This window comes from Poecilia reticulata, chromosome 13 (genome assembly GCF_904066995.2).
Source record: "Poecilia reticulata chromosome 13, P_reticulata-male-v2, whole genome shotgun sequence".
Classification (NCBI taxonomy): domain Eukaryota; kingdom Metazoa; phylum Chordata; class Actinopteri; order Cyprinodontiformes; family Poeciliidae; genus Poecilia; species Poecilia reticulata.
Window position 1 is genome coordinate 8,353,538 of NC_088842.1, and position 285,765 is coordinate 8,639,302.

At 39.4% G+C, this 285,765-nt stretch overlaps 8 protein-coding genes across 26 annotated transcripts; 5 read left to right on the forward strand and 3 right to left on the reverse strand.

Moving 5' to 3' along the window:
* Positions 1–7,601: 7,601 nt before the first annotated feature.
* On the forward strand, positions 7,602–108,106 carry LOC103474211 (roundabout homolog 2). Of its 2 annotated transcripts, none has more exons than XM_008425015.3 (27): positions 7,602–7,891; positions 8,111–8,199; positions 23,900–24,226; positions 45,171–45,328; positions 47,011–47,131; positions 47,954–48,092; positions 49,042–49,169; positions 58,363–58,487; positions 61,129–61,300; positions 63,189–63,394; positions 68,657–68,738; positions 68,875–69,043; positions 74,752–74,918; positions 76,902–77,023; positions 77,207–77,423; positions 77,560–77,678; positions 79,601–79,772; positions 91,401–91,607; positions 92,425–92,467; positions 92,563–92,696; positions 92,804–93,091; positions 98,520–98,658; positions 101,672–101,985; positions 102,177–102,296; positions 103,707–103,886; positions 104,053–104,174; positions 107,460–108,106. In XM_008425015.3, exons 1-27 carry the CDS (start codon positions 7,863–7,865, stop codon positions 107,469–107,471), a joined length of 4,101 nt encoding a protein of 1,366 aa, XP_008423237.1. In that variant the 5' UTR covers positions 7,602–7,862; the 3' UTR covers positions 107,472–108,106. The 2 variants fall into 2 exon arrangements, with proteins under 2 accessions (XP_008423237.1, XP_008423238.1); XM_008425016.3 differs by having other exon boundaries at positions 7,603–7,891; positions 104,056–104,174.
* Positions 108,107–118,471: 10,365 nt separating this feature from the next.
* lim2.3 (lens intrinsic membrane protein 2.3) lies at positions 118,472–121,759 on the forward strand. The gene is made up of 5 exons (XM_008425020.3): positions 118,472–118,641; positions 119,151–119,339; positions 121,127–121,276; positions 121,367–121,501; positions 121,572–121,759. The coding sequence occupies exons 2-5, from the start codon at positions 119,165–119,167 to the stop codon at positions 121,631–121,633; spliced, it is 522 nt and encodes a 173-aa protein (XP_008423242.1). The 5' UTR covers positions 118,472–118,641; positions 119,151–119,164; the 3' UTR covers positions 121,634–121,759.
* An 814-nt stretch (positions 121,760–122,573) lies between these two features.
* On the reverse strand, positions 122,574–129,465 carry hspa8b (heat shock protein family A (Hsp70) member 8b). The gene is made up of 9 exons (XM_008425021.2): positions 129,308–129,465; positions 127,541–127,750; positions 127,228–127,433; positions 126,736–126,888; positions 125,186–125,741; positions 124,914–125,116; positions 124,632–124,830; positions 124,293–124,525; positions 122,574–123,023 (listed from the first exon to the last, which is right to left on the reverse strand). The coding sequence occupies exons 2-9, from the start codon at positions 127,743–127,745 to the stop codon at positions 122,865–122,867; spliced, it is 1,914 nt and encodes a 637-aa protein (XP_008423243.1). The 5' UTR covers positions 127,746–127,750; positions 129,308–129,465; the 3' UTR covers positions 122,574–122,864.
* A 14,558-nt stretch (positions 129,466–144,023) lies between these two features.
* LOC103474214 (zona pellucida-like domain-containing protein 1) lies at positions 144,024–149,278 on the forward strand. The gene is made up of 11 exons (XM_008425022.3): positions 144,024–144,121; positions 144,305–144,420; positions 144,517–144,743; positions 145,010–145,194; positions 146,694–146,766; positions 146,868–146,965; positions 147,058–147,138; positions 147,258–147,429; positions 147,511–147,610; positions 148,736–148,762; positions 148,857–149,278. The coding sequence occupies exons 1-11, from the start codon at positions 144,066–144,068 to the stop codon at positions 148,940–148,942; spliced, it is 1,221 nt and encodes a 406-aa protein (XP_008423244.1). The 5' UTR covers positions 144,024–144,065; the 3' UTR covers positions 148,943–149,278.
* A 634-nt stretch (positions 149,279–149,912) lies between these two features.
* Positions 149,913–172,467, reverse strand: sytl2b (synaptotagmin-like 2b). 5 transcript variants are annotated; one of them, XM_017308139.2, is made up of 20 exons: positions 172,351–172,467; positions 169,123–169,295; positions 166,873–167,036; positions 166,601–166,712; positions 165,050–165,098; positions 164,832–164,934; positions 164,333–164,744; positions 164,058–164,257; positions 159,466–161,871; positions 158,013–158,126; positions 157,880–157,930; positions 157,714–157,808; positions 157,513–157,626; positions 153,883–154,046; positions 153,535–153,637; positions 153,284–153,445; positions 153,045–153,129; positions 152,253–152,355; positions 151,956–152,161; positions 149,913–150,575 (listed from the first exon to the last, which is right to left on the reverse strand). In XM_017308139.2, the coding sequence occupies exons 2-20, from the start codon at positions 169,221–169,223 to the stop codon at positions 150,427–150,429; spliced, it is 4,893 nt and encodes a 1,630-aa protein (XP_017163628.2). In that variant the 5' UTR covers positions 169,224–169,295; positions 172,351–172,467; the 3' UTR covers positions 149,913–150,426. The 5 variants fall into 5 exon arrangements, with proteins under 5 accessions (XP_017163628.2, XP_017163627.2, XP_008423245.3 ...); XM_017308138.2 differs by having other exon boundaries at positions 172,249–172,383; XM_008425023.3 differs by lacking the exon at positions 157,513–157,626 and having other exon boundaries at positions 172,249–172,383.
* A 1,664-nt stretch (positions 172,468–174,131) lies between these two features.
* picalmb (phosphatidylinositol binding clathrin assembly protein b) lies at positions 174,132–204,579 on the reverse strand. Of its 12 annotated transcripts, none has more exons than XM_017308144.2 (24): positions 203,798–204,579; positions 192,902–193,044; positions 192,756–192,831; positions 192,553–192,655; positions 190,937–191,030; positions 190,684–190,795; positions 190,492–190,598; positions 190,366–190,407; positions 189,169–189,180; positions 188,493–188,578; positions 188,253–188,376; positions 188,028–188,158; positions 185,420–185,520; positions 185,049–185,201; positions 182,743–182,826; positions 180,524–180,616; positions 180,271–180,381; positions 180,010–180,126; positions 179,862–179,892; positions 179,661–179,760; positions 178,582–178,641; positions 177,709–177,813; positions 177,228–177,333; positions 174,132–175,740 (listed from the first exon to the last, which is right to left on the reverse strand). In XM_017308144.2, the coding sequence occupies exons 1-23, from the start codon at positions 203,925–203,927 to the stop codon at positions 177,241–177,243; spliced, it is 2,208 nt and encodes a 735-aa protein (XP_017163633.1). In that variant the 5' UTR covers positions 203,928–204,579; the 3' UTR covers positions 174,132–175,740; positions 177,228–177,240. The 12 variants fall into 12 exon arrangements, with proteins under 12 accessions (XP_017163633.1, XP_008423248.1, XP_017163635.1 ...); XM_008425026.3 differs by having other exon boundaries at positions 188,028–188,161; positions 203,798–204,576; XM_017308146.2 differs by lacking the exon at positions 189,169–189,180.
* An 11,199-nt stretch (positions 204,580–215,778) lies between these two features.
* Positions 215,779–226,194, forward strand: LOC103474218 (zona pellucida-like domain-containing protein 1). Of its 3 annotated transcripts, none has more exons than XM_008425040.3 (11): positions 215,779–218,483; positions 218,792–218,953; positions 219,932–220,152; positions 220,247–220,428; positions 221,140–221,212; positions 223,207–223,304; positions 223,622–223,702; positions 223,941–224,112; positions 224,207–224,312; positions 225,147–225,176; positions 225,351–226,194. In XM_008425040.3, the coding sequence occupies exons 2-11, from the start codon at positions 218,815–218,817 to the stop codon at positions 225,521–225,523; spliced, it is 1,275 nt and encodes a 424-aa protein (XP_008423262.1). In that variant the 5' UTR covers positions 215,779–218,483; positions 218,792–218,814; the 3' UTR covers positions 225,524–226,194. The 3 variants fall into 3 exon arrangements, with proteins under 3 accessions (XP_008423262.1, XP_008423263.1, XP_008423261.1); XM_008425041.3 differs by having other exon boundaries at positions 215,779–218,475; XM_008425039.3 differs by having other exon boundaries at positions 215,779–218,953.
* Positions 226,195–245,502: 19,308 nt separating this feature from the next.
* LOC145554602 (uncharacterized) lies at positions 245,503–257,255 on the forward strand. Its single transcript, XM_081614768.1, has 2 exons — positions 245,503–248,427; positions 256,996–257,255. The coding sequence occupies exon 1, from the start codon at positions 245,625–245,627 to the stop codon at positions 246,069–246,071; it is 447 nt and encodes a 148-aa protein (XP_081470894.1). The 5' UTR covers positions 245,503–245,624; the 3' UTR covers positions 246,072–248,427; positions 256,996–257,255.
* Positions 257,256–285,765: the final 28,510 nt, after the last annotated feature.

Sequence of the window (285,765 nt, forward strand, 5' to 3'; positions counted from 1 at the left end):
TGCAGGTCAGAGAGGCCCCTTCACTGTCCACTTTTAAAGCTCGTCTTAAAACCCATCTATTTTACTTGGCTTTCAACTCCAGCGGGCTCTAGTTTTAAATTGTATGCTTGTTTTTAAACTGTAAGAGTTTTTGTTTTATTGTCATGTTGTGTTTTAATGTACAGCACTTTGTATCAGCTGTGGTTGTTTTAAAGTGCTTTATAAATAAAGATGGTTTGGTTTGGTGTGGTGTGGTGTGGTGTGGTGTGGTATGGTATGGTATGGTATGGTATGGTATGGTATGGTATGGTATGGTATGGTATGGTATGGTATGGTATGGTATGGTATGGTATGGTATGGTATGGTATGGTATGGTATGGTATGGTATGGTATGGTATGGCGCTGACTCTTGGCTGGTTTGTTTGGCTGGGGGTTGGGAGCACAAACAATAGCTCACCATGGAAACCATTTAGGCTCGAACCGGCACTGTTGAGGAACACCATTGCATTCTGTGGACCCATTTAGGATGAATTGCACTGAAAAAGAAAACTTCACTTCACTTTAGGTTCCGAAATGGAAAGGGTTAAAGAAAAAGGCCATCAGATTTGTAAAGATGTAGTTAAAAAGTCAACATGTTGGACTTGTAGACATAAAAAGGAGCAGTAATATATTCTGCCACAAAGTCAACCCTTTTATTTTTTGCTTATTTCAGCAAGATGATGCAAAGCATTTATTACATTTGCTTGGCTCTGTTGCAAGAGGCAAGGAGCTAAATGGATTTCCCTGCAATCCGAAGCCTGGAACCTCTACAAATGCCAACAAATTCACATTCAAAAGACATCAGAATCACTCACTTTTCACACACCGTAAAACACATCCTCCTGTTAAAACACTGTGGCTTCAATCACTTTACATATAGGTATATATATTTTTAAGTACAACAAACTCATTGTGCTTTGTTTTACTTTTTTTCAGTGAAATAATTCACAATCGCTTCGCATTTTGTTGCATTGTGACCACAAACAAAATGTATTGTCCCCTTTATCAACAACCATCGTCAAATACCTTAAGATTGACTCCATACGTCATTTGGCTTAATAAAATACATTCCAAACACATTCTTGAAAGCTCAGGGGCTTTGAAGTGTAGCAAGATGGTACACCGCATCTCATCAGCACATTTACTAATCAATCATGTTCAGGATGCTACTGTCTCTCCAATCAGTTTTTTCAGGCAGTTATTTTATCCCAGTCTAAGTGTCTGAAAGACAGCATCATCATTCTCTTTTATAGCTTTGTCGTCAGTTCCTAAAGATTTTTAGTACTTGACACAAAAAGCTACACTCTTTTTTAAAGGTCATGCTGACAGTGTTTTATTTGAAGAGCCATCCATCCATCCATCCATCCATCCATCCATCCATCCATCCATCCATCCATCCATCCATCCATCCATCCATCCATCCATCCATCCATCCATCCATCCATCCATCCATCCATCCATCCATCCATCCATCCATCCATCCATCGTCTTCCTCTTATCTGGGGTCAGGTTGAGGGCCCAGACTTCCCTCTTCCCAGCCACTTGGGCTGCCAGCTCCTCTGAGGGAATCCCCAGGCGTTCCCTGATGAGAAACATAGACCCTCCAGCTTGTCCTGGGTCTTCCCCTGGGTCTCCTCCCGGTGGGACGTGCCCAGAAAACCTCACCAGGTGGATGTCCAGGAGTCATCCGAGCCACTTCAACCGGCTACAGAAGAGCCTGTTGAGGTGGCTCCACTGGCTCTAGCAGCAGTTTTACTGAGTCCCTCTCGCATGACTGAGTTTCTCACCCTATCTCCAAGACAGAGATCAGACACCCTGAGGAAAAACTAATTTCAACTGCTTCTATTTGCAATTTTGTTCTTTAGGTCACTAACTAAAGCTTGTGACCATATGTGAGGTTAGAAACTTAGATTGACTGGTAAATCGAGTGCTTCCCCTTTTGACTCAGCTCTCTCTTCACCACGACAGACAGGTACAGCTCCCGCTTTGCTGCAGACCCGGCACCGATCTGTCTATCAATCTCCTGCTCCAATGTTTCTCCAATTAATGAACAAGACCTCGAGATACTTAAACTCCTCCACTTGGGGGAGGACTTCCTCTACAACCCGGAGAAAGCACTCTACCCTTGTGGAAGCACTGATCCGCATCCCGGCAGCTTCACACTCGACTGCGAACTGCTCCAGCCAAAGTTAGAGATCACTATCTGATAAAGCCAATAGGACCACATCATCAGTAAAAAGCAGAGACCTGACCCTGATGCCACCAAAATGGATCCCCTCAACACCGAGGCTGCATCTAGAAATTCTGTCTACAAAAATTATGAAAAGAATTGGTGGCAAAGAGAAACTTAGACTTTCTAGGCTAATGTTGACATGTCCAAGCTCTGTTTTGATGTGACTTGCTGATCATTTGGCTCTCAGTTTATTTCAATCCAGTTCCATGTAGTTGTGTGCAGGCAGAACTTGCAGGATAAATTTTTTCTGCCTGTTGAATAAACAATATTCATTTGGCTTTAATTCAATTCAGTTTATTCATAAATGTCATTTCAATGCATTCAGAACAAGTTTACAAAGTTCTTCAACTGAAAAAAAAAAAGATTTTAAGCTCTGTCTGATACAGAGCTGTCTGCATATGTGTGAACGTAGCCGGCACACAATATCACACAATACAGACAGGAATGTTGTAATAACAGATTAAAAAAGAGGCTCCCATTCAAGACAGAAAAACACTGAGCAGGAACTATGACACAGTTTTACAAAAGAAAATCAGATGTGATTTTTCCTTTTAAAAAAAAAAAACTGGGTATGCTGCTGATATAATAATCCCAGACAGCAGACCAGCATCAGGCATAAAGAGTTGGGGTTTCGCCTGGAGCCACTGATGCTGGAGACTGATGCAATACTTGGGATCAGAATTTGACATCACTTCTTCTGAGGTTTTATGTGATAAACCAACAAATGCACAGAATTAGAAACCAGAAGAAAAACTATCCATCCATCTTTCCACCCATCCAGTGATCAATAGAGGCCAGGGGCACAGGTTGCCAACCTATCGCAGAGGCAAACAACCATGCTCAAACAATTACAGGGAGATCAATTAACCTGACGTGCAGTTCTCTGTGGGAGGAAGGTCGAGTTGAAGAAGACAACATGGAAACTTAACGCAAAAATCCATGCGAACATTGTCACCCTGTTGTTGCAAAATGGATCAATAAAATGCCAAAATGTTGAGTCTGTACTGACGCTTCACCAATTGCCTCCACATTTTGGTTAATTCATAAATAGAGTTCACATCAATGAGGCAAAAATACGTAAAAGTTTTCTGAACTCAAAAGTGTACTGCACACTTTGATGTTTTGGCTGCTCCACTGGACGTTGTAGTGGACGGGAAAACAAATTTAAACATCCTGTTGGAGCAGATAACAGAAAATGTCTTACATGTCTAAAACTCCTACAATACAAAACAAAGGAAAGGAAAAAAAATAACAGAGGAAGAAGATATTTAGACATAAATATGCAGTTTTTTTGGGTTTTTTTTACTGCGGTTTCAAGTTTATTTGAGAGAGAAACATTTTATCTGTTCACCGTATATGACCGGGTTCTTTTTAATAATACTTTGCCAGCTGTTTAAAACTCCTCAGAATCTTTGGGAAAGCAAAGTGCAGGCACAGACGATTAAAAAAGGGAGAGTTGTGTTTCCACGTGTCGTTGCCCCCCCTCCCCTCCACCCTGCTGAGCCTTAAAGCCAAATTTCGCAGCAATAGTAACTGCTTACCTTCACACTCTGACACATTGAATGTAAATGACTTTGGCCCCAATGCTGCTTTAACACTAAGCCTATAAATAAACTCCGGAGTACTTTCCGAGCACTTCCTCTCATACACACGCCGCCGTGGGGGAATCAACATCCCTGCTCCTGCGACGAATAAAATCTGCTGACAGGATTTCTTGGGAGGTCAACTCCAAACACCTTCAATTACAGACGGGAGGGGGGAAAAAAACAACAGCAACACGACAGCAGGAGTAGTCATGAAGGAGAGAGAGGTGGTGTCAGGTGTCATTAGTTAAATGAGACATTTCCTTTAGTGGGGGGGATAGTTCATGCGATGGTTAATTATTGTTGTGGCTGCATTGTGGGAATGAAGAAGCATGAAGTTTGTCATAATGAGGCAGAGCCAGACGGCGATCAGAGGCACATAAGGTCAGAGTTAGGGGGGCAAAGGGGCCGACAGCTGAACATCCCATTCTTCACCAAAAGTCAGACTGCTGCCACGGCCGACCATCTGCACCTCCCTGGGTACTGTCAACACGCCCTCACTTTACAACCTACCTACAGCGCAGAGGGAAAGGCGAGCAGAGTGGGCCTTAAAATAGCAGGACCCACCAGGGTGGAAGCCATATAAATTCTTGAGAAATCAGGTGCAAGTGTAAGGAGAAAGATTGCTAGCTAGGACATTGACTCTTAAGTTGTCATGCAATCTTCAAACTTTTGTACAGCGAATTGCAAAAGTATTTGTCCCCTATGATTTAGTTCAAAAGGAACAATATACATCACATAATATGCAAGAGTTATCCACAAAGTCTTGTTTTCATCTGTAGCTCCTCAAGATACAATCTATTTACATATAATATATACTAATATATACAATATACTATAGTCAATGCAGATGAATTAACAAAAAAGAGAATAAAAACAATGATACTGCCTTCAGAACTGGGAGTCCAGATGTGGCGGACATGTCTATCTTTAGAGATCGTTCCTGAATAAACAACTATGAAGATTGAGGAACGTGGCCAAAAGTTGTTTAGGAGTTTACAGCACAGTTTGGTTATTAAACCATATTTCAAGCTCTGAATGTCTCACAGGGCACTGTTCAATCTATAATCTGAAATTGGAAAGATTTGTGTGTAACTATAAAACTTGCATAGCATGATGGACTCTCGGTATTAACAGAAGGAGAGCATTAAATTCTGAGAGAGCTGCAGAGATTGAATAAAAGGGGAAAGAAGATTGAAAAGCATAAAAACTGAGAGTTGAACTTTTCCTGCGTGGTGTGTGTGGGTGTGTGTGTGTGCAGGGACAAATCATGAAACATGGTGTTGGCAGCATCATGCTTTTCTTCAGCAAGAATGGGACGAAAGAAGAAAACATGTCGAAGGCAGACAAGTTTTTAAGACTTCCTCACGCAGAAAAACAGCCCTAAACAAACAAAACAATCCCATGTTGGGATGGCCTAGATAAAGTCCGATCCTAGTTTTCTGACTTGTATCATACCATGCTAAAATTTCTCTGTCACTTTAAATCACTTTAAGCTAAAATAAGACACAATATGTAAGGATACAAAAACTTTGGCTTCTCGTACAAAGAATGACCTTAACTAAATCATATAAAAAAGCCAGTGGGAGTCTGTGGATGTGGAGAAAAAGGGTGCCAAAAAGGTCATAAAGGATTTAACCAATCAAAGCTAAACTTTACTGAAAACTCAATATTTCCCAAGGATTGCTTTTCCCAGGTTTGCGGTTCAAAATAAGGACGCCGCCGTTTCCATTTGACACCTTCACAACTCTATCCACTCTGCGGCTTGAAAGGACTCTATTTCATGGCTGTTTAGCCATTGTGGCCCTTAATAAGGTCAACACCTCGGCTGAAAGGGAAATTGACGGCATTGTGAGCCTCTGTCTTTGTGTCACGCCACCCAACAACATCTGGACTCCACTTCTGTTGCCCAATTTTCACTCTTATTCAATGAGACAAAGGAGGGCAGGCATCTGACCATCCCAAAGTCGCTCTCCATCACGCCAGCCTCCGGCGGCCTGACGTGAGCACAATGACGGGGAGGCAGGAAGCCACTGCTGAGAGGAACCGGAGCGGTCAGTGTTTTAAGAGGAGGGTGGGGTGGAGAGAGACAGTGAAACAACGCTTACTTCCCCAGGGGAGCTGTTTATGTCCACAACTAGCGGGGAGAGAGAGGAAGCCCTCTCCAGGCAGAGAAAAGATGCCTTAGGGGCAGATTGTTGGAAGAAGTGGGTGTGAATTGTGAAACAACAGTTGCGGGTTAAAGAAATCAACACAGAATTAGAGACTGAATACTAAACAGCGGGAGCGAGACCAAGCGGAGTGCGGAGAACGGAAAAGAAGTTAGTACGTTGACTCTCTCTCCATTAGCATCGACGGCAGCAGCAACAGCAGCGATAAAACAGAAAACGATTATAGCTGCTTAGGTGCTGCTGCTAATTAGGAATGAGTAATAATACCAGCTCTTGAGGTGCCACTTTGAATTATGTAACACAAACTCATGAGTGTTTTTTTTTGGGGGGGGTGGGGGGAAGGAAAAACTGTAGTAGGAAATAAAAATACACAGCTTGCGCAGAATAAAATCAGCTTTGATATTAAAACGAAATCCCTTAAGTGTCCCTTACCTCTTGAGAAACGTTTGCAGCAACTCTCACAGTTCTGGCAGGATATCTGACCACTGTTCTCGTCAGAAAGAGCAAAGTTCATTTAAACCGGCAAGTTGCCTGGCATAGACAGAGCCTTTAAACATGGTCCATAAGTTTTCAATAGACACATTGAACACTTTTGATATGATCTTGGCCTGAAATTAGTCAGATGGTGGGTCATGCTGTCAAATTTTGTTTTTTGCTCAAGCTTACAGCATGCTGAGGTGAGAGGAATGTTTGCTTAGTGCAACATGACATTAAGTAATGTTACGCTGCAATATTAGTCACTATCTGCTTTTCCGTTAACCACATAATTGTGCAAATTGAACTAAAGAAAAGAAATTAGCTTCATGGAAAAATTTAAATTTTGAAAAAAAATGTGGGTATCTGGTATAAAAGTTTGAAAACTTTAGCTCAAAAATTCTGTGTGTTAAAGTTGCTGGAGCAAAAACTGTTACAACCATACCCAGTCTCCCTAAATGTATGGTATACACAGGCTGGTTTAGCTAATGCTAAAGTTGTGCATGTGTACTATGTGTGAAGGGCATTTTTTTCAGTGCTTTTTGTTTCTCCTAGCATAAGGCCACAGCAGCATGAAGCCGTTATTCGTATATAAAGCAGAACAAAGAGAGAAAGCGAGGTGCTCATAGTAGTAAGTGGCATTAAAAATAATCACAAGTTAAAACATTCTGGTTTTCCAACTTGCAATCAGAATGGACTCAACATGAGAACGAAGTCAATCCCAGGTCAGACTTCCGATGTAAACCGGAATTCGTGCCTCTTGTGATGTTATCGACCCACAAGCAAACATCCCAGGAGCTGTGATTTAATATCCTCAGGAGCAAAACAATAATATATATATATATATATATATATATATATATATATATATATATATATATATATATATATATATATATATATATATATATATATATATATATAAAAAATTCATTCTTATAGCAATATGTTTTTATTCTTATGTACAACTCTTCTGCCTTTGAAATGAAGCTGTCCCCCAAAGAGCATTTGAACGATAACCAAATCATCAAAATCCACGGTTCTCCTGTGTCGCGAGGACCCCTGTCTGTCGGAGCTGCCTCGTTGTGTCTGTCTCTTTAAAGCGCTCAGTCCTGGAGGTTGGGGAGGATTTGTTGCGGATAGCTGGGAGTGCGCTGCTCCCCTCGGAGCGTGTTCGCTCAACCTGCAGCTGGCCGGAGCAGAGCGCATAAAGAGCGGGGGTTCGGGGGAGGACGAGGAGGAGGAGGAGGAGGAGGGAGGTCCTGTCTTCTCTCTTACAACCGGACCTCTATCAGAGATTAGTCTCAATGTTATTTTGGCTCTCGGAAGAGGCAGAGGAGGAGCATCCTTACCAGAAAGTCGGTGCTTGTGTTGTGTGTGGCCATGCGGGAGCGGAGAAGTGATGCTGCTGAGTGAGTTTAGTTATTAGGTTGCTCCTCTGGGGCGATGTTGCCTCTGCTGCTGCTGACCCCGCAGCTGACTTAGGTTGCTGTGAGTGATATCAAAGTTTATCGGGGTTATTTTTATTTTTTTAACTCGCTTGAAATATTCCAGCTGAGTCTCTGTCTGCAAATTTGTCCCCTTTTTTCTTTCTTTTTTTTTAAACCTACTCGTTACTTCAATGACTGAAGATTCCCAGGGATCTGGATCCAGAAGAGTGTGGAGATGAACTTTGAAAATTTCCTGCTTGTGATTATTTCAATCGTCACCATCACTTCAGGTAAATATTTTATGTAGAAAATACTCTATTTTCTTTCTCTCTCTCTCTCTCTCTCTCTCTCTCTCTCTCTCTCTCTCTCTCTCTCTCTCTCTCTCTCACACACACACACACACATACACAGGAGCAGTCACAGCCCATATGGCGTGACGCGCCTCATAGTACAGGCTGGGTGACATGTCTTATCGTGTTTTCTGTCTCTCCAGATGGATGTAAATGTTGTGTTTAGCAGCGTTTTTCCAACGCTCTCCCCTGACAGCTGCGGGAGCTGAGCACATCCTCCCCACTCAAACGGATCAGAAAAAGAGAAAATGTCACACATGAATTCATTTGTATAATGCAGAAATGCAGCTAGTGAATGCCAAGCAAATTAACATTTTGAACATCGAAGTTGGCCCTTAAGAGGAAGGAGAAAAAAAAAAGTGAAACGGTTTAGCTCTCCCCTCAGTGCAGATGTGCGTAAATTGTCTGTGGCACTGACCCAAAAAAAGAAAAAAAATCTTCCCCCACCCTCTTGATAGTGTATGAAAATACACTATTAAAATGCATTTAAAAGCTCATTTTTGGTTGCCTTCCACTAGGAGATTAAACGTTTTAACCATTGCTTTAATAAGAGCTTTAAAATCCAAGCCTTAATCCAAATGCAAAATGAAAAAAAAAAAACAATCCAAAAGATTGGAGTTGTTATGTTTGTGTGCGTGTGTGTGTATTCTCAAATTATGCACAATACTGTGTTTTGGTTTCAACTGAAAATGTATTTAAACCACTTTAGCTGGATTAGTTGGTTTGTACAAAATTCCCAGTCAAAGCGTTCCTACGTTTTTAAGCCGTTGTATAGAAATGTGCTAGTGATCAGTGTTTTCAATGGAGTCCTGCCACTTCACAACATGCTGCTGCACACTGTTGGGCAGCTGGCTGAAAGAAGGCTTTGCTTAAAATTACAAAAACCTGTTAAGCAGAAACGGACTAATTAACCTTCTTATAGTAGCTTGTAAAATTTGCACTAAGTGGATATTATGAGCTTTATGGCATGTTACAATGTTATTTCCTTTTCAGTGTTGTTTTGATTCTGTCATACATGTTTGAGAAAATCCTTGAATCTCCCAGGGCAACCATTTGGGGGTTGCTTAAAGGCTTACTCTCATAAAGCCCCGCCGGTTTTCATAAAGCTCTTCCTTGGAGCTCCAGTTTCACGGAGCACCTCTCCCTGTTTGACTTTCCCATTCAGTTCCTTCAGACTAGTGGCAGCAGTTAGCATGGTGAAACTGCGCGACTGTTGAGCTTCGCATACAAACTGCTTCTCAGTCAAACCTTCATAAGAACCTTGTTGTAAACAGGATATCGGTAAAGGAATTGAAGGCAGAGTGTGGGAAAGAGCAGGAGCTTCTTAAAGAGACAGATGTCAATTTCAAGACGTTACATTTTTTTAAAGTCATGTTTTATATATATATTGCACTTTTATAGCAACTGAAGGCAACACAGTTACTTTATTGTGCTTTAAATTGACACGTGGCTAGAACATACATAATGCTGCCCCAATAAGGAGAAGATTGGACAAAATCTATAATAGCCAGTTAAAATAAGCAACTATACATGCTGATTATACATGCTAAGCAGCAATAGAGAAATTGTTCAGGGTGCAACTAATGTATAAGGCAGGTGTTTGTTTTTTGTGGTACAGGACTCGCTCTGGTTGGTGAGTCAAACACTGCAGTTATCTGTTTATTTGTCATACAGATTTTTACCCTTTTGCTAATGTGAAAGTTTCTTTAAACCACAGGCATCTACGCCATATAGGATGTAGATACCAGTCTACATCCTATATGGCTTGTTCTTGCTTTTGAAAAAGTTACCATTTTAGAACTGGTATTTAGTTGTTTAAACATATCTTAGGAATCAGGAAACACACAACTGTAAAACTAATGGACTGAAGGAATGTCACCCCATCACTCCTGTTGGGTCACACTGCTTTAGAAGCAGCTGAAAGCAGACTCTACCAGAGCAGATAGCCCAGCTAATTAAACAGCACTTTCAAACATTATTTTTGTCTTTATTTGAATCACATAGCTCTGACTAAACCGGTCACATGACAGCAACTCGATGCTTTTAGGCACCTAGATGTTGTGAAGGTGCAACTTGCTGAAAAACGATGCAGACAGGCAGGTCGGAGCATGTCAGAATCTGAAGGTCCAATGCTCAACTCTCCATTGTATTTACAGAAAATGGTCCAAAGCAAGAGAAGATCCAGTAAAAATCAGATGAGTGGAAGAAAAAGAACAAGCAGGATGAAATGAAAACATAGATAGAAGGGCCACTGCAGCTCAGTTAACTGCTTCTTACAATCAGGTTATGCAGAATATCATCCCTGAAATCACAACATGGGGAGCATTTGTGCCTCGTTTAAATGCGACCGCCTACCTGAGTGTTGACCATCTCCATGGCCATCTTAGTGCTAAAAAATAAAATCAGATTTTTTTTAATACCAAAGCTTGCTTCCAATTTGAACATCTCATTTTTCTTTGTTTTTTCCCCTAAAAAGTACAAATGCCCAAACGTATGTTAAAAAAAGTCTTTTCTTTAAGCGATTCTTCCTGTGAGTTGACCTGAATCCAAAGTCGAAATAAATACAAGCTGTAAAACATAAGGTGGTAGATTTTGGGTGGGTTAATGTCTCACTGGAAACCCAAGAAGTGCACTGATGGAAAAAGAGAAAAAAATCCAGATTTTTAAAAAAAAGAAGCAATCTTCAACAACAAGAAGATTCAATTCATCGATAAAATGGAGTTATCACCCCGCCCTACTTTATGGTGACCAACCACCATCTTCTATTGCCTACCTTGAGCAGGATAATGTCGTAAAGCTCAAATTATCTCAAAATCCCACAGTGAGATGCTGTCATGGCCCAAACTTTGGAGTTTTTTTTTTTTTTTTTTCCCCCAGCTAAAATCTAGACACTGTCAAATCTACATCATGAAAGCTTAACGTGGTTCAGCATCGGTGTACCTGATAACAATAAAGTGACCAGTTATCCTCCACCAGCTGAGCAGGTTCAGAGGTGTATTACTGTTGTCCATCACTCTCAGGGTTAAATCTGCATTATCTCTTAACATTAAAGCCACTTTTAACACCCTTTGCCTTCTGCCTACATCCATTAATCTGGAGTGGCAATCACCGCTGTTGCTGCGCTCGTTCCCGTCCGTAATGTGTGTAATTTGCACGGAGCACTTGAACGGAGAGGATTCGCACCGACTTCGAGACCTCTGTCGGGAAGCAGAGGAGACGGTGGCAGGTATTACTCGGCATAACAAGACGGGACTTTGTTTATGTTAGCGTTCTGCCAATCAGCCTGCTCTGCACGAGTCTCCAAACTTTCCCCTCCAAGCAGTTTTCCAAAATAATAAAAATGCTTTGTGATTGTAAGGAAAACAACAAATCAACACGGCAGCTCAGCTATTTTTTCATTCGCACACAAATACCAAATCTCATTGAAGTGTGGTTTTGCTTGAGCTGGGTTCAGATCCAGCGGATGGGGAACTAAAAGAAGCTGGTGTTCTGTGTCCTTTCGCTCCCTGTGGTGACCTGCTAAACATACAGCTCTGCTTTTTGAAAAACTACCTCAGACGATTCTGCTTAATCGTCCAACGTGCCTCATCGTTGAGTCACGTTGCCCGTATGTAGACGTAGGCTCACTCCCCCCACCCCACCCTCCACTTTCTGGTACAGTGGGTTGATGATTTCATTTAGAAGATGAGATGATAGACGAGGAGGACGGTTACGTTTAAACAACTAGGGGCTGATGCCAGAATGAATCAAACTTAGCTTTCACCCCCCTTGTAAAAATGAAATTTGCTGCTTCAAATTAATGCCCCCTTCCTTCCCTTCCCCCCAGAGATTACTTGGCAATGTCACGAGAAGTCTTTGAATATTTCTTTTTTTTTTTTTTTTTGGCCTTTTCAAATATGTAAATGAGCTGAAATTGAAAAAGACGTGGAGAAATCTCAGCAGACAGCCACCATCCCCACAGGCGCGCTGCCAGCCTTCTGCTCCTCGTTTCACTTGCGTGTAAAGTTGGACTTTGAGCTTTCTCTAAGTTGTTGTTGTTGTTTTTTTTTCCCCTCACAGATAAGAAGCTGATCTCAGACGGGTCTACGTTCTTGTTTCTGGCTTACCCTGATCCTGGCAGTCGCTGAAAGGCGAAGAGACCTGAAACAAAACACAAAAAAAACTCTCTCTCTTCTCGCGGCTCTCATGTTTTCACGCATTAGCGTGACGGAGTGTGCTCCGACCCTCCAGGGAGGAGATGGGGGTTAATATTTGTAAATACTAATTAATGAAATGCTCCCAGAATCCCTTGCTCCTGCCCCTTGTTATGTAACGCCCCAGCTAGGAGCCGGAGAAGGGCCTGAATCAAAACGGGTCTGGAAGACGTGATCTCGATCTCCCTCGTAGCTCTTAGCCTACTTATGCTGAGTGTTCAATGAGGCAGACACGAAGAGACGCCGCAAGCAAACATGTGGGTGTGTGTCAGAGTTTTGCAATTAGGACCAATGCGATAACTTGTCTATCAGTGTGTAGCGGAGACTCTAATGGGCTTTTATTCAGCTGAGACGCCACTTTTTCCCCGAAATTCTACTCCTACTTTTTTTTTTTCCCTGAATAAATACGGGAATTCTTACAGATAAGATTCAATTATTACTGTCTGAGCATTTAATCTTCACAACGGACGTAATGAGCTCAAAGTTTGCTAAAAATACTTTCACTACAGATTCTTCCAAAACAATTTGAAAGAGAAGGAAAGAACCTGCAAATCTCAGCAAGCACATCTTTGGCATGAGAGTGGCACACTTTAGTAAACGTACCATTGTATTACAGTATTTATACGATTGTTTAAAAAGGACAGAGTGTAGCAGCCTGGCTTTAGCTAGCTGCTACATAATGCAAAGCAACAGGTGGGGGAGGGAATTCTGCTGTACCCTGAAAACAACCAGAGAAAACTCAAGTTGCAGTCACACTTCTATGGCATTTCAACAAAAGCAAAACTAAGTCAAAGGAACCATATGATAAAACCTTTGAAGACCGTGGTATATTTTGACACCTGAAGCCGTTTTAAGTGTGCAGAAATCATCACTTTAAGCAAACAGTATAAGACAGAGCTATTATTTGGAGCAATGAACCGACAAGTAATTCAAGTGGGAGATTTTGATAAGAGGGTAAAAGATATAAATTGTTCAATATAGAGATTTTTATTTGCTTATTTCTCCTTTCCACCACTGGGAAATCAACACCTGCTTGTGCTGTCAGAGTTCCTGTATATCAATATTATTTCAAGACAATTTTTCTCATCTGTGAATAAAATATATCGCTCAGGCTTTAAATAATTAACCAACATAAACCACCGTCTGAAAGAAGGAAAGAAAGACAGGCCAGATGATAGATACGTGGGAGGTCAAACATGAATAAATTAATGGATACATTTAAAACTAGATTCTGTAGATTGAAGAGGATGGATGGCTCAGTCTCTTTGCCATTCTGGTATCTTTTTCCATTTTTATCTAGACTTGAAAAATAAAATAAAAATTCAAACTTAGTTCAGTCAAACCTTGTAGGTCACAGAGTGAATGTCGCTTGATTGTTTGCTAACTTGTTTGATTGTTTGCTAACTTGCCTTTTTGGGTGGACTAGAGTTTTGCTCCTCTGGTTGAATCGTCACGATTGGGGAGTCAGTTTGATTGACATTCTGTAGCTACCTGTTCAAGTTTGCCGTCACAATACAGCTTGTCAAAAAACTAACCTTTTCAATCATGTATCCTTCTCCTTGGTGGCGTTGAAGAATGGCCTCTAGTTCCTCATAACAAGTGAACTTGTCCTTTTTGTTTCGTGGACTACCGCTTCTGCTAAGTTATCTTGTCTTTTTATAAATTGTTGGGTACTTTTCACCTTTGTGCAAGACTTTTTTTGAAGTTTCATCTGACCTTGTTTCTATCAGAGCTTCTAACTCATCCTGCCTCCCCATGTGACCGTGCGCCTCTTGTCTCGCCAGACTTGCTACATGCATGTTTCTTTTGGGTTGAATCGTCCACATTGTTCTACATTGCCGTCCACTTCCAGCATTTGGTTCAGACCAATGTTTTTTTAGGTGGACTAGAGTTTTGCTCCTCTGATCCACAGAAATTTTCAGTTGCACATTTACAACTCCCCCCAAACGTACCAGACTTTCAGAACGGGCAAATGTTTGATTCAGCCAGACTGGTGAGAATGAAAAGTTGTTTGCTCATTTAAACTCTAGCTACACAACACACTTTTTATTTATTTATTTTTTTTAAAAAGGAGAACTTCAAGATGCACAAGTGTCATCCAGTGATTGGCTGGTGCAGGCCGTTAGTTTGATTCATGTCACGTACTCTTGTGTAAGTTGCATCTTAAGGCGCGTGGTTCTTTTATGTTTGAAAGAAAATGGACTTTCAGATGGATCAAAAGAGGAAAGAAGTCTAGAGAATGACACTGTGATTACATGCTGTACCTCAGACTAGCCAGCTACTCCGGACAATACAGACACTGCAGACTCCTCCGCAGAGTCACTCATTGATACTCCTCTATTTCGTAAGAGAAGAAAATCTCTGATCAAAGTCCAGGACCCCATAATGTATCAATATCCTGTGACTTTATTTCACAGATTGTAGGAATTTTTTGGATTTAATTTTACCTTCTTTTGGGGGTGAATAACAAAAAATATATACCATAAAATGCACAGCTTCTGTTTTAGCAAGTTTCAGTTTGCTGGTTGTTTTACCACTTATTTTTGACTTTGCAATAATTTGCTGTTTAATCATTTTAATTTGCTTTCGCTTTGTCGTTGCGAGACTCTCCGATTTCTTTTACAGTTGCCTTAAATAAATGGGAGGAAAACTACACAACGTGCTAAATATTTGAGAATGAATACTGGTAGCTGGTGTTTTTATATTACTTAGAAGCACACAAAAGAAAATTAAGTCAGTGTTTTTTTTTTGTTTTTTGTTTTATTCCTCCCTGGAATGAAAATGACTGTAGAGCTTAGTGTATTTGTATTTTAGAAGCACTTTCCACTCCAACATGTTCGTTTTCTCTCCAGATAGCCTTGAGAGTGTGGAGAGTGGGGCGCATTCTCATTCATCAGACTCTTTTGGTCTGCGTGGCAGCTCAAGGTTTGCTGCCATTCACTCTTATGGCTCATCATGACTCTGTTTTGCTCCTGGACGTTATCCTGTGTTAAAGCTCTTCATGGACTCGTCCTCGCTGACAGAACAGCGCAGAAATGAAGTGTCTTTTGTCTGCAGGAGCTTAACAAGGACTTCTGTACTTGAGAGTTTAATACAAGGCAGCCGTTTAATGGATGTCTTTTAACGGCGAAGCTCCCAGTTTAAAATGGTCACTCTTATGTTGAATTCTTTGAAATTCAGGAGAGTTCAATAAAAATATCCTAAATCGTACCTTACAGCCCAAAAAGATTACAAAAATTGAACAGAAATAAACAGTAGTTGGTCTTTTTATTGTTTTTCGAAGCAGATAAGAAGCTTTAAAATATTTTTTTTGAGAAACCTTTAAAGTGATGTCTCAATTAAAAACATAGAGGAAGTTACAATCAAAAGTATTCACACCCCTTCATTTAAAAAAATGTTATGTTGCAAATGTTATGTAGAGTAATTTGACATTACTCTAATATCAAATTGAGTTTAAAGTAGCCACAGTGAGAAGGAAGACATGTTTTTAGACATTTTATAAGTTTATAAAAATGTACTTAAGTATCAACAAACCTTTGCAATCACCTAAATTGCAGCTGAAGTGCATCCGACAACATGCTGCTGTCTCTACTATTCAAAAATTGAAGAAGTTGGGAACCATTAGGACCCTCTTTAGGTCTGGCTTATCAACTAAACTGAGTTTTTAGGGATAAGGGACCTTAGTCAGAGAGATGGCCAAGAACGCAGAGCTCCTGTGTTCCCATGTGAAGATGGCAGAACCATCCAGAAGGTTAGCTATTGATAACACACTCCATTTATAAAGTTTTTATGTTAGAGCAGCCAGACAGAAACCAAACCCCACTAAAAGGCGCTTGGCAAGTTGCTAGAATATTGTCCAAAAGAAACTTGGACATAGTCAGAAGAAGAAAAGAACAAAATTATTTTTCTCTGGCGTATGTGAAATACAACTTTTTGTCCAGAATTTCAAGTATAATCTTTTTAAAAAATCTGGAACTGATCAGTCTTGCAGAGTTTGAGTAGTTTCAAAGACGATGTTCTCATACATGAGCAAAACAGGCTGATAATGTGGAGACATGTGAGATTTGCACAACCTGGAAAAATCACTAATACATTTGTTAAGTCTCCAAACTATTAATCTCAGAAAACGTTTCTTCTCCTCACTTCCTAAGTCACTGTATATCTAATGAACTCAAATCCAAGCCGCAGACTTTGCAGTCACTACGTTGTTTTGGGTGGACGGTGCGTTGTTGGGTATTTCTCCAAACTGAACTCTCTCACTCTCGGCTGCCTTCTGCTCACATATTTTCCCTCCTACATTTCGACATATTTGTCACCTCTATTCATGCAAGTAAATATTAGAACAGAAAGCAAGAAAGCCTGACGGCAATTGAAAAAGTTGTAAAATTTATAATATATGCCCTTTAAGTGGTACTTTGGGAGTCGTATTCCATCAATGTCCTTCCCTGCCTGTTCATCCCTTGTAAACTTTAAAAAAAAAAAATCATTTCACAGCAGAATGCACAGATTCAATTTTTTATTATTCCCCCCCACCCCCCAGACAAAACAAAGTCAAACTCCAAATTCCCATTTGCCCTCAGATATCTCCGAGGAGGCCCGACTCGGGCTCTAATGGGCCGTGCTCATGATCCGACTAAACACACACCTTCACGGAGATCTCCATCGTCGCCCGTGACACTTGCAGGGTTGACGGGGTTTCTTTCTTAGCTGAAAGGTGCTTTCAAGTGCAGCACCACAATCATCCTGTCATGAACCGAATATTACTGTGAAAATATTCCCTCTCACAAAGAAAATGTGTTTCTGCCGAGCGCAAAGTGGCGTGGACTGCTCACTGATTGCACACATTTCACAGGGAGCAGGTTGTTGATTGTCACTTTTGGTCAGCTTGGAGCTGTTTCTAATTCGTTTTTTTTTTCTCCCCTTCTTCTTTTTCTGTTCTCTTTACAATGCACCCTGTTGCGCCTATAGTAATGATCGCTGTATTTGTAGTAAATGCCTATTGACTCATTCATGATTACAGAGTAAGAAAAAAAGTTTTCCCTCATACATTAGACCACTTTTGCATTTTCACAGCTTTTGATTTTTTTTTCACAAGATACTTATAGTCTCCTTCAGCTCATCAGAGATAATTGAAGCAGAAAAAAATTAGACATGGTAATATATCTGTTTCTCAAGCTGACTGAAATCAACAAGGATTTCTCTGTGTTTGCCCACACACGCAGCTGAATATCGCAGCAGAACGGAGCTTCAGCCACAGCAGCTAGAGGTGTGGATGTAAAAAAAATTCAAAATTAAAATGACCTGCTGGTATTAATCGTATTAATCGGTATGTGTAATTATTCTGTTGCCCTTAGTTGATGTCTGTTGATGCTTAAGGGAATGTAACTCACATATTTAGGATAACTCGCTTAAATGAAAGTCAAAGATCAGTTTTAATGATAAAGCCGCCGAGAATTATCGACCGGACCTAAACACAACTCCGAGTTGGTAGAAGACGGTCGATCTCATTTGTGCAAACCATTTACTTTTGCTGAAAAATTTTCATAAACTATTAAAACCTTGTGTATAATTTAAGTTTATCTACATGACTACAACAAATATAACAGCACAGTCATATAGAAAAGACTCCACAATTATTTAGTTAAGTCTCATTACGTGATAAATCTCAGTTCGGGGATCACTCTGATTTTAGTCATGCATAAAGTCAGCTCTTCAGGGAGTGTTTGAGTGATTCTACGTTTGTCCAACTGGAGTTCTGCTGAACATCCTGTTAATACGGACAAGAAAGCTTCTGCTGTACTCAGATTTTGCGTTGCATGAAATGCACGTAGCTTTATCTACGGGTGTTTTCACACTTGATGGTGCGGTAGACTCGTTTTGCTACATTTTCAGCTGCTGGGGTTTGTTTTCACACAAAACCAGTTGAAAAAAACGGTTCCCTCCCTCACTTGTGATGGCGCTACATCAAAAACTACGGAAGGAAACAGCGCATAGAATCTCTGAAGAAGACGAATGCTCAACTTCCTTCTTCAGAAAATGTAAACAAAAATGGAGTGACATCAGATTTTAGCCGTAGTATTATTTCGCTTTTGACTTTGGCAGCTTTATAGACTCATCTTGCGTTTGTTTTGGTTGCATTTACCCAGAATGCCCTTTGTGTTTATTCGCTTCCTGCTTTTGGAGCGGTCTTCTGTCCACTTGCATCCATATTTGCATTCGAAATGTGCCAAAGTTCACTGTAAGCAAACTGAACTCTAGGTTTTTAGGCGGACCAGAGTTGGATTGCGCATTCACACTTTCTAGAAAAACGGACTAGAGTTCGACTAAAGTGGACTAAACAGGGCTGGTGTGAATGCGCCCTGGGGTTTCTAAAGCTATATCTTGACTAGCTGTAACATTCAGTAAAACTGCGTCTTGCTTCTGCTGATGATGTTTCAATGGAAAGCAGTTTGTTGAAGAGTTAAACGAATGTTCCAATGTTTCCTCTGTTTAAATCCACTGTTGATCATTCAACTCTATGCATTCTTCAATGTGATTCTTCCTGTTTATGTGTGGATAAAACTTAGAGAAAGCTGCTTTGCTAAGCAGCTAAACTTAGATCTTTGCTTTTAACGTACCATAATTTAATAACTAGCGTTTGTTTAGCCTTTCTAGAGACAATTAGTTTTTTTGAGCAGACTCCAAAGCAGGTCGAATAAACACCGCCAAGGATTTCAAACATTTTCTGTTTCACTGTGAAAGGTACAAGGTGACAAACCCTTTTCCTTTGATAAGCATTGTTAAAAATAACGTGTACCAAAACTCTTTGTAAGCCTTTGCACATGAAAATTGGCAGTGATTTTTAAAAACCACCCACCAATATCTGATTGTCTAAACGATTACAGTTTAATTTTAGGACTGCGTCTGAAATCAGGGTCACTTACTCATATACTGCCTCTGTTCTTAGAATAATAGTGTGAACCACAGTGCATAAATGCCAGGCAACTGTGTTATTAAAATATTTGCTGATCTAGAACACCTCCCTTAAGAGACGTGCACAGTGAGGAACCGGAACGTTTCACTCATTTTACTGTAAGAGATGTGCCGCGTTTAGTCGTGACGGATATTTCCAGTTGCAGTGAGTTGGAAAGGAGCTGCTGCACAGAAAGTGCTGTGTGACTTTGGAGAATGTCGGTGGGAGGAAAACGACCTCTCGCACTTGGCATAAAGATCTAAAATTTAAAACTGAGCCCTCGGGAGTATCCCTGAGCTGTGCTGTCATTGACTCCGACATGGCAGCCAAACTGTGTTCGCCTCATGATTCATAGTGACCCAAAATACATTTTTTTCACCCCCCCCACCCTCCTCCCGTCCTCCCCTAAATGTGCAGGAAGTACATTTTTCCGAGTGTCACAATAGCTGTGAAATGACGCTTTGTGTTGGCTGAAAGTGACCCATTTGCTCCAGTTACATTGGGAAGGTCTAGAAAAGCGGTATGAATATTTCATCCTGTCCCGTTCCAGCGTGCTCTGGCGGCTGCAGTTGAGCACACAGGCTCCATTGAGTCAACATTACAAAAATTGGAGTGACATTCATGTGGCGCATGGAGGAAAAAGTTTGTATGTGTGTTTGCACACTCTTGCTTCGTACCTTTTCGAAATGACTGAGGTGACTTTTCAAAAACTGACAGCCCATTTTAGAAGAAAAAAACAATCCAAAAAGTTCCTGTGTGGAAGGTTTAGACAACCAGGATGAATATTTCATTAACGTGTGCTCTGCTGCATTCTGGTACTTCTCACTTCATGTAATCAACATTAGAAAAGCAAAAGTGCTCGTACGACTGAACATGCTAGCTTAGTACAGATTGGTTGACATTGCTTTTGGTACGTTAGAGGATGTGAACGTGCTGAAGGGAAGATGCTGCTCAGATGAGAATTCCTTACTAACAATTCCTTGATTGCCTTTCTACATTTTTCATTGTAGCTGTGGGTGTGTTTTGGTTGGTTGTACCTGCTGACTGAGTATTGAGGGTTTTGTGACATCTACTACATTTTTATCATCAGAGAGATGTGCGGTGTAACTTTTTGATTGGTTTTTCTTTTACTAAGACTTAGAGTTGAGTAAAAATCCAGATTCATCAGTGCATTGCAACATTGATTTGGAAAACCCTGTGAATCGTTTGTATCCTCTGGCCAATGGGTTTGCAGGATGGTGAGCAGCACTTTCCAGAGCCTAGCCACATTTCCATGTGAAGTCATCGCTGTTGTCTTCTTCTTGGGTTTATTGTCAGTTGGCAAACAGCTATTAGGTGTTTATTACCTAATAATAATGGTGGGGAGAGTCGTCAGAACTGCATTATTGTTCAAATATGCTGAAGAATGATGTAAATTATCTCAGCTTTCACAAGAAAATCAATAATCATTGACGTTTACATACACTTCACCTCAATTTAAATACAGTACTTCATGTCACTACTGTTTTATTTTTAGATGTTTTAGTGCTTAAAGACTTTTGGTTTTAGCGACATTTATCGAATGGGGGTTTTGTAATATCCTCTTTAGTACATTTTCTTGCTGTGCAATTTAATTTGTGTTAATGTTTTATAATGCTAGAGAGGCTTGTTTGATGGCCGTCTTGACATCCTTTTAGCTATATTTGATGCGTTGTCTCCTGTTAGTCTATGTAAGCAGGGCTCCATACCATCCCTGCATGACACTCTAATAAATAAATCAAATCTACATATATATATATGTTCAGATGTGCCAAGTACAGCAGCTTCACATCCACCTTGCTGAAATCCCGTAATGATATCTCTGAAGATAATCTCTCAGGTTGCCAATTTAGACTCGTCTGCTCCTGTTAAACGCGGTGTGTTTTTACACCAGGATGCCCTGAAGGTGCTATAGAACATTTTAATGGCTCGATTAGTATTCATCCGCGGCCCGCGCTGCTGTTTCAAGCTGTCCTGCTTTGTGACCCAGGAGTGTCAGCTGCGAGCACTTAGATCGCTCTTTAGATGTTTACCTCGGGTTTCTGCCTCGGTGGTGACTGCCGGCCTGCCTGGATCAAATCGCTCAATTTTTTATTTTTAAAAAGGCTTAGATCTGCTTTTAGCAAAAGTGCACATTTCTCCCAATGCCTCCGGTTTAAGTCTAATTTAATGGCAGCATGTGTGTCATTAGGTTGCTCTCCACCGCTCCTCTGCGATGATAATGGGGGGGGATTTTCATGCAGTCTGGATCATGCGCCGACTTTAATGCCACAGACAGAGCAGCTTAATAAATCACTGGTACAGTGACCATTTTGTTTCCTTTTTTTTTTCAAACAGAAAAAAGTGACAGAGAGAGAGACAGAGAGGCCATCTGCTCCTCAGAAGCGACCTAAAAGCAGCGCCGTTTTGAATTATTCATTTTTTTTCTGACTGTAACACAATGTTGGAGACATTTGGTCGTGCTCTAAGAGCTTACCTCAGGTCTCGTAGCAGAGCGCCTTTCGCCGAGAGCCAAGCAAAAATAGTAATGGATCTCCGGGGAGTTGGATACAGGACTTATCTATTTCCCTCTGCCTCTTTTGCTTCTTTTCAGCTCCTATTAAATGCTAAGAATTTCCAGCTTTACACCAGCTATCGTCTTCATATCTGCAGGAGTCCACACACACAAAGTTTAGCCATTACCAAATCACATTAGATGCGCGATTTGTATGCTCGGGTTGTCTTTAACATATTGGATAGCGATGCATATTTTGCATAATGGGCCTTTATGTGAGCAGAAATTGGAGGTGGAAGTAGAAGTTGAATGTACAGTGCCCTGAAAATGTGTCCATACTAGAGTTTAGATTTATGACCCAAGCCTGGATCCTGACCTGAAACGTGGGACGGTTCGGACCTAAATTATTTACTTGAAGGACGGGTTGTGCTTGGGCTTCTACGGCACGCTTAGTACGCCAACAATACATACAGCACAGAGGAAACCAAACGAGAAGGCACAATGCAGAGCTACGTTACTCTACTTATTGTTTAAATAGAGGAGTAGATAGTTGAAGTTACTGAGGAAAGAAAGTAAGGTGCAGCAGTTCATTAAAACAATAAATGCGCTCGCTGCCCCACCATGCTGCGCTCCTATCAGTCACACCTCCCAGATGATTCGCAGTTGACTCACCCTGAGGTTGCAACAAGCGACAAGATGGAGCTGGAAGTCGATAAACAGCAGCTAAAAACAGGAAGATTTACACTGCTTACTTAGCTGGTGGTCTGAAAGCAAAAGCAGTAAAATCATAATTAAAATATGTCACGTTTACGTCTGGCTCAGACCTAAAATTAATGTTAGTCAGGCGGGTCAGGCCTGATCTGAACTCTGTGTCAGACCCGCTGGAGGTTCTTAAGTTACGACCAAAAAAACATTACCGTATTTCATAGAGATTTTTTGAGATACAGTTACATAAAGTTGTGCATAATTTTTGTGGAAACAAAAATTCTGTGGTTTTCAAAGTTTTTTGCAAAAAAACAAAAACAAAACACTTTACAGGTAACTGAGTACGTATCTACAAACTTTGCACATCCACATATTTTTGGTCAATTGAAAGTTTAAGTTTGACACAGAGCGTAGCACATGATCTGGATTTAAGTCTTAACACTGATTGGATCGTTCTGCATTGATCTCAACCAGCTGCATGTTTCCTGTCATTGTGCTGGAAGGTAAATTTCGACCTCAGTCCGGAGTTTGATTCCTCCGCTCTAACAGGTTTCGGATCAGCTTTCATGCTCCCGCTACAGAAAGCATCTCCACTGCATGATGCAGCCACCACCATGTTTTCCGATGACAATTACACTAGGTATTTAGGATGATAAGCAGTGGGTTTTTTTTTCCATCACACAAACTATGTACTAATCACCTAATGATTTGTAAAGGCAATTTGTTACAGTAGAATTTATGTAGAGTTGTGACAGTGAAAAGGAGCTGGATAAAAATGAAAGTCTCGTCTCGCTCATGTTTTCAGAATAATGCATCGTTTTTCCCTCTAAAATAATGAACTTTTGTTTACCCAATGTCGCCTAGAAAAGCAGATTTTCAGTGTGACAAATTGGCTTGTCATGATAAGCTTCAGTTTGAGACCATTATCAAATGACAAATTGATATTAGTATTATATTACAAATTCACCCTCTCAAAAACTAATAATTTTTTGTAAAGACCACTTAGCCCTCATTTCTCTTATCCAAAATAAAACACAACCAAAACCAACAGATAAAACGGAAATAAATAAGACACACAACCAAAACCATAAATAAAATGGATTATGATGTCTTTGTAAACAAATTTGCCCTTAAAGGAGCCCATTTCAATTAATCGTAGTTGCTTAATGTGACAACATATCTTAAGGAGAAAGCTCACATCATGTTGAATCATTCTGCAGTAGCCGACACATTTTCAAATCTGGACGAGTCACATCAGCCTTCTCCTTTTCCTCTCAGGGTCCCGAGCACGATTTGAAGACAGTGCTCCTCGGATAGTGGAGGACCCCTCCGACTTGATCGTCTCCAAGGGGGAGCCCGCCACCCTCAACTGCAAGGCGGAGGGCCGGCCCACGCCCGGCATAGAGTGGTACAAAGATGGCGAGCGCGTGGAGACCGACAGGGATGACCCGCGCTCCCACCGCATGCTGCTGCCCAGCGGCTCCCTCTTCTTTCTGCGCATCGTTCACGGACGCAGGAGCAAACCGGACGAGGGCGTCTACACCTGTGTGGCCCGCAACCCGCTGGGAGAGGCCATCAGTCGCAACGCAACGCTGGAGGTCGCTGGTAAGGCTCTGTTTATGATAGTCAGCTTAAAGTTGGAACTGTGTTTCAATGTTCTGTCAGTTTGGGGGCTAATTGGAGATAAATTGACTACATGCTGCATTGAGAAATAACGTATTTCTCAATGAACCACAACACAATGCATTGAGTTATGAAGATGTTTTTCATTATACTATGCATTTTTTGTTGATATGAATGCATGATCCATGTTACTTGATCTCCTTCATGACAATATAAGAGCTCACATGGAGCCATTTTATAGAACAATCAAGTCGCTATGTTACCTTCAGTTGTTATAAAAATGCTGGATACATCGAACATGACTTAAAGACATTTGACTTCGCAAAGTGACGCCTCGAAATTGGGCTTCTGAGAAGTGCTCTGTGAGACGGAGGCTCGGCTGGAGACTGGGGCTTTAAGGAGGAGCTTTGTGGAAACAGGTGGGGCTTTTTGGGAGCAAGGGTTTAAACACCTTTAAATGGTTGCCATGGGATATTAAAGGATTTCTCAAAAACACATGAAAGAATCAAAGCAACACTCCAGGTATGTTTTTTTTATGACGTAATAACATTGAAACATGATGTAAAGCTAAAAAAAAAAGTCAATTTTACATAATATCTCCTGTCTATATAAAGTAAATTAACAGGTTAGTTTTTCTTTTTTGCAAGTCATAACGGAATTTAAATGCATTTTATTAGATTAGTTTGTTAGTTTTCTCTCTTGACTATATAGTTTTAGATATAAAATACATTAAAAGCTCTAATAAAACCTGGAAGTCTTGATAATGTGAAAAGCTAAGGAGTTAGGAGCAGAGAGTGGAAATCTTCAAACATGATTTAGCTGAAACCCAAACCTGTGATGTGGTTGTTTCTGGCTCATATCAACTCGGTCACTTATACTTATCCAAGTATTTTGGGAAAGCATGACTGTGTTGATCGACTGTAACTTCCAAATACACATTCTGGTATTTTGTTCACATTTCAGCTACTCATTCTGAAGCCAAATGTGGTTACAAAAATAAAGTATGAACAATTTAAGCAGAGCCAGTTAAAATTTTAAAAGCACACAAACATAACTTCTCATGCATCTGTTTATGTGTTTGTGCTAATATAAAGTTGCTAAACATGTTGCTTGCAGCTACCTGAGAAAATATAAAAGTTGCAGTGATCATTTTGTGGCTAATTTTCCACCTCAGGCTTTTTTTTTTGCAAAGCTTTGACCTACTAATACTGATTTTAGGACATATTCAAGTTTCTTTTTAAGATCTCTTACCTGACAATCCTACTATTTTCTATAGTATTCACCCTCTTAGCAGTCATTAAATATTATGAAAACAGAGACAGAATCACACTTTGCAGGTTGTTGTGAACAGGCTTTTGCTTTTCTTTCAAGTAAAGAAAATCAGTTTGAAGGTAACTTCATGTTCATTTATAATCTTGCATGAGCAGGTAGCATGGCTAGCTAAATGCAAACAAAGCATCTGAATAAATCGTCTCCGCCTCTCAGATTTTAGTTTTCAGCTACTTTACAGACTGAATGGAGGTTATAGAAACTGATGAAAGGATGTAGTTTGGTTTAGTCACGGTTCTGTACTCTGTCTTTACGGTAACCTTGAATAACGTTACGGCATAGAGGTGCTTACATAAAGCTTCTCGGCTGAAATGTAGAGAACGGTCATAATTATTTCACTATAAAACAGATAAGTAGCAATTTTTCTTAGTCTTGCTAAAATATTACAACATATTGATGATGCCTATATTAATGTTATATTTAATACAGTTCATATTTATTTATTCTGATTCTGATTTTGATATAAAAACACTCTACTGAGAGTAATTTTGTGCAAAACGAAGCTGTTAATGTGCAGCTGTTCTACTGCTTGCTTGACTGCTTTGCTAATTGTGGTACAGTTTTAATCTCACTCTGTCAAAATTACAAGAAAACTGTAAAAAAAAAATCTGAACAGTGTGATGGAAAACATGGATGTTTTTAAAGGATTACTTTTTCAAAAAGTAATTCCTGGTGCCAAGAATGAGCCCGTTCTAATCAATCAGCCAGTTTATTTCATAGCACATTTCAGCAGCTCAGCAGTTCAAAGTGCTTTACATCGTGAAAACATAAACCATCTTAAGCACATCACATTGTCAGCAGCTGTTAAAATCATCAATACACATAAAGTTGGTCAATGCTTCATTTGTTATGCTTCAAAAGGAACTCTAGACAGGACTTGCTCTACTGTAGCTTATGATTCTGATAATTAAAACTGAAAACAGTCATTTATAATGAACACTGACAGTCACCAGAACAGGTTCACGTCTCCGGACCTCCAGAAATCCGGGCTGAAGCTCCTGTATCTCAGCCGCTGCCACTGCGTCGGCCTCTGAGCTGTCTGGTGTGAGCTTCCTCATATGTCGGTGAAAGAGCCGGGGCACGTGCCATTGTCTCCCCTCTCCTGCTAATTGTGCCAGCGTGTCTCGGCCCTGGGCTGAACCGCAGTGCTCCTTGGCACGAGGGAATGGATTAGTCAGTGAGTTGATTAGGGGAAGGAGCAAAACAGATTAGCAAGGGCGAATTGTCCTCGTTAAAAAAACACAAAACAGCAATTTGAGCCCAGTCTTATCTTCCACCGTGCTGAGGTTTTCCTTGCCGGCACACAGTGAACGTGTGTGTGTGTGTGTCTGTGTTTTATGGCTGGCTGACCTCATCAGCAGCTGTGTCCTAAAATAAAGACGCGCTGTGGAGATATAATGTATATCAGGAACCACAAGCCCGTGCAGCTCTGGGAGCACAACATAATGCGGATACTGTTGTATTGCCTCCTTTTTGAATTTGTTGATGATGAAATTGAGCTTCTTTTTTTTTTATTCTACTGCTTCTTCGTCTTACAGCACACTGAGATGGAAGAAGGGATGATTCACCTGCAGGCGCAGAGTGACTAACAGCATTAATAAGTGCCTGTTTTGTTCTAATCTCTGCGCCTGCAGTCATCCGGGGGCATATGGTAAGACGGCGCGCTGGTGGTCCTACTGTCCTCTTTCCCTCGGTGTGAGGTCGTGCTGACTGTGGGGTAAAAACTGACCCAATTAGCTGAGGGAGAAAGAGGGGGTGCGGGGGGTGAATGCGGGTGTTAATGACCAGTTTTAAGCTGGGGGTCTGGCAGAAACGTGTGAGGCGAGGGTCTGAGACACAACAGGTGGGAGGAGGAAGAGCTCCAAACTCCCACTGAGCAGTAATTAATACCAACGCATCTGTTCAGCTGCTCCAGCTCAGAGGAGGGATCAGGAGATTGCTAACCTGCTTTTAACAGCACGAGTAATTCGTTCTTGCCTGCGAACGGTGCATAATGCATGAGGCTGCATGACTAAGACTTTCTACACTGCCTCACATTTCGCTGCTCTGTGACTCCTTTCGTCTAATTACTGCAGAAACGGGACTTATTCCGCCGAACCGCGGGGCGTTGTTTTGCGATCGCAGATTGCAGAGGCTTCACGCCGAGAAGATTTCTCTGTTTTCCTTTAAGTTTCCGAGCGCACTCTTTTGTAATGCAAGGGCAGGCAGAAATGATATTCCGGCGCACCGCAGGGTAACAAAAACATTGTTGTTTAACTTGTCATTGCTTTGTCTGTTGAAGGTAATAAATTGGAGGTCTGTCACAGTTGGAAAAAAGGATGTGGAGAAGAGTTTAGCTGCTGCAGATGTAAAGTAAAGCCAGCTTTCCCACATGTGGTGCCTTGCAATCGTACTCGTGAATTTTTGTCGAGTTTTAGTGCGATTTTGTGTGACTTGAACAAAGTAGAGCACAACTTTGGAGAGGAAATCTTTTTACAAATAGAAAACTGCGGCACGGATATCCAACTCTTTTTATCTGACACCGCTGTGTTAAATCCAGTGAAACCAGTTGCTCTCAGATGTCCCATAATTCAGGAGTCTGCAAAGTTTACTATACAGAAGCCATTTTTGCCATCAATCCAGCTAAAAGGAACTAATTTAGAGCTGCAAAGTTTTAGATTACCCTTTTAAAAAGGACTGATGTTCAAATAAAGATAAATCTCAACTAGACATGTTTTAATTCTTAAAAGAATCATCACCATGTTATGGACACATTGTCCTGTATCCATTGTCATGTTTTTTGTTTTTAAATAATCTTTTCACCCATACAAAAAAAAGAAATAATAAGACAATAGCTCAAAAATACTACTGATACTCCAGTACACTTCAAAAACACACAATCTTACCAAGTATTTTTGGTTTAATTTCTCCTGAAAATATCTTACTATACTTGAAATAAGATAAAACTAACTTACAGCATTGCATTAACGTTTCAGCAAGATATATGAGCTTGTTTTAAGTCAACAGTTCCTTAATATTGATGAAAATATACCAGTTTTACTAGCACATTATTTAACTCAAAACATGGGAAAAATGTCTTGTTATAAGTGAAATAATCTGCCACTGGAACAAATGCTTTATCACCAATATTAAGGATAAGTTACTTCTGAGTTAGTTTTGTCTTATTTCAAATGCACTACCTTGTTTCCAATGGAAACTAGACCAAAAATACTTGGTAAGATTTACTTTTGGAGTGTACTATTAGACTATAGCACTTTTATTGTGAATGAGTTGAGGAAATTCAATGAATGTATTCTTTGGTTAAACTGAAAACGTCCCATTTTTCATCTACATTTAATGCCATCAGTTGATGCCGGTTGAACCATTGAGAAAGGTGCAAAGAACCACATGTGGCCCTAATTAAACAAATAAAGTCCTCTTCTGTGTAATTTTACATCTTTAGAAATATATCTGTTCTGTGAAAGTTTGCCGGAGAACATTTTAGAACAAAAAGTTATTATGAAGACCAAGAAACAGGATGGAGCTGTCAGGGAGAGTGGATAGTCCCCCAAACTTTGACCGTCTCAGGGAGCTCTCTTCAGTTCATTATCCAAAAACAGAAAGACTTCGGAGCGACAGCAGGCCTGCCATCTCAGGGCGGTCCACTTAAAGTGACAGGAGAGCAATGATCGACAGGCCAACGGTAACTCTGGAAGATCGTCAGAGATCTAAGATTCAGATCGGAGAATTTGTTGACAAGACATGTTCTCCATCAGGGGCGGATCTAGAAAAATATTTATGGGGTGGCAAGAGGGGGCAGGGATATTTTCTCTACACACACACACACACACATATATATATATATATATATATATATATATATATATATATATATATATATATATATATATATATATATATATATATATATACACGAAATATTGTTTTTAACTTGATTCAAAATGAGCTTCATGTAGCACCGAGGCTTAAATACAATTTCTTAATGTAGTATAGTTAATTATTTTTATGTCTTTCATACTCCTGCTAATTGATGTGTATTACTGCACTGGACAGCACCTATTGGTCGCTATGTGATTCATTGTGTCCAGAAAACCATTTTTTCCCAATACAGGACAAGGAGAAATCTGTCACGAAAATATTAGTAGCGCCATCATTTGTTATTAGATATATCTATTAAATACAACTTAAAATAAAGATTAGAAAACTGATGTTTCATAAACATCAGTTTTCAAACTGATAAACATCAGTTTGTTTATCAGTTTGAAAACTGATAAACATCAGCTCTCCATGATATAAATCTATAAACAGTTTAGTTTCTGTTAGTTCAGTCAAGATACAAGAAAGGCCGAATATCTGCTTATATTGGTCAATCGTTTTATTTTAAATATGCTGTAGGAGCCGTAGTTTGACGACTGTTATAAATATCACCATGTTTTGCAAACACAGGGATTAGCTCAGTTTTTGTCGCCTGTTTAAATAAAGCTGATAAACAGGTGAAGAACCAAACAGAACCACTTCTGACTGTTTGCCAAGCCAAACATCCAATAAAAGTTCACACCAAAACACACCAACACCAAAAAGCAAACATTTCCCACACAAAAAAGTAGCAAAAACACTAAAACAGAACATCCAATCTGTTACATTATGCTGTCAGGCTTAATGTCTATATTGTGATTATTAATAGGTTTTCGCCTGAGCACAGCGGCGGTTGATTAGCTGATTTAAACAGCTGCTCTACTGATGACGTGGTGGGCGGGTTGACCTGTTTTAGTGCTAACGGAACCAAAACACACCGAACTGCGCAGCACATGTTAAGGTAATCAAAGTTAATACGAGGCCAGCAACAGTTAGGCTAGTATAACTGACCCACTGCTCACTTGTTTAATGTTTTCTTTAAATTAAAACGTTTTCCTCACCTGTGAAATCTGAAGCCCTTATTACCATTATTTATGGTTGACTTAACTGCTAAACATTGCGCCCGTTGTTCTGATTCTTTACGTGATTGTAGTATTGTCCTGACCACCGATATTCCTGACTCAATGGACAGCAATGACGCATGTGTGACTTACGATAAATCACGTAATGTCCAGTCCAGTAATATCAATGCTGCTGGCGCTCTGTCCTTCCCTCGCACTTCCCGCTACTCAGCAGTGGGTGTAAGGTTACATTGTGTTGCATTCAATGTTGTCGGAAAAAAGAGTTTCATGCGCTTAATGTCCGATTTGATATAACTATTTATTGAATTCATTGTCGCTAGCTGGGGTGGCAACAGGGGTGGCGAGGCTCTCGTTTGGGGTGGCAATTGCCACCCCAGTAAATCCGTCCCAGTTCTCCATGAACCTGGCCGTTTTCATGGTGACCAAAATAATCTGGCTTTCGGTGGCAAACAGACGAAACCGTTTGCCACAAGTCGTGTAAGGGAGACTACAGCAACGTGGAAGCAAATCCTCTGTTCACATGGGAAACATTTCACCCTACATTCAAAATTATTCTTGTGGGGAGAAAATTGCCACTGTGGTTCATCTATGCGAAGTGAAAAATTGTAGTGGCAAAGTTGGTCAGAGTTGGATGGAAACTTGGATTGAGCTGAACAGGAATAATATTTGTTAGAAGCTAGACAAAAACTTGACATTGTGGGTAGAATTTCACCTTCCATCAGGACCATAGAGCTACAGTCAGGGCAAAATCATGTGTTAGAATGTCCTAGTCAAAGTCTAGCTCTAAGTCCAATTGAAAAACAGTGGCCACACTTCCTCTTCACAGACACTCTTCATCCAGTCTGACTGAATTTGGCCTCTTTTGTAAATAAGATTGGAAAAGAATATCAATACAGTATATGTAAAAAGATGCTAGCCACATATTGAAGCTAACGGTGGTTGTGCAAACAATGTAAATAGATGCACTTTTGAAATTTTTGAATCTGTGTATTATTTTCCCTTCAACCTCCAAATTATGTGTTATTTTGTAGTGTAACATTTTGTGGCTGTATTGAGAACATCTTAATTATGTTACCATATACCCAGCCTTTCTAAACTAGCCGTTGTATCAAAGAGTCCACGTGTATTTGCCTGTGTAAGAAATGACCTAACTAACATAACCTTCACAGCACCATTCCTGGTTAGTGATGGATTAGTTCACAAATCTGTATAAAGTCCAAAAAGTTTATTTAGTTCCATAAAACTGGATAATATAGACAGAGGAATGGGATATTATCACCTCACATCAAATGGCTGCTCTCCTGGCGGTAAAAAGAAAAGTGTGATGCAGTGAGGAAGGTACTTTCCCCACCCAGCATCATTTTAAGTGGCTGTAACTGAGGAAATGGCGGGTGTTTGCTCTCTGGGTAATGAATTTTTTAACTTGTGGAGGTCTCATAAATTTAAAACCACCCCTAGAGTTTCCAAAAGAGAGTTTCCTATTCATTACATCATCACAATGTGAAGTGTACAGGATGAGGGGCAACCTGTGGGTGGGGACTGGAAGCACTTATGTGCTTTTTGGCTGCACAGAAAAACAATCAAATTGGAAAGCTTTGTGGTTCAGGTTGGAAGAAAACTCTGTTCCTGTCAGTATCTTTCTTTTAAATTTATCTTTATCCTACCCAATTTATGGCACTTTTACTTTTTTTTAAAAAGTAATTTCCATTTTATCATCTGTGTGTTTATAAATGAGGGGCTGCAGAGAGGCACAGTTGGCAGCCCTGTTGCCTCCTGGGTTTTAAGCTGACTTGGCGAAGCTTTAAAGTGTTTCTCAAACTTTTTCAGTCCGAGCACCATTTAACCCATTTAACAAACACTTATGGACCACCTAGCTCGAAATTACCCCCACAACAACACAACATCTTGATATGTACAGCCTGATATGAAAACAATTGTCTCTTAATGCACTTATTAAGTGAGTTGTTCATCTTAATGGGAAAGATGACGCTGTTTTGAAACTGTGACTGACCACAACAAAACCACGATCAAGTCTACTCTACTTGAATTATTTACAGATTCTGGAAGTGTAGCTTCTAATATTTCCAGTTGTGTCAATTATAAGGAAATCAAAAAAGAAGTTGTTCTTTACTACCATCATCAATAACATTTCAGGGCTGTGATTTAGAAGCACAATTAAAGAAAAACAAACTTGAGATGCTTTGGCAGAAACTAAAATCCTCTCCTTGCACTATTAAATATAAAAATTATCCACCCATTTTTATAAATTGTATTTATCTATTGTGTTGTTCTAAATCATTTTTAATTAAACAAAAATAACAACAGCTGCTGACGTGTGAGCAGAGCATTGTAAGCTAGCAAAGTTGTAAAAAAACAAAGAACAGTTCTCACCAACATGGACTCGTTCACGACTTAAACCCGTTTGTGAACGTCACATCAAACCACTCAGCAGGTATAACTTGACTTCCTCTGATCATATAATATTCCTGGAGTTGTTTTTCTTCCTCTGGTATCTTGAACCTTTCTTTTGAGTGACCCAGTTTTAAGCCACTTACCCATTATTATTTTTAAACACAGTTTTTGATAAGCTAACTGCAGTTTGAGCTCACATCACGGCAAATAAACAGTTGTTTACATGCAGTACCCTGCGGACCGGTAGGGGGCACCAGAGTTTGAGAAAGACTGCTGTAAATCAATCACTGATTATTGGTTATTATTTTTTGAGATGCATTTGTGAACAAATACAAAGACTAAACTCATAGCATAAAATTGTAGCTATGGCAACATAGCAATTAAGCAAAGATTAACTTATATACCTTTACAAAGTAAACTTGCCATTTCCTTTAAGTTTTATCTTAAATGTTAAAATATTTAAAGTCGTTCTAATGTATCTCTACTGAAACCATGAAGCCAAATTTAACAGTATTCTCATTCTCAATAAAGCACTGTTAAATTTTTAGATATAAGCTCTGTGTTTAAATTCAAGGATGTATCTGTAGGTCAGTGGGGTCAGCGTGTGCCTCGGGCCGGCTCTTCCAGCTCCAGCCAGCATCTTCATTGTCTTGTACTTTTGTTTTTGGGCTCATATGAAACCTGTTTATCCCTGGCACACAGAAGCCATGTCCTTCCTTGAGCGATATGGTGGATATGATCACTTTAAAACAGAAAATAAAATATCACTGTGTGATCTGGAAAGTGTAGCACAGGATGAACCCGGCTTGTGGAAGTTTTCTTCCTGATCACTTTTGGTGATTTATTTAACTTTTCATGATGTCACACCAGGCAGCAGCTGAGTGTCTGAAGTGTTGGATAAAAATATTCACCCACAGGCAAGACTCTGTTTATCCCAAATGCTGCAAATTAAGTTTTGCGAGTGCTTCAAAGAGTCATGGCGTCGTCATCTGGGGTTTTCTACATTTTTTATGACGTGGACTTCGCAAAGAGAATAATCAGCATTTTTTTCTGTTTGAGGCCTGAAAATTGGAGCAGGAACGAGATAAGACAGTCCTTCAGTCCATTAACAACAATGGGACGTCTTGTGTTCATGTTTGTTTTAAAATCCTGTTTAACTTTCATCACAACCAGGACAGACCACACATGGTTACAGTTTTGATCTTTTTTTCCCCCAAAACTATTGAGAAAGTAAACAAATCTTTAACGTTATGCAGTGTTACATTAAAACTGTTTTATGAAAATAAAAACATCAGAAATCTCCTGGGTTGAACTTAGGTGCTTTAAACAGCTATTTGTTTGTTTTATAAGAAAAAAATGTTTTTTTTCTTTTTTGCACAAATCCACCAGCTGTCTCAAAAAAAATAATCTCCGCTTTTCTGTCAATCCTTTAGCTCGTCCTTGTTTGTCTGAATAAATTATCCCTGAAAGAAGCTTTTCGAAAGGTGATGTTAAATATTTTTAATACGACTGCATTGATTAAAAAACAAAATGAAAAGGACGAACACGGTTTTTTATTTTTTGTCTGACTGCTGCATGCATCCGTCAGGTTTCTCTCATGTTTTCCCTGCGAACGCATTATTCCACCCACCTGTAATCTTCTTTTCTGAAAGTTGTTCCGGAAGCTTCAGGGGAGAAACGAATGATGTTTGAACACAATCTTTCGTACCTTCATTGGATAAATCTCCTAGCAAACGTCAAAACGATTTCATATTTTCAGATTATAATGAGCAACCTGAGGAGCTTACATTGTCCATTGCTTAATTTGATTTGTTTTGTTCTCAGAGTTGGACATGAAGTACTTGAAAAAAGCCGACATACAGAGGAAAGGTCGTTTAGCTCCATGAAAACACACAGCTGGCAGGATTTCTTTCAACAGTTTGTGTTGCAGTTCAGAAAAGATATAAATTGCGCTTTTACTGACTACTTTAAAACTTCTTCTTGTTTGGTCAAAAGAATAAAAACTGTAAAAATGGATCATTTGCCAAAAATGTCTTTCTGAACAGACAAGAAATTGTCTCTTTTACTCCTGAATTTCAAGTAAATCTACAAGAATTCAAGTCGCTAAATGGATTTGTGTTTTTTTTTCTTGTTAAATTCCAAATTAAAGTAAATTCAAAGGTTAAATGATTCTTTCTAATGCTTCAAAGCAGTTTTACTTTTTGCAGCCTTTGTTTCTCCATAGCTTGCCATAGAAACGGGGTTTTGCATTGTCGAGAAATGCCAGGAGCAGTCGTCATTCTGTTTTTTTCTTTTCTTTTTCTTTCTTTCTTTTTCGTCCTTGAATTTCAATGTAAGCCGCCAGTAACCGGCTGAGTTGCCTGACTTGTTGTGGAAGCGGAATAATGAGGCAGTGGGAGCAGACTAGAGATCCGTTTCCATCGTTTTCCCGGGTTTTTCCAACTGGGAAGGAGAGAGAGGGGCATAAAAAGAAAAAAGAAAAAAAAAAAAAACCTGCCTGTTTCAGAATCCTGAATGTGAATATCCCCGTCCGTGTAGCAGACGGTCACATGGTGTCGAAGGATAAAAAAATAAAGTAGGGCAAATGAAAAATAAAAGTTGCTTAAAAGGCTTTAGAGCCAGATGTTCCTCTTACTCCTGATGAGGGATTACAAAGGAGGCAAAGTTCTGTGTGGGGGATTTCCTGTCTTTTCCTGCATTGTGTTCTCCTCTCTAAAGAGAATCTGCAGGTTTATATCCTTCTCGTCGGATGGGATTGCACCTAAGCGATTCATTTCTCAGAAGCGAATCCCTGCTGCCGTAGTTCATCTGAAACCAATCAGTGTTTGTTCACATTGCGCTGCTGCTGCCTCCGTCTGCTTCTAATTAAAACATGATCCCGGTTTTAAAAACTGAGCCACTTATGACCGGGACTGTCTACTGGAGGCGATTTTTTTCCCCCAGAGTGGTTTCACATTCCCCATCAGCGCAATCAGACAATGGGTGGATTAAAGCAATCCCTCTCCTCTGCGGATGATGCCTACATTAGCTACGACGGTGTGGCGTCATAACAATGGGATTAGGCCGACCGTCTAACCGGTTTACAACTCATAAAGTAAAAGAACAATGGCAGCAAACCGTTTCCAGAATCTGCGACACGAGCACCGCAGCCGACCCTGTTGGGTGTTGTTCACAAACGCAGTTCAGTTCAATTCAGCTCAAAGAGATCAAAACTGAAGTAGTTCACGTTCCGGTTTCACAACCTAAACATTCTGGGCCAAATACAGCTCCACTGTGAACTAGTTTATGTTTATTTACGTGTTATTTCTAGGTGAAGCTGTCTGCAAAAATATCCGTTCCTCCGTTGGCTTGAATATCGCTTCATCATCAAAATCACATCACGGATTATTACAATGTGTCCACGTGCGGTGGGTGATAAATAATCTACCACCTCGCTTTATGTTTGGTGTTTGTGCTGGGATGGAGTTGTACAAGTACTTTGGTGAAACAAGAAAGTCCAATCTTTTTCAAAAGCTAGTCTAAATTTGAATTTTTTTTTTTTAGAGAAACCCCAGGTTCTAAGATTATTAAAGAGTGCATTCACTACAAGGATGCAAGTGGAACGGAGACTGCTCCAAAAGCAGGAAGCAAGCTGCAGCGAAAGGCATTCTGGGTAAATAGAGCCAAAACAAACACAAGAGTCTTAATGTTAACGGAGGAAATGGGTTGTGCAATCCTACAACTGCTAAACTCTGATGCTACTCCATTTTTGTTCTTATTTTGTGAAAGAAGAAGTTGTGCTAATGTCTTCTTTGGAGGTTCTCATGTGATTTGCTTCAATAATTCTTGGTGCAGGCCAGAGGAGGAACAAGGTTTCAAATTGGCTTGGATTATTTGACACAGAGCAGTATGAAACTAAACTGCGTCAGCTGAAAATGTAACAAATGTTACAATTTTGAATCTACAGGGTTATCAGTTGTGAAAACATCCTAAATGTAATCTCAAATATATAAAAGGCCGAGCAACACTGTTGTGTTTTCACCCACTTGGAGTTGGAACCTTGCAATGACCAGAGCAAGTTTACAATTTCCTGACATGTAAAAGCTCGGCATTCAACGGACAAAAACTTCCTCTTTACCAGGTTTGCATGTAGAATGGATGGAAAGAAAAAGAAAGACGAGCATGAATATCCGTTTACACAGGTGTTTGGGTGTAACAGTGTAACTTCATGCAGTGTGCGCAGCGGTCAACCAAATCCCAGCCGTGAATAAAGGAAACAAAGCAGTGAGAGATTGTTCAGTTTCCAGCAGCTGTTCACTCCATGCTTGAGCTTTGTGTAAGTCGCTTTCAGGAAGCTTAAAAAACATATTTACAGAAGGTTAAAACATTATTACGTTTCTACTTCTCGAAAAAACATATTTAAACGTCTGGTCGATAAATTGTCCTTGAAGTTAGTGCAATAAAAGATAATGTTGTTGTTTTGAGACCATTTTCAAGTAATATAATGGTAGCGGCATAATAATAATAATACAAGAACACATTCTCAAATATCAATAGACTTTAAATTCAAATTTACCTTGAACACTGGAACTTAAAGACATTTAAAATATCAAAAATAAATACAGAAATACAAAAACGATCAATAAAATGAATTATGAAGTCTCTGTAAGCAAAACTGTCCTTCAAAATAAGGGCCTGGTTGGGACCAAACCAAAAGACTGAAGACGTTTGTCATCCAGTTTTAGGTAAAAAAAAAGAAAAAAGAAAAATGATAAATCATGCAAATGAAAATAGTTGTTTGTTTTAATTCATCATGCAATTAATTGATTTATTGCTTATTTTTTATTGCGACAAGCCACTGCACAAATTCATAGTCCAGCTTGTGTTTTGCATTGAAGCTCTGATTTCATTTACATTTCCTAATTATTTTCCTATCTAATGTGTCAGTCATCATTTCCTCTTAAAAGCTAAAAGTCGTGTTATGAAATCTCCCAAAGAACGTGCAATGACATTACCTTGTGCTTTACTCAGTTTTCCTCTGTAATGCTTTTTTTTTTTGAAACGCCAACAGATGGCCCTTCTGCTGCGCTAAACACCAAATAATAGGAATAAATATCACTTAGAAATCAAGCGATGAATATTCTGAGGGAGATTAAATCTCCTAATCTGTATATCCCTGAAATATTAAAGTCGTCTCTGTGAGTGGCCGCTCCCGGAACAGCAGAAATAAGGACGGGACTCATTTATAGCATTGCCATTGTTTAAGCTCACAGGGAGTGTAAAGGTTTGCCCGTTCAGAGGCGGGTGGGGAGGGTTAGGCTTCGCTTGCCCTGAGGTAACTGCGCTGTGTCTGAGCCCAGCGTGGATGGAGCAGAGCAAGAGGAGATTACTCCGCAAACCCAGTCGCATTATGTCTGTGAAGATACTGCGGACAGTGGCCCCTCGGGAAGCAGGGAAGGGGGGGTGGCTTATTTTCTCTACTGTTTCTGAGGAGATGGATCGATTTGGTGGCGGAGTCATGATCACACACAAACATCCATGGGAAGCTCTGACCAGGGTGGCAGGATTTAAAGCCGCAGCAGGAGAGAGGATCACATTATCTTTAACTAGACTTCAAAGACATTTTGGAGGCTCGTGATGTCAGGATTTAACTCAGTTCCCGAGCTTGTGTTTCAGCACTCGGGTATCCTGCTTTTCAGAGGGCTGGAGCCCAGAGACTTGGGGGATCAGAAGCTGAGGTGGCTGCATGTAGAAATGCAGTTTGTTCATCCTTCCAGTGCCTTGGAAACAGTTATTCCTGTAGACACCAGTGGTGCCCAAAGTGTGTCCTCGAGGGCCGACATCCTGCATGTTTTAGTTCTCTCACCTAGATCAAATGATGGCTCATTAGAAAGCCAAAGAAGAACATATACATGCTGATAAAGGTTGCTACTACCACCAGGGAGAGAACTAAAACATGCAGGATGCCGGCCCTCAAGGACTCACTTTGGGCACCCCTGCTGTAGAGGTTCTCCAGAGTCGGCCATGCTCCATCCACAAAACATCACTCGAGGTTACTAAAGCTTAATATAGTAAGCTATAGTAACCTAGTAATGTTATGCACACTAAATAATGAAGCATGCCAAACAATTGCAAGTTTATCACAAGAGAAACAGGAAACCTTTGGAAGTTGCTCTGGACAGATGAGACCAAAACTTAAACCCTTTTTGTTGCGAAAAACTAACATTGCACGTCATCATCCCCAACAGAAAGCACGGCGGAGGCAGCATCATGCTGTAGGAATGACTTTTCGCAGCAGAGTTGATGAGATTGATGGATTCCTGGATGGAAACTTGTTAGAGGCTGCAGTGTTACTGGTGCTGTGGTTCATCTTCCAGGAAGTGGACTCCAAATATTCAGCCAGAGTTACAATGGGGAGGTTTAGTTCTGAGCACATCCATGTGTTAGAATGGCCCAGTCAAAGTCCAAACTTAGAAATGCACAGCTAGTAGAGACATTCTTCAAAGGCTGTAGCTGTAGAGGGGGGGACAAATCTTGGTAGGGTTGATGTCCCAATAAAAGTGAAATGTTTTTTTTAGTAACTTACAAACTGAACTGTATTTAAGCATTTTATATGTGTCAGCAGCTAACACTGAATCAGACTGAACACTGTGAAAAATACCAAACTAATACATGAATATCTGTAAGTTTAACTCTGTCGAAGCAGCAGGTAAAAATCTATTGATTTTTAGAATCAGATAATGACACAAGCCAGCTGAGGCCATCGTACCTAAAAAAAACTAAAACACTCTTGTATTGGATCAAATATTCACAATTACAAGCATAAAATTAATAATTAATTAAAATTAACACAGAAATCAGAAGGACTCAATGAGGTTGTGTTGAAACCACACTACAACAAACAAACTGTTTTTATTTTAAAATCATACACTCAGCAAAATATTACAGATATTTAGCTCCTCCTTGTACAACACTACACCAGAATGGCCAGAAAACATTGTGATATCAGTCAAATGTTGACATTACAACAGCAGTGTGAAATCAAAAAAGCCAACAGCAGCAGTATCACTATTAACGGTTTTAAAAAAAAAAAGTTCTAGGAGCATTTATCAAGAGCAGCATTAGCATAACGCCAACCAGAGCAACATAGGAATCTCAGTTCATAACTGATTACCAGTAAGAACAACTCATAGAAGCTGATGAACAGAAACAGGAAATAGCAGAAAAGAGAAAAGCAACATGGAAGCTAAAGCTAATAAGAGACGCTGAGCAACAGAACATGTAGCAAACCTTCCAAGAAGAAATAGAAATCCAACGAATTCCTCCACTGGTTGTGGTGTAGCCATATTTGCTCTCTTTTTTTTTTTTCTTCAGTGAAGATTTCCAGACTGGCCTGTGAGGTGAGGATAAGTTTTCGGTCTACTTCTCTGTGGCAGATGTTTGCACATGACAACCCCTCAGATTGAACCACGGGCACATAATCACCTGCGCTTAGACAAGTTATTTGACTATGAATAATAATTCACCCTCACTGCAGGCTAATGAGAAATTTAATGATGTCGAACAGGTTACAAATTTCCATTTTGATGAGGCATGTCACTTTTGTTTATCAAATGTCACAGCTTTTAAAAAAAGTTTAAAAAAGCAGGGACAAATCCAATTTTCCCTATGAATAAAGAGGATAAGCTCCTAATGCTCTCAATAAAGTTCAGATAAATTAGGGTGGGACTGAAAAAAAGGCAAGTCAATAAGGTAAATGCGTCGACTGATCTTCATTCCAGAGGAAAATTTCCTCCAGTTTTGGAATATTTATTGCTGATTATTACTGAGGAAGTTCTCAGATGCTGACCCCTTCTGACTGCATCCACAAAACGTCTGCAGCTCCTGCAATGATGTTTTAATAGAATAATTTCGGCACTGATACTGTGTGTACATGCCATTTGCACTAAAACCAATAATTAAAGTAGAGCTCTAAACTCTGAGATATTTTTGAAAAATTTCCCAGTTGAATTCATTCGGTCAAAGCATGTGACATTGAGAGTGTTCTCATTTTTTATCTGCTTTTAAAACATTTTTTAGATTTTTGGTGACATAAAAAGAATGCCATTCCTGGTGTTCTGGCTCTGAATGTGTTTTAAAACAGGACCAAGCTTTCTACTGTTGAAAGCTTTTCATAAAGTCAAAATTCATGTTTTTTTTATATTTCACCGTACAAAACGTTGTCCATTGGTACGTGACTGTCGCATCATATGACCCAGTCTTTTCATCTTGTCATTTTCTGCGAATGTCATGAACTTTTTTTGAAACAACCTGAAGTCACAAGGTTTCTTCTATCATTTCAATTTTTAATTTTTTTTTTTTACTGTTGATGGTATGACATCTCACCCGGAATGTTAGCTGGAGATAGGCACCAGCAACCCTCCCGACCCCAATAAGGGACAAGGGTGTCAAGAAAATGGATGGATGGATGGATGGATGGATGGATGGATGGATGGATGGATGGATGGATGGATGGATGGATGGATGGATGGATGGATGGATGGATGGATGGATGGATGGATGGATGGATGGATGGATATCAAAACAAAGAAAAAGAGAAAAAAGAGAAAAAGAAACTTTCCATGCAAGTTTCAACTGAAGGCATGAAAATCCCCAGGTGAGTTTAAAGTCAAGTCAAATTTATTTCTTTTTTAGTCTGTGCAGGCAAATTAATTTCTATATTTTTTTCTCTAGATTTGGACATTATGAGAATTTAGTAGAAAACTAAATTAAGCACTGCAAGCATTGTATTTGTTCCATATTGATTTAATCCTTATGTAACAACATGCTATGTGTTGGTCGCTCACACATAACACAAACGGGGATATTAAAGTATAATTTTTTTCTTTACATTTTGTTTCATTGTCATTACTTTTCTTAGGTAAAACACTTTTCAGTTCAGATTTTAAGGAGGACAACACAGTTATTCTCTATTTTAAACCATTTTTCTCTGAGTCCATCACTCAACAAAGTTACCAGAAATATTTCTGGTAGCTCTGCACAGAACCTGTCCGTAACATCAACACAGCCACTGGCAGCACTTGTGTCACAGTCTCCAGGCTTGTACAAAAAAATAAAAAATAAAATAAATCAACTTGCTTCCTTTTGGATTTCAAATCTCACTGAAATTGCCAGAATATCATGGTGCCGAGTTATGCTGCCGAGCATCCGGCACGCACGCCTCTTTGATAGTGCCGGATGACAGGACCTCTCTACCACCTCCGGAGTCTTTGCTGTCATTGTAGGACGCGGAAGAAAAGGAAGCCGAACAGCACGGTAGAAGAAGTATGCTCGCTGTGGCAACAGGAGGCGGAAATATTGGCAAATGGCTGGATCCTGCGCCTGGCACCGTTTCATCGTTGTGCAATCGAGGTTTTTTCTACGAAACACGCTTTCTGTTTTGTGTAAGATATCACGTTGTTTCAAGTCAAAGGGTTCGAGTCCAAGTGAAGTCATGAGTCATCGGTGTGAAAGTGTGTAAAATTTGAGTCCACGCCTCTGCCATAAAGCCTGTGTGTGCAAGTTCTCAACCAGATAAAAGGCCTGGTTTGGGATGAATATATCCCTTTAACCCGCTCCTAAACCGCCTGGAAGGCATTTCCAGCGGAGACAGGCCTGCTGTACCTGCACTGGGGGGAGCAACTCCATCACAAAGCCTAGACATAAACCAGAGGACGTGATCAGTTTAGTTGTTTGAGTCACTGTTAGTATTTCAGCAGGGTGTGGACGTTTGTGGATTACCAATCTGCCTATTCTGATTTTGGCCGGTACTGATTTTTTTTAATATATCGAGAAAGTCACTGAGTTAGCAACAGAGGGTTTACTGCAAACGTGTAGACATGACATGGTGGGCCAGTCTGACCCTTCTCACAGAACAGTTGAAGAGGACAGTGGTTGATGTTTAGAGCTTTAGTATCGACTTCACATCGGTCCCAATTAAGGAAACTGGGACAGACTTATTTTCTGACCAATTTATCGGTACACCTCTAGTTTTTGTGCTAATTTTGAATAGGTGCAATATTTAGGGTTGAATAAGAGAAACTGCACTTCTGTGGTGTTAAAGTTAAACACACAAGGTTAAAATATCTTGAGTTAAAACAGTGACAACTTACAAAAAAAAGACATTTGACATTAAAAAATAAAATGAAGTAAAATCAAGCAATGAAAGACAAAACGGTGCAATTGAAAAACCTGCAACAATTGTCACAAAGTCAATAACTGGTCAGTTTATAAAATTAATAATGATAATAGTCATAAAAACAAAACCCTTTCAAGAGGTTGAGGAATGATAAACCACCAGGGGACTGCAGGTAGGACGAGTGGAAAACTGGAGCAGCCTGGTGATCCATTGATATAGACCAAAAAAGTGCTCTTCTAAAATTTTTATTTAATATTTTTTACAGTTTATAGTGCTTGGCCCAAGGTAGAAATTTCTGAATTTAAAATCTTATTTTACCACTGTCCCCCATTTTTGTTATTTTGCTTGAAGTAAATCTCACATCACGAGCTATGTGCTGCACAAGGTGTGTGTGTTTTTTCCCCCACTTGACCACCTGCAGCGACATTGAAAACTTGTCACAAAAAAAAAAAAGCTGGAACGTATGATCATAAGTTGTTCAATGGGTTTGTTTCTTTATTTCAGTGACAATGTTTTTATTTCCAATATCTGATTTCTCAATGCCAAATCTTTGTTTTTTCCCAACAGCAATGGAAGCTATCACTGTTGTAGCTCCGTAAAAATACAGCTAAAACGGAAAGCTGGTGTGTTTGGGTGTCAGTTTTTTTCTCCCAAAATAGTAATAATAAGAAATTATCTAGAGGTGTGCGACGCAGCTGGTAAAAAAAAAAATCCATGCTCCTGGCAGCGACTCATCTTGAAAACATGAAAGGCCAACTTTTCTCTCCTAATGCCACATTAGAGTGTCGGGAAGCGACGTTGTAATTTTATTCATTCATTAATTTCCCATATCTTTCCTCGTGTCATTGTGTTTCATGGAAAGCAAAATTGAAAGGGTTTCATTAAAAAGCCACGGAATAATTGGAATGTGACAGGACGCCGAATGGGGTCTTTCTCTTCCCAAAGGTTAAAGCTGAGAAACTCGTCGCTTCATTTGTGCAGCCGTCAGCCAGCAGGAAGTCACTTTTCTTCCTTCACATGCGATTCCACCTGTGCTGGGGGGAAAAATCTCCCTTACAGTCACTTAAGTCTTCTGACTGTTTTAAGAGCTGAATAAGTGGAACGTGTGACTCTGCTCACCGCAGCAAATACCTTGATCAGCTGACTGAAAGGGCTGCACAGGGATCAACATTTAGTGTTTTGACACAGATTGCGCATTGGTGAAAAAGCACGGGCTCTTTTATCTCTGTATCAGCGAGAGATGGCTAAATTATTAATGAGTGTGTAAAAGGAAACTGCATTGATTGATTAGGCTGAAATAAAACACTTTGTTTAGGAAAAAAAAGAAACAGAGAGAATAAAGAACCCTGTCCGACAGGACGAGGCAAACCCGCTGTCTGCGACTGCCTGTGTGTGTTTGAAAGTGTAAGGCTGTCAGCGCCTTAAAAGCACAAGTTTCCATTTGTACAAGAGCCTCTGTCTCTCTCTCTCTCTCGAGAAGGCTTGGTTCACGGTTCAAGCCGAGGCTTTCATCTGTCAATCACAGGAAAAGATTAGAGGATATCAGAGGTCGCCGTGTCAAACCTCTCATCCTGTCCTCATCCGCGGGGTTGCTCCGACTTCAGGGGGATCGGCTTTCTCGCTCACTGCTGACTCCAGCCGCCGGAGAGCAAATTAAATCTCTTCTCCAGCGCTGGAGCAATATTTTTACTCGCTCACGTGTTGGCTAAATTATAAATGCGCCATTATTATTTGTTTGCTTCATGTTGGACTGAAAGATGTGCATTATTCAGTCTGTCCTGACAGCAGAAGAAGAGGAAAACCAGGATGTGAAAGTGGGGGGAACATGAGGGATGTTGAAGGTGGGGGTGGGATTTGAGCAGTCAGGCATGTACAATAATGAACTTTCTCAGTCCCAAACAGGTAGATTGATCAGGCCTGTAAAAGAAAAAAGGTGGCAGCTACTTCCAAGACAAACAGACCGATGATGCTTTGATGAAGCTGGTTGTGTGTTTGCCCTGCTAGTTCCCTGTCTGTGTGTTTTAATACTTCAGGCCCGCAGAGCCTTTCAAGCTAATCGAGTTTTGCGTTTGCATGTTGTCTTCTCTCTCAGTCCTGAGAGATGATTTCCGGCAGGCCCCGAGCGACGTGGTGGTGGCCGCCGGAGAGCCCGCGGTGTTGGAGTGCGTGCCCCCACGGGGTCACCCCGAACCCTCCGTCTTCTGGAAACGCAACAACGCCCGCGTCAGCAGCAAAGACGACCGCATCACGGTGAGCATAAATGCAGGAGCACCGACCTAAACTCTCTCTTTTTGATGATGATATAACCATGAATACTTCAGTTTTTTAGTGTTATTACTCTTGTTATAAATGATTCTGTGTTTTCCTGTCTCTCTTTTAGCTGCTTGCATGTTCGCACACACACATACGTTCACAGGCTCACACATACATGCACATGTGATGTTAAGGAGATTACTTCATAAGGGAACGCCCTCTTTAGGGCGTAGCTTGGATAGAGGCCTAGAAAAGGAACTAGAAACTTCTGTCTGGTGCCATTTCCTGTGTTTCCCTTAAGGAAGCATGGTGATGGACCATCGCTGTAATTTGGCCTTAATAAATTGGACTGTTGATTTCAACTTGCTGACTCTATCTGAACCTCCTACGTTACGAATTGGAGCTGCAGAAGGGAAAACCTCTGACACGCTATTTCCAGTTCCTGTAGCCTTTAATAGAATATGTTATTCATTTCTAATCCCTTTTAGAAGTCAGGCTGTTATGAATTGAAAAAGTGCAATTTAGCATATTGTTAACTTAGTGCCTTAGTGCCTGAACTAATGTGTTGGCTAAATTTTAAATAGCAACATTTATATTTGGGACTGATTACCCTTGGTAACATTGGTAACCATTGGAAACCAATGGTAACAATTGACAGTATGCATTACTGTAATGTTCTATCAAATAAAATCCAATAAAATACATTGAGTTTTGAGGTCATATCATGAATATGTGGTGAAAAGTTCAAGGGATGTGAGCATTTTTGTAAGTCCAAACCAGTTTTGATCTTAGCTTGGCTGTGGAGCTTATTTCAATTTGTTTTTTTCTCTAAATGAAATAGTTCTATTAAAAATACTAATATTAAGACAAGGTTTAATTTGGATTTGCACTACTTTTGTAAAACAAAGAGGGATAAAATTAGACATTGTAGTGATGCAGCAAAACCCAATAAACTGTCTAATGGTGACCTTCAAAAGGTTAAGTTTGCAGTTTGCCTCTGAGAGCATCAGACCTACACATTTCTGCACCTCCTGACTAACAATAAAATAAATTCAAATTCTTTACAACCTATGATTTCTGCTGCATTTACTGTAGCAGAACAAAAAGCAGAAATGTATTTTAGCTGACATTAGCTTTTGCTCAAAGCAAAAGCTAATGTCACTTTAAACAAAACAGAAAAAAGGGATTTGTCTTATTTTTCTTACCTTGAACCTCATGTATGATGTGGCATTCGAAGTCAAGGAGGAATGAGTTTTACAAAAGGGAGAGATACTCATTTAGACTGACAATAGTTTCAAAAGACTATAATTCATTGCAGACATGTTGTTATGCTGTGGACTGGAAAATGTCTGGATCCCTGGCGTCCCTGTCGTCCTCTCCCCTCATGTGTGAAACCCGGAGATGGATGCGAGATTGCTGAAAGTCAACTTTTAAAATATAGGCAGTGGCTGTCTGAGAGCAGGAGAAACTTTATTATAACACACACATAGTTCACTGTGTCACTTGTGGGAAAACCACAACTATTCACGTGTTGTTTTGATATAAAATATTCATAATTTATTCCTGGAAAGCTTTCCTAATATGGATTTTTGCCATCAAAGGCTGCAACGATCCAGGATACGTGAGACGTCAGGAGACTCTGAGCTGAGCTGTCATTCTATGCTGATGTTCTTCTTTAGATGCGAGGGGGCAAGCTGATGATCTCCCCCACCAGGAAGAACGATGCCGGCATGTATGTGTGTGTGGGAACCAACATGGTGGGAGAGAGGGACAGCGATCCTGCCGAGCTGGTGGTTTACGGTAAAAACTCCACATCTTCACAGAGAACTGTTTGCCCTCTCAAAACCTAATGTTTCAAATCATTAAACAAATGTTAAGAAAAATGACCAGAATAAATAAATTATGATCTATAAAGTGCAAAACTCTGTCCCTGTGTGAAAAGGACATTTCCCCTAAAACAAAACAACTGTTTGCTGTTATTATAACTTTTATTAAGGGTTGTCAATAACTGGAAATGAGTCTTTAAACTCACTGTGGAGAAATTGTGACTTACTCTTCTTTGGAGAATTATTTTAAAGAAGCTTTTATTAGGCCACTCCAAAATCAATCAATCAATCAATCAATCAATCAATCAATCTATCGGCTGGACGGACGGACGGACGGACGGATGGATGGATGGATAAACAGCTTCACCTTTCCTTTTTGAGGAAAGGTTCATTACAGTTCTGGACAATGACGCTCAATGTTTACCTGAGACCCAAAGCCCAAGAAATGACAGTGAATTCCTTCCAGACTGTCTATAACTTGTTGGAGCACAATGTGGTACTGTAGTGTACTTTATGTTGTCAGACAGGTCTGAGTTAAGCACTTATTGATCATGTAGTAAATTGTAAATAATCTAATAGAAACCATTTGGTGAATTGTTATGACTTAAAATGATGGAATTATATTTTTTACACAGGGACAGACAGGTTAATCTTAAATATGAAATAATTTGAAAACGTGTTTTCATGTTTCCAAAGCTGAACTTGGAAATCTGTGAGGAGTTTTGCACTTTTACAGCATTTTATTCTGCCATTTTATTCTGATATAATGTGTTCGTACATAATGCCTCCTCTGCAGAACGTCCGGTGTTGGTACGGCGCCCGGTAAACCAGGTGGTCATGGAGGAAGAGACTGTGGACTTCCTGTGTGAGGTCCACGGCGATCCTGCTCCCACCGTACGATGGCGGCGAGAGGAAGGGGAGCTCCCTCGTGGGAGGTGAGACTAAAGGAGTTGTGCACGAACCGCAGAAGAGACGTATGTTAGAAATAGATCTCAGTTTTGAGTTTCTAGCACACATTTGCAGCAGGTTTGATCTTTAATTATTTAGTTTGGCTTATGGAAAATTTCAAAGAGCATTCATTGGTGGAAACAACCCAGCTTTTGAACAGTTTCGTCATTTCTTTCTTTTATAATAGACAGGATGAGGCTATCATGGTTTAGCATTTTAACTCTTAAATCATGTTTGTTTACTCAAGACACCAAGGAAAAAGGCTTCTGATGTCGTCATGGAAAAAGTTGTACCTTTACTCAGTTTATGTTGGCTAAATTTCATCAGCACAAACTCTGCATTGTTTTCTGTTGCTAGTCTTTTGAGCGTTGCTTCAATATATTCCTGCCATTTATATCTGAGTTTTCTTCCATTTTGATAATTTTCGTATAAAAAAAACCTCATCTAAAATATTCCAATGTTCATCACTGAAGAAAAAGAAAAACCTATGGCATCTTTAGTTTTGTATGGGTATTACATCATATTATATTCACTCTAATTTCATTCTATTTGAAATCATTTCTCTAAATGTGCTAAATAGACCTAATTTACTCACTGCCTGCTCTGTATTGACATTGATTGCCAGATATTTAAATGTATATTTGAGCACAATTGCAATTGTTTTAATCATAAAGCCTGATTCAGTCTGGTTTTTTTTATTTGGTTTATCACCTTTTTCCGGACATTTTATTTGTTTCCAGAAAATTCCTCCAAAAAAAAAAAAAAGAAAAGAAAATCATGGCTTCAGATTGAGTGACATGGAGGGGGTGAATCTTATCTTGTCCTACCAGGAGATTGCTTTTTTCACTTTGTGCAGTTAGAATTTTTTATTTATTTCTTTCTTTTTGTGTATGTGTGTGTCCACCCTTTCTGTGTCTCGCCTCGCTTCGTTCCCAGGTTTGAAATCCGCAATGGCAACAACCTGCGTTTGTTCCGCGTGAAGGAGCAGGATGAAGGGACGTACACCTGCACATCTGAGAACAGCGTGGGCAAGACGGAGGCCTCGGCCATGCTGCAGGTCCACGGTGAGAACACGCGCCGCGCATGCCGAATAAGAGCCGCACGCGGACCCGTACTTGAGTATGCGCTAAAGGAGCTCCCGGTGCCTGTGAGGTCACGCGACGGCTGTATTAATATAAATCCCGCTGCTGTTTTCTTTTCTTTTTTTTTTTTTGTCCAATGATTGCTGTGTTTTCAGACGGGAGCATCTGTGTGGGTCCGACGGTGGTGCCAGCAGCTTATGTTAAACCGTATGGATTACGCTGTTTGACAGATGTTTGATGGATGTGTACTTTCACTCACTGCCAGAGAGCAGTCACAGTATTAATAAGACATGACTCTCCCTTTCTCTCTCTCTCTCTCTCTCTCTCTCTCTCTCTCTCTCTCTCTCTCTCTCTCTCTCTCTCTCTCTCCTCCTCCTCCTCCTCCTCCTGTCTCCTTATCTCCCCTCTCTCTCCACCTAACTCTCAGTGCCCTTTCTCTCCCCACACACTCGTCATGCGTCTTGGTTTGAACAGTCTGCGATGACTTCATTCACTAATGCCTTTATCACGGCGAATGAAATCCAAACCCAACAGTTTTCTGTTCAACCTTCTTTCTTGCTCTTTTTTTTTTGTAAACACTTTTCCATGCGTTTTATTTTCTGGCTCAGTGTTTCATCCATTTCATTAGTTTTCTATTTTTTTCCCCTCCGCCCATCATTTTTCAAGCCCTATCATCATTCCACTTCGCTCATTCCACAAGATCTAATTCTTATCTAAGATAGAAAAAAAACAAAATAAAACGACATTCGTGTCTCTCGGTAATTTAGGTTATTTTCTATCTGTTATTCCTAATGGTTTTTAAAAGCAACAATCAGTGCCTAATGGTGTAAATAAGTCCCTCCATTAGGTGCTGACACATTGACAGCATGTCTGTTGCTGCAGTAAGGCATAAGGAAGCCCCAGACTGTGTAACACCAGATTAAGGACTCCTTCTACACACATCTGCCATGTCCAAGGCAGTGTGTCAGGATAATGTGACACCATGCAAATCCTGCCTTGGGTTGCAGCTACAAGCAGCAGAAAGTGGAGCTAAAAAGTGTTTTAATCAGAACTCACCCCATGTCTCAGAGTTAAATAATGACATGGCTTTACTTTGATGTGGTTTTGCTTTAAACTAGGATAGATAAGCATGCGGGATTTAAAATATAAGCAACATGAGCTTCCCCTTAAAAGGAAATTAAAGCTGCTTTTGGGTGACAGAAAGAATAAAGAAGCTTATAAATCAATTCTCAAAAGAAAAAAAACAAACTTTTAAAGTGTGGGGCAGAAGTAATTGTGTTCTGGAACGTTGTCAAATTTTTTGCGTAACGGCCACGACCTTAAACGCCTCATGTCTTCTGTGGCCTCTAGCAGGTTTTTTCCCCCTCGCTGCTGCAGTATGTAACCTATAACAAATATTTTAAAATATATGTTGTTTTTTTTATATGAAACAGTCACCATGCTGATAGCTTAACATGAGACAACCTTGAGTTTTTACACAGATAATCTGTGAAAAAAATCAAGCTCCTTTTGCCTCCTCCCTGCAGAAATACACTGCTCAGAGAGATACAACCAATCAGAGCCTGGAGGAGGCTCTGATTGGTTGTACAGTTGAAGTTCTAAGTTAAATCTGATCTAAATAAAAATAAAAGTGGTCCTGCTGCCATCTGCAGAAATAAACCAATCAAGAGCCAGGAGGAGGGATTTAGCACAGTCAATCATCCTTGTGTATGTGCTGCTGCCCCCAGCCTGTGAATTCTCAGGCTAGTTGGCATAGCTACCGACGGCGGATAAAGTTTTTCTACAATGGCAATTTGTTTCTCCGCCATTAGCAGTTTGGCAGCACATACACAAGCATGTTTGATGGCACCAAATCCCTCCTCCTGGCTCTTGATTGGTTTATTTCTGCAGATGACAGCAGGACCACTTAGAGGAGGCAGAGGACCTCAGTGTTTTTTTTTATTATTATTTAGATCAGATTTTATTTAGACCTTCAACTACACAAATACAACAAAGCATCAAAATTCATAACGATCTTTTTTCACATATCATTATTCTCTTATTGTTGTGACAAAGTGACTGTTTCAACAAAAATGTAAAACATATTCTTTATGAAAGTTACTGCAGCTTTAAGGCTTTTCTTCAACAAAGGCTTTCTTTTAGGACAAATTTGTGAATTTGACTGTTACCGTGGTGACAGATTCTCCAACACTAGCTGTGGATCTCTGCAGCTCATCCAGAGTCACCGTGCGTCTCTTGGCTGCTTCTCTGAATAATTCCCTCTTTGCCCAACCTCATCATGAACTGAATCTGTAAGACGTTTAAAGCTCCGTTATAACTTAATCTTGCTTTAAACTCCTGCACATCTTTATTCCTGACCTGTGTGATTTGTTCCTTTTCATTATGTTTCTTTTTTTTTTTTTACTGATTCTCTCCAGCAGATGTCTGAGGGCTTCAAAGAACAGCTGTGTTTAAATTTCGCTCAGGTAGACTCTACTGACTAATAATGTTAGCTCTGAAAGCAGTTTGTTGCCCTGGATTTTATCTTGAAGAACGCAAACATTTTGGAAAGTCTTTTTTTTTTTTTAATCCAGGCTCCTGCTGACAGCTGGAGATAGGCGCCCACAACACTTCATGAATTAACTGGATGTAGAAAATGGAGGATGGATAGATGACTTCCTTTCATCCCACTTTGCAAATTTGCAGTTATTTATATTGTCTCGTTCATGGATGTCTTTGATTGTAACGTGACAAAGCATAAACAAAACAAACAAAAATCATGAGCGACGAACGCTGCATAGATTGATTTTCGTGCCCCCTCGTCATCATTACGTAGGATTCATTTTTCTACTTTTCCAATAGTTTGTTGTTTTGAATCCTTTGACTTGACTGCAGTCAGGGAAAAGCAAGGTGGCATCTCGGTGAACCCCTCAGATCTACAGTGGGGAAAGGAAGTGATTTAATCCCCCTAGTCTGTCTCAAAACTAAACAACACAATAGCGAGGCAGTGTCCTATAATGCCCTGCGGCGATAATGAGAAAAACACTATCCGAGTGAAGAAAATACAAATTAAAACGCGCAGAGGACTAAATTGAGAATCTTAAATAGTATGAAAATGTTCAACACGGCTGAGTGAAGCAAAAGGAGTAAGAGCTACTGTTCCTTTAGCTGAACCTGCAGGAGTTAAAGTTTACAACATGCATTTATTTATTCTGTTCTAAATTAACTAGAAAAGCCATTAACAGATCGCCCAGTGGCTCTCTGATCAACTCTGCTGCGTCCCAGCAGGAATCATCATTCATTCCACCGTGTGTATCTGTGTTGGTCCTGTGATTAGATGTGCATCTGGCGTTGATATTTGTTGCATACATTGGGATTTTAATCAGAATTCAAAATTTTCAGGTTGAAAGTGTTTTGATGGCTCTAACAAAAACAAAACAAAAAAAAACCTCGCAATCATCTGTAGTCTGATTTGTCTTTAAGACCTTTATGGTAAGAAAAGCTGTCAGAACAAAATTCAGAATGTTTTTTCTAACCTTCCTGCCACAAATATTCATAGCTGACCTATTGGAGGCGCAGGTTTCGCACTATGTGTGTGCTTGTGAGAGAGAGCAGCTGCTGTAAATCAGGTTTTACTCTTATTATACGAAGAGAAAATGTTTGCTAGAGTTCACAGCCTTTCGCTTGCTTTTGTTAGTGATTAGCACAGTTGGCCCATCTAGCGTTACTAAAACATCAGCCTCTGCATGTGTATTCCCTGCAGAATGCCGATATTTACCTTAACTCTGAGATAAAATGGTCCATGAGTGAATGAGGTGGAAATGTAAAAGAAATAAAACAGAGCAGCTTTACTGCAATGCGTTCAGCCTTCATTCTCATCTGCTGAGAGTCTGGTAAAGGTTAGAGAAAATACAGTTTGCCTTTTAATCAGCTCACACATATATCTGTTTTCTTTTTTACTTTGTGGTAAATGCCTTACTGACACTGAAAACAACTAACTTTGAGTCATATTACTTAAGCCCCCGTGACCTGATAGTGCTTAATAATGTGGTTTGGCCCAAATTGGTCGAGTCCAGTCACTGGCTAACTTCTCTCAGCATTTTTTTGTCCTTCTTGATTAATCATTGAGGGCAAGTTTTGGCTACCTGTGTCAATTTAATTGACAAAGTTTAGGGCTTATTGTTAAGTTTGTGAACTATCTTGATAAGTGTGAATTTACAGAACTATGCATGTAAGTGGAACAGGATAAATCTAATTCTGTTGATGACAAATGTCACATTCTTTTGACTGACTTATTTTGACTCTTTGCATTATTTAGCCCAGTGTTTCTCAACCTTTTTCGGGCCAGCGCCCCCCTAGCCCTAATCCAGGTCCCTCACCGCCCCCCACCAAAAAATGTGTAGGCTACTTCGCTGACAATTATTTTATTATTAATGTTACTATCATTATTGTAGATGTTTTGAATCGCCGCACCGATTATGTTTTCCCGTACACTTCAGCGTGCCTTACGCTCCTTCACCTCGCGCACATAACGGGGGAAATGTAGCGAGTTTTACCCTAAACGTATCGGCGTCTGAAGGAGGGGGGTTGGGGGGGGGAGGCGAGCGTATGTTTCTACGCTCCTCCTTGGGGGGGGGGCGACGATTTATGTTTTCGCATCCACCTGAATAATGTGTAGTTGCGCTCCTGCCCATGGCACTTCAACAATATTATTTTACCTTTTATCTGGAAATAGTGTCTGTTTATTCTTGCCATGCAGTCTCTGTATTAATTATTGCTCGAAAGGTCTTGCCATACCAGTTTATTCCTCCGTATTTACTTTAGTTTCTTAGTTTATTCTTGCATTTTGTTCTACATCCATTTCCATTTAGTTTCATTTGATTAATATTATCCTCTCTTGGTTTATTGCTATGTCCACTTTAGTTTCTTTCCTGTTAGATTTAGTTTATCGTTTATTGATCACCAGTAATTTTAACTCATCACCTGCTGCGCCGCCTAATCGTCATGTGTTTCACATCATGTGTTGATTTTTCACTGTTCAGCGTCGGATTCTCTGTTTTTATGCCATAATTCACATCTAGTTCTTCGCTCCGTTTTGCCCGCTTCTCCTGTTTCAGAATTTTGCGCATTGTGCGGGTCGTTTTTTTTTTTTGTTTTTTTGTTTTTAACTCCCTAAGGTGCAGGGCGGTCGGGAAACATACCGATGGTGAAAAGGCAGACTGACATAAACCTTTTAAAACAACGGAAACAATTTCGGTATTCTAATTATTGAAATTTAAAAGTGCTGTGGTACCGTTGTTCTATCACCCCCGTTTCATGTCGGACCACTTACAGCACCGGTGTTAACGCTATAAAATGAACACTCTCTATCGTGGTATCACCCATGGAGGGATTTCTTTATTTAAATGGGTTCATTTTTAAGAGGGATACAAAGTCAGGGTATCGTGATTTTAGTAATTACATGTTTACCGATTTTCTGTTGTCCTTCCATGGAAGCATGCAGCTTTCAAACGGACAATAAAATACTTTTTAATATAAGTTGCTGCTTTGACATGATCACAGAACTGCCAAAACATATGTACAAAAATACCAGGCAAAGTGAATCACAGCAGCGTCATCAGCCGGTGTAAAGCTGAACTGATGCGGAGCAGAGCTGCGCCATGAAGCTATCACTGAATAGAAGAAGAGCCGCCATCGATACAGTTGCAGCCAAGCATGATTTAATGTCACATAATACAGTTTTACCAAGTTGCTCAAAGTCTAAACTGGTATTGTTGTGGATTTAAGGTGTAAAGTTTACCTTCGACCAAACGCCCCCCAAAGGCATCCCTGCGCCCCCCTTTTGTAAAAATGTCCGCCAGTGCCCCCTGCCGTCCTCTGAACGCCCCCTGGGGGGCGGTACCGCCCACGTTGAGAACCGCTAATTTAGCCTCTTCAGAGCCTTCATATGTTTTCAGTCTGTTGAAGATAGTATTACCGAATCGATAGCAGTACAATTTGCACAATGACTGTTTTGTTTTTTTCTTGGAAAAAGTTATTAAAAACAAGTTTTTGTCTAAATTAAGGTGAATTCATGGTTCCTTTTTCCACATAATGTAACCGGTAGTGTTTATGATTAAAAAAATAATAATTATGTGATCGGTATCGGTGATTGGCTCTCATGGGTGATCGGAATCAGCAGGAAAAAACCTAATTGGCACATCTCTATTATATATATATATATATATATATATACATATATATATAGATAGATAGATAGATAGATAGATAGATAGATAGATAGATAGATAGATAGATAGATAGATAGATAGATAGATAGATAGATAGATAGATAGATAGATAGATAGATAGATAGATAGATAGATAGATATAACTCTTGCTATATATATATTTTTTATTTAATTCTTTTTTACATATTTGTTAAAACTGTCACTATGCATTAGTATAACATGAGACAAAATTCAAGCTACTCTGCCTTCTCTTTGTGATTCTACTGCCATCTGCAGAAATACATGTTTGGTTAGAAACAACCAATCAGAGCCAGGAGGAGGGTCTTAGCGATGTCAATCATGCTTTTAAAGGTGCTGCTCACACCCTCCCTCCTGCTCTCTGCTACAGTGCAGCTTCTTCCTCATAGCAAGTTCAGAAAAGCTACATTCTGCAGCTTTAAGTCAGTACATAGTTTATTCATTTTGTCAGGATGATGTTATTGGACCAGTGTTGCTTATGTAATTCCAGCAGAAACTAAAGTTAGTCGATGAGTTTTTTTTCCCCTCGGTATTGCAGATGGGCAACTCTGTGTTTGTGCTCACATGCATGATGCAGAGACACCGTAGAGCAGATGGATCCAGGCTGGAGAAGCTCCATGTTCTGTGGGAATTGTGAGCCAATCAATCCAGCTGGATGTAGTGGGCAGCGGTCAGTGCGAATCCTGGGAGGACGCGATGACGTCGTGGATAATGCAGCGAACCGACCTCAGATGGAGAATGAGAGCTTTTTGAGACCTTTTCCAAAAATAAGCCAGAAAGAAAATGTCACGAGGATGGTGGCGGTTTGTGCAGCGTCGATCTGCTGCGTGTCAGGGTTTTATTTTTTCCTCACGTTTGTTTTTCTTCAGTTCAGCTTGAGGTGATTTCTCTCATTAATGATCAGAGACAGATGAGAGAGTGGAGATAGATCAAAACCGGCTCAGAAGGGTAAAGAGATCCTTCCATTCAGCTTGTTAAGAGCTAATGAGGGTTTTATCGATTAACATCAGAGTAAACAGCTGTGATGGAGAGGGACTTAATACGTTTGCAGCCATTTTTAATCCTTTACGTTTATGTAAATCGGCTTTCAGACCCAACGCTTTCAAATAAAACTAAAATCCCATCAAATAAACATTTATGATATAATGACAGTGAGGGGAACTTTTTAGGCCAACGTTGGTGACTTGAATTAGTGGCAGCCAGTGAAGCTCAGCAAACAGAGGGGCGACGTACAGGGGCGGTCCGAGCTTGTTTGGGGCCCTGGGCCAATAAATTAATAAAATGTATATTTTATTTGAAAAATGTTGGAGAAACAAGAGTAACAAAATACAATAAACACACATAGCAGGGGACAAATTACCATATTCAGTGCTGTCAAAAGTATACAATACTGTAGAAAATAAATGTAATTAAAGTAAACTGCACCATCAATCAATCAAATTTTATTTGTATAGCACATTTCAGCAGCAAGGCATTTCAAAGTGCTTTACATAATTAAATTAAAAACAGGAATAAACAGTGAGAAAGAGAAAAAGATTTTGAAAAAGATTAAAACAAATAAAAACAAAAAATATAAAAACATTAAGCATCTATTCAGTGATTGGATGGGTTCAGAGTCACCTGGTGACATCGTGATGTAGAGCTGTGTATCATCCGCATAATTGCGGATAATACACAATACATAATCCGCACCATGAGTCAAACATTGATATAATTATGTGTTGCATTTTGATCAAGACACATTTCACTACATAACTGTCAATTAACATCTACATTGATTTTTAGAAACACGTTTTGCACCACTTTACTTAAAAAACACAAATCAATTTGCACAACTGTTATAAAAAAAGTCCTACACTTTGTGAAATAATTACTTTTCAAGCAAGAAATAGGCTACAGATCTAACTGCAAAACGGATTACTATTATGGCCGCTCTAAAGGAGAAGCTGCCCTGGGCATCTGCCCACTTTGCCCATATCAGAAACCGCTACTGGCAACGTGTGGTTGATTGGAGATCGGACGGGCTTCTTTGTCCTGGACCAGGTGAGATGAGGTTTAAACCTGAGCATTCAGGAGAGACACTCATCACCTGCTTGAACCGCCTAGTTGACTTTTTGAGGCAAAGGAGCAGCAGCTCAGCTTTTCCACCGTGACAGGAATCCTTTCCAATCTCCCAGACTGAGTCTATGAAAAAAGCCAATTTCAGCCAATAGCATTTCGGATCAAGTCTTTTCACTTGTGATCTCTATCTCCAGATAGAGTGCTAGCTCGAGTGCTCTGCCTTTTTGGCTCGGTTTTCTGTTTACCACTACAGACAGACGAAGCCCCCCGATCCATTTATCCATCTTGCAATCCATCCTACCATCAGTCATGAAGAAGACATCAAGATAATTGGACTTCTTTCCTTCTGGAGGGAGCAGTCTGTCTTTTCAAGGCCAAAAAAAACAAAACCAAAGAGTGGTTTATTGAAAACAGTGTGTCACCATATCACTTTATCAATACATAACCCTGTCACAGTAATCATTGAATCAATTAATTACACAATAAATTAAAATGAGCGCAATAATTTCCATTTGGACAACAGTTGTTTAAGAGACACTCCCCTTTAACCCAGTTGAAAAGCTGCCATTTTGTTAAGTGTTTGTTTAGAAATTACAAAGTTTTTTTCAATGTTTGAGTGGATGTAGTTGCATTAATGCTGTTACTATTACTTATTTTTATTATATTAGTTGAAAATGGTCTCTACATGACAATATTATCGCTTATCACAATAATTTCTGGGACAAATTATCGTCCATCAAAATTCGTTACCCTGACAGGCCAATCGAGAAACACAAATGTGCATCTTGTGAATGCTAATCCACCAGGATGCTATCAGAAAAAGCTATTTTTTTTCCCTCTATCAACTAAGGCTCTTAATAAGCCTTCGTGTATTCCTTTCCTTCCAGTGCCGCCTCAGATTACTGCAAAGCCCAGAGACCAGATTGCCGCCCAAGGGAGGAGCATAACCTTCCAATGTGGCACCACAGGAAACCCTCCACCTGCCATCTTCTGGCAGAAAGAGGGCAGCCAGGTAAGAGGTTGGATCGGAGAATAAGATGTTTGTGAGTGGAAAGTTTGCAGTCGTTTTTTACATGTTGGTGTTAGCTGTTTGAACAGTTTTACAAGCTCTTTATTGTTTGTCATATCAACAAACAGAGTTTCACACCTCCCTTTCAAAGGCGAGAATGACTCAACCCAACATGTGCAGATTTTTTTTTTTTTTTTTTGGGATTTCATCTTGACACCTTTTTTTCTGAGTTGCCCACACTCTTCAAAACACATTTTCAAGACAAATGTTGCACACATTTTTACACATGCAGAGATAACCTACTGAAAAATACAGCTTACACAAAGGATATAAAAGGTTTTTCCAATTCAAGACGAAGATTTGTCATTGCAAACTTTTTTTTTTGTCATCCTTACTGTGGCATAATCTGTACAACTTAATGGAAACAAACTGAAATCTTTTAGGAAAAAACTAGAATAACCCATTTGTTTCAGGAACTTCATCACTAAGTGAAACACATCATCGTCTAATGAAACCAAAGTTTCACTTTTGGCTGCCATTTTGAGAGGCAGGTGTGGCTCACAAAACAATACAGCACATAAATAATAATGCCCAAACTTAAGCCTGGTGGAGGTAGCATCATGCTTTGGGCCTAGAATGGGGATCGTGGTCGAGGCAGAGGGGATTATTATCATTTCCATGCCTGTGTTGGCACTAAACCTGAGATTCCTGCAGGAAAGCTGAGGATTAAGAGAACCTTCATTTTTTTCAGCCTCATAGTCTCTGCTCTCCCCCATTACGCAGGAATATGATCTGGATGCAGTTGGAGGAATAAAGCAGGGGACTGAAGGAGGGCTTAGCAGGTGCTGAAAGTGCTCCTTCAAGCCAAACTCTGCTCTGCTTCCACATTATCCCGACTATAAATTCAGCTCTGCTCAATTAGCAGCTACCTGCTCTGACTCCAAGCACAGACATATACAGCTCGTTTTTTTGGTCCCCACGCAGTATTAGTGAATACACATGCCTGCTTCCGCTTACGGTTGTGCTTGGCTGTTTGTTTTTTTTCACTCTATTTGGAGGATTATCTGTAACCTTATAACTTCGGTCCATCCATCGAGATCTAAGCCTCTTAGAGGAATAAAGTGGTCGGCTGAACGGATCCCTTCCCCCCTCATTTTACATCCGGAAAAAACAGGATGACAGAACTGCAAGACATCTGGTACATCGTCAACAAACACCTTGCATGCCGGTTATTCGCTCCGATTTAATTTGATTTATTTATCAGGGTTTTATGTGGGAATGCGTGCAGCCGTGTGGGTATTGTGCACAACAGAGAGGAAGAGTTAATTGGGAGATTCAAGCCGTATCTTCCACTTAATCTTTAAACTAGTCAGGCTTTTTGAAGGTTAAAGGGAAAGAAAATTACATTGATTTACAGTGAATTTTTTTTTTTTTTTGCACCAGGCACACAACGCTCCACACGTAACAGAACAAAAGACACTTTTCCCCGACGAAGCCCATCCTTACACCTTACCAGCAACAAAAAGAGCTAATTCATTAGATTTTAGAGAAATAAATTACATTGATTTACAGTGAATTTTTTTTTTTTTTTGCACCAGGCACACAACGCTCCACACGTAACAGAACAAAAGACACTTTTCCCCGACGAAGCCCATCCTTACACCTTACCAGCAACAAAAAGAGCTAATTCATTAGATTTTAGAGAAATAAAACTTTAAATTCCCTTTTTCTTTTCCACGATGGAGAAGTTTTGCTAATCAAAATTTTCACTGTAGAAAAATGTAGTTCAGGTTTGACTGATGCAAAAGCTGCAGTTATTATGCATCAGGCTCTATCTGTTGAGAAAGAAACAAGAAATGAAAAAGGCATTTTTTGTGTGTGTTTTTAAACGTGGAATCTCAGAAATGTGGAAAGTGTGGCGTTCATTTGTATTCTGCTCACTTTACAGTAAGACCCTACAATAAAATCAAGTTTTAGTTGCCTTCACAAGCACCAAATTACTAAATAGTTCATTTGAGTGTAATTTAGTTTTTAGCATGAATCCAGCCGTTCTGTGCAGGTTTGTTGGAAAACATTCGTGAACAAACAGCGTAATGGAGACTAAAGAACACGATTTAAATCAATCTGGAGCCGCAGATCAGGTGGAGGAATCTGCTGACGGGGCAACCGGTGGTTTTTCAGTAAAACAATCTGACCCTTATGGAAGAGAGAGCAAGAGGAGAGCCATCAGAGGTCGTATTTGCAGTTTGCTACTGGGCATGTAGGAGATGGAAATGTTTGGAAGTTCTGTTCTAAGTTTTGCAAAATGTAACATTCAAAATATTACAGGAGGCAGAAAACTATGTTTTATATCACCTTAAATTCACTATTTCCACAATGAAGCATGGTGTATGCTTTGGGGATGATATTTGTGAACAGAACTGGGAACATCCTTGTTGTTTCCACCAAATCTGACTGAGCCTTGACTTTCTGCATATTTTTTGTTGATCTATCCTAATTAAATCCCAATTAAATACACTGAGAAAAACAGGGAGATTTTTTCAGCTTCTGCCGTTCCTTTGACTTTTTCATAAACTTCATAACGTCTTAAATTGACCAAATCTTCACAATCTTTCTCATTCGGCCTGTGCATCAATGTGTCCAGATGCTGCTGTTTCCCGGTCAGCCACCATCGCAGTCTGGTCGGTACTCCGTTTCCATGAGCGGAGAGCTGATCATCGCGGACGTCCACCCCGAGGACTCGGGCTTCTACGTCTGCCAGGCCATCAGCGTGGCAGGAAGTGTGCTGACCAAGGCTCTGCTGGAGGTGGAAGGAGGTACGTTTTTGACCCACAGGGTCATATTGCCAGGTTTGCTCTTCACCACCAGCTAATAAGGTAAACACATTAATTACTTAGTAAGTGCACAACAATGGGGGTTCATAGAGCGAGGGCACAGTCGGAGGCCCCATAAGGGATGAGCAATGAATTCTAGACCTAATGTTTTTTTTCAGGCAGCTTGTAAACGGCAGATTTATGCCTTCTTCTGTCCTCTTTATGCAGCCCATTAAACGCTACCTGTTTGCATCTGAAGGGTTTTTTTTTCCCTTGCGCATTTTACAGCTGGCAACTTTCTAATTACATTCCCTCAGTCTTCTAAATGTGTTTGTCCTTAATTTTCTGCTTTAAATGCCACTGCAGAATGGAGATAGCACCACTAAAATATAGTGCTGTGATAAACAGTTTGCTCTCAGATCTGTTTTTTTTTTCTTTTTGCGTTTTGTCACATATAAATGTTGAAGCTCATCATCAAACTATTTTAATGTTAACCCAAGCCGATACAAAATTTGGTTTTCAAATGAAGATTACATTCACTGTGGAAACAACCAACTTAGGCCTGTGTGGAGAAAAAAAAAAATCATCTGTGAATTTAGATGGACAGGAAGCCACTCCAAAAGCAGGAAGTGGACTGTAGCACAGGGCATTGTGGGTAAATACAATCAAAACAAACATGAGTCCAGTACCAGCGGGAGAAATGGCCCATATTGTTTTACCAACGACAAAAGAGAAATCCTACAACCGCTAAAATTTGACACCACTTCATTCTTTTTACATTTTGTGAAGTTGCGCTCAGTCTTTCTTGGAGGTTTTTTTTGTGTCGTTTCCTTCAGTGGTACTTGGTGCAGTGCCACCACAGGTGAGGAGAGGAACAGGTTTGTCAAAGAGTTTGTTTCATTTGACACAACGCAGTGGGAAAGAGAACCACACCATCTGAAAATTTAACGAATGCTAAAATTTTGATCAAAATCGAACCGACTGGACTGTCAGATATAAAAACATATAAACATATAAAGCTGAAAACACACATAAGTGCCCTGTTTTAAAGAAATTTGGGAATAGGTGAGAAATGAAGTTACATCTAGCAGTGTGAAAAGATTAGCAAAGGCATTTTAAGGCTTCAGAACTCCAGTGAGTCACTCTATCCTCAAATAGAGAAAACATGGAAGAGTGGTGAACCATCTGAGCATTGGTCAGCAGACCAAAGTTTCTCAAAGAGGGCATCAGTGTCTCATCAGGAGGTTTAAAATAGGATCCAAAGCAAACCCTAGAGTACACCTGACTTCACTTGCCTCAGTTAAGGTCAGTGTTCATGCAGGAAAGAGCAAAATCTACAGCAGAAACCCCTGAAGGAAACAACCTTAAGCTACAGATAACCTGGGTTATGCAGCAGGACAATAATCCAGAGAGAACAAGCAAGTTCGTCTCTAACAGCTCAACAAAAGGACGTTTTTTGCGACTTAGTCAAACTCTGGGCTTACAGACAATTAAAATGATGTGGCTTAACCTTATGCAAACCGGCTGTACTGTGAAACCCTCCAGTGCGGATTATGGAGTGGGACAAAATGCCTTCACAGTGAGGTAGAGAGAGTGCCCTAACTTGTTTGATGGCAGCTGTTATCTCCAAAGGGGGCACAAGTAGATTTTAGTTTTAGGGGGCTTTTTTTTTACTCACATGAAACCATTTTGATTTGGGAAAATCTTGGGAATTCTTCTTCTGCTCTTTATTTGAAAACCGCATTTTGTGTTTGCTAACTGTGTTTGACTCTAAAAGGAGTTGAGGATTTTCAACATTTAGCTGAGATAAAAGAAAAAAAGTACAAACAGAATAAATTTGGCGGGGGGCAAATATATATATTTTTTTCATCCTCTCCGTTTAAACTGCCAGGGCCTTCGGGTCGTATCCCACCGATCATCCGGCAGGGCCCGGCCAACCAGACCGTGTCCCGGGGGGCCATGGCACAGCTGCACTGCCGCTTAGTTGGAGGCACCTCAGTCAAGATCTCATGGGAGAAAGATGGAGAGAGGCTGCAGGGAAATAAACCCCGAGTGACCTTGATGGAGAACGGCACACTGCAAATTGCAGATCTAAAGGTGTGTATATATATATGTGTGCGTATGTGTGTGTGCAGTAGTCGCTTTCATTCAAAAGGAGGGAGGGGGGATTGAAAAGGATTCTTTTTAAGTCCGTCCCATCTTCGACAGAGAGGAAATCGGTGATAGAAGCTAAAAAAAAAAAAAAAACTCTAAAGAATAATAGAGTGTCTCATCTGTGACCTGCTGTCACCTCTCCCTGCAGCCCACCCAGTGACTGGGTTTTATCTCATTTCCATCAGAAACTCTATTTTCCCGGGCAAAATTAAGGTGAGGCAGGGTTTCAAAGACCAGCCGTACCAAGGCGCCGCATTATCTCTCCGGCACAATTATGTACCAACGCGGTGTGTAATTGTGATGCTAATGAAGGCGCTTGTTTATTAATGCTAATGTGTTCTCCGTTGATGGAAGAGGAGTCAGAAGCCCCCACCACGCCCCTCGTTTTTGTCTCGCATGCCCCACCTGGAGGTCAGGGAGCGTATGCAAAAAAAAGGAAAATATACAGAATTGGTTTCACTAATCGATAGCCGATTAATCATCGAAACCGGCTTTTAATTAGATCTCAATGCTTCTTCGGCTACCGCCCTGTTTCTCATCAGTGGCGGGGAGCGAAGTTGGAGCATTAAGCCGTGGTCCAGTGCACCGCTGAGGCAGGGGGAATGTGCCACGCCAATGTGCTCAATGGAACAGAAGAGATGCATTAGTGCGGTGTCGAGAGAGGGGGGGGAGAAAAAAGATGGGGGAACGGAGATGACGAGAGAGAGAGAGAGAGAGAGAGAGAGACAGGGAGAGAGAGAGAGAGAGAGAGAGAGAGAGAGAGACAGAGAGAAAGAGAACGCCTAAAAATATTCACCCTGCTCATGGCCCCTACGAGCGCATCAATATTTTAGTAGTAGTTGGAGTCATCTAAAAAAGTTCACCTGCTGCCGCACGCTGAGCTGTCTGTCAGCCAGAGGTCAGCGCTGCGGAGGGTGATCTCATATGGTCCGACGGTGGTTCCAGCAGACTGGCTCCTGGCCAGTACACGGAGAAACGCCACGAGCGCCGCTCGAGTGTGAAGACACACACAGCTCATAATGTAAACAGGCAGGCTGGTTAGGGTTGGGGGCTCTGAAGCTGGAGCGGGGAGAGAGGAACGGGAAGGGATTTCATTTGTGATTTTTCATAATGAGAGAGGAGAATAAGTTAGGAGAAAAGCACTCCGATTACTATTTCCTACACTGACTGAAAAGAATATTGTAGATTGTTGTTGTTTTTTTTTATGTGCAGTACACATTCTGTACGTTCCAAAAGAATAAAATAATTTCTCATCACAGTTGCATATCTTATAAATGGGACAGCACATATTAGTGAACATACAGTATTGCCAGAAATATACCACTTAGCAAAGTGCTAAATTCCATTTGAAGTCCAATAAAACAAACACAATATGTAAATCACCCCAAATTAAGTTCCTTATTCTTTCTATTCCCTTTTTAGCGCTTATTGCCTTTACTTCGTTTTATTTTGTATAATATATGGTTGACTTCTGGTTTTTGATTTGATGCTTTTATTTTGATAAGAGAGCTTCCACTGTAATGGCAGCTTAACGACAGAAAAGGACGAGTTGCAGCAGCGTTATAAAAATGTGTCTTGTTATTAGCAGCCACCTTGATAGAGACACAAGATTTGTTTGTTTGGTAAATAAGGATATTTCTAATGTTGATCGATTGAAATTGTGAATTTGTTTTATTGTAATCAATAACTAGGGTATAGGTTTTGAATCAAAGGTGGTATTTTTAGTGGTGAACGTTATTTTTAGTGTGTGTTTTCAGTTGTTATGGTGAAACTCAGGGTTTACTTCCAATAAATCTCACTGTTCAACAGTGAAGCTACAATCCTTCATTTTGGGCGTCGGCTACACACATAAAAACATTAACGTAATTTCAACAACAAAAAATACAGTAAAAATAAATAAAAACTGTAAGTGGTCGGGAAAGCCTACATCAAAGTGCTAGTCTTTTAAAATGTTCATAAAACTACATCTGTCATAAAAAACAGTAACTGAAACTTGAAGTTACAAACTTTGCTTGTTTTTTTTTTAATATGGCTCTTTCATTCAAGATGTGTTATAAAATGATAACACCTTTATGTATTCCTGTAGAACACGACCTCAAACAGTTCGTAACTCCTCTTGCTCCCGTTTGCAAAACAGATGATTAATTATAAATCTCTCTCTGCCTTCCTCTGCACAAACTTGGAATAATTACCTACCAAAAATAACAAGCTGTGCTTGGTAGGTACAATAATAAACTTGAAGTAATTATGTGAACCCAGAAGATTCAACACTGCACAATCACAATATCTTACCAGGTATTTTTTTGTCTAGTTTCTAATGTAAATATCTTAGTACACTTTGAAATAAGACAAACATAACTTAAGAGTAACTTTTCAGCAAGAAATAGGAGTTTGTTTTGAGTCAGTAATTCTTTCATATTTACTAAAAAGTACTAGTTCCACTGGTAGATTTTTTTTCTCTTCTTGTGAAAAATGTCTTATGAGCGAAACAATCTGCCAGTGGAACTACAACTTTTTTATTCATATTATGAAATTACTTATTTAAAATAGGCTCCTATTTCTTGCTGAAAAGTTACTTGAAAGTTAGTTTCAAACACACTGAGATATTTACGCTAGAAACTAGGCATAAAATATATGGTAAGTGTTTGTGTTTCTGTAGCGAAATAAGGGACCACTTTACTGGGTCAATAGTGGAAAAGCAGCATGAGTTTGAACCCAGACTGAAAGGTTATTTGAACTGATTGAATTTGTATTATAGGTCACAAAGAAGGGCAATTTAAATGGTACAAAATAAAAAATGATTTAAAGTAAGTATACTCAAGTTATAGAGTGAAGGTGAACAGAGCAAAACCAAATATAATTGGTTTTCCTGCTGTCTGCGAGAAATATTCACATGTGAATCAATACGATTCTCCATCCCAAGTTAGTAGCTTGCGAAAGTAATCATAACCTTTTTTTTAAAACTCTTTCAAACATTTTGTCACATTATATCCGTTGCTAACAGACAGCTGTAAACACGTCGACATTTCTGGTCGTCAGGTGACGTCTGTGGGTGTGTTTACGTGAATTCAGGGATGCTTCACCTAAAACTGCTGGAGTCTGCAGTGCTTCTCCCAGCAGCGGATCACTGGCCTGTGCATGCAGAGAGCGGCGTGTTGGCAGTCACATACCTATCCAGAATTATCACCCGGCGCCGCAGTTGCCCTCAGCTCTGCTGGGCTTTCTGATGTGTTTCATGTCTGCTTTGTTTCCACAGGCTGCTGCTCTGATAGAGTCTCACCCCTTTAGCGCAAAGTGACCGGCTAAAAAAACAAGCAAATAAGCCAACACAGGTTTATAAAACAAGGAATTGTCACTTTTTTTTTCTTATGAAATAAGCATCTGTTTTAAGGAAAAGCTTGTTTTCCGATTCCAAAACAGGAACGAATGAGTTTTAATGTTGATTCTAGAAATTAGCATAATTGTTGTTTTTAAGAAGAGATGGTCCATTTGTTTCACAAAGAAACACTGATTTCTGTGACACTGCTTCTAATTACGGACTAGAAAAGGTAATCCGCAAAATAAAACCGGGAGCAATTGTTTCAGAATAATACTTTTTTTTTGTTTTTATTGTGATGGACAAATTATAAAAACCTGACAAGAAAAAATGCTTGGAACCAGATCTTTTTGTGACTTTTTACAGAATAGCAGAATTAGAGTCTGATGTGCAGCATTCTCTTTAAAACAATTATTTTTATGAAATTTCTTTAGTCCATTCCTGTCAGAGGTCTGCTAAGGAAAAAAAAACAATCCACATCACCGTTCCTGAATTTCATGCTTTTAATTTTGCTGTACCATTATTTTTTGAGTGTGTCCTGATTATACAAAGCAAAGCTGCAATCATTTCTAAAAAAAAACCCCAAAACAAAACAAGATTAGGGTGTACAATCTTTGTATTTCTTTTGAATTCCAATTCAAAACTAAACTAGTTTTGACAACAATTTGAAAAATTATTAACTATAAGCAAGCAAAAGATCTTATAAAGATGCTTGTTGAATCTGGTAGGAGAGTGTCACTATGAAAACACAAAGCCATTACTCTGAAATCAACATAAAGGTTTCAGTTTTCAATGCACTCAGGGACAAAGACTTCGTTTTGGTAGACGTGTCATGTGGGCTGACATGCGTGAAATGGGAGTATTTAAGCCAAAAATAATTGTTACATTTGGAAGATAAAGTGGGAAACCTGCAAGCCCAAGAACGCCATCCCAACTGTGAAATACGAGGGTGGCAGCATCGTGTTGTGGGGGCGTTTTGCTGCAAGAGGGACGGCTGCGCTTCACAACGTAGATGGCAGCATGAAGAAAAAACATATGGGCAACACTAAAGGAACATCTCATGTTACCAGACAGGAAGTGAAAGCTTGAGCACGAATGGATCTTCCAAATAAACATAGCTAGTTATATTAGCTGTAGCGTCAGTCGGGGAAAAAACAATTGTTTAAGGAAATTCTGCCATGTTTCTGAATCTAAAAGAAAGTACAAAATATATTGTATAATAATGGTTATTCTGGCATTTACCAAACAACATGTATTTTGGTAATTCTGATTGAGATGAAACAGAAAAAGTTTACTCAAATTTGAAGTCAGAATGAGAGAGAAAAAAATCTTTTTGTACAGTATTTGTACATATCTGTTTTTGTTGTATGCAAAATGGAAGTTGTATGCTGTATAATCATTCCAGCTTGGGAAGAAAATGAAAACGATTTGTTAAAAGTTGGGCTGCGACTAACAACTATTTCAATCATCAATTATTCTATCAAGTATTTCTGGCAATTAATCGATCAGTCGGATAAAATTTGCCACATTCTTCAGACATTTCATCTAACCACTTTTCACAGACAAAGGTGTTTTTTCACAGACAAAGGTGTATATATATATATATATATATATATATATATATATATATATAGCACAGTTTTATCTTTCTTAATGCTTTGATTGTAATGGATTTTTAGCATATGGCCTTTTTAAAAGTCTGTATTCTCCAGTTAATGATTAATCGATTACTGAATCAGTTGACAAGTCTTTCAACAATCAATTAATTACAATTAATTCGATTAATCGTTTTCACCTGAAGCATCAAAAAAAAGTCAAACTCTAAAATGAGATAGTTATTAGGATAAACTTGCTGGTCTCTCTGATGGACTTTAGCTTTTCTTTGACAGGACACCGACTCTGGGATGTACACGTGCGTCGCCTCCAGTCCCACGGGGGAATCCAGCTGGAGCGGGATGTTGACTGTCAGAGGTACTTTTACTAAAACACTTTCTCACTACTCACACACTTCATCTAAGAGCCCCGTCTGTTGACTTAACGCGAGAGAATCCGCACCGGTTTCAGCCAAACCGATGATCCAAGCCACCGTCACGTCTCTGTGTCGCAGAGGAAGGAGCCTCTTCAGGATCCAGAGCGTCTGAGTTCATCCAGCTTCCAGGACCGCCGCAGAAACCCGTGGTTACCGAGGTGACCAAAAGCACCGTCACTCTGACGTGGCAGTCCAATCCTCATGAAGGCGGAGACGCTGTCACCTCCTACGTCATCGAGGCCTTTAGGTAAGAGTTTGAAAGTAGAAACGAGACTTTTAACGTCGGAGGTTATTCCTGAACTCCAAGCTATCCTGCAGTTATATGAGCTTTTAATCTGTTTCTGTTCAGTCTTGGCTATTTCTACTTTTAGATTTGATAGTACTTAATTAAAATACCTCACTGACACAATGTTTGAAGAAGAATCAGTAAAAACCTTGCTGCCAATTGGCAGTCAATAAGATCTTGCCCTCTTATTATATAGTTTAATAAAAAGAAGTGTCAAAATTTAATAACAGCCAGAGTTGAAGTTTATGTCTTGAGTTTTGACTCTTCCTTTATTCTCGGGTACAACATGGTTTGGCACCATAAAGAAAATGTCAGCTTCAGATTGTGAATACTCACGAGTCTATTTCTGACTTTTTGCTGTTACTTTTTGAGTCTGTAAAGCTGGAGGACACATTTTCTCGGCCATAAAAGTTCAATCACTTGGGTCTACTGACATTGGGACATCCTTATGTTAGACGTCACCATACTTTTCACAGTTCCATTGGAAAAAATAACAGTGACTTATTATTGGTGGAAAAACACAGACGTTGCTGATTCAGTTGTTGCAGTCATTCATTTGAAAGAAACCGTTGTGTGATCGTGAGAGTAGCTTTAGGTTTGACAGAATAGCTAACAGAATTGTACAGAATTGTAGAAATCCTACAATCAAAACAATTTGCATCCCACATAACAACCTGCTGTCATTTGATTTATCTTCACAGTTTTCTTCTTGGAATTTGATTCATACTTAATGCCCTTTTTGAACAAAAGAAACTTTTCCTACTCACTTTAAGACCCTCGTCTTTACATCTGCTGACAGGGTTATGGACGTTCAAGGCTTTTGTTACTTTTATGCAGATTCTGAGGTGAGGTTTAATTGTGCACTCAGAGCTTTATGTTCATAATGCAATGCTGATAAAACAAGGGGACATTAATTATCCTGGTGAGTCTGCTTGCATTGTAAAAACCGTGTGCAGTGGTGTAGAAAATGCAGTGCAAAGAGTGCTAAGTACAAGCAGTGTACAACAAAAAAGTAAACAATTATTTTTTCGTGCAGTTGGTTTTTGGATTTTTTTTTTTTTTAAGATGATTTAGTGTCTCTTCAAGTTAAGCCTTCGCTTTTTCTTCCGGCTCCGATTTTCTGACTTACTGCTCCGCGATAATGAAGTCTCCTTCATTTTGAGCCATTAAGAGTTTGGGAAATGACTCATCTCAGCCTAAGGGGGAAGCAGTTCTGTTAAGTTATGTTGGGGGGGAAGGAAGTGTGACACTCGCTGCTCCAGTGTTTAGCCACGGTGTCCTGGGGAAAGCCAAAGCAGCTCTAACAACCAACCGGGGGGCTGCAGAAAGGCAGAGAGGGAATGAAGGAGCAGACAATTACTGTGGAGGTCAGACTGGCAGCTCTGTCCTGTCCTGGGGCGATCCAGAGAGGGTATGCATGCCAAGCCGGGGAGTTCACTCATTACAGTGGCAAGACAGAGAATACAGAGTGCGGACACACACACACACACCTGCACACACACACACCTGCACACACACACACCCATGCACACACACACACACACACACACACACACACACACACACACACACACACACACACACACACACACACACACACGTACATACATTTCTCCTGGCATCGAAAAACGATTCAGTTAGTGATGAATGCATCTACTCCTGCACGCTTCAGCACAGAGAAACTGGTTTGTAAATGCTTGTTTTTCTGGGATGTCGCCTGTATTTTCCGGTGCACCACTCACAGCCACAGGTTAGTTTCAAGGACTCTCCTCCATTTTTTTTATGCTCATACTTCTTAAACAAACCCTTTGTGCCCGCTCTTAGTAATTATGCATCCTCAAAGGTAAGCTTCAAAGGCTTGAGAGTAATAGCAGTGGAAATGTAGCATATTGGTGTGAAAATTGTAGATAGGTGGATGCATTTTCATACAGCGACATACTAACCCTAACCCTATCTGAAGATGAAATGTATAATTTTTGTAGATTTTCAAAGTCTTCAATAAAAGAGACTTTTGTGTCGACAACCTTGTCGCTTGGCTGAAGCTGCAGAGGTTGAGGCTGGTGACTTTATGACTATCTGTTGGCTTTCCACGTCTCTGATCTCATTGCATTTGCTTTTTCCACCAATGACATCTCTAACAGGAAGAAAACCATTACTAATAAGTTCACGGAGCTTCTGAAAAAACAAGTTGCCTTTAGGTTTCGGGGTACATCAGGGATGACTACTGGTTTCCCTTTAGTTCTTCACATAGGGCCATCATCCAGGCCATCTCATTCTGAATATGTTCTACTCTAACATAAATGATATGCATTCCCTCAAAGCCTACAGGCAACAGCATTTGTTGTCTTATATAAAATGCAAATATGGCTCATCATTTTTTAATTTACATCCAACAAAAATTCTGAAGCCATGGTTTTGACTGACATTTTTTAGTCTTTATCATTTCAGTCTTAGTTTAATAGTAATCCTGGTAATCTAGTAATCATACATTTTTGATGTGTCAAAAATATGATTTTTGACGTATCATACATTTAATGTGCAAGTTAAAGCATCTGCTGCTTTTCCAGCCTTTTCTGCACAAAACATGTCTTTCAAAGCTGTTTTTCTACTAATCTATTAAACACACCACAGTATTGTTTTCTAGATGACCGATAGACGCGAAACTACTGAAATGGCCCAAAGTGCTGTAGTGACTATGCCAGGCCCTTATGTGGCGCTATAATGCTGCAGTGGAAATATTGGGTGTACAGTGCACATAAAACTTTCATGGCAGGTCTATGACGTCGTTCTTTTCCAGAAATTTTTGTTTTGGTTGTCTATATAACAAAGACAAAAGTAGGTAATGCTGTATCACTGACATCTGTTTCAGAAAATATAGATTTGGGTCAAAAAAATGCTATTCTCTCTGGGGATCTCTTTGTTTACATGAAATTGTTAGAAATTTACTCTACGAATAAAATTTGATGGATTTCATCAATATGGATGCAAAAAGAACCAAAAATTTCTGTTGTATTTTTTAATATTAAAATTGCAAGACCTCCAAAGTCTGGGTATTACTTTAGTTTCTTGGCATAAAACAAGTAATGTCTGTTTTTATTAAATATTTCTTAAATGGATGTATATCTGTCTGCTTTTCTTTGTTTTTTTAATCCAGTTTTATAACATGAAAGCCGCCTCTTCTATTAAGTTGGGAAGTTTTAAATGATCAGTTCATTGATACTTCTTAGGAAAAAAAATGTTAATGAGATTTTCACAAATTTCACAAACAAGGAGTTGGTTGAAATGGTTGAGTTTTATAGGAAACCAACCACTGTTGCCACTTAAAAGCCATTTTAGACCTTCAGCTGGACACTTTAAATGGCAGTACTGCTCCTCCGGAGAACATTTGGTGAGAAAAAAATGCCCCTGTTGATAAGGAATGGAGGGAAAAAAGCGATGACCTGCTTGTTGTAATTACCTCACTATTTTCCTCTCCACAGAGTTGAGAAAAATGTGAAACAGGGCCACGCTGTTTGATAGCACCTGTATCTTTCCACGGCACCAACCTGCCGTTTCCTCGACTGACTCCTTCATGAGTCAACCTGCTGCAATAAAGGAAAGAATAAAACTTTGTCTGCAAGCTGAGACCTGCCGTGTGCTTTTTAGATAAAAAGAATCTCAAAGATTCGAGAAGCCAGTGATGAACTCTTTAACTCATCCGTTTGCTCATTCAGTAGGAACTACTTAAAGAATGTGCGGGAATTAGTCATATTTGCTCACTTTCTTGCTGAGAAATGATGAGAAAGTCAGCGCACTGAAGAAACAAACAAGTCAAGTTGTACCATTTTGTTTGAGTTTTTAAGATGCCGATTCCTTCTGCCTGCTGGTTAAGGCAAATGGACAATTATTTTTGCTTCCCCTCAGGCAAATTACGATTGAATAGGCAAAGAGAAAGCAACTATGCCTTTTGTCTTAGCGATCTGAATGTGGCTAAAGGGTTGTTTTGGTGGAATAATTATGAATCAATTTTGTCTCTTTTTTTTTTTCACCGGCTAAATTGAAAAGAGACCTTCTGGCTAAACAACTGGAGTTTTCAGCATATTTATCTGGGCTGAATAAAGACGGGCTGGATATAACCCAGCAAAGATTGTGCTGCTCATTTTAAAGGATCTAAATAAGTGTGAGAATCATTTGAAAGTTGTGAAGAACATGAACATTTCTTGTACTTCTATAAGCTGGTACACAAATTAGACTTTTTTTTCTCCTAAGTGACACAACCAAGACTGCATTATGCCATCACTGAAAATGGAATCCTTAAAGGTGGTTATTATGGAAAGTTGACGTTTTTTAGTTTTATATCATTTTATAATGTTATTCCCTCATCAAAAAAAATACCTGGAGTGTTGCTTTCATTATTTCATGCATGAGAAACCCTTGAGTCTCCCATGGCAATCTTTGGGGTGCCTAAGCACTTGTTTTCACAAAGCTTTGCCTATTTCCGCCAAGCAGAACCTGCCTCTCAGAAACCCACCGTCACTCAGCTCCTCCAGACTAGCGGCAGCAGGACTTATCAAACACCTGGTGGAGCTTCTCATCTCCTGAGCTCATTGTGCAAGCTGCTATTCGTCCCAAAGCTCGTAAGAATGTTTGTAAATGGTGCAATGAAAAGCATTGTGATGATACAATGAAGGCGGAGTTTCAGAAAGAGCAGGAGCTTCTTAAAGGGACAGAGGCCAACTTTCAAGTTGTCCAATTACAAAGTCAATTTTTGTTTAAGTCTTGTTTTCGGTGAAGTGAAAACCACTTCTGCAATTCACTAAACACAACAAACCTAACTAAGCCAAATGACAAAACTAAGAAAACCCGACGGCATTAACTGACAACCTGCTAAGATTATTTTGCATGACGCAGGATTCTTTTCTATATTCTGGCTATTGTTTGTTATTATTTTGGCCTTCTCTGTCATTTTGTAGCTTCTCTATTGATTTTGGTCATATATCTTTCTGCATGTGTATTATTTTGATTGTTACCAACGTTTGACGGGGTAGAAAAATGACAGCGACATAATAATGCTTCATTCAGTGATGGATTCAAAGTCTTTATTCATTCTCAGCTTTTCAAGTGTCTCTTTCTAATGTATTTTATAATTTTCTAGTACAACAATCATTCCCTACAATTGAGAAAGAAATTCTGTTAGACATTTCTAAAGAGAATCTTTACTCGAACTAATTCACCCTATCGCCTTGACTTATTGCTTTGAGCGGTCTCAGTCTCAGGAGATTCGAGTGTGTGATTTTTTTTTCTTTTTTTTATCTGTCGGGACGACTGCCGTGACTAAATTTTACAGGATGTGAATTTCAGATCTCTCCTTCTGACACTGACTTTTCCAATTTCATCCGTCCGTGCTATCACCGGCAGAACTAACCATTGTGCTCAAACCCATGTCAATCAAGATGAAACGATAAATTACCGAAGCTGAAAAACCCAGGATATTAGAGTCTGTTTGATTATGTGTGTTCTTTTTTTGGGTGGAAAACATCCTCCTGATTAGGATCGAAGGGATTCATATTAGTATTCTGGTCACATTCAGTTTCTTTTTACCTGTAATAGAAAAGGCTAATGTTTTTTTTTTATTTTAAAAACAAGTTTTAATAATCCCGTTTTCCTTTGTGGTGTTTTCTCTCACGCAGCCAGTCGGTGGGCAGCACCTGGCAAACCGTTGCCGACCACGTGAAGCACGAGAGACACACGGTTGTTGGACTTTTCCCAAACACTGTTTACCTGTTTATAGTCCGAGCCGTCAACTCCTACGGCCTCAGCGACCCCAGTCCGATCTCTGAGCCGGTCCGAACTCAGGGTGAGGCCCTCACCGATCTGCACACACCTGATAAAATGCAGAGTTATTTAGATGTAAAATAACGCCAGTGTTGTAAAAAAAAAATCCAGTTTGTGGAGTTGAGTTCTGCACAACTCCAGGATAATAAAACACTGCGTCACTGTAATAGGATAAGTATGTACTCCCAAACTAACTATGCGCTGGAGCACTTGTTGATGTAATTTCAGCATTTAGTTTTCTTCAGTGCACACTTTCCCTAAAATATAGATGATCTAATGAGGGACAATTAAAGTCCAGCTGCGACAGGACGTCTTTTCATTTGCTGAAAAACATCTTTTAGTTCAAAGTAAGAGCAAAGATCAAAAAGGAGCTTGTGCAAATGTATCAATCAGAAGAAGGCACAAAAATATACCATATAATCATTGTGAACCTAAGTTATCAATACCACTGGTTTATGCGTAATGTGATATTTGTATTTTGCCAACATCTACTTGTGGCTGAACGTAATCTCACAATTTGAAAGAGTTCTTTGAAGAAAATAAAATAAGGTTGATGATAAAAATTACTCCTTTCAGTGTTAAACAGTTTGATCTTATAGAAATAAAAAAATATCAGTGGAAAAATACAAAATGCAGGTCAGCAACTTTAGGAAGGGTTTGAATAATATAATGCAATTTAAAGCTGTCTACTGATTGAGAAGGATATGAAAATTCGGTTAAAATATGCAAAAACACAAGAGAAATTATTATCATTATTTTTAAAAGTATCAGAAACAAACTCTTTTGTTGAATTGAAATAATCAGCAGTACGAATAATTCAGGTCGTATTGATATGTTAACTTTATGTTTGTCTGAAAATGACATTGGAATGAAACTGGAGAGGGAGGCTGCCCTGAGGCCGACAGCAACAAAAGAGCTGAGATTTGTGGAAGTAGCAACTATGTGTTACTTTTGACAACAAACTCCTGTTTTCACCAATCTGGAGTAAGGAGCCAGGTTGCTAGGCAGAAAGTCTTTTGTTCCACATAAAACATCAAGGTCAGACAACAGGTTTCAAAGTGGGTAGGTGAATGTGCTCTGATGAAACCTGATTTAAATAAATAGCATGCTTAACAAAAATAAGTATACAACATCACCAAATGAGCAGCAATCAAAACTTCCAGGTGGTGCTAAAAAACCACATGAAAGGCAGTTTTGTTTTTCTGTGTTACCATTATGTCCTTCAAATAGTGGCGCCCCAGAAGGTTTTCCTAAGGGAAGCAAGAGCAGGCCAGAAAAAAAAAAGAAAAATGAAAAAATAGGGTGGCACAAAGAAAAAATAAACATTTATTCAACATTTATTCATCTAGTTATTGGGTTTGGGTTTGCATTGGAGCCACCACTGTAGTCAAATGTAAAAAAGAAAAAGAAAAACTTATGGAGAGGATAATTTTAGTTTCGGAATGGTCTATTCAAAGTCCAGAATTGTAACTCTGTGGGTGTCACCAGGACCTAACAAATTTCTACCAATCCCAGTTTAAATGGGATTATTTAAGATTATTTAAGAATCTGCACACTTATTGTAGAACTTTTCTCCGTGTTTTTTTTTTTGTAACAGATTTATTGAAATGTGTGGGAAAGATGTTGCATTGACCTCAAACAAACCTGCATTTCCTGTAAAACAGGAGCGTTTTCACTTTCTTAGTAAATCCTTTGCTTTTTACACTTGTCCATTTCCCTCAGTGTGCACTTCCATTTTTGCATATTTAAAGAAAAACAAAGATAGTGGATGTAGAGCAGAGATAATGTGCCGTGCTCTTTTAAGAAGTTGTTTTTTATGTGCAGTGTCATAACTAATTGCTTTCTCAGCGTGGTGCTTTTCTGCCATGAGCAATGTTGAATTTCAAGTTCGTCCTCTTTTTTTTTTTCATCTTTTGCTGAATGGCTTCTGTTCAGCTGTGCTTTGCTTTGATTTTTCATTTATTTATTTATTTTCTGGCTTGATCTCGTTTCTTTGGGGTGTCAGATGGGAGTCCAACAGAGCAGGGCGTGGACCACAGGCAAGTTCAGAGAGAGCTGGGGGAGGTTTCCATCTACCTGCAGAAGCCCGTGGTTCTTTCTCCCACCAGTGCCAGGATTTCTTGGACTGTGAGTTCACTTCGTGGCTGGAGATGTTTTAATTATCAAAATGGCGAACGGCAACGCTAATCCTCATTCATTAGCTTCAGTCACTCCCTCACACAGCGCATGAAACAAACTGGATCCGTGGAAGCCCGAACACTGCTGGAAGGTGGTTGACGTGCTTGTTTGTTTCCTGCCAACTCTTTCCAGGTCGCCCGTCAGTCCCGGTACATCCAGGGTTACCGCGTGTTTTACCGGATCATTGGGGGCTCCTGGCTGGTCCGAGATGTGGAGGCGACATCCGACTACAGCGTGGTGTTAGCAGATCTCCAGAGCAAGAAGGAGTATGAAGTCAAGATACGGCCCTACTTCAATGAGCTACAGGGCCATGACAGTCTCATGGTTCTGGTCCGGACCCCTGAGGAGGGTACGAGATTACCAACAATGCAACAGATTACGTCAGCTACTTCCAGAAATCATGCAGAAACATGGACTTGTAGATATACTGCTGTCATCTAACACTTGTTCACCCATTTCAGCTTAAAATTTTCTCCTCTTTCTAGTCTCAAGTGGCCCTCCACAGGCTGTTTCAGTGGTGCAGCTCACCAATAGCTCAAGCATCAGTGTCTCCTGGGAGCCACCGCTTCATAACGTTCAGACTGGGATCATCCTAGAGTACAAGGTGGGCCAATGCCCGGGAGCATAGCGTAGCATGAATTACTAAATCGAGTGTTCTCTGCAACATGTTTTTTAGATTCACTGTACTAAAAGTTTTTTTTTTCCTTGTACATACAGCATATACACATCTCTTGTGTATAGATGTGCTGGTTAGAGCACCAAACCCTTCCAAATGTCCACAAAATTAGCTTAGCTAGCTGTGTAACATTATCTGATATGTAGAATATGTTGGAGTGTTACTCATGCAAAGCTTACAAAGAAGTGTAAGACACATAAGAGTGTGATGGAGGTATCAGACTAGCAAAACCAATCAAAACAGAACAAGCTGGTCTTTTTGCTCTTTGATGTTTGCATATTTTTTTACGCAGGCTTTACTCAGAGGTGTACGGAGCTGTTGTTGAGATGGTTGTGAAAAGCACTGATTTGTAATTAACAATTAGTAATGACTCTTTTGCTGCTCGTGTGCTGCCAGTTCTTGTTTTGTCATCAGTTTGTCTGCTAAACACTTACTGTTCCTGTCATCTGTTTGCTGAGCGGAGAACAAGAGAGAAAAAAAACAGAGTCCTGATTGTCTGTCCATTAGCATTAGCACAACACTGATTACTAATCACCAGGCTGCTAATCCAGGAAAAAGTTCAACTCTATCGTTTTTGACGTATTCTTTCCATCTGCCAACACACGTAGAAACAAACAGAAGGCAGCTCATTTTAATGTTTATCAGCAGAAGGCAGGGATCAAACCAAATCCTGTAAAGTTTCTCATTTCCAAGGAGCCATGTGCTGCATTTGTTAATCAAAGCCTTAAATATAAAAAAGCACTGCGTTCCAAATAGATAGCTTGGTGTTGCGGCACAGATGTTCATTATAACCTTCAGCGACTTCATCGCAGAACTTCACAAAAGGTTAATTAATGAAAGAGTCGCTTCCTGAATATCAATGTAGATAGATATGCAGATTATATATAGCAGACGCTGGAAAGAATCTGAGTTGCGGTCGCTATGTTACTGATAAAAATTTCCGTGACAAAATTAGGGCTGATTAATCTACAGAAGCGGGACAAAAAGCCTTTCTATTCTTTCTATTTTTTGTTTCCTATCAGATAAGAAATTTTGCAGTTAGAATTAGTCCTTATCGACTGAATTGGTCGATGAGGAATGATATTATTCAAGAAGAGATCTTCTGTTTTGATTCTGTTTTCTTCAGGCTAAGTTTTGCTTTAAATTTAAAGAGCTTGATTAGGATAAATATAAAAGAAAATTGGTTGAAATGAACCCTTGCAAAAGTATACACACCACTTTAGCTTTTTCATGTTTTCACTCTTAAAATCCCAATTAAATCCCAACGGATGTTTTTGGTTTATGTGATAGATTAACACAAGGTAGCGCACAATTGCGATGTGGAAGAAGAGGTATTTAAAGTTTTTAAAGTTTTTTTCTAATGTTTGTAATTAGGCATCGTGGGTCATAGCACACACACAAGATGATTGACAGCGCTAAAACCCTCCTCTGGGCTCTGATTAGTTGTTTCTGATGAAGCGGTATGTTTCTGCAGATGGCAGTAGGATATCAGAGGGAAAGCATAGGAACTTGATTTTTTTGCTGATTATCTGTGTCATGTTAAGCAAACCATTTTAACAAATAAGTAAGAAAACGTTTCTTTTTTTATAAAAGTTACATAATGCAGCTTTAATCTGAAAAGATTTAGCCACTTGTTGACCTAAATCTTCCACATTTACACCATCAAAATTCCTGAGATTCTCTCTGGTTTCATCTTTTATTCTCTGCTCTATCCATATATGAAAGCACAAAAAGCTCAGTTAAAAGCTATGTCCTTTTTTTTTCTTTTTCAAACCCATCACGATCAGAGCCGCCTTGTCTCGTACTGAAGGAGCAAGCATTAACTCCTGCTCATCTTCGTCTCTTCTCAGGTCTGGTGTTTGTCCGGCGACGCGGAGAGTCAGATAAACCGAACGGTGGACGGTTCCGTTCTGTCCATCCTGCTGACGGGTCTGCTGCCTGACGTCCAGTACACGGTGGCGGTGGCTGCTGTCACCAGTCTGGGTGTGGGCGCTCTGAGTCTGCCTGTCAGCCTGCTTGTCGGTGAGTCACTCAAACCGTTGCAGCCGCCAATGCTCTGCAGAATATGGCAGGATGCACTCCCAGCAGGCTGAGTTTACCCCGGGTGAAAGCCGTCCTCCGAGCGTCGCTGAGCAGGTTAAAATAAGGGCGGTGTGCGATTATCACTCTTCTCTGGGGCGTGAAAGATGTTAGTCGAGAATTCAAACTGAGAAAAAAAAAAAGATCTTTTTATATCTGAAGCAGTGGCCTCGTGTTTACTTGATGTTTTCCTTCAAATTCTTCCAAACATAGTGTGTTGACAAATTAGGGAAATGAATATATATGCGGAGCAGCATTGGGTGTTTGTTTGAAGCCGCTGGAAACTGGAGTGACAAAATCCGACTGACGACTTCTGGCAGACTGCAAAATAACTCTAGTGACACATCCCTCCACATGCCAATCAGAAGCATTTTATACAGTTATCATCGTGGAGAAGTATTTAGATATTCCAGTTAGGAGTATTCTGTGGGGTTTATGTCGGATTTCCAACGTGTCCACACCTCTGTTTGTCATGTTAGTAAGGAGAATGACACATTATTTAAAGACCTATTACGGCAAATTTGCTTCCACTTTAATTTAATTCTTAAACTAAACAGAAACATTGTCTCTGACAATATTTACTCACTTTACTTTTCAAAAAAGTTCTTCAAATCTTGAGCTAATGGTATTTAGATAAAGACGTCGCAGATGAGCACAAAGCCTGTTTGTTTTCTTCTTTTTAATATTAATTTATAATTAAATATGCAACTCAGATTTAGCACATTTCAGCAATAAAGCAGTTCAAAGTTCTTTACAATAATAATATACAATAACCAACTACGAAACAACCAATAAGCGTTATATTTTGTCAAATGCCAACATTAAATTCATCTAGAATAATAATCACCATAATCAGTGTTCCAGTTGTTATGAATCAAAGGCAAATCTAAACAAATAAATGTTTAACTTTGTGTTTCGGCTGTTTTGCAGTTTTCTGGAGGTTTATCAAAGATTTATGGTTCATTCTCTTTTTGAAATCTATTTCTATGAAACATAAAAACCCCTTAAACTTATTCAAAGTATGTTTTCTGTGAAACATGAAACAGAAAAACATCAAGGTTGGATTCTTTTGCTTCTAAACCTAAAAATGATCCATTTATATTAAAGACAGGAATCAGTCAAACCTCCACATATCTCACCGTCATGTTTTAATTCATCCTAATATTTTCTTCAAACTGTAAATCTTCTGACAGTCCTGAGAGATTTTAAGTTAAATTGCTTTAATTTGTCTTCTCAAGTTTTCCAGGAAGCTTAATATTTCAGGTAGTGTGTAAAACCTGCCACGAAGTGCACAGTGTAGTTTTGGGAAGTCTAACCATTGCTTAGGATGGATGTGAGCAATTTGCATTCTGCTATGAAACCATATCTTTTGCTGCCTACCTTTCCATCCAGCTGTCACTGAGTTGTCTAGCTGTCTGTCTGTCATGTAGTGTTTCCTCTGTCAGTGTGTTAGGGTTTGTGTGGAAGCAAGCAGAGGACTGAATGTGTGGCTTCATAAGCGTGATATAAATGTTAAAACATTTGTTTTGTTAAACTTCTACTTCAATCTATTGGTAAACCATGTAAAGACGTGTAAACAGCTATAAGGAATCAATTTTCTTTTTTCTGTAGCAGTGGTGTAAACTTGCACACCAAATAAACCCCAAAAAACAAAATAAAGTATCCATTTTGCAAGGAATAAAAACTCCCAGGAGGAAAAAAATTGTTTTTATCAAAAACTACCTGTGCAAAAACTTTTAAACCGAAGAATATTGCTGAAACATTTTATCTTTTTTAGTTTTAAGCTGTTAATAATCCATACATTCCTCTTTCCTGGGGTTTAAATATTGATTACTTAGCCAAAGCTCTCCAGATTGGATGTGTTTCTCCTCCCGTCACACATAGTGAGGACGATGGTAAGTAAAAGACTTTAGAGAAACGCAGGGCAAACAGTGGCTTCCTGACGTTACCGTAGCAGCCATTAGATGCCATCTACATGCTAACCAAAATTTTTGGGAAGCATAAAAGGAAAAGTCGCATAAAGTCAAAGCAGATATTGGACCCTCTAGGATCACAACTATTAATGCAAATTCACTCATCATTCGCAAATTCTACTGAGTTTCAATTTTTACCAGTCAAAAAAAGCCTAAAAACTTTTGTCCTTTCAAACTCCGAAAATGTCCACAAGTTTAACATTTTTGACTTTTTTCTGGAAAATTTCAGTTTCTTTCTATCAAATTTTCAACTTACAAATGTCCTCAAAATTTCTAAGCTTAGAATTGTTTTTGCTTTTTTCTAGAAAATCTTTGAGATAAATCTAAAAATGTCAAACTTGTACTGGGCTGAAATTTACTTCTTTGTGTTTTTTTTTTATCTATAATGGCCATAATACGTAAGCAGAAGTACATCTTAGATTAAATCTTAACAGAGATTCTTTTGCACATTAGTTTTTTAACATGTTCACCAAAGCAGTAGAATAAGTCCAGCCTTATAAGGCTTAGAGAAAATTCTCCACATATCAATGCTACCTCCCATATTCTCCTGCCTCTCTCTGTTTTTTTTTTTTTTTTTTTGTTTTATTTTTCATATTTAATTGAATGGATTATCTAACTTAATAGAATACTGCTTTGGTCAGTCCTACCATTTTATTTTAGTAAACCTTTGAGAGAAATTACTTCATGGCATATAACCAGGCTCACCCTCAGCACTGAAAACAAATTTCCATGATTGATCTCTGATTTGGGGCCTCACCTCAGTCTTTATTAGTTTTTACAAATACAGAGCTTCTTACAGCCATAGTCTGATGGAGTGTTACATCCATTCCCGCCTCTACGCTGGGTTGATTAATTGGATTTCAAGAGGTGGGTTGCAGAAATCTCCATTCCAGTTAAAGTCCAGACACATTGTATTCTGCGGTTGCCACCATCCAGAGGAACAAGGACGCCGCCGCTGCTGCTACAAAGAGATGTGGCGGCTGAATTTTTGAAAAGCCATTACGTCTCAACGTATCAAATCTCACATTTGATACATTGAGACGTTTCAACGTATCAACGCATTTTCTATGTAATGAAATCGAAAAGGTGATATTACAGATGTTCGTCACACACAGATTTGTGTGTTTCAAATTGAAACCCGAAATTCGGTTTCTCTGAAAAATGAGAACAAAAGTGATTTTCAAGATAGAGATGTTAGACTGCTGGCTTCAGTCAGCGGCCCAGCAGACACTTACTGACAAAGTTTACAACCAGGATAAGCTGCAGAAGGTCATTGATAAATGAAGAAGAATTAGAAAGCTTGAAACATTTCACTCCATGTGTAATGAATATATGGAATATGTGAATTTCACTTTCTGAAATAGATTACAAAAAATATTATTTTTTGCAATATTTTAGCTCTTCCTGAGTTAAAATATTGCTGTTTTTCTAAATGAATATGAACCGGTTTTCCTTGCATTATTTGAAGTCTGAAAGCGTTGTATCTTTTTCGATATTTTCACCATTTTCATTTTCTGCAAATAAATACTAAATTCTTGCTTGGGATTTCTGGGACATGGCGTCGTTTTGCGTCCTTGGTTAAAATAGAGTAGCTGCATTAATGATGCTACTGCAAATGTTCTCTGTGGGCATATTCATCTGGAACATGATGTATTTTCTCTACAATAAGCTTGTATTTAGATATGCAGAGAGGTTCTTTAAAGCTGGGGATGCTTGTGCTTCGTGGCCCCAGAATTGAATGAACTCAAACAAACTGGACACATTCTGCACATCGTGTTTTCAGCTCAAGGTCTGGTGTGGAAACAGATTTAGGGAGTTGTCTGTGAATTTGTAGCGTTATATATTCGTTTTTATTGTTGTTTTTCTTTTACACCAATCTGACATGGATCAGGAGGTAGAATAGAGCGTCCATTGTGATTCTGGCACAATTTATTCCTACTACTGCTGTCATCAAGACATGTCAGAGTTTATTTATTTATTTATTTGTTTATGCTGGTTAAGGTGTTTCGGCTTTCCGTTATGCCTTCGTCACCTTCAACTCTGACATTTATGTTTATGTTAGAGAAGTCTGATCATTCCTAGCTGTTACTGCTGCTATTTCCTTGCTCTCTTTTCTACAAAGACTGTTTTCCACATAGTCCACACAGTCTCTGTGTGCCACACACATGTTCTGTTCTGTCAACTGAGAGAGAAAACTTTATCCAAAGCCTTTTGTGCTTAAAGCCTGTATAACTTAAATAACACACATCAGGGTTTAATCTTTGCACTCCTTTAACACAGTCTTTCTCAAACTGTTGTCTCCGGACCAATGGTGGCCCGCGGGTGCCCCGTAGTGGTCCGCAAGGTACTGCACGTAAACAGCCATATATTTGCGGTGAAGCGAGTTCAAAGTGCAACGCAACAGCTAGCTTACCGAAGCCTTGTGTGATAATAATGGCTAAATGGCTTAAGACTGTATCACTGAAAAGAAAACGGTGGAAAGTTTGTCAGGGTGAGTTGCAGAGCTTTGGTTTTTGAACACTGTTACGATACAAAATATTTGTTTTTCTCAAAAGCAACTCAAGTCTATTTTTGGGGCCTGCCATAGCATTACATAGGGAAGGGCAGTGACTGCCTTGCAAAGCCACAAAAATGGTATCAAAAAGGTGCGGGTCATTCCCGCCATGATTGCTGTTATTTTCATTGGGGATCGGAGTTACGATGGTGACGTAAAAAGCGAAAACCGAGCGAAATTTCCAACTGCCGAACCTTAGAGTGCAACTGACACCAACTGCCGCTTTTTTAGAGTGAGAAACTTAGTGGCTTTTTGACCCCAAAATAATTTTGAAATCGCCCTCATACCTACAAAAATCGCTCTATTTGTATGAAAGTCGGTCATGACATTGATATGCATGCCTGCTCCTGTAAAATGTTTTCAAAATTTCTCTAGGGCTAACTGTTTTCTGTTGAGGTGCTTCAGAGCGAAATCATGTGACAGGGTAACCTCAGGCTCTCAGCCATTCATTTTCAGACTTTTCAGAAAAATTTCAGAGCTCAGCGCACACCATCTTTCTCTCATCGCTGCTATTACTGTGAATGAGCTACAGATATGAATCACGGAAGTATCAGAGACGACAAATAGCCCTCTCATACTCTTCAAATGGTTTTCGAATACGTCTCACGGTTCCTGAATGGGAAGGAGTTGTTCAGACGGCTTTTTTCATCAAAACTGACTGGGTGTCTCATAAAGATAGAAATCTTTCTCCACCTCTCTGTCTCACACACACGGCAATTAGCTGAGGATTAATCACTATAGCAACAGAACACAGAGAAGGGCAGAGCTGCTGGTTTGGACTACAAAGACGCCATCTCTGTAAATCTAACCATGGTGGAACACTTTAATACAGAGGGCAGGACAGAATATCAGAACTACAAACATGGTGGAACACTCAGTTAACACAGAGGAGGGCTGAGTTGGCAGTTAAGAACTACAATGATGGTGGAACTCTCACTTACTTACGACAGATTAGGGCAGAGTTGACATTTATAACTACTTGCTGTTTTGGGCATTATATAGCTGGATTAAGCAAACCACTGTTACACATTGGATTAGTGTGGACATTTAAAATTAAGCTTACTGAAAATTTCATAATAAAAGCCTTCACATTTTTCACATCAGGTAATTGCTCTTTTGGGCTGTATGTGACTGGTTTAAACAAACCACTGTTATACATTGAATCAGTGTGGTAATTAAAATGAAGCTTTCTGAAAGTTTCAAAATAAAAACTTGCATGTTCCTCTCACGTCAGGGCAATATTAGCCTTTTTTATGTTTTTATGGGGATTTTTCTCAGGTTATATTTCTGCCAATTGCATACCTGCAGTATATTCATTAACATCAGCACAAACATTAGCATTTCACTGCCCCCCACTAGCGCACTGCCTTGCACTTGCCTATAAACTCATTGCATCTCTGAATAGTGCTATTTATGTTATACCTTAAATGCATATCATCTAGTGGTGGCAAAAGCAACAAAAACCTAGCATGCTCTGGACTTGAGATGGAGTACATGGCATGCACACATATTGATGACATACTTTGATTAAACTAATTTATCTTCGGTGCAATTCCAGTACTGAGAAATTAACTTTATACTAAGGTGAGTCTCTCTCATCTGAGAATGTGAACCTGTACTGGGCTGATTCTGTGCCTTCAAATAATTTTAACAATGCTCCTGTAGAAGTTTTATAACTTTATAAGTTACAAGAACTTCAAGAAGTTCCTGCAACTTATAAGGAACAGGTCTGAAAAAACAGTCTGTGTGCTACACTCAAGAGAGAGATTCATTTGATGCATCAAAGAGTGATGTCATCACTGCTGATGTCATTGTTACCAGTGGAATTGAACATTCTAATGGTGGATTCACATCAAACACGTTTTGAGCGCAGGCAAGTCTGGCTTATATTCAAAGTCTATGTAGAGAGTTGGATGTGTCAAACGGTTCAAATGGCGCCCCGCTAGATGCTCAAGGAGTGCCGCAATAGCCCTCGACGCACCTCCACATAGAGTTTGAATGTAAACCAGACGCGCCTCCATCCATCCATCCATTTTCTTCCGCTTATCCGGGGTCGGGTCGCGGGGTCAGCAGCTTCAGAAGGGAGGCCCAGACTTCCCTCTCCCCAGCCACTTTTTCTAACTCCTCGGGGGAATCCCAAGGCGTTCTCAGGCCAGCCGAGAGACATAATCCCTCCAGCGTGTCCTGGGTCTTCCCCGAGGCCTCCTCCCGGTGGGACGTGCCCGGAACACCTCACCAGGGAGGCGTCCAGGAGGCATCCTGACCAGATGCCCGAGCCACCTCAACTGGCTCCTCTCGACGTGGAGGAGCAGCGGCTCTACTCTGAGTCCCTCCCGGATGACCGAGCTTCTCACCCTATCTCCCAGCCACCCTGCGGAGGAAACCCATTTCGGCCGCATGTATCTGGGAACTCGTTCTTTCGGTCATGACCCAAAGCTCATGACCATAGATGAGGGTGGGAACGTAGATCGACCGGTAAATCGAGAGCTTCGCTTTTTGACTCGGCACTCTCTTCACCACGACGGACCGGTACAGTGCACGCTTCACGACAGACGCTGACCCCCCCGCTCCCTTCTTCCCCCATTCGTGAACAAGAAACTCCTCCACTTGAGGCAGGATGACCCCCCTGACCCGGAGAAGGCACTCTACCCTTTTCTGGCTCAAGACCATGGCCTCGGATTTGGAGGCACTGAGCCTCATCCCGGCCGCGAACCGTTTCAGTGAGAGCTGCAGATCACGATCTAATGAAGCCAACAGGACCACATCATCTGCGAAAAGCAGAGATGCAATCCTAAGGCCACCAAAACGGATCCCCTCAACACCTCGGCTGCACCTAGAAATTCTGTCCATGAAAGTAATGAACAGAATCGGTGACAAAGGGTAGCCTTTGCGGAGTCCAACTCTCACCGGAAACGAGCCCGACTTACTGCCGGCAATGCAGACCAGACTCTGACACCGGTCATACAGGGACCTGACAGCCCGTATCAAAGGGCCCGGTACCCCATACTCCCGGAGAACCCCCCACAGGGTCCCCCGAGGGACACGGTTGAACGCCTTCTCCAAGTCCACATGTTTTAGTTCTCTCCCTGGTTTAACACACCTGCATCAAATGATGGCTCATTAGAAGGTCTAAGGAGAACATTGACTTGCTGAGGACGTAGTTACTACCACTAGGGAGAGAACTAAAACATGCAGGATGCCGGCCCTCGAGGACCGACTTTGGGCACCCCTGGTGTAAAGGATTGAATTTCCATAATGCCCAGTGTTGGCAAAATCTGGGTTTGGATAGTGACCTAGGTTATTGCCATCTGGGTGTGGGTCGGTGTAAAGGCCGAGCTGGGCTTAGATTGGCCTTCATGTAAATGCCAACATGAAGGCCCTCCATGCTACCTGTGGAGGTTGGTCGCATGGACGTCTGTCTTTCTTCAGACCTCCATGTTTGATAGATGGTCTGTCTTTCCTCGGACCTCCCTAGTTGAGTGAGGGTCCGTCTTTCCTCGGACCTCCCTGGTTGATGGATGGTCTGTCTTTCCTCGGACATCCCTGGTTGATTCAAGGTTCGTCTTTCCTCGGACCTTCCTGGTTGATTGGAGGTCCATCTTTCCTCGGACCTCCCTGGTTGAGTGAAGGTCTGTCTTTCTTCGGACCTCCCTGGTTGATTGGAGGTCTGTCTTTTCTTGGTCTCCTCTATTTGTAGGGAGCCTTCTGTTTGCAAACTGGATGTGGGTCGGCGAAAAGGCCGAGCCAGGCTATGCATGGAGACCCCTTGTTGATTGAACGTCTGCCTTTGCTTGGGTTCCTCTGTTTGTAGGGAGCCTTCTGTTTGCAGGAGGATCTCTGGTTGTGTGGAGACTCTAGGATGGATATTTTCCAGAGCAAGTTTCAACTCCACCTTCAGGTCTGCAACCTGACCCTACAGAGCTTTCACCGTTTCCTCCTGAGCTTTATATTTGGAAGCTTGCTCAGTGTGACTTTTGAGATGCTCCTCATATTTAAGTCTCACTCTGTATTCTTCAACCATTACTTCTATTAGGCCAGTGTTTCTCAACTTTTTTCGGGCCAGCGCCCCCCTAGCCCTAATCCAGGTCCCTCACCGCCCCCCACCAAATAATTTGTAGGTTACTTTGCACTGACAATTATTTTATTATTAATGTTACTATCATTATTGTAGATGTTTTGAATCGGCGCACCGATTATGTTTTCCCGTACACTTCGCGGCCCTTACGCTCCTTCACCTCGCGCACATAACGGGGGAAATGTAGCGAGTTTTGCCCTAAACGTATCGGCATCTGGAGGAGGGGGGTTGGGGGGCGAGCGTATGTTTCTACGCTCCTCCTTGGGGGGGCGACGATTTATGTTTTTGCATCCACCTGAATAATGTGTAGTTGCGCCCCTACCCATGACACTTCAACAATATTATTTTACCTTTTATCTGGAAATAGTGTCTGTTTATTCTTACCATACAGTCCTCTGTATTAATTATTGCTCGAAAGGTCTTGCCATAACAGTTTATTCCTCCGTATTTACTTTAGTTTCTTAGTTTATTCTTGCATTTTGTTCTTCATTCATTTCCATTTAGTTTCATTTGATTAGTTTTATCCTTTCGGTTTATTGCTATGTCCACTTTAGTTTCTTTCCTGTTGCTAAATTTATTTTATCGTTTATTGACCATCAGTAATTTTCACTCATCACCTGCTGCGCCACCTAATCATGTGTTTCACATCATGTGTTGATTTTTCACTGTTAGGGCGGTCGGGAAACATGTCGATGGGGAAAAGGCAGACTGACATGAACCTTTTAAAACAACGGAAACAATTTCTGCATTCTGATTATTGAAATTTAAAAGTGCTGTGTTGTTCTATTACCCCCGTTTCATACCGGACCACTTACAGCACCGGTGTTAACGCTATAAAATGAACACTCTCTATCGTGGTATCACCCATGGAGGGATTTCTTTATTTAAATGGGCTCATTTTTCAGAGGGATACAAACAAAGTCAGGGCATCGTGATTTTAGTAATTACATGTTTATAAGAGCGATTTTCTGTTGTCCTTGATGGAAGCGGGCAGCTTTCAAACGGAAATAAAACACTTTTTAATATAAATTGCTGCTTTGACATGATCACAGAACTGCCAACACATATGTAGTCTACATGAATACCAGACAAAGTGAATCACAGCAGCGTCATCAGCCGATGTAATGCTGAACTGATGCGGAGCGAAGCTGCGCCATGAACCTAAAAACACTGAATAGAAGAATTTAAGGTGCATTTAAGGTGTAAAGTTTACCTTCGACCAAACGTCCCCCAAAAGCATCCCAGCGCCCCCCTTTTGTAAAAATGTCCGCCAGCGCCCCCTGCCGTCCTCTGAACGCCCCCTGGGGGGCGGTACCGCCCACGTTGAGAACCGCTATATTAGACCTTTATTGCGGGAGGCGTATTTTTCAGCCTCCCTCTTGAAGTACTCCAGCTGTTGAAGAATACTCTTGTCGACTGTAACTTTGGAAGAGCAAGAAACCTTTGACACATCTTTAATCTCTGGCACGTTTCTTCCATGTTCACGTTTGCCTTGCTGGTGACATTCTTTTTCCAACATTGTTTGCAGTTTTTGAATCTCCTCCTGCTGTGATTTGACTTCAGCCTGATATGCAACCATTTGGTCTCTTTCCTTATGGAGTTCAAAAATCTTATTCTGCAATTCTGTTTTAAGATCGTCTACCTGCTTTGTGAGATCTTTGACGTGTTGCTTTGTCTCTTCCATGACTTCCACTGACGGGGTAATCTCGAAGTCAGCAGAAGGTGTTGTTTCCTGTTCGACTTGCAAAAATGTTGGACTCTCAAAGTTGCTGGAAGGACTTAATTCCCCCTGGATCTCTGATTCATCTTCCGGCTCAATGGGACTGTCGCTGTCATCTTCAACAGGGAAAATGACAGCGTCGTAGTCGACTTGGATGTTGGATGTCCATCATGTTGACCCATGAAAGCTTAGCTGGAAAAGCTTCATGTTCAAAAGCGATCTGTTGTTGCTTCATGACTGGTAAATTCTTGCTTCTCTGAAAGGCGTGTAATATCTGGAATCGATTTCGAACGTGCTCTGAAGGGTGATCTTTCGCGATAGAACTGTGGAACAGATCAGAGAAAACTCTGTGAGCTACATTCAAGAGAGAGATTCCCTTGTGATATCATAGAGTGATTACATCACTGCTGATGTCATTAATACCATTGGAACTGAACATTCTATCTAGCTTATTTTTGGGAGGCTTATTGGGGAAACAATTATGGGTCTTACTTCCGGCAGCCACCGGAAGTAGCAGTATTTCATGTAATTTGTAGGGATTTTGGCAAATATATATTCATGATAGAAGTTACATCTCTCTTTTCAGTTATTGTACAATATTTAATAAAAGCCTTCATATTTTTCACAAAAAATAATTGCTGTATATGACTGGTTTAACCCAACCACTGTTACACATGGGATTATTGTAGCACTTTAAAATGAAGCTTAGGCAGTGCACAAATATTAGCCTTTACCATAAAATAAAAAATCTCCCAGGTTAGTGCACTGCCTTGCACAATATTCCTCTGCTAGAGTGAGAAACGGAGAGAATTTCTGACCCCAAAACAGTTTTTAACTCACCCTCATTCCCACAAATATATATTATCTTTATTGGTATGAAAGTCGGTCATGATGACACCATCTCAATATTAGTACACCGCCAATGAATTAAAATTAGCACAAGCATTAGCATTTCACTGCCCCCATTAGCATTCGCCTTTTTCCTAAATAAAGCTTTTAACTATTTTTCTTATTTATTAGCCAAGCTTAGTATACTGAATGGAGTAAGTCAATGTAAGACAACATGTTAGTGATGCCTCACATGCTACTGCCATCATTTAGGCTAATGTTAGCAATTTGGCTCATTTTAGCTTGTACACCAATGTCAACATCCTAAAACCAAATTCCCGATGGTGTAGGAAACCCATCCATTCAAAGTAAACCTTTATCATTCAATATTTTGACCTTGTGTGTTTTTTTTGTCTTTCAGATCAACAGCCGGTGGAGGTCAAGAAAGGCGGTGAGCTCAGCATGGCAGAGCAGATAGCCAGCGTTATCCGCCAGCCGGCCTTCATCGCGGGGCTGGGTGTGGCCGCCTGGCTGGTTCTGATGGGCTCCGGCGGACTGCTGTACTGCCGGCACCGCAGGAGGAAGCAGCTGGGCCACTACACCACATCCTTCGCATACACGCCGGCAGGTGAGGCAGCCAGTCCGTACGAACCCCCTGTTCCGCTTCGTACAAACAAAGATGGCTACCCGGCGTCATCAATCCACTCCTCAAAGTCGCCACGTGCGACAAAATGGGACAGACGCAGAGAAAAAAACGGATTAAGCAGTTCACAGTTTGTTTTTGCTCAACCCGGTGACATTGACAAACTTCCTGACGCACCTCTGGGGGACGGGGTGAACATCTTGTTTGGTGATGAATGCTTTCAATCTCAGTTGTGTGCTTTTGCAAAAAAACAAATCCTGCTCTTTAATCTCATCCACAGTTTATTTAAATGTATTTATTATCCGAGCTTACTAGCGTGCGCGACTGAAGGCAGCAGAGAATAAAACTGCAGCGGTACAGATTTAGAACAAAGCCTTGGGGTGTGAGTGAAAACACATCGTTTGTTCACTTCCTAATGCATTCAGAAGCACATGTAGTATGGTTTTATGCAAGTTTTATGTAAGTGTTATATTACTGTGATTTAGATTATCTTATGATTGTGTCAGTTTGCGTGGCTGCCTCCTTTTTGTTGCAGGCGTCTTTCAATGTATATCCATCCATTGTGAGCGTCTCTGAGCGTATTTAGGTCAGAAGTGTGTTTTCATAGAAATGAATTCAAACCTGCTTTTATTTGAATGTACTGTGAAGTGTAATGATACAGGGCTAAACACACTTGTTCTCTTTAGAGTCTTTGAAGGGAAGAAAAAAAAAAGAGATGTCTTAAGGCGAAAGCTTTCTCTTCTCCGCTGTCAAACATGATTTATATTGTAGCTCTTCATCTTTTTTCTTTTCCTTTTTGCAGTTGGCTTTGCTCACAGTGAAGGATCTGGAATCATCAATGGAGGGTAAACTCTTCTTTGAGGTTTGATTCACATGATAAGAGACACTCTGGGTTTAATAGAAACGGCGCTAATACGTTCTCACCTTTCACTCCCTCAAGGCCTGGCTTGTTGGGGTCAAATATGGGCAATTACCCCTGGCTGGCGGACTCCTGGCCCACTCCGAACCTCACTCACAGCAAAGACTTCGTCAACTGCTGCTCTGGAAAACTGGACTCAGAAAGATATTATAACTGTAAGAGCCCTCCTGAAGCTGAATATGCAGGTGCAACGGCCTGTTAGGAGCACAGAGGGCTGTAGCCGAGAGTGTAACTGGTTGTTTGTTTTTTTCCTCTGGTCCAGCCGTCGGGATCATCAACTACCCCAGTCAGACGGAGAAGCGCAGCACGGCGTCCAACGACAGCCCCATTTACAGCACCATCAACACGGCGGCTGAAGACGACCTGCTGGCTTACTACGACACCTACTCCAGCGTGCCCTTCAACCAGGGTCCAGACCCCTACAGCAGCAACCCGGTGCTATCCAGTACTGGGATTCTGGGCCTGGAGCAGGACCTGGACCGCTGGACCATCCAGTCTGGCCAGTCAGGCTCAGAATATGCCAAACTCCAGTACACCAAGAAAAGCAACGGTCAGTACTTTCCCCAATACAAACTCCTTGTTTTGTTGCACTGAAAGTGGCAGTAGGTAACTTTCTAAAAATATTTGTTTTTACACATTTAAAAAAAAAACTGTTTCTATGTCCTGAAAATAATCTGTGAAAATATTAATGTCCTCTGCTTTGGTCCTATAGCTTTCTGCAGAAATACCCACCCCATTCAGAAACAACCAGTGAGAGCCAGGGGCAGTGTATGTGCTGCTCAAAGTGCTAATGGCAGAGAAACAATAACTACTTATCTGCCATCATTGGTGGCCATGCTAACTCGCCTGTGCATTCAACGCATATTCCTTTAAGGGGAAGAAGCTGTTGTGCAGCAGGGAGCAATGTGGAGAGTGTAACTAGAGTGTACACAAGCATGACTGACGGCGCTAGGTCACTCCTCCTGGTTCTGATTGGTTGTTTCTGACTGGGACCGGAGCATTACTGCAGATGGCAGTAGAACCACAGGGAGAAGGAAGAGTAGTGTTTTTTTATTTGACAAATTATCTGTGTATCTTTCGGAAGACTGTAACAGTTTTGAAAAATTAAAAAAACATTTTTGTAAAACGTACCTACTGAGATTTAAGAGTTTATTTAAAAATATATATTAGAAAAACTTTACTTGAGTAATTACAATGAGAAGGATTCAATCACATGTGGAAAAAGTATTTGAGAAATTTTGTTCCAAAATTATTGGAGGGTTTTTGAGCATGAAAACCCCAGTTATCATGTCATAACATTTCACGTTAAAAACCAAGACTTTGACTGGACCAGACCAAAACTTCCACTTTGTACTTTTCTTTTTGGCATTGAGAGGTGAACTTGTCGGGATGCAACACTTATTTTATTTTATTTTTTTGTCATTTCAATTAACAAGGTAACCTTAAGCTAGGGCTAAGCTAGTTTCAGAGAGCCACTTCATTTTTTAAAAATTGCCACTTTAGGAACAATCTTAAAAAAATATTTGTTTTTCTCACCAAAATCTTGTGATTGTGCTTGTGGACAGGAAATTTACCCACAGCAGAGCATCAATGTTATAAAATAAAGCAAAACTATCCCAGATTTCAACCAGAGTAAAATGGGTCTTATCATCATGATTCAGGTGTCGTTTAAATTATTTCTTAAATAATTAAAAGTCCTGCTTGTTCCCCTCCTTCATGATTTGTATTTAGTATGACTCTATATGCTCCTCCTAACCAGACACAACTCTGCACTGTCTCTTACCATCATTTTGAAAGGAATTAATAACACAGAATTTGGTCAAATCTGATTTATTTCTGTTTTCAAAAACCATCAATTTGTTGTGAAATCCACCGACTTTGTTTCAACCTTTAGAAATGGTTTCGATCGATAGTCCACTGAGTCTTCTGCCAGTCGAACATCTTCCCTGAGCAGCTTCTGCTCTTACCGCACATATTCTGTCTCATCTGTGAAACCTTGAGAGGTCAGACAGGGAGCACACTGGACAAAAACAACTGGCAGAGGGAGGTGAAGCTATGACCACCATTCAAAAAGAAAAAAAAATCAGCAAAGACAGGAAATGAGAGATGCATCATCCTCCTGATCTGTTCACATTTTGAACTAACAGCTGAGCGAGTGACCTTGAATTGGGCAATATAAACAGTTTCAAAATTGTCTTGTTCCAAGTCTTCTTTTTTTAAAATATCCATTTCTTTTTATCCAACCTTAAGTGAAGATGCCTTTCAAAAACTCAAGTGAGCCTAAGTTGTTTTTACTCATTATCTCCTTCCACTCACATCCACATGCAAACAAACACTGAGCATTGACAGAAGTTACCTTCAGAAATTCCTGTAAAAGCTTTTAAAGATGCGCAGAAACACCTTAAAAAATAGCTATTTGAGAAGTTTTTGTTTGGTTAATTCTAACAGCTGCTAGTTCAATTTATGCAGCTTTTCATGCCACCAACAAATCTAATTCTCGTAATTTTCGCTTACGGAAACTTTCGTGTTGTTTTGAGGATAAAATGAAACGAGGTCAGGTAAAGAGGGAAGCCATTAGAGAGGGACTGTTTTAAAATCCATATCTTGTTCATTTTTTTGTGTATTCATTTGTCAAGATGGACATAAAGATAATAGTTATAGCAACGGTTCTGCTGTAAAAACATGATACTAAAGATGCTAAATGATGGCTCAACCTAAAAAAAAAGATAAATTACAAATAATAAAGACACATGAGATTAGTTAGAGTTTGGATGGAAAGTAAATGTATTTATGAATAAGTTGTTAGTTCCTCCAACCCCATTTCAGATGGGATTTATGTTTTACGTGTATTATTTGTTATGTATGTATGTATGTATGTATGTATGTATGTATGTATGTATGTATGTATGTATGTATGTATGTATGTATGTATGTATGTATGTATGTATGTACTTACATGGATGTATATGGATAGATGTGTTCACATACATATATATATATATGAGGTGTGCCGATCAGGTTTTTTCCTGCCGATTCCGATCACCCATGAGGGCCGATCAACGATACCGATCACGTAATTATATATTTTTTTTATCATAAGCACTACCGGTTACATTATGTGGAAAAAGGAGCCATGAATTCTCCTTAATTTAGACAAAAACTTGTTTTTAATAACTTTTTTCAAGAAAAAAAACAAAGCAGGCATTGTGGAAATTGTACTGCTATCGGTAATACTATCTTTAACAGACTGAAAACATATGAAGGCTCTGAAGAGGCTAAATAATGTAAAGAGTCAAAATAAAACCTCTCAACATTGCCAAAAAATTCAAGTATAAAACGTAACATTCAAAGACAAATACAGGATCCATTACAATAAACAATCCAGAGTTACTGCATGAAAACTTCCTGATAGCATGGCTGCTAGCTGATTACTGCTAGTTCTGATTGGCTGTTTCTGACTGAGCGGCGTAATTATGCAGAACAGAGATCGATTATTTTTTCAGAGATTATCTGTCTCATGTTCGGACAGCGAAAGTTTTAATAGGTATGTAATTTTTTTTTTTTTAAGTTGGATGCTGCAGTTTTAAACAGAGCTTCTGTGTGAGTCACTACCAGGTGGAACAGAAGCGGCGCTCAGTCTGTGAAATATTACTACCTGTAGCGCGTAGCAGCGGTTCAACAGCGAGAGCAGAACCACATCGCAGCTCTAAGACTTAAATAATTTTGCTGGTTATTTGTTTAGCTTTCTGACCATCATACTAATCCGGGTGAGAGTTTGTAGCTGTGCGCTGCTTTACCTGCTATCTGTTCCTCCATGTGTCTTTTTTACTGCACTGAGCCTCGATGTAGCCAAACTCTGTCAAGTATGACATTGTTTTTATGCCATATTAGATTCGTCGTGTTGATGCATTTAGACGTGCTTCACCCCAACGTGCTTCAATTTTCCGCTGCAACACGCAAACTTCCCCATTCACTCAGTGCGATATAGTTCCACACGACATCGCTTAGGATTTGTTGCTACGCGTTTGCGCAGAGTGAAGGAAAGAGGAGACCAGCTGAACAGGCAGGCTGCGAAATGAGATGCAGGTGATCGGTTTGTGTGATCGGCAACAAGAGACCGTGATCGGCGATCACCGATCATACACTTTTTCACGGAAATCGACCGATTATGATCGGCGGCCGATCGATCGGCACACCTCTATATATATATATATATATATATATATATATATATATATATATATACACACACTCCTGATCAAAATCTTAAGACCAGTTAAAAAACTGTAAGAATTAGCATTTTGCACTATTGGATCTTAAGAAGGTTCTAAGTAGAGCTTCACAATGTTAAAAGAAGAAATCAGCGTAAGAGAAAAAAAATTAAGACCATAGCTAAAAAAAACCCCGAAAAACCCCCAAAACAGAAATCAAAGTGTCAAAAAAAAGGACTCAGTAATGAGTAGCTCCAACATTCTTATTGATGACTTCAAACAATCGTTTAGGCTTGATGCCAGTGTTTCCAGGAAGCTAGTGGGAACGTTGCTCCAAGTGTTGAAGATGGCTTCACGAAGGGCATCCACTGTCTGGAACTGATGTCCATTTTTGTAAACTTCCCTTGCCATCCATCCCCAAATGTTCTCAATTGTGTTTAGATCCAGGGAACATGCAGGATGGTCCAAAAGAGTGATGTTATTCTCTGGGAAGAACTCCTTTGTCAGGCGGGCATTGTGAACTGCAGCATTGTCCTGTTGAAAAACCCAATCATTGCCACACAGACGAGGGCCCTCAGTTATGAGGGAAGCCCGCTGCAACATCTCCACATAGCCAGTTGCTGTTTGACGCCCCTGCACAACCTGAAGCTCCATTGTTCCATTGAAGGAAAACGCAACCCAAATCATGATGGCGCCCCCACCACTGTGCCGTGTAGAAAACATCTCAGGTGGGATCTCCTTGTCATGCCAGTAACGTTGGAAGCCATCAGGACCATCAAGGTAAAAGTTTTTCTCATCAGAGAAGAGAACTTTCTTCCACCTTTCAATGTCCCATGTTTGGTGCACCGTTGCGAAGTCCAAACGGGCAATTTTGTGGCGTTGAAGAAGACGTGACCTTTGAAGACGTTTTTTGTTTCTGAAGCCCTTCTCTCGCAGATGCCGTCTGATGGTTATTGGGCTGCAGTCAGCACCAGTAATGGCCTTAATTTGGGTAGAGGATCGTCCCATGTCTTGACGGACAGCCAATCACTTGACTTTTTTGTTCCATATCCCTCAGAAATGCAAAATGACTGTCTTACTGCATCGAATCTCAGCAGCGATGGCACGTTGTGAGAGGCCTTGCTCATGCAGCTCAACAATCCTACCACGTTCAAAGTCAGTGAGCTTTTTTGCTTTTGCCATCAGGAAGTCTTGACAGTGTAAAGACTTGACAGAAAATGACATGGAATCCAAATTTTTGCTTTTAAAGTCTATGGTGTTACACTTTTGATCAGCTGAAAAAAATCATGTTTGAGTGTAAATGCAGTTTTCAGAAAATTCTCCCCTCAAAAGTTCTTGTCTCTTGCACTGATTTTTTCCTTTAATATTGTGAAGCTCTACTTAGAACCTTCTTAAGATCCAATAGTGCAAAATGCAAACTCTTGCAATTTTTTGACTGGTCTTAAGATTTTGATCAGGAGTATATATATATATATATATATATATATATATATATATATATATATATATATATATATATATATATATATAGTTAACACAGATTCATACTAGTGTTATGAATCAGCCGATTATGATCGGTGGCAATTTTGCAATTTTTATATATATATATATATATATATATATAATCTGTGTTACTAGTATAACACAGATTCATACTAGTGTTACTATGGATGTGCTCGGCACAATGGTTGTGACATGTCTGGAATGAATCAATAATGAAATTGATTATACAATTATTGTTTTTATTATTGTTTTTGTTGTCATTAGACAAACTGGCTTCGCAGGCATCGGCTGGATCCCTGTCCAAGCCGGCTCCTCTCACCTGGGTGGACGTTTTATCACTTCCTCTTCCGCCCAACAAGGGCAGAGATCATCCAAAACCAGACAAAGAAGAGGCACAGCACAGGTAACATTCATCACCGCGTTCATTTTTCAGACTCCTCATATCTCCAGAAACACTTGGCTCTTCGGCGGTTTTATATATATTTTTTAATTTTATTATTATTAGAGAAGGCCTCTGGCTCTGCTTCTCTGACAGATGGCATTAAGGCAGCTGGGCATCAAAGCTGCCCCGCAATGCTGCCAAGGCAGTCAAGCAAAGCTTAAGTGAAGTTTGGTGGACTGAGGAGTTTGCAAATTAACACTTGTGTGTCTACCGGCGGCGAGACGAGGCGACTGCGCTGCGAGGCGGCGGAGGGAAGCGTCCACGCTAACCACTTCTGACACATTAGATTGCGGACATAACGGGGTGGGGATCGGAAAGGCTGTTCTGACTGCGCCGTGTCTTTTGTAATGACATTAGGCTCCATCTGACAGGCTGAATTAGTGCTTTCCGTTTTCAATGACACGTCCATCATTAAAATAGCCCCAACGGCGCTGACATGACAACAGGCATCACGGAGGTGGAGCCCGTCTTCTCGTTCTTCTTTACTGCTTCCATTTCATGAGAACTTTGAACAGTGTTTCTGATTCATTCCTGCTTTGCTCGTTTGTTGACCCCCCTGGTTGCTCTGAAGTGTTAACTGGACGGTGTTGAGTTTTGTGCAAATATTCTGGCTATAATTTAGAAAGAAAAGTAAAGTGATGCAACTGCAAAAACACAAAATCTTACCAAGTATTTTTGGTTTCTAAGGCAAATATTTTGGTACACATGTAATTTGCGATATGGACTTAGATTTTTATCCCAATATTTTGTGGTAATATTGTGATAACAATAAAATGATGATAGAGATCCATTTATTACCAGTTTTTAGGTAACTGCATGGCGCCACAAGCATAAATACTGCTCTTGAAAAACATTCTTAATGAAATGAAGCTTTTTCAGGATGCCACATACTTAAAGAGACGTGATTTATGTCACTAAGTTACACATAGAGACTTTGTTTAATCCTGTTTTTGAATTTGTTGATATTTTTCTGATGTCTCAGTGGAAAAAACACTGGAGAAAATGTCAAAAAGAAAATTAAAAATTTTTTTTTAAACATCAACAGAAATCTATCGTTATGTGACAGTGATAATTAAGACTTTTTATTACGACAAGAAATTGTTCACGATAAACAATACAATAAATACCCACCTACCTGAAATATAACAAAACTAACTTACAAGTACTGTAACTGTCCAGCAATAAATATGAGCTTGTTTTAAGTCAGGAATGCCTTAATATTGATTTAAAATATACAAGGTCCAGATTATTGCACTTATTTCAAGACATTTCGCCCATGCTATAAGTGAACTAATCTGCCAGTGGAACTAGTGCTTTTTTAAAATCAATATTAAGAAATATTGACCTTAAGCAAGCTTCTATATCTTGCTGAAAAGTTACTTATATCAAGTGTATCAAGTTGTTTGCACTAGAAACTAGACCAAAAATATTTAATAGGATTTTGTGTTTTTTGTTGTGTGGCACAGTCTCATTTTGAATGCTGAACGTGTGCATTGAAAAAAAAAGAGTATTTCTTTAGGAAACATAGGAAAATATCTCAAATAAAATCCGATTGTTTGGGAAGAGGAATCAGGATTCATCAGATCTCCTCTGCACCTGCAGAATGCAGAAAAACGCCAAAGAACACAGCGGCGTGGGTTTTGAAGGTCGAGCCGCTTGCACACTTTGCTTGTGTGTATTATTATTCTTTCCATGTCGGGTCAAACGCGGCTTCTCCTCTACGGCTCAGCCTGAGGGCACTATTTAAATTACATCTGCCCTGCTTTTATGGGACACTCCACATGTACTGTGAAAACAGCAGGACGCTGCTGCGTTAATCAGTTGTTTAAAAAAATGTTTTACATTGGAAATATTTGGTTAATTTTTATGTCTTTTGCTCCTTCATTTCTAGTCAGAACACATTTATATTCTGCCATCAGTCACATTGAGTGTAATGTTAATTTAAAGGCATACGTCATCATTCTTACAACCACCAACACCAGCTATGTGTTTTTGCACAATCAGAATCAGCTTTATGGGGCAAAATTTCCCCATAAAGCAAAAATATTCACTTCAATTTCACTCGCAGCGTGCAGACATTAAGTATATACAAACAAAACCTTATAGGACATAAAATAAACACATGCCAACATCCTCTGGAAGAAAACTTATCCATCCACTATAATACAAAACATGTCTGTTTTTTTTAATATCTAGAAATGAAATGAGAACAAATATTCTTTATTTAGCTAGGCAGAGGGTCAAAATTGATTACTGGATTACAAAAGCTGCACAACCCTGATCTATTGTATGTAAACATAATTCTGACCAATTGGGGATTCGATGAAATTGTCACAAAAATGAAACTTGCTGATCCCCAAAGTTGTTTGCGATATCAAATAAACCCTTTGAAGCTTAAGATTAGGGCTGGACAATAAATCAATAACTATGTATCGCAACAGACACGTGATCAATATCAATTAATAATACACCTGATTGAATATTCAATATTCAATACATAGAATATTCACTGAACTCAGATCCAGATCCACGTAGCATTCTGGGAGATGTAGGCAGAGGAAAGACTTTAGCCGCTCAACCTCCGCTAGCGACCAGCTAATAAGTGAATGTCATCAACTCACTCACTCTGTGGTTACCTAGCAACAACTTGTTGAGTGACTTACGTACGCAGCAGCAGTTTCATGTTTCACTACCGTGGCTTATAACTGCTAAAAAATAAAAACTGGTGTTGAGTGGATAAAAGAGGAAAGATAACGGCACCAGTTTGGCAGCATTTCAGATACTTAAAACAAATCAATATTTATTTAGATTAACTGAAATGAGACGCTTGTATCGTGGTACTTTTTTCAGCCATATCGTCCAGCCCTATATTATATTTTAAAATCTTACTGAAAACGAATCAGCAGCAAGAAGACAGAGTGTTTCCCTGAAAGCCACTCCTTCACCTGCCGCCTTCTCTCCACCCGACGTTTAGTTCCGAGGAGGAAGATGATGACTGGTGTCCTCCGCTTCCGGCCAGAACCTACCTGATGGACTCTTACAGGGAGGAAGGGTCAGGCCTGCCGTCCAGACCAGAGGAAGTAACGCCTTCCCCTCAGCATGACGCCCCGCAGCCCAGCGACAGCCCCCGCGTCCAGCACTTTGACCTGTTGGTGCGCCACCAGCAGAGCCAGGTGTCCCAGTCCAACCCCGATCTATTCACCAACACCCAGGCGCTGGAAGCCAGTGATCTGTACAACCACAGCAGCCAGTGGGCGGATAATTTCAGGGGAGAAAGTCTCGACAAAGGTCAGTTTGAATTAATTCGAATGTTAAGGTTGGACTCACACGACCGCGCCGCGCCACGAAGGATCTACTTTCCGGTTGTTACTCAGCAGAAAGGAAATCGTGTTGCATTTATTCATAGGGGATTTTTTTGTTTGTTTTGGCTTCTGTGTGAAGTTTCCCTAAAGGATGACGTCAGCATGCTCTCTTGTCAGGACAATCTCTTGCTGTGGCCGCCGAGTCGAGCCCGACTGCTGCGGCGCAAAAACCCAGGAGTAAGAAGAGAGCGCCGAGGGACGGGCAGAGCCGGAGAGAGAGGCACGGAGACGCGGCAGGTACATCCTGAGCCACACTAATCAGTTCTAATCCGGTTAAGAGAACGCTGTTCATTCTCTAAATTATTTAGAGCAAATCTGACAAACATGGCTCTTTTATTATTACCTCTTTGAATTAAACAGCAGCCATCAGCTTCGGTTTGTTTCAGTTTTATTAGCAGAAGTTCTCATGCCCTTTGAACTCTTGAGCTTTTTTTAATAAACTGTCTTGGAACGTTAGGAACATTGACAAATAAGCATTTTTTTTAAAAACCTGAATAGTGTGGTTTGCAGGCACAACCAGCAGCCTTCATAAGTCGCAGGCTGTAATGTGTAATATATGCATGTGTTCTGTAATGGCGCTTCTCTAGCTGGTTAAAGCTGCAGTATGTAACTTTAACATATTTTAATATGTTAAAATGCTTTTTAACATATTTGTTAAAAATGTCACCATGTGGTGACAGTTTGAGACAGATAATCAATGAAAAGGTCATTGATTATCCCTAAGGTACTAAAAAGATTTTTTTTTAAAGTGAATATATTAAAGTTTTAATCATAGATTTTCAATCATAGTTTTTTATAATCACAAACTGTAAATTGTTTTTCAAAAATATATCTCTAGTAGTAGGAGTAGAGCGACTTAAAAAACTCAATTTCATTGACTTCATTCTCAGAATTCTGACTTTTGATCTCAGGAGATTGAATTTTGAAAATTGTAAGAAAACAAATTCAGAATTTTAATTTTTAGTGGCCCTAATCCCCTTCCATACCTTTCTCTGCTTGGCTTTCAGTCAAAGTCATCAAGCTGCTTTGCTCCTCAAGCACAAAATGCACAAGTTTCTGACAAGAAAAAGACCAGAGACCGCGTCCAGCAGCGTCACTGCGACTCACACTGCTGTTAAAAACAGCATGAAGCAGCATTTAAGCTAAACAAATGTAATAATGACTAAATGGTGAATAAAAGGTGCTTTTTAAGGAAACTCAGTGTTTCCTTGCGTATTTTGTAACATTATCTACTGGTTTGCAATGGGAGTCCTCGCTCAAAGCTAATGTTATTTGCGGGATGATAGGATGGAAAAGTTAGGGAATCCCTCCTTTAGATATCTGACTTTGGCACATTCACCATCTGAGTAATCGCTGGTCTCCATGTGCAAACACTTTAAGTCACAATGGTCCTGAAAGAGGCTGTAGTCACTAAAATAACATGATGCATCATGGGTAACCAGGGCGCTCAGAGTCACTGGCTCACACTTTGAGCTTTCAGGTCCCCCTCTGCGTCCCGTTATTAAGCAAGTCGGCCTCAAAAGTGATATCTGCTCATCTAACTGGCAGCGAGAAAGTGAATAAGCAGATTTCCCGAAATGTCAGAGTATTCCTTTTAAGATAAAATTCTGTGTGTGTGTTTTTTTTTAATCATCGCTGATGAATCAGAGCTCCCCCCTCCACCGGCCCCTCCCTCTGCAGACGGCTCCCTGCAGCTCTTTGTGGACGTTTTGAGTCGCAGACAAACAGACAACGAAACAAGAGAGGGAAGAGATTTGCCCGCTCTCCTGAAGCGAGGAGACGACTCCTCACCCCAGAGGGGGGGACTTGCAAAGTGGTTATCACAAGGTAAAAAAAAAAAAAGGAAAAATTCAAGAAAACAAAAATGGAGCATGACAAACTGGCTCTGGCAGGTTTGATTTGATATTGTTGTGAAGCTTCCGGTAAATGATCTCGGTTTTCAGTCATTCAGGGGCCAAAACACTTTAAATTTGAGCGATTTGTTTTCCCTCAGCAGATGAGAATGTAATCCCATACGGACAGCCAAACGTGCTGTCCAAGGTCCAGACGTCGGGCTACGGGTCCCTGGGGGGACGGGCGTTTCCTCGGCCCGCCGCTGCTCAGAGGAGAGATGAGGTAAGTCTGAACATAGCAGATACTGAACTGTATACTGAACTGTTATCAACTCCGTAAGAGACTCTGCAGGAAGCAGGCCCGTCTCCAATAAATATTTATAAGTAAATAAGTAAAGATGGAATCTAGAGTTTATTTTTTTTATCCAGTACAGCTCTCAGTCCACTGGCCAATTATCCAATAAACATATTTTCAATATGGAAATCATAGGTTGAAGTATAAAATTTAAATACAGTGGCTTTAAATTTTTTTTATATATATTTCTGTTAAAATGTCAGATTTTTATGAAGCAACTAAAAATAACCAACTACGGTAAATTATTTCAATATTGTTCTATTGTTAACGTACTGAAATTCATACAAAAAAACAACTTCATAAACCTGGTTGTATAATTGTTCACTCCCCCTAAACTTAAACTTTGCTAAAGAACCTTTGGTCTTCTCTTGGCAGTGGCGCCCCCCAGAGGGGGAGTGAAGGGGCCACTGGCCCTGACTTGAAAAAATGCTTAGCTTCCCCACTGCATGACCCCTGCAGGGAATCACGCTCAAGTCATAGGCAGGAAAACAAGAGTCAACATCTCTATTTTTAATTTTATTTTATTTGCTGTACCCCACTAGAACGTCCCAAAACTTCAGTTTTCATCTCATATTGAAAAAAAGAGAATGGTTCTCCAACTTAAAAAAAAACAACAAAAAATCAACAGCAGTTAAGCGGTCACAAGTAATTTAATGACATAAGTGAAACTTGCTTTGTTCATGTTTGTTTAACTTGACAACTTAATAAATGATCTTAATTTCTTTTGTTTTATGCACATGTGAAGAAAACTAAAATTCTTATGTGTTCATATTTTTATTATCGATAACAAAAAACAATTTTCCCTTGAAACAAGGTGATCTCTTCCACATGTTTCACTGTGGAAGTGGTTTCTTAAAATAATGCTCAGTATTATTTTTGCGTCAACGTAATATTTAGGAGCTGTGGCCCAAAGAGTTCAGCTCTGCTTTCATCAGATGAAGCTTTTAGAAGAGTTTCGCCTAGACTGGAAGTTTTCTTTTTGACAGAAACTGCGTCTGATTCACAGCCTCAGGTGTTGGTCATGTGAACGGAGGAGGAGAGTTTTGTCACATGTAGAACATAAATGGTCCCGACCAGAACCTGCTCTGCCGTCAGTGTTCCTGTCAGACTCTTGACAACCTTCCTTCCTGACCATTTGTGTCGTCTGCTCATCCATTTCAGAGAAACTTGCAGTTTCGTAATGCCACCTTTGTGACCTCGACACTTTTTTCTCCTATTTTTTATGATATGATATATAGATTTGTAATTGTGGAGAGTTTTCTTCACTCTTCTTCTGTGTCTAACTAATCTGATCTACTATAATTAGTGTTATGTGTATAGATGTGTATTACGTAGATTTATTTAAAGGTGCTTCAGTAAAGTGTTAGCTAAAGGGTCTTTTTTTCTTCTTCTTCTTTGCCGTTTTTGAATTGAGCAACACTTATAGCTTATTACTCCAAAAAAGGAAAATGTTTTGAAAGGATTTATTATTCTCATTTGTTTTATGTTACACAATTGTGGGTTGTTAACTGGGTTATGCAGATCTCTGAGGTTCACTGTAAATCTCATCTGTTGTTGCAGACTCTCTGCAAACTTTTAATAAACATATTAAAAATACATCAAGCACATTAATTACACCGACAGTCATTCCGAGTTTAACTTCAGAAGGACGTTTCCCTTCTGCTGCCTTAAGATAAAATGTTGTTTGTGGTTTAAAAATACCCAACAACAGATGTTCAGCTAAGAGAGGATGTAGTAATATTCCACTGATACTGTGAGGTTTTTCTCCACCAAATCTGTGAACAGATTTATGAGGGTGTTTTGATGCTTATTAACTTTTTAAAGCTCATTTAAAGGTATTCCGTACCTTTAAATGTTTTCCTCAGCTTTTTGGACACATTTTTTTTCTTCTTACAAATCCAAATATTGTCGGCCACGAATTCGTCTCAACTTTGCAAGCAGTGAGCTTTGTGAAGTGTGCATGTATTAATGTGTTTAAATGACACGCTGCAACACTTTACACATGCATTGACTTTAATATTTGTTTTTGTGGATTATCTGCTGAAAATCTTGTCATTAATCAGATTTTTAAAAAATTGGCACTTTTCTGAGATTTTCCATTTTATCACATATGCTTATTTGATTCAGTATTAGACATAGTTTCTTTTTCAACTAAACATTTTATTGCCTAAAATCTTACAAAATTACATTCATTAAGTGAAAGCTTTTAATCATTTGTAGCAAAGGATGAATCTGCAGGTGAAAATATATTTCTGACATAAGTTAATCCCTTTCTGTTTGACTAACATCAGTACAGTGTAGGACTCATCTGTTTATTTGACCCAGGTTAATCTGAAACTAACCTCTGAAGGACTTCTGGATCAAACATATTTACAGCCAATATTGTTTTCATCTTAAATGCAACGTGTATATTTTTGCACAGTTTTGGCTTAATTACTGCTCTGAAAATGTTGTACTTTAAGAAGCCGTGTACTCCAGCTAACGATTAATTGATTGCTAAATAAGTCGGCCATTATTTCAATAATCGATTAATCGCGAATAACACGATTAATTCATTTCAGCGCTACTTTCAACATCTTTCTTTTCTCCACATTTTTTGTTTTTACTCTGATCCCCGTAAATAAAATGGACCTGTATGTAGATACTGAAAGGCTGTTTGGATGGCCAAGTCAAAGTCCAGACACAAATCAAATTGAAAATTTGTGGTAAAACCGAGTTTGAGATATTTTTGCAATGATAAATGGGGAGACATTTTGATCTCAAGGGTGTGAGTAAATTTCCAGTACCTGTTGCAAGATCTAGACATTAAAAATAAAAAAATAAAAAGCATAAGATTTACTTTTATGATTATATCAAAAATGACTTTCTCCACAAAAAGGAGAATTTTTTTTTTTTATTTGAGTGTTTTATTGGCAACATGAGCAACTTTAGACGAGAATGTAAAGTTGCCCGGCACACCTGAAGAGCAGCAACTAACATGAAACATCAGAGATTCAAGTTACTTACAAGTGGATCTGATTCCTCAGTGAAGACGAATTTCTGATTTGAAACGAAATCTTAAAAATGGGAAACATGATATGTGAGCTTCATTACTTCCCCACTTTAGGGATTTTCACATGGCTTGATCTCCACAGCTGTTCTCCGTGTAATCTGCATGCTAATGTCTCTGCTCGTCTAACCGCACGCACTCTTTTCATTTGGCTTTCTCCGCAGAATCTCATATAGACAGCCGCCGATTACACCACGTGACATTCTCCTCTCCTTTCCTCCCTGACTTCCTGTCTCCGCGAATCATCAATGTGTTGCCATGGCATCCCCCGAAAAGCCGAAGACAAAAGGAAAAGCGTCAAGGCTTGCCATCTGCCTTTTCACAAGCTACTTGTATTCTCTTTTTATTTTACTTTAGGGATCTTCTTTTTTTTCTTCTTCTTCTTCTTGCGTGTGATTTCTCTCACCCCCCCTTCCTGTGTACAAAGACTTCCTCTGTAATTTTTTTAAAAGAAGAGGTGATCACATATATTACTAAGAAAAGAAACGTATGGTATTTTTAGGCTAAAGGGAATGAAATGGAAGTATTGCGTTGTTGTACAGCAGATTAATGAATGTATCTTTTGTTTACTCCTGACCGTCAAACTATGATGCTGCGGGTTTTTTGTTTTGTTTTGTTTTTGATGAACGACGGGAGCAGGGAAGAGAGACATGAAGCTAAATCTCATGATGTCGGTGTGGGTGTGTGTCAGTGTTTTTAATTTCACCTTCCCGTGTGGCTGTGTAACCGTGTTAGATCACCAGTGTGTTCATTTTTAAATCTGGGGGAAAAAAATAAATAAATAAATAAAAGGCTTTGTTACATAAAGGTTCCTCTTGCGTAGAGTGTGAAATCTACTAACTGTGACAGAAGAATAGCAGTTGTGTTGGTAGCAGTGGGACTCTGCGGATGACAATGCCAGCCTGGATTTTCCAGTCAGCTGGTGCCACCGCCTCAGCGCCGAGTGAAACGCTTCCATGAAAGTTGGAACGAAACACGATTCAAAAGTGCTCGAAAAACTTGTGCTGCTGAAACTTTTTGAGCGTTAGAACAGATCTGATTATTTATTATTATCATTATTATTATTATTATTATTATTATTGGAAAGATTTAAGGAAAGATCTTTAAGATGACCAGCATTCCTAACTACAGCTGTAGAAACCTGTGAGGTAGTTTTCTAATTGGTAATTGGTAGAAATGCATTTTGCGTTTGTTGATTCAGCAGAAATCCACTGGTAAAAACGAACTTATTGTCTGCCATCTTTGAGCCCCGAATCCTATTGGACAAGGATCGTTCTAACAGACCAATCAGAAAAGACCTGACGAAAACAGAGAAAACAGAGTTTTCTACTTAAATTATGTAATCTCTGATTTTTTGAAAAGTTAATTTATGTTAATGATTTTGGTTAAAAAGGGAAATTCCTACAATATATTTATATTTCTATGCAAATGGTGGAATGTTTATCCATCCATCCATTTTCTGCCGCTTATCCGGAGTCGGGTCGCAGGGGCAGCAGCTTCAGAAGGGAGGCCCAGACTTCCCTCTCCCCAACCACTTCTTTCAGCTCCTCCGGGGGAACCCCCAGGCGATCCCAGGGTAGCCAAGAGACATAGTCCCTCCAGCATGTCTTGGGTCTTCCCAGAGGCCTCCTCCCGGTGGGACGTGCCCGGAACACCTCACCAGGGAGGCGTCCAGGAGGCATCTTGATCAGATGCCCGAGCCACCTCAACTGGCTCCTCTCGACGGAGAGGAGCTGCGGCTCTACTCTGAGTCCCTCCCGGATGACCGAGCTTCTCACCCTATCTCTAAGGGATAGAGAGCCCAGCCACCCTGCGGAGGAAACCCATTTCGGCCGCTTGTGTCCGGGATCTTGTTCTTTCGGTCATGACCCAAAGCTCGTGACCATAGATGAGGGTGGGAACGTAGATCGACCGGTAAATCGAGAGCTTTGCTTTTTGACTCAGCTCTCTCTTCACCACAACAGACCGATACAGCGCCCGCTTTACGGCAGATGCTGCCCCAATCTGCCTGTCGATCCCCCGCTCCCTTCTTCCCTCATTTGTTAACAAGATCCCCAGATACTTAAACTCCTCCACTTGAGGCAGGACGACCCCCCCGACCCGGAGAAGGCACTCTACCCTTTTCCGGCTCAAGACTATGGTCTCGGATTTGGAGGCATTGAGCCTCATCCCGGCCGCTTCACACTCAGCTGTGAACCGTTCCAGCGAGAGCTGCAGATCACGATCTGATGAAGCCAACAGGACCACATCATCCGCAAAAAGCAGAGACTTGATCCTAAGGCCACCAAAACGGATCCCCTCAACACCTCGGCTGCGCCTAGAAATTCTGTCCATAAAAGTAATGAACAGAATCGGTGACAAAGGGCAGCCTTGGCGGAGTCCAACTCTCACCGGAAACGAGCCCGACTTACTGCCGGCAATGCAGACCAGACTCTGACACCGGTCATACAGGGACCTGACAGCCCGTATCAAAGGGCCCGGTACCCCATACTCCCTGAGTACCCCCCACAGGGCCTCCCGAGGGACACGGTCGAACGCCTTCTCCAAGTCCACAAAACACATGTAGACTGGTTGGGCGAACTCCCATGCACCCTCCAGGACCCTGCTGAGGGTGCAGAGCTGGTCCAGTGTTCCACGACCAGGACGAAAACCACACTGCTCTTCCTGAATCCGAGGTTTTTTAAACAGGGGGACCACCACCCCAGTCTGCCAATCCAGAGGAACTGCCCCCGATATCCATGCGATATTGCAGAGTCACGTGAGCCAACACAACCCTGCAACATCCAGAGCTTTAAGGAACTCCAGGCGGATCTCATCCACCCCCAGAGCTTTTTGACCACGTCGGCGACCTCGTCCCCAGAGATTGGAGAGCCCGACCCCGAGTCCCCAGTCCCTTTCCTCAACAGAAGGCATGTTGGTGGGATTGAGGAGGTCTTCGAAGTATTCCGCCCACCGGCCCACAATGTCCCGAGTTGAGGTCAGCAGCACACCATCCCCACTATAAACAGTGTTAGTGCTGCACTGCTTCCCCCTCCTGAGACGCCGGATGGTGGACCAGAATCGGCTCGAAGCCGTACGGAAGTCTTTCTCCATGGCCTCTCCAAACTCCTCCCACGCCCGAGTTTTTGCCTCAGCGACAACCCGAGCCGCATGCCGTTTCGCCAGCCAGTACCCATCAGCTGCTTCTGGAGTCCCACAGGCCAAAAAGGCCCGATAGGACTCCTTCTTCAGCTTGACAGTATCCCTCACCGAAGGCGTCCACCAACGGGTTCGAGAGTTGCCGCCGCGACAGGCACCAACAACCTTGCGGCCGCAGCTCTGAAAAGCCGCCTCAGCAATGGAGGCACGGAACATGTTCCACTCAGACTCAATGTCCCCCACCTCCCCCAGAACGTGTTCGAAGTTCTGCCGGAGATGGGAGTTGAAGCTCCGTCTCACAGGGGACTCCGCCAGACGTTCCCAGCAGACCCTCACTACACGTTTGGGCCTGCCAGGTCTGACCGGCTTCCTCCCCCACCACCGGAGCCAACTCACCACCAGGTAGTGGTCAGTGGACAGCTCCGCACCTCTCTTCACCCGAGTGGCCAAGACATATGGTCGCAGATCCGATGAAACGATGACAAAATCGATCATCGAAGGGTGTCCTGGTGCCAAGTGCACATATGGACACCCTTATGCTTGAACATGGTGTTTGTGATTGACAATCCGTGACGAGCACAGAAGTCCAACAACAGAACACCACTCGAGTTCAGATTGGGGGGGCCATCCCTCCCAACCACGCCACTCCAGGTCTCACTGTCATTGCCCACGCGACCTGCACAATCCTGGGAACAGATGTAAGTGACACAGGGTCATTTTTGAAGAGAAGGTCACCTTTCTAAACCTTTTGCCTAAGTTTTTTAAAAACCTAAGTCATTTTTTGCTTAAAGTTTTTTGGGGGATTTTCCCTCAAAATCACTGTTGGCAAAAAACGACTTAGTCCATTATTTTAGCAGGGGGACGATAAGCGAGCATTTTAAGTTCAGTGGAAAGAAACAGTGTGATTGAAAATAGTGCACAAGCAACGAAAGCAGAGTCCATTATAGAATCTTGTGGAGATTCAAAAACTGAAGACTGCAGCTCGAGTCAGAGCTTTGGACATTGAAGAGGGGCCGGGGGATTTGTGTTTTCTGATCCCTGTCTGTCTCAGGTCCTGGGGTCCGTGACTCCTCGCACACAAAAATTCACATGGAGAAACTCCACACCCACACAGTCTAACAGACTAGTTTGCATTTGTACCCATGTTAGGGCTTTCTGTTGACTTCCATTCATTTAACTGTATTTATACCCAACCCAGACATTTGTCCTCACCTTTGCTAGTCTATTCCTAACTCTAACCTTAACCAAAACTTAATTCACACCACACTTCTAAACCTGACTAGTACAGAACAGAAGTGCAAAGAAAAAAAAAATCAGGACCAGGAGAAGATAAACATGGTGAAAGTGGTCCTGTGTATCTGGTATAAAACTACACACACACACACTCACACACAGGTGTTTGAATTCAGGTGTTTACGCACACACTATCTCGGGCGTTGGTTGCCACTGAATACATCACGTATTAATAGCCTGGTTCTTTTCAGCCATGCTGTTATAAAAGCATCTGTTTCTCACTGGTTAATGTGTCATTTTTTTCTCTTTTCGCAGGTTTATAACTAAACTTCTCTTGTATTCCCTTCATCCTTTTTTCTCCCCTCTATTCTTATTTTCATCTTTCCCTTTTAGCTGTTTGCCACCTCTCTTACTTTCTTTTTTTCTCTCTCTTTAAAGCTGTTGGGCGTCTCCATTAGCACTCAGACAAACGTGCTACATTGTCAGACAAGAGACATTTAGAAAAGAAAGAGGAAAAGAAAAGGAAGCAGCCAGGAGGTCCGTGGTCACTTTCTAGGTGCTGAGAAAATCCAAAGTTCAGGAGAGTGACTAATGTTGACAGGACAGCTATTACAGTTACACTTTTCTTTTTAGAAAAAGAGGCAGGAAAGAAAGCCTCAGGAATTGTGTCGCGTGGGGAAACGAACTGCCCCTATCAGATGAAAACATTTAAACTTTTGACCTACATACAAAAAGCTGTGTGTGTGGCAGAAAACTGACACTGCTCCTCACCCTGAACACATCTTCCTGAAAAAGAAACAAAGGATCAGCCACATCCTGCTGTGAGGCTATTTTCCTTGAGTTCAGACAGGAAGGCTGGTTGTAGACGTTAGTAAGACGGAGCTGAATACAGGACAGTCCTGGGAGAAAACCTGTCAGTGCCTAAAAGTGAAAAAAAGCCCTGAGGATTGACAGACAAGAACCATCAATGTAAAGACAGAGCAACAATGGCTCAAAATACACAAACAGAATGGCCTATTCAAAGTCCAGATCTAGGTTAACTTTAAAATCTGTGGCTGAAAACACAACTGAGACATTTTATTTGGAAAATAATGCTGAAAAAAATAGTCTGTACTTCAAATTCACAATTGTGCTGCTACCTTGTGTTGTTCTATCCCATAAGCTGGTGGTGTCTATAATGAGAGAAAATGTGATTTATTTTTCTTCAAGTGTGAATATTTTTGCGAGTCGCACTAAAATGCGACTTCTGTTTCACGCTGAGGAATCTGGAATTTCCCTGCCTGAATTTTAAATGAATAGGATCTGTGGAGTGTTTGGTGGTAGAATAAAATATAAGACTAAAAAATAACACAAAGTTTTAAAAACCACCAGTTTAACATCGGCAAATACGCAAAATAATAACTGGGAGAAACCATTTGCGTGTCACGTTGTCCATCCATCCATTTTCTGACACTTTTGTCTCTAGTGGGGTCGGGAGGGGTGCTGGTGCCTATCTCCAGCCTATCCTCAAGAGGTGGGGTACACCCTGGACAGGTCTGTTGCAGGGAAACACAGAGACACACAGGATGTTTGTCCTGTGTGGTTGTTTAACCATGCACACACACCTAGGGACAATTTGGAGAAGCCAATTAACCTGACAGTCATGTTTTTGGACTGTGGGAGGAAACTGGAGTACCTGGAGAAAACCCTCACATGCACAGGGAGAACATCCAAACTCCATGCAGAAAGACCGGGGCCAGGAATCGAACCCAGAACCTTCGTGCTGCAAGGCAACAGCTCTACCAACTGCGCCACTGTGCAGCCCACGTGTCATGTTATCGTTTTCATCATTTACATGCTATCGAACTTCACTCAGTCTGAGACTTTGACTCTGTGAAATTGAGTAAATCTGTCTCTTCTGAATGGGTGATTTATCCTGATTATTGATCACGTATTAGCATTCATATAAGTAATGACTGGTGAGCTTAGGAGCATTTGCTCAGGATCTTTAAGGGAAAACATGTAACTGTCCAAAAATGTAAAAAATGCTAAAAAGCTGTGATTGTTGCTGATAGTGATCTAGTGTGTCGGTGTGATCCGTATAAATAAAACAATTAAGATAAGCGCCGCTCTGTTTTCATGTGACTGAGAATATTAATGTGGGGACGTGAATAGACTGTCAGCAATAGCAGGATGCACATGTTTAATAGCAGGGTTACAATATATTGCCTAAACCTCATTACAAACATGGTTGCACATTGAAGAGTTTAATTATGCAGAAAGCAGAGGCACTGATATATGATGATGCTTTCATCTATGCAAGGGGGAAAAAGTGTCACTGGAGGATTTAGTGTCTGAGAAAACACTGAGGATCTTGGCGTCTTTCACCTTTGATCTGTAAGCAGAGATCTGTAGGTATCGGAGGGATCTAACTCCACTTGGACACGGAGAAGTTTCCACAAACGAACAAGACAGGAAGGCTGTGATCGCTCCAGGAAGTTTGGAAAACCTTCCTTGGAAAATCAACCGTACCTGGTTCCTGTTTAGTACCAACTGTTTTGTTCCACACCCTGATTAAATCTACCTCAATTCCTGGATATTCACAGAACAAATACACTTTTACTAAGACTAAATAGTACACAGGTTGACTCTCTTGACTATATTAGATGAATTTTGGGACAGGAGTCTGCAAGCTTTGCAATCCAAAGAGCTGCCAACGTCCCATGATCCTTTTGATAAACATCTACTACAGGAAATTTGTAAATTTTAGAGAACAACCATTTAACTTGTATTTGTGAGTGTTAAGATAAAGAAAAGAGGTTAGATAAAGTGTGCTCCACGTAGTTTCCAGCCCAATACCAAGATAATTAGATCAGAAATAAATATTACTGCTACATAATAGTGTCTTTGTGTTGTGGATATTTAATGTAAGACTTCAATGGAAAAGCCTAAAACCTTAAGAGTATCTATATTTGGAAAGTGCACCTGTATGTGTGTGTGTGTGTGTGTTTCTTTTCTGTATGTTTTCATGTTTAGCTAGTGGCTCCTTTGGACTTTTCAAAGGAGCCACATGTGGCTCCGGAGCCACAGGTTGAAGACCACTTGCACAATAAAGGCAGCCGAATAAAAACATCACAGGTTTTTATTTCAAATGTCAAAATTCATCTTTGGTTTTCCTTCCACTTTCCAGTCGTGTGTGTGTGTTTGGTAGAGACATGTCAAACTGAATTATTTTAAATTCACAAGTCTGTGGTTTTAATTTGAGAAATCAAAAAAAAAGAAAAAAAAAAGCTAAAGCAATATAAACACTTCTGCAAGACCCAAACAAGTTTGCGTGGAGCCGTTTGCTCCAAAATGAATTTCCGTCTCATGTAACCATAGCAAACCTCTTTTGAAGGTGCAATGAAATAAGTTTGTGTCTCTGATTCAGAGAGGCCTTGTAGCAAGAAAAGAAAAAGGAATGAGCTCAAGTTTTTCAACCGGAGCCAAATGACCCTGAAGTCTGAATAAACTCCTGGTACGTTGTATCATGTTCCGAGAACCGCTCCCCCCGCCCCCTCCTTCCAAAAAAAGAAAAACGCCTCATCTACGAGAAAGTGTGCACGAGCTGATGCCTTCCTTCCTCAGATTGCAGCATTGTGAAGCTGAACGTGGCTTAATGAGAGCGGGAAGCCTTCATCTTGGAGTACAGCCCCCGAAACGTGACAGCACTGGGATATGAAAAGCTTCTTCACCCCCCCCTCCTATGTCAGCTCTGTCATCCACTGGGTGAACCTTCCATGTGCAGATCTTATTAGCTGAAGAACCAGCTGCAGCACTGCAGCAGGGAGACATTCAGACAGTGTGGAAAACATGTTGGACTCCGTCGTCTTAAGCTAACACCATCTGGGTCCCACCAGGCCAGGGGGATGACGGTAATCCACTGTAACTTGAACAGGTCACATGATTCAGGTGGGTGGTGCAATCCTGTGCTTTTAGGCATGCGGGTTACGATTTTAACATTAAATGGTCTTATACAGGAGAACTGATGCACAGTAGGTTTAACATGACCCCTACCCAGGTAGTTCAACGCTGCAATCCTCAAAAAACTTTACTATAACTTCATGTTGTAGTATTATTTTTATTCATAAAAATCTCAAAATGTTTACACAACTCACCTGATATAAGCCTAAGAGTTTCATATACAATGTTTGTATATGAAACTTTGTACATTTTCATGTACAATGTTTGCAAAACACACATTCATTAAAAAAAGAAAAGAAAAGAAAAACAGTGGAACCCCCTTGACATTGTTGCCCTGGGCTACTGCCCTTGTAAGGTCTTTCTTTCTTGAGTCTCACTGTGACTTTGAACACATTGAATCTTAATTTTTCTTGCTCTACCAAAAAGAAAGTTACGTCATAGAACCTGCCTGACATCACGAAGCAGGGTAAAAGATTTCAAAAAAGCTAAACATCCTGCGCCGAGTGAAAGAACATAATAAAATAAAACACATGAGAAACAAAATCATCCATCCCCATCCATCCATTTTCTTTACACCCTTGTCCCTTAGTGGGATCGTTAGGGTTGCTGGTGCCCATCTCCAGCTAACGTTGCGGGCGAGAGGGGGGGTCACCCTGGACATGTCGCCAGTCTGCCGCAGAGAAACAAAATCAAACATCTATTCATCAATTTAAGACTTTTGAAGCACAGTAAGAGCAGCAACACGCAAAAAATAGAGAAAACACCAACAGCCAAAAACCTTTCCTCCTAAAATTACATCCACAATTAATTTAGCAAAACTCAGAACAACAAGTGAGGCACTACAGGTCATGCTTGCCTCAGTGTTCATGATTCATGAATTTCACTTGGTTGAAAAGAAGACAATAAGTCTCACATTTACCCACAAAACATCTTGACGATCCCCAAGACTCCAGGGGGAAAAACATTCTCTCCCTGGAACGACGAGACAGAGTCAAACTTTTTAGTCTGAGTGTGATTTGTAAAGACGGAGAGATAAAATAAATCTGCGATGCGTCACAAACCATGCATACATTTTAAGTTGCTTCTCAGGTTATACGCATGATTATCACAATACCATCCACGCTGCTCAATTACAGCGAAATCTCTCCAGAGCTCAACCCAAGCATGAAATGGAGCTCAATCAGATCCGACAGACGATCCGTCTTCATTATGCTGTACGGTAAACTCATACCGTGTTCTGACAATTACATGTGTCGTGTTGTTTTAGCATGAAAACCTTTGAAGTTCAAGCAATGTCATTTTCATATTTGTGCAATCTCTAAACAGGTGAACGTTCAGCAGAGAGTACAGCATTGAAAAGTAACTGGAAAGCACCACCTAGTGGTGACGTGGGGACATTTCTTTTATTTTCAAGGTGGTCTCTTTGTGTAGATGGAAAAAAAAAACTAAGGGAAACGCAGAACTCAACTTGCTTCAAAGCTCCTGCTTTACAGTGTTGCCCTGGCAACCGTAGTTAAATCAATGTAGTCCAAAGCTGCTGTGCCGAACTACAGAACCTCCATTATGGTGCGTTCAATACACCTAATGACAGCAATTTATTTCTGTCTCCCACAGCTTGTTTCCTTCAAACAGACCAAGAAGTATTTTCTCTACTTTAACTTAAGAAAAAACAATTAAATGCACTTGCTGCGTGTTTCATTTTAAAGAAAAACTTGTGAAACTATTTTAAAATTGTCTCTACTTTGTCACGTCACAACCACAACATTTGGGTTTTTCTGAGATTTTATGTCAGATCAGCACAAATCACAAGATAATACATAGTTTTAAACTTTGTGGGTTAAAAAAGTCAAAGTGCAGTAAAAAAAGAAAGAAAAGAAATTAGTTCTGAATCCATAAGTAGAGAATAAATGTATAATTTATATGTATAACTTTCTGCTGATTCCAAGCCAAGCAGGAGGAAAAAACAAATGGAAGTCTTTATCAAGGCCAAGTGTGACCCAAATTGTACTTTAATGCATATGTGCATTAACATTTTTGTATTTGCACATGGGAAACAAATGTGAGAAAGTTTCAGAAATGTGAATACTTCCACATTTTGTGCAACAGCATGATAGTGCAGATGCTTAGACTATTGGAAAAACGAATAAAATAATATTTTCAGCGTTGTTGTTTTTTTTTTGTTTTTTTTTTAATTCTACAAGAATAAATCTGAACAAAAAGCCCCGAATCATCTTCCCTTCATTTTACTCACCACACTGTTCCGCCAAGTCATTCGCATTCAATGTTGGTCATAATTATATACGTTTTTTTGTGTGTGTGTTTTTTAAATAAATGTCTGAGCAATTTTTCATCTGCAATTAAACTCATTTCATTTCTCCGGGACGGCTGAGTGCCAATTAAAAGGCGGCTTCTCGAAAATACAGCACTTAACGCATAATAAATCAAAGATAGCAGCAATTTGTCTTTCAGTTTTCATTAAGAGTCGCAGAGAAATGAACAGGAACAGCGCGGCGAGTGCACTTCCTCTAATGTATTCACCATTTAAACTTTAATGTCCGAGGGAAGAAATTATGGATTGGAATTTATGCAAATTGCGCAGTTTCAATTAATAATAATCTGGACCGGGTGGTCTGGCGCAGACAAATAATTACCGAGAAGGGATTTGCAAACATATTTAAAAAAACAGAAAAAAAACGACTGAACTGCTGTATTACGACGGGTTTTGTTTTTGCACCGGCCTGGGCCTGTTGCAGGTCACGGGTTTACTGTGTGGGGTTTGAAAGAAAAGCCCCCCGTCATCAGTATTAACTGAGGCGTTTTGTATTTTCAGCAGATTCCCCCTTAAACACAGAACTCACCCGCTGTGATTGGTTGCGGCTCCGCAGGGCTCCATTGTCCCGCCGATCCGTTTGTTCGCTCGGTTTCCTGCACACAAACAAAACTTTCCTGCCATCCCGGGCTGCTTTGTGCTGTGACCACCTGGAATATTGGATTCCCTCAACTATTTCCCGAGGAAAAGAACAAAACGCAAAGGTATGCAGTCGAGTCCTTTCCAAATCTGCATTTTTGATAGTTATTTTCTAATGTACGTATTGAATTGAAATGTGATGTTTTTTCTTTGTTTTTTTGGATAAAAATGCCAGAAAGGTCCACTTTGCATAACATATTCCAAGAAGATGTCATGTTTTTATGGATGCTCCACTGAATCTAAGCAAGCAAGAATATTCTTTGGCTCATTTTGCCTCCTGTTTGGTATTCCTGGAAAGCCTCCTGATTTATTCAGTCAAACATGTTTAACATCACTCTGAAGGTGTCAAAGGTCAACGAGGTATTAGATCAAACCGGCCTGCTTCTTCATGTGGAGTAAGGGCTGATACTTCTGGAATTATTTACCCCCCCAAGTTCCCTCATGCATCTTTTCCCGGTTTCTTCCATATTTCTGAGTTGTCACACCGAACGCTGGCTGTAATCAGTGAAGCAGCGCCGTCCGGATCCGTCTCGAGCCCTGACCTGCCCTTTCTTCTTCTTCTTCTCCCTCTCAGTATATTTCAGCAGGATGTACAGCTTCATGGGAGGCGGGTTGTTCTGTGCCGGAGTCGGGAACATACTCCTCATCGTTTCTACAGCAACAGACTACTGGATGCAGTACCGCCACTCCAGTAACTACATGCACCAGGGCCTGTGGCGGTACTGTGTGCCTGGGAAGTGCATGACGCACACTGACAGCATTGGTGAGTCTCGCTCCACGCTGGCTGGGGATCGTTGTGTGTTTTAGTGTCTGACTGTGTGTCGCAATCAGGTTTGTTTGCTTTCCAGTGAACAGTGAAAGTCCAAGGCGCATCATGGATCAGATGGAAAAACTTTTGAAGTCTCTTTGTTTCAGAAAGATGTAAAATCGGTGGACCAAACTTCTTCTGATTGCTACTTTACCTTGTTGAACCAATAGAACCGTAAGCTTATTGTGATACATGACGGCGTACTGTAGAACAATAAGTAAGTAGATGCAGCAATGAAACTACAGTCCATAAAATAGGAAACTCTGAACGATTACATTGTGAGATAAAGAAGGAAAAAATGTTAGAAAAATCTGTAAATATAAATTCAAGAACAATAATGATTAGGACTGTAACTAATGATTATTTCAGTAATAGATTAGTCAGTTGATCATTCAGACAGCTGATTGATTAATCGGATTCAAAAAATTGGCACATTTTGCTGATTTTTTTATTTGACCACTTTTTTAATACACTATTTGTAATGCATTTAAAATATATATATATATATTTAGAATTCAGTTACTGTAAAAAAAAAAACATTTTTAAATAAAAAATCAACTTTTTGGCTGAAATGTAATAATATAGCAGTCCTTTAGTTTGTGCACACTGATTCATTTGTAGATTATTAGACTATTTTTTGAATTAACTGATTAATAATTACACAGCAAAAGATACTTAAGGGATTTTTGTTTTTTTTATAGAACTTGGACCATGTGAAGCTAACACTATATTCTATGACACTTCAGGAGTTCTTGGTAGAACATGTTTACAGAGGTGTTTTTTCATTTTATTTTTATCTTAAATGCAAAATGCATGATTTTTTATAGAGTTTTGGCCTAAATTTTGCTCTGACTGTGTTGTTCTCTCTGCAAATGGCCTATTTTTGAGTCTGTACATTCCAGTTAATTAATCATCGATTACTTAATTAGTCGACGATTGTTTCAACAATCGATCGTTCATGATTAATCGCTTCAGCCCTAATAATGACATCAAAAGACCGAAAAAAAAAGTTTTCTGCCAAGGTTTTGTATACCTACAATCATCACATTGTGAAACAAAGTTAGTTAAGGGGGAAAAAAAACAACTTTGAAAACAATAAAGACACACAAAAAAATAGATTTTCAAATAATAAGTCAAATGAAAAACAGACACAAAAAGCACAGTGAATACAGAACCCACCACAGATCAGCAGCTCATGGGTCATCAAGGATTACAATGTGAGATAAAATTTCAATGTTACAAAGAACAATAAAAATAGAACATTCAGTTCAATCTGATGTAGCATATAGAATGACCTAAGACAGCGGTGTCAAACTCCAGTCCTCAGGGCCGCTGTCCTGGAGTTTTTAGATTTACTACAGGAAAACACTGAAATAAAATGACTTAATTACCTCCTTCTTGTGTAGATAAGTTCTCCAGAGTCTTGCTAACGACCTAATTATTCTATTCAGGTGTGGTGCAGCAGAGCAGTGGCCCTCCAGGACTAGAGTTTGATACCTGTGACCTAAGACTTAAGAAAACTAAGCTTTTAATATTAGCACGTTTTACTTTGACTGAGTAAATGTTTTTCACCTGCACCACTGCGCTCTTCGGATCATTCTCGTGGCCGCTTCCTCTTTCCCCACGGTGACCTTTTGACCCCGAGAAGCACGTAAAGCTTTCCTGTCATGTAGCCGAGAACACGAAACTCTGTCCGCTTTCTCCAGAAACAAACCGACAGAAACATCTCTCTCCTCCCACAGCGTACTGGGACGCCACTCGGGCCTTCATGATCCTCTCCCTGCTGGCTTGTTTCATCGGCATCGTGATCGGCATCATGGCCTTCATCCACTACTCTTCCTTCGACGGGTTTGACAAGACGTTTGCAGCCGGGATCCTCTTCTTCATCTCCTGTAAGTTACTCGCTAATAACCACGCGCTGCTCTCTTTCTCTCTGTTTGTGCCGAACTGAAGGTGGTAACTGCTGAATATCCGTCACGCAGGCTTCTTCGTGCTGCTGGCCATGGCCGTCTACACGGGGGTGACGGTCAACTACTACGGGAAACGCTATGGCAGCTGGCGATTCTCCTGGTCCTACATTATGGGCTGGGTGGCGGTGGTGCTCACCTTTTTCTCAGGTGCAAACCTTAACTTTTTTTGTACACGCATGAATATATTTCACTCGTTTTAATCAAGCGTTCTTTCTAGGTATCTTCTACATGTGTGCCTACCGGATGCACGAATGCCCAAGGAACTCCAACTCGCGCTGAAGCGCTTCAGAATCTGTAAGCGATACCACATGGCTGAAACGAACCAGAGTCGATGTGAATCTTCCCAACAACTTCCCGTAACTCGTCACGTTCAACGATAAGCAAAAAATAAAGGAGAAGAAAGTGTTCCATTTGTTTCATTTTTTAAATGTCTGTACTGATAATTTCATTGCTTTTCAGCTGGATCGCAGCTGAAGGATCTCGGGATCAGTACGGAAAATGAATTGCAGCGCTAATTTCTCAACCATTGGTGTCTAATCAAATCAATTTGATTCACTGATTATACATGACTATTAAAACTGTCATAAATTCTAATTTTGTTTAATTTTATGGTAGCTTCTTAAATGCGCTTGGTCAGGTTGGGATTTTTAGTGCTTTCCTTCCATTTGTCTGGACAATCTTTGTCTATTAAACTGGGGGAACCATTTTCCTCTACAAATCCAGCAACTGGTGGTGTTCCTCAAGGTTTCACCTTGGAACCACTACATATGCTTCCTTTGGGTTGAATATTTCATTTGATCATCATGAAAAATAACCGTTAAATGTTTCTAACTGCCATTGAACACCAATGACCGTACAGTGGTTAAAATCTACTCTGAATTGCACTAAAAAGATCCAATTTTTTGTGCAGTTTCTACTTAACTGTTGAAACTCATCAAGCCTTTTTACAGTTAAGTCATAATAATTTAACCTCTTTGAAATTAGCACCTCTTAGCACTATCGCGTCTTCGAATGCGACACTGAAACATCAAAATATGGAGCCATTTTGGTTTGTAGAAAGAGTGAGTGTAAACTCTGAGTTGTTTTTGTTCCTTTTAACTTGTTTCAAAGGAAACATAATAGATCAACCTTTAAAGTTACATCACAGAAATTCCACTTATAGTTATTGAAAATACTAGAAAGTTGTGCATTTTATAGAGACCAGAAGACTTGCAAGAAGTAAAATGAGTCCAAAGTTATTTATTTATTTATTCATTCTTCTTTTGGTGAAGAACTGTGCAACATACAACTTCATCTCAAAGTAATCAACAGAAATACTTTGAGGCAATATAAACATTAACCATTTTAACTTAGAAACTCGCAGAGAGTTTAAAAAAACAACAACAGATAAACAATGTCCAGAGGACAGTAATTATTTGTTTACTTTTCAGAACATGCATTGGAAATATGAATAAGGCCGTCTGTGACATCGAACATAAAGAAAGAACATCTGTTGAGGCTTCAGTGCAGCTTAGTCGACCTCCTCTATGGTGGGGCCCGAGACCCCTCCTGTTCGGGGCGCACCAGCTCCTGGCATCTGTCCTTCACTCTGGTACAGCTTGGTCATAATCGGGTTGCACAACTTCTCAAGCTCCTTCTGCTGGTGCTCAAACTCCTCTTTCTCTGCAGTCTAAAAAAAACAAACAAAGAAACAAACAATGTTAAATATAATTTTCTACTATTTTCTGGGTAAAAATAAAGCTGAGAAGTGCCAGGATATTTTCAATTCAGTAATTCTTAAATTAAACCTTTTCCTAAAATAACTTGGGTTTTTCTTTCTACTGTGGGAAATATGCAACATAAAATTCTGCAGAGAGAATTATTTTAACCTGCTCTAAACAATTTATTAATTTGTGTGCACAGCTGGCCCGTTACCGCATGGTCGTTGCTATGTCGACAGACGGAGATAATGACCAACAAACTCCATCTTTGCTGTTTTAGATTATTGAATAACAGAAAATGGGAACCATATTTGGATTGATTTTTTTTTTTACAACACAATGGGAATACTATAATCACCAGCAGAAAAACATATTGACATATACGGATGGATGAGAACGAGTCTGAGAACATGGAGGATCTGCGTCAGGCTGTTTTGCAGCAAGGAACCGGAAGAGAATAAAGCTGGTGATCAATATTGATTAAAAATAGACTTGAAAGTAGGGTGGAGAAATATTCCAGTGGGGCTGTGACCAGAAAATGGTTTTTCACGGTGATCAGTCGGCCAATTGGATATTGATCCAGTAAACGCAGACTCCCACTGCAGCTTTATGCCTCTTGTTAGCAGACATAAATTTAGTTGAACACTTAAGGCTGTTACGATAACAAATTTTAATGGACGATAAATTGTCCCAGATATTCTATTACCATGTTCAGACCATTTTCAACTACTTTCATAATAATAATGGCATATTACTCCAAGAATATCCATTCAAAGATTTAAAAAAGTCATTTCTGAAGAACACTTATCTCAATAATCATTCAGCTTAGACAGGGAAAACATGTAAAAGTGGCAGGTAGTGCAAACTACCTACTTTGTAATGAGTGTCAAATGTTTACAGAGTTTCTCAAAATGGCAATATAAAAGGGGAGCATCTCTAACAATCCTTGTCCAAATGGAAATGATTGCGTTCATTTGAATTTGTCCAGCGATTAATTGATTGTGAGCTTATGAGCTCTGCAGCCCAACTCAAAGCTGTCTCAAAATGTCATGTGCAATCTGCAAATACAAGAGCATCTAGTAGCAGTACCAGCCTACAGTATCTTCATGCAGAAATGCTATGATCTGTATACAATCAATGAGTCAGAAGTAGCTAATTTCACAGTGAAAACAGTGTTAACGCCTCTTCAATCTATAAGTCTTACAAAACTGTTGAAACTACTTCTCTCAAACTCGAACCTGATTTTTGTCGAGCCAGCTGATGACCTCGTTGCATTTGTCCAGGATCTTCTTCTTGTCCGATTCGCTGATCTTGTCCTTCAGCTTCTCGTCCTCTACGGTGGACCTAATGTTGAAGGTGTAGGACTCCAGGCTGTTCTTGGCCACCACCTTTTCTCGCTGGAAGTCGTCTTCGGCCCTGTACGTCTCCGCTTCGTGAACCATGCGCTCGATATCCTCTTTGCTCAAGCGGCCTTGGAGAGCAAGGAAGAGAGAAGCAAAATGGGTTATGATGAAAAGCTACGATAAAAACTGACGGCCGGGGTTAGCTTTTCAATAAATTTAAAGGAGTTTTGTTACCTTTGTCGTTTGTGATGGTGATTTTATTCTCCTTCCCGGTGCTCTTGTCGACGGCGGAGACGTTCATGATGCCGTTAGCGTCGATATCGAACGTCACCTCAATCTGAGGGACCCCGCGAGGAGCTGGCGGTATTCCCGTCAGCTCAAATTTCCCGAGGAGGTTGTTATCTTTGGTCATGGCCCTTTCGCCCTCAAACACCTATGAAGACGACAGCTATGGTCAACTCAACTGGAACTTGTTTCATCTTTCGGAAGACGAACGTAAACAGACGGCTGCCTCGCCTGAATGAGCACGCCAGGCTGGTTGTCGGAGTAAGTTGTGAAGGTCTGGGTCTGCTTGGTGGGGATGGTGGTGTTCCTCTTGATCAGCACGGTCATGACGCCGCCTGCCGTCTCAATGCCCAGAGACAAGGGCGTCACGTCCAACAGCAGCAGGTCCTGAACATTCTCGGATTTGTCTCCGCACAAGATGGCCGCCTGGACAGCTGCGAAACAAACGCTTAGCGTCTTCGTCTTGAAATTACAGCGTCATTTAAGGTGTTTAGTGAGCATACCTGCACCGTACGCCACCGCCTCGTCAGGGTTGATGCTCTTGTTGAGTTCCTTCCCGTTAAAAAAGTCCTGCAGGAGCTTCTGGATCTTTGGGATGCGGGTTGAGCCTCCCACCAAGACGATCTCGTGGATCTGAGCCTTGTCCATCTTGGCGTCTCGGAGAGACTTCTCCACGGGCTCCAGCGTTCCGCGGAACAGGTCCGCGTTCAGCTCCTCGAAGCGCGCCCTGGTGATGGACGTGTAGAAGTCGATGCCCTCGTACAGGGAGTCGATCTCGATGCTGGCCTGCGTGCTGGAAGACAGCGTGCGCTTGGCCCGCTCGCAGGCCGTGCGCAGGCGACGCACCGCCCTCTTGTTGTCGCTGATGTCCTTCTTGTACTTGCGCTTGAACTCGGAGATGAAGTGGTTCACCATGCGGTTGTCGAAGTCCTCGCCGCCCAGGTGGGTGTCGCCCGCCGTGGCCTTCACCTCGAAGATGCCGTCCTCGATGGTCAGGATGGAGACGTCGAAAGTGCCGCCGCCCAGGTCGAAGATGAGGACGTTCTTCTCGCATCCCACCTGAAATGAAAAGAGGCATTTTGATCTGTTATTCTAATGTCAGAAGCACTTTATCAACCTTTGATGCTGTTGGTAGTTTTGAATCCAGGAAAAAAAAGGGGATTACAAGATCATACCCATGTATGTATCAAAGCATCTTTTGATCTTTTGGAAACTTTTCACGTTTACCAAACTCAGAAAAGTGCATCAAAGTGTTTTGATGCATTAAATGAAAATAAAAGAGAAATTTAAAAAAAGTAAGCAGAGAGCTTCAAAGCTGAACTAGGAAGTCCTGAGAAAACCATGGACTTAACCTGACATTTTTAACCATCACACCTCACCGTCCCCTTCAACACAGCGGAGCCTAAGACAGTTTTCCTGTAATGTTAGTCAATCAATCAAGTTGATTTGTGCAGCATGTTTCAGCAACAAAGCAGTTCAAAGTGCTTTTCATCACAAAAACCTAAAAATATGAAGTCCTAAAAATAACATACAGACGGCTGTAATGTTAGGTTGTTTCTCCACAATTACCACAGCTTAAGTAAAACAGCAATCTTGACATGCACTGTGTGGGAGACGGATGTGAGCAGCACGCGCATGAGCTTGATTGACAGTGCCTAGACCTTTCCTACTCAATTTGACTGGCTGCTGCTGACCAGGAGCAATATATTTCTGCAGATGGTAATAGGACCACTGGGGGGAGCCAGAACAGCTTGATCTTCCTCACAGATTATCTGTCTCATATTCTTCTGTCAGTACATAGTGACAGTTTTAGCAAATGTGTAAAAACAACCTTTTTTCTTCATTTTTTTATAAAAGTTACCTAATGCAGCTTTAAAACATAGGATGAACGACTATAATTGGGACTCAATTTTCCTCTTCTGTTTACAAAAGCAACAATTTCATTTATATCTAAATCCCTTAAGGAAAAAAAAATTCAAAAGTTAAAGGAAACATTTGTCTGTTAATTGCAAAAAAGTGCTCAGAATCGATTTTTTATTTTTATTTTTTTTACCTTTTTGTCCAAACCGTAAGCAATGGCAGCAGCCGTCGGCTCGTTAATGATACGCAGAACATTGAGCCCAGAAATGGTCCCAGCGTCTTTGGTGGCCTGGCGCTGAGAGTCATTGAAGTAGGCAGGCACAGTCACCACGGCATTTGTTATAGTCTGAACCAAAAAAAAAAATTAAAAGAGAGAGAATATATTTTCATATTTTAACGAGATATTTTGTAAATCGATTTGTTCTTTATTGCAGTTTTAAATTGAACTGTTTGTATAAATTCAAACAGGTGTATAAACCCATGTAAGATTCTTAAGATGAATATTGTTATTATGTTTTTACAGCATCCTTTTTGTCTTGGAGATACTAAGGAAAAATTCTGACTCAAAACATGCAGTTTGAGATGCGTTTTGCAATACAAAACGCATCTCAAACACTTCGCAAATGATGAATATATGCCAAAAGTTGTACAGCGGCGAGCTAAAAGTTTGAGTAGACTTGTGTACCTTGCCAAGGTATGCCTCAGCAATCTCCTTCATCTTCAGCAGCACCATGGAGGAGATCTCCTCCGGGTAGAAGGTCTTCGTCTCCCCTTTGTACTCCACTTTCACTTTGGGCCTCGAGCTATCATTGATGATGGTGAAGGGCCAGTGTTTCATGTCTGATTGGACAACGCTATCGTCAAAACGACGCCCAATAAGCCGCTTTGCATCTGAGGAAACAGCAGAGAAACCATCTGTGAGCTTTGTTACTGTCTCCCTAATCAGGTCAGTATTCATACTTTTTTTCTTTCTCTTTAAAAAGGAGCAAAAGTCGTACCAAAAACGGTGTTGTTGGGATTGAGGGCCACCTGGTTCTTGGCTGCATCTCCAATCAGCCTCTCTGTGTCAGTAAAGGCCACATAACTGGGCGTGGTCCGGTTTCCCTGGTCATTAGCAATGATCTCAACTTTCCCGTGCTGAAACACTCCCACACAAGAGTAGGTAGTGCCCAGGTCAATGCCTACAGCTGGTCCCTTGGACATGGTCTCTAAAAGAGGAAGAGTAGTTATTAATCATTAAACAGACAGTATATCACAGACGACCCTGGATCTCTTTAAGCGTCTGTGAAGATTTGTGATGAAGTGTACGGAGCAACAAAGCTATTAACAGACTCTGAGCACATCATACATGAGGGAAGGGGAAAAATCCAGAGCACCTGTTAAAAAGCTATTAGTCAGTCAGAGGCCTAACAACAGGCCTTTATTGTGACAACACGGGTCTCTTCCAGGAACACTGTTCACTACATCCTAACTGACAAAAGAAAAAAGGTTTTCTACAGACTTCATGGGTTTAAGTCAGACCCAGGACACCAAGAATAATAGGATGGAAAGCTAGTTGTAACTTCACTACATGATCACTACAAATAACCAAGAATATTTTAAGTGTTTGGGTCATAGACTGAACACATAAAGTTAAATATCAAACTGTTTCAAGAGTTGAGTGGAGTAGTCTCGCTCCAGATTTATTAGAAGCTGATTTAACTTACAGAGAACCTAATGAAGGGACTTCCAGAACCTAAAATAGACCTAATGACCACATGGTAGCAAAGCCCTAAACAGTTTGCTGTAAATGGGAACATGATTTTTTAAATGTCAGGCTATGAATGAGCTACAACCTCAATTTTTTTTCTACACCAGGCTGCAATGAGATTAACTGTATCTGTGCCATTTGTTTCAGTAGCTCTGCTGTTGCCATGCTGCTTGTGTTCAGCTTGAGTTTTCTTGTCTGTAAAGAAAGAGCATTATTTGTTAAGGCATTAAAAATAAAGTTACTCTCATACAAGTTAATGTTTCTTAGAAAATCTGAATCCTCAGTAAATTTCACTGTCAAAAACGTAAGCATCTTAGCATCAAAACACAAACAATTGCATTTACTTTTAGGTAAATAAATCGAATTAAAAGGGATTTAATTATCATTACTTGATTCAGAGTTTCAAATATAACGATTGAGCATCTCGTTTGCTTGAGCAGACAAAAATCTGGAATAAAGCTTTTATACAAATATTTTACCATTTAATGATGTTGATCCAACTTATCTTGGTTATAATTCGGTTTGACAGCAGGGAGTAGCCTAATGCTACCTTAACAATCTGCATGCTTCTGCACCCCACATTATCCGAAGCAGGTTAAGTGAGAGCTGGGGGCGGTGTATCCTTAAAGAGTGCTAGGAACTTTCTGGAACTTTCCCCTTAATATATGACGTTAAAGAATATTAAAGAAAAGCGTATGGACGTGGAGTTCAAAGGCCCAAAAACTGTTGGAGTTAACCGATGTGAATAGCAATAAGTACAGATAAAATGCAACAACATAATTTCTGACATGTTGCTGGGTGACTTTAATTATGCCAAAAAAGAAAATTGCACCATTGTGACGCAACAAATGGTAATGTAAAACTGGGTAACAGTAAAACATGTAAAACAGTCGTTTGTTTGAAACGTTGCTCGAACGTTAAAGCCTCAAAATCTACTATTTCACGGTTTTTTTCCCCACTACTTAAAAAAAAATACAAATAAACAAATTAATAAGACTAGTAAAACATTAAATACCTTCGTTGAATCAGCAGACTTGCTTCTTCTCGAATTACAGCGGTTGTAACCGATACTCTTGATGAACTTCTCCGTTCAGTAAACCTGGATGAGGACAGTTGTGATTTCCCCGGTTGTCTTGGTGATCTACTTCTCGGCGCGTGTGCTTGCTGCTGCAGAGGCCGCGCCTCCTCATAAACACTGGCACGCGGAATTCTCTAGAACGCTAGAGGAAGCTAGCCAATCATCTGCCGTCATACTTCCCAACCTCTTAAAAAACGAAATTTGTCTCGAATAATGGAGGTTTCTAGTAATGACTAGCAATACTGAAAAAGGAAAGATCCAGTAGCAGCCACAGACTTCTTGTTCATTCACCTACGTTTCAGAGTACTATGTTTTCCTCGGTGTGTAACTTTTTTTTAACACAAAACCTGAACGTTTTTAGATTCTATTTACAAGGGGTAGAAAAATTATTTGTTATCCAGTTTGTAGTGTTGCACTTTTTGTCCAACTACATCTGCAAGCTACATCTAAAAACGTATGTACTGTAATGGGATTTAATGTGATACACCAACTCAAACTGTGGAAGCTCATTCACACGAGAAAAAAAAGTTATATTCATGCCAAACAACACAACACAAAAAACAAGATGAACACCCTCAGAAATTTTTATATTTATTAAAACAGAAACTGTTCTTTATTTTGTAGGCTAAGTAGGTGATAGCAGGTGTCTGCAGAAGAGCAACAGGAAGAGTAGTTATTGAATCAGTAAACAAAAATCGTTTATTGTACATATGGCCTCCAGCTATCTGACACATGAGGGAAGAACAAGGTAATTTCAAAGGTCAGAAACATTCACTTAATGAATAGATGATCATCCTGCTTGGGGATTGTATAGACAAATACTGTTTAAAATAGTGATCAGCAAACCTGTTACTAGAATAAAAAAAAGGAAATGATTGAATATCTAACACGTAATTAATAGGAAGCAAAAGGTGGAGCGATAAATATAAATTACAAAGTGATAGAAAAACACAGAAAGGATTGTATAATATAGCTGTGCTCATAAATATACAAACCTTGACACAATTCAGATTTTTTGTTTTGCCCATTTTTCTGAGAACATGAAAGACAACACAAAAACTTCTAGTTTTTGTGGCGACACCACAATAAATGGTGTCGCCATTTATTGTCTATAATCTGTGCTTACTTCTTTTAAATCATGTTGACACCAGAAACTTTCTATACCCTGATCAAAACTTCACATACCCCAGTCCTTAATATTGTGTACTGCCCCCCTGAACATCAGCATGGAGTCTTTTGTGGTAGATGTGGATGAGGCTCTTTATTTTCTCTGATGGTAAAGTTGTCCGTTCTTCTTGGCAAAAAGCCTCTGTTTCCTGTAAATTTCTGGGCTGTCTTGAATGACCTGCATGTTTGTTCCAGAAATGTTTATGCTTGTCTCTGTGCTGCCTGGCAAACTGTAAGCAGGATATCTTGTGGCACTTTTAAAGTATTATCTTTCTTCTGGTGACTCGATCTTGCAGTCTATTTTTCTTCAAGTGCCTTCTTATCGTGCATCTTCAAACAGTCACACTTCTCTATTTTCGGAGTCTGGTTTTTCAGATGAAGTTATTTGTGTAGTTTTTCTTTGCGTCCCTAACAATTTTTCGGAACTTTCCGATGGTTTATCTACCCCTGGTTTCAGTCTATGAAGCACCAATGCAACCCCAAACTATCCCACTGCTATGACCATGAGTTTGTTCATGTATAATGCTATGTTTCCAAAATGTTGAGTTAGTTTTACTCCTTATTTAACTGGATGCTCATCAAACAAGTTCCACATTAGTCCACGCATTGACGAGTCCTGAGAATCACCAAGATGTTTTTGGTAAATGTGAGCCAGTATGTCTTTGTGTTCTTGTTGGTTTGCAGTGGTTTTGGCTTAGGAACTCTCCAATTGATTGTCATTTTTGCTCAGTTGGTATCTTAGAATCATGAACAACTTAGATTGACAGAGGCAAGTGAGCCCTGCAGCACTTTAGATCTTACTCTGGGTTCTTTTGTTACCTTTCTGATGAGTTGCCAATTGGCTTTTGGAGTAATTTGGATAGGTTAACTACTCCCGAGCATAATAATATACAATAATACATTATTGGATAATGGTATTGTGTGTGAAAATGTTTGTGTGACCTTTTCCAGACTGATATCAGTGGCTTTGTTTTCTGTTTTTAATTTTCTGTTCTTGGAACAGTAAACTTTTGATTCAACAAGGGTGCAATGACTTTTCTTTTTAAATTACGTTTGCCTCAGATATCCAGTGTGGATATCTTTTTTTAGAATTTAGAAACAACAAAAATCTAATAACAAATGGGAAAAAAACAAACCCAAGTGGAAGAGTATTTTTAGCTCATTTGACATTTGAAAATATGTCACGCAAACGTATTCACACCCTTTGAGCGTTTGCACAATTGCCAAGATACAATCTCAAACTTTATTCGATTTTATGTAGATTTCATGTGACCGTCCAAAACAAAGTAGCGCATATTAGTAAGTGGTCATATTAGTAAGTGGAATGAAAAACTTACATCATTTTCACTTATTTTCACAAATAAAAATACCAAAGCGTGGCATTCTGAATCTTACAAAACCACTTCTTTATGGAACTACAGCTGTTTTTCCTTTGGTGTCTCTCTACCAACCTTCTAGACAAAAACTACGCCCAATCATCTTTCCAAAATAGCTCAAACTCAATCCAGTTAAACGGTGAACATTCATTTTTGAGTTTTTCACATGGATTTTCAGTTGAATTTAGGTCTGGAGTGGACTATTTAAAATTCCGGTGTAGGTTAATCTGTTCACTTTTAACGTTGGATTGATCATTTTAAGAAGCACTAGATGCGACACACCAAATAACACAAAATGTATGCAATACAGTATTTTTTATTTTTATCGTACACACTGAAAGTAGGTTACAAAAGTTTCACAGACCTTCAGGTGCAGGAAACATACTCCCTCCCGATTCACATGCGAACAAATGATGAGGTTGGGTAAAAAGGAAACATCGGGGTCACAGATGATCAAATGTTAGGCCTACTCTCGGGATTGGCTTACCTTTACAATACAGCACATGCGTCCTGATATGATGTTTTGAAATCGAGAGCTTCTTCTGTGTTACTGGTGCTACTTGAGGTGTTGGATAGATCTTTTTCAGCTATGACCCACAGTACAGCAAGCTCTACCTACAGTCAATAATTGTTTTGAATCCCTATTGTTTTTTCAAATGTAAAAAATTCAATACCTTTTGCTCAATGTGACCCTGTAAAAGCGAACCATAAAGACACAGGAATATGATCTGTAACGATGCAAAAGTAGGAAATGATACACGAACAAAATGTACTTTACTAAGACCGTTAATCCTGTATACGGGACTAAAAACACATAAAACTCTACTATTAAATGCTTTTTTTCCCACACAAGTTCTTTTATTTTTAATAATGAGGTGTTCAAAGAGCAAAACGATGTACTCACCATTTCTGAGAAGTAACAAAGGCATCATTGTCACATCATGAGAGCACGTAATCTGTGTACTGTTTCAAAATGTTGACATTTTTTGAGTTATACTCCCCTGAGGCTTTCTTATGAATGTGCACTGAACTGACCGTTCCACCACAGGAGTACACATAACATAACCCTGAGCAGCATTCTTGTTTCTTTGTCATCCTTCATACTTGTTCTTGTTGCCGGAGAACGTCCAAGGTATCTCCTATTACCTTTCATGTTAAAAGGTCATATTTATGGACACATGAGACGTGTTATTTTATTATGTTATTATTTTTTTATGAAATGTGAAGGTGATATCAAAGAAACCAACATAGATGCATGGAACATTTTTCCATGGATTTGTACACGCATGGAAAAATTTGGGAGTAGAAAGTCTCCCAACGACCCTTATGTGACTACAAAATACTGTTTTATTCAAGTTATATTCAATCATATTTCAATCATATTTGTCTTAACTCATTTAATTAAAGAGTTGTTTTTATTTTTTTCTATCGATGTTCTATTGAAACCGTCACCTGTCTCTGTGTGGTTCCCCAACTGCACAGCAGCACAGAGGAAGACTCTCCAAAGAATTGTAAAATCTGCTCAGCAGACCATGGGCTGCTCCCTGCCTTCTCTCGAAGATCTCCACAGGTCCCACTGATTCAGGAAAGCCAAGAATATTTTAAAAGACTCCTCACACCCCGCTCACAATTTGTTCCAACTGCTGCCATCTGGCTGCAGATACAGGAGCATAAAAGCAAGAACAAACAGACTGATGAACAGTTTATACTCGGTATCCAGTAGAGCATTAAATAAACCAAACCAAACCAAACCAAACCAACTTTATTTATAAAGCACTTTAAAACAACCACAGCTGATACAAAGTGCTGTACATTAAAACACAACATAATAAAAAAATAAAAACTTACAGTTTAAAAACAAAAACATACAATTCAAAACTAGATCCCGCTGGAGTTGAAAGCCAAGTAAAATAGATGGGTTTTAAGACGAACTTTAAAAGTGGACAGTGAAGGGGCCTCTCTGACCTGCAAAGGCAAGTCATTCCATAACTTAGGACCCATTACAGAGAACTGACTGTCCCCTCTGAGCTTCCTCCTGGATCTTGGTACCTCCAAGAGCAGCTGATCTGCGGACCTGAGAGACCGATAGGGTACGTAGGGGTGAAGAAGCTCAGAGAGGTAAGCCGGGGCAAGATTATGCAGTGATTTAAAAACAAACATAAGAATTTTAAAATGATTCCAAAAATGTACAGGCAGCCAGTAAAGTGAGGCCAGGACAGGGGTCACATGCTCCCTCTTTCGAGTTCCTGTCAAAAGTCATGCTGCAGCATTCTGAACCAGCTGCAGACGTGAGAGCAGCGACTGACTGACTCCCAGATAAAGTGCGTTACAGTAATCCAATCGAGTCGAAATAAAAGCGTGGATCACTGTTTCAAAATGCTGCCTGGAAAGAAAAGATTTCACTGATGCCAATCGCCTTAAATGATAAAAGCTGGACTTAACCACGGCTCTGATTTGGCTGTCCAATTTAAAATCACTGTCCACCTTAAAACCAAGACATGTAATAACAGGTTTAAAATACGCCTCCAAGGGTCACAGGTCAACAGAGGAGGACTCACAGGAGCCACTGGGTCCAAACACCATCACCTCTGTTTTCTTTTCATTAAAATTTTAAAAAAGTTCAAGGCCAACCAACGTTTAATATCATCTAGACCTGCCAGGAGATGTTTAATGGAATGGACATCCTTCTGCTTCAGGGGCAAATAAATCTGACAGTCATCAGCATAACAATGAAATGAAATCCCATGTTTCCTGAGGATAGAACCCAGAGGCAGTAAATAAAGAAAGAAAAGCAGTGGGCCCAGAATTGAGCCCTGTGGGACACCATAAGGCATTGAAGCAGCAGATGATTCAGAGTCAGTAATTTTCACTGAAAATGTTCTCTCCTCCAGGTAGGACCGGAACCATTTAAGAACAGTGCCATCAATACCAACAATGTGGTGTAATCGCGATATTAAAATGGTCTACTGTATCAAAGGCAGCAGTTAGGTCAAGTAAAATCAGAACAACATGGTTACCAGAATCACATGCAAGAAGGATGTCATTAAAAACTCTTATTAAAGCAGATTCTGTACTATGAAGAGTTTTAAAACCTGACTGAAAAACCTCCAGAATGCCATTGTCACCTAAAAACTGTTTCAGCTGACAGTACACAATTTTTTCTAAAACCTTAGAAAGAAAAGGCAGCTTCGAAATAGGCCGATAATTTGCCAGAGCAGTAGGATCAAGGCCAGGTTTTTTAAGCAATGGATGCACTATTGCATGTTTAAAACTAGCAGGGACCACACCTGAGGATAGACTGCCATTTATAATTGCAAGAACAGGCTGCCCTATGCTAGATAAAGTATCTTTAAAAAATCGTGGAGGGACAGGATCACGTGGGGAACCTGATGGCTTAATGTGGCCAACCACGTCCTCTAAAAGTGAGAGAGTCACAAGCTCAAACTGATTGAAAGCAGCAGAGCAAGGGACCGAAACAGAGGGGTCAGAGTCAGGAGCTGTGATAAGAGCCCTGGTACTACCAACCTTTTCAATAAAGAAACGCTGAAAATTATCACACATGTCAGGAGAAGCTTCCAAACAGGCATTATGTGGAATATTAAGGACTTCAACACTTGAATCTTCATTTTACTTTCACTCTGGGCAAAAACAAAATATTCTGCAAACCCTAATTTAAATAATTAACCGTAGAAAAGTGAACATGCTCTGCAAAATACTCATAACGAGCACACGCTTGTTCAGCGCTTTCATAGAGCGCGCTCTTCTAGAGAACTACGGACACCGTGAAAGCTCATTCAACGTCTTTCAGCGAAGTTGTCATATATGTGTATTACAGTGGGACAACTTTATATATATATATATATATATATATATATATATATATATATATATATATATATATATATATATATAATCTGTGTATATATATATATATATATATATATATATATATATATATATATATATATATATATGCGTGTGTGTGTATTTAAAACGCTTTTTGACAGTTAGCGACCCCTCTTCCCTGACTTTGCTTTTTCTCTTTGTGCAGCTACGCTGAAATGAAGCCTTCGTTTAGCAGTTAATGGACACTACGACTCGAATGGGGAACCAACAATCTCATACCGAGACGAGAGTCAGGTGTATTATATAAGCATTTTTTTAGCTATTATGTTTAACAGTCATCTGCTGATCAATGTACACATTTAAACACTTGTATGCTTAGTAAGAAGGGGACTAATAGATGGAGACAGTTTGGACAGCTACCAGGATAATCATATGCTTTTCAATATAAAAAAGGAGATTGTCACTCTGATGCAACATCATGGGATCATCTGTTTCATCTTGCTCCATTTTGGTAAATACTCTCCTTCCACAAACAAGCAATTTGAAAGTGTTGTAGGAAGTCTGTATTTTTTATGCTATGTCACTGACTGTCATCTTCTGCTCTTGTTCATCAGGATGTAGCTGCCTATTTTCTGCTCGGCACTTGCGATCTTCAGAGTCATTTGTTACTCAATCTACAGTGGACACTACAGTAAACATGGTAGGTTTTCATTTCTTAATATCTTTAAAATGATAGCAGCACAAATGAAAACTTTTGCTGCACAAATCAGCACAAAAGTAGCACAAACGTTTGACACAATTTTTGTCTGATTTGAAGAAAGATACATTCATTTGACAATATAAGAGATTAATTCATTTTTGAAGATTATCTAAAATTAGTTTTAAAATAGTCTCATGAAGTCCAGTAGTTAATTATATGCGGAACTGTCCTGCTTAATATTCTGATATCACATAGGCTGATGTGTCATCAAAGGCTTTTGGAACTTTTGTCAATAAGAGATCAGTTCTACTCAGAATTCCCACATTTGTGTCAGTTCAGCTAAAGGAGAAAGTCAGACTTCTGAGACCTGAATCAAGATTCAAATAGCTCAACTAAACCATGGTGGAACAAAGTGAAAGTAAGTATTTTTGCTTTTTAACTTAGTAAGACAAAGAAAACAGATGTTATTTTTGTGTTTATTTTTTGAAGAAATTGTGACAGAATGTTAGAGATAGTTTACGCATTACAGGCTGTGAATAATCTGTTTTTTAGCTCCATGTCAAATTATCTTAGTTACTTTTGAGTCTCCATTACTCATGTGTACTTGGGTCACAGTCACAATTTTTCCCCCCCAATCTGCAGTGCTCCAAAATGTTTTTCTGCCTATGTAAGTCATGTAACATGAGTGTCACAACTCTTAAGAAATCATATATAACACACAAATGCACCTCAGCAATTGATGAGGTGAATCAACAAAAATGCAAACTCATTTTCTGTTTAAGGCTGTGAATAATATGTTTTTGACAGTGGTGGAGAAAGTACTCAAAAAATTTACTTAAGTAAAAGTACAAATACACAGTCAAAAATGTACTTAAGTAAAAGTCAAAGTACCACATTAACATTTTACTTAAGTAAAAGTAAAAAAAGTCCTGGTTTTTAAAAATACTTAAGTATTAAAAGTAAAAGTACTCGCTGAATGCATTACCTAATCGCTAATATCATTAAGTGTGCCGATCGTATTTAATTTTAATACATCAGAAATGTGCCATTTTAATTAACACTACCACAGATTAAACATGTTCTTATTGTGTTTATTCTCTGTAACAGTTTAGACTTAGATATGTGATTCTATGAATCATAATTTCAGGGATGGAAACATCTTGTCTCCTGTCCTAACATAGCATGAACTTCATTAGGCACATTTATTTAGAAAGAAATCCAACTGAAAGGGGATGTAAAGAAGGTGCGGGCGGGGTGGAGGACATGCAACCAAGGAGCCATGTAGCAGAGTTGTAGTCAAGACCACCGAACCCGAGACCAAGACCAGCGCCCCGCGCTAAATGACACAATAACATTAAGTTTACCTATCAAAATTGGTTTTCAGATTGATCTGAAAGATCCACATTCCCATAAAAACACCTAGATATTAAATACTTAGAGCTGAAATATATTTAACCAGTATCAATTAAAACTCACTTCATTCTGTTTTGCTTTCATCGCTGTGCTACAATCCGCAGAGGTCTCCTGCTATTCCTAGAAAAATAACGCCCTGGGCGGTTGCCCATATTGCATATGTCAGAAACCACAACTGAAACATCGCAATTAACGGTAAATAACGTTCAACTATGAACACTGTCCAACGGCGCAACAAGTAACCAAGCAGAAGGAGCACCGTGACTGTTTTCATCCTCCCTCCCACTGCGATGTTTGCCACCATGACAGGAGACGAAATCAATCAATGAGCAATGAGCATGCTCTGTGTTCATACGTTCAACTTTTACTTATTCAGTGATTAAATGAATGTCTATATATATATATATATATATATATATATATATATATATATATATACACTGCGGTAGCTATATATATATATATATATATATATATATATATATATATATATAGACATTCATATAGACATTCATTATATATATATATATATATATATATATATATATATATATATATATATATATATATATATATATATATAGCTACCGCAGTGTACACAAGAACAAAGAACGGCTCTCAGTGAGGCTTCAGTCCTTAGGACTTGGTAAAGATCCGTCCAGAAGAATCGGATCGTTCAGATGTCATATCACTATATTGCAGACTTTGGTCACAGCGTTGTCCCATATATGCGACACCTCAGTCAACACCTCCACACAATAATTCAGCGCATGAGTGACAACCTTTTTTTCATCAGATGCAACATGTGTCTCTGAACAGCTAGCTTTGCTAGCACAGATCTTACCTTTCTTTAAGCTTTCCTTCCAAGTGACGCTAAAAGTTGGACGAAGTCCCCACCGTCTGTGAAAGCGAAGCGCTGCTAATTTTACATGTCGCCATATCAATTTATGCAGCGCTATTATATTATAGACAAACATCTCCTCCCGCTCAGAGGAAACCACTGCGCATGTCTTGAAGCTTCGTGTGCGAGTAAAGGTGGAGGCAATGGTTGACAACAGACACTAAGTCACGTTATTGCTCGGATTTTACGGCGCCACCTTAAGTCCTTGAACTTCACATTTTAACGGAAAAAAAGAGCAACGCGACTTGGATGTAACGAGTAACGCGACACTTTTGTAGAAATGTAGTGAAGTAGAAAGTACAGATACTTACTGTAAAATGTAGTGGAGTAAAAGTAGAAAGTACCCATTATTAAATCTACTTAAGTAAAGTACAGATACACGAAAACTGTACTTAAGTACAGTAACGAAGTACTTGTACTTCGTTACTTCCCACCACTGGTTTTTGAGCTCAACATCAAATCATTTTAGCTACTTTTGAAGCAAATATCGAAAGTGTCAGTTGTGCTTCTCGCAGTTTTCTTGTATATTTGACAACTTCATTGAGTAAACCTGAAAATGGCATCAAAATAGTAAGACATTTTACACATGTTAAAGCCAGTTTATGGTTTTCTCACGTTAAATATTAAATTCACTTTGATAGGAGGTTAATAATCTGATCAGCTAGTGATCCGGTCTGAAATCTGACTTGGTAATTGACTTTGTAAAGACAGCTACAAAATCGGCCTTCTGTCCAGGGACGATCCAAACATGTTTGGACTCATGGGTGAAACCCCTAGCCCCCTGACTGCATTCAATATTAACAATTTGCTAAATTGCAATGCTTAAGCACAGAATCAATGGTGTTAAATAAAACACGTGGGTTATGGCTGTTAGAGAAAATGATATTTGCCAAATATTCCCTTTTAGCCTCTTAAACCGTGCTCTGGTAGAGACGCCAACAATCTTTTAAAATCTGAAAAGTAACCTGCAATTTATCCTTTTTCCACCTTCGTTCAACAAAGCAACATTCCTTCCTTACAGCACGAGTTCTGTCATTAAACCAAGGCTCAGGTTTAATCCTTGGCTGCCTAGTTTTTAATGGAGCAACCGAGTCCAGGATGGTTTGACAGGAAGAATAGAACCAGGACCAGAGCTCTTCTCTATCAGAGTGGAGGAAGTCAGATGATCCACAGAGCTGAAGAAAAGCAGTGGAGAACTGAGTGGCAGTGGAAGGGTTAATCATCCGACAGCGCCGAACAGCAGCGCGAGTTTTGACTGCAGTAGGTGTCAAACTAACAGTGAATAAAACAGGCAGGTGTGGGCTGCACAGTGGCGCAGTTGGTAGAGCTGTTGCCTTGCAGCAAGAAGGTTCTGGGTTCAATTCCCGGCCTGGGGTCTTTCTGCATGGAGTTTGCATGTTCTCCCTGTGCATGCGTGGGTTTTCTCCGGGTACTCCGGTTTCCTCCCACAATCCAAAAACATGTTAATTGGTCTGTGAGTGTGTGTGTGCATGGTTGTGTGTCCTGTGTGTCTCTGTGTTGCCCTGCGACAGACTGGCGACCTGTCTAGGGTGACCCCGCCTCTCGCCCGGAACGTTAGCTGGAGATGGGCACCAGCAACCCTCCTGACCCCACTGAGGGACAAGGGTGAAAGAAAATGGCTGGATGGATGGAAAACAGGCAGGTGATCTGAGAACACAGAGTCACAGATTTCCAGGTTAGTCACAGGCAGACCGCAGGAAATAACCAGGTCCAGTGTGTGTCTGTGCTCATGTGTAGGACTGGATACGGCCGGTACCAGGTTAAAAAAGACCAGAAGGCTTAAAAAGTCCTTTAGCAGAGGCTTATCAGGACAGCACACGTGTATATTGAAGTTTCCAACAATAAGAACATGTTCATTGTTAGTTATAATCCCAGATAAAAAGTCAGAGAAGTCGCTTATAAAATCCTTATTATATTTGGGGGGCCGGTAGACGACAGCACAGAAAACTGGGTTTACGTGTCTCATCTCAAATGACATAAACTCAAAGCTGGGGAAAGACGTCTGTAGAAAACACTGCTCACATTTGTAGTCCTGTTTGTAAACAGTCGCTGTGCCTCCCCCTGTGCCTCCCCCTCTCCCCGAAGCCCGTGGTGAATTAAAATAAGAACAATCCGCTGGTAAAAGCTCAGATAGAGCACTGGACTCACCAACACTCAGCCACGTCTCAGACAAACACAGAAAATCCAGGTTTTGGTGACTAAAAAAGTCCCGAAGAATAAAAGTTTTATTCGCAAGCGACCTGGCGTTTATCAGGCCAATCCTGACAGGAACTGGATCATGGGCTTTGACAGGACGGGAAACCTGGCACAGTGGTCTCAGGTCTTGGAGACACCGTCAGCGCATGTAGATCTGGGAAGGGCAGGAACGGTGGTGTAGAGGGGCTTTAATGCCGATCACGGGCAACCAAGCAGACATCAACTGGATCCAAGAAACGCCGAGGCACCCTTATGTTTTCGCATCCACCTGAGTAATGTGTAGTTGCGCCACTGGTTGCGATCATAAACCAGCAGAGACTCAGTTCCGTAGATGACACAGGTCAGAAACAGTACAAACATAAGCAAACGTGAGAAAGACAGACGAGCAGCCACACACACCGGCGCCATCTTGGATCAGGGTACTAAAAACCCTGTAGTACTATTTTTCACCAATTTCGTTATAATCCATGCAACTTATTGCATGGTTCTATAATAACAATAAACATTGTTATTCTTATTTTTGTTGTTGATGGTGATGGCTGTGGGCAGGAAAGATCTCCTGTAGCAGTCTATATCGCAACGAATTTAAAGAAGCATGCGACTGAAGACATTCAAACCCAATTTCTTTTAGGTCACAGTAGTCAAAACACAAACTGGTTAATACATCATCCAAAAATTGAGAATTAAAGATATGGATGTACCACTTAAAAAGGTCACAGATGTAATGCAAAAATGTCAACAAAAAAAAGGGAGGTTTGCTGTCTCCCTCAAATGTCTTTTTGTCAAACAGCAGAAGCAACTTCTTTCGGCTTTAATTTAAAAATGGCCTTCATCTTGTCACTATTATAACATCTAAGTAGAGCACAACCTTATTTACTTACTTATCCAATCAACTGATTCAGGACTGTGGATCTGATCAAAGCCTCCACAGATAAGCCTGTGTTGGTATTGGCATTAATAAAACACAGAATGACTCCATTCATGATTAGAAAACTTTCTTGGTTGGATGAAATATGCTACATTTATTTTAAAAGTAGTTAATTATTTTTAAAAAAAGAACACTTCAACTTCTCTATTAAAGGTGTGGCTGAGGATGAATGATTGAATCCATGTTGAAAATAAGTTACTAAACAATTAAAAATGCTGCAGAGTATCATGTTTAATATGTATGTATCATATTTTGTTTTCTAAATGTTGTATATCGAACCTCATTTCTGCTGATTTTGGTTTTGATCCACTTTTTATTATTATTTTTTTTGCATGAGACAACTTTCATGAAATGTAAAAGATTTTGGCCTCTGATCAAACTAAAACAACGCTGAGTGACTTTCAACTTGTAGATGGTTTTTATTCGATTCATATTAGCCCATTTCATTACAGCAAAGCACAAAAAACATCTGAATGAAACCTACTCTCAAAACACGATGGTTTGTCATCTAAAGCAGAGGTTTGCAACTTTACAATCTAAAGAGCCAAAAAGAGCCAAAACTAATTCAGAAAAAAAAACATATCTACTAGGAATTTTGTAGCCATTTTTGAAAAAAAACAAAACAAAAACAACAACACTATTTTTAAGTTTTAAAATACAGAAAAGCATAAAATTTTGTAAAAGAAAAAAAAGCACAGGTACATTTTCTTCTGGATGATAAATAAACCCCTCATGATTTCAAGTTTCAAACCTAAAAACAAAAAAATGTATCTAAAAAAAAAAAAAAACTTCTCTGCTGTGGAAATTCTTTGCAATTTTTACATTAAAAAAAGATTAAAAACTACTAAAAATCTGCATTTGTTGTTAGAGATATCAACATTAATTGATTCTATTTAATTTTATTAGCCAAAAATATGAGGAGGCATTTATGGAAGGTTCAAGGAGCCACTGGTTGTTTATTAAATAAATTTGTTACGAGTGTTTATGTGATTTTATTTAAGCACTTAACAGATGCAGATTAGGATATAGCAGTGTTTAATCGGAAGCTTGGTTCTGCTGAAACCAATCAAGGAACGCAGAGTTCTTGGAAAACGTACATCGACCTTTGGGTACAGGTCCTGACCCACATGGTACACAGCCTGTTCTCCTTTATCGCTCTCTCCCTAAGGTGACCGCATTCAAGGCTTTTGGCACCAAGTTCTTTGTCAGCGCTGACACAAATGGCATCGCTACGAGACAAATGCTGTTTATCAATAATAACAGAGACACCAAATCCGGTATTTGACATGAGATACGCCCCGAGTAATCCATCGGGAACCCTTATTCAGGCCGCGTCCTCGCGTCTGTATTATGGGAACTTGCGATTCCTTTTTTTTTTTTTTTTTGGGTCAGGATGCTCCACAAAAGTGTTAGGATACCTTTTCAGATAGGTGTGTCGTTTTGTTCCCAGATTGCACACAACAGCGAGGACATTTTTCTATTTAAGGTTCCGAGCCTGAGGCCACAACAAAAAAATGAACAACTCACTTCCACAAAGTCAACATAGAAACTTTTATCATTTAAAAAAAAAAAAAGGAAAGATAAATACCTGAAATCCAATCACTGATCCAGATATTTGATAGATGTGGAATTTAAAATTAGATTTGCAGCATGTAAGGGTGTCTTGGTGAAGAGTGTGTTGTTTGTGTGATGTTAGTGAATATCCTGGGGTCTCTTTGGTTTACGCCTGAGATCAATTAATAATTTGGGTCAGAAGAGGATTTTGTTGTATGTTTCAGAGATGGTCCTCCGTTATGACCACACACAGTAAAAACATCTTATGTCACCTGCTTATATGTCAAAAATGATAATTTTTTCTATAAAATAAATATCTTAATTAGTTTCTGAAATATCTTTGGCTTAATAAAGTGATTTAAAAAATAAAATCAATGTCCAAAACTTTTCAATCATGAAACTTAATTATCAATATAATCATTATTCATAGAATAATTCATTTCTGGAGTGAAATTAATTATTTTGTGATTATTGTTGATTTTGGCCACCAAATCAAAACCCTACGTAAGCTATTGTGAAAAATGAAATTGAAAGCCCAGTTCAGGTTACTCCATTGTGCTGGTGCTCACACGCATGTGGAGCCAGAGCTATAAATGGAGGGATCCGTCCACGGAGGAGAGCAGACGCGACACAAGATGAAGACATACAGGTGAGTCTGGGAATTCTTCTTCTTAATTTAGTCTTTCTGAGTCACATCAGTGACTTAACGTCGAGAAAGAAGGGTTTGTTTTTCCTGAAAAAAACAGCTCTGGAAAACTGTCTTTTTAGACTTCCAGACATCCATAACAGTTTTTGAAAAGTTTGTCTGATTGTTTCTGCTTCTTTCTCGCAGATCCACGCTGAACTCAATGATGCTGGTTGTCCTCGTGTGGCAGCTCGGCCTGTTTCTGCAGGCCGATGCCCAGATCCCATTCGAATGCCTTTCCAGCAACACATTAAGAGCTCCAGGTTAGACTTCTTTTCTCGGATGGATCATTGCTTTTTTTTAAGTTGCCGTTGCTTTAATTTGCATCCTTCCTTCATTTTTTTTTCTCTTTCTCTCAGAAAATACTGACATAAACGTAACATGTGGCACCCAGTACATGGACCTCAGCATCTACATTTGTCCTGTTTATAACGCTCTGTACAACGAGTCCCTGATGGTGCTCAACAATCAGTTCAAAAACCCGGTGTGCTACGGAAAAGCCGACTGGACAGTCAGTCCGCCAGTTTTAAAATTTAGATTCCCCATAAATGAAACTTCCATCTCAGCCTGTGGCAACAACTTCCAGGTATTTAATTCCCTTCACCTTCAATATTGTTTGAATCCACTACTTTTTTAGTGAATTAGAGTAGAGAAAAAGTTTTCAAACCTCCTGTGTGGTTTCGGAAATTGATGGTCTGAGGGGACAATCCCCCAATCCCAGCTGTCCGACCGTGACATTTGCCGCGCTCCTCCTGAGCCTCTGGCTAAGACCGCTTGGAGGGTTTTAATTTTAAAATATTTAAGAAGTTTTTATATTCTGCCCTATTTTTCATCATCATCATTATTTAATAGATAACCAGTCAGGTTGGAACCGGAGAATTTGCAGACTTCTCCAAAGTGGACTTTGTGAATATCTCAGGCAAGGTCGTGTCTGTAGACCCGTCCGCCGGCATGATCACCTACCGACCGCAGATCCAATACATCTTCTCCTGCAAGTATCCAATGCAGTACCTGCTCAACAACACTCAGCTCAGCGTGTGAGTACAGCAAGGAGACAGCCGCCATATCTGTAGATCACACACAAGAGGCCCAGAATCATGGAACATATTAATCACTTTAGTCTTAAAATAGAAAAAAAAAAAAATCTAATCAACAATGCTGCTGAAATATTATGACAATCCAATAAAATAAAATTTACCATGCAACAACAATTGCTCAAATTAATTATTTAAAAATTACACTGAAACAAATATTGATACAGAACATAAAATTAATAAACAAGTGTGTAATTTTAAAACCCATATGTAAGTTAGTTTTTTTATTTTAAATTGCTTGATGGTCACAAACTGTAATAGTCGAAACGTGACAGAATTTAATAATAAAAATCAGTTAAATATTACAAATGTGTAGATAATTGATTACACATGTTTCTAAACTGGGTTTTATTTACTAACTACATAGAAATTGTTTCAATATATAATTGTTTTTATGGTGACCTGCTGCAACGCTTCATGAGTTTTCAGTAAGCTTTATTTATTGAGACAGTGGGCAATACCGGAACTGCTCTTGCCAACGTCATTGGTTGGACGTTTACTTACTGTGCAGGAGAGCCAATCAGATGTTAGAGAGCAACGTACTGCACAGCTGGAACCATGTAATCATTTAAAAACTGGGATGAATATATAAGTTTTAAGATTTAATGGATTCAAATTTGAATGAATTATTTTCACTTAATAGATTTATGTGATTAATTACAAATCATTCTGAGCACCACAGGTATTCATTCATTCATTCATTCATTCATTCATTCATTCATTCATTCATTCATTCATCAAAGACATACATCCATGCTGTTTTAATTATGTAATACATAAACAATTGTTTATTAATGGATCTGTACCATTTGACAGTTAATAATTCGCTGGGGCTTGTGAATTTATTTTATATGCCAGCTTTATCTGCCACAGTCGGTGCTAAAGCTGTTCACATCAATGTCATTGGTCTGAAGCTTACTTCCTGTAGCAACTGTGATGGGGGTCGCCTATGTGGTAACTTACAGAGACTATATAAATAATTTGGTCGTTTACGGTTTAGCACAAGAACTAGTAAGTAATTGGAGAGCTGACAGAAAATGATGAGGTGGAGGCCCCAAAACTGGCACAGCTTAAACAGAATCAAACAAAAAATGGGAATGTGGAACAACAGTATAACTCAGAGCATTTTAGCTGAATGCCAGGAGCTTATGTGTTCCATAAATGTTGAAATCATTAAAATAATTATGTGTACATTTTCAGTTTTAATGGAAATCAATAATTTATTTGCTTTTAATATTGTAGCTTATTTTGCTGCAACCAAAAGGGGAAGTACAGTGCTACGTTAGTCTGTGCCCACTGCTCCAAACAAAATTCCCGTATCTCACACATTTCCAGGCATCTCATAAAAATGACATCAAACCAAAAAAACATAAAACCAGACAATTTTAGCACCTCTGAAATCGTAACTTTATTAAAAACCTCGGTATATTCTATCCATGCAGATCGGGTGTCAACGTTGCCATACGAGACAACAATGGTAGCTTCATCAGTACCCTGAGTATGGAGCTCTACCAAGTAAGAGCCACTCTCATCTTCATTTCTTTTTTGAAATGTTTACTTTTTTTTTTTTTTTTACTTGATTTGATTTTTTTTTTTTTGTCTTTTTCCCAAAACAGGACGCAGCATACAAGAACCTGCTTACAATTCCTCCAACAGGACTCAACCTGAAAACCAAGATCTACGTTTCAGTAAAAGCAACCAACCTGACAGAAAAGTATTCAAACTTTGAACATTTAAATCTAAACTGGCCACGTCTGTGCCAAAGGAGAACAAACTACTGAAAGTGTAACTCTGCTTCCTCTACAGGTTCAACTTGCTGCTGGACCGATGCTACACCACCACAGGTCCTTACCCCATGCAGACCCAATATTACGACCTCTTTGTCGGGTGAGTAGGACGCCGGATACGTCTAGCCACGTCAAGAGACTTTCTTTACTTACATGGCATTCAGCCCTCTTGGGAACTCTTTGTTCTTGACAAACCTCCCGCGTCTTGATGCACCCCAGGTGTACTCGTGACCCGCAGACCAAAGTGGAAGTAAACGGCGTTTCGCAGAGAGCCAACTTCTCCTTTGAGGCCTTCAGATTTATAGAGCACAAGAATCTGACAGTTTCCACTTTCTACCTGCACTGCGTCACCAGACTGTGTGAGACAAGCACCTGCAGCTCCTTACTGCCTGTAAGCCAACTCATGTGCAGCCTTGCGGGAAGATTTTTACTTCAAGTGGGTTTGAGTTTCTCTTTTGTTTCTTTACGACAGGTCTGTAGTGGTCAAAACCGTAGAAGGAGAGCAGCTACGGATGTGCCGGCCAACGCTACAATCACCTCTCAGCAAATACGCGTCGGCCAAGAGAGCACTGGTGCGTCTTTAACAAAAACGCTTCATATGTCCGTTCCTCCAACACCATCAGAAACAAAGTCACAAAAGGAGAAAATATACAGCTATGAAATTTGGGAATAAAACTAAGGTAGCAACATGTGACACAACCTGTTTTTTCCCAGAGCTTACAGGTAACGTTTGTGGAACTAACCAGGTACTTTCTTGAGAATTTTTGGGAACTTGCAAGGTACTTTTCTGGAATGGTAATGGAACCTTCCTAAACTTTAAGGTTATGCTTTACAAAACTGACTGGTGAGTAGTTCCAAGTACCTGGTGAGTTCTGGAGAAGTACTAGTTAGCTCCGCTAACATGCTTTGTCTTTGGAAAGTACTTTGTGAATTTCAGAAGACACCTGGGAAGTTCTGTGAAAGTTCCAATATTCACACTGTTGGCAAATATGAAGCCAAGTCAGATTTTTTTCTGAGTGGGCAGAGGCTCACGGTGACAAGGTCAGACTGTTTAGAAGTGTAAACACTCAGGTCTGGCCTACATCAGATGTTTTTGAGTCAGATGTGAGCCACGTCCTGAATCCGGCTCGGATCCACTCTTTTGGTATGCGGTTCCAGTGGGAACAACCAAAGCGCATTTGATGCTGCTTTGACGTTTTAAAACAAGTGTCCTATCATAAGAGTTGAGAGAGGAAGACATTGTTAAATAAAAGTTGCCCTTGGCCTCCTGAGCTCGGGATGAACTTTCTGTGAAGTCAACATTCCTGTCTCACCCTTCCTTGCTGCAGTACCAGCATCCGAACAAACCTCTGCACCAAACCGGAAGCCAAAGCTCCGCAAAATACCAGAATGCAGAATTTCACTTCCTTTAATATTTGTGCCTTTTGACACATTAAGCGGTTCCCATTGGACAGATCCTTTTCCATTCACATAACCCTCAGCGGTTTTCACAATGTGCTTATTTGAGTGACTTATGAAAGTATTTCCTAAAATACTGTTTTTCCTGTTTAATCCCATCTATAAGTAACAAAAAAAAAAAAACACGCGTCTTCCCGTGACATATGTAAGGTTTAACTTACATACGTCAAAACTATTTGAATGATATTGACTAACGTGTTGAATTCTGAATATATTTCCTTTGTTCTTTTTCTTTTAAGGTGCTGAAGGTATGCTGGCTTCTCAAAGTAAGAACCTGCCATATAACTGATGTTCGTCTTTACCGTTTTCCCCACTGTAAGGCAGCACACTGAATTTTCTTCTCCATTTCTTCTCTGGCAGCTTCATCGGCTGAAAGTATTGCATCCACTTTCTCGTCGCTGCTGTTCTCGTTGCTGCTTGCCGTTTGTTCCACGAAATACGACTAAAACATCACCTGATGAAGAAAGAAGCCAATCCTAAATCACAGCACATCAACTGCAAAGCAGGACGGGATGGGTTTTTACACTAGATCAGGTAGTCATGAGATTCAGATGCAGATTTACAGCTAATACACAGTTTTACTATATGTTAAGAAGAAAATAAGGGCTCAGCTGGTGTATGATAACAGTGCATTGTAATTATATGTCGGTCATAATCATTATGTTGGATTCATTTCCATGTATTTAATGAGAGTTGACAGCTTTTACAATCAGGAATGTTGTAATAGTTTAGTTGTTTTTTTTTGTTTGTTTTTGCTGGGAATAAAAAGAAAAGTGATTCAATACTTTGTGAATGCAAAATAATTTGGACTGAACACATCTATTTTGACAAGTTGTTGGTGTAAACTCATTTATTTCTCCCTGTTTTTAAGGTAGGTGTGTAAGTAAGTAAGAAAAGATGAGCGAGCAAAAAAGTTGTTTTCTTTTACTCCAAGTTTATTCAGTGAAAGTGTTTAAAGCACATCCTACTGAAAACCTTGGGACAAAACTGATCTGTGGGAGTTTTGCCACAAATTTCCCACAAATGACATACATTTGTGGAAACCAATTTCAAATTTGATCTTCAGGTTCTTTCCTTTTAACCAGCAGACCAGCACAAAGTCACTTTTAGGTAGTTGAATGCATTTTGATATACATTAAATCTCATTTTAGCTGCAGAAAGCTGTCAGCTGAAATCAACTACAAGTATAATTCATCTCCATGTCTCTTAAAAAAAGCTTCATCAGGCAAAGTGTAGTAAAAAAAACTCAATCTGGAGACCAGGAACCCGAGAATGGATCTGGACAACTTCAGTCAAAAGAAACGCTGATCTGAGGTGATCCATGTTTAGGAGTTGCAACTGATGTAATGAAAGTTTTAATGAAAGTCATTTCTACTGGCTGTTTCACTTCAGGAAACACACAAAACATTACAAATGTAAGATAGGAAATTATGAATTTTATTGGTGTCAAACAACAGGTTGTGGTTTTATGGGGTGTAGATTGCAGAAACATCAGCATTCAAGACGACTATAAATGCAACTTCCCTAAATTTCATGACTCAAAGTGGAATATCTGTAACATAATACTCAAAGTTCAGGAGTGAAACTGCAAGGGTTAAAAATAACTAATTTCCCGACCCAATGTCTTTCAGGATTCTTGGCATAAAAATGTGAAAACTGAATTTCACAGCCAAAGCTTTAAAATTCTGCAATAAAATACAACAAAAAGCTCTTTTTACCTTTAAGATAAAGAGACATCAGTGTCCACATCATTCATTTTGCCAGCAATATTTTGTCTTACACTCTTACTATAGAAAGCGTTTGCTTTTTCTGCATCATAAAGTCAAATTGTTCAAACTCTGTGGTAAAGTTGCTGTTACTATTTCAGCTTAACACAATAATTTAACCAGGTCAATGGAAATAAATACTTCCTGCAGCAGTCGGATGTATTTTACTTTAGAGCTGTTCTAGCAGAGCTTAACATTCTCAGCGGCAGCACATCCTCCACCCATTCGCTGGGAGAAGCCATCATGCGATCCCAGAGCGACACCTCGTACGGGCCGGAGTCCATCCAGTCCACCAGAGCGCCGTAGCTTCTTCCTGCGTAGAGGAAGAGAAACGTCCAGAAACATGCAGCCGACACTGGATTATTCTCTGGTAACGTCTGGATTCAGGCACTTTAACCCCTTCAAATATCCAGCCTCCTTTGTTTAAAACACCATTTACACCAGGATTTCTTTGTTTAGAGCAGGAGCAGGTTTAGAGTCAAAGTCATTTTTCATTTTGGACCAAATCAAAATTATAAATGCTCTTAAAGGGCTGGTTGAATGTATGAGACAGCTGTTTAGTACAAGTAGGAACGTTTTTGACAATTTTTGAGAAAAATCTGCAATAAACTCCCAATTTTGTATTCATGCAATAAAGTGCGGGGATTTGTTGATTTTGCGTGAATTTCCACAATAATTCGCAAGAAACTGGATCGACTGATTGATATAATTGGGCAGTAAACAGAAAAAAAACTACATTGATTTGATTAACATAATACTTAAGCAGACTTGGTGTTTAGTTTAGAATCTAAAGGGCCACATAAAAAGCTATGACGGGCCGGATTTGGCCCACGGGCCTCGAGTTTAACACATGCGGTTTAGAGTTTCCTTTCTCTTACCTAATTGATCTCAAAATATAATTCAAATATAAAACTATCCAAATGTGTCAGGAAAAACAACAAATACAACCAAAATAATAATAATCGCCAAGAAACAGAGCATATGAAACATTTGTTGCGCAAATGTGACATGAGAAAAAACAATTGTGACACAAATTAACCATAAACCACATACAATGATTAGAGATAGATTTAAAGTCATAATTGAACAAAAATTAAATGAAACAAAGAGACGGAAACAGATAGCAAAAAAAGCCAGAAGAGAAAGACGACAGAATGAAGTAACAAATCATATTTCTGTTCTTTCTGGGGTTTTTTAATGTTTTGAAATTCTTGTCTCATTTCTAATGCAAATATCTTAGTAATGTTGAAACAAGAAAGAAACTAACTCACAAGTAACTTTTCAGCAAAATACAGGAGCTTGTTTTAAGTCAATAACTCCTTAATGTTGATTAAAAAAAAGTATTAGCTACAAGTGAAATAATCTTCCAGTGGAATAAAAATTTTTTTTAAGGGAAAGTGTCCTGTAATTGACCAAAAACAAGCTTATGTCTTTCTGGAAAATTACTTGTAAGTTAGTTTTGTCTTGTTTCAAGTGTACTCACATATTTGTGTTTGGTAAGACTTTGTGTTTTTTGGCAGTGAGGAGACAGTAAGACAGTAAGAGCCTGAAACACTTTTTTTCTTTTAGCTTTTTCCTACCAATTTACCTCATTTTTAAGTTGCGACCACACGGAAAACAGAGAAAGGAGAAAAAAAGCAGCCAATGTCCAAAGAAAACCTTTGGACACGTTCACCGACCAGGCGACGGTTACCTGTTCCGGCGCCGAGCCTCAGCCCCCCCAGCAGGTTGCTGGCGAGTCGGTCTCGGTCCCACACAGTGAGCTCCACGCAGGCCTCGGTCAGATCGGCCTCGCTGATGCCGTCGTACACCATGGTGTGGTTGAACACCGGCTCCGCAGTCCTCCGCAGGACGCGCGTCTTCTGACGACTCTTCCTGCTCGTGTCCGGCAGCACAAAGCTGGAAGAACAACGAAGGGAGAACAACGTTTATGTCACACATCAGACGTGAAAAGCCTAACCTGGTTTGAGACGATTTATCCGCTGCCTACCATTTGACGTACGGGTCGATGGTGGCTCTGATTAAAGGCAGGTTCTTGCATTCCTTCACCCAAATGTGAATCTCTCCGCTGCTGGAAACGTCTTTGGGTAAACCTTAAAGAAAAGCAACGGTTGCTTATCGAGCTGACAGGAAATGGTTTTACATTGTTTTGGTAAATCTGAAAAGTGTGGCGTGAATTTATGTTTAGCCCTATAAGTCAAAACTTTGAAGATATTCATAATAAAAAATGAGCTACAAAATAAAAAAAATTTTATAACTCGAATAACAATTTTTCTAAATGTATACTACAACAAATGTTTCACTTTGAAAGCTAACAAAGTGTAACTAAAATGTTTTTCTATTGTCAGAAATAAAATAGGGACAAAATTTGTAGAATGCGATGAGCCTTTTTATTTCTTTAAATGTGGAAAATGAAGAGAGATAGGTAGCATAGTCACTTTTAAAAGCCTGTTGTAGATATTATATGAAGATTTTACGGAATAACTTAGGGAAAAAACTCATAGAAACAAACTGTTCTTGTTTCATCCAAACTTTAAAACATTCCCTTATTGTTTTTAAGCTACAGACAGAACGTCACTGACAGAAAATGATGTCCCTTATTTCTGTGCTAAGTTTATTAACGCAGGCAAAAGAGGTGCAATTAGCTAAAAAAAACAAGTAAGTTACTTTAAGTCCTCGTTTCTTTCTTCATTTTTATGATTTTCACTGACTTTTTCAAGCTAAAGACTTGCATCCCTAACCAAATAATTCCCAACGCAGAGGAGGATGACTGTGAGCAGACCTTCGCTGTGGGTGATCTGCGGCAGGTATCGGATTGCCAGTCTCATCTCTCCCCGCCCGTTTAGCGGCGCAATCGACGGTAGAGTCTGAAAAAGAGGCGAGGCGCGATATGAGCAGCCAGGCTAGCCCGGTGGGAATGAGTGCACAGGTCGGACAAATAACGGTAACAGGTAAATCCTCTGTTATTCGGTGAGAAAAGAAGTAGGCGCAGCTTTTGTACCGCTGTGTGTTTGTGTTTACCCTAGCTTTCAGCGCCAAGTAATTCATCTGGGTGTGGTCGAAGTCCCACTTGGAGAGCTCCACGTCCACCTCGCCCAGGAAGCTGTTCTTTCCGAAAGTGTCGTGATGCCAGACGGAGAGAATGAGCGTCTGTGTCCTGAGGTACTCCATGCGAACACGATACTGTAGGGGCAGGAGAGACGCTTTTGTTTGCCGTGGGTCGAGTGAAAAAACAAGAAGATAAAACCCTCGCTGGGTCCACCACTTCGTACCCGGAGGATTTCGTTGAAAGTCGGATTCAGCGTCTTTTTCTTTACGGATGTTTTCCTCTTTCCCAGATTGGCTTTGTCAGGAACCAGGTAACTTTTGACGTACCTTTAAAATCAAGCAAAAATAATAACATTAATGATAATTAGCAGGAGCTTTCTATTGACAAGCGTCAAGAAAATGATGACAAGATGGTTAACTTCGTTTATAAATGTCACCAACTATCCGCAAGCAATATCAAGATTTCACTTTGCAATGGTTAGTTTAACCATTACTGCTAAATGGCTAATATGCTGCATATATTAGCACTGTCCACAATAACACTCGGTTTGAAGGAATAGTTTAGAACTGACGGGTCGGAGCGGTTCCTCTTTGGGTCGACTGCGGCCAGGTCGCGGCACTCTGCCACGAAGATGTGAAACTCCCGCAGCCTTTGGACGTAGTTGATGGAGAACTGGATGGTTCCTTGAACCTCAACAAAATCCCCGCTGTACATGGTCATCACACTCCCACTCAGCTGAGAGCAGACGGGAACAAAGAAAAAATAAAAATCAAGTTGGCTAAACCTTTACAAGAATCTGACATGAAGCTGAGTCGACAAATTTTCTGGCACGTAAGAAGCATGCCTATAGGTGGCTAAGCTAGCTTTAGCATCTGCTGTAGCTTATAAAGGCAGTTTGAAGTCACTTCACAGTATGTTTTTTTTTTTTTTTAGCTCGTAATTACTTGTTGCAGCATTAAGAGAAGATGATTATTGACTTTTCAAACAAAACATTTATTCATTTAGGAATTTTAGCAATTTTTTGTGTCACTTCACCACAAATTACCCTATTAAAATAAATTACCCCTAATATTTCTTTACTCATCACATGTTTGTTGTTAAAAACATACCTTCATTACCTTGTTTATGTTTTAGAGCAAAATACATTAAGGACTTTGCAAGCTTTAATACATTTTATGTAATAAAACCGTGAACTAAACGGAAAGCTACAATTTTTTCCAACCATTATTTTTTCGCAAACCAAATCCTGAAAAGTGTGACCTCCACTTCTGTTCTTCTAACTCACAGGAGATCATGTGCAACCAAGTGCTAAAACAAATCACTTAATCAGTAAATAATGTCCATCTGTTTGTAATTTTGCTTCATTATAAATCCAGCTGTTCTGGGAAGGCCTAAGAGCGCCGTTAGAGAATATTAGCCAACAAACAGTCATAAAAGACAAAGGAACACAGCAGAAGGACCAATGATGAAGCTCTGATCAATCCATCATCTGAAAATCGCACAACTTCAAAGCTAAAAAAAAACAAACTAATCTGTCAGGCTGGGCAAAAAGAACCTCCTAATTATCAAAGAGATCCACGGTAACGCCAGAGGAGCTGCACAGATCAACAGCTAAAATGGCAAAATCTGTCAGTAGGACAATTATTGCTCATCCACAACACAAATCTGTCCTTTATGGAAGAAGGCCACTGTTGAAAAAAGTCATGAGACGTTATGTTTTTCTCAAGTCAAGAAGGAAACACACCGAAAATTGTCAGTTTATACCAGTGTTTTTCAACCATTTGAGTCAAGGTACACTGTTTTAATTGAAAAAATCCAGAGGCACACCACCAACTAAGTAGCCGCCTATATATAGTCATTCTTATCAAAGTCTCTTGAATAGGAATCAAATAAACACAAAAATGTATTATCACATTTTACATTTCTTATTTCAAATTGCACTTAACATGTCCACTTCAAAAATACACCTGAACAGCCACAACACTGTGGTGTTAAATTTAAAGAAGTTGTAGAAAACTTCAAACTGTTTTACAAACTAATCCACAGGCATTCTTATAGCCGGAATACAGAAAATAATTCTTATTCTGAAAGAAGTAATAATATTTGGGAAAGATTTCACTTCATATTCACTGTTACAATATGAAGAGTTGCATGTACAAAATGTCAATATCTGTATATTTTACCCACCTGGTGTGAAACCTGTGCATGTTTGGATGAAAACAGATCTGATTTTCTGACAGAAATTAAAGAAAGACAAAGCTCTTCCTCAACAACTCTCAGTCTCTCTGTTTTTAGTTTTTATAGTAACCAGGCTTCAGAAGCTCACTTCACACAGATATGTTGTGGGAAATGGACTCATGTCCTTTCCAACCCAACTACTGCTGAGCTTCTCTGTCTTTTCCATCACTGTCATCACAGTCTTGCTAGATACGATGCTCTCATCGCTACCTGTAACATTCATGCATCACTAATTCTCTTGTTTTAATGTAAAATGTTCTGTACCTACTGCCATCTAGTGGTAAGAACATTACATGATTACGCCGCTAGTCACTGCTACAGCAGACACTCGAAGATGGCATTATTTGTAGACAATTCATTTTCAAAAAAATCTTTTAAAACCAATTACCGTATTTTTCGGACTATAGAGCGCACCATACTAGCACCTTCAATTAAAAAATAGAATAAAATAAAAACTGGAAGCTGCTCTCGGTTTTCCATTAGGACCCAGCAGAATGCCTCGTCCTAATAAATCTGCTGTAAGGACGCAGCGTCTCCAAAGCGAACCATGGTTTCGTTCACACCGAACTTAAATGCAGCGGCTCTATTTCCCTCCTGTAGTGCCAGATCGACAGCCCTCAACTTAAAAGCTGCATGATATGAGTTTGAAACATTTCTCCGTCGTGCCTGCTGCTAGCATGTGCTTATTCTAAATGAAAATTAGCCGTTCTTCTCTGATTTACAATTTTGACTTCTAATGATTCACTTCCTGCTAGAGAGCCCCCTGGTGGTTGAAGAAAAATCCACAGAAAAGCCACAGCGGGCTACAATACGCATGGTTCAAAGTTAAGGAAAAAAGTAGCAGCTTTTAGTCCGGAAAATACGGTACCGCAGTGAAATTGCGGTACCGCAATTTAGACCAGTGGTTGAAAAACACTGGTCTATACAATCTACTGTCTCCACTTTACTTTAGCAGAAACAGTAAATTTAGTCCAGGTTTATAGAAATAAGGATATAGCAACATGCAGGGAAATGCTAGAAAAAAACCTGTTAGATACTGGGGTGGATGTTGCATTGGGACAACACACCAAAACACACAGCCGCTGCAACAGAGTTCAAAACATACTGTGTGTTAGAACGACCTGCACCTAAATCTGATGGAGAATTTTTTTTTGCAATAGCTGAAAACATTTCATCTAACGGAGCTGGAGATGTTTTGCAAACAAAATCTTTGGTCTCTAGATGGAGAAAGGTGGAAGAAACATACAGTACATACAACTTGCTACTGCAAGTCTTTTGCATGTTGCATACACTGCAAAAACACTAAATCTTCCAAAGTAATTTTAGTCTAGTTTCTAGTGCAAATATCTTAGGCTGCTTGAGATAAGACAAAACTAACTTACAAGAACTTTTCAGCAAGATACAGGAAATAGCTTGTTTTAAGTAAAAATGTCCTTGGTGTTGATGAAAAACTAGTAGTTGCATTCACAGATTATTTCATTTATAGTAAGACATTTTCTCATGTTATAAGTGAAATAATCTGCCAATGCAACTAATAGTTTTTCATCAATATAAAGGAATTACTGACTTAAAACAAGCTCCTATATCTTGCTGAAAAATCACTTGTAAGTTAGTTTAGTCTTATTTCAAGTGTACTGAGTTATTTGCACTAGAAACTGGACCAGAAATAATCGGTAAAATTTTGTATTTTTGCAATGCAGTTAGTTATTTGAACTGTTAGAGAGGCTGTTAGGTCAAAATACTTAATGTGTCACATTAACACATTAAGCCCTTTTAGTACTCTGGCTTTAACAACAGACACTTTAGCAAAATATAAAACACGGACTGAATGTGGGTGACCTGCAACAGGGACACAGCGTCACGCTTCAAACATCTACGAGACAGTGGAAGTGATGTTTTAGACAGAACCAACAGGTTTACACAGGGAGGATGCTCATGCAGAAGCAGCAGTGTGTGAACGTACAGAAGACACAGACGTCATGCCAGAGGAGCTGCTCAGGATAGTCGCTGAGCTGCCCGCTGTTAGTCTTTCTAGAGGGTTACTGCCTTCGCAGAAGTCAACGTCAACGGCGCGCTCCTGAAACACAGACAGACCGCAGGGCAGGAAAGCTTTGTGCGGCTGAACGCAGTGCGGGGTTCGTTCTTCAGACGGGGAAAGCTTTACCTCATTCTGTAAGAACGACGGAACGGATTTGCTCATCTTCTTTAAGTGGTCCGGATCCGAAAAAGAAGAGGAGGAAGGAGTGGAGATGGCTGAAACTGTGGAGCAGTATTTCAGAGAATCTTTAGTAAATTTGCGATTCACATTTCAAATGTTTGTGCGTTTCTACCTTCACTGCTGCGCCTGAGGTCAGCAGCTGGGTCAGCCCTTCTTTCTTGCCCTTCGAAAACAGTGAAAAACAAATTAATCTCAATTGTCGGTACAGATGTAAAGCATAACCAAGTTGTAGAGGGCGTGCTGACGTGGTGCTGCGGATGCGGTGATGTCCTCCATGCTTTTAGCCAGATTTTTCGGTCGCGTCTCCGCTCGCCGCAGCGCCTTTCTCACCGGATTTTGATCGTCTTCATTGATTCCTCCTGCATAGCAGAAGAAAACAATACAAGTAGGGCAAGACGTTACATTTTCACAAAGGAGATTTGATTTTGGCAGCTTGTTGCTCACATTAGACCAATAAGGCAGACTTTAGAAAAATGCATAAACGTAATAACAAAATGCAGATTATTGAAATAACGTGAAAAGTGATCATTCCTTAATAATGTCCCAGCACAATGCTGCATTATCAAAGTTCAGCCTGGATCTAGTTGTGTTCCCATGAAAAGTTTTAACTTATAAACAAAAGCTGTACCATATAGTCGTTTTTTTTAATGGAAGATTGTTTTTTTTAGCTGAACTTGTCAATAGTTCACATATTCACTAATTAAAATCCACGTGTGAAAATTCTGATGTTTAATATTTGCAGTATGTAAAAAATAGAAAGTTTCTTCTTGTTAAATTTGGCTTTCGTTTTTGTTTTTATAGGTTATTCAGTTTTATTTAATTATGTTAATTGATAGCTATCTAATATGAATTTTTCTTCTAATTATCATTCAGTTCTTTCAAGGCTTCATAAGTTGTTGTTTTTTTTCTAGGAATATTTAAATGCACATATAAAACAATATTTTGCTTTGGAGCTTGTTCATGTTTAGCTCGAAGCCAAACAAAATACAAAACTAATGTAATTTAGATCAATCTAACAGTGATTAAGGTTTATCCTTCACTTCCTCTCATCGTCTTTTAGCAACTTTTTTTCTGTTAGGATGTGACGGTTTTAAAAATACGTATTTTTATTTATTTTGCTATTTTTATCTTTAAATGTCATGGTTTTGGTGTATTTTAAGTGTAGTATAGTAATTTTTTTATTTTATTTTTTTGCCAAAATAGACATTTAAATGACCTTACCAGCATTTTTAAAATAGCAGAAGAAAGTTACATCTATTTTTTTTTTCAAATCAGAATTAAGAGTTTAGTTACCTAGGGGCTGCTTTGCTAAACAGACTGTTTTCACTGAGCATTTCAGCAGTAGATCTAATCATTGTTGTGTTGATTGTGTCATATTCACTCCTGAAAGTTTTCACTCAGTGAAAACAGAGTGAAAATAGACTGTTTTCACTAAGCCTTTTAGCAGCAGATCTAATCATTGTTGTGTTGATTGCGTCATGTTTATTCCTGAAAGTTGGCCTTTTTTAAGCAGTAGCAGGTTTTCTGCCACTAGATCTTTGATGTTGTCATGCAGCCAGAAAGCCTTTCTAGCAAATAAGTAAATTTACTACATATTGAACCTAACCTTGATATTTAACACCCCAACAATCAAGGTGACGGAAAGAGTAATGCTGTCTAGGGTGAATGTTACTAAGAAAACATAAAGTTAGATCTTACGATTTGAACTGCTCCTGATGTTGGACCATGTTTCTGATGTACTGCTGACAGACGACTCTGGGCCTGTGTCTGAACTGCTGTAGTTGGCCCAAACGGGCCGCTGGTTCATCTTGGTCATCTTCCTGGCATGACGCTCCTCTGAGCTCAGGGGTGTGCTCGCCCTCACTGGTCCACTCAGATCAAGATCGTACCTGGACTTGACCTCTGCAGCGTCTTCGCTCGACGCGGGCGCGAGCGTGGTGTGGATGCTGGTCTTGTCCGTCATCCCCAGGTAGTGGCGGTAGTCTGTGGGGACGAAAGCCCGCGCTCGTGGAATCACAAACTCTGGCTCGAGCTGCCTGTGTTTCCTGCTCTGAGACCGGAGAGGACTTAGGTCCACTCTCAGTTGGGTTGGGTCTTTTTCCTCATCTACGCTCAGAGCGAACATGCTCGTGGCGCGGCGCAGGGAACTTCCACGGCTGCTGGAGATGCAGAAGCTGTCCTTTCTGCTTTTCGGAGATCGAATGTCTTTGGTTATGCCGCTTTGTGGCTTTGTGGACTTCTCTTCTCGACTGAAGTCCTTTGTGCTCCTTTTGTACTGTTTTTGCTGCCCTGACTCAGCTTGTGTGTAACTGGGCAAGTTACTTTTGTTGTCACCCTGTAGCTTTGATCCAGATCCAACCTGTTTATCATGTGGAGACTTTGACCGGCTCTGGGGAGAAGGGTACGACTTCATGGCAGCTCCTCTCGTTTTCTCAAGGGCGGAGCTTACATGATAAATCTCCACATCGGCTGACTTTAAATCCTGGGATGAAAGCTGGGAACGGAGGGGCTCTTTCCTTTTGGGGCTTTTGGGTTTGTCAAAGGTTAAAGATGCCTTAGAGTCAGCAGTAGCCTCGTCCCAGAACTCTCGCAGAAAGTTAAACTGGGCACGACTCGTTCCAAGACTCGGATTCATCTTGTCTAACCTCTGATTCAACGGTAGAACCGTAAAATTCTGGGAATTCTTATTACCACCTTCCTCCTCGCTTCCCGAATCGTTTCCGATTGATCTCAAGTCAAACTCGGACTTCGTGAATCTCTTAGTCAGTTTTGTTTGATTCACACCACGGGTCATTTTGCCCTCTCCAGGACCTTTAGGTTTGCCGTTGTAGAACATTGGTTTGTTAAGCTCCTGCTCCCAGAAGGACTTCAGCTGCTTTATTCTCTCTGCTGTGCTTTCTTGGTGTTGCGATGGTTGCTTGTTTGAGTATGAACCGCCGGCCCTGTCCTTGGTGGCTGGATCGTCTTTTCTTTTGGGAGAGGAGCCTGAGTGCAAGTTTTTATCCTCGCTGTCTCTCCTTCTTACATCTTCAACCGAATCTTTGTGAATTTTGGCTTTCGTGGTGAGTTGCTCTTCATTCTCATCCGTGTACGAGCCATTTCTGGACAAACTGAAACTTTCAGACTCTAAGCCGACCTTGGTTGAGAGGTCTGGATCCAGCTGAGATGCAGGAGCGTGCTTGGAAAGAAGGTCTTGCAAGAAAAATTCTTTAGATCCTGAAATGCCGTCTGGTTGTAGATTTGGTGTGACCGCAGAATCGCTCTCAAACTCTTGATCTATGATTGTCCTCTCTGATGGGTTTGGTCTGTTTGCAAGTAAACCTTCTCCATCCAACACTCTCCTGTTGGCGGTTTGTAGATTGGATATTAAATTAAAATGGGTAGAGTCATTATTGTACTTTTCGGCTGCTTCTGACTGAATAGAGTTCACCATTTGCATTTTTTGGTTGTTGAGTGGCTGCTGCTCGCTTTCAACACTTTGATCTGGGGTGTACTTATCATAGAGCCCCTTTGCGCCGTACTTTCCATGAACAAAGTGAACATCAGGTTCTTTGGCTGCAAAACCCTGAGCTGAGTTTACTCCTTTGTCAGCCGGCGTCACGGATTTGCTGATAAGTACCTTTGGGCCCGCATTGCTTTTCTCCCAGAACGATTTCAAATGAGAAATTTTCAATGGCTGGCTTTCATCGCAACCATCCTCAATGTCCTGTGAATGCAGATGTTGAGTGTCGAGCGTCTCCTTGCTTCCTTTTCTGTTGAGCTCATTATTGATCTTTTGTAAGTGGCTCCTATTCGTCTCAGATCTATCTAGCTTTCTTTCACTGGTCCCTCTGTCGAATGACTCTTCCTCCCTTGATTTGCTGACAGACGCGTGCCTTTCAAAGCCCTTGCAGGCCTTTGGAGTGTCTTCTGAGTTCAGCCAGTCACTGCTGTCCGTGCTGCGGTTGAACCAGTCCAGCACCTTCGCGATGGAGTCGTCCTCTTCGCCGGCGGGGCTCGTTGTCTGAGAGGACAGTTTGAAAGCGGTCATCTGATTAGACTTCTGAACTTGCTGATTGGATTTGTCAATGAAGTGGAGATCATATGACATAGGAGGGATGGGATCTGGAAGTGGAGAAGGAAGGAAAGAAGATAAATACACATCTCGCTTGTATGTGGTTTCCTTTAATTTATGACATTGATCAGAGTCAAAAGCGTAATATACCAGCCCATTTGGAAAGAAAAATACTTTGTCTTGCAAACGTGTTTACACCCTATAAATGTTTCTATGTTAATAAACAATAACACATTTTGATTAAGTCGAAGGCTAACAAATTAAGTGATAGTTTGTAGGACTAGCTTTGTAAATATTTTGGAGTACGTAAGCAGTTTTACACGTCTACAGAATTAAATGTTTGACTATTCGTCTTTGCAAACTAATACCAGCTCAGTCCAAATTGGTTAAGAACAATATGTTGCCATCATCTTTAGTGTCTTTGAGATTTTGTTTTTATGTACTTAGGTCTGAACTTTTGACTAGGTCATTCTCACATATAACCCTAACAAATACATTGTTTACCTGGATGTGTCTTTGGGTTTATTGTCCTGCTGGAAGGTGAACTTCTGCTCTGGTCTCAAGACTTTTGCAAACTCTAACAGACTTTCTTGTAATTTTGCTCTGTTGTTGTGTTGCTCCATCTTTCCATCAACTCCAAAAAAAACATTTTCCTGTCCCTGCTGAAGAAAAGCAACCCCGACTCCAGCGGAGTGCACAACTAATAATCTTTTCAACAGATTCTCCAACCTCACCTCTGAATTCCTGCAGCTCCTTCAAAGTTTCTATGAACTCTTTGTTTTTTTTTTTTCTCTGATTATTGCTCTCCTTGCCTAGCCTGTCATTTGAAAAAGTCCAGTGGGCTTGAGTACCTTTTGCAAAGCACTGTAATATATAAACTGTACAATTTTTATTAATTCATTTTTTTTCATGGAGTTCATTTAAATTAGTAATAAGCATTTATTTCTTGTTTTTATTTTTTAAATTGGAGCTTTAAAGCTTTCGCCACTACATAATATGTCCAAATCTGTAGAAAACTTCTTCCTTCTAACATTTAAGCAGTGTAACGATACTGGGTCATCATTTTCATATGAATCATGTCAGGGCTGGAGGCTTGCCAGTGGGCTATCCTCTCCCTCTGCAGCCATGTCTTTGCCATGTGTGCTCAGTGGGGGGTTTGCATTGTCCTGTTGAAAAATGCATGCAAAATATGCTCTGAAGGCAGCATATGTTGCTCCAGAACATTTTCTGCATCTTTCCGACTCTAATGCTGCTATCATCTCTAAGGGCTATAAGATCTGAGTAGTCCTTTTCATGTTTGATCCAGAGCACATGGCATCAATTTCTTCAAAATGAAATGATAACTAGGATAAATTTGGAATGCAGACTTATCTGACGATAACAAATCAATTTATTGGGTAATAGTTAACCCGTAAATGCCATTGATAGCAGAATAATGAATGTCATCCAAGGATAACAGGAGGCTGATTTGCCTTTAATACCAGATCTTCATAACATTTAACCTGCTGACACCTCCTGACGTACAGGTTTTTTTTTAAAAATGTGCAGCAGGAAAAGCATGAAGCGATGGATGTCCATGACTTAAATCAAAATGGTGCTAAAATGAAAGAAAAAAGGACATTTTTGACCCCATTATTTATCTCTTAATTAATGACCAGGTAAAGATATGAAGCCATAAAATAAATGATCCAACCTTAGCTTGATTATGTTCATTCAGTGGGAAAAATGCAGCATGTTTTAGAAGAACTACATTTTTTCTTGGAGTAATTTTGGTAGGCTAACTATTCCTGGAAGGGTTTAGATATGTTTCCTGCTTTTTTGGTGGGTCATGGCTTTCACTGATGTGCTGGAGTTCAAAAAATCTGAGAAATGACTTTATAAGCTTTTCAAACATCCTAATAAACGATGCTGTACTGCAAAAACACAGCCTTACCAAGTATTTTTGGTTTAGTTTACATCTTAATACACTTGAAATAAAACCAACCTAACATTTCATCAAGATACAGCAGCTTGCTTTAATCAAATGATTCCTTTATATTGATAAAGTACTAGGTCCAATGGCAGATTATTTCACTTATAGCAACTAATTAGTAAAAGTGGGGGGTTTTTGTTGTTGTTTTTTTGTGCCAAAATCAGAAAAAGCAAAAACTTGACTTGGGTCATTATTTTAGGAAGGTGATGGTTATAAGAGAGATACTCAAACAAAAGATAAACTCATAATTGAAAGAGAACTCACCCAGTATGTTTGGAGGTAAACTCATCTCCTGCCGCCCTGCTGTTCCCACGCTGCTGCTCGCGTCTCTGTCCTGAACTTTATTACTCGGCAGGTTGAAAATGTTCAAGGTCGCGCGCTCTCTTTGATCGTCTCGGGCTTCGACCCTCTGCTGTGTTGTTTCTCTGTCAGCGCTCACATCAGTCCTAGAGTGAGCAGCCGGTCTGAAATACGACAGAGCTTCAGCTGGAAACGCAGACGGCTTTGGGCGAGCATATCAAGTAAAGGTTTTTACTCACCGCTCTCTTGTTATTGATGCCGCATTCTTGTCTGTCTCCAGACTTGAATTGGAGGAAACCTGAGATACAGCACTGAGTGGCTGCAGGGAACTTTTATCTGCCGCTTTGGACGTCGGCGCAGAACCTGTCACCGGGACATAAACGCTTTCCTGATGCGTTTCATCTGTAATCTTCAGGCCAGACTGGTTAGAGCTCCCGCTGGATCCCAGCTGGCGGCTCCGTCGCGGGGCAGGAACAATGGCTGCGGGCCTCGCCGCAGCATTTAACACCTGCTGGCTGCCGTGTCGAGGCAGGAACGTCCTCTTCTTCGGTACGGGCCTGAAACCCGTGGAGGAGCTTTCTGATGTGACGGAGCCCCCCGAGGTCTGACTGGACTCCCCCGCCGGGGCATTCTTCAGCCGGGAGATTGCCTCTGGTTGGAAAAAAAATTATAAAAAAAAGACAGTTACGGTTTTGACTTTTATCACAAACCTGTTTGCTCCAAATCTCAGCTTCCCACCTGACTCCTGCGTCTCCTGGTCCAGACGGGGGGCCGTGTTATGGTTGTTTTCAGGAGGTTCGAAAACAATGAGGGAAGCTCGATTAAAGGGGTTGAGTCTCGGCTGGAAGGGGAATGAAAAGGACCAACGACTTAGATTGCAGCAGCTGCTGTGCCGCAGAAAAAACTACAAATGTACAACAGGAAGCTAACCTGTTAGCTCTAAAAACAATGCCTACCATTTTGGGGGAACGAACTGATGAGTATCGATTTTCCTTCTCAGCATCACTGCAGGGGAAAATATAAATAGCAAATATTCTTAAAAAAACTTTCGCAGGATGAAAAGTAAAACATCAGCAATAAGCTGACATTAACACATGACATACGAGTTTCTATATCACTCAGGATTCCAGGATTTTAAAAAAATAATTTCTTGGAACTCTTTGTGACACTTTTACATCAAGTTGGAGGTGTTGCAAATTTGTACCTGAAGTGTCCCACACAGTTTGTGATCTGTGATAACTTCCATTCTCTGAGAAACTTCCTATTACTTGGATTTATGCTTTGGCATCTAAACCCAAACTGCAAGTCATGTTTATGATGCCGGTCTAAAAGAATCTATAAACTGAAAGATGAGCTGAGATTGACTTTTTCTTCCTGTAAAAGAGTTTCAATGCACCTGTGGGTCAGCTGACGGGTAAAAGTTGCTCATTAATATGCATCCTTGGGTCGTACTAACGCAGCTACTACAGTAACAGGGGCCCTTTTTTCTTTTTTTTTTTGGTAAATGCTCAAAAGGTAACCTAGCTTAAATTTGCTGTAATTTCATTTATTTGATCAACATTTCTGTTTAAACTTATGGATCTTTATTTACATATATTCCTAAAATCAAACTACATTGATCGGGATTACAAATATTAATGTGATCAGGTAGACGGTTGTTCTCTCAAATATAAAATGCCTGCACTGTTTTCACGACTAGATTTGTTTACCGGCTCATAAATAACTACAATACCTCCCAAAGGACTCACAAAATGAAATGTAATGTAAAACATATTGAAGTTTGTAGTTCTGACATGACAACATAAAGATATTATAGGAGGAAGAAAACTTTGAAATTCACCTCATGTGTAAAACACATTACTTTAGTCAAATTAAATATAATATGAAATACTGTAACTCTGAACATGGGGCAAATGGGGGATGGAAGAAAATTAGTATAATCTAATTAATATGACTGCACTTAAAGCTCATGTGATGAGGTGATAAATTTAAAAAGTACACAGTGACTGTAGCCTCTGTCATAATGTAAATACCTGACAAGGACTTGGCGTTTTTACAGCCTTTGAAAAAAGTTTAAAAAGCTTAGCCAAATCAAATATTGACTTTTTCTCTTGCTGACAGTCTAAGCTGTGACCAGAGTTATAAAATATGCCTTTCTGTTGTTATTACTTTTGAAAAGTCTCAGCAGTGTAGCAAGTTTACTTTAGAGAATTGTAGTCCATATAAAAAGTTTAAATGTTGCCCAGCTGTTCTGTTAATTTTGCCGTGCACACTTCCAAGTGGGTTAGAAAACCGACGGTTTCCAGCAGCACCACCTATGTTTACATAAGCCGAGTCATAAGACTGTCTGCACGCTGGCAGGACACCGGCGTCTTTAAGGGCCGAGCAAAGGAATGTCTCTCACATGTGAGGGAGAAGTGTCTGAATCTCAAGCCGAATTTAAGATTTGTCACAAAATCAGAGGAGCTCGTTGGAAAAAAGCAGAAACAACCAAACTGATTGTGTACTTCATCTCCGGTGGTTGTGATGATTCGAGACACCTCGCAGGTTTTGGAGGAGGCGCTGCGTCCGAGCTACGGCTGCTGGGCGTTTTGCTTCTCTCCACTCGAACGGATCCGTCTGTCGGGGGAAAGGAGCGTATGTTTTAATATATAAGCTCTCATATTCTGTCACCAAGACCTCAAGGTTTAATATTTAAACCTTTTTTCAAAGGCTGTAAAAATGTAAAAGTTATTTTTCGCACAGTTGGAACTTTTCCAGGTTTAAAAATCCAGCAGACCTAAACTAGCCGGCTTCCCTTGCTTCATGGACGCCAGGATGATTTCTGATCCGTGGATTTTGTCGCTGTGTCTTTGGGACTTGGCCTCGTAGAACCATTCCCCCGACAGGTACTTCAGCTCCACGTCTGACTGAGACCTCCTGTCCAGAACCTTCTCCAGTTTTCTGTCATGAAAAGGAAAAAATCTAAATTGCAACATTGACGAGAGGATTATTATTTTTTCTGTATTACAACTTTAAGTGACTTTTAAAGATTTAAAAAATATGAGGTAACATCAGCAAACAAAAAGGAGTTGGACAATATTCATTTATGCTGAAAGACGACTGGAATCGCATTTGAATATGTTATAAGTCAAATTATCAACAAGTCATATGAGAACAGAGAGTAAACAAGCTAACCAGGCTAACTTAGCCTAGCCCTTCAGCAGACAGCTTACATGAAAACTCTTGCTAGCTACAGGAAAGATGGGAATGTATTCAAAGATTGCAGCATGGTGTGCTTATCAAATATATATTGAGAAATATAAGGAAATTAAGCAGAAAGTTCTGGTGGGACAAATTATCAAAGACAACGCTGATCACTGCAATGTAAAGTCACTATGATTTAAGGTTCATGCTGGATACCATATTGACAAAAGTTTTTCCCTGACTGCCTTCATACACATAAACTTGACTAAAATTCAGTTTTTAATCTAAAGGGATTAATATGACATTAGACATTTAACCTTTTGACTTTTCCTCTGGAGGAAAGACACAAACTGATTGACATCAAGGACTTTTTTATCTTCTTGAATTTTATTTGATCAGTACATGTCAGACAGGTTCTATATGTAATTAATCACAGTTAATTTATTATTTGACAGAGAGGATATTTACTTTTTTTTTTAAACATGGTCAAGTTGGGTTAGAATAACTTTTTTTTCTCCCTAAAGGATTATAAATTTTCCATGCACAAAGCAGCATTTTACAGCATAATCAAGTCACTATGCTGCCTTTAGTTCTTATGAAAAGACAGCATTTATCAAAGATAACTTCAAAAAATAGATTTTGTAATTTGACACCTTAAAATTGGGTCTCTATCTCCTATTCTTTCCAACGCTCTGCTCTCAACACGTCATCACAACAGTGCTTCTCGTTATGCAGTGAGCAGCCTCTCTAATGAGTGTTGGACTGAGTAATAGTTCGTATGAGGAGCTCCACAGATGAACTGTTTGATCACCGGGTGTTTCCTAATTGCTGCTGCCGCTAGTCTGGAGGAGCAGAGTGGGGCAGGCACAATGGAGGGATGTTCAGCTGAAAACTGCGGCTCCAAGGAGGAGCTTAGCTGAAAAAGGCGGGGCTTTGTGAGAGCAAGCGTTTAGGCACCGTGAATGGTTGCCGTGGGAGATTCAAGGGTGTCTTTAGTAAGGGAAAAAAAAAAAAAAAGTTTTCTGTCTTGGTTTTGTTCTCTGATCTTTGGTTCTTTGTGCAACAGGATGAATCCATCACTTCACTTCCATTACCATTTCCATCAACAGCGTTACATAACTGCTTCACATGATCACTCTCACGAGAGCAAATTGGAAAACATCTCAGTCGAGTTAAAATAAAGTTAGAGAGGGATCAAAACAAATTCCACCGCTCCGGCTCATCTTTCTGCTGGCCGGGGGAAACCACGGCCGTCATGTGAGGCGGAGGTAGCGCATTATTACAGGCTGCTGGCTTAATCCTTTTCACATCAGACCGGACGAGACACAGCCATCATTCAGGTAATGAAGTCAGCTCTATTAAAATGCCCAACGAAGAGCTCTTTGTTTTACAGCAAAAAGAATTTATTAAACACATTTCCAAATCAGGTGTATTTATTTGATTGTACATTTACAACCGAATTGGAATTTCAGAGACGGATCCTCAAATTCTCCTGATGGTCGGGAGACAAAAGCCTCAACTGTTTGCAGGAGAAGGCGATTTGAGATTAACGCTCGTTTTGAAGGCTGTCACGGAACATTTCTGCAACCTAGCTGTAATCTAATTGCTCTGATCGCATTTAGGTCCCTCAGCGTCCGGCCCCAGACAGGCTGTTATTGTGTTACGCACCAAGCAAAGACTCTCTCCTTCATGAGGTTTGGTGTTGGTGGGATAGCATTAAAAGACATTAACTTAAACTCGGATTAGCTTTCATTTCAAGTCTGCTAGGACACTCAGGTTTGTGTAAGAAAATAACGGCAAGGAGTCTTTCAGGGAAAAGCAGACTGTGTGAATCTTCCTCCACCTGATTCTCTCCTCCTCGGCCCGCTTCAGCTCCTCGTCCCTCTTCAGGACCGTCAGAATCACCTCCTGCTCCTCCTCCGTCAGGTGGCTCAGGTCGATCATGGTTTCCCCTCCTCCTCCTGTTGCTGCTTTCCCTCGGCGGACAGGTGTGAGAACGCCCAAGGCGCGCTGGCTCTGTTGAACAAATACCACCGTTTACCTCCTGAGAAGGATGTATTTGTTCACAGCGAGATACCGCGGCAACAATATACTGAACAAAAAGTGAGAGAGGACAGAAAGGTTGCTTTCTCACATGGTGCACAGTCCGTGTGAAGGACTACTGAAAATTAAGCCTTTAAAGGTTTTTTTGGGGAGTTGTCGCCAACAACGAGCTTCTGATTATGATTAATGGATGTTGGTATTCAGCATCTATATTTAATTTAGAAAGCCAAAGTTTATAAGGGGCCCGAAACGGAATTGAAATTAAGGCCCCATTAGCGATTGGAGTGGCCAGTTGTCATTTATTTATTCATGTGTTTTTAGTCAACGCATCTATATATATATATATATATATATATATATATATATATATACTACATTTTTTTATTATTTTTTACACAAATGTTTCTCAAAGGTTTTTTAAAAAGAAAAAAACTGCTGCTAATTCGGCTTCGTATTAGTTTGGGTGTATTAAATTATAACAGGCACAATAATCAAGCTGATCAGCTAGCATTAAATGTTAGGGACAAAACACCTCTAAAGGAAGAACAATATGAAATGAACTTTTTGAAAAGAAGTTTTGGAGCATTCTTCTTCAGGCCAGTTCTCCTTTTCCTTGAGTTGAATCTGTTGGCAAAACCTTTAAGACTGAAGGTGTTTTTAGCTGTTAAATGACTGTAGTTCATCCTGATAGTCTTCATCTTGAACTGTATCGCTTCCTCACCATTAAATGAGAAGAATTCAAAGACTTACAATATTAAGTAGAGGTGTGCCGATCGATCGGCCGCCGATCATAATCGGCCGATTTCCGTGAAAAAGTGTATGATTGGTGATCGCCGATCACGGTCTCTTGTTGCTGATCACAAAACCCGTCACCTGCATCTCATTTCGCAGCCTGCCTGTTCAGCTGGTCTCCTCTTTCCTTCACTCTGGAACTATATCGCACTGAGTAAATGGGGAAGTTTCCGTGTTGCGGCGGAAAATTGAAGCACGTCAAAATGCATCAACACAATGAAGCTAATACAACATAAAAACAATGTCATACTTGACGGAGTTTGGCTAAATCGAGGCTCACCGCAGTAAAAAAAGACATATGGAGGATCAGATAGCAGGTAAAGCAGCGCACAGCTACAAACACTCACCCGGATTAGTATGATGGTCAGAAAGCTAAACAAATAACCCGCAAAATTATTTAAGTCTTCGAGCTGCGATGTAAGACGCTGGTTCTGTTCTCGCTGTTGAACCGCTGTTACGCGCGACAGGTAGTAATATTTCACAGACGGAGCGCCGCTTCTGTTCCACCTGGTAGTGACTCTCACACCGAACCTCTGCTTAAAGCTGCAGCATCTAACCTAAAAAAGTACATTTTACAGACGTATTAAAACTTTCGCTGTCCTAACATGAGACAGATAATCTCTAAAAAAAATAATCGATCTCCTCTGTTCTGCCTAATTACTACGCTCAGTCAGAAACAGCCACTCAGAACTAGCAGTAATCAGCTAGCAGCCATGCTAACAGGAAGTTTTCATTCAGTAACTCTGGATTGTTTATTGTAATGGATCCTGTATTTGCCTTTGAATGTTACGTTTTATACTTGAATTTTTTTTGGCAATGTTGAGAGGTTTTATTTTGGCTCTTTGCATCATTTAGCCTCTTCAGAGCCTTCATATGTTTTCAGTCTGTTAAAGATAGTATTACCGATAGCAGTACAATTTGCACAATGCCTGTTTTGTTTAGTTTCCTTCTTGGAAAAAGTTATTAAAAACAAGTTTTTGTCTAAATTAAGGTGAATTCATGGTTCCTTCTTCCACATAATGTAACCGGTAGTTTTTATAAGAAAATAAATAATTATGTGATCGGTATTGGTGATCGGCCCTCATTTGTGATCAGAATCGGTATCGGCAGGAAAAAACCTGATCGACACATCTCTAATATTAAGCTTTGAGAAATCCTCATTATACAAGAGAAACCAGAGAATTTAACCATTTTTGTAAGGTCAAGTAAAAAACCGACTAGATTTGCACACACAGAAAACACAGGAGTTTAGAAAAGGTGTTTATTTTTGTTGCATCTAGTCATTGTACTCATATGCCATACCTAGTCACTTCATACTCAACTTTTTGGGTGTGAAACATTGTTGCATAATGCGAGATGTTTTGCACCAACTACGCATTAATTGTAATGCTTGGTCTGGACAAAACGTACCCACATGGATAATCTATGATTCAAAACAATTTTCTGTAATCCACTTTTGCTCTGAGGAATGTGGCTTTATGACAGTCAGTAAATACCATACCAGCACGAGGTCCCTTTGTGTTTTGATGAAGGGTCAACTCATGTTTAATAAGAGACAACTGTCTCTATACTGGGGTCAGAACAACAACAAAAAAAAATCAGATTATATAATTCAATTAAAAATGTCCTTGAGATTTTTTTTTATTTTTTTTAAATCATTCATCCATAGTTTGGGACAATGCTGAACTACAACAAACTTATGTTTACGGGCACAACTTGAGATCACAATGGCAAGTTGAACCAGAACCATGACAACAGAACCAGCCAAGTGGGGAACCCACCCCAACTTTGGAAATCAGTTTAGCTAATCGATTATTTTCCCCATTGTATTTTCTGGATGTGTAAACTGCTTCCTGTTCAAATAAATATTCCGAGTCTTCCTCTTGTTCTGGACAAGCCAGAGGTTAAACTGGAGCTGGGGCAGTTTGCTTAAGGAGTAGGTAGTTGACGCAACAGGTAAGACAACTTTTTTGTTGTTTCCTGCCTCGTTTCTTCGTCTAAATCCTTAGGATATTTTTTGAAAAACTTTAGTAATTTAAGACAAAGAGTCAAGAATTTACTGAAACACAGTAGGATGAAACCTCTCTGTTTACGATCGCGACTATTGGAAAACAGATGGATAGTTTTCACCTACCTTTAAGGACAACTTTGCGACCCAGAACCTCGTATTCAGAAGGGGGGGGTTTAAAAAAAAAACAACATAAAAATGATAAATGCATAAAAGTTTTAACTTCACCTCCGCAGGTCTGCTGATACTGCTGGATGCGCTCGAAGGGAGCGGAGGAGAGGGGGCGGACTCTCAGCGTAGGGATGGGGAGGATCTGACAAAGACGAGCAATGATGAGGAGCAGCCATTGTATTATGTCACCGCCGTATCCGTCTACACTACAGCATCATCCAGCGGCTTAATGTAGGTCTGGATGATTAACGTCGACTGCCGGGTCTCCTTTCTAAACGGACTGAAGAAACAAGTCGCGGATGGGCGTGTTAGACCGGCCTGGGCTGCAATGACAGGCATTATCCAGCAGGTGTCACCGGTGGAGATGCGGCTACTGTTTGACAAAAGGGTGTGAGCATCTTCCAGACAGGCGGAACGAACAGGACGGGTTGAGGTCAAACAGCAATTAAAGCTGCGCAACACGAAGCCGTTTCACCATCTGCGCTACGGTTTGGAGGAATAAACCCCCCACTGCGACTGCGAGGTGATTCTCTGACCTTCAACACACAATAATGGATGAATCTATCTCACACTTCCGGTGTGGTCTGTGTATGAAAGCAGGGGGAAATCACACAGCAAACAAACAGTTGTGGTATGGACATCCAAAAGTGCCACAATTCAAGAAATAAATCATTATGTCATGATGTTAACGAGCCCGTTCTAAACTAAAAATTTTGTAAATATGCAATATATTAAAAAGATTAATAGTTGTGAGCTGCAAAAAAATGTAAAATAAATTTGCACCATCAGTAAACCTTATTACTTACTGATGGTGTAGTGCTACCACAACAACTGTGTGCAGGTAATCTAAACAAAGGTAAGGAGTTATTTAAACTACAAGGAGAGTTCAGATTGTTCATTTCCAATTCAATTATATGATTTAAAAAAATAGTTGTAGGTTGTAGTTTTGCCACTTGTTTTTATATGTACATTTTTGTGCCACTCCTGTAAGAATCAATTGAATATGCTAGCAATTTTAAATGATCTGCTTGTTTTACTCAAACTAGAGAAAAGCTCTGTAAAAAAACAAACAAAAAAGACACATTAGATACTAGAACAATGTTAATATTCTTTCAATTTTTTGAGAAAAGATTCAATCTTAAAAGACTTGTAGCATTTAATCACGTTACAAAATAGTGAGTATACAATCTTCAATTAAAAAACATGAGAAAGGGGGTGAAATGGATGTAAACAGGAAAATCAGCTTCAGCTTACTGAAAAATAATTGTGTTGTTTTTCACATAAATCCTAGGATAATACATTGGAGTTAGTTGTTATGAGTCAAAATGGAAAAAAGTTGCAAGGGCACTTGCAACTTTTTGCACGTGGCCTTGAAAAAAGGGCATTTGCAGACTGGAAGCTGACTAAGCGCTTGTTCTATGCAGGTACATCAACAAAATGTGAATATCAATGTATTGTGTCACCCATTCCAGAAAGTGATACACATTGTGTACAGATTCTTTAAACATCTTATACATGTGCAGTGACAAATCCTAATTCACCAGAAGTAGTTAAAATACTACATGTAATGAAAAAATGCATTATCTGGTAATAAAGTCGTAATACGTTACCTGAAAGTTTTCCACCAAAAAAGTAACAGTCAACTAAAATCAGAATGTATGAGGCAGCATTAATGCTAAATGGCTCCAATAATGATTGAATAGTGAACATAACATTCTAAAAATCGATGTTTCCTCACATATATAGTCTGCGGGTTTCCCAAACAGGGTCAGAAGCCAACGCTCTTTGGGAATCCCTGATCTACCAAACATTAAGAACGAGAGAATCACACACCGACGTTTGTGGAAGCTGCTCTTTATTTGAAAAAGAAAGAAAAGAAAAAAAAAAGACATTGTCTGCTACACGATCTAATTACATAAAGAAAATATCTGCGGAGACAAACGCAGAGAATATCCTGAATCAAACTTAGGTAGAGTCAAATTTGATTGAATTGCTTTCATATTTCATACATCTTTCACCTTGTGCGCTCAAAGAACAGTCGAGTGTTTATGTACAACGTGGCACCGATCAACAGTGCTGCTCTGCTCTACGACCCCGCTCCACTCTCACTCTTTTGTACAGCTAATTTACACCAAACCCTTTTTTTTATTATTATTTTTATCACTGTGACGACAATCTAATCAGCCGGCTTGCCTACCCGCTAACCCGCCCCCCCCACATAGTGACCCCACTCCATCTCTCTCTGAGAAACTGCAGCATGGAAAGATGTGTGCAACATGAAGACAACTCGTTCACATTCAGAGTAAAGGCAGCCTTGATTACAGTCAGTGAGTCAACGGCATGCCAAGCTTAAAGCAAATGGAGCCCACCACCCCAGTGCCGCCCCTCAGATTTTGTGGATGAAGTGGTGTATTTATTTATTTTTTTTCCCCAGATCTGTTGCGAAACAATAAAAAAAAAAAAAAAAAAACCCTAGGCACGCTATATACTGTTAACTGACTCATACTCTAAGTCCCGCCCCCCGCCCAACCCTGCGCTGTAAGTACAATGGAGATCGTGAAATCTTTCATCTAGTAAAAAACAAAAAAAAGTCCTTAACACAAAACTCAAGAATATTTAGTGCTCTATCATTCCGCTTAATAGGTGTAATTTATATAATATCTATTTTTTTCCATCTCTACCTCTTAATGATAGTCTGAAATCCTTTGTTTTAATGCTGAAGCACTCCCACGTGTGTTCGTCTTACTGTAGATTTTACATTAATCCCCCCCCCGCCCCTCTCAAGGCCCCTCCCCACGCCCCGATCTTAAACCAATAATCATAAATAAATACAAACAACACACAAGGAATGTCTACTGTAAACACGGTAAAAAAGACAAGAACTAAACAGGTGTAAACGTTGTTAGCATCACTACTTAGTGACGGTTAAATAACTGCAAGGGGGGGCGGGAGGGGGGAGGTCTGGATGACTGATGATAGGATTGAGAAAGGGAAGAACGGCAATCATTTTTACCTTTCACTCCCCCCACACCATCCCCGTTTCACCCACCGCTGTACATCATCAAAAGCCCTCGACGTCCGACCGATCACGTTTCCGAGCAACCCAAGCTATCCTTAGAGAGGAGAAGGGGGGGCGGGGTTAGAAAGCAGCACCACTCGGCGCGTCGGGCGAGTTGTTACAGAACAAAAAAAAAACAAAAAAAAAAACAGGGGATTTGAGTTTCTGCCAGACATCGCGCGGACGTGGTTACCATGGTTTCCGACAGTCGGTGCGCCATCGGATTCTTGACGTGTCTGTGTTGTCTGTGGGTGGGGGGTTCAGGGGGAAAATGGGGAGGGGGCGGGGGTGATGCTTCTCTGAAGAGTTCGACTGCAACGAGGACAAAGTTTTGCAGCTAAGTGCTTCATCTTCTGAGAGACACTTCCTTCAAATTACATGAACTGCATCTGCAAGAAAAGCAGAGGGTCGTATCAGAATAATAAAAACAGAAATGATCAGTTTAGCTGAAGTTTGCTAAGCTTTTCCCTCATTTTCATGTTTTTTTTTTGTTTTGTTTTTTATACCAAACTGAGGTCAACAAAGATGTGTAGCAAATTGTGAATTTGCAGCCTTAATGAAGCGCATATGTTTTACTAATGAGGTCGTCGAGTTACAGGGTTGATTTGAGCACCTTTGAGTTATAAAGCAAAAACAAAACCACAACCACACGATGTTACCATGACACAAACATGCAACTGCAAATGTGGTTTCTAAATTCATGTTAAAAACAATTTTTCAGTAAAAACGTTAGGAAAATATTGTCAATTCAGAAGCAAATTATTGAATCACAATATTCTTTTTATAAATTAGCCAAGTTTATTTGAGGAACAAGAAAACGACAAAATTGTCTCTGCAGATACACCGACTGCAGTTTTCTATTAAATGGGGAAACTCATTTTCCCCATTCAATTATTGTAATAATAATAATATTTATTATTATTATTATTATTATTATTGCAATAATAATAAAAAGTTTTTAACTTCACCTGTGGCACATTCTGCAGATTTTTTTTTTTTTACAGAATATTATAAATACGATAAAAAATGCGAATGAACAAATAATTCTTTTAAATGCGAAAATACACATTTTATTTCCAAAGATGAATTAACATAGCATTCTTTTACTGCACATTTGAAGCAAAGCGTACATCTGTAGCTAAAATTTAAAAAAATCTAACGGGTGAAAAGCTCAAATTATGCTCTACTTATTTATTACAGTGTAGAGCTGATCTGGTGACCATTTTAGGATAAACTGACTGACTAATAATAAGCAAAATGTGCCTAATAGGAGATTTCTTTTTGTTCCTCTTGTTACAGAATTTGAAGCAGGTGAAGCTAAAGCTGCCACTTGAGTTTTGGGTAAAACATATTTACAGACAAGTTTTTTCTTCATCTTAAATGCAAAACGTTTATATTTTTGTAACTTTTTTTTTTTAACTACTCTTCCTAGAATGTTGTTCTTTCAGCAAATTGCCTTTTTTTTAGTCCACTTAACGATTAATCAATTACTAAATAAAAAAAACTAAATTAGTTGATTGTTTCAATATTCGATTTGTCACGATTAATCGTGTCAGCCCTCAGATTTACTTCGAAGGAGACAAAGCTTAGCAAACGGCCAACAATTAAATTTAGCAACAGCTGCAAGGCAGAAAAAAAACAGGTCTGAGCAACGGAGAATGGAGGAACGAAGAACCAAAATGAGTTGGTCTCTATCTGACAACACAAGCATGACATCCAAGCAAAATAAAAAGAAAAGAAAAAAAATCAACATGTAGTGCGTGATCCACTGGCAAGGACATCAAGGGGCTTAAAAGTTAGCGAAAAAAGCAAACGTGCATCAGCGCCGGACAGACAACGCATGCAGGTGCCTGAGCAAGCAAACAGCATGATGTACCTAAAGAGATGCTCTACAAGAAATCCTTGAGAGAGAGGTGTGCAAACGGGTCCTGTCCAGGGGCTCGGAGAGGACTCTGGCTGGAAGGACTAGAGGCTGCAGAGGGCTAACAGAGGAAGTAGGAGGACCAGAGGACAAGTCAGAGTCAGTACAGAGACTGAAGTAGGGATGAGATTAGTTGGAGAGGCTGTGATGTATGATTGATGGGTTAATAAATAATAATAAAAAAGGAGCCGTTTTGAAACAGGAAGTCAAAACAAGAGATGATGATTTACAGTTTTTGTTTTGTTGCTTTCAGCTCCAGAGAGTGAAGGTTTTCTTTCTTTGTTTTTTTTTTTTTCTTAAAACTGTCATCATCTTCAGCGGTATTCACACCGACAACAAAGCTTTCACAGTGACTAACCGTGGGACACAACGCTAAACAATGGCCACGCCCCCTCTACCCCCGCCGCCACCCTGTCCTGATGACGCATGGACCCACCTGAGCGCTGGACACCGAGCCAAAGGGGTTGGGTGGCCTCATGACAGGCTGGGTGTACATCATGGTGGGCGGATTCATCATCCCCATGGAGCCCATTTGTGGAGGCTGCGGAGGGTTGCACACAGAGTCGGGTCAGGTGTTTCATTTAGTTTGCAAAAAATAGGAACAATTCTGAAAAAATAAATAAATAAATAAAAAGTGTTTTGCGATCCCTACTCTGCCTCCCCTCCTATTGAGGAATGTTTCCTGTTCAGTAGGAATAAAAAATAAAATGCTAAAGAGGCAAAACTGTTGCTTAGGTGCATCACAATAAATTAAACATTATCAAAAAGTTAATTTTCTCTCATACTCTATACATCTGACTGGTTCAGAGAACAACACACTAAAATCCCCTGATTTCAATTTGTTTAATGTTCAAAATACAAGTAAAAACATGAATAAGTCCTTGAGCCACTGTTAACATCTCTGGTATTTAGCAAATAAAAATATTTGCTAAATATTTAGCAAATATTTAGCTAAATATAGTAAATGTAGTAATTTTGAATGACTCAAAACAAGAAAAGCTAAGTCTGATTTAACTTCAGACGGTGAGAAAAAAATGTCTTTTTATGAGGTGTATGAAAATATCAGATTTTACCTGTAAATAAAGCTGTCCAAATTTAGGCTTATGAAATAATAATAATAATAATAATAATAATAATGTGTTCTGTTATAATGTCTTTGATAAAAAGTCTGATCATAAATATCTGTAATTTAAAATCTGTCAAGCTGCTTAACCATCATAAAACAAATTGTTGCACGAAAAGGGAAAATTATTTGTGGAACTTTTCTGTGGTCTTCAGAGTGGAAGCAGCAGCTGAGCGGAGGACTCACCATGCTGTATCCCATCATGCTTGTGGGAGTGGTGGCGGGGAAGGCCATGACTGACGGCGGCTGGTGGGAGAGAAACAGTTTGAGGAAACTTTATAGCAAAACCTCCAGAGAGTTGCAGGACAAACGCTTTACATAATTTATTTATTCTGTTTACATACTTGAGTCTGTATGTAAAAATTTGAACTTCTATGGATCAGAGAAAACCCACAATAAACCTTTATCAGCTAAAGATGTAGTGAAATGGATTAAATCAAAGCATATTTGTTACGGCTGAAGCGATTAATCCTGATGAATCGGTTATTGAAATAATTGTCAAATAATATAGTAATCAATTCATCATTAACTTGGGTATGCAGACTCAAATGAAAGACCATTTGTTGAAAAATAAACATTCACAGTTATTAAGCCAAACTGTACAATATTTAAACAAATGTGGCATTTAAGATGGAAAACACTTTTGTCTGTAAACATGTCTTAAACAAGGCGAGTGGCAAAGTTATAGCCTCACAGTTCACCAAACTACCTTACTGCATTTTAGGCAATAATAAATGTTATTTTATTATATTAAAAGGAATTAAATAATTTTTTTATTTAATTTTTTTATCTGATTGATAATTAAAACAATCATTGGATGCAGCCCTAATCATGGTAGTTTGAGCTGGTTTGCAAAGAATGAGCAAAATTTCAGTTTATTCCTCTGCAAAATTTGGTGGTTCTACAGAGTACTGAGGCACAAGGCCCAAACAAATGCATGCCACACTTTTCAGATTTTTAAAACTTTAGTCAATTTCTTTAAAAAATAAACATAAAAAAAAAGTGTTGCTCTATCACATAAAAATAAAATACTGGAGGTTTGTGTCTGTAACCTCTCAAAAAGGGAAATACTGTGACGGGGTGTGAAAACTTTTGCTTTGCTGGTCGTCTCTGAAACAGCTTGTATGTAAAAATCTCAGCTTTTAAAATTGTAGAGGATTTTTTTTTTTGAGCTCTCAATAAGACTTGAAATTTTTAAAAAATTCAGGTTTGAAGGAAAAACTATAGCCGATATAAACATAATTAAACGTGCACATCTGTGTCACCATGGAGACAGGGTTCCAGGTCGTGCTGGGCGCCGCCTTGGGTTGCCAGTTGGTGCCGCCGGTCATCCTCTTCTCCCCCGGCTGGCTCCAGTGGATGTCACTGCGGATCAACAGAGCTGGCGTCAGCAGCAGCTGGCGGCACAGAACTGAAAATGTGCACGACGCCCCCATCCACCAATCAGCCAATCAACCGTCACTTACTTCTTCATCGTTCCGTTTCCGATGCCCAGATCTGGAAAGCAACATTCGTCAAGCAGTGGTTAGTGGAACAATTTCGGTCATTTTTTGTGTGCGTCTTAATGAAGATGCATGTTCATTAGCGCAGATGAATATAAAGTGCTGCACTCACTGCCGACAAGGTTGGCCAGGGAAGAGTCAAGGTCGTCTGACACCAGCTTCTCGGGCTGCTGATTGGACAGCTGGTTGGAGCCGGCGAGAGTCGGCTTCAGGATGCCTCCGGTAAGATCTGACAGGGAAAATAAACGTATAGTATTGCTTCATTTGTTTTGTTTTTTCAAAATTCATGTTTTTTTTTTTGTTTTTTATTTAAACATAACACACTACTGTGCTACATTAAGCAAGATTCAGTTCCATGAAATTAAATCATCACCATCAGAGTTGAGGCTCCCGCTGCCGGCAGCTTTGTTTCCAAAAACCGACTCAAAGTCCACCTGTAGGGCCCCTGCTGGCGGTTGTGGAGGGGCTTGAGGCGTTGAGTATCCTTCGGAAAAGAGACGAGAACGCTCACTGACAAAGTTACAGCATTTCCGAACTAGATTCCCAAACTGCACAGTAGCAGGATTCCTTAAGCAGAGCAGAAAATGAGATGTGATCTGCTGGAGAGCGAGCCTAGCATACTCTACCTCTGAATAGACCTGCTACAGTAGAGGGCTCAGTGGGGAAGGGAGCCTGGTGTGGGAGGTGTTGAGCAACGGACACCGGACCACAGAAGGAGTCTGAAAGGCCGCGTGAAGCAGCCGGATAAACGGCAAAGAAAACGGGAAGAAAAAGAAAAGAGGAAGAAAAGCATTCCAAGGACAGGTCAGAAACAGGTAAGGACTGACAGCAGCAATACAGAAAGCAAGAAAAAAGTGCTTGTATTTAGATACATTTACACATATCTATTTTATTCATAAAGGTTTTTCATGTAATCTCAGTAGATCTGTTAAAGTAAAACATTACAGCATAAAAATGTAGCAACCCACAAGGGATTAAAGGTAAAGTTGGAGCATTTTGGGAATCAATCTTGTGAAACGTTGGATAAGAATTTAATATATTACAGATCAACCCAGACCAGCTCATCAGGCCCGCTACGTTTTCAAAAAAAATTTTAAAATCATACTAAAACGCTACTCTAATAGGGGCTGAAATTAGTAAATTGTGATTAATCGATTGTTGAAATAGCCATTAAATAATGTAACAAACGATTAATCGTTAACCAGAGTATAGCGATTAGGGGAAAAAAGGTCATTTGCTGAAAGAAGAACACAGTCAGAGCAATAACTAAGTCAAAGCTATGCAATACATACGTTTTGCATTTAAGACAAAGAAAAAAACAAAACTTCATCTTGTCTAAATTCCATTAAAAAAAAAAGTCCTATTAAGCACCTTTTGCTTTCTAATTATTAATCGATTAAATGAGAAATTAAACAAATCAGCCCTGCACTGTTTTGACGTTAATTCCATCAGAAAAGGCTGAGCTTTCCACATGTTAGAAGCATGTTTTTGTTGCAGATGCATCTTTTGCCACAAATGAAATGTTACAACTTTAGGCAATAAAATGTTTAATTTCTTATTTAAAAAAGGAATTGCATCATCAGTTTATTTGTATCATTTTCTGATGTTTAAAAAAAAGGTTTAAGTGGTTAAATGAAAACTGCAAAATGTGTCATTTTTAATTAATCGATTAGAATAAAATTGACAGAGTAATCGATTACTAAAATAACTGATCGTTGCAGCCCTAATCTTAACACTTCACACTGAATACGTTAAACTTGTCTTTTTAAACCCAGTCATTTGTCCAAATTAAATGTTTTTGTTTTTTTTTAAATCAAGATTTCGCACAGCTCTTAATATTGTAAACCAGTTTACGTGCGTTCAGACAAATTTACGGCTTTATTATAGAAACTGTTATAAGACAGTTTGTAAAATGTACACATATGTTTATTTTGGACGTACCGTATTTTCCGCACTATAAGTCCCACCTAAAAACCTTCAATTTCCTCAAAAGCCGACAGTGCGCCTTATAACCCGGTGCGCCTTATGGACCAATATTGAGCCACAACAGGTCTAGCAACTGCGGTAAGCAGCCGCCGACTTCATTTTCGCCCATAGAAGAAGAAGCGTGCGGTGCATGCTGGGATAGTTGTCAGAACGCTGGTTTGTAATCTATTAATAAAGTTTGACTAACCTATTCACCTACCGACCGTCTAGAATCAGGTCGTCTGCAGGTCATTTAGCACCACGTTCTCCACGAACATGCTGTGCGCGAACGGAGAAGGGTGACCATTGTCCCGCCACACCCCGGCCCAGTCGCACAAGGCTCTCTTCGCCGACCGGAGTCGGACTGTTTTGTTGACATTCCCCTTAGTGCAGCTCCATCTAGTGGATGCATAAAGTAACTCCAGCCTCTACTGTAGCGTCTATTCTATGCGCCTTATAATGCGGTGCGTCTTATATATGAAAAAAGTTTTAAAATAGGCCATTCATTGAAGGTGCGCCCTATAGTGCGGAAAAAAAGGTAATTAATGTTTAGCTAAAACATCTTTATATTAAAAAGGTTCCATCAAAAGATGATCATGTGACATCTGGCTCGATGCAATTACAATTTTTTCTCCAACTCAAAAGATATTGGCAAATAAAAAGCTGATGATCTGGTCTGGCGATGTTACTACTTTTACACGTTTAGTAGTAACAAAAGTACACACTAAAAACATTTTTTTTTTAAATCCCAAAATGTAAAACTCTTCCTTTAATTCTAATAAATCTGCTAGAGGTATTAAAATAATGGCTCTGGGTATTTGTGGACAGGAGTCTATGTTTGCCAGCAAACATAGGTCAAGGCTTTGAGCCGTCGTAGTACCTGAGATGGAGTGCTCTATCCGCACTGTGCGTTTGTAATTGGTTGAAACTGATGAGTTTGTGTCAGTAAAGGGATTGTAACGATCTGGAGAATCAAAAATAGTGTAAGAACAGGTTTCAACTTAAAAGCTCAACAGTATCTGAGCACTACAAAGCAACACCAAACTGTAGCTGAAAGCTAACTGCACAGAAGACATGATGGCAGATTTTACAGTCAGCTGCACTTTGATACAACCGTTCCAAAAGTCAAGGGTCAATCGCTCTGCTGTGTGGAAAACATTTAAAAGATGGCGTGATTCATATTTGAAAATGCTGTTAAGCTGTTAGACTAAAGTCTAATTTAATACAAACATTAAGTTAGTATTTTGCACATAATGACAATCACTCAATTTTGGCTTCAAATTCTGCTGAAAACAAATAATTTTGTGATCATTTTGTAAAGTTTCTTGACAGATACCTGTGGTTGTTCCTTTCAAACCCTGAACCCACTTGCTTTGCAAGGCTTTGTTTAGAAAAACCAATGCAAGTAAAGATGGCAGAAAGAGAAACCAGGGAGCAAAATGTCTGAATGACGGGGAACGACTGATGCACGTTGCAATTTTGTACATGGAAAATTCTGAACAAACAAAAATTTCAGTTCATTCCTGTAGGTGCTGGATTGTAGTTCTGACAATCTCATGGTGATATATATTTTTTTGCATTTGGAAAAGTGATCAGAATAGAGCAGAGATCTGCTTTGATTTAGTCAACAAATAAAGATTATTAAACTACAATTAAACTACCAGGAAATGGTAAATGTTGCTTAGAAAGAACAAGGAGCTAATATTGGATTGAAAATAAAAGTAAAACTCTCTCAAATCAGTCAAATTTAAGACTTTTAAATACATTTGTAATGCCAAAGGTACCTCTGCCCTTAACCAGAAGTTTAAGGGTCAAGGACAGTTGGGGGATCCTGCTGTATTTCCATCAAGTGAAGCAGAAAAATTTAAACGTCTGTGGTTTTTGGGAGCAACTTTGTGGTTTTCAAACTAAATACCATTTTCTAAAGTCTTAACTCCCAAAGTGCCAAATTTAGACATATATTTTATTTCCACAGATTGCACCAGGACTCATATGGGTAACAGAAGTGGGGCAGTGGCGAGAACCAACGCCGTCCTGCTAACCAGCAATAAATTAGTCTTTACCCATGATGAGTGATAAAAAAATAAAAAAATAAAAAAACTGACAAGGTAGTCAGCAAATCTACATTAGCAGCTAGTTATCAATACCTGCAACCACTTTGAATCACAGAACGCAGTGAAGTTGTCTATGATTGCCTGACAGAAAAGTCTGGCGAGAAAAAAATAAAATAAAAATAAAAAACTACATGGAATTCACATGACTCATACGAAGACAAAATCTAAGACGATTAGTATTTATTTGTTTGTTTGTTTGTTTTTTGGTTGAAAATTTGAGACATCTAAGGCCTTAATTTTAAATGTACAAATTTAAAATTTCTTGCGGATGTGCTCACACCGTGTGATTTAAAAGACACCTTTGTGTACGAGTTGTACTTGAATGCACCATAAAATAGCACCTGCTTGTGTAAACCCTCAAAATGCAAAACGTTCTGCCATGACGCCACCGGAGCGTAGCTGCACGTCTGCTATAAAGACTCTGATGACATTTGGGGCTGGAGTTGGACGTTAGCCTGTTTGTCTCTGTAGCATTGACGCTTACGTTCAGCTGGATGTCGCTTCGGGTTAGTAATTAAGTTTAGTGTGGAGTAAAACGCTGATGTAAAGCACTGGTGTGATCCAACTTTTTCCCCCCTCTATGCTTAGGTTGCTAAATGAGAAACTGTAAAGTAGAGAACAGAGAGTTCGGCACATTAACCCTCAGCGTGAATGCATGTTTAAAACAACATATTGTGTGTGTGCTGAATTGAAAAGAGTTACACAGAAGGTTTTAGTATACATTCATGTAGCATTGCACCTCTAACATTGATTATTTGTAAGAACTCAAAAGATTTACCTTTGAAACTTTTTTTTTTACTTCATCACCATTAAACGTTAGCTAAATACTGACAGGCTAAATAGAAAAAAGCTCTAGGTTTTCTTTTTTAAATCACAAAACTTGCTAAACAAAAACAAAACCATGGCCAATCTGAGTTTGGTAAGATAAAGAGAGAAAAAGATCCGCACAGACAAAATATTCAGATTACAGAAGCACATCAAACATGCAGGATAATCATGCGCTTAAGTATTTTACAGATATATGAACGAGAGAGGCGAGAGACTTTGGAAGAGAAACAAAATGAGTTGTTACCACCAAACATTTCATGACCGGATGTCCTAGAGGAAAAGCTAACACCGTCTGAAGACACGACAGGTAAGTGAGTGGCATCGACAACGAGTTTTGACAGGAAAGGGTTAAGGTTTGGCATGGAATCATCTCCAGCTTCAGTAGAGGTGAAAGGATCTATGCAGGCAGAGGGAGAAAAAAAAAAGAAGAGAGACACAGGAAAGAAGAAGAAAAAAAATGACAGAGAAACAAGAGTGGAGAGGAGAGGAAGAGGTGGAGATCAGAGTCAGACAACAGCAACAAGAGAAGGATAGCATGCAGAGCCAAAGTCTAGAGCCACGGTGTTGGTTGGAGGATGACAAAAAGAAAGGGGGAAAAACAAAAGAAAGGTTTACCTGCCCACGCCGTGGCCACTGGGAGGCCTGTGGAGGCCGACTGCATGGAGGGCTGGAAGCTCGGCTGCAGGTCAAAAAGGTCACTCTCCATCTTGACCGCACTGCGTCCAGAAAATAAAAACAAACATTACGTCAGAAGGTTTTATTAATCCACTACTGAACCATAACTGTCTGGGGATAAGTAAGAAAACAAGCTCCTTTAACCAGCTCTATGTTCAATGATGCGCATCGTCACAGAATGGAAACCAGTCTCAGTAAAACCCGATTGGTAGGATTTCAACCGTACAGACGTACTAGATTTCTTTATATTTTTGCAGTTTAGAGAATATTCAGACTGCAGGAAAATGCATTTGCCATCAACAGCTTTAATAGCAGTCAGATCTGTAGGTTCCAAAAATATTTAAGCAAAATGCTTACATTCCAGTTTTTGTTGAGTGTTTATCAATCCCAGTTTACACAGCATTTAAATGAGGCTAGTCTCATTTAATTTTTTTTTTTAACTTTTTGATCTCTGAAATTGCTTGTCTTCAGATGGTAATTCAAAAATAGTGATGGGTTAAAACAAAGAGTGAGATAAATCAAAATTAATGTTTGACATTCAAATTTAAGTCAACGTAAACATTTTCATCTATTAAGTAACATTAGATTTCAGTTTCTGGGAAGACTGGCGATAAGGAGAAACACTAGGGAAAGAAAAAAAAAAATTACATTTTACAATAGTTAAATTTTTTCCATAAAAGTATTGAGTAGAGATGTGCCGATCAGGTGTTTTCCTGCCAATATCGATCACGTAATTATTATTTTTTTTAATCAAAAGCACTACCGGTTACATTATGTGGAAAAAGGAACCATAAATTCACCTTAGACAAAAATTTGTTTTTAATAACTTTTTCCAAATTTTGCAAATTGTACTGCTATTGATAATACTATCTTTAACAGACAGAGTAATTATGCAGAGCGAGGAGATTGATTATTTTTTCTGAGATTATCTGTCTCATGTTAGGACAGCGAAAGTTTTAATACGTATGTAAAATGTATTTTTTTAAGTTAGATGCTGCAGCTTTAAGCAGAGGTTCGGTGTGAGAGTCACAACCAGGTGGAGAAGCGGCGGCGCTCCGTCTGTGAAATATTACTACCTGTAGCGGCTAGCAGCGGTTCAACAGCGAGATCAGAACCAGCGTCTTACATCGCAACTCGAAGATTTAAATAATTTTGCTGGTTGTTTGTTTAGCTTTCTGACCGTCATGCTAATCCGGGTGAGAGTTTGTAGCTGCTTTACCTGCTATCTGATCCTCCATATGTCTTTTTTACTGCAGTGAGCCTCGATGTAGCCAAACTCTGTCAAGTATGGCATTGTTTTTATGCCATATTTGATTCGTTGTGTTGATGCATTTTGACCTGCTTCACCCCACGTGCTTCAATTTTCCGCCGCAACACGCAAACTTCCCCAGTCACTCAGTGCGTTATAGTTCCACATCGCTTAGGATTTGTTGCTGCTCGTTTGCGCAAAGTGAAGGAAAGAGGAGACCAGCTGCACAGGCAGGCTGCGAAATGAGATGCAGGTGATCGGTTTTGTGATCGGCAACAAGAGACCGTGATCGGCGATCACTGATCATACACTTTCACGGAAATCAGCCGATTATGATTGGTGGACGATCGATCGGCACACCTCTAGTATTGAGACAAGGAAAATGGTCAAATTTCAAACTATTTGTGACTTTCCAGACTGTGTGGGAACCGTCTTGGCCTCATGCCCTTTAGCTAGTGATCTAGGGATTGGCAGCTAAAAGAAACAGGACTGAGTGTCAACTCATATTTACGCTCCAAGAAATAAAAGGACATCATAGATTTTTGGAAGTTTTAAAGAAGAGCAGAGCAAAGAAAAGATATATATGCTTTATCCAGAACCAATTTAAATGGCTCTCTACCGAGTTAAAAACAATTATTTAAGACGGGATTTCTTTCCTATCACTGCATACTTGAATTTAGGGCAGATTTTCAGTGAGATATTCTTACCATATCTAAAAAGGTAAATATATTTATAGACTTTAAGATATGCAGACATTTATCCATGTCTGCATGTGAAATTTTCAATTCTCTAAGCTTGTCACAACAAGAAATAAATCAATTAATTGCATCATAATTTTTTTATTAAAATTTTTTTAATTGCATAAGGTCAACTGACTTCATAATCCATTTCATTTATGGTTTATGAAACATTTAATTTCTTTTTATTTATGGTTTTTGGCCATTTTCTTTTTTTTTTTATTTTAGATTTAAAATATCTTCCAGTTCCAGTGTAAAGTGTTCTTTACAAAATCAGGGTTTATTAATCTTTGAGTGGGCAAACTGGCATTGTTATGTCATTATCAATAAATTACTTGAAAATGATCTCAAAATGACAATATTTCAGATAATGAAATATTCAGATAATTTATCGCGCAGCAAAATGCATTGTTGCAAAATGCATTGTTGCAAAATGCATTGTTACAATAGATGTGTCTACGAGTCACAACTATTAAACTTGACGCAAGAAAGCAAAAAAAAAAAAAAAAAGTCCAATCTAAATAAGCCAATTAAGTAACTAGTGGCTATGTGAAAGCAGTACCCGTTTGAGCAGCTTGGTGTGGAGAAGAGGTCGATAGTTGGTGCTGTGCTGATGGTGCCCCCGGTGGTGGAGATCGGCGATGTATCGGTTGTGGAAAAAGATGGCCTCTTCGAGAGCTCTTTGAGCCTTTGCTCCTGGGACAAAAATTTAAAAAAAAGTAACGCAACTTAAGAAAGCAGTCAAATGAGCCGCGTTCATGGAGTGGACCTCGACCTGTACACAAACCTTGAGAGCTTTGAGTCGGGCCTGTTCCTCCTCTAGAGCTGCCTGCTTCTCCCGCTCATCCACCTTAGTGAAAGACATCCCTGTGCTAGCCAATGATGACACTGCGTTTGATAGAGTGCTGGCCCTGAAGCAAGAAAGAAAAAAAAGCAACAAAACACCAGACACACAGAGCCAATGAGCAAGCATTATCGATCAAACGCAGAAAAAAAAAGCAGCAACAACATCGGTGAGTTAAAGTACCTGCTGGCTGCAGTGGAGTCTTTGACTTTCTTCCCTTCTAAAGAGGCCAAATGCTGCTCCAGAGCTTCCAGGAGGCTGCTGGGAGCCTGGCGTGACGAGGGGAAAATGAAAAATAAAAAAAACACAGTCAGCAACCGCTTGGACACAGAAAATGTTACGTGAACGGACATCAACACCATTACGGCAGTGGTGGGCAACGACGATGGAGCAGGAAGCACGAAACCTCATGAAATACCATCGGAAACAAATGAATCGTCAGCCAATTTCAGAGAATTACACCTGCTCCGGGGTGGAAGCCACCAACCACTGATCGATGACTGCATCCCAGTCAAAAAGCTACTCTGGGATGAGAGAGTAACATCTGTGTGGGATGACGGACTGCACCACAGCTCCTTCAACAACCCGGTTGTTGAATCGGCCATGTCTAAAGCACAACAGGGCAGCCATTTTTTTTTTTCAATAGTTTTTTTTTTTTTTTTTTTTAAACAGGAGAACGAGCTACGCTGCCTCAACGACACGACCCGAGTAAAGCAGAATTTACCACAGCGAGGGTTTTTTCCTTCAACTGCGTTTCACCACGATGTGGGAGACACGAGTCAGAGCAGAGGCATGCAAAAAGACAACACCGAGGCAAGTCACGAACAGAGAAGAAGAAGAGTGAAAGAACAGTACTTACACAAACCGTGAACTAAAGTGGAAAGATAAAGGAGGGAGGAGAATACAGAATATAAAGGTGGTGACAGTCAGAGGGGGAAAAAGCATTTCAACTCAACTTCTTTTGGGGTGATATATTGATGCAGCAGCATACGGTTTTAGTTTTTTTTTTTTAACTTTAATTTGGAGATAAAGCTGTCAATATGCAGTCGATCTCGTTCTATAGGGTGGACTTAAAAAAAAAAAAACACCTTTATTTACTGAAGCAGACGCGGGTTGGAAGAGCAGAGGGAGGATCGGAAGCAAAAGGAGGGAAAGCGTCCCCTTCGGGAAAAACATGCGGCCAAAAAATAAATAAATAAATACAAATCATGCAAAATCATTAGAGATGCACCAAGAAACTGACTAGTGAACGGAAGAGAATAATTTCTATTTTAATTACAAAACATGGACTTTACTATATTCTAACCAGAACCAGATCCAATTGGGACTGGTTCTGAGAAGACTTGTGGGATTGTTTGTCTGATTTTGTCATTTTAAATCATAAAGTTGCTGAGATTTTTGTTTTATTATGCCACTACATACCGATTGCTATTACACCAATCATATCAATTGCTTTGCTAGACAAAAGTTACTAACAGGAAGATACTAACAAGATCTCAGTTGTCAATATGGCATGTCACATTTTAGTGGATTTGAGCCTCAGAGGCAACCGTAGTTACTCATGTGACCTTATGGAAAGTTTACCCAGCCCTGCTCTATGCAAAACATATGGAAATCACTGTTTTTGTCATGGCATTCATGCTAATCGCTAATGAAAGATTCTAAAGTCAGCCAAGAATGCCGACTCTAACCATTTGGCATTTGATTAATAATGTTCATAAGAGCCTGTTTTACATTTTATTCCACAATTATGAAAACTAGAAGAAAGAAATACTTTGATCTTTTTTTCTCCTTTTTTTTAATAGCTTTTTTACTTTTTAGCTCTTACAGCACATCCACGTTTTACAAAAACGCCAACTCACAATTCTGATCGGTGCATCTCTAAAGTCACGTGTCTTGTTTAATTAACATCTCAGTATAATCTACATCTGTGCTCTAGCCAGACGAAAAAAAACCTAAAATCACAGGGATGATCTTAGCTGGAAATAAAAAAAGCAAAGCAAGGCATGGCTTTTTCAAAAAATAAATAAATAAAATAAAAAATGATGTTGCTCACCTGTGAGAGGTCTGGGATATCGCCTCGATCAATTCCCACCTGCTGTTTAAAAATAGATAAAAATAAATAAACCAGTTGAACTAATTTAAGGCAACCGCTTTCGGAGTGAAAATGAAGCGGAATTACCTCGGCTACTTTGAGGAACTCCGATATCCGGGTCATGCGAGTGAGAAACTTTTTGTAAATGTCCAAGCCTTCTTTACACTGAGTCTTCTTCATGTCAAAGTATTTCTCTGTTTGGGTAGGAGACGATGCGTTTTGAAACACCAGTGCAAACATTCGGACAGCGGGGGCTGGAGGGAAAGCTTAAGGTCTCACCGAGCAAGTTGATGATGCCTTCGTTGTAAGCAGCAAAGAGCCTGATGGAGTCTTTGAAGAGGAGCATGAAGGCTGCATTGATGACTCCATTAGTCAGCTCGTTGGCATTGACCTAAGAAAAGGCAGTCAGACTATTTCTATTAAAAGACAGTGCGCTGCCATTTGCTGAGGCACAAACTGTGCCAAATGCGAGTTTAGAAAACACAACGTAACCTGTAAACTTCAGTCTGACGAGGCTTTAGCAGAAACTCACGTTAAAGTCGAGGAGGGCGTCCATCTGGTTCTGAATAATGGGTATGGTCTTGAGCAGCTTCTCTGTGTTCATGGTCCTCATTATGCCATCGACTCTGTTTGGATGTGCGGAGTCACAGTTACTTAATGAGGCAACAAATGGTCTAGAATGTCAGACAAATTTAAAGAAAACAATGAAAATAATGTTTCTTTTAAGTCAAACTAAAATATTTGAACATGCCATTTCTCCAATGAAAACACCAAAACCTCAAAAGGCTTTTTAGTTATTATAATTAGGAAATGGGCAAAGAAAATCTAGTGACATGGGCTTGTGACATTTTATTTAGAAATTTATAGTTCCATCCATCCATCCATTTTCTTTACAACCTTGTCCCTTAGTGGGATCGGGAGGAAATTTATAGTTTATTAAAGTAAAAACATAATTTTTCCTGCAACCTACTGTCGTTCTGTTTTGATATTTGATGAGAAAGTGATTTTGGCAACAATAAATAAATAAATCACCACGTCTGTCTTTAGGAAAAAATATTTTAGGCAAAAAATAAAAAAAAGAAATCAAATTTAGGAAAGTAACAATATTAATTTAATACAGATGATTCTACTTTTTTGTGAATTTCACAGCCAGGACAAGTTTCTAAATCTATATACAATCATATATCACTTAAAAAACTTGTGAATTTTCAAAAGGGGACCATCATCTTTGAAGTGAATGGATCCTGAATGGATCTGAAGTTACTCTTGAAATGATTAATCAGTGATTGTTTTTTCAGACATCAACTGTGGGAATGCAGTTGATGTCTGAAATAAGATAGAAATAAAGACGTTCAAATCACATTTGAATCGTTTTTGTAAATTGTTAAAGCTGTATGAAAATTATTGGACTGAATTGGCATATATGGCATATCGATCACAATTTAAACAAAATCGTATCGTGACAGACTGAGAGAAACATTGTATCATCCAAACAAATCGATACATCGTATTGTGATAAAGGTGTTGATTAACACCCCTTGTATATATATTTGTATTCATAAGACTGAATAAAGTGGGACCAGGGAAATACATGGAATTTCTTTAATAACTTTATCATTGTTGTTAAAATCAGATCTACAAATATGCAACAGTAAACAGGAAATTTAACATATTTTAAACATTTAACAAATGCTGGTAGTTTGGCTTACTGATCTTCCTTAATTTTCTGTTTCATTTTCTCATCACAGCCTCTCTGAGTAGAGGCAAGCAAAGTACAAAATTTGCATGTGCGTGCGGTGTAGGCCTTTCCTGGTTCACTTTTCGTAAGCAAGCACTGATAACAAGCTAAGGTACTTCCCCTTGATAATAAAATAAGATTAGAATTAACCAATATGTAACTGACACTTAAAATGTATTAAAAATAAGACTTGTATTCTGATATTCAAGTTACTAAATTGTCACAGTCGACAAATTACTTGGAGGTGGATTGTTGGTGAAACAAAAATAAAAAGACTGAATTTTAAGAAATAGAAGCAAAAGTTGGTTTAGTAATTGGCCAGTTTATCTCTACAAGATATGAAGAACAAGATTGCATTAGGACAATACCGCAGTAAACAGAGGAGAGACTCCCAGTTTGTTCAGCCTTACCCTCGTTTAACTTTTGTGAAGTCGAAGGCGACCTGTCTGTAGGAGACGGCTTTCTCGTTCAGGTACCGACTATACCTTCTGATGAACGTAGACATGTCGTAGCCTTCAACGTCACGCCGCGGAAAAACAACAAAAAATAAATTAGCTTTTATTCTTCTTGTCTAAAGAAAAGTATATTCAACACCTTTCACTCGAAGCATTACCTTGTAGGCCGCTTTTGTCCAAAAAATTGCTGAGGTTGAAAAGTGTATTCCTTGAAGCCAAGTACTGGATAAAACGCTGCGAGAGGAGAAGAGCGGTTAAACTCTGGGGATTAGTGTGACGGTGATGATGCAAGCGAATGCTTTACCTCGTTGCCGTACACCATGAGGTGGTGTGTGGTGATGAGCGACTTGAACACCACCACCCAGCTGGTGTTGGTGGTCCTCTCGAATAAAGAGTCGGCCAGTTGGGGAATGTTCACGTTCATCTCGTTGGTGCAGTGGATCAAATCTGGAAACAAAACAAATATATATGAAAAACCCTGTAGTGGAATCCATTTAATATAAAATAAGTTGCACCTCTCCTTCAGTGTTTGTTATATAGCAATTTAAAATTGCAATTATTACTAAACACATGCAAACACCTGGAAACCCTGAAGGCTTCATCCTCAAAGCCTCAAATATTTCTGTTTCTACAGAAACACAAATACAATTTTTAAACAAATTTTGCAGATTTGATTAAAAATGTGCTTTTTTTCCCCCACTGTGTTCAATGGGACCCTCCCCCCTTCCGCCCAAAAAAAAAACCTGATTGATCACATTATGGATTCCATTTTTTAAGTCACAAAAACTGTCGTATAAAGAAATCTTCAACCACACAAAATAAATGTAAGCCTATTTGACAGGATTATTACCAGAGGATAATAATAATAATAATAGTAAAATCTGCTGCCTCAAATGACACGTTTTCTATGCCTACAAGCCTTTGAAATTTATTATGATCACAATTTCAGATATTTGCCAATTATAAAAGCAGTCATGCATTACATCACATGTGTCAAACTCAAGGCCCGCGGGCTACATATGGCCCGCCATGTCATTTTATGTGGCCCCCGCCCCAGCGTTTTATAGGCCCATGATTGACTTAGTTTTTGAGCATGAATTGACTACAAACTACATCTCCCATAATGCATTCCAATTGTTACCAACCATCATTACGGCTTCTCGCCACTAGAGAGCAGCAGAGTTACCTTAAGCTGCTTATTGATTTTCCCAGCGAATAAAACTGAGACATCGACAAGTTAACATCAAAACGTCCAAGAAAAAAAAAATCTATTTACAAGCAAGTGAATGAAGATGTGTTTGAGTTGGTGTCAGGGCGGCAGGTCGCGCTAGACTTTTTTTGTTATCCGTCATCTTGACCGACAACATAAAAAAAAATCGTTCATGTACTATTTTTATCCGTGAAATTACAATCATATTATAGGCTATTTATTCGCATTTTATGCGGTTCAGTTAATATTCACCGTGAATCCAGATCCCAACACAAATTAAGCAGATAAATGTATCTACATTTTTTTTGCACGGTTTCGCTTCTCCGAAACGGACAGATGTTACGTCTGCAACGCTCCTCCAGAACGCCGCTCTCCTGGGTAACGTGCACCAAGAAGGCTCCATTCGTTAAATCTTCTGGATGAGTTACTTCCCGCGGTTTTTAATTCTTCGCAGCGGCGGAGCCGCTTCCGCAGTGGTTGAGCAGCGCACTGCGCATGTTACAGTCTAATTAACTTCTGCATCGTCATTTATTTCCTCAAGATAAACTGCCGGCTCCTCAAATGGATTAACACAACGTTGCATTTTCTTTAGTTTTCTCTGGTCTGTAATGCAGACTTGAATTTAACGCGCCATTTCAACCAAAGGTTTTGAATTTGCTTCCTAACCAGATGCTCCAAAGCGTTAACAATATAAGGTGTTGTTTAATTTATTTTTAACATTGTATTTTCATACATTTATGCTAGGGCTGAAAAGTCTAGTTTTCCAGAGCTACCATCTGCAACTTTAGATGCGTTCCTTCTCTAACACACCTGGATCATTTACTCATTATAAGCCTTTACAGAATTGAGTTGCTGCTAATGAGGGAAGTCAACCTTTTTGTCTGTAATGTGTTTTAGCAGGGATGCATCTAAAAGTTGCAGTCTGGAGGGCTGAACCTGGAAACTCCTGATTTGTACCGTCAATGTGGCCCGTTGAGGGAGGCCAATATGCTGAAGTGGCCCTCGGTGAAATTGAGTTTGACACCCCTGCATTACGTGATGTGATAGTTTAATGCAGCAGAAAACATTTTATGAGGGCTTGAAATGTTCAGGTAAAATTCTTAAAGAAACTCCATCTAAGTTGTTTTCTTGTCATAATTTGAGGATATACCCAGATGAAACATTCATTAAAAATAATTATGGAAGCAATATTTTTGTTTTATATTGTGCAATCTGTGACTTGTTGATATGTATTCAGAGACGACTCAACTGATTGTTTTACTTGTCAATGACCAAAACTAATACTCCTTAGCTAAACTTTTTTTTTTAACCAGTATGATCAGGTTTGTTAAATCCATCAGTTTAATTAGGAAGCTGGTTCAACCTTGATTATGTTAAAGCAACAATATTTTTAATAAAAATAAAAAATAATTTTAAATCAATAAAATAATGTGGAAAACTGATTAATGGTCCAAGTTAACGTATAATTCACATGAACATATTTATTTGTTACTCATTTAAACTCATTTATGATCAGTACAGAATAATTATTCGTCAACTTGTTTACAGGCCAGCACTTCCTGTTTTCCATTAAATATAATAAAACATGTTGGAATTTAACATTTCCTTAGATATTTGGCCCACAACATATTAAATGTCAGTCTGCAAAGTCTTATTTAATGGTTAGAAGTTTCTATTTGTATTGAGGATAATGTGACCTTTACATGATGGTATCAGCTACTCGATTCTCCTTTTAAGTGGGTAGCGTTTACTTTTGACTTGTTGAAAATGTTGAGTGCAGATAGCGGCTCCGCCCTTCCTATAAAACAAGAAAAGGGTGGCTCCCAGGGCTGAGGCCAGGAATTTTATCTAATCAAGCCTCCAATGACCGTTTTACACCCATTTCAGGACGTTTCTATTTAAACGCAACAAAAACGCTGCATACTTCTGACTGGGATGGAGACAAAGTTGGTGTCAAAATATTAAGTCTTCTTCAAGGCCGTTAAATAAAAGCGCAAAACTGATTTGGGAGTTCAAGTCATCTTTTGTATCTCTACGGTTTGATGTCATTCAGCTGTTTATTGGAACATGAGCAAGAAAAAAAAATCCCTGATCAGAGAAACAGAAATGACTTTCAGTACTGTTAATATGCTTACAATGATGGAAAATTGACCTGAAAACTGAGATTTAACAACAAGAATTATATGTTGTAATTTGTTTGATTGGCTCTAGTAAAATATTTGAAAAAAATGGAGGAAAACTGTTAAATGAGCACATTTTCTGCAGTAAAATAAAATGGAAAATCATGTGTGAAAGCAGTCACGCAGCCCTGCATCTGAAGCCGTTAATGCCCAGTCTGATTGTTAATGGTGAAGACGCACCGCTTGGCCGGGGCACCAGTGAGTGCACTGCATTAGGACGTTAACCGCTCATGTTCTGCCCCACTTCCTTTGCTCGTACTTTGCTTTAATGATCATAGTTTGAACAGCCGGGCCCCAGCTGCGCAGATGACCCTGCCATTCACGGCAGCGATCAGACCGACCGAGTATATGGGCCTCCCTTTCTGTCCTATATTTGACTTTTTCGAAGGAGGAGGGGGAGGGGGTGTACTACTACAAGTAGGCCAGAATAACCTTCCAGAGAAGCAGCGGTAGCCGCGGTTAGCATAGCTGGCTGAACCACCCGGAAGAAGAGGATGACGAAGACGAGAAGAGCCGGGAGGAGGAAGGGGGGGAATAATTTCAAAATGAATCAATCCACAAGACTCAAATGAATTCATGTAACAGCCATACGACGCCACAACAAGGTCGAATATTTCGTACAGGTCAGATCCATTCAAGGAGTGGCTCTGTTAAAAACATCCATTCATAATGCAGAAGACGGTATTGTTATGTAAAGTTGCTGACCCGACTGTAGTGGATCTGTAAAACACACTTGATGATGGTGTGATTAAGGTGTCAGAATAACACTCAACTAGAGTGAATTACACAACACCTTCGTAACGTTAACCTTTGACCTGGGAGCAGTAATCATGTACGGGTCAGGTAAGGTGGCTTTGTCAGGAGACAGCAGCTGACATTGTGTTCTTTTACAGCTGGTTCGCAGCCCATTCGATTAATGATTTCCTCAACTAGCTCCTCGCTTTAAATCAAACTTTGGCCACCGCTCAGCCTCTACCTGCTTCTATAGAGTTTGTTAAGAGTTTTAGTTGGAAGTGGTTTAAAAAACTCTGGGACCATTTTGGCAAGATTAGAAATCTAGTTGTGTTACTGGTTTATCTGTTTGGTGACCGTTTAATCTACTTGGGTTCAATCTCTGCATGTCTGGATTGTTAAGATATAACTTGTGCATACGTCAGCCTCTAGATCAGAGGTTGTTTGGAAACCATTGGGGGGGCGCAGGAGAAAAAGTTTGGGAACCACTGCTCTAGATAAATACGATTTTATGGAAAACACAAACACTGATTCAATTTGCCCTACATAATGGAATAACATGTCACTCAGCCCTTTAGAAAACATTTATTCATTAATGGATTGTGATTTAACCAAACTTTTTAGTGATTGTTTTCGTTACAAATACCTTGCGTACGAAATTCAGCTCTTTAATTAGAGAGCTTTTTGTTCTTGTAAATCATTGACATGACACCCGTTTCTAGTTTAGATTGGACTAAACGCTACTGTATATAACAGGGCTGGATGATATGGTATGCATTCTTTTTCATACCAGGTCCAATATTAAATTGAGTTTTCTCCTCACTTTCTTTTCTAAAAAAGAAAAAAAAAACCTGCAAAAACATTTTCAAAATGTGGCTTTTATATTTATCATCATTTCAGCAGAATAAAGACGCAATTTTACCAGAAGAATGTCTTAAAATTACAAGAAAATAAGTTAAAGAAAATAAGAAAAAAGCCTGGAAGGATGTTTATTTTTTAACCTTTTGCAGTCTCATAAAGCTACTACTTCATCCTCTAATATTACTACATTACTCTTGTAATATTAAGACTTCATTCACAATATATCAACATTGTCATGAGTTTATTCTCACAATAATAATAATCATCATCTTAGCCTGGCCCCAATTTTATGTCATGGAGTTAACCTGAATTCAAAGTCCGAATAAACAGAAGATATAAAACATGCCTGTCAAACAAAATGGCAGCTTTGGGGTGGCCTAACATCACTCTGAACTATGGAGAGTTGAGGAGAACGTTGGTAAAAAAATTTTTTTATTTTTTATTTTTTTTAAATCAAGATTTTTCCAAATTTAAATCTTCAAAAACCAAAAATTCAAATGATTGATAAAACTCAATGCAAGTCATCGTTCCCAAATCCGTCTTTATCCATTAACTCAAAACTGAATTCATAAACTGGACTAAAATGAATGTTGTGTTGCCTCTCTTTGGCCTTTACAGGTCACTAAATTAAAATACAAGTAGATGGTGAGGTTTTCTCACAGTAAAGATAATACTGTGTAACTGGATTTACATAAAAATAGGTAAAAACAAACAACACGCTCCAAATACCTGCATCTAAAACAGATAGAAAACCATTATTCATATCATGTTGAAGAACTGCAACATAATATGTATGTAGGTTTACTTGTCCTTGGTTGACACAACCGTCTTTGCTTAGTTTTAGCTCTGCCTCATCATAACCATGGAGGCTGATATTACACTGATTTATCACACTTATGTCAGTCTACCCCCTTTTGCAGCAGCTCCAGATGACCTTTTATAAGTACATATTCAAGACTTTAAGTCCACATTGTTCCAAATTGTTGGACTATATAACCGTGTATAACCTCAAACTATAAATTTACCATAATCTGCCTAATCAATAAAAACCAAAAAAGTTAAAGCACAATGATGCAAAATTTAAAAAAGTATGCAAATATCATCCCAAAATTACTGAGTGCAAATTTATGTCAAATATCAGAATTCATTTTTTACACGTTAGTTATTAATAGCTGTAGAAGTAGCAAATATTTAGCATTTTATCAGAAAGTTTTTACCATGTGAAAAAGGTTTCTTTTTAGTCAAGGTCTCAACAAATTTGTTTCAGTTCACTTGCTAACTTGTGTAGGAAGATAAATGATAGTTATGATCATTTTTTGTTTTTGGTTGTTGTGGGTTTTATTTTGGATATTTAATATATCCTCCAGCTCCAGTGTGAATTGTTCTTTACCAAATTAAAAGTTTATTGGTATTTGAGGAGGAAAACTTGCATTATTATGCCATTATCAATACATCACTTAAAATATGATCTTAAAAACAACATTGTTTATGGCAATAATTTCTGGGACAATTTATCGTCTGATATAATTGATTATGGAGGCATCCAACAGTCTGATTTGTGGATTCATCAATGCATTTTTGTCTCACAATCAAACATAAATAGCCATTATAAGCTTTAGCAAAACGACGGAACGCAATTTAACAACATTTCATTGTTTAACTGTAAAAACTAAAACTGACTAGAAATTGACTCCATAAACAAATAGAAATATAATAATTCCAGTAAGTAATTCAGTGAATATGAACCTTAGAAAAAGCATTCTTTATTAGACAAAGCTATGTAGAAAGGTAAAATAATGCACATGGCAAAATATTGGACACAATTATGAAAAACTGCCATGTGGCTTAGTTTTTAATCCAAAACTACATAATTTTTTCCTCTCAAACAACTGAGTCTTCCTTTCCTGCAGACAAGATAAATATGCAAGAGTCTTGTTAAAAACTGAGCTGCAGCGCTGCATTATCTGTAAATCCTTCTATAACCTCCATATACATGTTCAACCCCATACTGGTAACCAACCAACGCTTTTATTCTAACCTTCAGCTCTACCAGGAAGTATTCAGAGCACATTATGAACTGAAATAATATTACAAAAGTGACGAATAACAAAGATTACAAACAGACACTGTTGTTGAACAAAAAAACAACAACAAAAAAAACCTAAAGAAACTTTTTTTTTTTTTGATCCGGTGTTCTTAATTACAATTTAACACATAACAATTGTCCTCAAAGAAACTGAGATCTCTGACCGGCTGCTGTTATATAACAAAGTTAATATTCAAGTCAAGTGATAAGAAATTATGACTTTATATTGATATTGTAACTTTTAAACCCATTTTAAAAGGTGTGGTTTATCAAGTTCTTATCTTTTGTGTGGGGAAAAATTAACAGTAAACCTTCCAGCTTTAGAATGTGAAGTCAAAAATATTTAGAAACAAAAAAAAATTATAGCTTACTTAATTTCCTTTCTGGTTGTTGCATTAGCAACACAACATATCTGAAAGTTGTTTGAAGCTACCTTTGCTTTTTTTTAAATACATGTATATTACGCAACAGTTACAGGTGTTTTTAACTCAATTACAGATAGAAGAAAATTTCACCCGTCAGGATGATACATTCTGCTGAGTGATAAATCTTCCCAGAAGTTATTGCGATAAACAATAATATTGTTGTTATTTTGTTAGTATTGTTGTTTTCCAGTAACACAATGATAGCGGCATAACATGCAAGAATACATTCTCAAAGATCAAGGAACTTGAAATGCATTTGACACTGGAACTGGAAGACATTTTTAAATATACAAAATAAATTAAATGAATAACGAATTCTCTGAACAAAATTGCCCAAAAAAAAAAGAAAAAAAAAAAGCTAGTTGAAACCTTAGACTGAAGACTTTTGTCAACCAGTTTTTGACAGGAAGAGAGAGATAAAAGAGAAAAATTATAAATCATGCAAATGGAAATTATTGAGTTTGTTTTAAGTTATCATGCGATTAATTGATTTATCGCTTACTGCAACAGGCAGAAGGAAAATAAAAACTTTTGATAATGTATGCCATTTTTTATGCTCTTCAAAAGTAACTACACTCATCTACTTTTATTTGCACACCTATTAATAGCATGACGACAAGCATTTCTTCACTTATATAATAAGAAGACGAATGGGTTTCCTTCACAGACCCAAAAGAACCTTTTTAACTTTTCATAAGTTCCTCATGTCGGCCACCCCAAAAAACCTAAACCAATAATATGTTAACATAAATAAAAAAATAAAAACTAGCTACTTTCTGCCTTAGAATAAGCCAACAGTCAGACAACATTCACTCATCTCACAATTGGGGAGCAACCTCAGCGGCAACACGCGCGCAAAACCTGCAACATGCAACACCAAGCTGAAAATAAGCAACACAATAACTTATTATAACCAGCTCAGGGAGCCACTTTCAGCCGTTTCAGTCCACAAAGCGCTGTGATGAGTTTGCAGTCTGACATAACACACAGGGTTCATTGTGACTGAACTTCACCCATCACACTGGAGCGCCAACAAAAACCACCTTTATTGCCGCCATTGCGTTTGCAAGCAACCGTCAATATGCAGAAAATTGCACAATTGCTTTTGTGCCGAGTGGAGGCCGCCTCTTCCGTGATCCGTGTGAGAAAGGAAGCGCCTTCCGCAACCCTCGGCCACAATCTGTGTCCTTACAGTCACCTCCATGTATTTGAAGCAGAAAGCCACAGCTTGTATCGCATTACCCACACAACAGTGCATTTATCAGACATGCATTCCAGGTCTGTGGATTTTTGCTCTTTTTTTATGTAAAAATCCACTCAAAATAATGGTTTGCTCCACAATTCCTATATTGTTTTTTTTTTGATAGTTTAAAAATCAAGCACAAATATCTACAGTAGACTAGCTTGAAACATCATAAAGATAAAAAGTGATTGTGCACAAAATGAAATAAAACGTCTAGGTGAAGTATCAACTAACATGGAAAATCAGGCACTTAATTAAATGTTGCTTTTCATTTAAAATCAACTTCTTTATTGTCTCAAAGTTGTGGTTAACTTAACATCCTCTTATTTTAAAGGGGCAGTATTATGTATTCTCCAGCCATATTGTGCTATTTCATTGCAAAATCAACTTAAAATGTTAGTTTAACATGTTACTTAATGCTGCATTAAAGTAAAATGACTTTAAAGAAATTTGACTATGCAATTTAACGCCATAAAATTGAACCTGTCTGTTTAAGAAGCTCTTGCTCTTTCTGACACGCCGCTTTCAGGAAGTCATCACAACGAAGTTCCTCCATTAAGCCTTTAACAATGTTTCACCAGAGTTGCACTTACTTGAGAAAGAACAACCATTCAATGCATAGTTTAAATTTTGTCCCATAGGGAAAAAAAAACTATTTTTTTTTTTTATCATTGAACCAGTGTGGAACATTTCATTCACAAAAGGAAATGATATAAAACTTGACAATTAAGCAAATGAATCTATGAAAACATAAAAAAATAACATGTTAAGAGATATGTACTCTATTAGCATTTCATAAAGTAGGGAAAATGTATATCTTGATAATCTGAAACCTGTTTAAAATGACTCAGTTCTGGCTTAACTTGTACAAAAACTAATCAAAGGTATTCCTTAAATTTAGTTAATGTTTTTATGACCATTGACAATAACGGTTTCAATGTTGAGAGGGGGGAAAAAAAAAAACACAAAAAAACACAATGACAAATTTCAGAATTCCAAGCACTCTCAATTTTTAACTAAGTCAAATTTGGAATTTCCTTAAAAGTAATAATAGTTTTCCAGAAACGATAATATGTACAGACATAGAGTTATTTTCTAAATTTTGCTAGCATACATATTGAAATCAATTAAGCAAATAATATTCATCCAATTGAAAGAGGCATTGCTGAACGTTTTACAGTAGTATCCAAAACACACAAATTACTCAAAGCATTTTGATACATCTTGAGTTTTATGCAAAGGGGGCCTACAGCTCAGAAAAGGAAGCTCAGTGGAGCAATAAGAGTTATTGGGAGACCAATATATTCCGCTCAAAGTCACAAACAACCTTGGGAAAGCGCTTATTACAGTAAATTTGTAGCAATTCAACAAAAGTGCTGAAATGAGTACAAAAAAAGTACAATCTAATTAGTTGCTTTAAACTACAACAATTACTCTACTTTAAAACGGAATTTATGCATAGCCAGGCCTATAATCCAGATATGAAAGACCCAAGCTCAAGCAATCCTAGGAAATAACTTATTACTTGTTAATGTTTTACAAAATAAGTACAATGTGCACAAAATGTTTTATAGAATGCCAACAAGAGCAAAAGATGACTAAATATGTAACTTTCAGACTATGCTCTCTAAAACGTGTACAACTTGGGCATTTTTTTCTAACTGTGTAAATTAAATTTCTTAAAGCGCCCCCCCCCCCCAAAACTTGCTACAGGAGGTAACAATGTTAACTTATACCTTGGGCCGGCCCTGGTTTAAGGTCGCAACTTTTAGTTTCAGAGAAATTACCTCAGAATGTTGGACTTTAAAATGCTGTACTTTTAATAATTTCTAACCTACATAATCTTTATATCACATTAAATTATTTTGAATGAACTTTTAAATGAAATAATTTATTTTGACAAACACCTGTCATAAAATAACTTGCATGCATGGCTGCTTTAAAGCAGTGAAATAGTAATTTACTCAAGTATCAATTTGTGTGCCAACTCCATCTTAGGAGCTGTATCAATCACTCATTTTCAATTTTTAAAAACATATAATGTACCCAAATCGGGATTTTTTATATTTTAATACCCGTAGAAACAACGTAGTGCTTTGTAATGTACAACGTTCAAGCTATGTGTCAAGTACTGGAGACAGAACCAGGTAGCCTGATAAGCTAATAAGACAACTAACGTAATGAAAAGAGTAGAACACACTACTTAAGCGTTAATACAACATACTAAAAGGGTCAAGACAAATTAAACACCCATTGTTAGAATATCAACAAGGCATGTGGTCGCCGTGAAAACATTATAATCCCCCTGTCATGAGCAGCATCTGCTAGCATGTAGCCTCCGGTGAGGCTTTGAGGCCTTCTCCTAGCTTCCACCATCGCCATAACTGAGCTCGGTTTCATTTGGGAGCAGCTACGCCGTAGTATTAACTTTCAACCAGGAGTGAACAGTGCAGATATACTCACAATCCAAATGTTTCTTCTTTGGGCCCATAATTTCGTGCGTGGTGGCCTTGCATACTGTTTTCGACACCGCGGATCCCGTTACACTGTGCTGGGCTGCCGTTATCCTGTCCGTAATGCTCTGTCCCGACATCTTCGCTTTACTCAATGAAACAAAAGACTCAAAAAATGTGAAGCCCGAACGGCTTTAGTCTCCGAAGTTAGGTTTTCGTTTCCCCAGCTGTTTAAAAAATGAAATTTGATATCCACCTCCTCCTTTGCCTCTCAAGACCCCCCTTTTTCCCACCTCGCTCGGAGGAAAGAAAAATCAAAACTAGGCTATGGCAGACGCGGACCAGGGGAGGGCGGAATATAAAGGAAATCGGAATCTGACAACAATAAATATATATAAAAAAATATATAGACTAGATTTTTTTTTTCAGGCAGGGTCAGTCCCGAATCACTCGGATTTTAGAAATGCCAAGACAGTGAGGTTTCTTTCGCTGACTCATTCGACCCGGGTCTCTGTCTCGCTCTCATCCCGATGTAGCACACCGGATCCCTGCCTCCGCCGCTCCGCAAGTCGTCGTTGTCGCCGCCGCTCCTCCTCCTCTCCCTGTTCTCCCTCCTCCTACTGCCCGCTGCTGCTCAGCGTCAAAGCGCCGTGAAAGGAGGAAAAAAAAAAAAAAAAAGGACCTCTGAGAACGGGAAATGGCGGGTCTGTTCTGCTTTGCTCGCATGAACACCACCCAGCAGCAGGCCTACAATCAGAATCTGCACGGCTCGATTCTGCAGAACACTCCGCGGAGAATGTATGGCTGTGCACAGATCAGCTATGTCAAGCCTAGATGGATGAAGCCTGTGCTCAATCTGAGTAATGGATGTAGCTCAATGGGAACCAACACAACGGGCCTAAGTGAAAGAAAGAACCAGAACATTCTGGTTCATTCTAAATAGACTTAAGTGTATTTTGCATCGATTTTTACGTTAAACACAAAATCAAAGGGGTAAACGATTTTAAAAATGTTGCCAAAAAAGTGGTATCCATTTTTATTCACTACCCCTTTTATTCCAGTTCCCATCAATAAAATCCAATCCATCTAACTACCATAAAAAATGTCCTAATTAGCATAGTCCACCTGTGTGTGATTTATTCTGAGGATAAATAAAGCTCTTTTGGAAAGGCTTGTCCATACACCAAACACAGCATAGGTCAGTGTTGTGAAGTTCAAATCCGGGTTAGGTTATAATACACTCGAGAGCTGTGCGGTCGACCTCAGGTGTGTGTCTTCTACCCACTCCTCTTGTCTCAAGTTTTGCAGATGCCACCGTCGTTATTGGTCTGAGCCAGAACAATGATGCTTTCACATGCAGACAGGAAGTCGAACAGCTAGGACACAGGTGTGGTCTGAACCAGCTGCAGCTTAATCCGCTCGAAACTGTAGAAATGATTTCAGAAACCACCCCTTTCTTAGGATCTGGGTTAGTCTTACGCTGCTCGGTAGAATAGTAAAGTTTGAACTTTCTGATGCATCTCGACAAGTACAACCTTCCACAGGATCTGCTTGTACGCTGCCAGACTGTACTGAATCTTTCCTGTGTACGGGTCCAGACTCCAACAACAATCAGGTCTTCAGCATTCCCTCTGTAAAGGACTTGTTCAAGTCTAGGGTTAGAGAAAGAGCAGCATGGGCAACCAGCATCTCTGCAGACCCCACACATTCTGGACACAAACTGCTTAGACTTTTACCTTTAGCTAAACGCTATAGATTACTGTTAGCATAAACCAGTCTCCACAGAGACAGATTATGTGTCTCTGATGCACACAACCTCTCACTGTGTGTTTTATATTTTTCCCCTGTAAGTGTATATAAATACACTCAATGTGAGCATGTGAAGCCAAGGTTAAATTCCTTGTCTGTGCACAAAATCTTGCTCACTAAAGATGTTTCTAATTTCAGTTCATCATCTAAAAATGGAACGAGTAAATCACAACAGCAGACCTATAGTCTAGGCCGTCCAGCTAAACTCCATACGTGGAAGGATCTGTCAATAGGACTAGTTTTAATCAGTCAGGGTTGACATATGTGTAAAAATGTTACACATAGGTTATGTTATGTTATGTGGGCAAGCTTTATTCTGCACCCCTTGAAATGCCTGCCAAGTTGTTGCACTGTTGTTGCATAAAAAGATTGCACTACAAAACTGTCTTTTCAATAACTTTGTTAGTACTGTTTTAATTTGGCGGTTTCTCTATAACTTTCAGTTTTGCCTAGACAGCTTTAATTCTCAATTTTTGTGTTTTCAAACAGTAAGAATTATGTTTTCGCCAGTCTCTCTGTGTTTTAAAGAATCTATGCTCTGTGAAATTGATGCTGTTCAGGTTTGATGAGTCTGCATAGACTATTTATTTATTTATTTATTTATTTATTTATTTATTTATTTATTTATTTATTTCGAGCAGACAGAAAAGAAAATAAAATAAAATAGAATGAAACAAACATAAGAAATAAAAATGTAAAACAAATTATTCTGCCCATGTGAAAAGTAAATTTTACATTTTCTGTTCGAAAATGAGCAGGTAGAAGATATATCTTATAATGTCCTACCCCTTTCGTCAATTTATAATCAATTAACTTTCAGAACATCAAAAGAGACAACTTGTTTCCACTTTACATGATGTTTGATTTTGTACAATTATTTAAATACTATTTATATCAATTAAATTATAGACTATTAAACGGTCGTCTTATATATCATTTTGAAATAAGCTCTGTTTTAATGAGTTTTTTAAATTGGTTTACATTTGTACTTTTTTTTAACTCATCATTCAATCCATTCCAGACATTTACTCCACACATAGATAAACAAAACTCTTCCTGGTTGTTCTATTATGTTGGGTTTTTTTTTAATATCCTTCACCTCTTAAATTATAACCACCCTCTCTGTCACCAAACATTTCCTGTATATTGTGTGGAAGTTTTTGATTTCTGACCTTAAACATGAATTGTTAAGTTTTAAATGTTACAAGGTCCCAGAATTTCAATATATTTGATTTGATAAATAACTGGCTTGTGTGTTCCCAATATCCCACTTTATGTAGTATTCGGATTGATTTTTTTTGTAAGACGCATAATGGCTGTAAATTTGTTTTGAATGTATTCCCCCAAATTTCCACACAATATGTTAAATGTGGTACAATGAGTGTGTTGTATAGAATAAACAAAGATTTATAGTCCAGGACAAAACTAATTCCTCTTAGAACAGCAACACTTTTGGCTATTTTAGATTTTACTAGGCTGATCTGTGGTTTCCAGCTAAATTTATCATCCAATATGACACCCAAGAATTTTATTTCATGTACTTGTTCTAAATCAACACTGTCAATTGATATTTTAAGTGGATTATACTGCTTGAGATGTTGAACTTTAGGTAGTCAAATGCTGTCCAGAGTTCTTAAAAACTCAACACCAATATAGACTTCTTTGTTCTGTGTCATACTCCGCCTCTCGCCCGGAACGTTAGCTGGAGATAGGCACCAGCAACCCTCCTGACCCCACGAAGGGACAAGGGAGTAAAGAAAATGGACGGATGGATGTTCTGTGTCATTAAAAGCCATCAAATGAAATGTTATATAAAAATTAGCAAGAAAAAATAAACATAGAAGACTTCCTTCTGTTACAACTGATTGACTTTTTTTCCCCAGGCACTTACACCTCGCCTCAGTAGAATATTTAGTTGTGCTCTATACACAACTAAATATTCTGACCTCTATAGAAGAGAGGCAAGATAAGAAATAAAATAATAAACCATACAAATTTCCTGTACAGTTTACCATAAGCCAATACGTCCAATATGTAGAAGGGATTACTCTGGTAAGATGTTATCAAAATCAAACCTTTTAGCTGATCATTAGCAAATCATTTTCTGCTTAGAACACTGAACACTTCTTCTTCTTCTTGTTCACATTAGCACTACAGTCACATAAAATTCCAACAGAATACATTCAAGTTTGTGTTTTCAACATGACAAAATGTGAAAAGGGAATAAATACGTGTGCGGTGTACATACCCACAACTTCATAAGTTGTTTCTGCATTTCGGTGTGACATGCTTTGGGGGTTACAATCTTCTTCAAGCAATGAAGCAAACTAAATGAACAACACTTCGAGGGAAGCCCAGCACTCTGAGGTCGCAGGTGGCATCTCTTGCTGCGCCTCTGCATTGGCGGGGAGTGCAACTTCAGTGCCAGGGAAGCAAGCAGGATCAATACACTCATTCAGAAGGCTGGTATCATTTGTGGTTGGAAGCCAGCAACCTTTTGATTCAGCGAACAAACGGCTCTCCTTCACTGACAACCCATCCTGAGGCTCGTCGTGACTCGCGCCACAGGAAAATAAAGGCCGCTTTAAGACATCTCTCCTGCCTTCACTAGCCGTCTCTTCTTTGGCTTGTTGCATCTCTGCGATAGTGGCGATTTTTACACATAGGTCAACAATTTGTGTGACCGATACTGGATGTTGGTGCATCAGGGTTAATGGGTCTGGAAACGAAAATGTCCTTTTTCAGAAAAACCTATGGAAACCATGTTTTCTTCAGGTTTACAGTTACTTTTAGTAAGTTATTTAGTAAAGTTATATGTATATTTTTTGGTCTGCCTTTCAAAGACAGCATTTTGAATGTTCCATGTTAAAAAAACATAAATTTATACGTAAAGTTCACAATGTGCTTTATTAGTCCAGACCCTTCTCCCTCCTCTGCTGCAGGTGTCAGTACAGTGTGAAAGTTGGATAATGTCACTGCCACATAATGTACACACAGAGTCACAATTCTGGTTATTCAACTACTTCATTGCAAACTGCTTGTAAGAATCCATTGTACAGTACTGAATGTCTACACAGTTAATTTTTTTTTATTTTCTTGAGCAAATAAAATCAAACAGGCTCTACATGGATTCATATTCAACTCTCCTGAGTCAATAACCTGCATTACAGCTAGAATATTTCACATTTCGTTAGCTTTGGCATTTTTTCTCATTCAACTTTGAAAAACAGCTGAAGATCTGACGGTTTGAATGGAGATTGTCTGAGGAGCAATTTTACAAGTTTTGGTACAAATTTGTAATAACCCTGTACTTTGACTGGGCCATTTTAACACATGGATATGCTTTGATCCAATGATATTGGATTGGCTTGCATTATGCATTGCTTTCTCTTGGTCTGCTATAGAAAATCCAGATGAAATATATTATAAATTATGTTCTGCAATGTGATGAAAAGTGGAAATATTGAAGGGGTGTGAAGGTCATGCCAGTTTATAATCTCAGTGTATTGTAAGCATGGCTCTTGTCAAATGTTATGTTATCCATGCTGAAGGTCATGACACAACCACATAACTCCTCGGACTCTGGTCTTTGGATTGGTTAAGTAATAATCTTTTTATCCTTCTTTGTACCAAAGCACTATTGATATTTTCAAAGCAAAGATCTGTAATACTGATCTGCCTGACCTCAATTTCGTTTTTGCTTCATGCGACAATGACCTTTACCCAGATGCTTTTAAAACACCTGCTGCTGCAGCAGCATTGCTTTTTGATTAATACAATTAAAGTTTAGGTCAATGTAAGGATCATAGTGTTTTGTTTGTTCTTTTTTTTTTCCAATAATTGATAGTTTTGATTTTTTTTTCTTTTCTGATTTCATCTAATCGTTGAGGAATTTCACATTTTCTGTTGTTCCATAAGCAAAAAAGAAATTAGCTGAAAAAAAAACAAACATTGCACAATTATTGTAATAGCTAAAAATAACCTGACAATTTGTAGGAGCAAAAAAAGTTAATATCCAAATTTTTCTGTACCAAAGTTTTAATAGCTTCTTACATTTTCATTTAGTCTTAAATGTCCCCACTGACCCGGCCCACTTCACTTAAAGAGAAAAATCACTCCCCAAAAGCTGCAGTCTCCACCCGGCTTCATCTACTCTGAGCATAAGAACACCTACACAGGAATTGTGTTTCACCTGGGCATTTAGCTCAATCTTGCCAAAACAGGTTGTGGCAAAGCAGTTGCTGTTGGACTTGGATCTGCAAGCAGGTGAGTTTCTGACAGCAAAACAAGAACCTTTGTGCAACACGCGAAAACAACTATTGCAAACAAAGGCCACAGTGAGGTGTGTTGATCCCCTTACTAATTCACACATGACTAGTGAGCCAGTTTCTCCAGTGTCTGGAGAGTATTCACTCTGCTTCAATTTTTTTCACATTTTATGTTGCAGCCTTATTCCAAATTGAATTAAATTAGTCTCTTTTCTCATAATTGTTCACACAAATACGCTGTTATGACAACGTGGGGGTGGGGGGCTCACATTTACATAAGTATTCACAACCTTTTACTTATGTATTTTCAGACAGGCACATGGTGCAATTTTGTAACACAATCAAGTAACCATGCTACCTTCAATTGTTATATAGAAGATGTATACATCAAACAGGACAGTTGAAACCTAATTTGATGCCTTGAAATTGGCCTCTGTCTCTTTGAGAAACTTTGACTGCTTCCAACAATGATTCTCATTTTACTGTTTGCAACCTTTATTAGGACTGAGTGAGAAGTAGTTTGAATGATGAGCTCATCAAACTTGTGGTTTTGAGCTTTATAGTAAAAGCTGTGAGTACTCACATAAATTTGATTTGTTGGTTTTCTATTTTTAATAAATTTGAAAAGCATTTACAATTAGTTATCCACGCTGACATATTGAGGTATTTGCGTGCAGAATTTTGAGGAAGGAGATTAAGTTAATAAAGTTTGGGTAACACTTTATTTGACGGGGTGTGAATAAGACTGACATGACACTGTCATAAACATGACATAACACCTGTCATGACCATAAAGAAGTCTTTATGAATTTCTATGACTCAGGTGTGCTGTGGTGGCGCAGGGTTTAAGCACAACCCACATATGGAGGCCTTAGTCCTCGACGCAGCTGTCGCAGGTTTGATTCCCGGCCCTGGCGACCTTTGCTTCATGTCTTCCCCCTTCTCTCATTACCCACTTTCCTGTCAATTAACTATCAAATAAAGGCCACTAGAGCCAAAAAAATCTTTAAAAAAAAAAGAAAAAATGTCTATGACTGTTGTCATGAAGTGTCATTCGGTAAATAATGACACTTTTAATGCAAAGTTGCATTGAAAGTCCATTAAAAGTGCTAACGTTGCATTAAATTGTCATTATTTACAAAATCATGCAAAGTTGGCACTTTTAATGGACTTTTAAAGCAACTTTGCATTAAAAGTGTCATTATTTACCGAATGACACTTCATAACAACTGTCAAACATTCATAAGGACTCGTTCATGTTCATGACAGATGTTATGTCATGTGTATGACAGTGTTATGTCAGTCTTATGCACACCTCTTCAAATAAAGTGTTACCAAAGTTTGGAAGTGAGATGCTGTGAGTTCATTTATGATCCTGCTGTCGTCAGGCTGGTGACAAACGGTGAGGATGATTCAGATTTCAGAATAAAAGTACATTCTGGTGCATAACACGCAATTTGACTCTCAGTACCACTACAGGGATGATTATAGATTTTATAAGAACCGTTATCAGTATCGTCTGATTGACCATCAACGATCACAGGATCATTGGTCAATGGTGGAGAGGACTTGTCGCATCTTTGCAGATTTAAAAATGTCACCATTTCCATTCTGCAAAGGTAGCACCAAAAGTGTATTTTATATTGTGTAATTTTCTGGATTGGCAATAGGACGGCTAAAGAAGCTGGACGCTTCATCAAGTTTTTCCATCAGTGTTGACTTTTTTTTTTGCTCCATCTACTTGCAGAATTTTTGTCAGCGATTAAACCTTATTCTGTGCTAATTAGTCTCTTTAATGCTTTTCTAAGATCCTAATATGATCTTGATACCCATTTAATCTGCCACGTGTTGTCAGTCACTCACTCTTTCCATATATTTGTCTCCAGGACTAGTTTTGATGGCCTGCAGTTGTGAAATTTCCTCTTGCAAAACATGTGCAGGCAGTGTTAGTCATTACTTTCTATTCGTCACTTTTTATAGCTGAATAAGCACCCAAGTGATTTCCTGCAATGTTTTGCAATGCACTTTTTTTTTCTTGTGCAAAGTCCACCATGTTAAAACACAGTAAGCATAATTTAAAACATGGCTTCAATTTGAACTTCTACATACCACAGAATTGGACCGTCTTGCACATTTTTGTTAGTATATTATATGTTGTACTTTAAAATCCATCCACCAATTATCTAAACATTCTTATCTTTGCTTGCTTGCCAAAGGACCTGTGCTTTTCTCCTTAAAAAAATGGTAATATAAAAAATTGCTGTTCAAGTTTTCCAAATATGATAACATTTTTTTAAATATGCCATGTTTGTAAGTGTTCTTTTCCGATCCTGTTTTTTGTACTTCTGTTTGTAATTTTACTTGATTGCTGCAAAGAGTGTTTAGAAAAGTGCTATTCAAATAAAATGTATTATTGCACATAACTAATTGAAAGCATTTTAGGAAAACAATGGCTATATAAAACAGATGAAAAGTGATTGAATCTCCTTGACGTCCTCTCTGTGTGAAGTGTCATTAAGCTGGCTCACCCGTTCTGGTTCTGCCCAGTATGAACTGAATTTTAGACTACAGCTTTTCAGGGCTTTTCCAGATCATAATCATGGAACATCAAACCCAATCACAACCTGAAAACAACTGGATGCTTCTTGGCGTCACGTCAGCTTCTGCTCTGTGTTCACACGGCTGTTCGTCTTGGGATGGCGATGGCAACGAAACAAATTGCATTCATTTAGAAATATGTTATTGAACTCAGCTTTGCACGCTGGCAAAATGAGACGTTGGTCGTACTCAAATGGCAGCTGAGCCTTCATGAGTGCAAATAAACTCATGAGGAGAATTTACTTTCAAGAGGACTCATTTCTGAATATCAAACAGTAAAAAGTCTAAAATCAAATTAAATATCTCGCATTCCATGTCTGAAGATACCTCATGCAACCAAATTTCTTGCAGCCTGGTTCTTAAAAGCTGCCAGGGCGTGAGGCGCTTTGAGCCGTAGCTACGACAACCAGAGTCCACTGTGAAAGCTTGATCTTTGAGGAGGGATTTCAGATTTCCTTTCCTCTCTATGGCAGCTGTTCTCTTCCAAAGAAAGACAAGCGGTCGACTTGCGGAGTTCTTTGCTAATTCAGCGCACGCACACTTACCAGCTAATAGAGGTTTACTGACACACTGCTCACACTGTGTCTCCTCCTTTCACTCGCACCAGATCAACCTTGTCTAGTGTGGAGATGGAGCACACGACTTGTGCTGGTGTCGTCGTTACTAAGAGTTGCAGATATTTTCAGCAGTTTTTTTGGTGTGGACCTACACGCGACGCGTTCTATGACATTTAATTTCTTTGCCGTCGATCAAAGTTGTTGAAAGGTCAGTCATTAATAGATAAAAAGGCAGGCTAGACATTCTGCGGGTCGCAAGCTTAGATGGAAAATGTCTCTTTTCTCCATTTAAATATAAAAATGTTCAATCTTTTCTTTGGCAAGATATTATACCGTTGACATTTATGATACACTTACATCCGGAAGTACAGAAAACCAAAAACAAAACAAAAACACAGCAGTTTTTGAAAAACCTCTACCCCCCCCCCAAAAAATAGCAACAACAACAGCAACAAAAAAACTATTTTAATATGGGTTATTTTTTATCTAGTTTTTTGTTAGTTGCTTCTACTCTTCCAGGAACTCATGCATTGAACAAAAACAACTAAAAATACATAACGCACATAAATCGCATAACTAAATAAAGATAAAAGTAGCTAAAAACTGAACAGATACAAATGCAAAATAGAGGGAAAAATCAAAACAAAAGGCTGTTCACAAAATATGAAAAACATACACAATCAATATAACACAATTTAAAATTAAGAAAAATCAATTAGCATAATTGTTTACCTGTTAATCGCCTTCTTCTCAGTTCGTTTTTTTTAAACTCATCTCCAATATATTTTTCAGTGAAGCCCAATTTCAAGACGTTAAATTACAACGTCAAATTTTTTTAGGTCATATTTGACAACAACTTAAGTTAACATAGTTACCCGTACTTGAAAATGACACTATGTGCCTGAAAAGTACATAATACTGCCCCTTTAAGAAACTGGCACTAAATGGATTAAAATCAGTCTCCTCTTCACCCAGGACCAGAACTGCTTCGCTTACAGAGCGAATAGACTGACCAACATCTTGAACAGAAATCAATGTGACGAAATGTTTTCCCCAATGTGAAAAGTGGGAAAACAAAAGAACATATTTTAAACTTTAGGGACAGTGGTTCTGCCTCCCTCCATTTTCCATTGTGGAGACAAAAAGAAAACCAAACATGGATACTAGAACACGACGGGACTGAAGCAAATGATAATTTGGGAATGGAAAATGATAATCAAGGCCAGAACAGAACCGAGACAAGGGAGACGAGGATAATGGAGACGAGACCAGGCATGAGAACTAGATAAGACCGACTAAAACAAAAATCTAATTTAAGTAAAACAAATGGAAAATAACCTAAAGAAACAAAATATGATACCAGGACAACTGTAACTACACAAAGACAAAGAACAACAAACATATCAAAAACAAACAAAAAAAAAAACACCTACACTTCTTTCAACTTCTTAGGAAATAATAATAATAATAATAAAAAACCTGTGTGAGTTGCTGCTGGTGCTTTTCAATCGTTCCACCATTGAAAGATTCCTAGTGTGTCTGTACAGTGCGCTTCAGCGGACACCAAAAAGCAATGCAGAGAGCGACTAACACAATCACTGGCTGCCCTTTTCCATCTTTAGAGAAAATTGCCAACTTGTGAATGTTTTCTAGATACCAAAATCACAAAGACTCTTCTGAGCCTGGCCACCGACTGTTTGAACTTTGTCCCCCTCAGCAAAACGTTACAGGTGTCTGAAAAGAACAGAGTAGTAGGTTGAAGAAAAGCTTCTTTCCAAAAGAAAATGATAACAGAGGTTCACCTTTAGCAAGACAATATGGCTAAAACACACACAGGCGCACGCACACACACAAACACACAAAAAAACCCATATCCATTACTTTCTGCTGGCCTACCCTAAACAATACATTGAAGTTTGTATTTATTAGATGACAAAATGTAAATAGTTGAAGGTGCATGACTATTTTTGCAATGTGCTGACAATTAAGTACTATAAGTACATTATTATGTCAAATCATTTACTCAAATAAAGTGTAATTGTTTCACTTCTTCGTTTATATTTTTCTTCAACCGATTTTGAAAAGAAGAGCAATAAAAGCGAAAACGTCATTTTCACTGTAATTTTTCTCTGTAATATTTAGAAGCTGCATGCAGTGTGATGAGTTCCCCACCAGGAGGCGCCACAGCGCCACGGCTCCAAGTGTCACAGCTTGTAGACAGTTAGAAGCATAACTAGTTGTAATAAAAGAAATGCAATTAGTTTGACTTATTGAGAAAAAATTAAACATAAGTTAGCTTACATTCATTGATGAAGATATTTTAATTATTCATGAAAAAAAATTAACTCTTAAATATATAAATCCTATATTAAATTCTCTCAGACAAGAACTGGACAACCCAAGTTTTTTTCCCTTCTTTTCTTGAATCCACTTTTAGAATTAAAAACAAACAAAAATGTAAACATAGATAGTTTTCTGCGAATTTTTGATGATGTCATGCTAACAGCGGCGCTATAAGCTCCTAAATAATCATTTCCATCTCGCCTGGGAATTTTCACAAACCTTGATTCCAACAACAAAAACAACAACAAAAAACTCTCAGGAACCTCAGGACACATTGCAACCTCAATTCCCTTTTAAATGGAAATCTCAAACAAACTTTTACCTTTTTAATCTTCTGCACTAGTGGAGCATTTAAAAAAAACAAACTTAAATTAGATTTTTTTCCCCCCCCTCCCTCCCACTTTTTGTCCGTAGTGCAAGTCATTTGCGGCGACATAAACAGCCTTATTACCCAAATCCATTTTAAATGGTCCCCCTTCTGCTGTGGCAGGAAAACAAACATTACTCAGCGAGGATCAAATGGCATAGAGGCCTTTGATGAGGGCTTTACTTTCCTGTCTGCGTTAAAACTGGAGCGTCAGATTACAGCCGCCCTCTCTGGGGTTTTTTTTTTTTGTGCTGCGCCCCAGATTGTCCAATTCAGACGTCTGCTCACCGAATCTGGGCGTTTCACAGGTTGATCAGATAGAGGGCGGCCTTATCGGGCACATCTAAGTTTGGCGGTCGGTCCAGAGACATTTTAAGTCTCCGAGCACAACGACCTGCAAAAAGAAAAGAGCTCAAGGGCTTTTACTCAGGCATGTGCTTTCGCTGCAAAGGCAGGATAAAGTGTTTAGGGGTTGAATATAAATTGAAATATAAGAGACTGTGTGTGTTCATTCTTTAAGGCCAAAGAAACAGGATATGTGTGAACATAATCGACCCTGACGCGCCGAGCTTTGTGGATGTGGAGGAGCACAAAGAGTAGCTTCACTATGTTATGATTCTCCATTTTGTTTTTTTTTTATTTTTTATTTTTTAAGAATTCACACCTCTTGAACTTTTTGGACGTTTTGCCCCACAGGGTTTTCTGTTCAGTTTCAAATGACATTCCCAAATCTAAAGTAGCTTTTCTTAGCAATTACAAACTTTATGTGAATAATCTTGGTATCTAAATGAGGTTGACATGTTGGGAGACTCCATCAGAAGTCTTAAATTTCGCATCAGCTGCTATGGTTTCAACGAAAGTGATGATGAAACATGAAATAATTTTGATAATATAAACCTTTTAGAAAAATAAATAAGTCTGCAAACTTTTGGAAACTATAAATTCCCATTGCCTGTGCAAAGTTCCCTTTAGAAGTGAAGAAAACAGTGAACAAAGTCCAGAACCACAGAACACAGGGATGATTTATAAAAGAAAAAACTCAAACTTTAAACTTCTCACACACCAATGTTCAATCAATCAGCATTAAATTTAAAGCGTATGACCCAACTGCAGACCTACCAAGACTTGGTCGATCTTCACTCACATGCTGGGCAAAGACTGCGTTCATTCGAGAAGCTAATGTTACTTCTGGAAGAGCTGCAGAGATCAGCGGCTCAGGTAGGAGGATGTGTTGGCAAGGAACTACTAGTCACTAATTCCTCATGAAATGAGACCAGAAGTAAACGTTCTGGCTAACATGCTAACATGAGCCTGTTAGTGGCATCATGGTGTGGGAAAGGTTTCTACAGGGAAGCTGATAAAAGTTCATGTGGAAAAAATAGCAGAGGGAGCTAATGCTGAATTCCAATTGCACTCTGAACTGGGAAATTTCGACTTCCCAGTTGGAAAAAAATCAACCGCAACGCCCTCCATAGTCGGATTTCCTACTGGGAAACTAGGAGCAACTCCGATTTCCTGTTCCAATATGGCCGTTCCTCATGCCAACAGTTGTAAGATGTGATGGAAATGTGCTTGTTTTACAAGATACACATGTAAAAGTGGGTCTAAAATCATTATTACATGTAGCGCCTGCAACTATAAACTGAACAAATGAAAAGTGATGTTTGCTTATGGAAAGTAAAGCTTAAAACAATGTTTGTAAGTCACTCCAAACAAGGTTTATGGGTGTCGCCATGTTGAAATTCAGACGTTTTAACTGGAACTCTGTCACCTCAGTTCTGAGGTCAAACCCAACTTTGAGTTGCAACTTCCAAGGTACCTGGAACGCAGCATAAATGCAGAGTGAAACTAGAAAAAAAAGAGACTCCAGACAAGGTCAGAGGTTCATCTTCCAGGACATTGGTCCTAAACATACAGATGGCGAAATGCAATGAAATGGTTTAGATCATATTCATGAGCTAAAACAGTACAGTAAACATCCAAACCTAAATCTAATCGGTCATTTGTGGGGAGACTCAAAACTTGCGTTTGACAGATTCCAACCCTACTGAGTTTGGGCTTTAGAATAAAGAGCAAAATGAAAAGAAAAACCCTTAAAAACTTTTCAACAAACTGAAGCTTCAACAGACTAATCGAATTGTTTCTTTCTTTGAAGATCTGTAGGAAAAGTGAAGGTAAGGCCTGTTTTCCTGGTGGCGATTTAGAAAAAGAAAACGTCGGCCGTGGCCGTATGAACAGCTGAATGCTCCTACTTTAAGTGATGCCTTGCGCATCACAATTACTCACACACAGCTCTGCATCGGACCGTGATCTGACTTTTGTGCTCGCGCGAATGTGAGCCGCCGCAGTAGCCGATGAAAGCCGAATTCCCGGGCGACACCTGCCCCCTGCTGAGGCCCACCATTTGTTTGACCTGACAGATGGAGATCAGACTGAAGAGAGATGAGTGGGAACCCACCGAGCACGCTCAGGTTTCTTGGTGCCGTGAAAAGATTTGTCCCGTCCATTCAGATCCGATGGAGTTTCCCATGTTCCGCGCCGCACCGGCTTTTTGTCGGACTATCTTTCTCATCTCCGCGCGCACAAGAGAGATACAGCGCGAGGCTGACGTCGGGGGTTCAGTTTGGCTTCCTGGGTGCCCACCACAAACCGTGGTGTCCCCCCAGTTAGGAGGTTGCTCTCTCGTCACAAATCCGCAGGAAGACGACGGTTCCGGCCAATTACCTCGGAAAAAGACTGGAGACAGGTAAACAGGTGAGGGGAAAAACACACAAGTGGGGTGGGCTGGAGGAGGGAAGTGGGATGAAATGAGCCGGAAAGAGGGGGTGACCTCAGTTTAAAAGGCGTTGGGTGAAGGGGTCAAAAAGAGGAGGCAGAGAAGAAGGATTAAGGGAGCTGAAGACAGAAGGCTGAACTCCTCTGGTCGAGGTCAGAGTGTGCAGCAGATAAGTGGAGGGAAGCATTGTTTTTGCCACCTCTAATTTCGACATAGGTGCTGTTTTGGTTTTTTTTTTTTGTCGTTTTTCTTTTTGACATGTAACTGAGGAATGTGGTTGATCCAGTGTTGACCCCCCCCCCCCTGACAATGACCCCGGGCAAACCTCTGTCAGGCGCCGGAATGGCACAGACCTGCTTCCTCCTCCTGTTAATTGGGAACGCCATCTCGGTTTCCACGCAGTTTAATGGATACAACTGTGACGCCAACTACCACAGCAGGTTTCCTGGTGAGAAAAAACAAACTCACAACACTTTCTATATTGTTTTAAGGCCACATTTTTTTCTATTATTCTGCATTGATGCGACTAAAATCAGCACAAGCCGAATTAAGCTGTGCTCTCCTCGGGTGTTGGTTCTTAGTGAAATGTTTAGTATTCCTTCCACTGTGTTTCCAGAGAAGACGTTAGCTTTCTGCGGGGCAAGATTTATCCTCACAATTTAAAAAAAAAACACCATTAGAGAACAATTACATCTTTGAGGATGAATACATTTGGAATATTTGCATTCGCATCACATTTGTTTTATATTTTTGCACAGCTACAAACACAATTAAAGCAAAAATATATATTTTAATAGCTGATGGTATTTTTTTCCCCAAAGGGTTTTTATTACTGTAGTATAATGAAGACTTAGAAATATCTTGATGCGGATTGCCAAACTAACTGTGCATGGAAAACCTCCTTCTCAAAATGAAAGTACACTTTAATCGTTTTTTTTACAATTATATATTTAATTAATTCTCTATTTTTTTAAATAAATTGTTAAATTTGTTGTTCTATATCTTATCTGGGTGAGGGTTTCATTTTTTAGCTCAGTTTAATTTAAATCTATTTTTATTTAATGGCTTTATTTAACAAAGATGTCAACTGTTTCACAAAAAAATAAAATCCCAAATTGACTACATTTTATTTTGCTTTTTACCGTAAACAACAGCCTTGATTTGTATTCTGCTTCACTCTTCCCTTACTTGAAATACTTCATGAATTCCACCAAAACAAAACAAAACACAAAACAAAAAAACCCCCCGTCATATTTATAAGAAAAAATCATTTAAGCAGCAACTAAGACAGATGTGATTTACTTTGACAAACCACTTACTGCACAACTTTAAAAGCAAAATGTTGCTGCTGATCTAAAGTGACTCACTCTGGTTACAAGCTTTACCCCCGTCTGTCTGCCTTTCTGTCTGTTCTCCGCCCCTCCAGCTGAGCGGGACATCAGCATTTACTGCGGGGTCCAGACCATCACCCTGAAGATCAATTTCTGTCCCGTGCTCTACTCGGGCTACACAGCAGCAGACCTGGCCCTGAACGGCCAGCACGGCGATGCTCAGTGCCGCGGCTTTGTCAACAACAACACGTTCCCCACCGCCGTCCTGTTCAGCATCAGCCTCAACACTCTGGAGGCCTGCGGCAACAGCCTGGTGGTGAGGGACGACGGGGGGATGGGGGGGGACGTCCCTTTTATTGAATCGACAACCAATTTCATTGTTGTGTGAGCTGTTCCCCCTGTTTGTGCAGGTCAGCACAGCTCAAGGGGTCAACGCCTATGGGAACATGTCTCTGGTGCAAATTGGGAATATCTCAGGATACATCGACACCCCTGACCCGCCGACTATAATCAGCTACCTGCCTGGTTTGCAGTACAAGTTCAGCTGCAGCTACCCGTTAGAGTACCTGGTCAATAACTCACAGCTGGCGTCGTAAGTTACTTTCCCTTACAGGGGCAGTGTTACGTAAAAGTGACTTTTTTTGTGTGTTTTATGTCACTGTAATGTTACTCCCTCACCAAACACACACTTGGAGTGTTACTTTCATTCTTTCATTCATGTTTGAGGAATTCTTGAATCTCTGATGGCAACCATTCAGGTTTGTAAAACGCCTAGGGAAAACCGAGTGCCGCCTTCCATGATCAACTCCTTCAAACTAGCCGCAGCAATTAGCAAACTCCTGGTGGAAGTGCACATCTGCTGATGAGTTCGTTGTTGGAGTTCTCAGTCCAGAACTCCAACAAATGCTGACGAAGGTGGAGTGTCGGAAAGAGCAGGAGCTTCTTAAAGAGACAGAGGCCCGATTTCAAGGTGTTAAATTGTGAAGTCAGATTTCTTTATGTCATGTTTGATAAATGCAGTATTTTTATAACAACTGAAAGTGACACAATTACTTGATTGTGCTATAAAATGGCACTATGTAGCTGAAAAACAGATGTCACAGCCTCTTTTTAATGTCTAAGATTACCTGGCCTTTTTTTAAAAAAAACTGAATTTCTGAAGCTTTCATATCTGTGTATTTTATCCGTTTAGTTTTGAATCATTTTATTTTTTTAAAGGCTCACATATTCATTCAAATACAAGTAAACAAACCCAACATCAGTGAAACACGGTCAATACATTTTTTTTTTCCCACCCCAACAGCTCGTCTGCAGCCGTATTAGTGAAGGACAGCAACGGCACGTTTGTTAGCACGCTCAATATGATCCTGTACAACGTGAGTACACAGCTTAATTAACGATCCTCCAGAAAGCATTCATTCAGTCGAAGTTTATCAAAAATGTTCAAATGATGTTTTCATTCCTCTGTAATCATTCTAAGAAAAGCAGACATTCAGGCCTCTTTTTCATGAAATGGATGTTAACATTTTTTATTCAACAATTCTGGTGAAAAATCAAAACAAGGAGGGAGTCACAGCATAAAAAAAAACTGAGTTAATTTCCACTTTTTCAATGTGAATACTCCACAAAAGGGCAGCAAGGATATTTATTAACTATAAGCAAAACTGAAAAATTAGCACTGTGGATTCTCATCTTCTATGAGAAAATGCTACAGTTGTTCAAAATGAGCCTGTTTGTAGCCAGATAAACCATGAACATTGTCCAGTTTGTTTCTCTCTGTTTAAATATTAAAGCTGGTTCTTAAATTGTCACTGTAAGCCAGCTTAGATAATATTTTGTCGAAAGAAAGAAGCCCACAGCATCACAGATCCTCCATCATTCTTGATAGTGATCATCCTGTGTTTCGTGCCAGACTCACATGGAATGATTGTTGCTGAAAAACTCAGTGTTGGTCTCATCACAAAAGCCCACTGTGCCAGTTTAAATTCCCGCTAGTGTCTAGTTAACACTACACTAGACACCACCATCACATTTGTGATGGTAGGGTAGAAAATACCTTGTCGTTGCTTGAGTTTGATTGAGTTTTCATAGTCTTGGTCCAGTTATTTTAAACTTTTTACTGACTGTATGTATGGAATAGTTCAGGAAAATGTCCAGGCCAACTTTATTCAGTTTATCATATAAAAATATAAGACCAGATGTAAGCATATCATAGCAAAACGATCCAGTTACACCGATAGCTCTGATTCAAGGAGTATCTGCTTTCTTGAAGTTCAATTTCTGACACACGCACAAAATAAATCAACACATCTACTTTCCTTTTGAAGAGAGGCTTAGAAAAACTGGGTTTTGAGGTACATCATATTTATAGCCAAGGGAACTTGAAAGTGGTAGATTACTAATTAAATGTTAACTAAACTATGTTTAACCTTTGAAAATGCATCATAGGAACAATTAAAGGTTCCAATGAGTATTTCACAATAATTTTATAGAAATAGAAATGCCATTGATTATATTGAAAATTCAGCTGCCAATGCAGAATTTTCCAGACTTTAGCAAACGTCAGTGTTTGCAGAGAGGTGGCTAAGTTATGAACAATGTCACTGAATAAAGGTATCAGTCAGGAGAAATCCTCAAAAATCTTGCAATGCATTTTATAAGGTCAAAACTGACTCAGAGTGGAGCCATTTACAATTCCATCTAAAACAACATGAATCAAAAGAAGAAACTGTCACATTTCTTTTTGAAGAAAGAAATTTCTTCAGCCACTACCATGTTTCACTGTGGTCATGAAGTTATTTTACTGACGTGCTCTTTCTCAGCCAAATGTATCATTTGGTATTGTTCTCCAGAGTTTAACTGTGCCTTCATCTGATCGTAGGATCTACTAATACAGGATTTCAGTAGATTTTAATCAAGCATGCATGTTTTCTGGGAAAGAAAACATTTGTTTTGTAATAATCCCAGACAAAAGTAAAAAAAAAAAAAGAAAAAAGATTGTGATGAGTACTTTCTGACGCAATTTCAGTTGTGCTGTCCACCTGTTGACATCCTAGTCTTGGTTTTTCATTAGATTTGGAAAAATGTAGTTGAATATTTTCTCCAGTTATCAATGTCTATTTTAAACTTGGTATATGTGCTACTTTGCACAACAGTTCTTACTTCATTTAATCTTACTATTTTAATACTTTATCATCTTGTGAATCATGGCACATCAGATTAAAGGAAGACAAATGTTAGGAAATTATTTGCAAAAAATTTAACAGGGTGTGTACACTTTTGAGATACACTACATACGTAATCAGATTTCAAATATTTGGCACAGTAGAAAGTTTTATTCGTTTGATGCCACTTTTCCCTTCTCCTGCAGGACTCTACGTACAGTCAGCCTCTGTCGATCCCAATGACCGGCCTCGCTCTGAAAACCAGAGTGTTTGCTGCTGTAAAAGCTACCAACTTAGACAAACGGTACAGAACACGTCATTACTTTTCTAATTTCAGCTTCATACATCGTCATATTTTGAACAAATACATCTCATTTTGACCTTTGTTAACATGGCATCTTTACTCCAAGATAATATTTTTGACATTCTTTCCCAGCATAATTTTTTTTTCTCACTTTTTCCAGATGTAGTCATTTTTTCTGTGCTTAGGCTACTTTCATAAGGCCATTATGTTATTACTGGACGTGAAGGCGCCAGTCTGCGGCAAAGAAAGCCCAACCAGTGCTTTCCCATGTGCAGTTAGATCTCTATCCCATCTCACAGTGTTGTCCCCCCTTGCAGATGGAATATCTTGATGGACTACTGTTACACCACCCCCTCAGGGAATCCTAATGATGAACTCCGCTATGACCTTTTCTTCGGGTAATCTTGCTTTTTTTTTTTTTCCCCCCCATTCAAGATGATGACTTGATAAACCCACAAAAGAGAGTCATTACCTTTTCATGCTCTCTGCTAGGCTTATCCTCATGAATGCTTCCACCCTGTGACAGCTTAAGCGCACACCCAGACATCCAGTCTGTCATATTTTTTTTAGTGCATGCATCTTTAAATATGCATGCGCGTGTGTGAGTATGTGTGTGTGCGCGGCGCATGTATGCAGATGCTCCAAAGACTCTCAGACGACCGTTTTCGAGAATGGGAAGAGTCAGATGGGGCGTTTCTCCTTTGAGGTCTTCCGATTCGTGAAGCACAGACACCAGAAGATGTCCACCGTGTTTCTGCACTGTGTTACCAAGCTTTGCAGGGCAGACGACTGCATCATGCTCATCCCGGTACGGGTGGCAAAAAAATAAATAAAATCTGTAAGTGTGTGTGAGCATCGTCTGATCTTGGCGAGGACTGAACTGTGACAATTGTGATTGACAGATTTGTGGGCGACGGCGCAGGAGGGATGGAGAGCAGAGCCTTGATTCCCGGCCAGTGGCGTCTGGGAATGCTGTTATCACGGCCGGTCCAATCATCACAAGGAGCGGTATGAACAATAAACTGATCCGTGGAGGAACAGCCTGACGTTTTTTTGTTTGTTCTTTTTACAAGTAGGCTGATCCTAAGCTGATTTCTTTAAGTATTTTGACCCAAACAAACAAAAGCACTTAAGGGGCACCTATTATGTAAAATTCACGTTTTGCAGATTTTTCTACTTTCATTTGGGTTTCAATTGCTTCTAAAAATAGCCCAACCACTTGAATTAATATTTTTTTGACAAGTTTTTTTGTTGTTTGGAAAATGTGCCATTTCAAAGACCTCATGAATAGAGCTCTTTGTAACTATTCTTGAGTTACAAAGAGCCGTTACTTAGCAGCCCCAGCCGAGCCCAGCCCCGTTACCTAGCAACCCAAACTGAACTCCAGCACATTTGGTCAGTTAGTTTTACCACTATATGCAATGTACAACGGCTGCTGGAAAAGACAAGTGTTTTGGTGTTGAAGTACCATCCAGAAACCCACTTGCTGCATTTGTGTTGGTTGTGCAGGAGGTTCCACTTCTGCTTTTCAAAGATGTAAAGTGGTATAGTTACTCATCTATTTTAAGCCATTTTCAAGAGCAAGTGTAATCGTTGAGTCAAGTGGACGTATTTGGATTTAAAGTGACAGATTCTAAAAACAACATATTCTGAAAGGAGGTCAAAACAGGCAGCAGTGAGCAGACTGAAATCTCATTATCTAAAAATTATTTTGTGCAAAAAGAGTAATGAACATGTTTAGTATAGCCCATAGTTCTATCCTAACCTGTTCAAGGAAGCATAATAGGTCACCTTTAAAATGATATATAGATTTTAATGTTCACCTACATTTCCTTCTTGCAGATGAAACACCTGCCAACAACTCTCAACTTGGTAAGAATATTTTATCAACTCTGACAATTATTTTTAAATTTAAATAAATTATAAATGTTATATATATATATATATATATATATATATATATATATATATATATATATATACATACATAGTATTGACACGTCATCAAATGATTTCTTTTTTTTTCTTACATTTTCCATCCACCAGCAATTGGCAAATCCTCCCAGCCATTAAATGCTCTGACCATCGCTCTGATCTCGGGTGTGGCCATACTGGGCGGAGTCAGTGTTGCCTTCCTGGTTCTGTCGCTCCGCCTCCTGCAAAAGTCCCGCCTCCCGACAGCTGCAGCCTCAGGTGTTTGGAATCCCAGCTTTAATTGAGTTTGACTGCATTATTTTGTTAGTTTTTCTAGTCTCTTCAGAGCATTTGATTGCTTACTTTGATAAACTCATACCTACGTTTTATATACATATTCCATGTTTTAGGTATTTATTGACTTCAATACCTCATTTTTTTTGGGTTCGTCAGTAGTTGACGACAATCTTAAGTGTTAGGAAAGTAGAAAGGAACAACTTGGGTAGTTTTCGCAAATATTTTTTCTGTTATTTTAACTTTCCGGTCATTCAGTGGAAAAAGTGTTGCATTTTAGAACGATAATATGAATATTATGCTGGATACTGTATAAGCCAATGAATGACTATAAAATGGATTCACCCTTGATCATCTTCACATTTTGTCATGTTACATCTACAAACGTCGATGCATTTTGTTGATATTTAATTTGTTATAATATGCAACACTTGTCAGTTTTATAACTACATTTTGCAAGTAATTGCATTGTATTTTGTATAATCCCGATAACATATTCAGGTTTATGGTTATAACTTGACAAAATATGAAAACGTTTGAGAGATATGAACACTTTTTTGCCATATACCATAATCCAGTCAGTTCATAACTTTTTTTTTTATTATCAAGGTTAAAAGTGAATGTGTAAAACAAAGAATGTGTACAATTTTTGTTGTGCTTCAAAAATAAAAGTTTTATTCAACCTTTTGTATATGCTGGGAGGCATGTCATAAATGAAACAAGTTTTACGTTTTGTACTAAAGAGTTGCTTTTAGAGCACCTCTGAAAATCTTTACATCATGGGAATTCATTTACGAGCTACGTATTTGGAGCTCATATGCAGTCAGTATAAATTTCTCAGAACATTGAATCTTTAGCTGTCAAAGACACTAAATTTAGTGATATATGTAAAGGGAGCGTATCATTTTTACAGTTCTTCTCAAGTGTTCAGAACTCATAGGTAAGTTCAGTTTTATTTCGCTGTCTGACTTCTAGAAAAATCATATATAAACTGTTATTACAAGGTTACAAAAAGATGCTGACCGGCGATGATGCTACATCTGGAATGCAGAACTTGGACGTCAATGCGTATCACAGCTTCCACCCAGAAAAATACTAGTCATAAAATCTCCAGCTTGAATTTGAGTACATAAAAGTGAGGATTTATTTAATGATTTATGCGGTGAAGAACATGAGCTCAAAAGAAGTCGCTGCTTCTTAAGGCCCAACAAACCGGCAGCCTGCCCAGCGATTGAAAAGCAGGGATTTAAAGTCTGCACGGTGATGAATGATTGCTCGGGACGAAAACTGTCACGTCTGAGGTTTGTTGACGAGTGCTCAAACGGCAGCAGGACATTTGGAGGCGCATGATGGAGTGTGTGACGACAGGTTTAATAATGGAATAATGGGAAACTTAAAGAAAAAAATCAACACAAGAGCCAGAGCTAGAGCAAGAGTAGAATCCAGCAAAACTGAAAAGTCCCAAAAAACTGAGGAGTGTGATTACTAATGCCGCTTCTCACTCAAAGTCTCACTCCAGCCAGTTAAAGTCTGGCTCGGTTCTGGCCAAGGTGTGTGCATCTTGGTTGCAGTCTGCTCCTCACTGCTGTGGTTGTGAATATGAACAATGGAAAGACCTTTTGTGATTTACTTCCGTTTTATTTTTAACCGTTTTCTGGCTCTCGAACATGATGATGGCCTTTCAAGATCGCGGTCGTTTCAACTCGTACATTTCTGGGGGCGATTAACTGCTCGCGAAGATTAGGAATCACACCCACTCTTTATCTAACAGACGATTTACAATGTGATTTATTAAAAGACGAAGCGGGTGCAATGATGGAATTATTCAATGTTGCAGCAGGAGAATCATTATTTGCTGCAGATAAAAGCTTCAGGAAAGTTTAGAGAGGAAAAATATTCCTTAGCTTTAAAGATAACCAAATCTGCTTAAGAAGTCAAAATCTGAATCATCATGTCATGTCTTAAAGTTCACTCTTAAAAGGTAATTCTTCTATTTACATTTTTACTGTTTTAGGGTTTCACAACTTCCTCAGATGACTGAAAAAATGCGACCTCAGAGCATGATGCTGCCACTACCATGGTGGGTATAGAGTTCCTTCAATGATGCGTTTTGTTTTCTGAGCCAAACATATTGCTCACGATTTTGTTTTCATCGGACTACTACAACTTCTCCCAACAGGCTCCTTTCAGTTTATCCTGTCACCGTTTCCCTGGAGGGAAAATAATGAGAAAGTTGATTATTTTTTACATTCTGAGCACACTATAATCTTGCCATCAGCGACAGCAATTTAAAGCACAAAACATTGCTAGCTTGATTAATTAAACATCCTTATTATACAACAATTTGATTATGTGTGAGCAGCCCTGAGTGCCCTGACTTTTCCACTGACGGTGAATAAGAGTTTAATTCAGAACTTGTTACACATTTTGATGACAGCTTACCATAAATTCTCATTTTTGACAGGAAAGGCTCAAGAAACAAAAGGATGACAGAAATTACACACAAGCTGTGATGCTGTAAGAAAAGGCTATTAGCAGTTTCAGTATTTTTGGTCAATTTTAACCCAGATTACATGATTGTAGCATCGCAATCCTTCTGGTATGTCGGTTTTTGGCAAACTCTCACAATGATGCAACATAACCAATCATAATTAAGGCCTACAGATCACAGTTTGAAATAAAAACAGATCAAACACTACCAAAGAAGAGCTTTTACCTTCCTGTTTTTGTGTTAGATAAAGTCTCTGGTAATTCTCCACAGATCTACAGTCACAGGAAGATCAGAGTTGGTGTGTGAAAACATCAAAAATCTCAGTCTTTCATGTTTCATGCTGACCTCAGAAATGTTTTTAAGAGGACAGAAGGATATATATATATATATATATATATATATATATATATATATATATATATATATATATATATATATATATATATATAAAGAAACTCTTCAGTTAGCAGCTGATATAGGTAAGGTGTAAAACATGTTCACCAGTACAGTGCAGCAAGTTAAAAAAATAAGATAAAAAGTTGCCATAAAGGATTCTCAAACAGCAGAAGTTTAAAGCTTTATCCTGCAGCATAACCAGCCATGTGCATTTATCAGGAGTGGACAACTCTGGTCCTGCAGTTCTCCTTCCTACATTTTTAGATATTTGCTTGTCTGAACACACTGTACCTAAAGGAAAAGTGTTCTGAAACACACTGGTGAGACGCATCAACCATCTGAATCAGATGTGTTGGAACTGGGACACGTTTAGGACATAAAGGACAGCAACGGTAGAAAAGTAATTCATCATGGAAGACAGAGGGGCATAAAAACTTAAAATGCCAGTTTATGAAAACAGACGGAAAATCACCCGTGACTCAGTGGTTTAGTTCGACTGACAGCAAAGGAGAAGCAGAAGTAAAACAAACCAAATGCTTGTTTGAGGAAAATCTCTAACCCAGTACTGCTTTAGCCATGCTGTAGCCATCTCCACACATGCACAGGAGAAAATAGCAAAAATATGTAGCAGGTTAAAAAAAAAAAAGAACATTTGACGTGAAAAATTTTGGCATTTTAGAAATATTTAGGTATTTCTTAGGTAAAGGCAACATAACTCCATCTGTTTTGCTAAACAATATATCTTCTACATGTGTGACAAATAAGGCAAAAATTTCACGTGAAGTGAAATCAAATATGCCGTGCTGCAAGTCTTCATAAATGCCATGTGACACCTTTTTACGCACTACTACAAAGTTGTCGCATAGGAAAATCGTGTTTACCTGTTTCTTTCACGAAGAAACCATGGAACTGGTGTTGCTGAGCAACACCAAAAGACGATATAATACAGAATATAATTTGTATATTCTGATTATATGTAATCAGAATATATAGGGTTTCAGTGTGAAACATGTAGGAAAGTCTTCCATATGTGTAAGCTAGCACTCAAATCTGAAGAAATTCCCTATTTAAATGACAAAGAAGCAAGGCAGATTTTATAATATCCACATCAAATGCCATTCCCATTTAGAAATATATAGTTCTGAAGATGCACACGCTGACCAACTAGTGGAAATTTTAGGGCACAGTAAACATTTTGACATCCAATTTAAATCAATAAATTTGTGTGGACCAAACCTATATGTTTCCTATATGAAATGCATTGCAATAAATTTCACTTAATCATTTTCAAAATCAGCTAACATGTTAAAACTCATGTGTGGTTCATTGCCATGACTGTGTGTTACCTGCTTTAGGATCTTTTGAGTTCTCATTCCAGACATTCACCCTGTGTAAAGTCAAAGTAACATAAAAACAATTCAAACATCAAATTAAAAAAAAAATCTTGAGATCTTTTTAGGCGCAAGTGTTTACATTTTAAATCTCAACCAGGCAATAAGGCAACATAAAAAAGCAAAAGTAACATTTCCAACCAAATATAACAGTTTCCTATAGATTTGAGGTCATGTACTTTATCAAAGAGTTTACAACTTCTTTTCTAATCACAGAACGAGCCAACAAGAGCCTTTTAAATGCCACGATTTTGTGAGGGCTCCAGTCTCTTTGGAAAAAAAAATAAACCCCAAAAAAACCTTGCTATCAAAAACCTATTAGATAACTGAATCAATCGTACATTTTTCTTTCTTTTTTGCCGTATTGATTCCCTCCTCTGATGACCTATCTAAATGTCTGTTGGCGGCTGCTGCGTCTCACGTGTCACTCCGTGAGGCTCGCTTTTTCTTGTGCGCCGCTCGGCTCTGCTGAAGTCGGCGCTCCTCATTACTCTAATCCGTCCTTTCAGCAGCCATTCTGCCGCGTATTCAGCATCTACAATGTCCACAGATAACCAAAAACGGGACGAATGAATTCTATCATCCCCCCTCTCGGCTTTCTATCGGCGATAATTGATTAAACCCTCCTCGTGAAAAACAGAAGCGAGGCTGAGCTTTGGCTTTTTAACGCTGAACCCAAAGTTCAGGTGGACCTTGAGGAAAAAGGAAGGTTTTTTAATTTATTTAAAAAAAAAAGATTTGTTCTACATAAATTATTAGGGACAAAATAGCAGAAAGACCTCGTGCGACGCTTTTAATGGGACTCCATACTTTCAGTAGATGGACAGAAACTCCCCTCTTCCAATCTCTTCAGATGTTTTCCTTCCCAGGTGGCTCATCTGACAGGATCGGGTTTCTAATATGCGTACACCGTTTCCTCTCTCAGCTAATAATGTTTTAATTTACACTTTAAGGAATTAAAAACGCTAACTAAGATCTGAGTGTTCTCAGACTGTTACAGCCTAAATCTTTTTTTTGTTTTTTTTTTTGTCCTACTTTCACTTCAAAACTAAGCAGATCACGAGGTTCGATTGTGACGCTGTCAGGCTTTTATTTTCACGATAATAACTTGTCACAAAACTGGGAGCATCAAAAGCCTCCTCACAAAAGCTCCTTTATTCTAGCTTTTTTTTTCCCGAATTAAGACCTTCAGGTCGCACCGAACCAACAAGAATCACGGCAGACTTCGTTTCTCCGAGTAATTTTAAACAAAAACTGCCACATTTTCTACTTTTTTTTAGGCTTAACATTTGTAGGAAACAATAAACTGACACCAGATAATTCACATAAAGACTATTTAAAGGATTACAGTTCAAACCAGACAAATCACTACACAGTATTAAAACAAGAGCCTATTTTTTTCCCCCCTAAACATCCGATATTAAATCAGGCTAAACATTTACTGTTTCACTTCAGCTAACCAGACATTTATAGTTGATAAATACTAACATAGTGAAAGATGTCAGTCTTTCAAAAGACTGTATGCATTTTGTTAGCATTTGGTAGAATTGCTTTTCACTGCATGACTTTGGTAAAAATGCTAGGATGGCCTTCCACTAACATTTCACAACATTTTACTGAAAGTTTGGCTCATTCCAGCAGAGATAACTGCTCCAGTTGATTGGGTGACCTTCTCAATTTGTCCATTTTGACCAATTTGTACCCAAAGTATAACTTCTTGGCTAATGTTTTGCCTTAATGGTAAGATGACGTCCATTTTGTGAATTCAGGACTCCCTCCTTCACCTCCCGCTTTTTCCTCCAAACGTAGCAACGGTCGTCATGGCCACAAATGACTCCTCCTTTGTCTCAGTGTTTGGAAACGTTACTTTTTAAGTTGGTTTTGAAGTAGAGCTGCAAAATATTTCGCTTTTCTATCGTCTCTGCAATATCAATGTGTGCAATATTGCAGCCCCAAAATAGAACTTGCAAAATTTAATATGACACAAGATTGTAAGAGCAAATACATTCACATTTACTTGGATGATTGCTCTATTTGGCCCGACGATGACCGCTGGAGAGAGGCACTGGTCCTCCAGGAACCGTTCAAGGTTAATGAAGAGTTGATGATACAAACAATGGATGGATGAATGGATCATTTTACAGTTCCACTGTGTTAAGCTCAGTAGTAGAGACATTGTAAAAATGTCTCCACATCTTCATTTTGACAATGAAAATTGTCAAAATAATGGTCATGAAAATAGGGTTTCATAACAGATATCATCTTTATCATCAATGGTATCAAATTAGGTTTTTCTAATAACATGCCTAATATTTCTCTTATTCCCTAATTGCTTGTTGTTGCTTTTAATCTTTACTCCTGTACATGCAGCGTTGTTGAGTGTCTGGTATAGCGCTTTATGAATACCGTTTATTATTATTATTAATATTATTAATCCAGTTTCGGAGGAAAGTCTTCCTTTCTGAGTGGCCTTTCAATATGTTATTGTTTTAGTAGATAAGCAAATACCCTTACCAGTTTCAAAAAATTCGTTTTTTTCGTTTTGTTTTTGTTTGTTTTTTTTAACCAAAAGGACCTTCTCCTTTCTAAATGGATTGATGGCAGGAAATTATTTGCTATTCACCAGGAAAATCCCATTGAGATTTAAAATCTTGTTTATAAGAGAAACCTGGCCAACACCACAGTGTTTATGTGCGTAAATTATTAATTTGCTTAAACAGATGAATGTTGTATGTGATTATACCAGACACATTATGTATCTTTTTATAGCTATTGTTTATTTAAAGGTACCTCTAATTAGAGTCTGTTTTTGCTTTTCTTTTAAGACTCACAGAAGGCGCTGCAGTGAAAGCTTTAAAATAATCAATGTTTCATTCAAGTAAACCCTTTTTCCGTGTCCCCCTAAGTATGTTTTCACCCAGTTTTGAGTCGGTGACGTGTGGCGTAACAGGAACCATGTTCTGGTTATTACAGAGTTAATAGGCGGCTGAGATGCCCCAGAAAACCAATAAAATGCAGATATGAAGGAGAGTTGGACTAAAAAAATAAAAACTAATCAAAATTTCAGCTATATTTAAAAGAAAAAAATAAATAAATCAAAGCTGTGGGACGGGTGCCTGAAAGGAAGAAGTAAAATCATTATTGGTTGAAAGCAGCGATGTGGAAACTGGAGACAGAATAATTTTGAAAGCACAAAAGTGGCTGAAACGTCGCAGAACTTGGAATACAGGAGAGGGGACAAAGCATGCAAGAACATTTTGCTCTTACTTCATTTCTACTGCATGTGGAGTAAAAACGGTTTGTTCCTCGTCTGAGAAATCACAGTCAATCATGAAGTACTGCCTGGAGTTAAGCACATGGCAGGCTAAGAGCAAGAGTTCACAAATAATCACAACTTAACACAACCGCATATTAAAAAGAGGGGAAAAAATAGGACGCATTCTCAGTTTTGTGAAATAATCTTAGGAGTATTTTCTTGTTTTGCAAAAGTCTGATTAAATATTGAATTCTCTTACAAAATCAACAAAACGTACAATAAGAGAAACTTGCCTTTTCACATCATCTTATCTTTGAATTCAAACAACCTCTTCTTTGATTAAGATTTTTATTTAAAAACCAGGTATATTTAGATGTTTTTGCAAAATGTTTTAATCTGATGGTCTTAATTAAGGTTATGAGAGTTTTGCAGTAAATGACGCTACTTTACATAAGGCAGAGTTACGTGAACCGCAGCAGTTTTCACTCCTCTGACTGTGCTGCTCCACATTAACAGAAACTGTCACTTTTCTAAGCTTCAGATTTGTAGGAGGCAGCTGTAGCATGAAGCATCCTTTCTAAATCCTCTCTTCGCTGATGTGCATTTCAGCTTGTTGGCAGGAATGTAGGACCTACTCAAAATCTATTCTCAAATTAGGGAAATTAAAGTGTCTCTCTAATCTTTTTCAAAACAGTAAGTTTTGAGAAAGATGTCTTTTAACACAGGGATGTTTTTCTAACTTTCTAGACTGTTGTATTGTTCCATCTATTCCGTCTTTTTGGTTTTATTGGATTGTAAAGGTTAGCCACTTGATTTCATCGTCAGGATAAAGAATTAATGTTCATGTAAGAATTCTGAATGTCATCCAGCTTTTGTTTGTTTAAAGGGCCAGTGTTTGTTTTCCAGTTACATACTGCTATTTTACAGCACAATCAAATAACTATTTTACCTTCAGGTGTTAAAAAATGCTATATATAAAATATGACTTGAGAGAAACCTTACTTTGTAATTTAACGCCTTGAAATCAGGTCTCTGTCGCTTTAAAAGCTCCTGCTGTTTCTGAAACTCCACCGACTGGAAGTCATCACAACATGGCTCCTCTATTAACCCTTTAGCAATGTTTTTACCTCAATAATGAGCTCAGCAGATGAGCAGTTCCACCAGGTGGTTGCTAATTGCTGCTGGCTAGCGCCCCTCCCCTGTACCTTCTCCACTAGGCTCCTACAGACTAGCGGCAGCAGCAATTGGCAAACACCTGGCAGAACTGCTCATCTGCTGAGCTCATCACGCTACTTCTCAGTCCAGCGACCTAGAACGGCTGTAAACGGCATCATGAGAAGCATTGTGAGGATCTGCTGAAGGAGGAGGGTCAGGATGTGTAGGAGCTTCTTAAAGAGACAGAGGCCCAATTTCAAGGTGTTAAATTGCAAATTTGAATTCATTTTAAGTTATATTTGATATATATAGTATTTTAATGACAACTTAAGGTAACAGTTACTAGATTGCACAATAAAATGACTGTGCCTGGAAAATAAATACCCCCTGTTTTAACTTCAAAGAATAAAATAGACCTCTCCTCGGGCTGCCACCTTATCGTGGTGGAAGGGTTTGAGTGTCCCAATGATCCTAGGAGCTATGCTGTCTGGGGCTTAATGGTCACCCAAGGCAGACAGGTTCTAGGTGAAGAACCAGACAAAGCGCAACCCGAAGATCCCTTATGATGCACAACAACCTTGGATCTAGTGTTCCCTCGCCCGGACGCGGGTCACCGGGACCCCACTCTGGAGCCAGGCCTGGAGATGGGGCACGATGGCGAGCGCCTGGTGGCTGGGCTTTTACCCATGGAGCCCGGCCGGGCTCAGCCCGAAGAGGAGACGTGGGTCCCCCTTCCAATGGGCTCACTACCTGTCGGAGGGACCAAAGGGGTCGGGTGCAGTGTGTAACGGGCGGCAGCCAAGGGAGGAGAAGGCGTTCGACCGTGTCCCTCAGGAGGCCCTGTGGGGGGTTCTCCGGGTGTATGGGGTACCAGGCCCTTTGATACAGGCTGTCAGGTCCCAGTGTGACCGGTGTCAGAGTCTGGTCTGCATTGCCGGCAGTAAGTCGGGCTCGTTTCCGGTGTGAGTTGGACTCCGCCAAGGCTGCCCTTTGTCACCGATTCTGTTCATTACTTTCATGGACAGAATTTCTAGGCGCAGCCGAGGTGTTGAGGGGATCCGTTTTGGTGGCCTTAGGATCAAGTCTCTGCTTTTTGCGGATGATGTGGTCCTGTTGGCTTCATCAGATCGTGATCTGCAGCTCTCACTGGAGCGGTTCGTGGCCGAGTGTGAAGCGGCCGGGTGAGGCTCAGTGCCTCCAAATCCAAGGCCATAGTTTTGAGCCGGAAAAGGGTAGAGTGCCTTCTCCGGGTCAGGGGGGTCGTCCTGCCTCAAGTGGAGGAGTTTAAGTATCTGGGGATCTTGTTCACGAATGAGGGAAGAAGGGAGCGGGAGATCGACAGGCGGATTGGGGCAGCGTTTGCCGTGAAGCGGGCGCTGTACCGGTCCGTTGCGGTGAAAAGAGAGCTGAGTCAAAAAGCAAAGCTCTCGATTTACCGGTCGATTTATGTTCCCACCCTCATCTATGGTCATGAGCTTTGGGTCATGACCGAAAGAACGAGATCACGGAGACAAGCGGCCGAAATGGGATTCCTCTGCAGGGTGGCTGGGCTCTCTATCCCTTAGAGATAGGGTGAGAAGCTCGGTCATCCGGGAGGGACTCAGAGTAGAGCCGCTGCTCCTCCACGTCGAGAGGAGCCAGTTGAGGTGGCTCAGGCATCTGGTCAGGATGCCTTCTGGATGCCTCCCTGGTGAGCTGTTCTGGGCACGTCCCACCAGGAGGATGCCTCGGGGAAGACCCAGGACACGCTGGAGGGACTATGTCTCTCGGCTGGCCTTGGGGTTCCCCCGGAGGAGCAGGAAGAAGTGGCTGGGGAGAGGGAAGTCTGGGCTTCCCTTCTGAAGCTGCTGCCCCCGCGACCCGACCGCGGATAAGCGGAAGAAAATGGATGGATGGATGGATGGATGGATGGATGGATGGATGGATGGATGGATGGATGGATGGATGGATGGATGGAATAAAATAGACATTTTTAACTAAGACAACAAGTGGCGTGTGGTTAAACATTACTTGTTTTCTTGTATATTGATTGTTTAAAAAGTTATTTTAAAAAATATAAATATATATAAATTTTTTTAAATATTTTTTGTTCTTTTCAAAATGTAGTATTTCCAAACTTCAACATGTGGCCTTAAAATAAACAACATGATGAAGCCCTGCTTTCGTTGTCTTCAACCAGAGGCCCGTTTCTGTATAGGCTGTAAATCCGAGGGAGCCGGCTGTGACCCCGCCGTGTTTATTTCGCTGTCGTGGTTCATGGATTTTCAGGTACTTTGTTCTACTGGACCAATACCACAGCCTTCAACCTCCATCTTCCTTTGTTCCGTTTGTCTCATAAGGCACAAAAACCCATAAAACACGATGTGACAAAAGAGAAAGAAAGTGAGCTGCCCAGAGTAACCATGATGTGATTTATATTCTTAGTACTTTTAGGCTTTACAGTGTGTTCTACCTCCGAGTCCAGCAGTCCAGCTTTAAATTTCAACCTTTACACATACCCTCAGGTTTTCCTTTCTTCCATTTAATAAGCACACCGCAGCTACCTAAATCCACAGAGAGCCCCGGTCTTGTTTCTTTCCTGCCTTCATTTCAATCAATACCACATAGCTGGTATGTGTCCATGTGATGTGCTGTCGGGATACATGTGAGGCTTGCCTTAGCCTGGAAAGCGATGCCAAAATCAGCTTATTGCCATCCTGGAGAGCGCGGACTGCTGGAAAGCTCGTTCTTGCCTCCAGTCTTGTGATTTGGAAACTGTTGGCTGCTTTAAATGAAGACTGAGATCATCAGCTTTATCTGCAGCACCTTTTATGTACAAACTGCTTTAAAGAAACGCAGAGAGAGATAAGTGAATCACTTTATAACAAGAACAAGTCATCCAAAGAACAAGAGGTTATTTTATTTTTGTATTGTACTGAAAGAAAGGATGAACTGCTCATTCAAAATGAAATAGAAAAAGTTGTAATTTCTATTTAATGGAGCCAACAGTGTTGACATGCCTCAAATTTTTCATTAGATTGTTACAAACTGGAGAACATAGAAAACAAATGCTGCCTTCTGTGGGGCAGCAGAGTTTGGAAAACAAATATTTAGTTTGAAAAGTCGTGCTTAGTTTGGAAAATAGTTAATTTGAAAATTAAATGTTTAGTTTGGAAAATATTTAGTTTGAAAAGTAATGTTTAGTTTGGAAAATATTTAGTTTGAAAAGTAATGTTAGTTTAGAAAATAAGTATTTAGTTTACAAACTACATTTTGGCTCTACATTAAATATTTAGTTGGGACACAAAATATTTAGTTTTACAAACTAAATATTAAATTTGCAAGTTAAATATTTAGTTTTTAATTTTCAATATTGGTGTCTTATTGATCCCACCTACTTTTCATTTGTCGATCAGGATGTTATGATCAATTGTTTTGAACGCAGTCCTAGGATTCTGTTTTTATTTTGGACTTCCCTTAAATTTATGTTCATCGTGTCTCAACTTAAAATTTGACTGTTTTGTACCAGATGTTGTACATTTTCTGTGTAATCCTTTTCTTCTTTTAAAAATACACTTTCTTCACTTTAGGTCTCTTTATTTTCTTTAAAGCACTTTGAATTCCCCTCTGTACCTGCAGTACAAATGCTCCTGCTTTGCCTCGCTTCAGCGAACCGGAGAATGAGACCATCTCCATCTGCTCCGCGCCTCCCGACAGTCTGGGAACGCGCCGTCTTCATTAGAGGCAGAAATCTTTGCAGATCCAGCTGTGATTGCCGAGGATATAAAAGTTAATGCTTTGATCTGCAGATTCCCGGCCATCCATTCGTTTTTGGTTTAACAGAAACTTGAGGAGTTTCCATCCAAATCTGAAAATTAGCACAAATAAAAATAAATAAATACATTAAAAAAACTTCAAAAAACCTTGATGTGAAATGCAATGCGGTGACTGATATGAATGCAGATCATGGCTTTCGTGTTTAGGAAACTAATCAATGGTCGACTACCTCCACCAATATAGTAAAAATAAATCACTAAGTGCATAATGCATTTCCCATTTCCTGTCGCTGCTACAGAAATTCAACCCCACAGAATGATGCTGCCACCACCATGTTATGGTGTTGCAACACCATAACATGGGTGTTGCATCAAAAACGGCAAAAAAAGAAAAAGGAAATGGTCCCGTACATGATCAGATTCACCGTTTCAGAAACTAATTTTGACTTTATCTCTTGTCTTGTAATTCTGATGTTACTAATTTCTAAAAAGACTTTTCTCACAGATGCTGCTGGGTGGATTTTTAATGCTCTCATTATTAATCTGCAGAACTTTTACAGTGTTTTGGTGAGAAAAACCTTTTACGCTGTTAATACTTTAATTTGCAAGCAGAGCGGGTTTGACTCATCAAGGAAGCAGATCCAGCGTTTTGCATGGCCGATACAGCTTAAGCTTTTCCACATTTTGTCACATAAAACCACACACATCATTGTATTTCTTTTGATAAATCAGGTGTATAGCGGGAAAGTTGTCTACATTTGTATTTAGCCCCATTTACTCTGACACACCTGAATAAATCCAAAGCAACCGCTTAACTTCAGCAGATAACCAACGGGTAAATAGTTTAAGTGTTATGACTTGTTCTGTATGTTTTTAGGACTTCTTATTTTTGTGTTATTATGATGTAAAACACTTTGAACTGACTTGTTGCTGAAAGTTGCTATGCAAATAAATTTGATTCAGTCCTTGGTTTAAGGTCAGCGTAAATACTATTATTCTGTAAAGGTCTCAAGGTTTGTCAGACAACAATTTTTAGCAAATTTCCATTTTATAAGCCGTTTAGGGAACACATGAAACATGTAAAAGAAGGCACTATGGTTGGATGAAATTATAATCTAAATCACTATCAAACCTCTTTGTCCGCTTGTAAAACTCAGAATCTTACTAAACTCTTCCGTTTCTGAAAATAAATCTGTTGCTCGACTTTTAAACATTTCTACTTTATTCATCTTTCTTTCCCCCAGTAATTTAATTTCTAGTTCCAATGTTGTGGCAAATGTGATATTTTGCCCCTTTTAATGAAATACTGATGTTTCTCTGCTTGCACTTGCAGCCACTGTCTCCAATAAAGAGAGAAAGATGCTGGTTGCTTATTAACTTTGCTGCCATGTGAACCGCCATTCACAAGGCATTTACTAATTAGATTCCTGAGAAGCATAAAGCACTTCTTATCTGCAGTAAGCCATAAAGTCCTCTGTTTCTCCTCTGTTCCTCTGTATTCGTGTCATTCTCATCTGTAAAAAAAAAAAAAAAAAAAAAAGAAAAAACCTCCGTCTGGTGGACAGTTGGACGACAAGGGAACATCTGCTGCACCGCCGGAACCCGGGTTAGTTTTATGACAGGTTTGGTATCCATTTTGGTCGCAACGTTTTTTTTTTTTTTTGGTTAACAAAATGGCAGCCGTCACTAATGAGGTCAACTGCAGTTCCCTCTGCAAAATACGTACATTTATTTTGGGTGAATGATGTTTAGAATTACTTTTCTGAATGTCACCAGCAGTGGTTATCGGCAGATCTACCACATATTAGTAATTTTACAAAATAAAAAAATAAAAAAAATGGGGGAGCGGGGTTAAGCATTACAGATGTTACACAGGGGAGTATTTCTCTTTGCAACTTTTCCAAATGGAAAAGACAAAAGAACGTTCAAGACAGGAAGCTGCTTCAAAATAAAAGCTGGTCATCTCAGTCTCTCCATATCAACAGTTAAAGAAATAATAATAGGAGGATGCTAAAAGCTAGACTCCGCCTCCAGAAAATTTTAGAAAAGGACAAAGTAAAGCACTTTTGCCAACTTAGCGACTTTTTAAAAAACTTTTCAGATCCATCTAGTGACTATTTTTCAAAGAAGCTACTAGTGACAAATCCATCAGCTTTATGCGAGGCTGTGACATACATCGACCACGATGTCTGTGCAATCAGCTTGAAAACTCAACTGCAGTAGCCACCTTTCAACCTGAAGAGGGCAGCACTGAGAGGTTTTTTTTTTTGGCCAAATACTGCAGAATTAAAAGGTTTACTGGAAAAAAATCTGTTTTCTCTGCAGCATAAACATAGCACCATTAAGGTCCAAATTATACAGTTTATCTGCAAAAAATAAATTTAAAAAGTTGATCTGGGGTTTCGTCACTCTTTAAACTGGGACATAACTGGAAACCTGTGCTGTGTTCAGGTGAAACTGCTAGGCAGTAAACAAATTAAGAAAACCCTTCATCTGTTGGTATGATGTACAGATAAGTTCACACAAAAAATCTTTTTGTGCACCGAATAAATGTACTGAAACAAAAACATAAAAAATATTTTAAAAAAGCATTATGCAGCTTCAATGAGAATTTTCTTTAGGGTGATTCACTCATCTTTATCAAGAGAACTGCAGAAGATGCTGCAAGTTTGTGACATTTCCCTCATGTGTAATGAAATTCTTGTCACAGAAGAAAAGTTTGATATAACAGAAAAAAAAGGTGTCAAAGTTAATTATTGCTTGATATGAGAATTTTGCTTTTTATGCATTGAGGGTACCGAAGGATGCAATAATACGTGTTAGGACTGGTCTATTAACAAAAAAGAAATTAAATGTGTTTGCTTATGATTATACAGAATAGTAGAACAAACTGCTTAGCTAAAAGCAGTGGTGGGAAGTAACGAAGTACAAGTACTTCGTTACTGTACTTAAATACAGTTTTCGTGTATCTGTACTTTACTTAAGTAGATTTAATAATGGATACTTTCTACTTTTACTCCACTACATTTTACAGTAAGTATCTGTACTTTCTACTTCACTACATTTCTACAAAACTGTCGCGTTACTCGTTACATCCAAGTCGCGTTGCTCTTTTTTTTCCGTTAAAATGTGAAGTTCAAGGATTTAAGGTGGCGCCGTAAAATCCGATCAATAACGTGACTTACGTGTCTGTTGTCAACCATTGCCTCCACCTTTACTCGCACACGAAGCTTCAAGACATGCGCAGTGGTTTCCTCTGAGCGGGAGGAGATGTCCATCTAATGTCAGTAGATGGACATCTACTGACATTAGATGTCCATCTACTGCACTCCGCTGCAAAAACTGGTATGGCGACAAGTAAAATAAGCAGCGCTTCGCTTTCACAAATGGTGGGGACAAGTAAAATGTTCGTTTTTGTGGCGCATCTGTATCTTATTTTGAAGGGATAGGTAAACGTTACCATAGCGACCAGCGTCAGAACGTTTGGGCTGCGGCCGAGAGGAGATGAGTAGAGCTTGAGTCTTAAGTCTGGTTTAGACAAAGATTTAAGAATTGTCAGCCGATTCTCCAAACCTCTGTGACCACAGAGCTGATAAAAGTCCAACAGGTTCGATCGGTTCGTGAGTCCAAGGCAGGAGCAACACGAACCGATTCCAGCCACGAACATCCCGATTCCAGAGGATAATCCAGTTAAACCCCCAACATAGCGGGAATTTAGAATAACCAAACACGGATAACAATGTAGAAGCAATAGTGATAATTTGTGGAGTCATTTTAAGAGATAAAAGACGTAACGAAAAGAAAAGGCGGTGGATAAAAGACGACGGGAGCAGCCGCTCTATTTGCTGCACTATGATTTGGAGGTGAATATGTTTTTTCATAGTTAACATTTTTAACTGAATAAACATAATAATGACCTTTAGATTTAATAATAAACATTTCCACATATTAACTCCGATATCCACCCGACTCAGTTGCGCGGTATGTCAGCTGTTTGGGATTCCCCTGTGTTCTTACGTCACCGCGCTTTTTGATTGGCGATGTGGAGGTTCCTCCACCTTTTCCTCAGTGTTAGTAATTATTTAAATGTTTTCATATAATATATTTAGAATTTCACTTTTTCTTTGGTGGTTTTTCTTTGGTGGTGGTTATTGCATTAGGTTGTTCACTAATTTGGGTGCACACATTTAGTAAACACCTTATGTTTATTTAAGATCGTTACTAATTTGTTTTGCTGAGTTTAAGGACTGGCTGGCAGAAGGGGGTTGGCTGAAAAGAAAACCAGGAAGTGGAACAATCCATCAGGCTGCTGGAAGCAGGGGACTTGATGTGAAACAATCTGCCTCTCTCCACTACTAGCATAATTGCTAAAACCTTTTTGGTATTAGGTTATTTTGGTTTTTATAGTTGTGATAAAGTTAAAATGTTTTACTTTGAATTAGTCATTTATGTTTATACATTATTTGTCTTTGTCTCCTTCCCTACCCCTCCTCGTTTGTGTAGGCTAGCCTGTTTGTAGAAATTCCCCTGTATGTTCATTGTTAGGTCAGTCTTTGGTTTGTTACCTTGAGTTATGTTGCCTTAGTTGATTTCTTTTGGGCCCATTTTGTTATATATTTTTTAGATTTGTTGTTGAACCTTTTTGTTAAGATATTAATTGGAAAAAATAAATAGAACATATTTTTTTTATATATGCCTTTGTCCTTTTGTTTTACTGGTCGGACCGTCACAGGCGACCTGTCACATTCAGCAGGTCGTATTCTCGTTCCCAGACAGGAAAAAGCTCCAAAACTCCAAGACAACCCAAATTGGGTATATTCAGGATTTAGCGGGAACACCAACCCCCATCCCGGGAGAGAGGAGACTTGTGGTGCGAGATGCTCTGGAGAGTTTTGGAGACCGGAGAGCAGCGACGCTTTGGATTTTACTAGGAGTGTTTCGGATGAGTTTTTTAGACAATAAGTGTGTTAGTTGGAATTCGTGAGTGTGTGTGCAGTGTTTGTAGCAGTTTTGTTGGTCTGTGTGTCAAAATAAGCCATCGCTACATGGCTGCAGAGCCAGCTCTGATGCACGGAAGAGGAGCAGACAGCCCTCGCCCCTGTATACCAGTAAAATGGTCCCACAAGGCATCAAATACAGAACACACACCCACACACAACAGGCTTCTAGTGGCTTTGATGTACCAGTGATGTCACTCATGCTCTATGACATCACTAATGACTCCTTTTAATGCCAACTCATTTGCTGTACATGTCAGAAGAAGAACACTGCAGACGAGATGGACAGAACACGAGAGCAAGAAAACGAGGAGCTTAAACAGACAGTCGAAGCCCTCCGGCAAAAAGTCGAGAGCTTAAACTCTCGCCCTTGCAGGCCTAGTCGCCTGCAAGCACAATATACCCTCCTGGAAAGCAAGTACAGCGCTATCCAGGAGCAGCTGGTGTCAGTTTCTGCACAGCTGGACCAGAGAGAGCAAGAATGTCAGGATCACCGGACGGAGCTAGAAACATCCGAGGAGAAGATAGACCATCAGGCTAGAGAGATGGACGATCTTTGGGGAGAGCTCGACAATCTCCGCGGCCTGCAGCGGACCAATCAAAGAAGAATCAAGATCCTGATGAAGCAGAAAGCAGAGGCGATGGACGAAGTTGTTCTGCTTCGACAAGGGCAGGCAGAACACAAGAAGCAGAAGCCAACATCAGCTGTGAGAGAAGTCGCTGCACGGGCAGGCACAGTTTTAAAGACCATGTACCAGTCGGGAACATTGAGATATTTTGTCCCGTTATGGATATTCTAGTTCCACTGGGTTGGTCTTTAAAACTGATGCTTTCTCTACGAGGGGGTACCCAAAAGTTTCCAGAATGACGCTGCTGCACACGCAATTTTTGTAGTACACGATTCTACCGCTAGTTATTTGTTCAACCACGCCTTCTCAATCAGTGTACCAAGCGGTGTTGATGTCGAAGGTTTCGTTTACCCGCAGTGAACTTTCTTGGAAGAGCTGTTTTGTCCAGCCGTCGTTTTTCTTCATGGAGAAGTTTTATGAGCAGCGCACGGCTGAAGTTTTGCTTCCTGCTCGGGGAAAGAAGCAACGAAAACCGTTCAAATGTTGAAGACATTTTACAAGGATGACGCTATGTGTCAAGCTCAAGTTTACTCTTTGTTCGCACTGCTTTAAAAATGGTGAAATGTCAATTGATCAACTGCTTTTTTTCCGGCTTCACAGCACAGCTGTGAAGTTTTGCTTCATGCTTCGGAAAAAAAAGCAGTTGATGTTCAATTGACATTTCACCATTTTTCAAGCGGGTGAATCACGAGTAAACTTGAGCTCGACACATAGCGTCATCCTTGTAAAATGTCTTCAACATTTGAACGGTTTTCGTTGCTTCTTTCCCCGAGCAGGAACCAAAGCTTCAGCCATGCGCTGCTCATAGAACTTCTCCATGAAGAAAAACGACGGCTGGACAAAACAGCTCTTCCAAGAAAGTTCACTGCAGGTAGACGAAACCTTCCACATCAACACCGCTTGGCACACTGATTGAGAATGCGTGGTCGAACAAATAACTAGCGGACTACAAAAACTGCGCGTGCAGCAGCGTCATCCTGGAAACTTTTGGTTACCCCCTTGTAAATGCTGGCTTCTCGAGTCGCAGCTGGCTTCTCGAATCGCTGCAGTCTACCCGACTCGCTGGTGGCCGTCCTCGACTTGCTGCTGGCTTCCCGAATCGCTGCAGGCTGCCTGACTCGCTGGTGGCCGTCCTCGACTCGCTGGTGGGTCTCCTCGACTCGCTGGTGGGTCTCGACTCGCTGGTGGCCGTCCTCGACTTGCTGGTGGCCGTCCTCGACTCGCTGGAGGCTCTCCTCGACTCGCTGGTGGCCGTCCTCGACTCGCTGGTGGCCGTCCTCGACTCGCTGGTGGCCGTCCTCGACTCGCTGGTAGCTCTCCTCGACTCGCTGGTGGCCGTCCTCGACTCGCTGGTGGCTCTCCTCGACTCGCTGGTGGCCGTCCTCGACTCGCTGGTGGCTCTCCTCGACTCGCTGGTGGCCGTCCTCGACTCGCTGGTGGCCGTCCTCGACTCGCTGGTGGCCGTCCTCGACTCGCTGGTGGCCGTCCTCGACTCGCTGGAGGCTCTCCTCGACTCGCTGGTGGCCGTCCTCGACTCGCTGGTGGCCGTCCTCGACTCGCTGGTGGCTCTCCTCGACTCGCTGGTGGCTCTCCTCGACTAGCTGGTGGCTCTCCTCGACTCGCTGGTGGCCGTCCTCGACTCGTTGGTGGCCGTCCTCGACTCGCTGGTGGCTGTCCTCGACTCGCTGGTGGCTCTCCTCGACTCGCTGGTGGCTCTCCTCGACTCGCTGGTGGCCGTCCTCGACTCGCTGGTGGCTCTCCTCGACTCGCTGGTGGCTGTCCTCGACTCGCCTGTGGCTCTCCTCGACTCGCTGGTGGCTCTCCTCGACTCGCTGGTGGCCGTCCTCGACTTGCTGGTGGCTCTCCTCGACTCGCTGGTGGCCGTCCTCGACTCGCTGGTGGCTCTCCTCGACTCGCTGGTGGCCGTCCTCGACTCGCTGGTGGCCGTCCTCGACTCGCTGGTGGCTCTCCTCGACTCGCTGGTGGCCGTCCTCGACTCGCTGGTGGCTCTCCTCGACTCTCTGGTGGCTCTTCTCCACCCTATGGTGGCTCTCCTCGACTCTCTGGTGGTTTTCGACTCTCTGGTGGTTTTCGACTCTCTGGTGGTTTTCGACTCTCTGGTGGCTCTCCTCGACTCTCTGGTGGTTTTCGACTCTGTGGTGGCTCTCCTCGACTCACTGGGGGCTCTCCTCGACTCTCTGGTGGCTCTTCTCGACTCTCTGGTGTCTGTCCTCGACTCTCTGGTGGCTCTTCTCGACTCTCTGGTGTCTGTCCTCGACTCTCTGGTGACTCTTATCGGCTCTCTGGTGGCTCTTTTCGACTCTGGTGGTTTTCGACTCTCTGGTGGCTCTTCTCGACTCTGGTGGTTTTCGACTCTCTGGTGGCTCTTATCGGCTCTCTGGTGGCTCTTTTCGACTCTGGTGGTTTTCGACTCTCTGGTGGCTCTTCTCGACTCTGGTGGTTTTCGACTCTCTGGTGGCTCTTTTTGACTCTGGTGGTTTTCGACTCTCTGGTGGCTCTTCTCGACTTTGGTGGTTTTCGACTCTGGTGGCTCTTTTCGACTCTGGTGGTTTTTGACTCTCTGGTGGCACTTCTCGACTCTCTGGTGGCTCTTCACAACTCTCTGGTGACTCTCCTCGACTTACCTGACTAAAGTCTTGATCTATTTTAGCATAAATTCATCATTTGTGTTTTAAGGAGGGATGAAAGTTATCGATTGAGTTAATCTAAAGTTGATTGATTGATAGGCCCGTCACAATAAATCAGTTCATTATATAGTAAATTAAAACAAACCCAATATTTTCAGTTTGCATTATTTATCGTTTTTCCAAAAACTGGATAATTCTTTAGTTAGACGTTTAAGACAATTTTGTTTCCAGAGATTTCATAATTCATTTTATTCGCTTTATGTATACCATTTAAAATGTTTTCCACTTCCAGCGTTTAAAGTTTATTGATCTTTGAGAATGTTCTTGTATTATGCCAACACCATTATATTAATTAAAAATGGTTTCAAAACAATATCATCGTTAATCGCAGTACCTTCTGGGACAATTTATCGTTCAGCAAAATTTATCATGAAGGGCTAAATTTTTCATAAAACAATAAATTTAACAAAATAAATTACCATTTTGTCTCATCTGTTAAATACAGGCTAAATGAACAGAAATGTCTTTATTTTTCTCATGATAGGTCCATGGACACATACTCCCGTCGATTTTACTGCAAGACTCCGCCTCCCCCAGTCTCACTTTCTTTTTTATTTTTTTATTGATTTTTATAACTTTGTATAAAACATCAACAGAAGTAAACAAAAACAACCCACCATAAATCAACAAGGAGCACTGCAGTATTCGCATAAAAACATACATGTAGCCTACATACACAAAGTACAGACAGACATTCCCGGGCCTGGTTCCAAGTAGTCAAACTGTTGGACAGCCAAGTGAGTAATACATAAGACTGAGATTCCAGATCCAACCATAAAGAGTTCCCTCTATTCATAAACCAATTTGATATGATTTTAAGTTGTGCTGACCAATAATAAAATTGCAGGGATGGTAATGATAGCCCTCCAAGATGTTTTGGTATAGTTAATATAGAAAACTTGACTCTTGGCTGTTTATTGTCCCAGATAAAGCGAGATAAATAAGAATTTAGTGATTTGAAGTGTGCAGAGGATAAGTAGCAGGAAAGATTTTGCTATGAATAGTTGAGTCGCGGAAGGATGTTCATTTTTATAGTGTTAATTCTCCCTAAGAAAGAGGTTTGTAGGGAAGCCCAGTTTATTAAATAAATTTTTTATCTTCTGAATTAAAGGTGAATAATTAGTTTCAAAGAGATAATTGAGATCAGGTGTAACAAAAATACCCAGATATTTGAAGCCTCTCATAGACATTTGAAAGGGAGATTGCATCAACCTTTCTGGGGGGATGCTGAAAGGGGTGGCGACAGACTTTCCTAAGTTGATTTTGTATCCTGACAAATCACTGAATGTAGCCATAGACTCCAGGATAGCTGGAATTGATTTCTCAGGATTGCACAGATACAAAAGCACATCATCTGCGAGTAATGAAATCACATGGTTTCTACTGCCTATATTAATTCCAGATACATCTGGATTAGTCCTGGTGATCTCGGCCAGAGGTTCAATAAACAATGTAAACAATAAGGGTGAAAGGGGGCACCCCTGCCTACAACCGCTATGATTCTTGAAGGGCTCAGACATCAAACCATTTGTGTTAACTGAGGCTGTTGGGTCTGAGTAAAAACTTTTAACCAGATTGATAAAATTTAGGCCCAGACCAAATTTATATAACACCTGAAAAAGAAACGGCCATTCAACACGGTCAAAAGCCTTCTCGGCATTGAGGGAAACAATTACCGTTGGCTCTTTGTGAGTATTAAGGTACTGAACAACATTAAGAATGCGTCGTATATTGTCTGTGCCATATCTCATCTTTATAAACCCCGCCTGATCTGGGTTTTTTATTTTAGGGAGGATGTTTTCCAATCTCCGGGCTAATACTTTTGCCACAATTTTATAATCGACATTAAGTAAACTAATAGGTCTAAAGGAGGAACAACGCAGGGGACTTTTACCTTCTTTTAAAAGCCAACAAATGGAGGAGTGTCTCCATGAGCTGTTGATGCCATTTCTCAAAATGTCATCAACAGCGGGCATGAATATTGGTTGAATCTCAGGCCAAAATGACTTAAAAAATTCCAACGGAAACCCGTTGGGTCCAGGACATTTTCTGTTTGGCATAGATTTAATTTCAGCCCAAACTTCCTCCGGAGTGATAGCAGCATCTAAGAAGGCACGATCCTCTCCTGTGACAGAAGGTAGAGATATACTGCTGAAATAAGAGGCGACATCTTCTGGGTCAGCCACGTCCGTGTGGTATAGTGTTACGAAGAACATAAGGTAGCCGTTGATGTTGTAACTGTTCTTTTTATTGCCGAGTGCTTTACGCGGAAATGCCGGTTAAACTGTAAATAACGTTAAAAAAAAGACAAACAAAACGTCAATACTTAATATTGCAATATTCAAAGGACACAAACTTAAACATAGGTTTACATCATTAATATATAACTCTGTTGTCACCCATCGCCTCCACCTTTACTCGCACGCGGAGCGCCAGACATGCGCAGTGGTTTCCTCTGAGCGGGAGGAGATGTTTGTCTGATCGATAATAGCTGCATAAATCATAAGATATGGCGACATGTAAAATCAGCAGCGCTTCGCTTTCACAGACGGCGGGACTTCGTCCAACTTTTAGCGTCACTTGGAAGGAAAGCTTAAAGAAAGGTAAGATCTGTGGACGTGATGCTAACAAAGCATCACGTCCACAGAGACACATCTTGCATCTGCGATGAAAAAAAGTTGTCACTCATGCGCTGAATTATTGTGTGTTGACTGAGGTGTCGCATATATGGGACAACGCTGTGACCAAAGTCTGCAATATAGTGGTATGACATTCAGGAACGATCCGATTCTTAAGGACTGAAGCCTCACTGAGAGCGGTTCTTTGTTCTTGTGTACACTGCGGTAGATATATACTGCAGTAGATGTATATATACATATATATACACATACACACATTTATTTAATCGCTGAGTAAGTAAAAGTTGAATGTATGAACACAGAGCATGCTCATTGCTCATTGATTGATTTCGTTTCCTGTCATGGTGGCAAACATCGCAGTGGGAGGGAGGGTGAGAACAGTCACGGTGCTCATTCTGCTTAGTTACTTGTTGCGCCGTTGGACAGTGTTCATAGTTGAACTTTATTTACCGTTAATTGCAATGTTTCAGTTGTGGTTTCTGACCGCCCAGGGCGTTATTTTTCTAGTGATGGCAGGGGACCTCTGCGGATTGTAGCACAGCGATGAAAGCAAAACAGAATGAAGTGAGTTTTAATTGATACTGGTTAAATATATTTCAGCTCTAAGTATTTAATATCTAGGTGTTTTTATGGGAATGGGATCTTTCAGATCAATCTGAGAACCAATTTTGATAGGTAAACTTAATTTTATTGTGTCATTTAGCGCGGGGCGCTGGTCTTGGTCTCGGGTTCGGTGGTCTTGACTACAACTCTGCTACATGGCTCCTTGGTTGCCTCCCCTCACCTTCTTTCCATCCCCTTTCAGTTGGATTTCTTTCTAAATAAATGTCACTAATGAAGTTCATGCTATGTTAGGACAGGAGACAAGATGTTTCCATCCCTGAAATTATGATCCATAGAATCACATATCTAAGTCTAAACTGTTACAGAGAATAAACACAATAAGAACACGTTTAATCTGTGGTTAAACGTGTTCCATTTTAATGGCAGAAATGTGCCATTAAAATGGCACATTTAATACATCAGAAATGTATTAAAATAAACACATTTCTGATGTATTAAAATTAAATACAATCGGCACACTTAATGATATTAGCGATTAGGTAATGCATTCAGCGAGTACTTTTACTTTTAATACTTAAGTATTTTTAAAAGCCAGCACTTTTTAACTTTTACATAAGTAAAATGTTAATGTGGTACTTTGACTTTTACTTGAGTACAATTTTGACTGTGTATTTGTACTTTTACTTAAGTACATTTTTTGAGTACTTTCTCCACCACTGGCTAAAAGGTAACTGCTTCCTAATTACACGCACAAATCTAATAAAAGATTTGTGCACTAAAATACAAACAAAATCAAGGAGCTCGGAGAAATCAATAGCTAACAAGCCGTTTGCCAGTTTGCATATATTCATTTCTAAATTAAATTTGACAAAGTTGATCCATTTACCTTGAAATGAATGAATACTTTTAAAAGTTTTTCCATACTTTTCAAGATCAAAACTATACATTATAAAACAAGAAAAGACAAAAAGCAGAAAGTCAGAAATCAATCTCCCAGTTTTGCAGAACCAAAACAAACCTTGAAAGCAGGAAAATAAACCAAAGAGTCAGGCAAGGGGCTGCTTTGGTGTAACAAACACCATCTATTTCAACATTTTTTTGTGTCCGTGTGTTTTTTTTTTTTTTTATGAGGAGTAGAAGAAAAAGAAATGAAAACAAGCTGAGCGAAATTGATGCTTGGAGCAGTGAAGGCGAATTTGCACTGGCTTTTTTGAGGACCAGAGCTCTAATTCCATCACAGCTAGCAGGAGCTCATTGAGAGACAGCAGCATTGAGATGTGCAGAGGGGGGAAAAAGATCAAGAGTGTTAGGAATAAGGAGCTGGCTGGTGTGGAAAGCATCAGATACGAGATGAGGATTACAGATGGAACAAGACTGCTGCGGAGGCTGATCTGTTCGGTGTTAAAAAATAAAATAAACTGCTATCTCAGAGAGAGCTCTTCACTCCACAAGATCCTGCGTTCACAGGAGAATGTGAAGTGGCTGGAAAGGTTTGTTTTTAACATGTGATGTGGCACCAAATGTAATGGAAGCTCCATGTGAGTGGAATATTTTGGGTGCTGGTCATTTTGACCCTTTGCCTTGTTCTGGTCATTTTATACTCGACATTTTTAGCTACAGAAAATGAGCAGGAAGGAATGAACTAAAATTCACACCTTTTCACTACAAAAACACAAAATCTCACCAAGTATTTTTTTTCCTACTTTGTAGTGCAAACATCATGGTACACTAAATAAGACAAAATGACTTAAAAGTAACTTTTTCAGCAAGAGAACTAAGGTTGTTTTTCTCAGTAATTCTCGAATATTGATAAAAACCACAAATTCTACTGGCAGATTTTTTCACTTTAATATTGCCTTGTTATAAGTGAAGAAAAAAACTGCCAGTGAAACTAGTACGTTTTAAGTAAATATTCAATTATTGACTGAAAATGTATTTATCTTTACAAAAAGTTACTTTTAAGTTATTTTTCTCTTATTTCAACTGCAACAATATTTCTAGCAGAAAGAAGTCAAAAATATTTGGTAAGTTTTTTATGTTTTTGCAGGGCAAGTTGATGTTTAGAAACTACTTAAACAACCTTTAAAATAATTCCATAATATCCAATCATAGTAAGGAAATGTGGCTAAAGAGACTAAAATATTGACCAACAAGAAGTTGCTTAGTTTTATTTTGGTTTTGTTCTGGGGTAATAATCTGTCATGTTTCTTTTTGTCTTTTTATTCTGTGTGGTTTAATGTCTTCGGAATAATCCACAGTCAGATCGGGTTGCACATAAAATTCGAGTAATTTGGTGGACATCGTTTAATGCATCCTGCATGTTTTAGTTCTCTCCCTGATAGCGGTAACGTCTTCAGCATGTCAATCTTCTTCTTGGGCCATCTAATGAGCCATCATTTGATCCAGGTGCATTTAACCAGCGAGAGAACTAAAATATGCAGGACGCCGGCCCTCTAGGACCGACTTTGGACACCACTGGTTTAATAAGTCATTCCGTTCTGGACAAGTACTTTCCAAGTATGGAAAAAGAAAAAAATAGAACATGAAAATATTTCCATTTCTACAGTTTATTTCTTGTTCCACAGTCGAAGTCCATTCATTAATGCATTTAAGGAAAACATGAGTGAGAATTTCTTTTAAAAACCAGGGAATTTTGGTGAGGAAAACTGTATAGACAACCCTCACTGTATATCAAAATACATATCATCTAGAGACTTAAACTAAAAGACTTAAATTGCTGTTGTCCAACTGAGAAGTCTGCTCTTTTTACATGAATTAATGCATTAATGCGCCATTGGCATGGCGACAATCAGGCAAGTCCAGCTGGGGAATGAAGCCAGGATCTCCATTAAGCCTGTCAGCAGAGGCCGGCATCAGGCGACATGAGTGGTGGTTGCTGTGGACTCATATGCAGACAAGAAGCTGGTAATGTCACCCTAATCTATAACTTAATGAAGTGGAGCTCAGCAGCAGAGCAATGGCAGGTGAAAACAGCATGAAGGAAATGAGACAGGATGATAACAGGTTAGTCTGATCAGCAGAATGTGTTGGAGTCGGGCTGAAGCATTAACTGAGCTTCAGATGTGGGAGAAAAGCCTAGAAATGACGGAAACATTTGCATAAATTCCTTGGCCAGCATTCTCTAGCAAAAGAGACTTAATCTCATTAGGATCTTCCTGGTGAAACAAAGGTTAATAAATGGATAAAGGAACACTGGAGAAATTAAGCAAGATGAACAAGAATGAATGAATAATAATAATAATAATAATAATAAAAATGTTTACAAAGAATGTGTGAACACATGAATCTTCAAAAATGTTCTTAGCATTTAGTTTGGACTTACACCAGCAGATGACAAGTCTACAAATCTGTGAAAAACTTCACTCTGGACTGGGGCTGAAAGGGTTAATCATGATTAATCTATTATTGAAATAATCGCCAACTAAGTCAGTAATCGATTAATCATCAAATGTAGCATGGTTGTATACGCTATAACATTGTATTTCTGTATCATTTTCTTGCTCCTGTGTAATGCAATAGTTTTCAAGCATAATACTACGGATTTATTTGCCGTTAATCGCAAACAAAATAACGAAAGTAACATGAAATATACCACTGCTTACTTTCTTGAGAAAATTAGGATTTCTAATGATACGTCTCTTTATGTCTTTGCGATTTTTTGTTTTGTTTTTAACGTCCCTCCTTTTAAACTTTTATGCCAAGTGAAAAGAGAAGTTGGTTTTCTTAGATGAAACCAGCAGAGACTCTGCAGCAGTTTAAAGTCAAAGCGCCTTGTTTGTGCTCTGCAGTCCTGCGTTAGGGAGCGCATCTTTCAGTTCCTATGAAACAATTCCTGACGTATGAGGGGAGCTTTGGTTATTCCGAGCTGCAGGAAATGAAAGGAATTAATTTATCAAACTGAGTGTAAGTGGCACACACACATTGTGCTTTGTTATTACTTGAGGAATGTGGCTGGTACAAACAGAGGAGCAGCACAATATGAGAGAGACATTCAAATTCATGCATTCAGTTTGAGTTTTTTTTTCTGTTTTTGATGCGTGTCGCAGGCACAGAAGAAAAAAGTTTGTGTGTGTGAGAAAGAGAGCAAGAAAGAGAAAGTGGTGTGTGGGGTATTTGGGAAGCCATGTTTTTGTTCAGATTTTCCACTAGGGGGTGTATAATCACCATATTTATCAATTTTTAGACTTGCACAGCAGCCTACCTGTCCACATAGTTTGATTTGGGGATAATTGTTCTGCTAAGAATTTGTTGAGCTGAAGATGTGAATTTTTCGAGCTTCAGTCAGAGTTATTTGTGAAAGTCTTACATCACCACAAGCTTAAGTCGCGTCAGCTCCCTGAAACGCTGGTTAGTCTGCAGCATGTTTTCCCAGCTTACGTGGATTTGCTAAATTCACACACTTTGTCATGTTGCACCACAGACTATAATGCACTTTATTGGAAATTGTACTAGACCAGCACAAAGAAGCAAGTGCTTGCAAAGCGGAGGGGAAAGAACAGTGTTCAAGTTGTTTGTTTCCCCAATAAAAATTTGATAAGTGTGGCGTGCATTTGTGTTCAGCCCTCGTTTGTCAATGTTGTAGAGAACAACCTTTGAAATTACAGCTGCAAGTCATTTTTTAATGTATGGCTCTTCCAGCTTTCCCAGCTAAAGATTGGAAGTTTTGCACATCCTTTTTCTTAAAAAATAAAGCTCATGTTTAGTCAGATTTTAGGACTCTACTTTGCCTGGGCCATTCTAAAACACGATGAACTAAAATCTAAACCACCCTAATATCAACCTTGTTATATATATATTGCTGTGGTCATGATGTGGTCCATTTCAGTATCAAGTCTTCTGTATCCCATGCCATGATGCTGCCACCTCCATTATGATAGTTTTAGTTTTCACAGTGTTTTGTGTGTGGGCCAAAAAGTGAAACTTTCCCCTAATCTGATCAGAGCATCCTCTTCCAAATATTTCTGGTGACTCATTTTTTTGCTTGAGATAAACTTGAAATTGATTTAGTTTTTTAAATATTGTTTTATTTATTTTACTTTTTAATGGCCACATTTCTGGAGTGCATCTGGAGAAATACACAGAAGCAACCAATCACAGCAAGGAGGAATGTCTTAATGTTGTCAATCACCTTGTGTATGCGCTGCTGTGCCATTTGTGGAAAAACAATTTACTGGCATGGAAAAACTGTTGTCATTGATAGCCACGCTAACTAGCTTGCACATTCATGGTCCGCTCCTTAGTGCTTTGGGGATTCTGGGGTTTACTGTGTGAACAGCATGTACACAGGCATGATTGACAGCGCTAAGACCCTCGTCCTGGCCCTGATTAGTTGTTTCTGACCTGAGCAGTGACACTGCTCAATTTTATTCAAAGACTATCTGTCTCGTGTTACATTAAAACATAGTGACAGTTTTAGCAAATATGTAAAAAACAAATAAATTTTTTTATGAAAATTACCTCTTGCAAGATGTTGCACTGCCTGCTACACAAATCCCAACAAAACACTAAAGTTTGCTGCTTACGCACGACAAAGTTCAAAGGTACTTTTGCAGCACACTGTATCTGTAACCAAGGATTTTCAATGTGAGCTAAGAGTTTTTTTTTTCTTTCTTTTTTTTAAATCCCCCTTTGTATGTGGCATAGAACGACTAAGCCAATCAGCTGATTTGACGGATGATCCAAATAAAAAGTTACTGTATTGTTAAGTAGGCCATAACAAACTCAACATGAAGACGACCCACTTTGAAGCCTGAGGGGGTAAATCAGCTGAACAGCGATGTGGTGCTCCATTAAGACTGCAGTAACTGCGCTGAGCGGGATAAATCGCCCTTTTATGAATTCACTGTAATTTAATTAAACCAACAGGGATAAACGTGTGCGGTGTCGCTCGCTAATGATGTGGACATTAACCTTTGGTTCCAGCTGCTTTGCCCTCTAAAATGTTAACAGCCCAGGGAGGGAGGGGGCGAATGCCCGTTGGAAATCCGTACGGCTCTCGGCTCGCGATGCTCCTGACACGGCACAAATTTATTACGTCGTATGTTATTTGCAGTCAAGTCGTGTTGTGATACGTCTTCATAAGCTGTATTTTATGCTGCTGCCAACATCATCGTGCCTTTTAGACCGTTATCTGTGAATCGCCTCGCCTGGTTTCTTTTCTTTTTTTTTTTTTTATGTCCTCGGCTGAGAGACTAATTGTCCTGTCATTTCCATACTAATTAATATGCATAAGTGTCTGTCTGTAGGCTATACGTTAGGCTTAGTAGACGGCACAATCATGAAAAATTGATGGGCCAGCTGTATTTTAGGCCATTCATCGGAATATGACACTTAATAATCGGCTAAAAACCTGAAGCGGGATGATTTGGAGGCAGCTAAATGTGCGGTTTTCTGAAGGCGCAGTGTGGGACTGGACTGACGGGGAGGTGAAGTCACACAGGAAGGTCCTGTCGTTCCATTAACCTTTTATAATGAAACAGTGAAGCGAGAAAGCTGGACAAATGACACAATGTTCACGTCATATCAGGGGGAACAGAATAATAGCACCGGCACACAACCCGTTATTTAAAAAGGCATCTGCTTCCCTGAATTATTTAGGACTACAGGAAGATTTTTTTTTTTTAATAACTTTTCTCTCCGACTTGCTGTGAAGAGCTAAATGAGGTCTCCAATGTCACTCTGGTAGAACTCAAGGATGAGTTGGAGGCACAGAAATCTGCCAACAACCGATAATTTGTGCTTGATTTGGCAATTCAGTGTAATAGTTTTGCACACAACCCGTCAAAACCGATGCTTACTCAGCGCTCCAACTTTGCCCCGATGGATTTTGTTACCTTTCGATCCAGAAAAGGTCTTCCTTTTAAGAATCTTGAAGCTCAGCCATACTTCAGTTTAAGCAGAAAACAAATATAATATATAAGAAAAAAAAAACAGAACAGATTGTGCCAGCTAAACCTCTGGAAGACAGGAAATAATAAGGTTTCAAGGCTTTCAAAGGCAGACAGATTCCACTATCTTTATGCAGAGCAAGTCTTTCTCCCACATTTTTGTTGATTTATGCTACTCTTAAAGTGATTCTTAAAGGGTTTGACTCAGCAGTTTGCTCCAGCTAATGGACACTCACAATGGTCCATGCATACACTTTTAAGGATTCCATTACTTTTTATGTAAATAAACATGCGATCCAAACATTTTGCAAATCGTCATTGATCTACAGTCCTGGTGATTTTTTGCGTTACATTTAGTCACATTAGAAACCACATAGTTAAATATATATTAATTGGATTCTATTTGATAATTTGTGCATGCTTGAGAAGTGAAAAAACATTTCAGGATTTATTACAAAGGAAAATCTAAAAATTGAAGTCTCGCATGCAAATCAATATTGTGTCAAAATTAAAAACTTGAACACAGTCCTGTATTAGCCTTGATATTTATTGAGAAAATGTCTATAACAGAGTTCATTTCTCTCTTACCTACAGATAAAAGTCCAATCACTGACGGATGGAAAGGAGCAAAGTTTTACAATACAAGCATATGTGAAGTCAAACGTCAAATGTGGAACCATTTTGATCTGCCACAAAAAATCTCCAACCACTGACGTTCAATACGCAACGAGAAAATGTTAAGGGGGTCTGACCACTTTTGCCGTTTAACTGTATGAATGTTAATTCACTCGAAAGCGAGTTCATTACTTAAAAAGATTCATGTAAGATAGAAATACAAAAAAAAAAAATGAATATGATCGCAACCCTTCTTTGGCCTAGAAATCAGAGCTAACTTCTTCTCATCACAGCCATATAATGAGCACAGGTGAAGCTGTAAAAGAGACCAGCTGAACCCGCTATCAAACTAATTATCAGACTGACTGATATAAAAGAGGGACAGATGTGCTTGAAATCACCCTCTCTTGTTACCAGTGGTTATGTAATGAGAAGCAAGCAGCCGTCAGTTCTCTATCAAAATGGCCTCACATTCAATAAAATTGCTGCTAGAACATTTTTTAGATGAACAAAAGCTAAAAGGTTTAACAGCTGTGGAGAAGGCTCCAGAACATCTAAGAGAGGAGAGAATAAGTAAGTATTATGCAGTACAGTGTTGCCACCAGTGCAGAGCACACTCAAAACTGGCAGGAGGTGAACTTCAGTGCATCTGTACGGAAAGACAAATGCCTTGAAGCACTTTCAGTCCAAGAAAAACAAACGACAGACTGAAACTCTGCAGAAATGACAAGAACGGACATAAAACGACCGGCGAAAAGTTTTCTTCTTCTTGATGAATCATCCTTCTGATTGTTTGGGACATCTGGAAAATTATTTGTCCACGGAAGAAAATATGAGTGCTACAATAAATCCCCCATGTCCAAACACTGTCATGAATACTGAGTGGAGTTAAAACATCTTCAAAGAGTGACTTTTTAAAGCAATGCGAGAGGGAGAAGGAAAAAAGAACTATGCATTTAGATTCTGTGTATTTTCTGACAAGACATAGCACTATTTCACAAAAGCAAAGGTGATCACAAAGGGGCTTAAATATCCTAACATTGATACTTTGGATTAATAGCTAGAAAACTCTCCAGATGTGAATAATCTTAACCTAAAAAAAAGGGAAAACTTGAGTTAGTCAGCCCAAGTTTTAATGCAGTCTTAGGAATAATCACAATGATAAAATACAGCTAACGACACAGTTTATGTGAAGTTCACCGAGAATTGAAACATTAATTTAATCTAAATTGTGATAATAGAAGAAAACAGTAGTATGCAGATTCTCAAGACCAACTTCACTAGAAAGTAAAACGATTCCTTCTGCAAAATGAACAAGATGTTGGCTTTTGATCTAGTAAAAAATAAGAACGTCTAAGCCTTGACTAATTAATTCAGTACCTTATTTTTGATCATTTCTAGATCTATAAGAGCCACAGAGTCTCTTATTTGCAACAGTATTTCTTGTGGCTAGTTTTTAACACATTCACCTCTCTCATTTTGCCATTCTGGAGGAGTATTCGACATTAATACAGTTTTGAGGGCAGAAGTGAGGAGTTAATAAAAAGCACCTTCTGCTTTCTCATTCACAGCAATCACAATGTGTTCTTGGACCCAAGAAAGTCCAGTGTTAAAACTCCGACTTCAAGTTCAAGACTTTCTAAAACACCTACAATATGGTTACAGTGCCTTTACTTGTCAAACAAAGATCTGTATTGATTAATCCTTTCACACTCTAGGACTAATAGTGTGTGAGCTTCTGTGTGGAAAACAGAATATAATTCTGAATTCCCGACCTCATGCAAAGCCTGCAGAAACAACAATTTATACAAGTTAGTATAAACTAGGCCATTTGATGGGAGGTGGCAACAAACGCTAACAAACATGATATGGGGCATTTGTAGAAATAATTCTGATAATTTAGGACTTTTTTTTCACACCCGGGAGTCGCTTGAGGTCGCCAGTCCATCACAGAGACAGACAGGGCAAACAACCATGAAATTATGAAAACCTCACATGTAAAAAATAAGCTCATTAGCTACAGCCACTAATATGAAACCCTTTTACTTGTATAAATTAGTGAGTAGGTAAAAATTACAGTTACCTAACAGTCACAGGCACATGAACAGATCCAGAAATCTGAGAAATATGTCACTTGAGTTGGTGGTTTAGAACAATCACTTTAACTTAGCTAATAGAATATCAGCATATTTAAGTGGACTCGCATCTATATTTAGAGCTACTGGATCACACAAAGCCGATTAAAAAGCAGGCACATCTGTGGGCAGCACAGTGTTGTTACACTTGACCTTGTGCCCGTTTTTTCTAATGTTCTTCCATAATTGGAGAGTTTTTAACTGCAGAGGAGCTTGATTTCAGTATACTTACTGGCCCCTAAAAGCCTGGCCAGAATATTATGGAGTATTTTGTAACCGAACAAGGTCATTTTTATCAGGGGAAACAGTAAGGCCTATTTCTCATTTTACAAAATCTATTAATTTTATTGATTTTATATACAATATTTCTTTTAAAAGAGAAAACATTTATATATCTTTATCCTTGGAACTGCTCTCATGCTGAGCCTTGAACAAGCGATAGCACACAGAGAAATATAAATAATATTACACACGGGGCCCCTGGGCCACATCACTAACTGACAGGCAGTCATTGTATGATTTATTTCCCCAATCTACTATGGTCAAAAACATATGAATATTAAACTGTTATGGGACAAAAAGGAACAAATAAATCTTGTTTTCAGATTCAGTTAAGGTTTTGTTTTCACCATCAGGCCTGAATGCCACCTGATGTGATTGAGAAAGCGAAGACAAAGCAACATTTTGCAAATTTTTAAAATTGTGTGCCTTTTAATGCCACCATACTGGCTACGCTGGCTAATTACAGCTTAACTGTTGATAACAGCAGGCTATTCACTGGCTATCTAACTATCCTGTAATTATGCACACCAGTGAATAGGGCAAGACTAAAACATAAAGTAATTGTATTACACTATTTTTCAGGATGTCAATTTTCAGGATGTCTGCTTGCAGACTCTTCTGAGATAATTAAGCCAGCTAGCTTGAGGTTCATTGTAGGCTAGTTTTGAATTATAGTGCCATGGTTTTCAAACTGGCACTAAATCATTGAAATACTAAAGGAACATCCATCCATACCTAGGGTCATATTTCCAGTGTTCACCTGGACAGGTCCATAACAGGACAACACCGAGACACATAGCATGGACAGCCATGTATACACACATAACTAAGAACAATTCAGGTACAATTTAAACTAACAGTCATGTTCTTTTTTAACTGTGGGAGGAATCCAGAGTACACAGAGAGAACCCACGCATACATAAAACATGTAGAAAGACCTCAAGCTGGGATTTGAGCCCAGACCATTTTGCTGCAAGGTAACGGTGCTACCAACTGTAGTCCCTTGCAGAACTACTACAGAAATGGGTCCTCAAAGAAAGGGTGTACATGTATTACTGTATTTTCTGGACTATGTGTCACTTTGGAGTATGAGGCACCCTTCAATCAAAAAAAAAAAGCATTACAAAGAGGAAAAAGAAAGAAAAAAAAACATACAAGTCGCACAGGAGTATAAGTTGTATTTATTTAGAAATTGTCAAACGTGACGGGGGCCTCACAGAAACTGTTGACGTTGGAGTGGAAGTTATCTGGCAGTTTCTGATGCACCAAATCCTACTCTAAATCAAGAATGGCTCCACTCTGCCAGTGAAGTGCGCAGCAGGACGGAGACGCATGTGGTGTAAATCCAGAGTGACAGACGACTGTGTGGCATAAAGCAATAACACCAAGAAGGTCAGCATGCAGTCATTTATATTATTCACCTGAATGGTGCATTCAGAAGCCTCAACAGGTGTCGAAGTAGTTGCCAAAGGCATCATAGACAGATTATCAGAACTAAAACAGCAAGTTCTTTGTGGATTCAACTGTGGACTCGTTTCAAAGGCTCTGCCCACCCTGTTTTCAACCCACAATTAGCTTCATTCACAGTTGCAGGCTGTCCTTGGTACATGTCCATACGAATTAATATTTAACGCATCAGTCAAAAACATGTCATGAAGAGGGAAAAAAGATAAACAAGTCACAACTGACAAAGTCAAAGGAACAGCCAATTAGTGAAAAAAGAAATTTTACTTATAGTTTGTAAAATACTATACTTGTCTTTACGTGCGTCGTCCAGATAAATTGCTGTCACCATGTTTTACCCACACAGCAGCCCAATATCCACAGTTGGATATTGGGCTTGGGGTTGTTTATCTTAGCCTCTTGAAATACAAGGTTTATCTTAGCCTCTTGAAATTCAGAATTCAAGCTTCTTGTTTACTTTTCCAACTTGCAATTAAACTTTTTCCCCCTATTTCATTCCCTCCAAATAGATAAAAACACAATGGAAAGAAGAAGTCAAACTCCTGTTGTGTCATTTAAAATGTCTCAACAGCATAGTGGTACTCAAAGAAAAGAATTTAATGAGGTGGTATTCGAAATGAAAAGCCTGGCAATAACTGTTACACTTGAACAGCAACAACCACTTCTTTCCAAAGAGCATACCGTTTTCCATCCATGCCGTCAATTTCAATTTCAAATAATCCCCTTGAATACAGATGCAATTAAACTCTTAGAACACATAAATTAGTGTTTTGACCCCTCAAAAAGGACGTCTGACAATGGGAAAGAAACCTGCTGCTATAATGCTTGTTGCAATTTTAAACACTATATGCATTATCACATGCTGGTGTCTTCAGATCTTATTCTGAAGAGTGTCAATTACTTTCTCCAAACAATCTATTCATACAATGAGCAAGGTTTATTCCAGCTACATTTGCATGTCCCGTACGTGCATAACATTTGTTGTACATCCTTCAATGTAGTTCTTGTGGTTATAGTCAGAAACATTCAACCCTTTTACCAAAGTAATGTTGCGATTTAGATTTCAACATTTAGTAAAAAATATTCAATATCAAGTTAACTTCTGCTGAAAAATGAACTAAGTCAAAATTAAAAACGTAATTCCGCAGCATGATTTGCTTTACTTCTGAATCGGGTAAGTAAGCAATGCTAACTTGGAGTGCGTCCTTAACCGGACAGTGAAGAAGTGGAGTAATGAACAACACTTCTCTGTCTGGCAATCCAATAGAAGACTCTGAGTTTGGAGTTTACCAGAAGCACAACACTTTCTTAAGTTCACTGTGCTAAGTGTAAAGTTTGGTGAAGAGGAGATTATATTTTTCAGGAGTTGGACTTGGCCCTGTAGTTCTGGTAGAAGAAAGGATATTTTCACAGCTCATAGTCCAGTTGACTGTTCAATTGGGGGTCAAAATTCCAACATTTAGCTGCAGTGGTTTGCTTTCTCACTGCACTGTGTCAAGCAATTCAAACTCTTTGATAAACCTGTTCACCTCCTTGGTTGTGGTGGCGCTGCATTAAGAGTCACTGAAGGAAACAATGCAAAATTCTAAAAAATGTAAAGGAAAATGAAGTAGCGTCAGATTTTAGCGGTTTTCTCTGTTGTCTTGGCGAAACACCACAAGCCATTTGTTGTGCTACTGCTAGACTGTTAGTTTAGGTTGTATATTTCCAGAATGCCCTGTGTCATATTCCGCTTCCTGCTTTCGTTCACTTCAACGGAAGTGAAACCGAGGTTTTAGGACGAAAAAGAGTTTGCTTTTGAGATGTAATGAAATAATCTACACTCAGCTTTGATAGAGCCATTTTCCCCCATCATTACAACTCGCCTTGAATATCTTCATGGTTGAAGTTTATTATACATAGATAAACATGCTTCACAGCTGAAGATACAATCATTACAGAACTCCTAAAGGCTTTATTATGTTTCAACTCCAAGCTTCACCTTAATGTGACTTTGGGATTAAATCACTGGCATATGGCTGTCTTAAAGTATACATCATGCATTGCCTGTGTTGATCTTATGATTTAATTGGCTGTTTAATTTATTTAACATCCAATTAAAGTGGAATCTTTAATCACTAAATCCTTAAAGCCTTAGGAGGGATGAATAGCTTTTATTTCAGCTGTGGATGCACAGTCGTTTCTCTATTGCAGTTTTTTATGTTGTTAGGCTAACAGCTTTATTTCTGTTTAACACTATTTTATTCAGAGACACAATTAGATAAATGTTTTTATTTAACTCAAAGGAGCTAATGTGATAGTATGCATATTTTCTGTGTCTATGATCATTCTTATTCCGTTTCAAGTGCTAACCGTCTCCTTCGGTTCAACGCTTAGCATATGCTAATTTGAATTTGAAAGAGGTTTCTCTGTTTTCCTGTAGCTGTAGAGAACTCATCCAAGTTGTGTCTGCAACCTCTGAGTAAAAAGAGGTTGCGTTTTGCTCAAAGGCAACCTCTAAGTAAAATGCTATTTCTCTGTCTAAATAAAGAAAAATGTTAAGGGTCTTTTCCTCTATCAAATGGAAAATTGATGCTTATTTAAATGGCTTTGTGATGTACTGCTGCTTAAGTGAAAAATAAACCTTTGTGACTCCAAAAGAGAACTATGTGAAATCTGTTAAATTGAATAACATAACTATGCATAGTTGGATGAATAAACACATAATTTTAAAGAAAAAAATTGGGTTGTGAGGAGCCAGAGAGAGAAAAACTAACTGGACCTCTGTGGACCCCATGACCTCTGGTCCTTTGACTTATAGTGATGTTTTTTTATTGTAGTTTCACTCAAGACCTCAAGAGTTTAACAGTATGACACTGTTTTTTTGTTGCAATATAAAATGTAGTGCATGCTTAAAGGTAAATACATCATTCATACAGCTTATGTAGAGTCTGTGAGCTGATATTGGTTCAACTGCATCTAAAATCAGGACTCAAAATATAAACTGAATAACTAAGAGCCAAGTTCACTGCCAATGCCTTAAGATATTCTCTAATCAATTATCGCTGCACAACATAAGATGAATCAAACTGATTAAAAGAACATGAGAACATTTACAAGCCATCATGAAGACAGGTTGATTGACATGTGGCTTGGAAAATTAATAATCGCGAGGATGAGAGCTGCAGAATCTGATTAGCAATAACTGTTGCCATGGAAATCGGGAGACGGACATGCAGCTCTGGAGAGAAAAACTCAGCTGGTGTAATTAAAGGATAGAAAATAAACTTGAAGCCAATCAGATTCCAATGGGTTCGTCTCAGTTAAATGCCAACAGTTTAAATGAGTTATGGAGGATGCTCGGGTAAAAAGCAAGAGCAAGTGTATCTCTTTTATTAAAATTTGCCACCACAACCCACTTTGAAAATGTTTTCGATTCGCGGGTTTGACGAGCTCCTCGGTGCTGAATGAACGCAATCAGGAGCTGTGATTAAGCGAGCAGAGAAATTTTGACAATAGAAAAGGTTGTGTCACAAAGTGTCGTCTCTTCAGAAAGAAAAAAAAAACCCAACATTTCTTGGACTTTCTGCAAGCTGCATGTCATGTTTTATTCTCTTTGATGTTCAGTGAAAATGACTGAACTATGTTTTTACTTTTCTCCTGGCTGAATCAAACATTTCTAATCACATTTATATTATTAGGATATTGTAAAGGAAAGAAACAATTCACTGACTTTGGGTCTACTCCTATACATGCATCTTTTTCTCCCATTAAATGACTTTATATCATCAGCAGCCAAGATAGTTCATTATTGGGTAGGTGGAATTATGATGATGAAATTATATTTACCATATTTTCTAGACTAAAAGTCACAATTTTTTAATAGTTTTGATAGTCCTGCAAGTATAGTAAGGTGCAACGTATGTGTTTTTTTTTTACCTCTTCATAATACATTTATTGACTGTTGCGTTAAAGCTGCAGTATGCACATTTTATGAAAATGTTTCTTACATATTACAAAACGTAACTACATTGAGTAAAAAGAAATATCGAGGTCACTGATACTATTGCAATCAAAAGAAATGCACCACTCCTGATCAAAAATAACTCATAAGAGCCAGGAGGAGGGTCTTTGTGTGGTCAATCATGCTCGTGTACACTCTGCTCAATGTGCTATTGGTGGAGAAACAACTTCTCGTTAAAGGAAAACTGTTTATCTGCAATCGTCTGTGGCTATGCTAGCCAGCATTAGCATTCGTGGTAGGCTCTACCATCAGAAAGAAGCTGTAGTAGCAGAGAGCAGGAGGAAGGGTATGAACAACATGTACTCAAGCATAATTGACAGCACTAAAACCCTCCTCCTGGCTCTGATTGCTTTTTCTGACCAGGCTGTGGATTTCTGCCGTGGGTACTCAGAGCAGTGGGAGGAAAACAGCAGAGCTCAATTTTCCATAAATTTTCTCTTATGTTACACTGTCACGACATGGTGACAGTTTTAACAAAATATGTAAAAAGCATATTTTTTTAAACGGCTTTGAATGTAAATTTATACTGACAGGTATGAGCCAAGGAGTCAACATTAAGTCTGGAATGGCAAGGAAAGCTAAACGCAAGCTGACCAAAGCTGGAGGAATGAGTCTATAAAGCATGCAGTTTCCATGAATTTGTTGAAAATCAGGAAACGTGTCACCAGATCATATCATTAACAAGGACCAGGCCCGTGTTAGAGATACTTAAGTAACATTTAAATAATTCTATTATTCAACACCCTCCAGAGTTCCTTTATATCACACAGTTTTTATTTCACAGTCTTTGCTGGAACAGCCGTTTTCCAATGCTCCTGATTCATCACTCCTGTTGTAGCAGCTTAAACTGATTAGGCAGTCTTCAGTTGCATTAATGAATGTGTGTGTTTCTGATTACGCGAGCGCTCGTGAGTGCGTGTGTGCTCAGCTCTGCAACATGTCTAGTCTCTAAAGTGGAAGGAGCAAAGGGACTCTGAGGCCTTTTGCTTGTCAGATTTGATAAAGCTGCCCCAACCTCTCCTTGTTTTAAGGGTTATATGCCTCTTTTCAGACAACATGATCTGGACTTCAGTACTGAGGTTACTGAGGAAAGTTGTTGTTATTCTTACTCAGATTCTTCACCTCTAACTGTGGTCATAGAGCTGCTGGAGCTCTAAGCAATGGTTCCAATCCACCCCCATGTTATTTTTCTATGCAACTTGGCCTCTCTAAGTGCCCTGTATATAAATGTATTAGAAAAAAGATGAAGAGACTCACTGTGGATATGTACAAGCTGACTCTACTGCCCCCTCCAGTATACTGCCCTCCTCTATAGAAGGTAGATCCAACCTTCTTAGAGAAAGTTTTTGACATTTTTTCAGAGTCTTGTATTCTTTGTGAGCAAATCCTTTAGATTTTATGGCATCAAATCCTACTGTTTTGCAAAAACATATTGATGTATTGACTCAGGTTTTGGTAATGTTGGGCTGGCACATTTACTTCTAAACCAACATTGTCTTTATAATGTAACTTTTATTTTCAGGCTGTTTTTGTAGGTCAAACCTTAGAGGCAAGAAGAGTTTACTGGTATCAAAGCATAATTAGGTTGTTAAGGTTTTGTGTGACATAGGACCACGGGTGAAAGTAGTTTTAAATTCTTGGGGGTACTATGACGAATTTTATATATATATATATATATATATATATATATATATATATATATATATATATATATATATATATATATATATATATATATAATTCTTAGATCTTGCAGCTTCCACTTCATCTTCCTAACATGGTGCATCCTCACCCTGACTCTCATACTGATAGGAGGAACCACAGAACTCTGTTAGGTTAAAAGCACGTCTTCTGAGGTTGGTATATTTTTCCTCCAACAGATTCCAGAAGAATCACCTCAAACCAGATGTTGGACTGGATTTTATTTCAATGTTATTTGTGAATATTAGAGCCTCATTTTCAACAGTGAAGCTATAAAGGTTGAAAAAGGTTAATATTTTGGAGAAAATCACATCAACATCAATATTTCCACTAAATAAGAAGCAAAAAAAAGTTTGATAGAGGAAAAGCCTCTCAGACTCTGAGCTCAAAGCAAAATGCCAGAGAGCAATAAAACTATACATTTTTAATTAGACAATTTAATTTCACATAATTATCGTGGTAGAAGCCATTTGTTTGTTAAATACTTAATGAAACATATTCACCGTGTTTGATGTTTGTTGTGAATAACGTGATGCTCACAGACGAACGAGATATTTAGTTCAAGTTTGTCGTTTATTGAACGTTCAGAAACTACAGCGGCTGTGATGTGCCACAGCAAAGGTAAACAAAGATAAAATAACCTGAACAAGTGATCAACTCAAAACCACTCCCACCTTTTTACTCCCTCTTTGTCATTTAAGCACACCCGTTGCCGCGGCAACTGCCTGCGCTCCTCGAGTCCAGCACAGATTACGTTAAAAACATTTAGTCCGTTACGCTATCAGGTTTTCAAGCTTGATATTTATTTTGCAATTATTAATAAGCGCTCCCCTGAACACAGTGGTGGTTGATTAATTTTAAACTCCTGCTCTGCTAGGTATTTTGGTAATGGAACTGAAACGCACAGAATTGCACAACACTGTGTTGAAATTATAATGATTATTATTTTTGTTGGGTCATTCATTTGAACATGTTTTGTAGATTTTTTTGTGGATTTTTTTTTTCTTGTTATTTAATAAAGTTCTGAACGTTTTGACAAGGAGCCAGAGGAGGACGTGCTGCTCTCAGCCTCCTGGCGACGTTCAGTTTGTCATCTAATGCCGAGATCGACTCAAAACCTCCCACGATTGACGTATTGCACCGCTGCTCTAGCAAAGCACGAAGAGTTCAGAAACAATATGAAATGGGGAAAAAGCTATTTATTAACTGATTAAGTCGTGTTTTAGATTGTCCTTGAAAAACTAATCAGTCACGGCTGATTAGTGGGCACATTCACAGCTGCACAGTGAACATATTGATTCTTTACATCAGACAGCTGCTCCCCTCTCTTGCAGGTACTGTGTACACCCGCTAAATCTCTTAGCGGGTGTACACCGCTAAGAGAAGTTGCGGTGTTCACCCGATACACCGCACCGTACCCGCCTACTTTCACCCCTGCATAGGACCCAAACTCAGACTGGAAGCAGATTTACAAATCAGTCTGAACAAGAATGATCGAACTTGAAGGACCAGAATAGGTATGGAAACATAAGAGTCTGACAATGACTAAAAAAAAATACAGTATATATATGAGCCATTGAAGAACATGGATTGAAGTACTGAGGTAAAATGTAACGAGCCCTGATAAAACTTGGAAGAAGCAGAAACAAAGAAACATAAAAACCATAATGTTATGAGAAAATTGTCATTTTCTTTTTTTTTTTTTTTGCAAAATATACTGGTTGATGTCATGAAAAAAAACTAAACGAAAAAGGTAAACTTTGTGTTTGAATTCCTATTTTACAGTGTCTGACCGCCTGGCACACAACTGATTAACATACCCCCTTTGTCTGGCTTTTCATACATTTTTGTTATTGGTTTTGGACAACAAGCTTCATATTTGACAGTTGAGAGTCAATGCTGGGGAGGTTAAAGGGGTGAGGGGCTATTAATTGCAAAGTAATGTAAATGTTAACCCCCACAGGTAAGGGGACAATAACTAAACACAAGATGAAACAAACTGATTAAAATGACAAGTTCAGAAATGACGTGTTCAAAGGGACCTGAAAACGAACCTCAAAGTCTTAAGGATAATGTAAAAGTTTAAAAACTTTTCTACCATACAGCTCCTGCTGAACACAACTAGTCAGATGGCTAATAAAAGGATCCTATATTTTCTTAACTTGTACCGTCTTCTAAAAACAAATTTGGCTATTTGAGAATATCTTCAGCTGCAAAAGCATAGACAGTCAGGACATGGAAATTACTGGAGTGAAACCCATTTCTCTGATAGAGGTAACAGTTTTGTAACATACAAGCTGCATGTCTGCTAAGCAGTGGACTGCATGCTAGCTATCAGAACAGATAGCCTGACTAATCAGCTAATATCAGCTAATTAAACTTGTGTTAACCAATTAAGTATTTCACCCATTAAGCACTTTGAAATGATCTCAAGTTCTTAAAAAAGCATTAAAGCTCCAGTAATCAATATTTTAGCAATAATTAGCAATAGTTTCAAATAAAAATTATTGTTTTACGTTCTATTCTTTTTTGTCATATTACATTATCTATACATACCATTGCACTGTAAAAATGTGTTTTTACTCCAGGTTAACATGATGTCAGACTCTCATACAAGCATAAGCTGTGACCTGACCACCAACCAGGACAAAATCCAAGATTTCTACAATGTTTAACTTCCACAACCTGAAATAACCAAACTGGTTTCACACCATGTAAGGGCAAAATATTCCCAAAACACCTTAAGTTGTTAGCTTAAGCTTCAAAGCAGCTTTTGTCATTTAACACATCCAGTACCGTCATCTCTTCAGTAGGAAAGTGAACTTAGATAAAATTCTAAATAAGTGCATTTTGATGACTGACGACAAACAGAGTTGAAGGCTTTGGGTTTCTGTGCAAACTTCCATCACAATAAAGAGACACCAAAGGCATAAAAAAAAAAACCTCAAAGGGCTAAACAATCCTGTTCCGCATTAGCAGATAACGTATCCGTGGCTACAATCTTCTCAAAGGCTTCCAAGACTGTTGGATTATTATACCTGGTTAGTTGGGGGTGGGAAAAAAAAACATAAAAAAACACAGGAATCTCTGTGAGAGTGACTGACCACCCAGGAGAAAAGCATTAAGAGAAGCTCGTGTCTGAGCACTTCAGATTCTCCTAAAAGCATCAGCCGATTCACTCTGTGATTCGAGTTCAGTCGAGGTTAAAGCTCTCCAACCGCAAGCGCATTATCCGTTATTATTTAGCTCCTTTTTAGAATTACAGCAAATTTCTCCCTGGAACCATTGTGCCGGTTGCATTTAGATGTGCTACGGCTGCATCCGCGCATGAACTGCCTTAAAAGTGGAAAAAGGCCTGCGTCGCCTCGTCCCACTTCATCTCAACTTATTTGTCGAGCTGTCCGTCATCCTTTCAACGGACGACTCCTTGTTAATGATTGATGTGGCACCTCTTAATGTGATGGATGAATCCCCTGCTGCATGATGGGATGGGGTGAGTCACGCACCCCGTGCCCTTCCCTCCCCCTCACTCCCCGCGGCACTCAATGCTACCCTCTGCGTGGAGCCGACACACGCCTGGTGTCCATCGATGGCGGAACAAAGAGACATTCAATTTAAGCCCCATCAATAATGTACAGCTTAGAGGGCTTCTGCTGAGGCAGCCCTGTAAAAGCCGGGACATTGTTGCGGTGAAGCAATAGTTTTTGACTGGTTTATTATCTCCGGATCTGCACACCGACTCATGGATGATATCGCTTTATTTACTTTGTCATGGCAGCACCACCACGACGTCTGAAACGGTTTTTCTCAAGCCACTTTGTTTCTCTGCAGGATGGATCTTCGCTTTTCAGTGGAACATGTCATGAAACAAAACAGCAGCGCCACGGTTTCTCATTCATCAACCATGTCATATACATGAGCACACACAAAGAAAAAAGAAGGGATATGTTTGCTTTAAATGTAAGGTAGGAAGCAAGTTGCTGCTTAAAAAAGAGATAAGAGTGGGTTTGTTTTTATGTATATATATATATATATATATATATATATATATATATATATAAAGGGACAGCCTGACAAAAGAGGGCAAAATGTAACAAAAATGATACTTTTCAGGACCATCCAACAACAAAAAAATAATAGTTGTACAATGACTCCTGTAAACAGCAGGGCAGGAAAAACTTACCCTTAAACCTTACACAAAAACGTTATTTCTGAGATAAATCAGATAAACAGTGGCAGCCCACATGAGACTCCAAGGATACACACAATGTCTAAAAGGTTAGTTAAAGGTCAGGGTCACAGCACAGCAACACTAATCAATATATTTTTCTTAAATGGGAAAATAAATTGTGCGAATGGCTCACTGTTTGGGTGAGCTTTTTTATCACAGTGAGAGCATTTGGTGTAGCTACAAAAGAAATATCCAGGTTTCGTAATAGTAACACAGTGTTCTGAAAACTTTTGCTAAAAAATGTGTGTTTGTGAGAGGTTAAGCCTGTGCAATGGAGTCACACAGGCTTAACATCACATTCAAATATTTGGAAAGTCCAGCATTTAAATTTGGTCTATTTAGTCGGTCAGGTCAGTTCTCTTAGCTGCTGGCCACAAAACTGGAAGGAGTTAACATTTATGTCAGCACCCCTTATAGTGAGCTAGGTTCATCTCAACAATTAGACACTAGGTTTACCGTGACATGTTTGGAGAAATTTACTTTTACTGTGACAGAAATTATAGGAGCTACATGAAGGTTTTGATGACCTCTAGAGGTAACATCGCAAATAGCATTTAACTAAACGTCACAAGCCAAACAGCTGCAAACAAAAATCTTTTCTTCAATTTATTTTTGAGAAAAAGGTCAACAAAGTGATGACAAATGCTAACAGGATGCTCAGACTAAAAGGTTAATGCATCATGTTTATAATACATTAAAAAACATGATCTTCTCTCAGGTCTAAGCAAACTGTTTTGATTCTATGATTCTATGACTTGCCTAAGAAATACTGAAACCAAATGTTTAAAGGGCCAGTGTAAAATCAACTTTTATACACTTTACATCATGTTATGTTATTTCCTCACCAAACAAATACCTGGAGTGTTGCCTTGATTCTTTCATGCATGTTTAAGAAATTACGTAATCTCCAGTGGCAACCATTCAGCTGTGCAAAATGCCGCCTTCGAGGTGTAGCTCCTTCAGACTAGCTATCAGCAATTAGCAAACACCTAATGAAACTGCGCATCTACTGAGCTCATTATACGAGCTACATTATATGCTGTTAAAACGTTAATGAAATGATAGCGATAACTTCCTGACTGCTGGAAAAGTGTCAGTTTCTTAAAGAGACAGAGTACCAATTTCAATACATCATTCTATGAAGTCAATTTCTTTCACGTTAAAGAAATTATAACGTAAATATTTAGTGAAGGTAACAGTTACTAGATTGTGCTATTAAAAGGATATTCACTGTTAAATACATGGTAAGAAGAAAACAAGTTTAAAAAATTTCATGAAATTATCCAAATCTTATGGTCATTTCTGTTTCATTAGATCTTTTTTCAGACCTACGTTTGGTACATTTTCCTATCTGTCAATTTATTTTCTTAACCAAGTATTGGCCGTTTGGTGTCCACTCAAGCTGCACCATTTACCAAGGGACAACGTTTGTGTTTCTCTGAGCTGCTGCAGACACTGATCAAATGTCTGACCCTCCGAGTGTAAAACAGAAGGCTAACATTGTAACATGGCCATATGGCACCTGTGGTAATCGTATTAGTGTGTCCTATAAAGAGAAAGTTACATTTGTCTGTGTAAGGTGGCAACAGTACATTTTGAAGTTATAAAGACGGCAAAGGAAAGTTTCAACTCCATCTTTTGTTACTCGGAGCAAAAGAAAAAAAACAATACAAGCTGCATCATCTTTATGAAAGCTGAAAGCGAGGTCATATTCTTGACTTTTGTGGCCAAGGGGAAAATATTTGAGAAAACAGAAGTGACCCTCAAAGGAAAGGATATATGATTCCAAGTGTTGAGCAGAGAGAGCGAAGCTGCTTTAGAGCAAATTCATATCAGCCTGTCGAGTTAACTTGTGCGATCAGGGCCGTCAAAGAGCCCCAGTAGAGGCTCGCTGAATCACAATAGATGATTTCTTTGTTTGGCTGCTACCCCGTTCACAAAAATGATTACATTCCAGAGATAATTTCTTATTCCAAGTGCAATCAGCTGATTAGCAATTAAATCATCAAGGGGCATAAGTGAAGTTGGCTCCCTGTCCTTCCACCCTTGCCAGACATTAATTCCTGACCTAGAACAGACCCACATAATAGGCACTCTGGTGGCCGAGCCATTTAGACCCCTTTGCATGACACTCTATGTAATTGCTCCCTTCCCCCCCCCAATTTCTCGCCATTACTATGAAAAGAGTCTTTACCACTAAGGGTCAGGATCTAAAACTCACACCTGTTCCCAATCTGATTTCCCCCCCCTGCCAAGCATATTTAGTCCATTTTTCTAACCTGAGACCAACCTGGTGCACAGAAGTCAGGGGAGACAAGCAGCACTTAAGCAAACAAGTGAATCCCTCCCAACTCCCCCCACCTTTCCCAGACGGCCTTAGACACTTCTGGCTGAGATGGTCTACTTGGCCCCCAATCCATCTGCAGGCCTCCAGGGAGCCTGTGGTGATTATGGTTCATAATTCATAGAGGGAGGGCCAAACATTAAAAGGAAGACAACCCTAGGCTTACCTTTTCATAATGCATTGGATCTTGAGTGCTGAATGTTTCGCCTTTCTTTTTTTCGACATCCTCAATTTTTCCAAGCAGTGAATGTAGGTTATTAGCTTAGTCAGATATGCACACAGCCACAGAGTCACAGTCCCTGAGCAGACGGGATATACGGAATACATAGTAATTGGAAAAATTCCAAAGAGAAATAGACTCCGTTTGGTGTTTGCGTAGGTCACTGATTAAGCTGGATGAGCCGGAGTGCTCCTGGGATGAAAAGCGGTGGCAAACCTACAGCTCTAAAGGTTGTATAAATCCCCTTAAAGGAATCTGACTCCCACTTCTCAGTTAAATCCTGCCACATTCTTAAGAGTCAGGGAGTGATGACAAATGCTAACAGGATGCTCAGACCAGAATTAATTTACTCTGGTTTTCCCCTAGGTCAGGGTTTTAAGTTCGGTCTGTTGTTTTACATGATGTGTACTAATGTTTCCATGTAAAAGCTAGAATGAATGCTGTCAGCTGGTTAGGGAAGCTGAAAGGTGCTAAAAGAGCTGAAGTGAAGCAGAAGCACCAAAAATTAGGAGAAATATAGAAAGAAGGAAATGTGTTCAGGAACTTCTGTAGAGATAAGCCGAACAGCGCAAGCTAAAACTAAAGGACAATTCTGAAATCAAAGTGGACTTTTCATGTAGGGTCGATTCATACCAGCCCTGTTTAGTCCGGCTTAGTTGAACTCTGGTGCAGTTCGAATGCAAATGTCAAGCAGACTGGAGATTTCTCCAAAGGCAGGAAGCGGACTGTAGTGCAGTGCATTCTCGTAAATACAACTAAAACAAACACGAGTCTACCACTAGTGGGAGAACTGCCTCGTGATCGTTTACCACAAAAGACAAATCCTACAGCCTCTAAAATCTGATGCCACTCCTCTGTTTACATTTTGCGAAGTTGTGCTTCTGACCTTTAGAGGTTTTTGTGTAATTTCTTCAGTTTTACTAAAGTTTGGATTGTTCGCCACAGTGCAGTGTGGAAGTGAACCGCAGCAGCTGAAAGTGTAATAAATGTTGCAATTTTGGTCCCCAATTGAAACTAGTCTACTGGACTACGAGTTGTGAAAAGACCTTAAATGTGTTATTTAGAAGCTAAAAAAAAGAGCAGAAAAGCAATACCATAAAATCTGAAAAGCTAGAAGGTGAAATCTGTTTACGAAAATGAATAGCACATTGTGTAATACCAGACATACAATTTTGAATTTTGTCACGCCTTATCTGCTTCAACAAAAACTTCAAAAACCTGCTGTGTCAAGTATATGTGTTGCAAGTAATATTTTGCACAATCTTTATAGAAATAAAAATGCACGAAGAATCAAACATATATTTTCAGTTATAGAATAACATAAGTGAACTGACCTATTGTGTCACTAATAGTCATAAATAGAAAATTAGGCAAAATTTAAAAACATTTTATGTTGTCAGAATCATTTGATTTAATGACATACAATCTAAATTCTGTTAGTTGCCTTTAACAAGTTGCAAGGATAAAGATTATTTGTTTCTTTTTAATGACCACATCCATAGCAACACGTTTGAATCCAGCCTGGCTCTTTGTCAACATCCTTCTGTCTAGGAGAAAAAAGTAATGGGTTTGCTTTGATATATCCTGAGGCTGCAGTAAATATCTAATAAAACCCAAAGCAGTAATGAAAGAAGTGAAGACTACCACCACCCACTGGCGAGTGCAACAGCTTGTTACTTCAGCAACTTCCCCTGCAGCTTAGGTGTAAGAAATGTTGAAAAAAGCGGCTTCTATACCAAATGATGTTTGGTCTCTTGACATAAAAATAATTTGTTTCAGTTCCTCCAGAACTAATCATAATTTTTTTGGCTGCTTCTGTACTTTCGTTACTATCTCTGTGTCAACTAACTTACCAACTACAACTACTAGCTCTGGTAGCAACAAGCAAAGGAGAGGAGCCAAGTGGTGGCACACAGTCAAATGTTCCTGCACTACTGTCCTCCAACACACTTCATCAGAGCATCGACACCCAGAAAGTGGCATACAAGTGTTGAATTTTTTATTCAGGGTTACTTCTTCATTAATTACCTTGGATAGAGCATTTGACGAAGAGGGAAATATTATGCATTTTTCATTCACAGAGTCATTTTACAGCACAATATAGTAACTATGTCATCTTAAGTCGCTATAAAAATGCTGTATATATCAGACAGGATTTAAAAGAAATTATACTTCCTAATTTGACATCTTGAAAATGGGCCTATGTCACATTAAGAGGTTCCTTCTCTGACACTCTGCCTTCAACACGTCATCGCATTACTTGTCATTTTGCCGCTTACAACTACTGAGCAGTAGTTCATATGAGAAGCTCAGCAGACGTATGGTAGTTTCACCAGGTGTTTGCTAACTGCTGCAGCCGCTAGTCTGGAGGAGTTGAGTGGTGAAGGTGCAGGAGAAGAGGTGCTCCGTGAGACAGAAGCTCGTTTGGAGCCTTCTGCTCCACGGAGGAGCTTTGTAGAAATAGGCGGGGCTTTGTCAGGCAAGCGATGAGGAACCCTGAACGGTTGTCAAGGAAGATTCATGGATTCCTCTAGTATGCATGAAAGAATCAAAGAAACAGTCCAGACATGTTTTGGATGAGGGAATAACATTAAAACATGACATAAAGCTAATAAAAGAAAGGTTAATTTTACACAATACCCCCCACCTCATCCTCCTTTAAGCAGTATCAGTTGACATTATTTTACTTCTAGAGAAAAATCTGCAACAATGCACTCCTATATAATTATTTCCCTTGCATTCGAGAAACATAGCTGCCTTACCAGGTGAAATTGCTGCTTTGGCAGAAGGTTTGCATGTCAGCGCATGTAGCCGGATACATCACAGATAATCATGAATCCTTGTTTGGACAGCTGTTGTTTAAAACTAGACTAAACATGGCAGCCTCTTTGTTCTAACCAAGAGCCACTGCAGCTCCTCACTGGCGGAAGAGCAGCCCTAAACATCTGATCCCACAAATATCCCTGATTTATTCTCTAAAGCTTTGTGGTTCTCTTCTGGCTTAAGCATTTTTCAGAAAGTATAAATAAATAAATCTCTCTGACTGCGCCATTTGTGTGAGGATGCTTGTCATGTACTGTGTGTGGGTCGTGAAAAAAACAAAAAAGAAAAAAAAAAAAACCCGTCCGTTTCAGTGGCTTTTGTAACTCTATGAAATCTCACCCTGTGAATTTATTTCAAAGAACTTTCAAAATCCAGAGTGTTTCTGAGGTTGGCTTGTCATATTTCATATGCACGGTCTCCAAATGTCTGATTAAAAAAAAAAGACAAAAATTCTGACCCAAAATGTCCTAAAATTTTAATCACTGAATAACCTAAATGAGAGGAAAATCTTCCCTTAGATTGCATCACAGAAGACTGACAAGCGTAGATGATAATCTATTAATGCTAGGCATTTTCTTTAAACTACATAACCATGGATGGTGTGGCAGATGGAGTCTTGTCACTTTTGAAGGCAAGGTGGAGTGTTTGTGGAAGCCTGAATTCATAAGCATATTTTACATTCACTTTTCAGTCGACAAATTGGTTATAAAAAAAAAGATTCTTCCTGGAGATTACATTTCAAAATCTATAACACTGACATATAAGAGTCTCTAAAGCCAAAATCAAATCCTGGCAAATATAAAAATCATGAACAGCTAAAGATGTCTGTGCATAAAAAATATATATTATGAATAATGAGAAGAGGCTCAACCATTTAAGCTGGGAAGAGCATTCTGACCGAGGAAACAGTCTGTGAATTTTGAGAGACAGTAAATTAATGAATCTCCACAGAATAGATCAGCGGCGATAATGTTCGTGGTTAAACTAATTAGAGACGCTCTCACGTCTCACAACCAATAACGCTGCAATCTCTGTAATGAAAACGGTTCTAGCACTGATATTCAGCAGCTGGAACATGCATGAATAGAGTGCGGCAGTGATGATGAGTTTGTTTAACTCCTCTCGGCTAATCATAGTGTGTTTGCTTTCTGGTTTATAGCTGCCAGCAAACTATGTATTGGTTCGATATTACTGAGATTGATGCCATCGTCTCCCATCGTTATAGCTTCAAGATTAGGTGGGAAACATTTAGGCCAACCAAAAGCAAATGCCAATTAACCTGCGGTGATGTTTTGCAAAAAGGCCCGTCTTTTGCAACATTTTGCAAGATACAGGGGATGTAAAAAATATTCAACACTTTCATAATTAGACATCACTGCATTGCGGAGGTTAAATTCTATAATTTATTTACATTTATTAACACCTAGAGCTTGTTTAAATTTGGTAGCACTTTATTTGAAGGGTTGTGCATAAGACTGACATGACACTGTCATAAACATGGCATAACACCCGTCAGGAACATAAAGAAGTCTTTATAAATGTTTATGACAGTTGTCATGAAGTGTTTGGTAAATAATGCATTAAATCATAATTTACAAAATCATGCAAAGTTGGCACTTTTAATGGACTTTCAATGCAACCTTTAGAGCAACTTTGCATTAAAAGTGACATTATTTACCGAATGACACTTCATGACAAATGTCATAAACATTCATAAAGACTTCTTTATGTTCATGACAGGTGTTATGCCATGTTTATGACAGTGTCATGTCAGTCTTATGCACACCCCTTCAAATAAAGTGTTACCTTAAAAAAGTTTTTTTCTACATGTAAACAGCCACATCAGCTGAAATAATATATATTAAGACTGAACAATGAATCAATAACAATGGATATTGACATAGACATGTGATCAATATCAACAGATAATACATTTAATGGAATATTCAATATATAATATATTCATTTAACTTCGAACCACGCTGCATTCTGGGAGATGTAGGCAGAGTAAAGGCGTTAGCTGTTCAAGCAAGGTTGGTGGCATCAACTAACTCACTCACTGTTTGGTTACCTGGCAACATCCTGTTGAGTTACTTGCTCAGCAGCAGTTTCAGGTTTGACTATACTGTACCTCAGTACAGTAGCCTCTTTCCTGAACAGAGACATTGTTCTCTGTTCAATGTTTATTTTAAAAAAAATTAAAAAACAGGATAGAGTGAAAACTACAACAGGAAAGGTCATGCCACCAGTTTGGCAGTATTTCAGATATTGAGTGATATTAAATGCTTAGAAATTGTCACCTTCCTAAAATGATAACCCAAATAATTTTTTCTCTTAAGTGATTGTCAAAAAAAAGAGGAAAAAAAAGGCCATTATTTCAGGAAGGTGATGATTTTATATAGATAGAGGTAAAGATAGAGACAAAGAGAGATGGATAGAGAACTTCTGTCAAATTTACACTACAAGGCAGTCAACTGATAACCTATTGTTGACTAAGCGTCATTTTATATAAGAATTAGTTATCTTTACTGCGACTCTTCCTTGTAAAGAAGCATTCTGTCGACAGTGAAGAAGAACCACTGGGTTTTAAGAGGAAGAAACTCCCATGTGGACCAGCTCAGAGCAACTTGCTTGGGACAACAGGGATGACTTTAAAAACACAGAAGCTCCCTAAGGGCCAGGAGTACTTTCTCTGGATGGAAAACAGCAAAACAAAAAGCAAATAGTTAATGTCAGCGAATAGGTCAGTCAATGTCTCTGTTCAGGAAAGAGGCTCAGCTGAACAGAGAAACACTAAGCCAATAAAAAAGCTGAAGTAAAACTAAAGTTAATTGCAGCGTTCGCTGTATTAGTGACTCGGTCTAGAAAATAAAGACAGCTAAGCACAAAAGCAGTGAGTCAGGAGTACATGGGGAATGATAGACAGACAGGGTTTGCGGAGGTTTAATGATTAGCTTTGTTTAAACAAGAGGACTAAATCAGTGAGCCAGAGCTGGTTTAAAGGGAAAAGGAGTACACAAAGGAATTGGTAGCAATATTTCTGTCAATGGCTCTATGCAAGAGAGAGATGCAGATAAGCACAGAAGTATTGAGCTGGGGACTTTCTGGGAAGAAAAACATGGGAAAGAAAAACAAAGAAAACCATACAAGATGGACTCATCTGGATGTGTAGTTATTTTTAGAACATATTTTGATTTTGTAAAATATACACTCATATAACATCCAGATTGTATTAATCACGTTTTCCTTTCTATCAATTCATCCATGCATTGTCTTCCACTTATCCAAGGTCAGGTCGCCAGGGCAACAACCTAGTCATGGATATACAGACTTCCCTCTCCCCAGCCATTTGGGCCCGCTCCTCTGGGGAAACGCCAAGGCGTTCCCAGGTCAGCTGAGAAACATAGTCCCTCCAGCGTGTCCTGGGTCTTCCCCTGGGTCTCCTACTGGTGGGACAATCCTAGAACTCCTCACCAGAGAGGTGTCCAAAAGGCATCCTGAGCAGATGCCAGAGCCACCTCAACTGGCTCCTCTCCATGTGGGGAAGCAGTGGCTCTACTCCGAGTCCCTCCTAGATGACTGAGCTTCTCACCCCATCTCTAAGAGAGAGCCCAGACACCCTATGGAGAAAATTTATATCAGCTGCTTTTATCCATGATTTTGTTGTAGTTGATCACTTCCCTCATGTCCATAGATGAGGGTAGAAACTTAAATAAATCTGTCTTGATTTATTGACAGACAAATCAAGAGCTTCGCTTTTTGACTCAACCAGACAGATCGGTACAGCACCAGTTTCACTGTAGACACAGCACCAATCTGCCTACCGATTTCCTGCTCCATTTTCCTCTCAATTATGAGCAAGATACTTAAACTCCTTGAAATGGGGCAGGATGACTTCCTCGACCCGGAGGAGGCACTCTACCCTTTTCCGGCTCAAGACTAACACCTGGGATCCTCTTTACATTCAGCTGCAAACCGCTCCAGCAAAAGCTGTAGATCACAGAGCCTGATGAAGCCAGTAGGACGATATCATCTTCAAAAAGGAGAGACGTGATCTTAAACCCTCAACACCTTGACTGTGCCTAGAAATTCTGTTATGAACAGAACCGGTGATAAAAAGCATCCTTGGTGGAGTCCAACTCTCACCAGGAAAGAGTCCAACGTCCTGATACCATTGCAGACCAAGCTCCTGACACCGGTCAGGTACCTGACTGAACATATCAAAGGGCCTGGTACTCCATACTCCTGGAGTATCCTCCACAAAACACATATGGACTGGTTTGTCAAACTCCCATGCATCCTTCAAGACTGAGGGTGTAGAGCTGGCCCAGTGTTGCACAACCAGGATGAAAACCAACCTGCTCTTCCTGAATCTGAGGTTCGTATATCCAGCAGATCCTCCTCTCCAGGACTCCTGAATAGACCTTACCAGGGAGGCTTAGATGTTGTTTATAGAAAATAAAGATACGCCAAAGATATCAGACAAGTGATGCAGCAAATAAAGGTAGAAGGGTCATAGATACTTAGGAAAAATCTCTAAACTTATGGTTGGATCCAGTTACAATCTCTTTTAGTCATGCACTAGCATAATAAGATCAATCCATCCATCGTCTATGCCTGATTTTAATTGCGGTCACTAGGCAAGAGGCAGGATACGCCCTGGACATGTGGCCAGTCCATCAGAGACATGATAGGATCGTTTTTGAAACCTGATCCATCTGGAAGAGTACACAACTCTGCCAGGCCTAAAGACGCCACTGCGGTTCTCACTTTGACCACCATGTTCTGCAAGAGACATACACGCAGTCAATAGTGGGAACAATAAAATATCACATTATCATTCATGTTATGAATAATTTAATAAAGTGTATTTATATCTGGTTGGCATTTCCTCAAAGCTCTCTAAAGATTGACTGTTTAAAATCTGTAAAAAGATTTTTACAATTCAGACACAATAAAGCTGCTCATGTGCCATGTCTAGCAAAAAGAAAAGAAAATCAACCTACAGACACAATAAAGCTTATAAGTGCATATAAGTATATACAGAAATATAACCCTGTCTCACATCTGATTCTCCATTTAGTCATGCAGAGTGATGAATTGCATCCAATGCTTTCCATTTATCTCCACTGCCTTCATCAGCATTTCCCAAAACATACTCTCATTTTTCTCTCTGATAGAGTGTGCGAAAGAGAGATTTCTCACTTTAAGGTTAAAGCATTCAATGACTTCCCATTTTGTCTTGCTGCTGCTGCTGCTGAACCATCTTCCTTCCTTTGTCTCAGTCTGTCTGTTTTTGTTTTGTTTTTGAGAGAACAGCTTAACAAGGACGAAGTTTTGCATCATGACACTGCCGCAGCCTATCTTGGTTTCTTTGTATCAGTTTTTTGAAGAATAACCTGTTAGCTGAGATAGCTGTATATGTGAATGTAAAGTGAGCACACTCGTGTGAATGTTATTTTTCTGCCTTTGTCTATTGTTTTTTTCCCCCCCCTTCTTCCTATTATTTTTCATGTGTTCATGCTCCTGTGGGTGCATATGCATATGAATTTGGAGGCAAACACTCACAGGGAGTACAGCAAAAATCTCTTTGAAGTCATTGTTAATGCCACTGAGAGAAATTATGACACGTTGTGTTGTTTGACTGTATGACTGTGTGGGAGACAGCCTTTCATCTGGTTACTTACATTAATAGGTGCATTTTAGAGAAATGTCATGATTTTAATGTGGATATTTCATCTTTTTTTTTTGTACTCTGTTGATTTAAAACCCGTGACTAAGATACCGCGTTTATAGCCAAAATATTTTCTGCAGATGAATGCATTGTCGGTGCATTAAAACACTTTATGTGGAAACTGCAATACAAATCGCACTTGCTGGTGCACTTATTACAGTAATAACACATGAATCCCTGTCCGCAGTCTAATGCACTGCATGGTTACCTCACTAAAGTTTCCATCTCTGCGCTGTCATTAATCGGTTCCATTCATAAATAACCACTTCCTCCTTTTGCTACAGCAGTAATGCCTGTTTTGCGAGGAGCACTTATCATAAAATCCATAAACTGCCGAGATGCCTGAAGTAAAACCTTTAAAGAACAGAGACACTCCAGAAAAGCTATCAATGAGCACAATAAACATAAATTATTTATTACAATTAAAAAGAGAGTGTAAAAAAAAAAGAGAGAGAGATTGTGTTTTACACTAATTAATTATTACACTAATCTTACATTCTTTCGTTTCAACTTGTGCTCAATCTGGTGTAACGTTAATAAGCATACTCATGTCTACGTGTTTATACCAGGACTGTTTTTAGATATTTAACTGGAGGCAAAAAGATTAGGCGTGTGCTCGGCTGCCTCCTGTTCCTTACCCTTTTCAAAAATGCTGAAATAGTGCTGATTCCCCGTGGGAGTTTCTGAGGAGGGAACCCGAAAAACACAGCAGCTCCGGTGCACGCAGTGCTACTCCCATGACACATTTGTACTAGAGAAGGGGATTTATCTTCCTCTTTTTTTTTTTTTTTCAGGAGGGAAAAAGTGAAGGGAGGGCGGTGGGGGGGCAAGATCTGAGATCTCTGCATCTGCTCAGCAGCTTGTCACTAGGAGTGCTGGAGGCAAGGCACGTCACCGTCGTTTGATTAAAGATTTATGCCCTCCCAGAGATGTTTTCTCTCATTTTTTCTGTAAACCTTATCTCCTACAATTTGCTGAAAAATGTGTAAAGTAAAGGAGTGACTCTTGCCTTAATTGTTTTCCCACTGCGGGGCGGAATTTCAAAAATGCAGGTGAGGATTTTAAATCAATACATTTGGGTTAAGTTAAAAGCATATTCACGTAAAAATACAAAAAAGTATTGGAAGGCTAAAAGATTAAAATAAAAAAACATTTCTAAATTCTCCAGTTTTGTGTTATCTCGTCTTCACGCGCGACTGGAGGAAAGCTGAATTTCCCTCTTTTCTAAACAGATGTTTAAAAGCCTCCATTCACCAAATTTACATTTGAATTGAGGGTGCCTCTGCTCTCTCTGTAAACCATGAGCACCATTGTGGCTCCTCCGTGAATCCAATAAATAAACATACATTTTTAATCCAGACATTTAAATGGACAAAACATCTTCGAACACAATGCCATCCATTATTCCGAAGTGAAAGTGCATTTTTCAAAAAATAAAATTTATAGAGCTTGATGTTTTAACCCTTAGCGAGCTGAATACCAGACATTTAAAATCCATTTTGTTGCTCCTTTTCCAGACTTGTGTTGAAGTCTAACTAATGACAGGTTCTATGATGATATCCACGAGGGTGTTGTTATACTTCAAAACTGACTTTGGTATAAAGATGCAGAATAATCTTTACCAATGCTTGATTTCCACAACATGCCCTTTTCACAAAAGGCACTTTGATAAAGTGCCTATTCTATTCCCACTTTCTTTTGAGCCAACAGAGTGACTCAGCAGACAGAATCCAACGAAACCAAAAACCAAGCTGAAAAACAGAAAAATATTCATTTATTCATCACTATTTTTTTTTACCATTCTTTTGGGGCTGTGACGTACCTTGTAGTTCTCATATGACACGCAGTATGTGACAGGAAAGAAAAAGAGAACAAAAACAAAAGAGTTTGAATTTAAATTGCAGAAATGGATCTAAAAGCAATACCAATGAACTTTAAACAAATTAAGTAAAATACAGTTACTGTAAGCAACTATGTGGCTTATGTTAATCAGGTATACTGTTGATTTTGAATGTTATAAATCTGCTGTATGCCCGTTTGGCTAACGCTACTGTTTCACTGATACTTACAATGCATGCGTATGTTTAATATATCACTTTTCAACACTGCAGCAAATGTAATGTGACCTTTAATTCTTCTAAATGCATTTTATAAAATATCAAGCCTTTCATGACTAAAACGTACGCTTGTCTGATGTGATGTGTTTGCAGCCTGTATCTGGAAGAGGCTGCAAACTAATGCGCTCGTCAACATCTTGATTTTCCTTCGTAGTTGATGTACGAAGTCAAGTATGAAAATGACCTTCTGATGATTTGTGGTCAGGCACGTGCAGAGGGGGTTCTGGGGGTGCTTGAGCACCTGCCCCTTTTGCTCATTGCCCCCAAGTGCCCTTTTGGTCAAATTTTATTTATTTATTTATTTTTGGTATTATTTTCTAAGCCCTCTTCTGACACTTAATAACATGTACTAAAATATATATTGTAATCGGCCTACAATCTGTCCTTCGAAGGATGCAGACCCTGAATTCGGACACAGCTAGAGAGTCTGCATAGTGCAGCATGAGATTAATGAATGAAGGAGGATTTCCCCCCACCCCCCATTAAATGAATTTTATAGTGATGGCTGCTGGCTGGGAAATATCAGTAAAACATATTTACAAATTTCTTACATATATTCTTACAATTAGTTTGAACACTATTTCATCTTACTTTTTAAAAGGGTACAAAAAAATAGAAATTCATTAAACACCTTTCTGATAAAAAAAAAAGGTTCACATTTAGATGACATAACTTTTTTCAGTGATGCCCTTCACCATAGACTTACTTTAATTTCTTAGCCTCATGGTTACACAAAACGTATTTGCAAGACGGAGCTATTTGGAGTCAAAATGTCAACATTGATGAGGTGAAAAGACCTAAATTCAAAAGAAGGCCACAGACAAAGGAAGAAGGGGGAAAAAACATCCCTTAAACAAATGGAAGCTCAGAGAGCACAAGGCAGAGCCGCCACAAAGCTAGTGCAGATGGTGAGGCAGGAGCGAAAAGAGGATGTGACAGTAAATTAAAGCAACCTGGGAAAATGAGCACTGGATGGGAGGATTATTGAGTCAATACAGGTGTGCTATTACAATCTGGAGCAGATGTTGAAACGGAAAGGCAGGGAACCGAAGAAACCGAGGACATCACAACGTAGACAGTAAAAAAAAAAAAAACTCAACAAGCAAGAGCTTTAAAAGATGTGCAATAAACAAAATCTGACAGAAAACATTAAGATAGCACCAAACCCTGGATAAAAATAGAAACTGAGACCCTAGCAATCATAGCTGCATCTGTTACGTTTAATAAATGTCAAATAATCACAAAGAAACCTGTTTTTGTTTTGACCTTAGCCAGTAACTTAGCAACATTAAGACGGAACTTGTTTCTGGTTGGACCTCCTCGATTTGTCATTTACTAGAAAAACAAGGGTGCTAAATTTGGGTTTTATGTCATAAAAAGCAGCATTAAAAACTGATTTAACATTAAAACATGTTCAGCTTTTTTTTAAGCTAAAAACAAGTCACCTTGACATAATGCTTAAGAAGAATGTGAAAATACAGAGAGAACAGAAACTGCAGACCTTTTAAATTTCAGTGGATCATTCATCCATAACAAATTGAGCAATTTGTTTGCTTATGCTACACAGACAGAAAAAAAATACTACCTACCTCCATACATGGTGGGCAAATGCATTTAAGCGAAAAGTATATTTAACATAAAACAGAAACAAAATTGCTATCTGCATTAAATTTGCTCCTACTTGGAAACTGTCAA

Coding starts and splice junctions, on each gene's coding strand:
- LOC103474214 (XM_008425022.3), top strand. CDS start 144,066: ATGGAGGGATCCGTCCACGGAGGAGAGCAGACGCGACACAAGATGAAG. Junction 144,744..145,009: donor CCTGTGGCAACAACTTCCAG/GTATTTAATTCC, acceptor ATTATTTAATAG/ATAACCAGTCAGGTTGGAAC. Junction 147,430..147,510: donor CCTGCAGCTCCTTACTGCCT/GTAAGCCAACTC, acceptor TCTTTACGACAG/GTCTGTAGTGGTCAAAACCG.
- lim2.3 (XM_008425020.3), top strand. CDS start 119,165: ATGTACAGCTTCATGGGAGGCGGGTTGTTCTGTGCCGGAGTCGGGAAC. Junction 119,340..121,126: donor GACGCACACTGACAGCATTG/GTGAGTCTCGCT, acceptor CTCCTCCCACAG/CGTACTGGGACGCCACTCGG. Junction 121,277..121,366: donor GATCCTCTTCTTCATCTCCT/GTAAGTTACTCG, acceptor TCCGTCACGCAG/GCTTCTTCGTGCTGCTGGCC.
- LOC103474218 (XM_008425039.3), top strand. CDS start 218,815: ATGACCCCGGGCAAACCTCTGTCAGGCGCCGGAATGGCACAGACCTGC. Junction 218,954..219,931: donor CTACCACAGCAGGTTTCCTG/GTGAGAAAAAAC, acceptor CCGCCCCTCCAG/CTGAGCGGGACATCAGCATT. Junction 223,703..223,940: donor CGCTATGACCTTTTCTTCGG/GTAATCTTGCTT, acceptor GCATGTATGCAG/ATGCTCCAAAGACTCTCAGA.
- LOC145554602 (XM_081614768.1), top strand. CDS start 245,625: ATGGTGGCTCTCCTCGACTCTCTGGTGGTTTTCGACTCTCTGGTGGTT.
- LOC103474211 (XM_008425015.3), top strand. CDS start 7,863: ATGCGGGAGCGGAGAAGTGATGCTGCTGA. Junction 47,132..47,953: donor TGCCGAGCTGGTGGTTTACG/GTAAAAACTCCA, acceptor CCTCCTCTGCAG/AACGTCCGGTGTTGGTACGG. Junction 74,919..76,901: donor TGAGCCGGTCCGAACTCAGG/GTGAGGCCCTCA, acceptor TTGGGGTGTCAG/ATGGGAGTCCAACAGAGCAG.
- sytl2b (XM_017308139.2), bottom strand. CDS start 169,223: ATGATCGACCTGAGCCACCTGACGGAGGAGGAGCAGGAGGTGATTCTG. Junction 165,099..166,600: donor TCACAACCACCGGAGATGAA/GTACACAATCAG, acceptor TTTCCCCTGCAG/TGATGCTGAGAAGGAAAATC. Junction 157,809..157,879: donor CCTCAGGCGCAGCAGTGAAG/GTAGAAACGCAC, acceptor ACTGCTCCACAG/TTTCAGCCATCTCCACTCCT.
- hspa8b (XM_008425021.2), bottom strand. CDS start 127,745: ATGTCCAAGGGACCAGCTGTAGGCATTGACCTGGGCACTACCTACTCT. Junction 125,117..125,185: donor GGCGGTGGCGTACGGTGCAG/GTATGCTCACTA, acceptor TTTGTTTCGCAG/CTGTCCAGGCGGCCATCTTG. Junction 124,526..124,631: donor CACCATCACAAACGACAAAG/GTAACAAAACTC, acceptor TTGCTCTCCAAG/GCCGCTTGAGCAAAGAGGAT.
- picalmb (XM_008425026.3), bottom strand. CDS start 203,927: ATGTCGGGACAGAGCATTACGGACAGGATAACGGCAGCCCAGCACAGT. Junction 182,827..185,048: donor CGGTCATGAAATGTTTGGTG/GTAACAACTCAT, acceptor TTGATTCTCCAG/ATCGTTACAATCCCTTTACT. Junction 180,617..182,742: donor GATAGAGCACTCCATCTCAG/GTACTACGACGG, acceptor GCGGCCTTTCAG/ACTCCTTCTGTGGTCCGGTG.